Source organism: Coturnix japonica, chromosome Z (assembly GCF_054131305.1).
Source record: "Coturnix japonica strain WE chromosome Z, WE-NBRP24, whole genome shotgun sequence".
Lineage (NCBI taxonomy): Eukaryota > Metazoa > Chordata > Aves > Galliformes > Phasianidae > Coturnix > Coturnix japonica.
Window position 1 is genome coordinate 52,057,148 of NC_140702.1, and position 288,358 is coordinate 52,345,505.

Genomic DNA, 288,358 nt, shown 5'->3' on the forward strand with positions numbered 1-288,358 from the left:
GTTTAAAAATAGGAATGGAAAGGAAAGTATAAGGGAATGGAAAGTATAAAGGAAGGGAAAGTATAAAAGAAAGGAAGCAATGGTAAGTATAAAGGAAGGGAAAGGAAGGGAATAGAAAAGAAAGGAATGGTAGATATAATGGAAAGGAAAGCAATGTATAATGGAAAGTCAATGTATGTAGAATTGTAAGGATAGGGAACTATATAAGAATGGAAAGGCAAGGTTAATTTTAAAAAAAAAAAGGAATGGAAAGAAAGGTCTAAAGGAAAATGTTACAGAACAGAAAGGGAATGTAGGTATAATGCAAAGGGAAGGGAATTATAAATGAAGGGAATTTATAATAGAAAGGAAAGCAAAGGTAAGTATGAAAGGAAAGTATAAATGAAAGGAAAGGCTAAGTTTAAAAATAGGAATTGAAATGAAAGTGTAAAGGAAAAGAAAGTATACAGAAAGGGAAAGGGAAAGTATAAAAGAAAGGAAAGCAAGGGTAAGTATATTGGAAAGGATAAGAAAGAATAAATGAAAGGAATGGGTAAGTTTAAAAATAGGAATGGAAAGGAAAGTATAAGGGAATGGAAAGTATAAAGGAAGGGAAAGTATAAAAGAAAGGAAGCAAAGGTAAGTATAAAGGAAGGGAAAGGAAGGGAATAGAAAAGAAAGGAAAGGTAGATATAATGGAAAGGAAAGCAATGTATAAGGGAAAGTCAATGTATGTAGAATTGTAAGGATAGGGAAGTATATAAAAAAGGAAAGGGAAGGTTAATTTAAAAAAAAAAAAGGAATGGAAAGGAAGGTCTAAAGGAAAATGTTACAGAACAGAAAGGGAATGTAGGTATAATGCAAAGTTAAGGGAATTATAAATGAAGGGAATTTATAATAGAAAGGAAAGCAAAGGTAAGTATGAAAGGAAAGGAAAGTATAAATGAAGGGAGAGGCTAAGTTTAAAAATAGGAATTGAAATGAAAGTGTAAAGGAAAGGAAAGTATACAGAACAGGAAAGAATAAAGGAAAGAAAAGTATAAAGAAAAGGAAAGTATAAAGGAAGGGAAAGTATAAAAGAAAGGAAAGCAAAGGTAAGTATGTTGGAAAGGATAAGAAAGTACAAATGAAAGGAATGGGTAAATTTAAAAATAGGAATGGAAAGGGAAGTATAAGGGAATGGAAAGTATAAAGGAAGGGAAAGTATAAAAGAAAGGAAGCAAAGGTAAGTATAAAGGAAGGGAAAGGAAGGGAATAGAAAAGAAAGGAAAGGTAGATATAATGGAAAGGAAAGCAATGTATAAGGGAAAGTCATTGTATGTAGAATTGTAAGGATAGGGAACTATATAAGAATGGAAAGGGAAGGTTTATTTAAAAAAAAAAAAAAAGGAATGGAAAGGTAGGTCTAAAGGAAAATGTTACAGAACAGAAAGGGAAGGTAGGTATAATGCAAAGGGAAGCGAATTATTAAAGAGGGGATTTTATAAAAGAAAGGAAAGCAAAGGTAAGTATGAAAGGAAAGGAAAGCAAAGTATAAATGAAAGGAGAGGCTAAGTTTAAAAATAGGAATTGAATTGAAAGTGTAAAGGAAAGCGGAAAGTATACAGAAAAGGAAAGGAAAAAAGAAAGGAAAGTATAAAGAAAAGGAAAGTATATAGGAAGGGAAAGTATAAAAGAAAGAAAAGCAAAAGTAAGTATTTTGGAAAGGATAAGAAAGTATAAATGAAAGGAATGGGTAAGTTTAAAAATAGGAATGGAAAGGAAAGTATAAGGGAATGGAAAGTATAAAGGAAGGGAAAGTATAAAAGAAAGGAAGCAAAGTTAAGTATAAAGGAAGGGAAAGGAAGGGAATAGAAAAGTAAGGAAAGGTAGATATAATGGAAAGGAAAGCAATGTATAAGGGAAAGTCAATGTATGTAGAATTGTAAGGATAGGGAAGTATATAAGAAAGGAAAGGCAAGGTTAATTTAAAAAAAAAAAAAGGAATGGAAAGAAAGGTCTAAAGGAAAATGTTACAGAACAGAAAGGGAATGTAGGTATAATGCCAATTGAAGGGAATTATAAAAGAAGGGAATTTATAAAAGAAAGGAAAGCAAAGGTAAGTATGAAAGGAAAGGAAAGTATACATGAAAGGAGAGGCTAAGTTTAAAAATAGGAATTGAAATGAAAGTGTAAAGGAAAGGGGAAAGTACACAGAAAAGGAAAGAATAAAGGAAAGGAAAGTATGAAGAAAAGGAAAGTATATAGGAAGGGAAAGTATAAAAGAAAGGAAAGCAAAGGTAAGTATATTGGAAAGGATAAGAAAGTATAAATGAAAGGAATGGGTAAGTTTAAAAATAGGAATGGAAAGGAAAGTATAAGGGAATGGAAAGTATAAAGGAAGGGAAAGTATAAAAGAAAGGAAGCAAAAGTAAGTATAAAGGAAGGGAAAGGAAGGGAATAGAAAAGAAAGGAAAGGTAGATATAATGGAAAGGAAAGCAAAGTATAATGGAAAGTCAATGTATGTAGAATTGTAAGGATAGGGAAGTATATAAAAAAGGAAAGGAAAGGTTAATTTAAAAAAAAAAAAAAGTTATGGAAAGGAAGGTCTAAAGGAAAATGTTACAGAACAGAAAGGGTATGTAGGTATAATGCAAAGGGAAGGGAATTATTAAAGAAGGGAATTTATAAAAGAAAGGAAAGCAAAGGTAAGTATGAAAGGAAAGGAAAGTATAAATGAAAGGAAAGGCTAAGTTTAAAAATAGGAATTGAAATGAAAGTGTAAAGGAAAGGAAAGTATTCAGAAAGGGAAAGGGAAAGTATAAAAGAAAGGAAAGCAAGGGTAAGTATACTGGAAAGGATAAGAAAGTATAAATGAAAGGAATGGGTAAGTTTAAAAATAGGAATGGAAAGGATAGTATAAGGGAATGGAAATTATAAAGGAAGGGAAAGTATAAAAGAAAGGAAGCAAAGGTAAGTATAAAGGATGTGAAAGGAAGGGAATAGAAAAGAAAGGAAAGGTAGATATAATGGAAAGGAACGCAATGTGTAATGGAAAGTCAATGTATGTAGAATTGTAAGGATAGGGAAGTATATAAAAAAGTAAAGGCAAGGTTAATTAAAATAAAAAAAAAGGAATGGAAAGGAAGGTCTAAAGGAAAATGCTACAGAACAGAAAGGGAATGTAGGTATAATGAAAAGGGAAGGGAATTATAAAAGAAGAGAATTTATAAAAGAAAGGAAAGCAAAGGTAAGTATGAAAGGAAAGGAAGGGAAAGTATAAATGAAAGAAGAGGCTAAGTTTAAAAATAGGAATTGAAATGAAAGTGTAAAGGAAAAGAAAGTATAAAGAAATGGAAAGGGAAAGTATAAAAGAAAGGAAAGCAAGGGTAAGTATGAAACGACAGGAAAGTATAAACGAAGGGTGAGGCTAAGTTTAAAAATAGGAATTGAAATGAAAGTGAAAAGGAAAGGGGAAAGTATACAGAACAGGAAAGGATAAAGGAAAGGAAAGTATAAAGATAAGGAAAGTATAAAGGAAGGGAAAGTATAAAAGAAAGGAAAGCCAAGGTAAGTATATTGGAAAGGATAAGAAAGTATAAATGAAAGGAATGGGTAAGTTTAAAAATAGGAATGGAAAGGAAAGTATAAGGGAATGGAAGTATAAAGGAAGGGAAAGTATAAACAAAGGAAGCAAAGGTAAGTATAAAGGAAGGGAAAGGAAGGGAATAGAAAAGAAAGGAAAGGTAGATATAATGGAAGGGAAAGCAATGTATAAGGGAAAGTCAATGTATGTAGAATTGTAAGGAAATGGAAGTATATAAAAAAGGAAAGGCAAGGTTAATTTAAAAAAAAAAAAAAGGAATGGAAAGGAAGGTCTAAAGGAAAATGTTAAAGAACAAAAAAAGAATGTAGGTATAATGCAAAGGGAAGGGAATTATTAAAGAAGGGAATTTATAAAAGAAAGGAAAGCAAAGGTAAGTATGAAAGGAAAGGAAAGTATAAATGAAAGGAAAGGCTAAGTTTAAAAATAGGAATTGAAATGAAAGTGTAAAGGAAAAGAAAGTATACAGAAAGGAAGAGGGAAAGTATAAAAGAAAGGAAAGCAAGGGTAAGTATATTGGAAAGGATAAGAAAGTATAAATGAAAGGAATGGGTAAGTTTAAAAATAGGAATGGAAAGGAAAGTATAAGGGAATGGAAAGTATAAAGGAAGGGAAAGTATATAAGAAAGGAAGCAAAGGTAAGTATAAAGGAAGGGAAAGGAAGGGAATAGAAAAGAAAGGAAAGATAGATATAATTTAAAGGAAAGCAAAGTATAATGGAAAGTCAATGTATGTAGAATTGTAAGGAAAGGGAAGTACATAAAAAAGGAATGGAAATGATAATTTAAAAAAAAAAAAAGGAATGGAAAGGAAGGTCTAAAGGAATATGTTACAGAACAGAAAGGGAAGGTAGGTATAATGCAAAGGGAAGGGAATTATAAAAGAAGGGAATTTATAAAAGAAAGGAAAGCAAAGGTAAGTATGAAAGGAAAGGAAAGTATAAATGAAAGGTAAGGCTAAGTTTAAAAATAGGAATTGAACTGAAAGTGTAAAGGAAAGGAAAGTATACAGAAATGGAAAGTATAAAGGAAAGGAAAGTATAAAGAAAAGGAAAGTATATAGGAAGGGAAAGTATAAAAGAAAGGAAAGCAAGGGTAAGAATATTGGAAAGGATAAGAAAGTATAAATGAAAGGAATGGGTAAGTTTAAAAATAGGAATGGAAAGGAAAGTATAAGGGAATGGAAAGTATAAAGGAAGGGAAAGTATAAAAGAAAGGAAGCAAAGGTAAGTATAAAGGAAGGGAAAGGAAGGGAATAGAAAAGAAATGAAAGGTAGATATAATGGAAAGGAAAGCAAAGTATAATGGAAAGTCAATGTATGTAGAATTGTAAGGATAGGGAAGTATATAAAAAAGGAAAGGAAAGGTTAATTAAAAAAAAAAAAGGAATGGAAAGGAAGGTCTAAAGGAAAATGTTACAGAACAAAAAGGGAATGTAGGTATAATGCAAAGGGAAGGGAATTATAAAAGAAGGGAATTTATAATAGAAAGGGAAGCAAAGGTAAGTATGAAAGGAAAGGAAAGTATAAACGAAGGGAGAGGCTAAGTTTAAAAATAGGAATTGAAATGAAAGTGTAAAGAAAAGGAAAGTATACAGATCAGGAAAGTATAAAGGAAAGGAAAGTATAAAGATAAGGAAAGTATAAAGGAAGTAAAAATATAAAAGAAAGGAAAGCAAGGGTAAGAATATTGGAAAGGATAAGAAAGTATAAATGAAAGGAATGGGTAAGTTTAAAAATAGGAATGGAAAGGAAAGTATAAGGGAATGTAAGTATAAAAAAAGGGAAAGTATAAAAGAAAGGAAGCAAAGGTAAGTATAATGGAAGGGAAAGGAAGGGAATAGAAAAGAAAGGAAAGGTAGATATAATGGAAAGGAAAGCAATGTATAAAGGAAAGTCAATGTATGTAGAATTGTAAGGATAGGGAAGTATATAAGAAAGGAAAGGCAAGGTTAATTTAAAAAAAAAGAAAGGAATGGAAAGAAAGGTCTAAAGGAAAATGTTACAGAACAGAAAGGGAAGGTAGGAATAATGCTATGGGAAGGTAATTATGAAAGAAGGGAATTTATAATAGAAAGGAAAGCAAAGGTAAGTATGAAAGGAAAGGAAATTATAAATGAAGGGCGAGGCTAAGTTTAAAAATAGGAATTGAAATGAAAGTGTAAAGGAAAGGAAAGTATACAGAAAAGGAAAGTATAAAGGAAAGGAAAGTATAAAGAAAAGGAAAGTATATAGGAAGGGAAAGTATAAAAGAAAGGAAAGCAAAGGTAAGTATAAAGGATGGGAAAGGAAGGGAATAGAAAAGAAAGGAAAGGTAGATATAATGGAAAGGAACGCAATGTGTAATGGAAAGTCAATGTATGTAGAATTGTAAGGATAGGGAAGTATATAAAAAAGGAAAGGAATAATTAATTAAAAAAAAAAAAAAGAATGGAATGGAAGGTCTAAAGGAAAATGTTAAAGAACAAAAAGGGAATGTAGGTATAATGCAAAGGGAAGGGAATTATTAAAGAAGGGAATTAATTAAAAAAAGGAAAGCAAAGGTAAGTATGAAAGGAAAGGAAAGGAAAGTATAAATGAAAGGAGAGGCTAAGTTTAAAAATAGGAATTGAAATGAAAGTGTAAAGGAAAGGAAAGTATACAGAAAAGGAATGTATAAAGGAAAGGAAAGTATAAAGAAAAGGAAAGTATATAGGAAAGGAAAGTATAAAAGAAAGGAAAGCAAAGGTAAGTATAAAGGATGGGAAAGGAAGGGAATAGAAAAGAAAGGAAAGGTAGATATAATGGAAAGGAACGCAATGTATGAACGAAAGTCACTGTATGTAGAATTGTAAGATAGGGAAGTATATAAAAAAGGAAAGGAAAGGTTAATTTAAAAAAAAAAAGGAATGGAAAGGAAGGTCTAAAGGAAAATGTTACAGAACAGAAAGGGAAGGTAGGTATAATGCAAAGGGAAGGGAATTATAAAAGAAGGGAATTTATAAAAGAAAGGAAAGCAAAGGTAAGTATGAAAGGAAAGGAAAGTATAAATGAAAGGTAAGGCTAAGTTTAAAAATAGGAATTGAACTGAAAGTGTAAAGGAAAGGAAAGTATACAGAAAAGGAAAGTATAAAGGAAAGGAAAGTATAAAGAAAAGGAAAGTATATAGGAAGGGAAAGTATAAAAGAAAGGAAAGCAAAGGTAAGTATAAAGGATGGGAAAGGAAGGGAATAGAAAAGAAAGGAAACGTAGATATAATGGAAAGGAACGCAATGTGTAATGGAAAGTCAATGTATGTAGAATTGTAAGGATAGGGAAGTATATAAAAAAGGAAAGGAATAATTAATTAAAAAAAAAAAAAGAATGGAATGGAAGGTCTAAAGGAAAATGTTAAAGAACAAAAAGGGAATGTAGGTATAATGCAAAGGGAAGGGAATTATTAAAGAAGGGAATTTATAAAAAAAAGGAAAGCAAAGGTAAGTATGAAAGGAAAGGAAAGGAAAGTATAAATGAAAGGAGAGGCAAAGTTTAAAAATAGGAATTGAAATGAAAGTCTAAAGGAAAGGAAAGTATACAGAAAAGGAATGTATAAAGGAAAGGAAAGTATAAAGAAAAGGAAAGTATATAGGAAGGGAAAGTATAAAAGAAAGGAAAGCAAAGGTAAGTATAAAGGATGGGAAAGGAAGGGAATAGAAAAGAAAGGAAAGGTAGATATAATGGAAAGGAACGCAATGTATGAAGGAAAGTCACTGTATGTAGAATTGTAAGATAGGGAAGTATATAAAAAAGGAAAGGAAAGGTTAATTTAAAAAAAAAAAGGAATGGAAAGGAAGGTCTAAAGGAAAATGTTACAGAACAGAAAGGGAAGGTAGGTATAATGCAAAGGGGAGGGAATTATTAAAGGAGGGAATTTATAAAAGAAAGGAAAGCAAAGGTAAGTATGAAAGGAAAGGAAAGTATAAATGAAAGGAAAGGCTAAGTTTAATAATAGGAATTGAAATGAAAGTGTAAAGGAAAAGAAAGTATACAGAAAGGGAAATGGAAAGTATAAAAGAAAGGAAAAGAAAGGGTAAGTATATTGGAAAGGATAAGAAAGTATAAATGAAAGGAATGGGTAAGTTTAGAAATAGGAATGGAAAGGAAAGTATAAGGGAATGGAAAGTATAAAGGAAGGGAAAGTATAAAAGAAAGGAAGCAAAGGTAAGTATAAAGGAAGGGAAAGGAAGGGAATAGAAAAGAAAGGAAAGGTAGATATAATGGAAAGGAAAGCAATGTATAAACGAAAGTCAATGTATGTAGAATTGTAAGGATAGGGAAGTATATAAAAAAGGAAAGGCAAGGATAATTAAAATAAAAAAAAAGGAATGGAAAGGAAGGTCTAAAGGAAAATGCTACAGAACAGAAAGGGAATGTAGGTATAATGAAAAGGGAAGGGAATTATAAAAGAAGGGAATTTATAAAAGAAAGGAAAGCAAAGGTAAGTATGAAAGGAAAGGAAACGAAAGTATATATGAAAGGAGAGGCTAAGTTTAAAAATAGGAATTGAAATGAAAGTGTAAAGGAAAGGGGAAAGTATACAGAAAATGAAGGTATAAAGGAAAGGAAAGTATAAAGAAAAGGAAAGTATATAGGAAGGGAAAGTATAAAAGGAAGGAAAGCAAAGGTAAGTATATTGGAAAGGATAAGAAAGTATAAATGAAAGGAATGGGTAAGTTTAAAAATAGGAATGGAAAGGAAAGTATAAAGGAATGGAAAGTATAATGGAAGGGAAAGTATAAAAGAAAGGAAGCAAAGGTAAGTATAAAGGAAGGGAAAGGAAGGGAATAGAAAAGAAAGGAATGGTAGATATAATGGAAAGGAAAGCAATGTATAAGGGAAAGTCAATGTATGTAGAATTGTAAGGATAGGGAAGTATATAAGAAAGGAAAGGAAAGGTTAATTTAAAAAAAAAAAAAAGTTATGGAAAGGAAGGTCTAAAGGAAAATGTTACAGAACAGAAAGGGAATGTAGGTATAATGCAAGGGGAAGGGAATTAAAATAGAAGGGAATTTATAAAAGAAAGGAAACCAAGGTAAGTATGAAAGGAAAGGAAAGGAATGTATAAATGAAAGGAAAGGGTAAGCAATGTATATAGGAAAGTCAATGTATGTAGAATTGTAAGGATATGGAAGTATATAAAAAAGGAAAGGGGAGGTTAATTTTTAAAAAAAGGAATGTAAAGGAAGGTGTAAAGGAAACTGCTAAGGAACATAAAGGGAATGTAGGTATAATGCAAAGGAAGGGAATTATAAAAGAAGGGAATTTATAAAAGAAAGGAAAGCAAAGGAAAGTATGAATGGAAAGGGAAGGAAAGGGAAGGAAAGGGAAGGAAAGGGAAGGGAAGGGAAGGGAAGGGAAGGGAAGGGAAGGGAAGGGAAGGGAAGGGAAGGGAAGGGAAGGGAAGGGAAGGGAAGGGAAGGGAAGGGAAGGGAAGGGAAGGGAAGGGAAGGGAAGGGAAGGGAAGGGAAGGGAAGGGAAGGGAAGGGAAAAGGAAAAGGAAAGGGAAAGGGAAAGGGAAAGGGAAAGGGAAAGGGAAAGGAAAGGAAAGGAAAGGAAAGGAAATCATTAAAAAAGAATGAGATAATGGGAAGAAAAATGGGAAGAAAATGAAAATTAAAAAGAAAGCAAGAGAGAAGAAAAATAAAATGAAGATAGGGAATAAAGGGGTAAGGTAAAATAAATAGGGAAAAAAGCAATCATAAAGGGATAGAAAAAAATGAGAGCAATAAAGAGAGGGAAGGAAAGGGGGAAGAAAATAGAATAAGAACATTAAATATTGAAGAAAAGGAAAAAAGAAGAGTAATGGGAGAAGCAAAAGAAAAACTAATAGTGTAAATGAACCAAAAGCCAAAAAAAAAAAAATGGGGGGGGGGGGGGGGGGGGGGGGGGAGAGAATGTAAAAGGAAGAGGAAAAGAAGTAAAAATAAATGGGACCAAAAAAAAAGGGGGGGGGGGGGGGGGGAAGGGAAGAAACTATGAAATAAATTATCAAGTTTTCAAGACTAGGAAAAAAAGTTAAAAAGGGGGGGGGGGGGAAGAAAATAGAGAAGAAAAGCAAGAAATAAAAAAGAAGGAGAAATGGGGAGGAAAAATGGAAAGAAAATGAAAATTAAAAAAAGCATGAAAAGAGAAAAATAAAAGGAAGATAGGGAACAAAAAGTTAAAAAAAAAATAAATAGGACAAAAAACGGAAACAGAAAGTGGAGAGTAAAGATAAAAGTGGAAGAAGAAAGAGGGAAGAAAACAGGGAAGAAAATAGACAAGAATGATAATAGGGAAGAAAAAGAATAAAAAAAATGAAAAGAAAAAGAAAATAGAAAAGAAGATGAAAAGAAAAGAAAAGAAAAGAAAAGAAAAGAAAAGAAAAGAAAAGAAAAGAAAAGAAAAGAAAAGAAAAGAAAAGAAAAGAAAAGAAAAGAAAAAGAAAAGGAAATAGAAATAAGAAGGGGAAAAAAAGAAGGGCAAGAAAAAGGAGGGAAGCAAAGGGGGAAGAGAAAATGAAAATGAAATAGGGAAGAAAAACGAAAAAGAGAACAGAAGTGGGAGAAGCAAAACAGGGTAAGAAGAACCAATAGCAATAGAAAATAGGGGGGGAAATGGAAAAGGAAGAGGAAAAGAAGTAAAGAATATATGGGAACAAAAAAGGGGGGGGAAGAAAATAAGAAAAAAGATATCAAGCTTTTAAAAGTAGGAAGAAAAAACAAAAAAAAAGGAGGAAAAAAGAAAAGAGAGAAGAAAAGCAAGAAATAAAAAAGAATAAGGGGAGGAAAAATGGAAAGAAAATGAAAATTAAAAAGAAAGCAAGAAAGAAGAAAAATTAAATGAAGATAGGGAAGAAAAGGGTAAAGAAAAAGAAATAGGGCAAAAAACCAAAAAACAAAAGGGGAAAGTAAAGATAAAGGGAGAAAAAAGAGGGAAGAAAACAGGGAAGAAAATAGAAGAAAAATGATAATAGGGAAGAAAAAGAATAGAAAAAGGAGAAGAGAAAGAAAATGGGGGAGAAAAAAGAAACAAAGAGGGGAAAAAGGAAAAAAAAAAAAAGCCAAAAGGAAAGAAGGGGAGAAGAAGAAGAAGAAAAGAAAGAAAAATTTAAGAAAAGGAAAAATATAAAGAAAAGGAAGACAAGGAAAGGGGGAAAAGGAAGGGGAAAGGGAAACATAAAGGGGAAATTAAAAAAAAAAAAAAGTATAAAGAGGGAAGGAAGAGAAAATGAAAATTAAATAGGGAAGAAAAAGAGAAAGGAGAACAGAAACTGGGGAAGGAAAAGAAAAACAAATAGGGTAAGGAGAACCAAAAGCAAAAGAAAATAGGGGGGGAAATGGGAGAGGAAAAGGAAGAGGAATAGAAAAAAAAGAAAAGAAAGATGAAAAGCAAGAAATAATGAAGAATGTGAAAAGTTTTAAGAAAGTTGCAACGAAAATGAAAATAGAGAAAAAAGCAAGACAGAAGAAGAAAAAATGAAGATAGAGAAGAAGAATTGGAGAAGAATTAAAAAAATATGAAAAGGGGGAGAGAAGGGAAGAGAAGGGAAGGGAAGGGAAGGGAAGGGAAGGGAAGGGAAGGGAAGGGAAGGGAAGGGAAGGGAAGGGAAGGGAAGGGAAGGGAAGGGAAGGGAAGGGAAGGGAAGGGAAGGGAAGGGAAGGGAAGGGAAGGGAAGGGAAGGGAAGGGAAGGGAAGGGAAGGGAAGGGAAGAGAAGGGAAGAGAAGGGAAGAGAAGGGAAGGGAAGGGAAGAGAAAAGGAAAATAAAGAAAAGAAAAGGAAAATAAAGAAAAGGAAACGAAAGAGAAAAGAAAAGAAAAGAAAAGAAAAGAAAAGAAAAGAAAAGAAAAGAAAAGAAAAGAAAAGAAAAGAAAAGAAAAGAAAAGAGAAGAGAAGAGAAGAAAAGAAAAGAAAAGAGAAGAGAAAAGAAGAGAAAAGAAGAGAAAAGAGGAAAAGAAGTAGAGAAGAGAAAGAGAAGAAATAGAAAAAAAAAAAGAAATAGAAAAAGGCAGAGGAATATTAAATGAAGAGAGGGGAAAAATGGAAAAAGACAAATAAAAGGATCAGCCATGTTTTGGATTTCTCAGGTGTCCAGGTTTCTCTTTATTTTGGTGTATCTCACTTTTGGACTCATGATGACTAGCTGCTGTGACAGTGTCTGACTCTGAAGCGTATCAGGATTACCTTGACTTAAGCTGATCCTGTGCTATGGAAAAGCTGATGACACTCCCACTTTTCTTTGGCAAAGGAAAAAAATTAAAAAATAAATAATAAAAGAAAAAGTAAATCTTACACAGTGTGTCCTGATAAAAACGGTGTTGTTCTGTCAGTTTTGTAGAGCAGACACCAATCATCACCAAACTCCATCCAGACATTGAGCCACTGACCAGCTCTCTCTGGACCCAATCCTACATCCAATTCTTCATTCATAGAAAAGTTCACCAATCAAATGTATATCTTCCCAATGTGGAGAGAAGGATGTTGTGAATTACTGTGCCAAACGCCTTACAGAATCACAGAATCACAGAATGACCTGGGTTGGAAGGAACCTCAAGGATCATGTAGTTCCAACACCGCTGCCTAGCAGGGCCACCAAACATACACATTTACTAGATCAGGTTGCCCAGGGCCCCATTCAACCTGGTCTTGAACACCTCCAAGGACGGGGCATCCACAACTTCCCTGGGCAGCCTGTTCCAGGGCCTAACCACTCTCCTAGTGAAGAACTTCCCCCTAACATCCAACCTAAATCTTCCCTCATTTAACTTAAAACCATTTCTCCATGTACTGCTATTGTCAGCCCTTTCGAAGAGTTTACTCCCCTCCTGGGAGTAAGTTCCCTTCAGGTATTGAAAGGCTGCAATGAGGTCACCCCACAGCCTTCTCTTCTCCAGGATGAACAAGCCCAACTCCCTCAGCCTGTCCTCATAGGGGAGGTGCTCCAGCCCCCTGATCATCTTCGTGGCCCTCCTCTGGACCCTTTCCAAAATCTCCATGTCTTTACAGAAGTCAAGACAGATAGGCATTGGTGACTCTTCCCTTGTCTATTGATGCAGTGATGCAGATGGGGCCTCACAGGAGGGAGACAATCACTTCCCTTCCCCTGCTGGCCACCCCTTTTCTAATTCAGCCCAGGATATGCTTGGCCTTCCAGGCTGCCTAAGAGAACAGAAGCTACGGTCAGATAAGTTGGATTGACCAGAAGCTGCATCAGCAGTGCAAGAACCCTATTCTTTCCATATGCACGGTGTGGCCAGTGCAAGGGAGCTCTTTGGTGGCTGCCTGTGCTGGGAGGGCAACGGACGCTATTCTGCAGCCTTGGTCATCCCTGCTTCATGCTGCATTCCCCATCCCCATCCCCACAGACCAGGCTGGGATGACTCCTGGATCACAGGCCAAGGTGACCAAAGGACTTGCCTTGCAGCACCTCAATGTGCCAGCCTGCAGAAGGAGCTGACAGGCTGTTCCTGGTGCTGTGGGAGCCTGCAGTCCCCTTGCAGTGTCAGGACTTGGTGCTGTGCCTCCAGATGGGTCACAGAGCCCCAAGCTGCACCCAGGGCACGGCCACAGGGGAGGAGAAGCTCCAGCCACCTTGCCGGGGCTTGTCCTCATCTGCATGTCCTCCTGTGGAACACACAGCTTCCCTCCTGAGCCCATCTCCCCATTCAATCCCCAGGAAGGCCCTCAGAGAAAGCTCTTAGGCACTTACTTATTTAGGTATATAGAAAAATTTATTTATAGATAAAGAAATATTTATTTAGGTAGGCTTATTGGGGTAGGTGGTGGTTTTCTCTTCCACTCCCCAGAACGTTTCTCTGGTAGTTGGAAAGCCAGTGCCCTTCACTTCGGCGTTCCAGTTGCTTTTGCCTCTGCTCAGGGACTTCTTCGACAGGGTCCGCTGCTTTTGTTTTTTGAGGCCTACCTCAGCCCAAGATGCCATGGATGTTGCAGTCACATACGAGCTGGTAGATTCTTCCTCCTGGGACACTGCAGGCTTCGATGGACTGGCTGAGATAAGGAGGTTCTCACAGTGCTTCAACTTCAGGGAGCGGATGTGCAGCTCCAGGTTCTCGCGTGTCTTATTCAGGAACCGAGCCAGATGGCTGGGGAAGTATCTGTGAACCAGCTGGGATTTTGATGCCATGGTGCCAGCTGGGCGGGTGAGGGACATCCCACGCTGCCGCCACATGGACTTCTGCATTAACTCAGGTAAGTAGTGAAGCTTTATCTCCAGGCATTTTCTGGCCATGTGCATGGAGAGCTTCCCAAAGGTTTTTTGACCGAGCTGCAGCTTTAAGATGACAGCATGCGCTTTGCTGACGCACTGGCTCCTGGATTTGATGTCAGTCATGCAAAAGCTTGCACAGTCTGTCTGACAGCTGGCATCCTTTATCTTTGATGTGTTGTCTGAGCCAGGAAGTGCTATGGTAGCTGTGGGATGCTGGAGCTCCTGGTCAGCCTTACTGCAGTGCCTCCATGGCTTGCAGTGTTTCTTGGCACCTGTAAAACAGGGAAGGTCACTGAGCCACAGGGGAACAGGAGCTCCAGAGATGGTCTGAGCCAGGCACATCCTTTCTAAATAAAACTATTAAAGTTTAAAAGGAACATTGGTGCTGATATATGTGAACCATGAACAGGGCTCAGCTGCTCCCAGAGGCTCAGTCCAGCCTGGAGATGGATGCTCCTGGACAGGTCTGGGGCATGGGCTGGCCCTCACAGGACCTACCTGGCTTCAGTGCTGCTGCTCGCTGCCACCATTTCCTCCACCGCAAGCACTGTCTGCCGGCCTGCGGACACACGGACATGGCTCAGTCATGCTCTTGGGTGGTCTCGAAAAACTGCTCCTGACTCCCCCAGCCCCAAATCCCCCAGATGCAAGTCATCCCCACCCTCAAAATATCCCCTACCTGCAGGTTTCCCAGTAAACAGTGACCCCGATGTGGTATCAGGACCAGCACAGCAACGCAGAGAGAGACCTCAGCGGGAGCGGGTCAGCTGGACTGACCTGGGATAAAGAAATCACTGATCATTGGAGTGGTGAACACAGCCGAGGGCAGGATGGGGTAGAGCACATTTGCTGAAGAACAGGCAATTATCGGACCCCTCCTGCATATCCTCACTAAGAGAGAGGTTAAGCATTATGCTGCAAGGGTCTGCTGGCTGATGGCATCGTTCAAAGCCAATGGATTTCTGGCTACAGCTGGCACTACTGTAGCCAGAATATAACAACAATATAACAACGGGCTGCAGATGCAATTTGGAAAGCTATAGGACAAGGAGGATGGGATGCTTCTCCTTGGGACCCATAGACTTGTGGATGTTCAGATTCCTCAGGTGCTCATGAACCTGATCTTTGCTTACAGTGAGGATGTAGATTCCAAAACCCCCTCCTATCAAACCCAAAGTTTGAGGACTGTGTGGTTAGCAGTTTTCAGAGAAGACCAAGGCAAAAAAAGTTGCTGAGTTCCTCATCCTTCTCCTCGTCTGTTGTACAGGCCTGCGTGTGTCACTGACAAGGGGGTTACGCCCTCCTGGATTTTCTTTTTCTGGTTGAGGTACATGTAGAAGAGTTACGTGTTCTTTGTGGCATCCCTTGTGAAGTTCAATTCAAGCAGGGTTTTGGCTTTCCTGAGCCTAATAACAGGCTCTGACTGATCAGGTGGCCTATAGTAGACACCGCTCACAAGGCTCCCTTTCCTGCCTTGGTGTCTTAACTGTCACCCATATGACTTCTTTAGGGACAGCTCTTCACATTCTGTTCTTTCCTGTGTAGGTAGAAATGCCCACTCCTTCCTTCCTCACCTGTGCCTTCTGAACTGCTTGTAGCCACCAATAGGCACACTCCTAACTTGCAGAATAAAACTCTATAATCCAGAGATGGGTTATAAAGCAGGTATGTTTATTCCAGCGCCGGGTGCAAGGGGGATAGCTCCACCAAACTTGCACCCCGAATTGTAAAATCGTGACACAGATATAGGTACATCTAATACAGAGTCAATGATTTCTTGGAATTCTAATACATAGTCAATGATTTCTCAGAATTCTAATACATAGTCAATAGTTCTTGGAATTCTGATACATATTCAATAGTTCTTTAGCATGCAGACCCCCTCTTGTTCTTATCAGGGGGATGCAACTCCTCTTCTGGTATTTACAATATCTATTCTCCTCCTTGCCTGATGTCGTCTGTGAGGTCTCACTCCTTATCTGCATCCTCCCTGCTCTCCCAGGCCCCTTGTTTCTTTTACTTGTTACCTTTAAGTTTCCTTTACTTATTTCTATAAACTACCTTTAAGTTTCCCTTCCTTGTTTCTGTAAACTACCTTTAACTATCCCCCATTTACCCCCCCCTTTCTTCCAAATTCCAGCAGAGCATCTGTTTCCTGCTTCACTGTTCACTCCAGTCAATATAATCATCCCACCAGGTTTTGGTGACAGCAACTATATTGTGGTTTTACAGGAGCACAGTAGCTTCCAGCTCCTCCAGTTTGTTTCCCAAGCTGTGTGCACTGCTGTAGAAGCACTTCAGCTGGGTAGCTGGTCTTCTCACTTCCTTAAAGGATAACTCCTTAATTCCTTTTAGGTATTTCCCTTGATTTTCCCCGTTGGCTTCTACTGTTGCTCCAGCACAGAATCACGGAACCACAGAATCACCAGGACTGGAAAAGACCCATGGGATCGCCCAGTCCAACCATCCACCCATCACCAAGAGTTCTCACTAAACCACGTCCCTCAGTACAACTTCTCCCAGGTCTAATTCCTGAAAACTCAGCATGACAGGAGATAAAATCCAGAGGTACTGTGTTTATTCTGGGGTTTAAGGAGACCTGGAAAACGGCAGTAAGTAAAGAGCAGTGGAGGAAACGGTGCTTTGGAAAGGTGATTTCATGTAGGAGATGTTGGGGAGGGTGCAGAGGTCATCAAATCACTGTGATTAGCCTCTGGAACAGCATCTCTGCTTCCTGCCGGGGAAAACATGCAAATTTGTCACGACGACAGATGCCAAGCACATACCCAGCACACAGCGCTGCTCAAGCACTTTGGTTTTGCAGAGGCTGCTCTTTGTAGATGTCACAGAGTTCTCTGTAGAGCTCACTCCGTGACAGCGGGAACAAACCCGGGCAGAGAAGGAACAAAAGTACCTCCCCTCTCTAACTGCATGGTGCGGTGGCCAGGCCTGGCCCGGCTACGTGTGCTCGGAGAGAGGGGAAAGGAAGGGAGATTGTGATTGGATCTAGGAAGGAAAAATATAAAAAAAAGAACGATCTGAGACCGAACGGCAGTTTAATGAACCCAGTGACACTAAACAACAACGAGAGAGTTTCAACAAGGAGAAAAAAATTAAGTCCCAATCTCATCAGTGGGCTGTGGTAGGGTGGAAGGTACCTCCCCTCTGGTGCTGTCCCCTCCCCCCATGCCCATTTAATGTACCGAAAAGAAAAGCAAAGAGGGGAGGGTAGGGGATCTGGACTATGCTCTCAGCCCCAGGGTTTCCATTCTGGGGTGCTCGTGTGTAAAGCAGGGTGTCAGTCCCTTCCTGTGCAGGATATTCTGTGATTCTTTGATTCTTAACAGTAACACTATCATGAAGTCGTTCTTTTCACCTTGCATTAGTTCCTGGTTTGTGGAAGCTTCTTCAAGCTACCTAATACTTATGACACGATGAATCAGTTCGCCTCTGCTGGTGTCCTGGTTTCAGCTGGACAGAGCTGATTTTCTTCCCAGTGTCTGGTACGATGCTGTTTTGGCTTAAGGAGAAAAACAATGTTGGTAGCACAGCAGTATGTCACCTGTTGCTGAGCAGCACCTCGGACTGTCCTGCCAGCAAGGGGCTGCTGCTGACACAAAGAGCTAGAATGGGACAGAACCAGAACCACTGACCTAAAATGGCCAGAGCGGCATTCCATAACGTATGAAATCATGTGGAAAAAAACCAAACAGCAGAACTGAGAAGAGAGGCCTGGGGGGACAGCTGCTGTGTGGGGACTGGCTGCACATCTTGCTTTCATTTATAAAACAGATTTGTTACCGGGGATGGTTGCATGCATTTAAAAATCAAAGAACAAGCGGAAAGCTGTGCAAGGAAGTTTAATAGCCAATACTAAATACTTTTTATTGTGATTACATGACTGGCATAAACCAACCTCTGGCAGTGTTCAAGAGGCACAATATAATATAATTGAAATTAAGCTAACGAATCAAGCAAAATAGGAGAGAGAATGAGTCCCAAAACCGAGAAGCCTACTGTAAAACTCTAGGCAAAACGGCTGAAGGCTCCCACACACTCCCCTGAACGACAGAACTCAAAAAACGTCAGTCCAGCCTGGGAGTCAGATAATACAGTGTCCAGGTCCCGTGACTTATCTCTGACCGTGATGTTCTCTGGGAGATGTAGTCTTCTTCTGTAAGTTGTATATTCAGTAAAATTATTTGTGCTTTATATGATGTTATGATGTGGAATACCGATAGCAAAATTACAAAATGATTAAACCATGACACTCACATACTGTAATTTATGGCCTCTTTTCCCATACAAAAGAAACAAGTTTCTGCCTATTGGTACTTCTGCAAAGCCAAATGAATTCACCGGCATAAATTAAGCCTAATTCAGGATGCTAGAATCTTTTTGTGTTTAATCTAGACCATAAGAGCCAACCTTTCAACAGTAGGTGAGCTGGGATTCTTAGCAGGGCTCAGGAGTTTAACTGTCCAGTAGACTGGAAGCAGAAAAAGGAACTACTACAACATGGTGTGTCATTCAGTCCTTCTTATCATAAATACTTGCAGATTTAAGCACAAGACTTCATCCTGTTTATAGTCCAGTGTCAACTGTTTTCATGCTTCTCTGTCACAGTTCCTATGAATACTTCTTTGATGATCTCTTTATTCAGGTTCCTACCTGCAAAGAGAAAAAAGATTAGCTAACTGTATTGTAGAGCGTATTACAAAAATCCATTCCTGCAAGCAGAAACCTGTAAGGTTTCTCACCAGAGAAGATACTTACTCTACCAATGAGTTAAAATAGTACTTTATCAAAACTAAGCTGCAGGAAACCACACTAATTTTATTTACAAAAACAGATTTCAAGAAATACGCAACTCAGCATTATAAGATTTTCAGAAACGAACCTGACTTTGTATGCTTTAATGACTTCATCATCTTCACAGTTATTGATTATGTGATCAAATACTCAAAGCATTCCCACGAACGTATTAGCAATTATTTGTTTTTAAAATAATCCCCAGTATGCTTACATAATTTCTGAATACCTGGTATTTTATTTTATTCAACTACAAAGGACAGCACAGCTGCTCTCAGCTGCTTAAAGAAAGTGCAGGGGGGTTTCATGGACAGAGCATGGACTGGAGGTTACTCAGAACATCATAACTGCAGTTACTCTGACTAGTACGGGGTGGCTGCTTCTCACTGGACAGGTAAACTTGACTGCTGCTGAAAGAAAAAGCTCCTTAAAGTTACAGAAAAAGGCACAAAGTTACTCATACCAATTAAAACGAGTCTATTGGTACTTTTTTCATCTTCTTTCCATTCTACTGCAGTCTCTTCCAGATCATACAGCTCATGGACACCTTGGACTATCACTTGATGAGATTTGCCTTGAATAGATACGAGTCCCTTACCAGAAAAATAACTGTTAGAGTATATAAACAAACCTTTAAAAACAAAATACTTATGGAAAAAAAAAACAAACAACTTTACAAGCACACAGAGCAGGGAAAAACCTCTGACAAATATGCAGAGGTTGATCAAAATAACAATGCAACAGAGTCATCTCTTGTAACAACGATTCTTACAATTATACTTTGCTATACTCTGCCTTCAGCTTCTCATTTGGACGGTTACCTGGAATATTTGTGCAAATTTCAATGTCATCTCCTACCATGCCACTTTGATTGTATGTATGATATATGTCTCTATGAAAGCCTCATCACCTGTCCAAGGTGATGTAAAATAGGCAAAAATGCTGAGTCTGTTCCCACTGAGTTCTCATGCTTAACACTTACACTGTCTTGAAACAGAATCTCTGAATAGCAGAGAAAGAACAAATATCTGTGTGGTGAAATGACTAGCAATGGAATTAACAATGGAATACTTTCAAAACTAAGTCCATTAACTCACATGCCAAACGTTGCACTAAAAGAGTCTTCATCACTTGAAAACTGTCAAAAATAGAATGTAAATATTACTTGGATCCCAAAGCTCAGTACAACAGAAGCATACTTCTGATCAGCAGTACAGCTAATGAGTACAACAGACAGCTTGAAGTGCATCAGCACTGCCGGCTTTATGCTGCTGTTGTTCTACTTGTCAAGAAATAAACCTTTCTTCCAGTGAAGTAGAAATAATTACCTTGCTGCCTCTGACACACATATATTCTCAGGAAACAAATCACAGCACATTTGATTGTTTTCCTTAGACCTTGTCTAATCATACAATCGACTTTTTTATCATTTACTTAGCTTTGTGGTTTAAGGAAAATGAAAGTATATCCTCAAGCATCACCAACGTTCACCTCAGAACTATGCAATGAATCGTGCACGGGGATGAATACACTTATGTGTAAATCACATCTTTAAAACTGCAGTCTGATGTAATCAAAAAATTTTAGGTGGACCATCACTAGCATTGTGCTGCATTGTTACACTCAATTAAACTTCTGTTTATTATGCCAATAACTGTAATCATGGACAGAAACCTGTAACTACATCCCTAACTAAGGAACCATCTAGGTGAAATGGATGAGACCTTTCAGAGCAAAGGAGGGGAAAACAACATCACCTCCTTTCACTTATGTCCTGATCATTAATCCTGTCCCACTCATGTTTGGGACTGCAAGTCTCCCCTTTCACTACACAGCAAGTAGTACTGTGGTTTGCTTCTCTGTCAGTTACCTTGAGTGGTCTCATTGGCCAGCAGGTATTCAAGTGTCTCTACATGGATCAATGACAAACTGATGTTCTCTCTTTTGTCTGCTCTTTGACCTGTATGTGGCTGACAATACACTGCAGTTTCTTTCCATTTAAAAAGAGGGAAAGCACAAAACAAAGAGGTTGGAAGTTGCAGGCAAACCTTCAGTCTTATGACATCCATGGTACATCCAGTCCTATCTTTCACATTCTTTTCCCACAGAAGATTCTACAAAGAGGAAAACTGTTTTCACAAACAGAACAGCGTAAGATGATTTTCTACAAAAGGACACAATGATTTCGCACTTGACTGCGATGTATTAATATTTACCTGTATAAAGAGATTAACGTTTTCTTCCTTAATATTTCCTAGGACTTCAAGTGTTACTGTCACTATGTCCTGTAAATGGAAAGACACACAAGACAGACAAGATAGATGCTTAAAAGCAGCATTTAGCACACAACTGCTTATACTCTAAAGGAGTGACAGGCCAGACCCTTTCCCCTTCAATTATTTATTAAAAATCAAAACCACAAAACAGACAAAATACTGTATTTTCTCTCTCTAAATAAAACACAATCACGAAGATAAACATGCAATTTAAACTGTAATATGCAAGGATTGTTTTATTGCACAGAGCAAGAGAGAAGATTCTACCCTGACATAAATAAAAGCTGGATTATATATCTGGAAAAACAAAGCATTTCACATTCCTAACCTTCTAGCACACGTGCGATTATAGGATTTATATCAAATTTATAGGAAAACCTAATTCACTGTTACAGGTTGATCTGTTGATTTTCTGTGTAAAAACAAAGGGAAGCACTCACAGAATGTGTCTCTCTAACACCTTAATTAATGCAAAGTTGTGAACAGCAACTCCCCAATATCTACAAACACTGACATCATTTCGACCTACGGGATAAATACCAGGTGTAAGTATAGGGCTCAATTCTCAAATCTCAATTGCTCAATAAGGGCAAATATTGAAAAGAATAGTATTACTTGTCTGTTGTAGTAATGCTCTCCATGTACAAGAACACTGTTTCCAACAATAGAACTCTTAAACCATATTTGAAAGCAGAACTCAGTATATACATTTACTATCTATCTGTATCAAAGTACATGGCATTCAGTGTAATATTCCAGAGATCTCAAACATACTATTCTCTACCTGAAACCTTCTGAAAAAATAAGATGATTAGTATGCCATGGCTGCAGTTATCCTGAACTATCTTCTAACAGCAAGACTGAAGCAGTGCTTGTTGTAATTACCTTGTCGAGATGTGCATCTGTTGTCTTCATACTCTCGAATTTTTTCTGCAAGCTGTAAACAAGCAGATGTTGCATTTGCACTGGATGGATGCAGTGTCATTATCTCAAACAAGATCTACACAAACTCTTCAGTACTGCAGACCAAAACAAAAGTGCTGTTATCAAAGTAATTTTCAACTGTTAATTCAGCTTTAATCTCAGAATAGTTATGTTTAATTATGTTTGTTTGATCCTTCAAATGATCTGTGATAGGAAGTCTGCCACAGCTTAACTGCTGGAATTCCACTGTCAATTATCTAATTTGACTACAGTAATATACAGAACCATTATGGATTTCCTTTCTAGATTAGGAAAAAAATTCTGACGTATGAGTGATAAAGCAAGGAGTGACCTATTGGATGGTCATTTCTGGTTGGATTAAAGCTGTCCTTGGGCCAAGAGAGTCTGTTATGGTTAGAAACGCTTTGTTCTAACTCAGCTGTCAGTGTCTTACAAGAAAGACTTAGGAGACCTATTTTCACAGCAAGGCTAGTAGTACGACCTACTAACTTTTAACCATCATAGAGTAAGTCGCCATGGACTTCTATCTACATTTTACACTCTTACATCTTTATAAAACAAAAAAGCAACTTCTGACATCTGTGGGATGATTTGTTGGGCATCACTTTTTGAAACTATGTTAGGAAGTAAAAAATGAACATAGCCATTGCTTCTAAGAGTAAAATGTGCAGTATAAAATGAAGTGAAATACTATACAACGCTTTCTACTTAACGCATTCCCAAAGCTAATTCCCACTGCACACTGTGCAGTGTTTCCTAATTTAAAGCTCAGCCTCTTAGTCATAAAAGAACCAGAGGACATAACGGATCCAGGAACACGCTGAACAACATTTCCAAGGCTTAGGTTGTTGTGGAACTCAGAGTTTCCTGTGAAAACTAAGGTCTCCAGTTCATCACAATGTAAAGCAAGAAAAAAATTAAATCCTCTGAGTTTTAAGAGAACCAGAAAAAAGCACTGAGATCTTATTTAGTAGTAGTAGTACTAATGGACAACTTAAAGCCTCAACAAGGGAAACGGGGGGAAAACGCCAAACAATCATGGGTGCTTTGGCTCTCATTTCATTTTACAAACCCTACAATCTTTTGCTGCATGTATCTCAAGTGGAAAAACATCCTCTTTCTATTACTTCTTACTCTTACTGAGAATTGTAAACAAGTGTCTGAACTAGAACATGGAACAGAAATTCAGATGCAGACTCTGCCTAGATGTAAATGTACCTACTTCATGCGTCTATCTATGCAATGAGCATTACTTTTAATAAAAGTGAAATTATTGCCATACCTGATTCCAGATAGACTGTCAAAAGCATGCAGGTCCAGCACATTGGAAAGATCAACTCTGCACAGATAGGGAGAGAAAGAAAGCTTTGTATTTTCACTGCATGTAAGAATTATGTGTACTGAAGCTTCGATTACTCATTTTTAAACATATAAATAATTGTTCATGTTTGTTGTTATTTTTCCTGATCTCTTATTCCAATGCAAAGCACCAGAAGCTAGCCCTATTTTCAGATGTCAGCAGTCAGTGCTATCTACCGTGGAGTAAAGCAGCTTTCAGCTGTACAGTAATATGGGAGCATAAAAAGAGAATTTTAGTGAATACAGTTAAAAAATAAATTAATACTAAAAAACAAACAAAAAAACAAAAAAAAAAACCACACAAGAATCTGTTTTCTGAAAGATGTGATTTGTATTGGATGCCTAAGTGTTATCTAATTCTCTGATGGGAACAATCGTTCTGTACCTCTTTGAACACAAGCACACATTAAAACACAGTACAGGTAGGTATGCATGTGCACAGCCAACAGATCATAATGAAAGCTTTGTAAAAATAATGTCAGTGGGACAGGATTTGGTACTTGTTGGAATACAGGTTAATCTAATACCTCAACCTTTGTGTCTCCAAAATTTCGACAAGTCCATTTATTGACCTAAAACAAATAGAAAAAAGCAAAATGAGGTGCAAACGCAACTGTAATATATTGATTGAACAATTTAACAATGTAGAGCAATACAAGAAACATAACGCCATCTCTCACACTGTTACTCAATGTTTTACAGTCCAAGAGGCATCAAGAAAAAGTTTGCTTTTGTGACATTTTATAGCCGAACCAAGGTCAAAATTCACAACTTCTGACAATAAAATACTACTACTGAACATAGCATTTTTCTTCTCCCCGTACAAACTGCAAGGTTAAGAATTCTCAAGAGTCTGAACCACAAATAACGTTGCAAAGTATTTCTCAATATTCCATTTTGTCTGTCACGGTACTGAGAAAGATGGAACACACCTTTGAACACTGGTTTGATTCAGCCCATTGGTTCTTTTACATCCATGACAATTATTCAGATATCTTCCATACCCCTTTATATTTGCTAATAAACATGTATGGACTAGCAGACATTGCCCCCCGTAGTTAACTCAGACAAATGGCAACAGCTGCCCAATAGTATAAGAATGTGAGCACTTAAGACAAAGGTCTATTATAAGGCATTTTTTAGGCCTAATTTAGCCAAGGAAACGGTGTGGAGTTGCACCAGAAGAGGGTCAGGTTGGGTATTAGGAAAAGGTTCTTCACCAGAGGGCGGTAGACATGGAACAGCCCCAAGCAGCCAGAGTTCAAGGAACATTTGGAGAAAGCTCTCAGACATAGAATTGGAATTTTGGGTGGTCCTGAGTAGAGCCAGAGGTTGGAGTCAATGGTCCTTGAAGGTTCCCTCTAACTTAAGAGCATTCTTTGATTCTATTCTGTAATTCTACACTTCTGAGCAGGTAACATCAAATCTTACTTAGGCAAGCTGATAAGACTGTGGAAGCACAGAAATGCACTGGAAACATCTCCAGAAAGGGGCAGACTCTTTTTCACTGCTTTCTCACTGCTCTTTTTCACTACATGATCTGTTGGAACAATCATGAGATCTAATTTCTAATAACATTTGAGCACATACAATGTCACGGTTATACCAGAAATTTCATACCTGACAGTTGTTCTGACTTTATTCAATTCTTCCCTTGAAACCAAATCCGTTTTATTGACTATTACAAGATCAGCTAATGCAACCTGCCTATGCATTTGGAAAAAGAAAAAAGGAACACCTTGAAAAAAAAAGCAGTTTTTTGTAAGGCAGAAGCAGTATGTCTCTCATAGCACTGTAAAATTACTAGATTGTTAGTACAGGAAGGCAAACATTAACCAAACCATCAGCCAACTAAAACATCATGGAATGACTACAGTATTAGCTTCTTGAGGTTACTTGTGGCTTGTGCATTTCAGTAGACAAAAGTAGCAGCAGCCAGTGACATGAAAGACAAGCCATGGCCACTGAAATGTTTACAAGCACAGCATGCTGAGGCTTTTTCACTGCTAGCAAAAATGTATAGCTAATGGTGAGGAGACTATACTGAAAACTGTTTTTGTAGCTGAAAGTTGAGCTTCTTTCAACCTGTTATTTGTACTCTATCTGTTGTAGTTTCCATGGAAAAAAAGAGGAGGCATTATTTTCAGATCAACCTACTTATTAGAAAATTCACATCTAAGCAGAATGATCAAATGAAGTACAGAGCAATTTTTGTTTTCTACCTTTGTTTAAAAGCAAGGGAGGATTTCCGCACAGTGCAGTCACTGACTATGATTAAAAAAGTGGTTTTGATATCCATACCGAGATGCTTCGTTGACAAGGCCTTCTGGCTTCTCCTCTGTCAAGTGCTAGACAATAATTAAAACAACTGGATTAAGCATGTTTAAAAAATGCTCAAATTAATTTGCATTTAAACTATGCCAAAATCATTTTACACAATGTATGATTTTCATTCATACTGCTTAAGTTACTACGTTGTAAGGAACTGTTTTTATGGCCAACTATAAATGAAAAAGCTAGAAATGAAAAACTATTTCTGCACTTACCAATCCTCACTGTTCTGTAGGTCTGTTCTTTCAGCACACTTTACTTAGATGCCTCTGTTACCTGACATTTTATTCTACTTCCAGGCAACTAAATCATCTGTTAATCCGATCCAGTATGTAGTAGTCCAACCCTCTGACCTCTCCTCCCTGTAGCTGCCATTACAGTCATTCAATTACCTGACTTACAACCTTAAGTCACTTGTTACCACACTGGTGTCAGAGATATGTTCTTACTCCTCCTGCTGCTAGTAATACGGATCAATGACAGTCTCTAAGACAAAGTTCTCCCACAAATTCCATAGCAATGCAAAAATTTATTTGAAATACAACCAAGATTCTTGAGTGAAATGATAGAACCTAGAACAAAACTATTGTCGTGAACCTGCTTTAGCAGGATTGGACTTGATGATCCCCAGTTGTCCATTCCAACCCCCACAGTTCTGAGATTCCATGAATCTCAGAATATCAAGTCACATACGACTCTGAGACAGGCACCTCCTTTCTAAATAAAACTCTTAAAGGTTAAAAGGAACATTGGTGCTGATATATGTGAACCATGAACAGGGCTCAGCTGCTTTATCTCCAGGCATTTTCTGGCCATGTGCATGGAGAGCTTACCCCGTTGGCCGCGGCCATCTGGACGACGATCTCGATGGCCGTCTTGCTCAAGTAGCGGCCGTCGCTGCCCACCACCATGGTGCAGCCCTGGCGGTCGCGGAGATCGACGGAGGAGAGCAGGCTCTGCACGAAGTTGGGCAGGTAGTTGCGCTGGCTCTCCAAGAGCCCCGTGGGGCGCCGCAGCCCCCCGCCGCCCGTCGGCCGCTGGTCCTCGTAGGGCGTCGTCTGCACCGTCAGCACCGGGATGGGGTTCCTCTCCATAGCGATGCCCGGTGCCGCCCGCCCGGCCGCGGCTCCACTGCGGAGCGGCGGCCTCACACAGGCTCCCGGTCGGAGCCAACGGCGGGGCGAAGAGAGGCGGTTCCGTCCGCCTCAGCGGCGCGGGCGCGGGCTCCCTGACGGCCGGCCCCCGCGGGACGGAGGCGGGTCGGCTCGCCCCTCGGAGGCCCGGGGGGCGGTGGGAGAGCGGCGCAGCGGGGGTGCCTGGGAGGGCGCGGGGTCGCGCCGCCCCTTCCCCGTTCGGCGGAGCCCCGCCGGCGCCGCGCTGCGCGCAGGGACGCGCGGGACTTCCCAGAGCCGTGCCGTCTGCAGGATGCCCACTGCTCCCAAGGCTGATCCCAGGGAGCCCTCCTGCTGGAGGGGACACCTCCCTCTAGACCAGCTTGCTCAAAGCCTGCTCACGCTTCTTTTCATGCAGTCTAGGCTACTGGTGGCCTTCTGGGCTGCAAGCACGCATTGCCAGCTCATATTGAATCTTACCTCAACCCACAGCCCCACAGCCCTCTCCTCAGGGCTGCTCTCAAGCCATTTCTCTGCCCAACACGTATCTGTACTCAACGCAGGGGCAGGAGAAAAAGGTTCAGACAAGCTTAAGAGTGATGACTTCAGGGATGCCACATCTGTTTTTCCCAGTGGTTTCTCTTCATCAAAGGTATGTTATGACACAGCCTTCTTTATCTTCCATCACCCTTTCCCAGGAGTGCTGCAGGCCATGTTTCCTGCACACTGGTACTTGGGCACAATGCAGCCTTCCACGTTTAACATTCATAGCTTTCCTTTTTTCTTTTTTCTTTTTCTTTTTTTTTTTTTTTCTGCTGCCTTTTTGCACTGTCTTATCGCAGCTTGTGTACTCAACAGCCATCAACAAAACTATTTAATGTGGCAAAGATGAGTTATCAGGTTGGACAGTTCTTCAAAACACATAAATTGCTCCCAGTACCTACAGAGCTAAACAGAGGAGCAGCACAGCACGCGTGGTCTATAACAGAAGTGAGGATTTCATACACCAGCATCCATCTGCAGCATCCCTGGGAATCATATTTTTGAATAGTTTCATTTTTGTTGTATAAGGAAAATTGACGTATCCGCCAACTAACCTGACTTATCCCAGGACCTCAACTGTCTGGGGGAGAGATACAAACATGGACGCCATGATGTCTTCTCTCAATTTATTGTTGCGTCACACTCCTTATATAACATCCTAAATCCCACGCAGACGCGTACACCCACTAGGCAAAACCCGATGCACGCAAAAGAACCTATACACACACCTACCTAAACCCCCCGCCCACTAACTCTTAACCTACAGGCCCAACTCAGCTATTCTAGAACAGTCCATCTACTCAGAACAATTGTATGCACTCATAAATCCTTACAACAACAACTTAGTACCCCAACATAAAATCCATGCAATTTCTTGGATTTAAATGGGACTGTTTATTTATTCGTTTGTTGAAGCTCTTTATTTTTGTTGAAGCTCTTTATTTATTTATTTTTCTTGTCTTGGAAATGTGTCCAGCTGTACTGAGAAAATGCTGCTTTCACGTTCTTCAAATACTGAAGTGTTCTTTTCACTTAGCTAATTAAATTCACCCTTCCTTCACTGATGGTGGTGGCAGAAAGCACAAGTTTAGCTCCTAATGTACCTTGGATGTCGTCATCCAATGTCGCAGTGGTGTCAGTAAAATCCTTCAACAAAAAGCTGAAGACAAAATTCTCTTAAAGAAAAAAACATTTGGAAAGGAAGAGAAAAATATCACCATGAATGTAAAAAGCTCCATCACTAAAAGTACGCAGGCTTTTCCTTCCTTGCCTTTACTACTGCGAAGAAGCATAAAGTCAAGATCAGCTTAGGAATTTCTGAGGAGAAAAGAACGTTATTGCAGAACAAAGCATGTAGAGGCAATAAAATAAATGCTACCACTAGACGGTAGCAAATACTAATTTATTGTATTCTGATAACAGAATATTTGACCATTAAAAAACAAACAAAGAAACAAACAAAACCAAACAGTGAAATCCTGTGAGAAGGGAACAAATGGGATAACTGCCTGACTGGAATAAAACTCTGTTCTCTCTGGAGACAATAACAGAATTTCTCATTGAGGAGAATTCACTTAGTAGGCTCCAAATTCTAATTTCCTGGTCAAGTACCTGGCTTGTCTAATAGTTTGAATGTTTGTCTTCTAAGGTGCTAAGCTTTCACAGAATTATAGAATCACAGAAACCTCAGAGTTGGAAGGGACCTCTGATGGCCATCTGGTCTGACTCTCCCACAACGAACAGGAAAAATCAGGGCTTATTCCACGGAACTGGAGTATGAACCTTTCAATGATCCATACTGCACATGATGTTATGATGTGGAATATTGATAGCGGCATTACAAAACCATGACACAAGGGGCGCATTGCCAGGTGTTTTTTGGCAGGGCTGTGTGGAGAGTGTTTATGCAGATACGTGCTGCCGAAGCCTGGAGGGCTGCAACGGAACCGACGTGAGTAAATATGGACAGGCAAGCAGCATATGATTTATTTTCCGCTTTTCTTAGGCGGAGACAGTTTAAAGGTATAGACTTAGTAAAGGATCTCCCTGCTTTATTGAGCCGTGCGGTCTCATATGGCTTTTTTGCAAATCCCCACTCAGTGCACACCTTAGAGGAGTGGCGGCGGTATGGGGATAAACTGTGGGAGTTAGTTTTAGACGATGATAAGCCAGCAAAAAAGAGAAGTAAGTTGTGGAAAGCAGTGCATAACGAGTTGTTGATGAGTCAGGCGGAAAAAAGGGCAGCTCAGGAAGCTCAAGCTGCGCAAAAACAGAATCAAGATGATGGGCTGCCATGGGGCACTAGTGTCCCGAACCCCACTGTTTTTTCCTCCGTTACCTTGCCGGCTGCAGCCTCAGCGCCCTCTGCACCCCCTCGCGAAATGCAGGCTGACCTAGGAACGGAGCCCACGGAGGTCTCCTCTAGCCCTCCCCCTCCGCCGTCCGGAGCTCCGCCGTCCGGAGCTGCCTCGGCGCCGCTCCATGTCTCGGCACCGCCTGTGCCGCAGCCGCAGCCGTCCGGCTGCTCTGAGCTCCCGGTGGCTCCGGAGCCGTCAATTCTGCGCGGGTCGGGTCTGATCTTGCGGGGACTGTCGCAAGGGAAAGACGCGAGTTGTGGTCTATGCTGGCAAGGCACGGGATGGAGGATGGCGATAATGAGTTAGTACAGACAGCAACTGAGAATCTTGCATTCCCTGTTGTTTACACTCCCTTGCCGCAGGGAGGAGTCCAGGCTGAGATTCAATCTCTGGACTGGAAGATGTTCTCACAGTTGCGGGCTACAGTAGGGACATATGGGGTGACAAGGGAACCGGCCAGGCAAATGATAGATGATCTTTTTAGTGCGCATATCCTTCTCCCAGCAGATATTAGAAGCATAACGAAATTGATCTCTACCCCTCATCAGTTAATATTGTTTAATGCTCATTGGCATCAGCAGGCTGTGGCGTCCGCAGCAGTACAGAGAGGACCAGGAGACCCCTTAGCAGGTGTAACAATGGAACAATTGTTGGGTCTCGGGGCATGGACTCGAATAGAGGCTCAGGCGATTTCTGATCCTGAAGTTTTGCGAGAAACTATGAATCTAGCCAGGAAAGCTATGGATAGTAGAAAAGCTGCGGGGGGAACGCCCATTTACATGGGAATAAGACAGGGGCGTGAGGAGCCGCTAGGTAATTTCATAGATAAGGTTGTGGATGCCATCAAGAAGGCTAGTGTTCCAGAATATATGCAAGGGGCATTGATTAAACAATGTGTGCTCCAAAATGGCAATTCCTCAACCCGATCTCTGGTTAATACATTGCCCGGAGATTGGTCAATCCCCGAGTTGCTAGAAAAGGCTGCTTCGGTTCCAACTGGAACCCAGGCATTGTTAGGAGTGCTTTACAGAAAATTAGTGACGGGTTGCAAGAGCAGGCAAAGGCATTTCAGGAGCAATCTAGATCCTCGCATACTCAGGTTTTAGCAGCCCTTGCACCCCTCCAAGCTGCAGTCGCTACAAGCCCACGCTCGCAGAACAGCTCCCGCATGAAATGTTTCCGTTGTGAAAAAACTGGCCACATCCGTCACGAGTGCCAAGCCACTGGGATTTGGTGCAGCAAGTGTCAATCCAACACCCACAACGCTGCTGTATGCTAGAGGGAGTCGGGAAACGTGAGAAGCAGCGCGAGAAAGAACAGCGGCCGCGCTCCGACACAAGCAGCCGTTCCCAGCCAGCGGCCGCCTGCCGCCCCCCCCCCCGCCTCGTCGTGCGCGGCTGCGTCTGTGCAGCCCGCGTGTAACGTGGTTAAAGACACGGATGGACTGAAACCAGGGGATCGTTGTGACCCAGGTCCAGAAGATCCAGAAAGCGAATCGGATGCATTTCCTCCTGATGATACTTGGAAGGAAGCAGGAATGACAAATTTCCCTACAGCATACTGTGATGTCTTAGAGCCGTGCAGAAAAGAAACAATATGAAGGGGTGATGCTGACACGTTGCAAACCTTTCCTAATCAGGTCCCCCGTTGGGAATCCCTGCCTTACGAGGCAGTGAAGGAGCTAAGGGAGTCAGTGAGAACATTCGGAGTTCAGTCAGCCTTTCCATACAATCTTTTGGTTACAAACAGTGACAGTTACGCTATGACCCCTCACGATTGGAAAACTGTGTTAAGAATGATCCTCTCTCCTATGCAATACACCGTGCTGATGACTGAATATCAGCTACATAATTTGACTGATAGCTCTTTGCCTCAGACTCGGACAAATCCCTGTGACACAGCACCTCTTCAACTGTGTCAGACAAATGTCACTAACATTCCTGAATTTGGCCGTCTAAAATATGCACATGTAACAATAGATATTCATTCTTCTTACGTATTTGCCACAGCACATACAGGTGAACACAGTCATGACACCCGTAAACACTGGTTATCTGCTTATGCTGCTATGGGAATCCCACATACTACAAAAACAGATAATAGGCCTGCGTATACCTCTAAGGCCACTCAAACTTTCCTCCAAGAAGGGTGTGTTAGACATACTACAGCCATTGCTCATTCTCCCACTGAACAAGCTATCACTGATCACATTTATCAAACATTGAAATCCATTCTTATTATTAAACAAAAAAGGGGGAATATGGGAGACACACTACAAGAAATATTATGCAAGGTTTTGCTTGTTTTGTTTGTGCTGAATTTTTTGAATCGTGTTCATAGAGATACAGCTTATGTGGATCGTCATTTTGAGGCTTCCCCAGTGCTAAAGGAACAGCCTATGGTTAATGTTTGGAATATGGCCACAGGACTTTGGGACTGTCCCCTACCATTGACAACTTGGGGTTGTGAATATGCGCTTATTTCCACAGGGACTGGCCCTACGTGTGTTCCAGCATGATACGTTTGGTCTCATCTGAAGGCAGAAAATAGCATCCAGTCTTTATAGTAATTGTAATTGTGTGTTTCTTACTTAGTGGTATTGCTTTGTAACTTGCTGTGTTATAGATAATATTACTAATAGTTTGACATAGTGTGTGATTTTCTGTTTTACCAATGCAGTCTCAAGATTTAGAGTTGAAGGCATTAGCTAGGATGTTGTGTGCTTCTTCTATTTTAGTAATAGATCAGATGTGTATTAAACAGGATTTGATCTAATCAATGCTAGAATCTACAGGAATAGCTCTTTTAATGTTTTAGTACTGTTTGCTTATGATATTATTAGCCTATTAATTAGCTTTTCTTAATTTGCAAAGACAAAACCTGGAAAGGAATCCCAGACAAAGAGATGACCCTGTATCATAGAACAGATACCTCTTTTACATCCAATTAATTGGGATCTGAAAATATAACCATGTATCATTTGAAAAAAGTGCACGCTAATAGAACTAAATTTGATAGTTTATTTTGTTTTCCAAGCAGGTGTTCCACTTGGGCTCTATATCACGCACTGGCCATGCGGCTGTGGTGTACAACTGGAAGAAATCCTTCAGACCCTGAATGCAGGAGAGAATCTGTGATGGGTGAGAGAGGAAAGGTGCACCTTGAAGCAGGGGACGCCCTGCTGGCACTATCTGTCTCATCCACCACCAACACAGCTTGCTGTTTCTCAAGGGTCAATAAGTATTAATGCCCCTACTGATACTCTAGTACATTTGTCCTCCAAAATTGGTTCTATTTGACATGCTACTTCATAACATTGCACGATCATTAATCAATTATTAGCCCGGATAACTCAGTCGGTAGAGCATGGTTATGAGCATCTTAAAAGCATTTATTGCACAAATTTTAGTGGTCATTAAAATCAATATATCAGAGTATATGAAAATTGAAGACTTTTCCTGATCAGTTACAGATTAACACAATGGGACCCTCACAGATGTATTTTCAGGTTGCAGAAACTTAGGTTGCAGAGCAAACACATTTGTCCTTTACAGCAGGTTTAACAGTAATGTTGTTAAGTTGTATTTGACTTGTCTCTTTTTTCACTTTTAGAGTATTGTTAATCGAGGTCTTGATGTTATGTTATTAATTTAAGTAGTGTTGTTACTCTATAGGCAGTATCTTGAAATTGTTGTAATACAAGAAGAATTCTACGGAGCAGCAGCCATGGATCGAGATGAGAAGTTCACAGAGCAGCAGCTATGGAGCAGGATAAAACTACATGAGAACTGATTGAACAAATGAACGGAACTGATTGTTAAATATGATTAATCGGTCAGTAAATCAAACCCCTTTTCAGTTTAAAAGAAAACGGGGGAAGTGTGGAAAGTGTTTATGCAGAATGGCTTTGTGAGAAAGGACATGAAGAGATTCCATTAGTGAAACTGTAAAAGAATGAACGTGACTGAAGACAAAGACGGTCTATCCTAGGGCCGATCACGGGCTAGGCAGCTGAGAAGAAATCAGGATGTGAAAAGACAGGGTATGTAGCTAAAGACAGGATATGTAGCTAGAGGCAAGGACGGCCTGAGGGAAAAACAAGATGTGTAGCAAGGTGAAGACATAGCTGTAAAGAAAAAGTATCCACAAGACTAACCACAAAGGTCAGATGAAGTAATGTGTAACCCACCAATCCTGAGCTTTACTTTTGCAATATGCATGAACTTATTACTGATTGTATAAATGAGATGCTGTAACACCTAATAAACGAGGCTTGTTGACCATGATAGCATGAGACTTGTCTCCCGCGGTTACTTCCAACAGGGCTGCACTGAATCCTTTCATCCCACAGGTGGTATTGGTATTGGGTTTGCCTCTGCTCAGGTGCAACATCTTGTACTTGGATTTATAGAATCTCATAATGTTACTTGTGCCCATTGCTCAGCACTGTCTAGGTCCCTCAGGATGGCATCCTGTCCCTCTGGAGTGTCAACTGCACCCCACAGCTTGGTGCCATCCACAAGCTTGCTAAGGGTGCACTCAACCCCACTGTCAGTATCATTAATGAACATATTAAAGGTAATCAGCCCCAGCATTGGTGTCCAGTTCTTACAGAGCACTGGAGAATTTACAGGTAATAGCCATGTACTCCTTGTAGCAGCTTTTTTTACCTCATGGAGATGGAGAACGAGACATCTGACGCTCAAACTGAGCTACGAGATCTCCCTCAGATCAGTGGGCAGAGCAGGGATGTACCCTTGTGAGAGTTGCCCGTGTCTCATCTTCATTTTCCATAGAGTGAATACAGAAATAACAAGCCGCATTCCCAAAGGTTCTGTACATGTTTCTGTTCTGCTGAGACTCTAACAAAGCCTGGTCTCCAATGGCAGTTCTCCTAGAAGTATGTCTCCCTCTGCATTCCCAATCTTTCAACACATACGATGCTCTAAACTTACCATCTACAAGGTCTACTGCCCAGTACCTGCAGCAAAAGTTTGACCTTCCATGTGATGTCAGGACTCACACTGTGTGTCCATGTGTTTGTCACACAGCTGTGGTTACGGCCCTCTGGTACTGTGTTACTGTGGAGATCAATGTAATTAGTCTCTCTAAGGGAAATCTCAGCTGAGATTTCCAGTGTACACACAGCATCCTACCAGGAGCTGCTGAGTCATGCAGAAAGCTGCTGAGACACTGCATTATCAAAATGTGCTTGGGGAAGAAGGCTTGTTATCTGCCAGTGTGTGTTCCAGACGAGTGCAGGAACATTAAGATTCTGCATTAAGTTAGTTGGTTATGGGGAAGGGAGAAGAATGATGCTTGAGGGTTATATGCCCACTAGAATTGAAGTTTGGAAAGTGCGCATTCAGAAATAATTTTATTTCCCAGTAATGGCAATATGCAATATCAAGTAAGAAATGAAATTGAAGAATTAATCTTCTTCTTCAAATACAGGATGGCTTCAGTATTAAAATTAACATATAAATTTAGCCTCAATCCTACTCGCCCACTCACGTCCACATAAGGAGTGAATGACTGAAACAGTATACTGGGAGAATCCAAATCGTTCTTCAAACGTGTCAGCACGAACGCGAGGCCAGCCTGTTCAGCCAGCGTTCGCAGAGTGGCCCTGGGGCCGCAAGGAGGGCACGTCGGGGCCGCGGGGAGCACGCAGCCAACTGCGGAGCCGCGGGGAGGGACGTGGGGCAGCGCAGCACAGCGCTGTGTTCTGATCGCAGCCGCCCCGCGGAGCGGCTGAGTGCGGAGCAGCCGGAAGAAGGGCTTCCTGCGGAGTTACCGTCTGTGTTGTGCGCACAGGCGGGTGGTGAGCCGTGAAATCACCGTCCTGACAGGAGGAGCACCACAGAAAATGCACCTGGGCTCAGCCGCTCCGCGCACCCAGAGCGAGAACTGCGCCGTGAAATGAGGGGAAGTCCTCTTGCTCCAAGTGACTCGTGGCTGCGGTATCGCCCCCTAAAAAAATAACAAATAAAAATGAAATAGGACCACTTAATTGCAGGACTACAACAAAGGCTTCGCTGATCTTCTTGATGCTTAAGCTCGTTCTTTATGGTTTCCAGACACGCAGCCAGTTTCACTCCTTCCTCTTCACCCACGCGTCTTCTCCCTTATTTTACCACGAGACGGAGCCAGAAAACAGAGGGCTGGGACCTGGGACCTGCAGGAACCAGGGCTGGCAAGTGCATGGCCTGAGACAAAACAGGTGTTCTCAAGAATGTCTGCTGATGCAAAGGAAAAGGTGCAATTGGGTAGTGCATGTGGGCCAGGTGCCAGGAGTGGGATGAGATGGAATGGGATGGGATGGGATGGGATGGGATGCAATAGTACATTATGGTGCATAGGGAAGCAGAGGTTCTCTCATCTCCTATTTGCCCACACTGTAAAGGCAGGATGGAGTTAGGATTACCCACAGGTAAAGACATAAGGAGCAGACTCCAGCACCATGGGGCCCTGCCAATATGCCAAGGGCCCCAGATCCTTGCTGCATGTTGAGTGAAGTCTAGAAATGACATCCACATTTAGTGGCAGCCTGGAAACACAGCTGTATGAACAGTATCCTTTCCTAGACATATAACTGCTGGTCAGTCCAATTGGTTTGTTTGGGTCAGTTTGGTTGGTTGGTTAGTTTATTTTCCTGTTGGTTTGTTTGCTTTAATGGAACTTGTAAATAGCCAAAATACTGCAGAAGTTGTCTGCAGACAAACAAAATGTGTTTGGTTTTTGTTTTTAACATGTTTATGTTTACTTTATTTAAAAATAATAATAATTGTGAATTTAGTCAAAAGATATTCTATGATTCCTGAAAGAATGACTATTTTAATTTCAGCACTTTCACAAAGAAAAAAAACAAAAACAAAAAAACAACCCACAACAGTTTATCAAAAGAGATAGGATTTAATAATTGCTGATAACTGCATTGCTGACCCTGCATTTTTTCACCCATCATGTTTGTAGTATGAACAGTTTGCCCCAGCTTGGCCAAAGGTCATCTTTCTCTGAAAGATATGTTCCACTTCCAAGATGTCAAGGTTCTGCTCACTGAAAACCCACAGACCACAGTGCATAAGATCACTGTGAGCTGTCGGTTGCCACTGTTTGGTTTTCCTGCTGGAGGTTATTCACCCTCTGCTGGGAAACAAAAGAAAGAAAAAGAAACAGAATTCATTCAACATATGAGGGTGCCTATACAAAAGTCTCTGCTGGAGGGAAATCTGCTTGGTGCATGAGCTCAAAACCTGAGCTCACAGACCTGTTTGTTCGCATCGAGCCTTTCACACCTAACTCCTCTACGATGTCGGAGCACAGCATTTCACTACCTCATCTCTTTCTGTTTGCAAGACCAAGCTTATTTTATGAGTGTCTATTACTTTTCTGCTTGGAGTGTCTTGAAGATGAATTTGTTTACAAATTCCATGTGGGCACAGGAAAACGTGTCAGTACAAAACTGTAATTCTGCATTATGAAAATTCCAGATGTTCTTACATTTGCATAAGGAATGCTATTTATTTTCTTTTCTCCCACTCTCCACCTTTCCCTCTTTGCTCTCTAGCATACAACTACAAATTGCTTTACTGAACAGATTGCAAAAATACACAATAAAAAGTGTATTTCTGATCATTTATCCCCCGGAGAAAATAAAAACATTATTCATTTTATTCTCCTTCTGCTTGTGCCTGTTCAATATCAGTATAAACTGTGGGATCCATTGAGTACACAAACATTATGAAGTATGAAATGCCAAATGAGAACACAGGCATTCACATTAGCAGTGATACTAGGCAACATGCCTGACAAATTCTAAGGTCCTACAGCCCACCTGCTTTAGGCTTCCCCCCTCTAGGGGAACCCTCATTGGGTTTGAGGGGTAGGGCTGATCTGTACACATGGCAGGCCTGCCAGCCATTGCATCCACACAGAAAGAAGTGTTTTGGAAAATCCAACTGCCAAGCAGATGTGGTCACTGTCAAATGGTTCAAAAAATGGCACAAAAACCTTAACAGACAAATATCTAGGTGGAGAGTGAATGTAGTGGCATTCTTCACCAGAAGCAATTTGTAGTGTTATTCTGACACTGTAATGAAAGTAGGATAAAAGGGGAGTTCATGCATGCAAACATGCAATAAATTGTTCAAATAATTACTTTTCCAGATTCGGGAAAGCTGCCATTTAACTCCACACTGTTTTAAAGAAAGGTCTGCTATTACACCCTATCTCCTATTTCTATTTCTATAGCATAAGGGGAAAATAAATAAATAAATAAATAAATAAATTTTAAAAAAAAAGTTTTTCTGAAGGGGCAGGAGAGCCTCTTATTTACTTATATATATATATTTTCCTGCTTACTGTGACTGTTACAAGTTCTGCTTCACTCTCCTGAACTTGGAAGTGTCTGTAGCACACATCCAAGGACCTAAGCTTCCCTCATGATAGCATTTGCTGAGACTCAGTTTCAGGCTACGAGGCAGGGGGGCAGAACCTGGACTGGGAAAAATAGACTTCCCTTGTCTGCTGTTGCTGGAACTAGACATTGTTACCCCAGCTGGCAGTTAATCAGCTCTCTATCCTCAGAAATGCTATTTGCCCAATATAAATGACATAAACCAAGATGATCATCTTAGTTTATTTTTCTAGAGTCCTTAGCATGCTACATTAACCTGACAATGTTTAATCTTGTGTTCATTTCACAGTACACTTCATGCACTTCACAGCCGTAATTGGCTTTACACTGACATTACACATTTTGACCTAGCCATGGGAAAAGAATAACTCGTAAGATTATTTTTCTAAAAAATGTCCAAGCTCAAACAGTACAGAAGCAGTTCATGCTAGTTCCATGTGCATAATTCTTCTGCCTTTCCTTTCAATGCAAAGATGATGACTGGTCCTTGTTTTAGTCCATTTGCAATTGAACTACTTTTGTTTGATTTCTTATGTCCTGAGGAGTTCTCTCTTATAAAACAGCATTCAAGTATTCTAGTTTAATATCCCCAGTTGTCTGAGTTAAGGAACAAAGTAGACCTTGAGCTTCTGTTTCCGCTACGAATCTTCCAGAGTCCCATAACCGATGGCCATAAAGTCCTTCCTTGTCGTACACACTCAGAGCTAAAGCCAGAGTATTGCTATTTGGCATTATCCAATGAAATGCAAGAAATTAAATACGTTATGTTTTTATTGCTATAGTACAATACCAAGCAAAGTCAAGTTTTAATACAATTGCAAGTGTTTCATGGAGTATACGTCTCTCCTCTTCAGGCCCAGTAGTTCAGCTGCACTGAAAATATCACTTACTTACTTATCATATGGCAAATGTCATCCTAAGAAGATGTGTTGAGTATTCTTGAGTCTGAAGAATCAGACCTTTCATCATACTCATCTTCTGTGTAAAGAGGTTGCTTAGACACAATAGGACATCCGTCATCAGGGATTGAGATCCTAGGATCTTCTGATGAGCGAGAAGGAAGGACAGAAGAGCTTTGGAAGATGCTGGCTGAGTTGCTAGAGAAAGGACTGACATACTGGGACCGCAGCTGGTACTGCTGCTGCAGCGTCATGGTGTTCCAAAGGGTGACATCATTAGGCAGGAAAGGACTGGACTGGTTTCTTGCCAAAGTGTTCCTCAGCATCAGCGGGTAGCGAGGTGGCTGAGGAAATGGGTGCTGCAAAGGTACAGTCAGAGGATTGGGCACAACATTGCTGGAGTCAGCAGAGAACCTCGGTGTGTCAGGGACCCTGAAGGCTGAGCCCACTCACCACTTGGAAGAGGAAATAGCATAGGAACTCAGCGTGTGTTCAAAAATATGCCCGTTGGAAGGCAGAACTAGACCATCTGACTCTGCAGAAGTTCTCTCACCACTGGCCACTGAAGACCGGCTGGACAAGAGAACCTCAACAGCGCTCACCAGGTCACCACCACATCCTTTCAGGATCAACTCCAGCACCATCGGCTTCTGGTTAGGGAAAATCTTTTTCAGCACTTCCAGTGGAGGTCTGTTGGCTTTCAAGCTGAAAGGTAAAGAAACTGTCCCAGAAGGACCTTCTATCAGTAGGTGATTCTGCTCTGCATGGTACTTGGGGCTCTCTGGACGGCTCTCTGTGCTCCCACCAGTTTTCTGAACTGCGTAACATACCTCATCCACTTATACAATTTCTGGGCTTTCAGGGGTGAAGCAGGTTCTGGCTTTAGCCATGTCTGGGGAATTCCTTTGGTCTGTGTCTTTGTCACTGTAGGTCTCAGCATTGTCTGTTCCGCTGGCATCACCCAGCCTCTCCTCACTGATGTCTGCAAAGGAAGGCAGAGAAGTCAACAAATGCTGAGTCCAAATGCCTCTATGGACACCAGAGGACAGACTCTCCCTATAGGGAACAGAGCAGGCTCCTAGGGAAGGAAAGAAAGAATAAAGAAAAAAAAAGCATTTTTCTGATAAAATTAAATTCTCTTTACAATGTCACGTGAGAACAAAACTGCAAGAGTCATGAGACATGACCTAGGCATTTTGTGCTTCTTTTCAGTCATCTGTCTCATTCTTCCACGTATAAGAAAAGCATCCTTTTTTCTCCTGCATCAGATGTGCTATACTAATCCTTCCATCCTTCTTCACTAGTTACAAGACAGCAATGAGCCAACCCAGTGTGCAAGTTCTCTCAGAGGAACTTGAGCATTTTCATTCTGGGATTCCTATCGCACTGGTTGTAAGATGTAAATATTCAGAGAGAATACCCTGGAAGACCAACATTTCCTCTGTAAGTGCAGCAGCACTGGTAGAACCACTGCACCACATCTGCTGGCTCAGAGCTGTTCATATAAATCAATATATCCTAGTTCTTGTTCTGCAGAAACCAGTTCATTCCCCAGCAAGAAAAACAGGTTTCTCTTCCAAACCTGATCAAACCTGATGCCTTCATTGATTAGAACACAACATTTAGAAAAAAATAATCTTTTTTTGGAAAGGACCCCTTGAAGGCATCTGGTTCAACCTCCTGCTCAAAGCAGAACTAGCCTAAAATCTAGAGCAATTTGTTTTAGTCCCTGCTCAGCTGAGCTTTAAATATTTCTAAGGCTGGATGCTTAGCAACCTCCCTCAGCACTTGTTTCAGGTACCTTGCCTGTCGTGTGTGAAGCTAAGAAGGGCAGAGCAAAAGCCCACGGACCACGTTTTTACCAGAGGTACACACAAAAAGGGAGATACCCCAGGGCTCCAATCACAAAAGGGGGCAATGTATTTGCTTGAAATCCTTTGCAGTCATTTATCTAAGGATGTTGTTCTGCTGACCTCCCTCATGCAAGTGCAGTGCTGACCTGACAAACATCAGCAGCTGGGGAAGGGGACACTGCAAGCTGATGCAGACAGAGGCTGTGTTCACACAGCAGAGCTTCTGAATGCACAAATGTGAAAGATGGTCTGCAGAAACCAATGGAAGTACTTGTCTGGTTTCCCAAGCCCACAGTGATGAGCCCAAGTAGATATGGCATGAAGCAAGCAAAGGCTTCCAAATTGTGCTCACAGTCACCCCTACCAGACTGAGAGGGAACTAAGGGCATGTAAATGGAAAATCCTGGCCACTGGCCTCCTACAGGTCTGCCTCACTCTCTTACCCTGGGAATGGACAGGGCATTTCTGGTGCAATTTACCCACTTTGTCACTCTGAGAAAGGAGTCTGAGTAAGCTGAGCAGGAGGTCACCATGCTGTCCAGAACGGGAGATACATTCCTCTGCTGTAAGTAAACCATCAGCTCCTGGCAGAGCAGAGCAGACAGTCAGCATGGCAAAGGGCTGTTCTCTGCCCGAGGCAGGAGCGATGGCCGTCCTGTGGAGCCGCGGGTGTTGCTGGCTCAGGTTGCAGAAGATGAGAGTGGGAATAAAGCTGAGGTGCCCTTCTGAAGACCCCATCTTACCCGTTTTTCATCTGGTTATGCTCTCTGTCCAGAGCTAATAGAGAAGCACGTATACAATATGAGGCAACGTGCATATGAACTTCTTTATGCTCTCTGCGTTAGTCTTGCCTTAGCATCCAAGGGGAATGCAGAAAGCAAACAAACCGGTAGCATTATCTTTTTGAGAGAATGTTAAGACCTAGGGGTAGCTTTTACTTGAAAAAGAAAAGAGAACGGGAGGGTCATGCTACCTTTCCCTCTTAATCCCCCACCACCCCCACCCCCCTCACACACACACACACACACACACATCTTCATGCCTTCACAGCCACGTATTTATTACCAGAGAAGGGATATTAAGAATAATTCACGTGCGAATGAAAGAGCAATTTACACACTTGAGTCTTAGAGAGCAGCCCGAGGACAACTAATTGCCTCTGCCCCTGTCGTGATTTGTGATTCTTAGGTCACAGATCTAGAAAGGCTAGAAACCAGCAATTAACATGTAGATGAATAAAGACGATATTGCATAATGAAAAATAGGCTGCTTGTTCCCAAAGAGCTTGAGATAGTGTATAAGATGAGCCCCAAACACCCCATGATAGTCTGAGTCTCATGTCAAATGTGACACCAAAACCATTTCTTAGTGCAAAACCTACCAGGAGCTCCAGCCAGCAGATAATACTGATTCATACACCCAAGGCTGCACAGTTGGATCTGTCATTTGCTTGCCTTCATTTCATCAGTGGAAAAAGTACCCAAGGATCCAACCCACAGCCTTCTTCCTGCCTCCAGTATTTTTGCCAGTGAAACAGAGGACTCTGGTGGAGAAAAAGGATCATTGTCATCATCCATGTTGTTGATCCTGATGAGGATTAGGGTAGTGTTACAGCATGAACCATGAAAGCTGACCTTTACAAGCAACAAATTCCATGTAGCACTTGAAAAGTGGTAGCATCTTCTTGGCCTTCAACTGTGAAAATAGCTTCCTGAACAATCACTTTGACAATGCCAGTCTTACAGGTTACACTGGTTTATATAGGCATGTCAGTAAGGCTAAGTAAAAATAAAGGCATATGAAGTGCTACATGATATATGTCAGCAGAAGACTGAAAAACAAGGGTCTAGGTCCTTTTGTGTGTGGGAACTTCAAGCTGAGTGCAGGAAGATGCTCACATATCCTCTTCTGAGCATGGAAGTGGCACTGCCTCGTTACAGTTTCCTCCTTCTTCCTGTTCCCTGAGAATGTTACAGGATAATTCACTCCCAGCACAAATGGTGGGGAAAATTTATCCTCTGCTTATGCTCTAGACCCACACCCTTGTCTGCTAGTGAAGATGTGTTCATTCAAATATACCATTATGTTGTTAAGCATGAGGAGACATCAGAGCAGCCCTTGCTCATGAGCCAGCACTTAACAGTGAAAGATAAGATCTCCTCAGCTTTTATGATAACATCCACAGAAAAGATGGCTGTGAAGTGGTTAATGTGTTGAAAGATCTCAAAACAGTTTGGATTCCTGTCATGGAGGGCCCTGCCAAGGGCTCACATCCAGTCCTTGATGTGAGTTATCTCTGGTGTGTGTGGCTGTGGGAAGGAGAGAATATCCCTTGAGCAGCTGCACATTCAGAAGCTGTGCATCTGACCAATGTGCAGATGGGGCTGAGTGGGAGCAGGAACAGGAAATGGCCTGTGATGTCTTCACCATCTGATGACAGCCACTATTGGGTCTCCAGGCTGTTTGATCCAGCAAAGTAGCTGATTGCCAGACCAAAAGCATGAAGGAGACATCTCAACTGGCTCCCATACTGCAGTCTGGAGGTGAGGATGAAGATGTTATTCAGCTCACATTCTAAAATAAAATAAAATAAAATAAAATAAAATAAAATAAAATAAAATAAAATAAAATAAAATAAAATAAAATAAAATAAAATAAAATAAGGAAATATTATTTTCTACTTTGATAATTTGAGTATTTGCTTACAAATTACTAACAAAGTGCAAAATCCAATAATCTTTCTGGGTTGCTACTGGAGAACAGCCCAGTTTATTTTTCACACTGCCAAAAGACTTGTTTTTCCTTTGACAGAGGGCCTGGCAGTCATCTCCCGGTGCCTCAAACTACTGTAATGCATTTGATATCAGTCCACACAGCAAATCTAGCCAGCAGCAAAGCCGGAAGCAACATTCGGCCACTCCCTATCACAAAGAGCTCCTCCAGGTGCTCACAGCACCAAGCCCTTTCCGTGGTTCTCAGGGAGCGCTGCAGTGAGTTGCTGGTGAACCTGCGGGTGACGCTGAGAAGAGGGGTTACAATGCACCCCACCCCTGCTCTGCTCATATCGCTCCCAGAAAGATCCTGGGGCTGCCCGGGATCGGGGAAGGGTCGCCCCGTTCTGTAACGTCAGCTCATTCGTTGGTGACATCAACGAGCGTCCGGCATGAAACGGGGCACGGCCGCTAGATGGAGCCGCTTGCCCGACGGAGTGATCCTGATGTACTATGCGGGTTATGGCGCAGCCGTTTTCAGCCCGGCTCCCAAAAGCGGATCGTCTCTGCTCTCCACCCTCAGGTATGTGTCCAGATTGGGCTCGGCTCAGGGATGCATTCAAAGCCAGTTGAGGTTCCAGATGCTTGGAAGTTTAAAATACAAGCCCATTTCACAAGGAGCTCTCAAATGTCTTGTATATACAGTTCACTTTCAGCTGAACTCACACATTGCCGGCGGGGGGGTGGGGGGGGGTGAGATGGGACGGGACGGGACGGGACGGGACGGGACGGGGGGAGGGGGAGATGGGGGAGGGCGGGGCGGGTGACAGGACTTGAGCTGTAAGGCTGGAGCATATGCCAGATCTTCAGCATCAGTGATTTTTTTGGTGAAACAAAAAGGCGACCCAAGTTTGTCTGGGGACTAATTGTATTCAACTGCAGACAAATTAAACCCAGGTCACTATGGCTGGTTGCTGGCCACTGCTTTTAGGGTGTGCAAGGGTCTGTGAAGCAATGCTGCAGAGGAAGTGAGGACTCAGAGAAGGATGGGGTGGTTGTGCTGCTCTCACCACACCCACAGCCACAGCTGATTCCCATGTTGCCAGACCAATGTGACTGCAGAAATAGTGAAAGTCTGTCAAAAGAGCAGCCAGAAGTGATGGCCAAATCAGGAAATAAGTGAATGCCAGACAATAACTCAACAAGCAGAAAATTTGATTGAGATTTCAGATGTTAAGTATATACCAGTCATCTGCAGAGTTAGTTGCAGCTTTCCATACCCATACATTATGGAAGCCTATCAAAACCTCATGTGGTGAACTTTCAGGAGGAAGGAAGGAGTACAGGCAGACAGCCCACCCCACCTCAACTTCAGGCTTCTACTGTAGAGCTCCCTGTTCCTTTTTGAAGCCAGCAGAAGCAGGCACAACACCTCTAAAAAGGTAAGATAAATACCAAAGTAAATACAAGATAAATACAGCTTCTTGGAAGGAAAAGAAGGGAAGGGGAAACAAAAAGGGAAAGGAAAGAGAAAAGTGAAGGAAAAGGGAAAGGGGAAGGGAAAGGGAAAGAGAAAGGGGAAGTGGAAGGGAAAGGGAAAGAGGAAGGGAAACGGAAACATAAAGGGGATGAAAAAGAAAGAGCAAGAAAAAAGAGGGAAGGAAAGGGGGAAGTAAACAGAAAATGAAAATTAAATAGGGAAGAAAAAGAGAAAGGAGAACATGAAAGGGGGGAGGAAAAGTAAAACAAATAGGGTAAGAAGAAGCCTATCAAAGTCTCATGTGATAAACTTTCCAGGGGGAAGGAAGGAGCACAGGCAGACAGGGAGGTCAGCCCACCTCACCTTCAGGCTTTTACTGTAGAGCTCCCTGTTCCTTTTTGAAGAAGCAGAAGCAGGCACAACTCCTCTAAAAAGGTAAGATAAATGCCAAAGTAAATACAACATAAATACAGCTTCCCCAAAGAAAAGAATAGAAAAGAGAAAAGAAAAAGGGAAGGGATAGAGAAAGGGAAAGGAAATAAAGGGAAAGGGAAACATAAAGGGAAGTAAAACAAAGAGCAAGAAAAAAGAGGGAAGGAAAGGGGAAGTAAAGACAAAAAGAAACTTAAATAGGGAAGAAAAAGAGAAAGGAGAACAGAAAAGGGGGAAGGAAAAGGAAAACAAATAGTTTAAGAAGAACCAAAAGCAAAAGAAATAAAGGTGGGGAAATGGAAGGGAGAGGTGGCCAGGATATCTCCCCTCCATCCCTCATCACTATTATTTGTACCACAGTCCTGCAGATTTCTTTCTTTCTTTCTTTCTTTCTTTCTTTCTTTCTTCCTTCCTTCTTTCTTTCTTTCTTTCTTTCTTTCTTTCTTTCTTTTCTTTCTTTCTTTCTTTTTCTTTCTTTCTTTTTCTTTCTTTCTTTCTTTCTTTCTTTCTTTCTTTCTTTCTTTCTTTCTTTCTTTCTTTTCTTTCTTTCTTTTCTTTCTTTCTTTCTTTCTTTCTTTCTTTCCTTCTTTCCTTCTTTCCTTCCTTCCTTCTTTCTTCTTTCCTTCTTTCCTTCTTTCCTTCCTTCTTTCTTTCCCTCTTTCTTTCCCTCTTTCTTTCCCTCTTTCTTTCCTCTTTCTTTCCCTCTTTCTTTCCCTCTTTCTTTCCCACTTTCTTTCCCTCTTTTCTTTCCCTCTTTCTTTCCCTCTTTCTTTCCCTCTTTCTTTCCCTCTTTCTTTCCCTCTTTCTTTCCCTCTTTCTTTCCCTCTTTCTTTCCCTCTTTCTTTCCCTCTTTCTTTCCCTTCTTTCTTTCCTCTTTCTTTCCTTCTTTCTTTCTTCTTTCTTTCCTTCTCTTTTCTCTCTTTCTCTCTTTCTTTCTTTCTTCTTTCTTTCTTTCTTTCTTTCTTTCTTCTTTCTTTCTTTCTTTCTTTCTTTCTTTCTTTCTTTCTTTCTTTCTTTCTTTCTTTCTTTCTTTCTTTCTTTCTTTTCTTTCTTTCTTTTCTTTCTTTCTTTCTTTCTTTCTTCTTCTTTCTTTCTTTCTTTCTTTCTTTCTTTCTTTCCCAAAATCAAAGCTACTGATGGCTACTCTATGATTGTGAGAACAGCGCAAAGAGGTATCAGATGATATTTATATATGTTTGTACGTCGAGAAGTGTCATTTCATGAATTTATTGTGCTTTTTTTTAAAAAAAAGGCAAGTAAGGGAATGGAAAAGAAGGGAAGAAGGTGAAAGAGAAAGGTGAAGAAAATAGAGTAAAAAAAAGAAATAAGGAAGAAAAAGAGAAAGAAAAAAAAAAAAGGAGAGGAAAAATAGAGAGATTTAAAGAAGCAAGAGGAAAGGAAAAACAATAGAATAAGAAAATGCAAGAGAAAAAGAAAAAAGAAACAAAAAGAAAAAGCAACAGAAAAAGAAAATGAAAAAAAAAAAAGTTAATGAAAGAGAGGAAAAAATAAAATGAAATAGGGAAAAAAAGAAAGAAAGAAATAAATAAAGGGAAGGGAAAAAAGGAAGATAAAGAAAACAAAAAGGATAAGGAAAAACAAAACCAAAGAAAATAGAAAAAGAAAAAGGAAGAGAATAAGAAAATGGAAAAAAGAAGAAAAAATAGAGAAGAATAATAAGGAAGAAAAAAAAAAGAAAAATAAAAGAAAAAAGGAAAGGGAAAAGGAAAGGAAATAGAAAACATAAAGGGGAAGGGAAACAGAAGTGGGGAAAGCAAAGATAAAGGAGAAGAGAAAAGAGGAAGAAAACAGGGAAGAAAATAGAAGAAGAATGATAATGGGAAGAACAAGAGTAGTAAAAGGAGAAGGGAAAGAAAATGGGGAAGAAAAAAAAACAAATAGGGGAAGAAAAAGCAAAAGCAAAAGGAAAGAATGGAAGACAAAGAAGAAGAAAAAAAGTAAAGAGTACAAAAGAAAAGAGAAAGGAAAGGAAGGAGAAAGGGAAAGAGGAAAGGAAAGGGAAATAAATAGAAAGAGAAACATAAAAGGGAAGGAAAAAAAAGCAAGAAAAAAGAGGCAAGGAAATGGGGAAGAAAAGAGAAAATGAAAATTAAATAGGGAAGAAAAAGAGAAAGGAGAACAGAAAAGATGGAAGGAAAAGAAAAACAAATAGAATAAAAAGAATCCTATCAAAATCTCATGTGGTGATCTTTTCAGGGGGAAGGAAGGAGCACAGGCAGGCAGAGAGGCCAGCCCACCTCACCTTCAGGCTTCTACTGTAGAGCTCCTTGTTCCTTTTTGAAGCCAGCAGAAGCAGGCACAACACCTCTAAAAAGGTAAGATAAATACAAAAGTAAATACAAGATAAATACAGCTTCCCAAAAAAGAAGGGAAGTAAGGGAAGAAACAGAAGGGGAAAAGAAAAGGGAAGGGGAAGGGAAAGAAGAAATCAAGGGAAAGGGAAACATAAAGGGGAAGAAAAAGAAAGAGCAAGAAAAAAGAGGGAAGGAAAGGGGGAAGTAAAGAGAAAATGAAAATTAAATAGGGAAGAAAAAGAGAAAGGAGAACACAAAAGGGGGGAGGAATAGTAAAACAAATAGGGTAAGAAGAAGCCTATCAAAATCACATGTGATAAACTTTCCAGGGGGAAGGAAGGAGCACAGGCAGGCAGAGAGGCCAGCCCACCTCACCTTCAGGCTTCTACTGTAGAGCTCCCTGTTCCTTTTTGAAGAAGCAGAAGCAGGCACAACTCCTCTAAAAAGGTAAGATAAATACCAAAGTAAATACAACATAAATACAGCTTCCCCAAAGAAAAGAATAGAAAAGAGAAAAGAAAAAGGGAAGGGAAATAAAGGGAAAGGGAAATAAAAGGAAAGGGAAAGGGAAACATAAAGGGGAAGTAAAAAAAAAGAGCAAGAAAAAAGGGGGAAGGAAAGGGGGAAGAGAAAATAGGGAAGAAAAAGAGAAAGGAGAACAGAAAAGGGGGAAGGAAGAGAGAAACAAATAGGGTAAGAAGAACCAAAAGCAAAAGAAAATAAGTGGGGGAAATGGAAGGGAAAGGTCACTGATGGCCAGAATATCACCCCTCCATCTCCCATCACCAGTATTTGTACGACAGTCCTGCAGATTTTTTTTTCTTTTTTTTTTTTTTTTTTTACCAAAACCAAAGCTACTGATGGCTACTCTATGATTGTGAGAACAGCGCAAATAGGTATCCGATGATATTTTTATATCTGTTTGTACATCGAGAAGTATCATTTCATGAAGTAATTGTGCTTTAAAAGTAAAAAAAAAAAGGAAAGTAAAGGAAATGAAGAAGGGGAAGAAGATGAAAGAAAAAGGTGAAGAAAACTGGGATAAAAAAGAAACAAGGGAAGAAAAAGAGAAAGAAAAAAAAGGAGAGGAAAAATAGAGAGATTTAAAAAGCAAAAGAAAAGGAAAATCAATGAAACAAGAAGAAAAAGCAGCAGAAAAAAATAAAAGAAAAAGGAACAAGAAGAAAGAGCAACAGAAAAGAAAGAAAAAAAAAGAAAAAAAGATAAAGAAAAAGGAAAAAGTTAATGAAAAAGGAAAAAAATAATAGGGATAGAAAAGAGAAAGAAGAATAGAATAAAGGGAAAAAAAGGAAGATATAGAAAAACAAAAAGGATAAGGTAATAGCAAAGCCAAAAGAAAATAGAAAAAGAAAAAAGAAGAGAAAAAGAAAAAGAAAAAAGAAGAAAAAATAGAGAAGAAAAATAGGGTAGCAAAAGAAAAGAATAAAATAAAGACAAGAAAATAAGAAAAAAGAAAGGGAAAGGGATAGAAGGGGGTAAAGGGAAAGAAAGGGGAGGGAAGGGAAAGAGAAGTGGGAAAGCAAAGATAAAAGGGGAAGAATAAAGGGGGAAGAAAAGAGGGAGGAAAATAGAAGAAGAATGATAGTTGGGAAGAAAAAGAATAGTGAGAGGAGAAGGGAAAGAAAATGAGGAAGAAAAAAATAGGGGAAGAAAAAACAAAAGCAAAAGGAAAGAAGCGAAGTCAAAGAAGAAAAAAAATTAAAAGAAATGAAAAGAAGAGAAAGGGAAGGGAAAGGGAAATAAAGGGAAAGGGAAAGAGAAAGGAAAAGGGAAAGAAAGGGAAAGAGAGGGAAAAAAAAGAAATGAGGAGAGGGGAGGGGAGAAAATGGAAAGAGGATAGAAAAAAGAAAGGAAAAAAGAAAAGGAAGAAAAGAATATAAAAAAAAAAGAAAAGAAAAAGAGAAAAAAAAGTAATAGGAGAAAGATAAAAGGAAATAGAAGAGGGAAGACAAAAATAAAATTGGGGGGGGTAAAGGTAAGAAAACGGGGAAAAAAAGAAGAAAAATGATAATAGGGAAGAAAAAGAATATAAAAAATAGAAGGAAAAGAAAATGGGGAAGAAAAGAAAAACAAAAACAGGAGAAATGAACAAAAGGAAAATGAAAGAAGTGAAAAAAAAGAAGGCAAAGAAAAGGAAGAAAAAGAAGAAGAAGAAAAAGAAAGGAATGAAGAGTAAAGAAAAGAGGGAAGTGAAGAAGAAAGGGAATACGAAAGAGAGAGGGAAAGAGAAAGAAAGCAATAAGGAAACATAAAGGGGAAGGAAAAAAAAAGAGCAAGAAAAAACAGGGAAGGAAAGGGGGAAGAAAGAGGAAATGAAAATTAAACAGTGAAGAAAAAGAGAAAAGGGAATAGAAAAGGGGGAAGATAGGGAAAAAAGGTAATGGAAAAGAAATAGGAGAAATAAAAAACAGGAAACAGAAGGGGGAAAGTAAAGATAAAAGGAAGAAAAAAAGAGGGAAGAAAAAAGAGGGAAGAATACAGGGAAGGAAATAGAAGAAGAATGATAATAGGGAAGAAAAAGAATAGGAAAAGGAGAAGGGAAAAAATGGGGAAGAAAAAACAAAAAGGGGAAGAGAAAGTAAAAGCGAAAGGAAAGAAGGGAAGAAAAAGAAAAGAAGAAGAAAAGAATAAAAAAAGAAAGGAAAAGAAAAAAAAGGAAAACAATGGAAAAAAGAAAAAAGAAAAAAGAAAAAAAAGGAAAAAGAAAAGAAAATAAAAAAAAGAAAAAGGTAAAGATTAGAGAAGAAAAGAAGAAAAAGAAACATAAAGGGAAAGAAAAAAAGCAAGAAAAAAGAGGGAAGGAAATGGGGAAGCAAAAAAGAAAATTAAATAGGGAAGAAAAAGAGAAAAGAGAACAGAAAAGGAGGAAGCGAAAGTAAAACAGATAGGGTAAAAAGAAACAAAAGCTAAAGAAAATAGGGGGTGGGGGGTGGGGGAATGATTGGAAAAGGAAAAGGAAAAGAAGTAAAGAATATATGGGCTATAATAAAAGGGGGAAGGGAAGAGAAGAAGAAAAAAAAATTATCAAACTTTAAAAAGAAAAAAAAGACAAAGAATGGGTCGGGGTAAAAAGAAAAGAGGGAAGAAAATCAAGAAATAAAAAAGAATGAGAAAAGGGGAAGAAAAATGGAAAGAAAACGAATATTAAAAAGAGAAAAAAGCGAGAAAGAAGAAAAATAAAGATAGGGAAGAAAAAGTTAAAAAAAAAGAAATAGGGAAAAAAACATGAAACAGGAGAAAGTCAAGATAAAAGGGGAAGAAAAAAGAGGGGAGAAAACAGGGAAGAAAATAGAAGAAAAATGATAATAGGGAAGAAAAAGAATAGAAAAAGGAGAAGGGAAAGAAAATGGGGAAGAAAAATAAAACAAAAAGGGGAAGAAGAAGCAAAAGCAAAAGGAAAGAAGGGAAGAACAAGAAGAAGAAAAAAAGAAAAAGTAAAGAAAGAAAAAACAGGAAAATAAAAGAAAAAAGAGAAAAAAAGATAAAGGGAAAGAAAGAGAAAGGGAAACATAAAGGGGAAGAAAAAAAGGAGCAAGAAAAAAGAGGAAAGGAAAGGGGGAAGAGAAAATGAAAATTAAATAGAGAAAGGAGAACAAAAAGAGGGAAGTAAAGAAAAACAGGTTAAGAAGAACCAAAAGCAAAAGAAAAATGGGGGGGGAGGGGATGGAAAAGGAAGAGGAAAACATAAACAAGTAAAAAATATATGGGAACAAAAAAAGGGGGGAGAAGGGAAGAAAATAAGAAAAAAACAATCAAGATTTTAAAAGGAGGAAGCAAAAGACAAAATGTGGATGGGTGGGTGTTGGGGGGGGGGGAGAGGGAAGAAAAGCAAGAAATAAAAAATAATGAGAAAAGTGGAAGAAAAATGTAAAGAAAATGAAAATTAAAAAGAAAGCAAGAAAGAAGAAAAACAAAATGGAGGTAGAGAAGAAAAAGGTAAAGAAAAAGACACAGGGAAAAAAAACGTAAAACAGGAGAAAGTAAAGATAAAAGGGGAAGAAAGAGGAGGGAAAAAAACAGGGAAGAAAATAGAGAAAGATTTGGGAAGAAAAAGAATCGAAAAAGGAGACGGAAAAGAAAATGGGGAAGAAAAATAAAACAAAAAGGGGAAGAAAAAGCCAAAGGATAAGGAAAGAAGGCAAGAAAAATAAGTAGAACAAAAAGGAAAAAGTAAAGAGAAAAGAAGAAAAAAGGGGGGGGGGAAGGAAAAAAAAAAGAAAACGAAATAAAAAATATATAAGAACAGAAAAAAAAGGGGTAAGGGGGGGAAGGAAGAAAATAAGAAAAAAAATACCAAATACATAGGAAAGAAAAAAATAAATGAAAGGAAAGAAAAGCAAAGTATAAACGAAAGTATAAAGGTATGCTAAGGAAAGGAAAGTATAAAGGAAAGGAAGGTACAAAAGAAAGGAAAGTATAATGGAAAGGAAAGTATAAAGAAAAGGAAAGTATAAAGGAAGGGAAAGTATAAAAGAAAGGAAGCAAAGGTAAGTATAAAGGAAGGGAATAGAAAAGAAAGGAAAGGTAGATATAATGGAAAGGAAAGCAATGTATAAGGGAAAGTCAATGTATGTAGAATTGTAAGGATAGGGAAGTATATAAAAAAGGAAAGGGAAGGTTAATTTAAAAAAAAAAAGGAATGGAAAGGAAGGTCTAAAGGAAAATGTTACAGAACAGAAAGGGAATGTAGGTATAATGCAAAGGGAAGGGAATTATAAAAGAAGGGAATTTATAAAAGAAAGGAAAGCAAAGGTAAGTATGAAAGGAAAGGAAAGGAAAATATGAATGAAAGGAAATGCTAAGTTTAAAAATAGGAATTGAAATGAAAGTGTAAAGGAAAGGAATGTATACAGAAAAGGAAAGTATAAAGAAAAGGAATGTATATAGGAAGGGAAAGTATAAAAGAAAGGAAAGCAAAGGTTAAGTATATTGGAAAGGAGAAGAACGTATAAATGAAAGGAATGGGTAAGTTTGAAAATAGGAATGGAAAGGAAAGTATAAGGGAATGGAAAGTATAAAGGCAGGGAAAGTATAAAAGAAAGGAAGCAAAGATAAGTATAAAGGAAGGGAAAGGAAGGGAATAGAAAAGAAAGGAAAGGTAGATATAATGGAAAGGAAAGCAATGTATAAAGGAAAGTCAATGTATGTAGAATTGTAAGGATAAGGAAGTAAATAAAAAAGGAAAGGCAAGGTTAATTTAAAAAAAAAAAAAAGGAATGGAAAGGAAGGTCTAAAGGAAAATGCTACAGAACAGAAAGGGAATGTAGGTATAATGCAAAGGGAAGGGAATTATAAAAGAAGGGAATTTATAAAAGAAAGGAAAGCAAAGGTAAGTATGAAAGGAAAGGAAAGGAAAGTATAAATGAAAGGAGAAGCTAAGTTTAAAAATAGGAATTGAAATGAATGTGTAAAGGAAAGGAAAGTATAAAGAAAAGGAAAGTATAAAGGAAAGGAAAGTATAAAGGAAGGGAAAGTATAAAAGAAAGGAAAGCAAAGGTAAGTATATTGGAAAGGATAAGTATAAATGAAAGGAATGGGTAAGTTTAAAAATAGGAATGGAAAGGAAAGTATAAGGGAATGGAAAGTATAAAGGAAGGGAAAGTATAAAAGAAAGGAAGCAAAGGTAAGTATAAAGGATAGGAAAGGAAGGCAATAGAAAAGAAAGGAAAGGTAGATATAATGGAAAGGAAAGCAATGTATAAGGGAAAGTCAATGTATGTAGAATTGTAAGGATAGGGAAGTATATAAAAAAGGAAAGGGAAGGTTAATTTAAAAAAAAAAAAGGAATGGAAAGGAAGGTCTAAAGGAAAATGTTACAGAACAGAAAGGGAATGTAGGTATAATGCAAAGGGAAGGGAATTATAAAAGAAGGGAATTTATAAAAGAAAGGAAAGCAAAGGTAAGTATGAAAGGAAAGGAAAGGAAAATATAAATGAAAGGAAAGGCTAAGTTTAAAAATAGGAATTGAAATGAAAGTGTAAAGGAAAGGAATGTATACAGAAAAGGAAAGTATAAAGAAAAGGAATGAATATAGGCAGGGAAAGTATAAAAAAAAGGAAAGCAAAGGTTAAGTATATTGGAAAGGAGAAGAAAGTATAAATGAAAGGAATGGGTAAGTCTAAAAATAGGAATGGAAAGGAAAGTATAAGGGAATGGAAAGTATAAAGGAAGGGAAAGTATAAAAGAAAGGAAGCAAAGGTAAGTATAAAGGAAGGGAAAGGAAGGGAATAGAAAAGAAACGAAAGGTAGATATAATGGAAAGGAAAGCAATGTATAAAGGAAAGTCAATGTACGTAGAATTGTAAGAATAGGGAAGTATATAAAAAAGGAAAGGAAAGGTTAACTTAAAAAAAAAAAAAAAGGAATGGAAAGGAAGGTCTAAAGGAAAATGCTACAGAACAGAAAGAGAATGTAGGTATAATGCAAAGGGAAGGGAATTATAAAAGAAGGGAATTTATAAAAGAAAGGAAAGCAAAGGTAAGTATGAAAGGAAAGGAAAGGAAAATATAAATGAAAGGAAAGGCTAAGTTTAAAAATAGGAATTGAAATGAAATTGTAAAGGAAAGGAATGTATAAAGAAAAGGAAAGTAGAAAGAAAAGTAATGTATATAGGAAGGGAAAGTATAAAAGAAAGGAAAGTATAAAGAAAAGGAAAGTATAAATGAAGGGAAAGTATAAGAGAAAAGAAAGCAAAGGTAAGTATATTGGAAAGGATAAGAAAGTATAAATGAATAGAATGGGTAAGTTTAAAAATAGGAATGGAAAGGAAAGTATAAGGGAATGGAAAGTATAAAGGAAGGGAAAGTATAAAAGAAAGGAAGCAAAGGTAAGTATAAAGGAAGGGAAAGGAAGGGAATAGAAAAGAAAGGAAAAGTAGATATAATGGAAAGGAAAGCAATGTATAATGGAAAGTCAAGGTATGTAGAATTGTAAGGATAGGGAAGTATATAAAAAAGGAAAGGCAAGGTTAATTTAAAAAAAAAAAAAGGAATGGAAAGGAAGTTCTAAAGGAAAATGTTACAGAACAGAAAGGGAATGTAGGTATAATGCAAAGAGAAGGGAATTATAAAAGAAGGGAATTTATAAAAGAAAGGAAAGCAAAGGTAAGTATGAAAGGAAAGTAAAGTATAAATGAAAGGAGAGGCTAATTTTAAAAATAGGAATTGAAATGAAAGTGTAAAGGAAAGGAAAGTATACAGAAAAGGAAAGGAAAAAGGGAAAGGAAAGTATAAAGATAAGGAAAGTATAAAGGATGGGAAAGTATAAAAGAAAGGAAAGGAAAGGTAAGTATATTGGAAAGGATAAGAAAGTATAAATGAAAGGAATGGGTAAGTTTAAAAATAGGAATGGAAAGGAATGTATAAGAGAATGGAAAGTATAAAGGAAGGGAAAGTATAAAAGAAAGGAAGCAAAGGTAAGTATAAAGGAAGGGAAAGGAAGGGAATAGAAAAGAAAGGAAAGGTTGATATAGTGGAAAGGAAAGCAATGTACAAGGGAAAGTCAATGTATGTAGAATTGTAAGGATAGGGAAGTATATAAAAAAGGAAAGGGAAGGTTAATTTAAAAAAAAAAAAGGAATGGAAAGGAAGGTCTAAAGGAAAATGTTACAGAACAGAAAGGGAATGTAGGTATAATGCAAAGGGAAGGGAATTATAAAAGAAGGGAATTTATAAAAGAAAGGAAAGCAAAGGTAAGTATGAAAGGAAAGGAAAGGAAAATATAAATGAAAGGAAAGGCTAAGTTTAAAAATAGAATTGAAATGAAAGTGTAAAGGAAAGGAATGTATAAAGAAAAGGAAAGTATAAAGAAAAGGAATGTATATAGGAAGGGAAAGTATAAAAGAAAGGAAAGTATAAAGAAAAGGAAAGTATAAATGAAGGGAAAGTATAAAAGATAGGAAAGGAAAGGTAAGTATATTGGAAAGGATAAGAAAGTATAAATGAAAGGAATGGGTAAGTTTAAAAATAGGAATGGAAAGGAATGTATAAGAGAATGGAAAGTATAAAGGAAGGGAAAGTATAAAAGAAAGGAAGCAAAGGTAAGTATAAAGGAAGGGAAAGGAAGGGAATAGAACAGAAAGGAAAGGTTGATATAGTGGAAAGGAAAGCAATGTATAAGGAAAGTCAATGTATGTAGAATTGTAAGGACAGGGAAGTATATAAAAAAGGAAAGGAAAGGTTAATTTAAAAAAAAAAAAAGGAATGGAAAGGAAGTTCTAAAGGAAAATGTTACAGAACAGAAAGGGAATGTAGGTATAATGCAAAGAGAAGGGAATTATAAAAGAAGGGAATTTATAAAAGAAAGGAAAGCAAAGGTAAGTATGAAAGGAAAGGAAAGGAATGTATAAACGAAAGGAAAGTGTAAGTTAAAAAAAAGGAATTGAAATGAAAGTGTTAAGGAAAGGAAAGTATACAGAAAAGGAAAGTATAAAGAAAAGGAATGTATATAGGCAGGGAAAGTATAAGAGAAAGGAAAGCAAAGGTTAAGTATATTGGAAAGGAGAAGAAAGTATAAATGAAAGGAATGGGTAAGTCTAAAAATAGGAATGGAAAGGAAAGTATAAGGGAATGGAAAGTATAAAGGAAGGGAAAGTATAAAAGAAAGGAAGCAAAGGTAAGTATAAAGGAAGGGAAAGGAAGGGAATAGAAAAGAAAGGAAAGGTAGATATAATGGAAAGGAAAGCAATGTATAAAGGAAAGTCAATGTACGTAGAATTGTAAGAATAGGGAAGTATATAAAAAAGGAAAGGAAAGGTTAATTTAAAAAAAAAAAAAGGAATGGAAAGGAAGGTCTAAAGGAAAATGCTACAGAACAGAAAGGGAATGTAGGTATAATGCAAAGGGAAGGGAATTATAAAAGAAGGGAATTTATAAAAGAAAGGAAAGCAAAGGTAAGTATGAAAGGAAAGTAAAGTATAAATGAAAGGAGAGGCTAATTTTAAAAATAGGAATTGAAATGAAAGTGTAAAGGAAAGGAAAGTATACAGAAAAGGAAAGTATAAAGGAAAGGAAAGTATAAAGAAAAGTATAAAGGATGGGAAAGTATAAAAGAAAGGAAAGGAAAGGTAAGTATATTGGAAAGGATAAGAAAGTATAAATGAAAGGAATGGGTAAGTTTAAAAATAGGAATGGAAAGGAAAGTATAAGAGAATGGAAAGTATAAAGGAATGGAAAGTATAAAAGAAAGGAAGCAAAGGTAAGTATAAAGGAAGGGAAAGGAAGGGAATAGAACAGAAAGGAAAGGTTGATATAGTGGAAAGGAAAGCAATGTATAAGGGAAAGTCAATGTATGTAGAATTGTAAGGACAGGGAAGTATATAAAAAAGGAAAGGCAAGGTTAATTTAAAAAAAAAAAAAAGGAATGGAAAGGAAGGTCTAAAGGAAAATGCTACAGAACAGAAAGGGAATGTAGGTATAATGCAAAGGGAAGGGAATTATAAAAGAAGGGAATTTATAAAAGAAAGGAAAGCAAAGGTAAGTATGAAAGGAAAGGAAAGGAATGTATAAACGAAAGGAAAGTGTAAGTTTAAAGAAAGGAATTGAAATGAAAGTGTTAAGGAAAGGAAAGTATACAGAAAAGGAAAGTATAAAGAAAAGGAATGTATATAGGCAGGGAAAGTATAAGAGAAAGGAAAGCAAAGGTTAAGTATATTGGAAAGGAGAAGAAAGTATAAATGAAAGGAATGGGTAAGTCTAAAAATAGGAATGGAAAGGAAAGTATAAGGGAATGGAAAGTATAAAGGAAGGGGAAGTATAAAAGAAAGGAAGCAAAGGTAAGTATAAAGGAAGGGAAAGGAAGGGATTAGAAAAGAAAGGAAAGGTAGATATAATGGAAAGGAAAGCAATGTATAAAGGAAAGTCAATGTACGTAGAATTGTAAGAATAGGGAAGTATATAAAAAAGGAAAGGAAAGGTTAATTTAAAAAAAAAAAAAGGAATGGAAAGGAAGGTATAAAGGAAAATGCTACAGAACAGAAAGGGAAAGTAGGTATAATGCAAAGGGAATGGAATTTTAAAAGAAGGGAATTTATAAAAGAAAGGAAAGCAAAGGTAAGTATGAAAGGAAAGTAAAGTATAAATGAAAGGAGAGGCTAAGTTTAAAAATAGGAATTGAAATGAAAGTGTAAAGGAAAGGAAAGTATACAGAAAAGGAAAGTATAAAAGAAAGGAAAGTATAAAGAAAAGGAAAGTATAAAGGAAGGGAAAGTATAAAAGAAAGGAAAGCAAAGGTAAGTATATTGGAAAGGATAAGAAAGTATAAATGAAAGGAATGGGTAAGTTTAAAAATAGGAATGGAAAGGAAAGTATAAGGGAATGGAAAGTATAAAGGAAGGGAAAGTATAAAAGAAAGGAAGCAAAGGTAAGTATAAAGGAAGGGAAAGGAAGGGAATAGAACAGAAAGGAAAGGTAGATATAGTGGAAAGGAAAGCAATGTATAAGGGAAAGTCAATGTATGTAGAATTGTAAGGACAGGGAAGTATATAAAAAAGGAAAGGCAAGGTTAATTTAAAAAAAAAAAAAGGAATGGAAAGGAAGGTTTAAAGGAAAATGCTACAGAACAGAAAGGGAATGTAGGTATAATGCAATGGGAAGGGAATTATAAAAGAAGGGAATTTATAAAAGAAAGGAAAGCAAAGGTAAGTATGAAAGGAAAGGAATGTATAAACGAAAGGAAAGTGTAAGTTTAAAAATAGGAATTGAAATGAAAATGAAAAGGAAAGGAAAGTATACAGAAAAGGAAAGTATAAAGGAAAGGAAAGTATAAAGAAATGGAAAGTATATAGGAAGGGAAAGTATAAAAGAAAGGAAAGCAAAGGTTAAGTATATTGGTAAGGATAAGAAAGTATAAATGAAAGGAATGGGTAAGTCTAAAAATAGGAATGGAAAGGAAAGTATAAGGGAATGGAAAGTATAAAGGAAGGGAAAGTATAAAAGAAAGGAAGCAAAGGTAAGTATATAGGAAGGGAAAGGAAGGGAATAGAAAAGAAAGGAAAGGTAGATATAATGGAAAGGAAAGCAATGTATAAAGGAAAGTCAATGTATGTAGAATTGTAAGGGTAGGGAAGTATATAAAAAAGGAAAGGCAAGGTTAATTTAAAAAAAAAAAAGGAATGGAAAGGAAGGTCTAAAGGAAAATGTTACAGAACAGAAAGGGAATGTAGGTATAATGCAAAGGGAAGGGAACTATAAAAGAAGGGAATTTATAAAAGAAAGGAAAGCAAAGGTAAGTATGAAAGGAAAGGAAAGTAAAGTATAAATGAAAGGAGAGGCTAAGTTTAAAAATAGGAATTGAAATGAAAGTGTAAAGGAAAGGAAAGTATACAGAAAAGTTAAGTATAAAGGAAAGGAAAGTAGAAAGAAAAGGATAGTATAAAGGAAGGGAAAGTATAAAAGAAAGGAAAGCAAAGGTAAGTATATAGGAAGGGAAAGGAAGGGAATAGAAAAGAAAGGAAAGGTAGATATAATGGAAAGGAAAGCAATGTATAAAGGAAAGTCAATGTATGTAGAATTGTAAGGATAGGGAAGTATATAAAAAAGGAAAGGCAAGGTTAATTTAAAAAAAAAAGGAATGGAAAGGGAGGTCTAAAGGAAAATGTTACAGAACAGAAAGGGAATGTAGGTATAATGCAAAGGGAAGGGAATTATAAAAGAAGGGAATTTATAAAAGAAAGGAAAGCAAAGGTAAGTATGAAAGGAATGGAAAGGAATGTAGAAACGAAAGAAAAGGATAAGTTTAAAAATAGGAATTGAAATGAAAGTGTAAGGTAAAGGAAAGTATACAGAAAAGGAAAGTATAAATGAAAGGAAAGTATAAAGAAAAGGAAAGTATAAAGGAAGGGAAAGTATAAAAGAAAGGAAAGGAAAGGTAAGTATATTGGAAAGGATAAGAAAGTATAAATGAAATGAATGGGTAAGTTTAAAAATAGGAATGGACAGGAAAGTATAAGGGAATGGAAAGTATAAAGGAAGGGAAAGTATAAAAGAAAGGAAGCAAAGGTAAGTATAAAGGAAGGGAAAGGAAGGGAATAGAACAGAAAGGAAAGGTTGATATAGTGGAAAGGAAAGCAATGTATAAGGGAAAGTCAATGTATGTTGAATTGTAAGGATAGGAAAGTATCTAAAAAGGAAAGGCAAGGTTAATTTAAAAAAAAAGAAGGAATGGAAAGGAAGGTCTAAAGGAAAATGTTACAGAACAGAAAGGGAATGTAGGTGTAATGCAAAGAGAAGGGAATTATAAAAGAAGGGAATTTATAAAAGAAAGGAAAGCAAAGGTAAGTATGAAAGGAAAGGAAAGGAAAATATAAATGAAAGGAAAGGCTAAGTTTAAAAATAGGAATTGAAATGAAAGTGTAAAGGAAAGGAATGTATACAGAAAAGGAAAGTATAAAGAAAAGGAATGTATATAGGAAGGGAAAGTATAAAAGAGAGGAAAGTATAAAGAAAAGGAAAGTATAAATGAAGGGAAAGTATAAAAGAAAGGAAAGCAAAGGTAAGTATATTGGAAAGGATAAGAAAGTATAAATGAAAGGAATGGGTAAGTTTAAAAATAGGAATGGAAAGGAAAGTATAAGGGAATGGAAAGTATAAAGGAAGGGAAAGTATAAAAGAAAGGAAGCAAAGGTAAGTATAAAGGAAGGGAAAGGAAGGGAATAGAAAAGAAAGGAAAGGTAGATATAATGGAAAGGAAAGCAATGTATAAGGGAAAGACAATTTATGTAGAATTGTAAGGATAGGGAAGTATATAAAAAAGGAAAGGAAAGGTTAATTTAAAAAAAAAAAAAGGAATGGAAAGGAAGTTCTAAAGGAAAATGTTACAGAACAGAAAGGGAATGTAGGTATAATGCAAAGAGAAGGGAATTATAATAGAAGGGAATTTATAAAAGAAATGAAAGCAAAGGTAAGTATGAAAGGAAAGTAAAGTATAAATGAAAGGAGAGGCTAATTTTAAAAATAGGAATTGAAATGAATGTATAAAGGAAAGGAAAGTATACAGAAAAGGAAAGTATAAAGGAAAGGAAAGTATAAATAAAAGTATAAAGGATGGGAAAGTATAAAAGAAAGGAAAGGAAAGGTAAGTATATTGGAAAGGAAAAGAAAGTATAAATGAAAGGAATGGGTAAGTTTAAAAATAGGAATGGAAAGGAAAGTATAAGAGAATGGAAAGTATAAAGGAAGGGAAAGTATAAAAGAAAGGAAGCAAAGGTAAGTATAAAGGAAGGGAAAGGAAGGGAATAGAAGAGAAAGGAAAGGTTGATATAGTGGAAAGGAAAGCAATGTATAAGGGAAAGTAAATGTATGTAGAATTGTAAGGACAGGGAAGTATACAAAAAGGAAAGGCAAGGTTAATTTAAAAAAAAAAAAAAGGAATGGAAAGGAAGGTCTAAAGGAAAATGCTACAGAACAGAAAGGGAATGTAGGTATAATGCAAAGGGAAGGGAATTATAAAAGAAGGGAATTTATAAAAGAAAGGAAAGCAAAGGTAAGTATGAAAGGAAAGGAAAGGAAAGGAATGTATAAACGAAAGGAAAGTGTAAGTTTAAAAAAAGGAATTGAAATGAAAGTGTTAAGGAAAGGAAAGTATACAGAAAATGAAAGTATAAAGAAAAGGAATGTATATAGGCAGGGAAAGTATAAGAGAAAGGAAAGCAAAGGTTAAGTATATTGGAAAGGAGAAGAAAGTATAAATGAAAGGAATGGGTAAGTCTAAAAATAGGAATGGAAAGGAAAGTATAAGGGAATGGAAAGTATAAAGGAAGGGAAAGTATAAAAGAAAGGAAGCAAAGGTAAGTATAAAGGAAGGGAAAGGAAGGGAATAGAAAAGAAAGGAAAGGTAGATATAATGGAAAGGAAAGCAATGTATAAAGGAAAGTCAATGTACGTAGAATTGTAAGAATAGGGAAGTATATAAAAAAGGAAAGGAAAGGTTAATTTAAAAAAAAAAAAAGGAATGGAAAGGAAGGTCTAAAGGAAAATGCTACAGAACAGAAAGGGAATGTAGGTATAATGCAAAGGGAATGGAATTATAAAAGAAGGGAATTTATAAAAGAAAGGAAAGCAAAGGTAAGTATGAAAGGAAAGGAAAGGAAAGTATAAATGAAAGGAGAGGCTAAGTTTAAAAATAGGAATTGAAATGAAAGTGTAAAGGAAAGGAAAGTATACAGAAAAGGAAAGTATAAAAGAAAGGAAAGTATAAAGAAAAGGAAAGTATAAAGGAAGGGAAAGTATAAAAGAAAGGAAATCAAAGGTAAGTATATTGGAAAGGATAAGAAAGTATAAATGAAAGGAATGGGTAAGTTTAAAAATAGGAATGGAAAGGAAAGTATAAGGGAATGGAAAGTATAAAGGAAGGGAAAGTATAAAAGAAAGGAAGCAAAGGTAAGTATAAAGGAAGGGAAAGGAAGGGAATAGAACAGAAAGGAAAGGTAGATATAGTGGAAAGGAAAGCAATGTATAAGGGAAAGTCAATGTATGTAGAATTGTAAGGACAGGGAAGTATATAAAAAAGGAAAGGCAAGGTTAATTTAAAAAAAAAGAAAAGGAATGGAAAGGAAGGTTTAAAGGAAAATGCTACAGAACAGAAAGGGAATGTAGGTATAATGCAAAGGGAAGGGAATTATAAAAGAAGGGAATTTATAAAAGAAAGGAAAGCAAAGGTAAGTATGAAAGGAAAGGAAAGGAATGTATAAACGAAAGGAAAGTGTAAGTTTAAAAATAGGAATTGAAATGAAAATGTAAAGGAAAGGAAAGTATACAGAAAAGGAAAGTATAAAGGAAAGGAAAGTATAAAGAAATGGAAAGTATATAGGCAGGGAAAGTATAAAAGAAAGGAAAGCAAAGGTTAAGTATATTGGTAAGGATAAGAAAGTATAAATGAAAGGAATGGGTAAGTCTAAAAATAGGAATGGAAAGGAAAGTATAAGGGAATGGAAAGTATAAAGGAAGGGAAAGTATAAAAGAAAGGAAGCAAAGGTAAGTATATAGGAAGGGAAAGGAAGGGAATAGAAAAGAAAGGAAAGGTAGATATAATGGAAAGGAAAGCAATGTATAAAGGAAAGTCAATGTATGTAGAATTGTAAGGATAGGGAAGTATATAAAAAAGGAAAGGCAAGGTTAATTTAAAAAAAAAAAAGGAATGGAAAGGAAGGTCTAAAGGAAAATGTTACAGAACAGAAAGGGAATGTAGGTATAATGCAAAGGGAAGGGAATTATAAAAGAAGGGAATTTATAAAAGAAAGGAAATCAAAGGTAAGTATGAAAGGAAAGGAAAGTATAAATGAAAGGAAAGGCTAAGTTTAAAAATAGGAATTGAAATGAAAGTGTAAAGGAAAGGAAAGTATACAGAAAAGGAAAGTATAAAGGAAAGGAAAGTAGAAAGAAAAGGATAGTATAAAGGAAGGGAAAGTATAAAAGAAAGGAAAGCAAAGGTAAGTATATAGGAAGGGAAAGGAAGGGAATAGAAAAGAAAGGAAAGGTAGATATAATGGAAAGGAAAGCAATGTATAAGGGAAAGTCAATGTATGTAGAATTGTAAGGATAGGGAAAAATATAAAAAAGGAAAGGGAAGGTTAATTTAAAAAAAAAAAAGGAATGGAAAGGAAGGTCTAAAGGAAAATGTTACAGAACAGAAAGGGAATGTAGGTATAATGCAAAGGGAAGGGAATTATAAAAGAAGGGAATTTATAAAAGAAAGGAAAGCAAAGGTAAGTATGAAAAGAATGGATAGGAATGTAGAAACGAAAGAAAAGGATAAGTTTAAAAATAGGAATTGAAATGAAAGTGTAAGGGAAAGGAAAGTATACAGAAAAGGAAAGTATAAATGAAAGGAAAGTATAAAGAAAAGGAAAGTATAAAGGAAGGGAAAGTATAAAAGAAAGGAAAGGAAAGGTAAGTATATTGGAAATAATAAGAAAGTATAAATGAAAGGAATGGGTAAGTTTAAAAATAGGAATGGACAGGAAAGTATAAGGGAATGGAAAGTATAAAGGAAGGGAAAGTATAAAAGAAAGGAAGCAAAGGTAAGTATAAAGGAAGGGAAAGGAAGGGAATAGAACAGAAAGGAAAGGTTGATATAGTGGAAAGGAAAGCAATGTATAAGGGAAAGTCAATGTATGTAGAATTGTAAGGATAGGAAAGTATCTAAAAAGGAAAGGCAAGGTTAATTTAAAAAAAAAGAAGGAATGGAAAGGAAGGTCTAAAGGAAAATGTTACAGAACAGAAAGGGAATGTAGGTGTAATGCAAAGAGAAGGGAATTATAAAAGAAGGGAATTTATAAAAGAAAGGAAAGCAAAGGTAAGTATGAAAGGAAAGGAAAGAAAAATATAAATGAAAGGAAAAACTAAGTTTAAAAATAGGAATTGAAATGAAAGTGTAAAGGAAAGGAATGTATACAGAAAAGGAAAGTATAAAGAAAAGGAATGTATATAGGAAGGGAAAGTATAAAAGAAAGGAAAGTATAAAGAAAAGGAAAGTATAAATGAAGGGAAAGTATAAAAGAAAGGAAAGCAAAGGTAAGTATATTGGAAAGGATAAGAAAGTATAAATGAAAGGAATGGGTAAGTTTAAAAATAGGAATGGAAAGGAAAGTATAAGGGAATGGAAAGTATAAAGGAAGGGAAAGTATAAAAGAAAGGAAGCAAAGGTAAGTATAAAGGAAGGGAAAGGAAGGGAATAGAAAAGAAAGGAAAGGTAGATATAATGGAAAGGAAAGCAATGTATAAGGGAAAGTCAATGTATGTAGAATTGTAAGGATATGGAAGTATACAAAAAAGGAAAGGCAAGGTTAATTTAAAAAAAAAAAAAAAAGGAATGGAAAGGAAGTTCTAAAGGAAAATGTTACAGAACAGAAAGGGAATGTAGGTATAATGCAAAGAGAAGGGAATTATAATAGAAGGGAATTTATAAAAGAAAGGAAAGCAAAGGTAAGTATGAAAGGAAAGTAAAGTATAAATGAAAGGAGAGGCTAAGTTTAAAAATAGGAATTGAAATGAAAGTGTAAAGGAAAGGAAAGTATACAGAAAAGGAATGTATAAAAGAAAGGAAATTATAAAGAAAAGTAAAATATAAAGGAAGGGAAAGTATAAAAGAAAGGAAAGCAAAGGTAAGTATATTGGAAAGGATAAGAAAGTATAAATGAAAGGAATGTATAAGTTTAAAAATAGGAATGGAAAGGAAAGTATAAGGGAATGGAAAGTATAAAGGAAGGGAAAGTATAAAAGAAAGGAAGCAAAGGTAAGTATAAAGGAAGGGAAAGGAAGGGAATAGAAAAGAAAGGAAAGGTAGATATAATGGAAAGGAAAGCAATGTATAAGGGAAAGTCAATGTATGTAGAATTGTAAGGATAGGGAAGTATATAAAAAAGGAAAGGGAAGGTTAATTTAAAAAAAAAAAAGGAATGGAAAGGAAGGTCTAAAGGAAAATGTTACAGAACAGAAAGGGAATGTAGGTATAATGCAAAGGGAAGGGAATTATAAAAGAAGGGAATTTATAAAAGAAAGGAAAGCAAAGGTAAGTATGAAAGGAAAGGAAAGGAATGTATAAACGAAAGGAAAGTGTAAGTTTAAAAAAAGGAATTGAAATGACAGTGTTAAGGAAAGGAAAGTATACAGAAAAGGAAAGTATAAAGGAAAAGAAAGTATAAAGAAAAGGAAAGTATATAGGCAGGGAAAGTATAAAAGAAAGGAAAGGAAAGGTAAGTATATTGGAAAGGATAAGAAAGTATAAATGAAAGGAATGGGTAAGTTTAAAAATAGGAATGGAAAGGAAAGTATAAGGGAATGGAAAGTATAAAGGAAGGGAAAGTATAAAAGAAAGGAAGCAAAGGTAAGTATAAAGGAAGGGAAAGGAAGGGAATAGAACAGAAAGGAAAGGTTGATATAGTGGAAAGGAAAGCAATGTATAAGGGAAAGTAAATGTATGTAGAATTGTAAGGACAGGGAAGTATATAAAAAAGGAATGGCAAGGTTAATTTAAAAAAAAAGAAGGAATGGAAAGGAAGGTCTAAAGGAAAATGTTAAAGAACAGAAAGGGAATGTAGGTATAATGCAAAGGGAAGGGAATTATAAAAGAAGGGAATTTATAAAAGAAAGGAAAGCAAAGGTAAGTTTGAAAGGAAAGGAAAGTATAAATGAAAGGAGAGGCTAAGTTTAAAAATAGGAATTGAAATGAAAGTGTAAAGGAAAGGAAAGTATACAGAAATGGAAAGTATAAAGGAAAGGAAAGTACAAAGAAAAGGAAAGTATAAATGAAGGGAAAGTATAAAAGAAAGGAAAGTAAAGGTAAGTATATTGGAAAGGATAAGAAAGAATAAATGAATAGAATGGGTAAGTTTAAAAATAGGAATGGAAAGGAAAGTATAAGGGAATGGAAAGTATAAAGGAAGGGAAAGTATAAAAGAAAGGAAGCAAAGGTAAGTATAAAGGAAGGGAAAGGAAGGGAATAGAAAAGAAAGGAAAGGTAGATATAATGGAAAGGAAAGCAATGTATAAGGGAAAGACAATGTATGTAGAATTGTAAGGATAGGGAAGTATATAAAAAAGGAAAGGCAAGGTTAATTTTAAAAAAAAAAAAAAAGGAATGGAAAGGAAGGTCTAAAGGAAAATGTTACAGAACAGAAAGGGAATGTAGGTATAATGCAAAGGGAAGGGAATTATAAAAGAAGGGAATTTATAAAAGAAAGGAAAGTAAAGGTAAGTATGAAAGGAAAGGAAAGGAATGTATAAACGAAAGGAAAGTGTAAGTTTAAAAATAGGAATGGAAATGAAAGTGTAAAGGAAAGGAAAGTATACAGAAAAGGAAAGTATAAAGGAAAGGAAAGTATAAAGAAATGGAATGTATATAGGCAGGGAAAGTATAAAAGAAAGGAAAGCAAAGGTTAAGTATATTGGTAAGGATAAGAAAGTATAAATGAAAGGAATGGGTAAGTCTAAAAATAGGAATGGAAAGGAAAGTATAAGGGAATGGAAAGTATAAAGGAAGGGAAAGTATAAAAGAAAGGAAGCAAAGGTAAGTATATAGGAAGGGAAAGGAAGGGAATAGAAAAGAAAGGAAAGGTAGATATAATGGAAAGGAAAGCAATGTATAAAGGAAAGTCAATGTATGTAGAATTGTAAGGATAGGGAAGTATATAAAAAAGGAAAGGCAAGGTTAATTTAAAAAAAAAAAAAGGAATGGAAAGGAAGGTCTAAAGGAAAATGTTACAGAACAGAAAGGGAATGTAGGTATAATGCAAAGGGAAGGGAATTATAAAAGAAGGGAATTTATAAAAGAAAGGAAAGCAAAGGTAAGTATGAAAGGAAAGTAAAGTATACATGAAAGGAAACGCTAAGTTTAAAAATAGGAATTGAAATGAAAGTGTAAAGGAAAGGAAAGTATACAGAAAAGGAAAGTATAAAGGAAAGGAAAGTAGAAAGAAAAGGATAGTATAAAGGAAGGGAAAGTATAAAAGAAAGGAAAGCAAAGGTAAGTATATTGGAAAGGATAAGAAAGTATAAATGAAAGGAATGGGTAGGTTTAAAAATAGGAATGGACAGGAAAGTATAAGGGAATGGAAAGTATAAAGGAAGGGAAAGTATAAAAGAAAGGAAGCAAAGGTAAGTATAAAGGAAGGGAAAGGAAGGGAATAGAAAAGAAAGGAAAGGTAGATATAATGGAAAGGAAAGCAATGTATAAAGGAAAGTCAATGTATGTAGAATTGTAAGGATAGGAAAGTATATAATAAGGAAAGGCAAGGTTAATTTAAAAAAAAAAAAGGAATGGAAAGGAAGGTCTAAAGGAAAATGTTACAGAACAGAAAGGGAATGTAGGTATAATGCAACGGAAAGGGAATTATAAAAAAAGGGAATTTATAAAAGGAAAACAAAGGTAAGTATGAAAGGAAAGTAAAGTATAAATGAAAGGAGAGGCTAAGTTTAAAAATAGGAATTGAAATGAATGTATAAAGGAAAGGAAAGTATACAGAAAAGGAAAGTTTAAAAGAAAGGAAAATATAAAGAAAAGGAAAGTATAAAGGAAAAGAAAGTATAAAAGAAAGGAAAGGAAAGGTAAGTATATTGGAAAGGATAAGAAAGTATAAATGAAAGGAATGGGTAAGTTTAAAAATAGGAATGGACAGGAAAGTATAAGGGAATGGAAAGTATAAAGGAAGGGAAAGTATAAAAGAAAGAAAGGAAAGGTAAGTATAAAGGAAGGGAAAGGAAGGGAATAGAACAGAAAGGAAAGGTAGATATAGTGGAGAGGAAAGCAATGTATAAGGGAAAGTCAATGTATGTAGAATTGTAAGGATAGGGAAGTATATAAAAAAGAAAAGGCAAGGTTAATTTAAAAAAAAAAAAAAAGGAATGGAAAGGAAGGTCTAAAGGAAAATGCTACAGAACAGAAAGGGAATGTAGGTATAATGCAAAGGGAAGGGAATTATAAAAGAAGGGAATTTATAAAAGAAAGGAAAGCAAAGGTAAGTATGAAAGGAAAGGAAAGTATAAATGAAAGGAGAGGCTAATTTTAAAAATAGGAATTGAAATGAAAGTGTAAAGGAAAGGAAAGTATACAGAAAAGGAAAGTATAAAGGAAAGTATAAAGAAAAGGAAAGTATAAAGGATGGGAAAGTATAAAAGAAAGGAAAGGAAAGGTAAGTATATTGGAAAGGATAAGAAAGTATAAATGAAAGGAATGGGTAAGTTTAAAAATAGGAATGGAAAGGAAAGTATAAGGGAATGGAAAGTATAAAGGAAGGGAAAGTATAAAAGAAAGGAAGCAAAGGTAAGTATAAAGAAAGGGAAAGCAAGGGAATAGAACAGAAAGGAAAGGTTGATATAGTGGAAAGGAAAGCAATGTATAAGGGAAAGTCAATGTATGTAGAATTGTAAGGACAGGGAAGTATATAAAAAAGGAAAGGCAAGGTTAATTTAAAAAAAAAAAAAAAAGGAATGGAAAGGAAGGTCTAAAGGAAAACGCTACAGAACAGAAAGGGAATGTAGGTATAATGCAAAGGGAAGGGAATTATAAAAGAAGGGAATTTATAAAAGAAAGGAAAGTAAAGGTAAGTATGAAAGGAAAGGAAAGGAATGTATAAACGAAAGGAAAGTGTAAGTTTAAAAATAGGAATGGAAATGAAAGTGTAAAGGAAAGGAAAGTATACAGAAAAGGAAAGTATAAAGGAAAGGAAAGTATAAAGAAATGGAATGTATATAGGCAGGGAAAGTATAAAAGAAAGGAAAGCAAAGGTTAAGTATATTGGTAAGGATAAGAAAGTATAAATGAAAGGAATGGGTAAGTCTAAAAATAGGAATGGAAAGGAAAGTATAAGGGAATGGAAAGTATAAAGGAAGGGAAAGTATAAAAGAAAGGAAGCAAAGGTAAGTATATAGGAAGGGAAAGGAAGGGAATAGAAAAGAAAGGAAAGGTAGATATAATGGAAAGGAAAGCAATGTATAAAGGAAAGTCAATGTATGTAGAATTGTAAGGATAGGGAAGTATATAAAAAAGGAAAGGCAAGGTTAATTTAAAAAAAAAAAAGGAATGGAAAGGAAGGTCTAAAGGAAAATGTTACAGAACAGAAAGGGAATGTAGGTATAATGCAAAGGGAAGGGAATTATAAAAGAAGGGAATTTATAAAAGAAAGGAAAGCAAAGGTAAGTATGAAAGGAAAGTAAAGTATACATGAAAGGAAACGCTAAGTTTAAAAATAGGAATTGAAATGAAAGTGTAAAGGAAAGGAAAGTATACAGAAAAGGAAAGTATAAAGGAAAGGAAAGTAGAAAGAAAAGGATAGTATAAAGGAAGGGAAAGTATAAAAGAAAGGAAAGCAAAGGTAAGTATATTGGAAAGGATAAGAAAGTATAAATGAAAGGAATGGGTAAGTTTAAAAATAGGAATGGACAGGAAAGTATAAGGGAATGGAAAGTATAAAGGAAGGGAAAGTATAAAAGAAAGGAAGCAAAGGTAAGTATAAAGGAAGGGAAAGGAAGGGAATAGAAAAGAAAGGAAAGGTAGATATAATGGAAAGGAAAGCAATGTATAAAGGAAAGTCAATGTATGTAGAATTGTAAGGATAGGAAAGTATATAATAAGGAAAGGCAAGGTTAATTTAAAAAAAAAAAAGGAATGGAAAGGAAGGTCTAAAGGAAAATGTTACAGAACAGAAAGGGAATGTAGGTATAATGCAACGGAAAGGGAATTATAAAAAAAGGGAATTTATAAAAGGAAAACAAAGGTAAGTATGAAAGGAAAGTAAAGTATAAATGAAAGGAGAGGCTAAGTTTAAAAATAGGAATTGAAATGAATGTATAAAGGCAAGGAAAGTATACAGAAAAGGAAAGTTTAAAAGAAAGGAAAATATAAAGAAAAGGAAAGTATAAAGGAAAAGAAAGTATAAAAGAAAGGAAAGGAAAGGTAAGTATATTGGAAAGGATAAGAAAGTATAAATGAAAGGAATGGGTAAGTTTAAAAATAGGAATGGACAGGAAAGTATAAGGGAATGGAAAGTATAAAGGAAGGGAAAGTATAAAAGAAAGAAAGGAAAGGTAAGTATAAAGGAAGGGAAAGGAAGGGAATAGAACAGAAAGGAAAGGTAGATATAGTGGAGAGGAAAGCAATGTATAAGGGAAAGTCAATGTATGTAGAATTGTAAGGATAGGGAAGTATATAAAAAAGAAAAGGCAAGGTTAATTTAAAAAAAAAAAAAAAGGAATGGAAAGGAAGGTCTAAAGGAAAATGCTACAGAACAGAAAGGGAATGTAGGTATAATGCAAAGGGAAGGGAATTATTAAAGAATGGAATTTATAAAAGAAAGGAAAGCAAAGGTAAGTATGAAAGGAAAGGAAAGGAATGTATAAACGAAAGGAAAGTGTAAGTTTAAAAAAAGGAATTGAAATGAAAGTGTAAAGGAAAGGAAAGTATACAGAAAAGGAAAGTATAAAGGAAAGGAAAGTATAAAGAAAAGGAAAGTATAAAGGATGGGAAAGTATAAAAGAAAGGAAAGGAAAGGTAAGTATATTGGAAAGGATAAGAAAGTATAAATGAAAGGAATGGGTAAGTTTAAAAATAGGAATGGAAAGGAAAGTATAAGGGAATGGAAAGTATAAAGGAAGGGAAAGTATAAAAGAAAGGAAGCAAAGGTAAGTATAAAGGAAGGGAATAGAAAAGAAAGGAAAGGTAGATATAATGGAAAGGAAAGCAATGTATAAAGGAAAGTCAATGTATGTAGAATTGTAAGGATAGGAAAGTATATAATAAGGAAAGGCAAGGTTAATTTAAAAAAAAAAAAAGGAATGGAAAGGAAGGTCTAAAGGAAAATGTTACAGAACAGAAAGGGAATGTAGGTATAATGCAAAGGGAAGGGAATTATAAAAGAAGGGAATTTATAAAAGAAAGGAAAGCAAAGGTAAGTATGAAAGGAAAGTAAAGTATACATGAAAGGAAACGCTAAGTTTAAAAATAGGAATTGAAATGAAAGTGTAAAGGAAAGGAAAGTATACAGAAAAGGAAAGTATAAAGGAAAGGAAAGTAGAAAGAAAAGGATAGTATAAAGGAAGGGAAAGTATAAAAGAAAGGAAAGCAAAGGTAAGTATATTGGAAAGGATAAGAAAGTATAAATGAAAGGAATGGGTAAGTTTAAAAATAGGAATGGAAAGGAAAGTATAAGGGAATGGAAAGTATAAAGGAAGGGAAAGTATAAAAGAAAGGAAGCAAAGGTAAGTATAAAGGAAGGGAAAGGAAGGGAATAGAAAAGAAAGGAAAGGTAGATATAATGGAAAGGAAAGCAATGTATAAAGGAAAGTCAATGTATGTAGAATTGTAAGGATAGGAAAGTATATAATAAGGAAAGGCAAGGTTAATTTAAAAAAAAAAAAAGGAATGGAAAGGAAGGTCTAAAGGAAAATGTTACAGAACAGAAAGGGAATGTAGGTATAATGCAACGGAAAGGGAATTATAAAAGAAGGGAATTTATAAAAGGAAAACAAAGGTAAGTATGAAAGGAAAGTAAAGTATAAATGAAAGGAGAGGCTAAGTTTAAAAATAGGAATTGAAATGAATGTATAAAGGAAAGGAAAGTATACAGAAAAGGAAAGTTTAAAAGAAAGGAAAATATAAAGAAAAGGAAAGTATAAAGGTAAAGAAAGTATAAAAGAAAGGAAAGGAAAGGTAAGTATATTGGAAAGGATAAGAAAGTATAAATGAAAGGAATGGGTAAGTTTAAAAATAGGAATGGACAGGAAAGTATAAGGGAATGGAAAGTATAAAGGAAGGGAAAGTATAAAAGAAAGAAAGGAAAGGTAAGTATAAAGGAAGGGAAAGGAAGGGAATAGAACAGAAAGGAAAGGTAGATATAGTGGAGAGGAAAGCAATGTATAAGGGAAAGTCAATGTATGTAGAATTGTAAGGATAGGGAAGTATATAAAAAAGGAAAGGCAAGGTTAATTTAAAAAAAAAAAAAGGAATGGAAAGGAAGGTCTAAAGGAAAATGTTAAAGAACAGAAAGGGAATGTAGGTATAATTCAAAGGGAAGGGAATTATAAAAGAAGGGAATTTATAAAAGAAAGGAAAGCAAAGGTAAGTTTGAAAGGAAAGGAAAGTATAAATGAAAGGAGAGGCTAAGTTTAAAAATAGGAATTGAAATGAAAGTGTAAAGGAAAGGAAAGTATACAGAAAAGGAAAGTATAAAGGAAAGGAAAGTATAAAGAAAAGGAAAGTATCTAGGAAGGGAAAGTATAAAAGAAAGGAAAGCAAAGGTAAGTATATTAGAAAGGAGAAGAAAGTATAAATGAAAGGAATGGGTAAGTCTAAAAATAGGAATGGAAAGGAAAGTATAAGGGAATGGAAAGTATAAAGGAAGGGAAAGTATAAAAGAAAGGAAGTAAATGTAAGTATAAAGGAAGGGAAAGGAAGGGAATAGAAAAGAAAGGAAAGGTAGATATAATGGAAAGGAAAGCAATGTATAAGGGAAAGTCAATGTATGTAGAATTGTAAGGATAGGGAAGTATATGAAAAAGGAAAGGCAAGGTTAATTTAAAAAAAAAAAAAGGAATGGAAAGTAAGGTCGAAAGGAAAATGTTACAGAACAGAAAGGGAATGTAGGTATAATGCAAAGGGAAGGGAATTATAAAAGAAGGGAATTTATAAAAGAAAGGAAAGCAAAGGTAAGTATGAAAGGAAAGGAAAGTATAAATGAAATGGTAAGTTTAAAAATAGGAATTGAAATGAAAGTGTAAAGGAAACGAAAGTATACAGAAAAGGAAAGTATAAAGGAAAGGAAAGTATAAAGAAAAGGAAAGTATATAGGCAGGGAAAGTATAAAAGAAAGGAAAGCAAAGGTTAAGTATATTGGAAAGGATAAGAAGGTATAAATGAAAGGAATGGGTAAATCTAAAAATAGGAATGGAAAGGAAAGTATAAGGGAATGGAAAGTATAAAGGAAGGGAAAGTATAAAAGAAAGGAAGCAAAGGTAAGTATAAAGGAAGGGAAAGGAAGGGTAATAGAACAGAAAGGAAAGGTTGATATAGTGGAAAGGAAAGCAATGTATAAAGGAAAGTCAATGTATGTAGAATTGTAAGGATAGGAAAGTATCTAAAAAGGAAAGGCAAGGTTAATTTAAAAAAAAAGAAGGAATGGAAAGGAAGGTCTAAAGGAAAATGTTACAGAACAGAAAGGGAATGTAGGTATAATGCAACGGGAAGGGTATTATAATAGAAGGGAATTTATAAAAGAAATGAAAGCAAAGGTAAGTATGAAAGGAAAGGAAAGTATAAATGAAAGGAAAGGGTATTTTTAAAAATAGGAATTGAAATGAAAGTGTAAAGGAAAGGAAAGTATACAGAAAAGGAATGTATAAAAGAAAGGAAAGTATAAAGAAAAGGAAAGTATATAGGAAGGGAAAGTATAAAAGAAATAAAGGAAAGGTAAGTATATTGGAAAGGATAAGAAAGTATAAATGAAAGGAATGGGTAAGTTTAAAAATAGGAATGGAAAGGAAAGTATAAGGGAATGGAAAGTATAAAGGAAGGGAAAGTATAAAAGAAAGGAAGCAAAGGTAAGTATAAAGGAAGGGAAAGGAAGGGAATAGAAAAGAAAGGAAAGGTAGATATAATGGAAAGGAAAGCAATGTATAAGGGAAAGTCAATGTATGTAGAATTGTAAGGATAGGGAAAAATATAAAAAAGGAAAGGCAAGGTTAATTTAAAAAAAAAAAAGGAATGGAAAGGAAGGTCTAAAGGAAAATGTTACAGAACAGAAAGGGAATGTAGGTATAATGCAAAGGGAAGGGAATTATAAAAGAAGGGAATTTATAAAAGAAAGGAAAGCAAAGGTAAGTAAGAAAGGAATGGAAAGGAATGTAGAAACGAAAGAAAAGGATAAGTTTAAAAATAGGAATTGAAATGAAAGTGTAAAGGAAAGGAAAGTATACAGTTAAGGAAAGTATAAAGGAAAGGAAAGTATAAAGAAAATAAAAGTATCTAGGAAGGGAAAGTATAAAAGAAAGGAAAGCAAAGGTAAGTATGAAAGGAAAGGAAAGTATAAATGAAAGGAGAGGCTAATTTAAAAAGTAGGAATTGAAATGAAAGTGTAAAGGAAAGGAAAGTATACAGAAAAGGAAAGTATAAAGGAAAGGAAAGTATAAAGAAAAGGCAAGTATAAAGGAAGGGAAAGTATAAAAGAAAGGAAAATGTTACAGAACAGAAAAGGAATGTAGGTATAATGCAAAGGGAAGGGAATTATAAAAGAATGGAATTTATAAAAGAAAGGAAAGCAAAGGTAAGTATGAAAGGAAAGGAAAGGAATGTATAAACGAAAGGAAAGTGTAAGTTTAAAAAAAGGAATTGAAATGAAAGTGTAAAGGAAAGGAAAGTATACAGAAAAGGAAAGTATAAAGGAAAGGAAAGTATAAAGAAAAGGAAAGTATAAAGGATGGGAAAGTATAAAAGAAAGGAAAGGAAAGGTAAGTATATTGGAAAGGATAAGAAAGTATAAATGAAAGGAATGGGTAAGTTTAAAAATAGGAATGGAAAGGAAAGTATAAGGGAATGGAAAGTATAAAGGAAGGGAAAGTATAAAAGAAAGGAAGCAAAGGTAAGTATAAAGGAAGGGAAAGGAAGGGAATAGAAAAGAAAGGAAAGGTAGATATAATGGAAAGGAAAGCAATGTATAAAGGAAAGTCAATGTATGTAGAATTGTAAGGATAGGAAAGTATATAATAAGGAAAGGCAAGGTTAATTTAAAAAAAAAAAAGGAATGGAAAGGAAGGTCTAAAGGAAAATGTTACAGAACAGAAAGGGAATGTAGGTATAATGCAAAGGGAAGGGAATTATAAAAGAAGGGAATTTAAAAAAGAAAGGAAAGCAAAGTTAAGTATGAAAGGAAAGTAAAGTATACATGAAAGGAAACGCTAAGTTTAAAAATAGGAATTGAAATGAAAGTGTAAAGGAAAGGAAAGTATACAGAAAAGGAAAGTATAAAGGAAAGGAAAGTAGAAAGAAAAGGATAGTATAAAGGAAGGGAAAGTATAAAAGAAAGGAAAGCAAAGGTAAGTATATTGGAAAGGATAAGAAAGTATAAATGAAAGGAATGGGTAAGTTTAAAAATAGGAATGGAAAGGAAAGTATATGGGAATGGAAAGTATAAAGGAAGGGAAAGTATAAAAGAAAGGAAGCAAAGGTAAGTATAAAGGAAGGGAAAGGAAGGGAATAGAAAAGAAAGGAAAGGTAGATATAATGGAAAGGAAAGCAATGTATAAAGGAAAGTCAATGTATGTAGAATTGTAAGGATAGGAAAGTATATAATAAGGAAAGGCAAGGTTAATTTAAAAAAAAAAAAAGGAATGGAAAGGAAGGTCTAAAGGAAAATGTTACAGAACAGAAAGGGAATGTAGGTATAATGCAACGGAAAGGGAATTATAAAAGAAGGGAATTTATAAAAGGAAAACAAAGGTAAGTATGAAAGGAAAGTAAAGTATAAATGAAAGGAGAGGCTAAGTTTAAAAATAGGAATTGAAATGAATGTATAAAGGAAAGGAAAGTATACAGAAAAGGAAAGTTTAAAAGAAAGGAAAATATAAAGAAAAGGAAAGTATAAAGGAAAAGAAAGTATAAAAGAAAGGAAAGGAAAGGTAAGTATATTGGAAAGGATAAGAAAGTATAAATGAAAGGAATGGGTAAGTTTAAAAATAGGAATGGACAGGAAAGTATAAGGGAATGGAAAGTATAAAGGAAGGGAAAGTATAAAAGAAAGAAAGGAAAGGTAAGTATAAAGGAAGGGAAAGGAAGGGAATAGAACAGAAAGGAAAGGTAGATATAGTGGAGAGGAAAGCAATGTATAAGGGAAAGTCAATGTATGTAGAATTGTAAGGATAGGGAAGTATATAAAAAAGGAAAGGCAAGGTTAATTTAAAAAAAAAAAAAGGAATGGAAAGGAAGGTCTAAAGGAAAATGTTAAAGAACAGAAAGGGAATGTAGGTATAATGCAAAGGGAAGGGAATTATAAAAGAAGGGAATTTATAAAAGAAAGGAAAGCAAAGGTAAGTTTGAAAGGAAAGGAAAGTATAAATGAAAGGAGAGCCTAAGTTTAAAAATAGGAATTGAAATGAAAGTGTAAAGGAAAGGAAAGTATACAGAAAAGGAAAGTATAAAGGAAAGGAAAGTATAAAGAAAAGGAAAGTATCTAGGAAGGGAAAGTATAAAAGAAAGGAAAGCAAAGGTAAGTATATTAGAAAGGAGAAGAAAGTATAAATGAAAGGAATGGGTAAGTCTAAAAATAGGAATGGAAAGGAAAGTATAAGGGAATGGAAAGTATAAAGGAAGGGAAAGTATAAAAGAAAGGAAGTAAAGGTAAGTATAAAGGAAGGGAAAGGAAGGGAATAGAAAAGAAAGGAAAGGTAGATATAATGGAAAGGAAAGCAATGTATAAGGGAAAGTCAATGTATGTAGAATTGTAAGGATAGGGAAGTATATGAAAAAGGAAAGGCAAGGTTAATTTAAAAAAAAAAAAAGGAATGGAAAGTAAGGTCGAAAGGAAAATGTTACAGAACAGAAAGGGAATGTAGGTATAATGCAAAGGGAAGGGAATTATAAAAGAAGGGAATTTATAAAAGAAAGGAAAGCAAAGGTAAGTATGAAAGGAAAGGAAAGTATAAATGAAATGGTAAGTTTAAAAATAGGAATTGAAATGAAAGTGTAAAGGAAACGAAAGTATACAGAAAAGGAAAGTATAAAGGAAAGGAAAGTATAAAGAAAAGGAAAGTATATAGGCAGGGAAAGTATAAAAGAAAGGAAAGCAAAGGTTAAGTATATTGGAAAGGATAAGAAGGTATAAATGAAAGGAATGGGTAAATCTAAAAATAGGAATGGAAAGGAAAGTATAAGGGAATGGAAAGTATAAAGGAAGGGAAAGTATAAAAGAAAGGAAGCAAAGGTAAGTATAAAGGAAGGGAAAGGAAGGGAATAGAACAGAAAGGAAAGGTTGATATAGTGGAAAGGAAAGCAATGTATAAAGGAAAGTCAATGTATGTAGAATTGTAAGGATAGGAAAGTATCTAAAAAGGAAAGGCAAGGTTAATTTAAAAAAAAAGAAGGAATGGAAAGGAAGGTCTAAAGGAAAATGTTACAGAACAGAAAGGGAATGTAGGTATAATGCAAAGGGAAGGGTATTATAATAGAAGGGAATTTATAAAAGAAATGAAAGCAAAGGTAAGTATGAAAGGAAAGGAAAGTATAAATGAAAGGAAAGGGTATTTTTAAAAATAGGAATTGAAATGAAAGTGTAAAGGAAAGGAAAGTATACAGAAAAGGAATGTATAAAAGAAAAGAAAGTATAAAGAAAAGGAAAGTATATAGGAAGGGAAAGTATAAAAGAAATAAAGGAAAGGTAAGTATATTGGAAAGGATAAGAAAGTATAAATGAAAGGAATGGGTAAGTTTAAAAATAGGAATGGAAAGGAAAGTATAAGGGAATGGAAAGTATAAAGGAAGGGAAAGTATAAAAGAAAGGAAGCAAAGGTAAGTATAAAGGAAGGGAAAGGAAGGGAATAGAAAAGAAAGGAAAGGTAGATATAATGGAAAGGAAAGCAATGTATAAGGGAAAGTCAATGTATGTAGAATTGTAAGGATAGGGAAAAATATAAAAAAGGAAAGGCAAGGTTAATTTAAAAAAAAAAAGGAATGGAAAGGAAGGTCTAAAGGAAAATGTTACAGAACAGGAAGGGAATGTAGGTATAATGCAAAGGGAAGGGAATTATAAAAGAAGGGAATTTATAAAAGAAAGGAAAGCAAAGGTAAGTAAGAAAGGAATGGAAAGGAATGTAGAAACGAAAGAAAAGGATAAGTTTAAAAATAGGAATTGAAATGAAAGTGTAAAGGAAAGGAAAGTATACAGTTAAGGAAAGTATAAAGGAAAGGAAAGTATAAAGAAAATAAAAGTATCTAGGAAGGGAAAGTATAAAAGAAAGGAAAGCAAAGGTAAGTATGAAAGGAAAGGAAAGTATAAATGAAAGGAGAGGCTAATTTAAAAAGTAGGAATTGAAATGAAAGTGTAAAGGAAAGGAAAGTATACAGAAAAGGAAAGTATAAAGGAAAGGAAAGTATAAAGAAAAGGCAAGTATAAAGGAAGGGAAAGTATAAAAGAAAGGAAAATGTTACAGAACAGAAAAGGAATGTAGGTATAATGCAAAGGGAAGGGAATTATAAAAGAATGGAATTTATAAAAGAAAGGAAAGCAAAGGTAAGTATGAAAGGAAAGGAATGTATAAACGAAAGGAAAGTGTAAGTTTAAAAATAGGAATTGAAATGAAAGTGTAAAGGAAAGGAAAGTATACAGAAAAGGAAAGTATAAAGGAAAGGAAAGTATAAAGAAAAGGAAAGTATAAAGGAAGGGAAAGTATAAAAGAAAGGAAAGCAAAGGTAAGTATATTGGAAAGGATAAGAAATTATAAATGAAAGGAATGGGTAAGTTTAAAAATAGGAATGGAAAGGAAAGTATAAGGGAATGGAAAGTATAAAGGAAGGGAAAGTATAAAAGAAAGGAAGCAAAGGTAAGTATAAAGGAAGGGAAAGGAAGGGAATAGAAAAGAAAGGAAATGTAGATATAATGGAAAGGAAAGCAATGTATAAAGGAAAGTCAATGTATGTAGAATTGTAAGGATAGGAAAGTATATAAAAAGGAAAGGCAAGGTTAATTTAAAAAAAAAAAAAGGAATGGAAAGGAAGGTCTAAAGAAAAATATTACAGAGCAGAAAGGGAATGTAGGTATAATGCAAAGGGAAGGGAATTATAAAAGAAGGGAATTTATAAAAGAAAGGAAAGCAAAGGTAAGTATGAGAGGAAAGTAAAGTATAAATGAAATGAGAAGCTAAGTTTAAAAATAGGAATTGAAATGAAAGTGTAAAGGAAAGGAAAGTATACAGAAAAGGAAAGTATAAATGAAAGGAAAGTATAAAGAAAAGGAAAGTATAAAAGAAGGGAAAGTATAAAAGAAAGGAAAGCAAAGGTAAATATATTGGAAAGGATAAGAAAGTATAAATGAAAGGAATGGGTAAGTCTAAAAATAGGAATGGAAAGGAAAGTATAAGGGAATGGAAAGTATAAAGGAAGGGAAAGTATAAAAGAAAGGAAGCAAAGGTAAGTATAAAGGAAGGCAAAGGAAGGGAATAGAACAGAAAGGGAAGGTAGATATAGTGGAAAGGAAAGCAATGTATAAGGGAAAGTCAATGTCTGTAGAATTGTAAGGATAGGGAACTATATAAAAAAGGAAAGGCAAGGTTAATTTAAAAAAAAAAAAAAAGGAATGGAAAGGAAGGTCTAAAGGAAAATGTTACAGAACAGAAAGGGAATGTATGTATAATGCAAAGGGAAGGGAATTATAAAAGAAGGGAATTTATAAAAGAAAGGAAAGCAAAGGTAAGTATGAAAGGAAAGGAAAGTATAAATGAAAGGAAAGCGTAAGTTTAAAAATAGGAATTGAAATGAAAGTGTAAAGGAAAGGAAAGTAAACATTAAAGGAAAGGGAAAGTATAAAAGAAAGGAAAGCAAAGGTAAGTATATTGGAAAGGATAAGAAAGTATAAATGAAAGGAATGGGTAAGTTTAACAATAGGAATGGAAAGGAAAGTATAAGGGAATGGAAAGTATAAAGGAAGGGAAAGTATAAAAGAAAGGAAGCAAAGGTAAGTATAAAGGAAGGGAAAGGAAGTTAATAAAAAAAAAGGAAAAATAGATATAATGGAAAGGAAGGCAAAGTATAAACGAAAGTCAATGTATGTAGAATTGTAGGGATAGGGAAGTATATAAAAAAGGAAAGGAAAGGTTAATTTAAAAAAAAAAAAGGAATGGAAAGGAAGGTCTAAAGGAAAATGTTACAGAACAGAAAGGGAATGTAGGTATAATGCAAAGGGAAGGGAATTATAAAAGAAGGGAATTTATAATAGAAAGGAAAGCAAAGGTAAGTATGAAAGGAAAAGAAAGTATAAATGAAAGGAAAGGCTAAGTTTAAAAATAGAAATTGAAATGAAAGTGTAAAGGAAAGGAAAGTATACAGAAAAGGAAACGGAATGTATAAAAGAAAGGAAAGCAAAGGTAAGTATATTGGAAAGGATAAGAAAGTATAAATGAAAGTAATGGGTAAGTTTAAAAATAGGAATGGAAAGGAAAGTATAAGGGAATGGAAAGTATAAAGGAAGGGAAAGTATAAAAGAAAGGAAGCAAAGGTTATTACAAAGGAAGGGAAAGGAAGGGAATAGAAAAGAAAGGAAAGGTAGATATAATGGAAAGGAAAGCAAAGTATAAAGGAAAGTCAATGTATGTAGAATTGTAAGGATAGGGAAGTATATAAGAAAGGAAAGGAAAGGTGAATTTTTTTTAAAAAAAAAGGTATGGAAAGGAAGGTCTAAAGGAAAATGTTACAGAACAGAAAGGGAATGTAGGTATAATGCAAATGGAAGGGAATTATAAAAGAAGGGAATTTATAAAAGAAAGGAAAACAAAGGTAAGTATGAAAGGAAAGGAAAGGAAAGTATAAATGAAAGGAGAGGCTAAGTTTAAAAATAGGAATTGAAATGAAAGTGTAAAGGAAAGGGGAAAGTATACAGAAAAGGTAAGTATAAAGGAAAGGAAAGTATAAAGAAAAGGAAAGTATAAAGGAAGGGAAAGTATAAAAGAAAGGAAAGCAAAGGTAAGTATATTGGAAAGGATAAGAAAGTATAAATGAAAGGAATGGGTAAGTTTAAAAATAGGAATGGAAAGGAAAGTATAAGGGAATGGAAAGTATAAAGGAAGGGAAAGTATAAAAGAAAGGAAGCAAAGGTAAGTCTGAAGGAAGGGAAAGGAAAGGGAATAGAAAAGAAAGGAAAGGTAGATATAATGGAAAGGAAAGCAAAGTATAATGGAAAGTCAAGGTATGTAGATTTGTAATGATAGGGAAGTACATAAGAAAGGAAAGGAAAGGTTAATTAAAAAAAAAAAGTAATGGAAAGGAAGGTCTAAAGGAAAATGTTACAGAACAGAAAGGGAATGTAGGTATAATGCAAAGGGAAGGGAATTATAAAAGAAGGGAATTTATAAAAGAAAGGAATGCAAAGGTAATTATGAAACGAAAGGAAAGGAAAGGAAAGTATAAATGAAAGGAGAGGCTAATTTTAAAAATAGGAATTGAAATGAAAGTGTAAAGGAAAGGAAAGTTATACAGAAAAGGAAAGTATAAAGGAAAGGAAAGTATAAAGGATGTGAAAGTATAAAAGAAAGTAAAGGAAAGGTAAGTATATTGGAAAGGATAAGAAAGTATAAATGAAAGGAATGGGTAAGTTTAAAAATAGGAATGGAAAGAAAAGTATAAGGGAATGGAAAGTATAAAGGAAGGGAAAGTATAAAAGAAAGGAAGCAAAGGTAAGTATAAAAGAAGGAAAAGGAAGGGAATAGTACAGAAAGGAAAGGTTGATATAGTGGAAAGGAAAGCAATGTATAAGAAAAAGTCAATGTATGTAGAATTGTAAGGACAGGGAAGTATATAAAAACGGAAAGGCAAGGTTAATTTAAAGAAAAAAAAAAAAGGACTGGAAAGGAAGGTCTAAAGGAAAATGCTACAGAACAGAAAGGGAATGTAGGTATAATGCAAAGGGAAGGGAATTATAAAAGAATGGAATTTATAAAAGAAAGGAAAGCAAAGGTAAGTATGAAAGGAAAGGAAAGGAATGTATAAACGAAAGGAAAGTGTAAGTTTGAAAATAGGAATTGAAATGAAAGTGTAAAGGAAAGGAAAGTATACAGAAAAGGAAAGTATAAAGGAAAGGAAAGTATAAAGAAAAGGAAAGTATATAGGCAGGGAAAGTATATAAGAAAGGAAAGCAAAGGTTAAGTATATTGGAAAGGATAAGAAGGTATAAATGAAAGGAATGGGTAAGTCTAAAAATAGGAATGGAAAGGAAAGTATAAGGGAATGGAAAGTATAAAGGAAGGGAAAGTATAAAAGAAAGGAAGCAAGGGTAAGTATAAAGGAAGGGAAAGGAAGGGAATAGAAAAGAAAGGAAAGGTAGATATAATGGAAAGGAAAGCAATGTATAAAGGAAAGTCAATGTAAGTAGAATTGTAAGGATAGGAAAGTATATAAAAAGGAAAGGCAAGGTTAATTTAAAAAAAAAAAAGGAATGGAAAGGAAGGTCTAAAGGAAAATGTTACAGAACAGAAAGGGAATGTAGGTATAATGCAACGGAAAGGGAATTATAAAAGAAGGGAATTTATAAAAGAAAGGAAAGCAAAGGTAAGTATGAAAGGAAAGTAAAGTATAAATGAAAGGAGAGGCTAAGTTTAAAAATAGGAATTGAAATGAATGTGTAAAGGAAAGGAAAGTATACAGAAAAGAAAAGTATAAAGGAAAGGAAAGTATAAAGAAAAGGAAATTATAAAGGAAGGGAAAGTATAAAAGAAAGGAAAGAAAAGGTAAGTATATTGGAAAGCATAAGAATGAATAAATGAAAGGAATGGGTAAGTTTAAAAATAGGAATGGAAAGGAAAGTATAAGGGAATGGAAAGTATAAAGGAAGGGAAAGTATAAAAGAAAGGAAGCAAAGGTAAGTATGAAGGAAGGGAAAGGAAGGGAATAGAAAAGAAAGGAAAGGTAGATATAATGGAAAGGAAAGCAATGTATAAAGGAAAGTCAATGTATGTAAAATTGTAAGGATAGGGAAGTATATAGAAAAGGAAAGGCAAGGTTAATTTAAAAAAAAAAAAGGAATGGAAAGGAAGGTCTAAAGGAAAATGTTACAGAACAGAAAGGGAATGTAGGTATAATGCAAAGGGAAGGGAATTATAAAAGAAGGGAATTTATAAAAGAAAGGAAAGCAAAGGTAAGTATGAAAGTAAAGTAAAGTATAAATGAAAGGAGAGGCTAAGTTTAAAAATAGGAATTGAAATGAAAGTGTAAAGGAAAGGAAAGTATACAGAAAAGGAAAGGGAAAGTCTAAAAGAAAGGAAAGCAAAGGTAAGTATGAGAGGAAAGTAAAGTATAAATGAAATGAGAAGCTAAGTTTAAAAATAGGAATTGAAATGAAAGTGTAAAGGAAAGGAAAGTATACAGAAAAGGAAAGTATAAATGAAAGGAAAGTATAAAGAAAAGGAAAGTATAAAGGAAGGGAAATTATAAAAGAAAGGAAAGCAAAGGTAAGTATATTGGAAAGGATAAGAAAGTATAAATGAAAGGAATGGGTAAGTTTAAAAATAGGAATGGAAAGGAAAGTATAAGGGAATGGAAAGTATAAAGGAAGGGAAAGTATAAAAGAAAGGAAGCAAAGGTAAGTATAAAGGAAGGGAAAGGAAGGGAATAGAAAAGAAAGGAAAGGTAGATATAGTGGAAAGGAAAGCAATGTATAAGGGAAAGTCAATGTATGTAGAATTGTAAGGACAGGGAACTATATAAAAAAGGAAAGGCAAGGTTAATTTAAAAAAAAAAAAAAAAGGAATGGAAAGGAAGGTCTAAAGGAAAATGTTACAGAACAGAAAGGGAATGTATGTATAATGCAAAGGGAAGGGAATTATAAAAGAAGGGAATTTATAAAAGAAAGGAAAGCAAAGGTAAGTATGAAAGGAAAGGAAAGTATAAATGAAAGGAAAGCGTAAGTTTAAAAATAGGAATTGAAATGAAAGTGTAAAGGAAAGGAAAGTATACAGAAAAGGAAAGGGAAAGTATAAAAGAAAGGAAAGCAAAGGTAAGTATATTGGAAAGGATAAGAAAGTATAAATGAAAGGAATGGGTAAGTTTAAGAATAGGAATGGAAAGGAAAGTATAAGGGAATGGAAAGTATAAAGGAAGGGAAAGTATAGATATAATATATATATAGATATAATGGAAAGGAAGGCAAAGTATAAACGAAAGTCAATGTATGTAAAATTGTAAGGATAGGGAAGTATATAAAAAAGAAAGGAAAGGTTAATTTAAAAAAAAAAAAGGAATGGAAAGGAAGGTCTAAAGGAAAATGTTACAGAACAGAAAGGGAATGTAGGTATAACGCAAAGGGAAGGGAATTATAAAAGAAGGGAATTTATAAAAGAAAGGAAATCAAAGGTAAGTATGAAAGGAAAGGAAAGTATAAATGAAAGGAAAGGGTAAGTTTAAAAATAGGAATTGAAATGAAAGTGTAAAGGAAAGGAAAGTATACATAAAAGGAAAGGGAAAGTATAAAAAAAAGGAAAGCAAAGGTAAGTATATTGGAAAGGATAAGAAAGTATAAATGAAAGGAATGGGTAAGTTTAAAAATAGGAATGGAAAGGAAAGTGTAAGGGAATGGAAAGTATAAAGGAAGGGAAAGTATAAAAGAAAGGAAGCAAAGGTTATTATAAAGCAAGAGAAAGGAAGGGAATAGAAAAGAAAGGAAAAATAGATATAATGGAAAAGAAAGCAAAGTATGAACGAAAGTCAATGTATGTAGAATTGTAAGGATAGGGAAGTATATAAGAAAGGAAAGGCAAGGTTAATTTAAAAAAAAAAAAGGAATGGAAAGGAAGATCTAAAGGAAAATGTTACAGAACAGAAAGGGAATGTAGGTATAATGCAAAGGGAAGGGAATTATAAAAGAAGGGAATTTATAAAAGAAAGGAAATCAAAGGTAAGTATGAAAGGAAAGGAAAGTATAAATGAAAGGAAAGGGTAAGTTTAAAAATAGGAATTGAAATGAATTTGTAAAGGAAAGGTAAGTATACAAAAAAGGAAAGTATAAAGGAAGGGAAAGTATACAGAAAAGGAAAGTATAAAGGTAGGGAAAGTATAAAAGAAAGGAAAGCAAAGGTAAGTATATTGGAAAGGATAAGAAAGTATAAATGAAAGGAATGGGTAAGTTTAAAAATAGGAATGGAAAGGAAAGCATAAGGGAATGGAAAGTATAAAGGAAGGGAAAGTATAAAAGAAAGGAAGCAAAGGTAAGTATAAAGGAAGGGAAAGGAAGGGAATAGAAAAGAAAGGAAATGTAGATATAATGGAAAGGAAAGCAATGTATAAAGGAAAGTCAATGTATGTAGAATTGTAAGGATAGGAAAGTATATAAAAAGGAAAGGCAAGGTTAATTTAAAAAAAAAAAAGGAATGGAAAGGAAGATCTAAAGAAAAATATTACAGAACAGAAAGGGAATGTAGGTATAATGCAAAGGGAAGGGAATTATAAAAGAAGGGAATTTATAAAAGAAAGGAAAGCAAAGGTAAGTATGAGAGGAAAGTAAAGTATAAATGAAAGGAGAAGCTAAGTTTAAAAATAGGAATTGAAATGAAAGTGTAAAGGAAAAGAAAGTACACAGAAAGGGAAATGGAAAGTATAACAGAAAGGAAAGCAAGGGTAAGTATATTGGAAAAGATAAGAAAGCATAAATGAAAGGAATGGGTAAGTTTAAAAATAGGAATGGAAAGGAAAGTATAAGGGAATGGAAAGTATAAAGGAAGGGAAAGTATAAAACAAAGGAAGCAAAGGTAAGTATAAAGGAAGGCAAAGGAAGGGAATAGAATTGAAAGGAAAGGTAGATATAATGGAAAGGAAAGCAATGTATAAAGGAAAGTCAATGTATGTAGAATTGTAATGATAGGGAAGTACATAAAAAAGGAAAGGCAAGGTTAATTTAAAAAAAAAAAAGGAATGGAAAGGAAGGTCTAAAGGAAAATGCTACAGAACAGAAAGGGAATGTAAGTAGAATGCAAAGGGAAGGGAATTATAAAAGAAGGGAATTTATAAAAGAAAGGAAAGCAAGAGTAAGTATGAAAGGAAAGTATAACTGAAATAAGAGGCTAAGTTTAAAAATAGGAATTGAAATGAAAGTGTGAAGGAAAGGGGAAAGTATACAGAAAAGGAATGTATAAAGGAAAGGAAAGTATAAAGAAAAGGAAAGTATATAGGAAGGGAAAGTATAAAAGAAAGGAAAGCAAAGGTAAGTATATTGGAAAGGATAAGAAAGTATAAATGAAAGGAATGGGTAAGTTTAAAAATAGGAATGGAAAGGAAAGTATAAGGGAATGGAAATTATAAAGGAAGGGAAAGTATAAAAGAAAGGAAGCAAATGTAAGTATACAGGAAGGCAAAGGAAGGGAATAGAAAAGAAAGGAAAGGTAGATATAATGGAAAGGAAAGCAAAGTATAATGGAAAGTCAAGGTATGTAGAATTGTAAGGATAGGGATGTATATAAAAAAGGAAAGGCAAGGTTAATTTTAAAAAAAAAAAAGGTATGGAAAGGAAGGTGTAAAGGAAAATGTTACAGAACAGAAAGGGAATGTAGGTATAATGCAAAGGTAAGGGAATTATAAAAGAAGGGAATTTATAAAAGAAAGGAATGCAAAGGTAAGTATAAAAGGAAAGGAAAGTATAAATGAAAGGAAAGGGTATTTTTAAAAATAGGAATTGAAATGAAAGTGTAAAGGAAAGGAAAGTATACAGAACAGGAAAGTATAAAGGAAAGAAAGTATAAAGAAAAGGAAAGTATAAAGGAAGGGAAAGTATATAAGAAAGGAAAGCAAAGGTGAGTAGGAAAGGAAAGGAAAGGAAAGGAAAGGAAAGGAAAGGAAAGGAAAGGAAAGGAAAGGAAAGGAAAGGAAAGGAAAGGAAAGGAAAGGAAAGGAAAGGAAAAAGGAAAGGAAAGGAAAGGAAAGGAAAGGAAAGGAAAGGAAAGGAAAGGAAAGGAAAGGAAAGGAAAGGAAAGGAAAGGAAAGGAAAGGAAAGGAAAGGAAAGGAAAGGAAAGGAAAGGAAAGGAAAGGAAAGGAAAGGAAAGGAAAGGAAAGGAAAGGAAAGGAAAGGAAAGGAAAGATAAGGAAAGGAAAGTATAAATGGAAGGAGAGACTAAGTTTAAAAATAGGAATTGAAATGAAAGTGTAAAGGAAAGGAAAGTATTCTGAACAGGAAAGTATAAAGGAAAGGAAAGTATAAAGAAAAGGAAAGTATAAAAGAAGGGAAAGTATAAAAGAAAGGAAAGCAAAGGTGAGTATATTGGAAAGGATAAGAAAGTACAAAGGAAAGGAATGCGTAAGTTTAAAAATAGGAATGGAAAGGAAAGTATAAGGGAATGGAAAGTATAAAGGAAGGGAAAGTATAAAAAAAGGAAGCAAAGGTAAGTATAAAGGAAGGGAAAGGAAGGGAATAGAAAAGAAATGAAAGGTAGATATAATGGAAAGGAAAGCAAAGTATAATGGAAAGTCAATGTATGTAGAATTGTAAGGAAAGGGAAGTATATAAAAAAGGAAAGGAAAGGTTAATTTAAAAAAAAAAAAGGTATGGAAAGGAAGGTCTAAAGAAAAATGTTACAGAACAGAAAGGGAAGGTAGGTATAATGCAAAGGGAAGGGAATTATAAAAGAAGGGAATTTATAAAAGAAAGGAAAGCAAAGGTAAGTATGAAAGGAAAGGAAAGGAAAGTATAAATGAAAGGAGAGGCTAAGTTTAAAAATAGGAATTGAAATGAAAGTGTAAAGGAAAGGAAAGTATTCAGAAAATGAAAGTATAAAGGAAAGGAAAGTATAAAGAAAAGGAAAGTATAAAGGAAGGGAAATTATAAAAGAAAGGAAAGCAAAGGTGAGTATATTGGAAAGGATAAGAAAGTACAAAGGAAAGGAATGGGTAAGTTTAAAAATAGGAATGGAAAGTATAAGGGAATGGAAAGTATAAAGGAAGGGAAAGTATAAAAGAAAGGAAGCAAAGGTTATTATAAAGGAAGGGAAAGGAAGGGAATAGAAAAGAAAGGAAAAATAGATATAATGGAAAGGAAAGCAAAGTATAAACGAAAGTCAATGTATGTAGAATTGTAAGGATAGGGAAGTATATAAGAAAGGAAAGGCAAGGTTAATTTAAAAAAAAAAAAAGGAATGGAAAGAAAGGTCTAAAGGAAAATGTTACAGAACAGAAAGGGAAGGTAGGTATAATGCAAAGGGAAGGGAATTATAAATGAAGGGAATTTATGATAGAAAGGTAAGCAAAGGTAAGTATGAAATGAAAGGAAAGTATAAATGATGGGAGAGGCTAAGTTTAAAAATAGGAATTGAAAGGAAAGCATAAAGAAAAGTAAAGTATACTGAACAGGAATGTATAAAAAAAAGGAAAGTATAAAGATAAGGAAAGTATAAAGGAAGGGAAAGTATAAAAGAAAGGAAAGAAAAGGTAAGTATATTGGAAATGATAAGAAAGTATAAATGAAAGGAATGGGTAAGTTTAAAAATAGGAATGGAAAGGAAAGTATAAGGGAATGGAAAGTATAAAGGAAGGGAAAGTATAAAAGAAAGGAAGCAAAGGTAAGTATAAAGGAAGGGAAAGGAAGGGAATAGAAAAGAAAGGAAAGGTAGATATAATGGAAAGGAAAGGAATGTGTAAGGGAAAGTCAATGTATGTAGAATTGTAAGGAAAGGGAAGTATAGAAAAAAGCAAAGGCAAGGTTAATTTAAAAAAAAAAAAGGAATGGAAAGGAAGGTCTAAAGGAAAATGATACAGAACAGAAAGGGAAGGTAGGTAAAATGCAAAGGGAATGGAATTATAAAAGAAGGGAATTTATAAAAGAAAGGAAAGCAAAGGTAAGTATGAAAGGAAAGGAAAGGAAAGGAAAGTATAAATGAAAGGAGAGGATAAGTTTAAAATAGGAATTGAAATGAAAGTGTAAAGGAAAGGAAAGTATACAGAAAAGGAAAGTATAAAGGAAAGTATAAAGAAAAGGAAAGTATATAGGAAGGGAAAGTATAAAAGAAAGGAAAGCAAAGGTAAGAATAAAGGATGGGAAAGGAAGGGAATAGAAAAGAAAGGGAAGGTAGATATAATAGAAAGGAAGGCAATGTATAAAGGAAAGTCAATGTATGTACAATTGTAAGGATAGGGAAGTATATAAAAAAGGAAAGGCAAGGTTAATTTAAAAAAAAAAAAGGAATGGAAAGGAAGGTCTAAAGGAAAATGTTACAGAACAGAAAGGGAATGTAGGTATAATGCAAAGGGAAAGGAATTATAAAAGAAGTGAATTTATAAAAGAAAGGAAAGCAAAGGTAAGTATGAAAGGAAAGGAAAGGAAAGTATAAATGAAAGGAGAGGCTAAGTTTAAAAATAGGAATTGAAATGAAAGTGTAAAGGAAAGGAAAGTATACAGAAAAGGAAAGGGAAAGTATAAAAGAAAGGAAAGCAAAGGTGAGTATATTGGAAAGGATAAGAAAGTATAAATGATAGGAATAGGTAAGTTTAAAAATAGGAATGGAAAGGAAAGTATAAGGGAATGGAAAGTATAAAGGAAGGGAAAGTATAGAAGAAAGGAAGCAAAGGTAAGTATAAAGGAAGGCAAAGGAAGGGAATGGAAAAGAAAGGAAACGTAGATATAATGGAAAGGAAAGCATTTTATAAGGGAAAGTCAATGTATGTAGAATTGTAAGTATATAAGAAAGGAAAGGCAACGTTAATTTAAAAAAAAAAATGGAATGGAAAGAAAGGTCTAAAGGAAAATGTTACAGAACAGAAAGGGAAGGTAGGTAGAATGCAAAGGGAAGGGAATTATAAATGAAGGGAATTTATAATAGAAAGGAAAGCAAAGGTAAGTATGAAAGAAAAGGAAAGTATAAATGAAAGGAGAGGCTAAGTTTAAAAATAGGAATTGAAATGAAAGAGTAAAGGAAAGGAAAGTATACAGAACAGGAAAGTATAAAGGAAAGGAAAGTATATAGAAAAGGAAAGTATAAAGGAAGGGAAAGTATAAAAGAAAGGAAAGCAAAGGTAAGTATATTGGAAAGGATAAGAAAGTATAAATGAAAGGAATGGGTAAGTTTAAAAATAGGAATGGAAAGGAAAGTATAAGGTAATGGAAAGTATAAAGGAAGGGAAAGTATAAAAGAAAGGAAGCAAAGGTAAGTATAAAGGAAGGGAAAGGAAGGTAATAGAAAAGAAAGGAAAGGTAGATATAATGGAAAGGAACGCAATGTATAAAGGAAAGTCAATGTATGTAGAATTGAAAGGATAGGGAAGTATACAAAAAAGGTAAGGAAAGGTTAATTAAAAAAAAAAAAGGATTGGAAAGGAAGGTATAAAGGAAAATGTTAAACAACAAAAAGGGAATGTAGGTATAATGCAAAGGGAAGGGAATTATTAAAGAAGGGAATTTATAAAAGAAATGAAAGCAAAGGTAAGTATGAAAGGAAAGGAAAGTATAAATGAAAGGAAAGGCTAAGTTTAAAAATAGGAATTGAAATGAAAGTGTAAAGGAAAAGAATGAATAAAGAAAGGGAAAGGGAAAGTATAAAAAAAAGGAAAGCAAAGTTAGGTATATTGGAAAGGATAAGAAAGTATAAATGAAAGGAATGCGTAAGTTTAAAAATAGGAATGGAAAGGAAAGTATAAGGGAATGGAAAGTATAAAAGAAGGGAAAGTATAAAAGAAAGGAAGCAAAGGTAAGTATAAAGGAAGGGAAAGGAAGGGAATAGAAAAGAAAGGAAAGGTAGATATAATGGAAAGGAAAGGAATGTGTAAGGGAAAGTCAATGTATGTAGAATTGTAAGGAAAGGGAAGTATAGAAAAAAGCAAAGGCAAGGTTAATTTTAAAAAAAAAAAGGAATGGAAAGGAAGGTCTAAAGGAAAATGATACAGAACAGAAAGGGAAGGTAGGTAAAATGCAAAGGGAATGGAATTATAAAAGAAGGGAATTTATAAAAGAAAGGAAAGCAAAGGTAAGTATGAAAGGAAAGGAAAGGAAAGTATAAATGAAGGAGAGGCTAAGTTTAAAAATAGGAATTGAAATGAAAGTGTAAAGGCAAGGAAAGTATACAGAAAAGGAAAGGGAAAGTATAAAAGAAAGGAAAGCAAAGGTGAGTATATTGGAAATGATAAGAAAGTATAAATGATAGGAATGGGTAAGTTTAAAAATAGGAATGGAAAGGAAAGTATAAGGGAATGGAAAGTATAAAGGAAGGGAAAGTATAAAAGAAAGGAAGCAAAGGTAAGTATAAAGGAAGGGAAAGGAAGGGAATAGAAAAGAAAGGAAAGGTAGATATAATGGAAAGGAAAGCAAAGTATAATGGAAAGTCAATGTATGTAGAATTGTAAGGATAGGGAAGTATATAAAAAAGGAAAGGCAAGGTTAATTTTAAAAAAAAAAAAGGTATGGAAAGGAAGGTCTAAAGAAAAATGTTACAGAACAGAAAGGGAAGGTAGGTATAATGCAAAGGGAAGGGAATTATAAAAGAAGGGAATTTATAAAAGAAAGGAAAGCAAAGGTAAGTATGAAAGGAAAGGAAAGGAAAATATAAATGAAAGGAGAGGCTAAGTTTAAAAATAGGAATTGAAATGAAAGTGTAAAGGAAAGGAAAGTATTCAGAAAATGAAAGTATAAAGGAAAGGAAAGTATAAAGAAAAGGAAAGTATAAAGGAAGGGAAAGTATAAAAGAAAGGAAAGCAAATGTGAGTATATTGGAAAGGATAAGAAAGTACAAAGGAAAGGAATGGGTAAGTTTAAAAATAGGAATGGAAAGTATAAGGGAATGGAAAGTATAAAGGAAGGGAAAGTATAAAAGAAAGGAAGCAAAGGTTATTATAAAGGAAGGGAAAGGAAGGGAACAGAAAAGAAAGGAAAAATAGATATAATGGAAAGGAAAGCAAAGTATAAACGAAAGTCAATGTATGTAGAATTGTAAGGATAGGGAAGTATATAAGAAAGGAAAGGCAAGGTTAATTTAAAAAAAAAAAAAAAGGAATGGAAAGAAAGGTCTAAAGGAAAATGTTACAGAACAGAAAGGGAAGGTAGGTATAATGCAAAGGGAAGGGAATTATAAATGAAGGGAATTTATGATAGAAAGGTAAGCAAAGGTAAGTATGAAATGAAAGGAAAGTATAAATGAAGGGAGAGGCTAAGTTTAAAAATAGGAATTGAAAGGAAAGCATAAAGAAAAGTAAAGTATACTGAACAGGAATGTATAAAAAAAAGGAAAGTATAAAGATAAGGAAAGTATAAAGGAAGGAAAGTATAAAAGAAAGGAAAGAAAAGGTAAGTATATTGGAAAGGATAAGAAAGTATAAATGAAAGGAATGGGTAAGTTTAAAAATAGGAATGGAAAGGGAAAGTATAAGGGAATGGAAAGTATAAAGGAAAGGAAAGTATAAAAGAAAGGAAGCAAAGGTAAGTATAAAGGAAGGGAAAGGAAGGGAATAGAAAAGAAAGGAAAGGTAGATATAATGGAAAGGAAAGGAATGTGTAAGGGAAAGTCAATGTATGTAGAATTGTAAGGAAAGGGAAGTATAGAAAAAAGCAAAGGCAAGGTTAATTTAAAAAAAAAAAAGGAATGGAAAGGAAGGTCTAAAGGAAAATGATACAGAACAGAAAGGGAAGGTAGGTAAAATGCAAAGGGAATGGAATTATAAAAGAAGGGAATTTATAAAAGAAAGGAAAGCAAAGGTAAGTATGAAAGGAAAGGAAAGGAAAGGAAAGGAAAGTATAAATGAAAGGAGAGGATAAGTTTAAAAATAGGAATTGAAATGAAAGTGTAAAGGAAAGGAAAGTATACAGAAAAGGAAAGTATAAAGGAAAGTATAAAGAAAAGGAAAGTATATAGGAAGGGAAAGTATAAAAGAAAGGAAAGCAAAGGTAAGTATAAAGGATGGGAAAGGAAGGGAATAGAAAAGAAAGGGAAGGTAGATATAATAGAAAGGAAGGCAATGTATAAAGGAAAGTCAATGTATGTACAATTGTAAGGATAGGGAAGTATATAAAAAAGGAAAGGCAAGGTTAATTTAAAAAAAAAAAAAGGAATGGAAAGGAAGGTCTAAAGGAAAATGTTACAGAACAGAAAGGGAATGTAGGTATAATGCAAAGGGAAAGGAATTATAAAAGAAGTGAATTTATAAAAGAAAGGAAAGCAAAGGTAAGTATGAAAGGAAAGGAAAGGAAAGTATAAATGAAAGGAGAGGCTAAGTTTAAAAATAGGAATTGAAATGAAAGTGTAAAGGAAAGGAAAGTATACAGAAAAGGAAAGGGAAAGTATAAAAGAAAGGAAAGCAAAGGTGAGTATATTGGAAAGGATAAGAAAGTATAAATGATAGGAATAGGTAAGTTTAAAAATAGGAATGGAAAGGAAAGTATAAGGGAATGGAAAGTATAAAGGAAGGGAAAGTATAGAAGAAAGGAAGCAAAGGTAAGTATAAAGGAAGGCAAAGGAAGGGAATAGAAAAGAAAGGAAACGTAGATATAATGGAAAGGAAAGCAATGTATAAGGGAAAGTCAATGTATGTAGAATTGTAAGTATATAAGAAAGGAAAGGCAACGTTAATTTTAAAAAAAAAATGGAATGGAAAGAAAGGTCTAAAGGAAAATGTTACAGAACAGAAAGGGAAGGTAGGTAGAATGCAAAGGGAAGGGAATTATAAATGAAGGGAATTTATAATAGAAAGGAAAGCAAAGGTAAGTATGAAAGAAAAGGAAAGTATAAATGAAAGGAGAGGCTAAGTTTAAAAATAGGAATTGAAATGAAAGAGTAAAGGAAAGGAAAGTATACAGAACAGGAAAGTATAAAGGAAAGGAAAGTATATAGAAAAGGAAAGTATAAAGGAAGGGAAAGTATAAAAGAAAGGAAAGCAAAGTTAAGTATATTGGAAAGGATAAGAAAGTATAAATGAAAGGAATGGGTAAGTTTAAAAATAGGAATGGAAAGGAAAGTATAAGGTAATGGAAAGTATAAAGGAAGGGAAAGTATAAAAGAAAGGAAGCAAAGGTAAGTATAAAGGAAGGGAAAGGAAGGTAATAGAAAAGAAAGGAAAGGTAGATATAATGGAAAGGAACGCAATGTATAAAGGAAAGTCAATGTATGTAGAATTGCAAGGATAGGGAAGTATACAAAAAAGGTAAGGAAAGGTTAATTAAAAAAAAAAAAGGAATGGAAAGGAAGGTCTAAAGGAAAATGTTAAACAACAAAAAGGGAATGTAGGTATAATGCAAAGGGAAGGGAATTATTAAAGAAGGGAATTTATAAAAGAAATGAAAGCAAAGGTAAGTATGAAAGGAAAGGAAAGTATAAATGAAAGGAAAGGCTAAGTTTAAAAATAGGAATTGAAATGAAAGTGTAAAGGAAAAGAATGAATAAAGAAAGGGAAAGGGAAAGTATAAAAAAAAGGAAAGCAAAGGTAAGTATATTGGAAAGGATAAGAAAGTATAAATGAAAGGAATGCGTAAGTTTAAAAATAGGAATGGAAAGGAAAGTATTAGGGAATGGAAAGTATAAAAGAAGGGAAAGTATAAAAGAAAGGAAGCAAAGGTAAGTATAAAGGAAGGGAAAGGAAGGGAATAGAAAAGAAAGGAAAGGTAGATATAATGGAAAGGAAAGCGAAGTATAATGGAAAGTCAATGTATGTAGAATTGTAAGGAAAGGGAAGTATATAAAAAAGGAAAGGAAAGGTTAATTTAAAAAAAAAAAAAAGGAATGGAAAGGAAGGTCTAAAGGAAAATGTTACAGGACAGAAAGGGAAGGTAGGTATAATGCAAAGGGAAGGGAATTATAAAAGAAGGGAATTTATAAAAGAAAGGAAAGCAAAGGTAAGTATGAAAGGAAAGGAAAGTATAAATGAAAAGAGAGGCTAAGTTTAAAAATAGGAATTGAAATGAAAGTGTAAAGGAAAGGAAAGTATACAGAAAAGGAAAGTATAAAGGAAAGGAAAGTATAAAGAAAAGGAAAGTATATAGGAAGGGAAAGTATAAAAGAAAGGAAAGCAAAGGTAAGTATATTGGAAAGGATAAGAAAGTATAAATGAAAGGAATGGGTAAGTTTAAAATAGGAATGGAAAGGAAAGTATAAGGGAATGGAAAGTATAATGGAAGGGAAAGTATAAAAGAAAGGAAGCAAAGGTAAGTATAAAGGAAGGGAAAGGAAGGGAATAGAAAAGAAAGGGAAGGTAGATATAATTGACAGGAAAGCAATGTATAAAGGAAAGTCAATGTATGTAGAATTGTAAGGTTAGGGAAGTATATAAAAAAGGATAGGAAAGGTTAATTTAAAAAAAAAAAAGTAATGGAATGGAAAGGAAGGTCTAAAGGAAAATGTTACAGAACAGAAAGGGAAGGTAGGTAGAATGCAAAGGGAAGGGAATTATAAAAGAAAGGAATTTATATAAGAAAGGAAAGCAAAGGTAAGTATGAAAGGAAAGGAAAGTATAAATGAAGGGAGAGGCTAAGTTTAAAAATAGGAATTGAATTGAAAGTGTAAAGGAAAGGAAAGTATACAGAAAAGGAAAATATAAAAGAAAGGAAAGTATAAAGAAAAGGAAAGTATATAGGAAGGGAATGTATAAAAGGAAGGAAAGCAAAGGTAAGTATATTGGAAAGGATAAGAAAGTATAAATGAAAGGAATGGGTAAGTTTAAAAATAGGAATGGAAAGGAAAGTATAAAGGAATGGAAAGTATAATGGAAGGGAAAGTATAAAAGAAAGGAAGCAAAGGTAAGTATAAAGGAAGGGAAAGGAAGGGAATAAAAAAGAAAGGAAAGGTAGATATAATGGAAAGGAAAGCAATGTATAAAGGAAAGTCAATGTATGTAGAATTGTAAGGATAGGGAAGTATATAAGAAAGGAAAGGAAAGGTTAATTTTAAAAAAAAAAAGTAATGGAAAGGAAGGTCCAAAAGAAAATGTTACAGAACAGAAAGGGAATGTAGGTATAATGCAAGGGGAAGGGAATTAAAATAGAAGGGAATTTATAAAAGAAAGGAAAGCCAAGGTAAGTATGAAAGGAAAGGAAAGGAATGTATAAATGAAAGGAAAGGTAAGCAATGTATAAAGGAAAGTCAATGTATGTAGAATTGCAAGGATATGGAAGTATATAAAAAAGGAAAGGGGAGGTTAATTTTTAAAAAAAGGAATGGAAAGGAAGGTGTAAAGGAAACTGCTAAGGAACATAAAGGGAAGGTAGGTATAATGCAAAGGAAGGGAATTATAAAAGAAGGGAATTTATAAAAGAAAGGAAAGCAAAGGAAAGTATGAAAGGAAAGGGAAGGAAAGGGAAGGAAAGGGGAGGAAAGGGGAGGAAAGGGAAGGAAAGGGAAGGAAAGGGAAGGAAAGGGAAGGAAAGGAAAGGGAAGGAAAGGGAAGGAAAGGGAAGGAAAGGGAAGGAAAGGGAAGGAAAGGAAAGGAAAGGAATGGAAAGGAAAGGAAAGGAAAGGAAAGGAAAGGAAAGGAAAGGAAAGGAAAGGAAAGGAAAGGAAAGGAAAGGAAAGGAAAGGAAAGGAAAGGAAAGGAAAGGAAAGGAAAGGAAAGGAAAGGAAAGGAAAGGAAAGGAAAGGAAAGGAAAGGAAAGGAAAGGAAATCAATAAAAAAGAATGAGATAAGGGGAAGAAAAATGGGAAGAAAATGAAAATGAATAAGAAAGCAAGAGAGAAGAAAAATAAAATGAAGATAGGGAATAAAAGGGTAAATTAAAATAAATAGGGAAAAAAGGGAATCATAAAGGGATATAAAAAAATGAGAGCAATAAATAGAGGGAAGGAAAGGGGGAAGAAAATAGTATAAGAACATTAAATATTGAAGAAAAGGAAAAAAGAACAGTAATGGGAGAAGCAAAAGAAAAACTAATAGTGTAAAAGAACCAAAAGCCAAAAATAAAAAATGGAAGGGGGCGGGGGGGGGGAGAATGTAAAAGGAAGAGGAAAAAAATTAAAAATAAATGGGAACAAAAAAAAAGGGGGGGGGGGGGGAAGGGAAGAAACTATGAAATAAATTATGACGTTTTTAAGACTAGGAAAAAAAGTTAAAAAAGGGGGGGGGGAAGAAAATAGAGAAGAAAAGCAAGAAATAAAAAAGACGGAGAAATGGGGAGGAAAAATGGAAAGAAAATGAAAATTAAAAAAGCATGAAAGGAGAAAAATAAAAGATAGGGAACAAAAAGTTAAAAAAAAAAATAAATAGGAAAAAAAACGGAAACAGAAAGTGGAGAGTAAAGATAAAAGTGGAAGAAGAAAGAGGGAAGAAAACAGGGAAGAAAATAGACAAGAATGATAATAGGGATGAAAAAGAATAAAAAAGATGAAAAGAAAAGAAAAAGAAAATAGAAAAGAAGGTATAAAGAAAAGAAAAGGAAAGAAAAAGAAAAGAAAAGAAAAGAAAAGAAAAGAAAAGAAAAGAAAAGAAAAGAAAAGAAAAGAAAAGAAGAAAAGGAAATAGAAATAAGAAGGGAAACATAAAGGGGAAGAAAAAAAGAAGGGCAAGAAAAAGGAGGGAAGCAAAGGGGGAAGAGAAAATGAAAATGAAATAGGGAAGAAAAACGAAAAAGAGAACAGAAGTGGGAGAAGCAAAAGAAAAACAGGGTAAGAAGAACCAATAGCAATAGAAAATAGGGGGGGAAATGGAAAAGGAAGAGGAAAAGAAGTAAAGAATATATGGGAACAAAAAAGGGGGGGGAAGAAAATAAGAAAAAAGATATCAAGCTTTTAAAAGTAGGAAGAAAAAACAAAAAAAAAGGAGGAAAAAAGAAAAAAGAGAAGAAAAGCAAGAAATAAAAAAGAATAAGGGGAGGAAAAATGGAAAGAAAATGAAAATTAAAAAGAAAGCAAGAAAGAAGAAAAATTAAATGAAGATAGGGAAGAAAAGGGTAAAGAAAAAGAAATAGGGCAAAAAACCAAAAAACAAAAGGGGAAAGTAAAGATAAAGGGAGAAAAAAGAGGGAAGAAAACAGGGAAGAAAATAGAAGAAAATGAAAATTAAATAGGGAAGAAAAAGAGAAAGGAGAACAGAAACTGGGGAAGGAAAAGAAAAACAAATAGGGTAAGGAGAACCAAAAGCAAAAGAAAATAGGGGGGGAAATGGGAGAGGAAAAGGAAGAGGAATAGAAAAAAAAGAAAAGAAAGATGAAAAGCAAGAAATAATGAAGAATGTGAAAAGTTTTAAGAACGTTGCAACGAAAATGAAAATAGAGAAAAAAGCAAGACAGAAGAAGAAAAAATGAAGATAGAGAAGAAGAATTGGAGAAGAATTAGAAAAATATGAAAAGGGGGAAGAAAAAGAAAAAGGGGGGAGGGGAGGGGTAAGGATGGGAAGGGAGAGGACAGGAGGTGAGGGAAGGGGAGGGGAGGGGGTGGGAGAGGAGGAGAGGGGATAGAGGATTTTAAGTTTTAAGAAAGATGGAATGAAAATGAAAATAAATAGAAAAGCAGGACAAGAAAAAAAATGAAGGTAGGGAAGAAGAATTGGAGAAGAATTAGAAAAAGATGAAAAGGGGGAAGAAAAAGAAAAAGAAGGAAAAAAAGGGGAGGGGTGAGGAGGGCAGGGGATGGGAGGGGAAAGGAGGGGAAAGGAGGGGAAAGGAGGGGAAAGGAGGGGAAAGGAGGGGAGGATATAGAGGAAAAAGAAAAGAAAAGAAAAGAAAAGAAAAGAAAAGAAAAGAAAAGAAAAGAAAAGAAAAGAAAAGAAAAGAAAAGAAAAGAAAAGAAAAGAGAAGAGAAGAGAAGAGAAGAGAAGAGAAGAGAAGAAAAGAAAAGAAAAGAAAAGAAAAGAAAAGAAAAGAAAAGAAAAGAAAAAAGGAAAAGAGAAGAAAAGTAGAGAAAATGAGAAGAGAAGAGAAGAGAAGAGAAGAGAAGAGAAGAGAAGAGAAGAGAAGAGAAGAGAAGAGAAGAGAAAAGGAAAATAAAGAAAAGGAAAATAAAGAAAAGGAAAGGAAAGGAAAGAGAAAAGAAAAGAAAAGAAAAGAAAAGAAAAGAAAAGAAAAGAAAAGAAAAGAAAAGAAAAGAAAAGAAAAGAAAAGAAAAGAAAAGGAAAGGAAAGGAAAGGAAAGGAAAGGAAAGGAAAGGAAAGAAAAGAAAAGAAAAGAAAAGAAAAGAAAAGAAAAGAGGAAAGAAAAGAAAGAAAAGAAAAGAGGAAAGAAAAGAAAGAAAAGAAAAGAGAAGAGAAGAGAAGAGAAGAGAAGAGAAGAGAAGAGAAGAGAAGAGAAGAGGAAAGAAAAGAAGAGAAAAGAAGAGAAAAGAAGAGAAAAGAAAAGAGGAAAAGAAGTAGAGAAGAGAAAGAGAAGAAATAGAAAAAAAAAAGAAATAAAAAAAGGCAGAGGAATAGTAAATGAAGAGAGGGGAAAAATGGAAAAAGACAAATAAAAGGATCAGCCATGTTTTGGATTTCTCAGGTGTCCAGGTTTCTCTTTATTTTGGTGTATCTCACTTTGGGACTCATGATGACTTTAGCTGCTGTGACAGTGTCTGACTCTGAAGCGTATCAGGATTACCTTGACTTAAGCTGATCCTGTGCTATGGAAAAGCTGATGACACTCCCACTTTTCTTTGGCAAAGGAAAAAAATTAAAAAATAAATAATAAAAGAAAAAGTAAATCTTACACAGTGTGTCCTGATAAAAACGGTGTTGTTCTGTCAGTTTTGTAGAGCAGACACCAATCATCACCAAACTCCATCCAGACATTGAGCCACTGACCAGCTCTCTCTGGACCCAATCCTACATCCAATTCTTCATTCATAGAAAAGTTCACCAATCAAATTTATATCTTCCCAATGTGGAGAGAAGGATGTTGTGAATTACTGTGCCAAACGCCTTACAGAATCACAGAATCACAGAATGACCTGGGTTGGAAGGAACCTCAACGATCATGTAGTTCCAACACCGCTGCCTAGCAGGGCCACCAAACATACACATTTACTAGATCAGGTTGCCCAGGGCCCCATTCAACCTGGTCTTGAACACCTCCAAGGACGGGGCATCCACAACTTCCCTGGGCAGCCTGTTCCAGGGCCTAACCACTCTCCTAGTGAAGAACTTCCCCCTAACATCCAACCTAAATCTTCCCTCATTTAACTTAAAACCATTTCCCCATGTACTGCTATTGTCAGCCCTTTCGAAGAGTTTACTCCCCTCCTGGGAGTAAGTTCCCTTCAGGTATTGAAAGGCTGCAATGAGGTCACCCCACAGCCTTCTCTTCTCCAGGATGAACAAGCCCAACTCCCTCAGCCTGTCCTCATAGGGGAGGTGCTCCAGCCCCCTGATCATCTTCGTGGCCCTACTCTGGACCCTTTCCAAAATCTCCATGTCCTTACAGAAGTCAAGACAGATAGGCATTGGTGACTCTTCCCTTGTCTATTGATGCAGTGATGCAGATGGGGCCTCACAGGAGGGAGACAATCACTTCCCTTCCCCTGCTGGCCACGCCTTTTCTAATTCAGCCCAGGATATGCTTGGCCTTCCAGGCTGCCTAAGAGAACAGAAGCTACGGTCAGATAAGTTGGATTGACCAGAAGCTGCATCAGCAGTGCAAGAACCCTATTCTTTCCATATGCACGGTGTGGCCAGTGCAAGGGAGCTCTTTGGTGGCTGCCTGTGCTGGGAGGGCAATGGACGCTATTCTGCAGCCTTGGTCATCCCTGCTTCATGCTGCCTTCCCCATCCCCATCCCCACAGACCAGGCTGGGATGACTCCTGGATCACAGGCCAAGGTGACCAAAGGACTTGCCTTGCAGCACCTCAATGTGCCAGCCTGCAGAAGGAGCTGACAGGCTGTTCCTGGTGCTGTGGGAGCCTGCAGTCCCCTTGCAGTGTCAGGACTTGGTGCTGTGCCTCCAGATGGGTCACAGAGCCCCAAGCTGCACCCAGGGCACGGCCACAGGGGAGGAGAAGCTCCAGCCACCTTGCCGGGGCTTGTCCTCATCTGCATGTCCTCCTGTGGAACACACAGCTTCCCTCCTGAGCCCATCTCCCCATTCAATCCCCAGGAAGGCCCTCATAGAGAAAGCTCTTAGGCACTTACTTATTTAGGTATATAGAAAAATTTATTTATAGATAAAGAAATATTTATTTAGGTAGGCTTATTGGGGTAGGTGGTGGTTTTCTCTTCCACTCCCCAGAACGTTACTCTGGTAGTTGGAAAGCCAGTGCCCTTCACTTCGGCGTTCCAGTTGCTTTTGCCTCTGCTCAGGGACTTCTTCGACAGGGTCCGCTGCTTTTGTTTTTTGAGGCCTACCTCAGCCCAAGATGCCATGGATGTTGCAGTCACATACGAGCTGGTAGATTCTTCCTCCTGGGACACTGCAGGCTTCGATGGACTGGCTGAGATAAGGAGGTTCTCACAGCGCTTCAACTTCAGGGAGCGGATGTGCTGCTCCAGGTTCTCGCGTGTCTTATTCAGGAACCGAGCCAGATGGCTGGGGAAGTATCTGTGATCCAGCTGGGATTTTGATGCCATGGTGCCAGCTGGGCGGGTGAGGGACATCCCACGCTGCCGCCACATGGACTTCTGCATTAACTCAGGTAAGCAGCAAAGCTTTATCTCCAGGCATTTTCTGGCCATGTGCATGGAGAGCTTCCCAAAGGTTTTATGACCGAGCTGCAGCTTTGAGATGACAGCATGCGCTTTGCTGACGCACTGGCTCCTGGATTTGATGTCAGTCATGCAAAAGCTTGCACAGTCTGTCTGACAGCTGGCATCCTTTATCTTTGATGTTGTCTGAGCCAGGAAGCGCTATGGTAGCTGTGGGATGCTCTTGCTCCTTGTCTGCTGCGTGGCTCGGAGGCAAAGCAATCTCTGCCGACTCCTGGGGGCAGCACTGCTTCTGGGGATGCTCCTGTGCCTCAGCCTGGCCCTGGCTGTGAATCTGAGCCTTCTGCTGGATGGTCTTCCTGGCTTGACCCACATTCCAGGGCAGCAGAATATAGGGGGGGGGCATGGCACCAGTATGGGGAAATCTCCAGGGCTGGGTACACCACGGTCACTCTTCTGTTTCTTCTTGAGAACGTTGCCTGCAATGCATTTGCCCTTGGCCTGGGTCTGCCCTGGCTTGATGGGCTTGGGCAGGACATGGCTGCATTGTGTTTCCCGTGCCAGCTGATGGGAGATCAAGAGCAATTTGGGCAGGGCGGCCATGCGCACTTCCAGGCTTTTCCGGGCCATATGGACCGTGAGGGCTTTGTAGGTATCAGCGCACCACAGGCATCCAGTGGGGCAGACTGGCATCAGCTTTGCCTGTGCTCTGCTGGCTGCTTTCAAGGAATCCATGTTGCCTTTTCCAGTGCAGCTTTGGATCTCAGCTGAACTGCAGTGTGGAGAGTGTTTATGCAGAATGGCTTCGTGAGAAAGGACATGATGAAATTCCATTAGTTAAGTTGTAAGAGAAGGTACGTGACTGGAGGCAGCAGCTGAGGGGAAATCAGGATGTGAAAGACAGGATATGTAGCTAAAGACAGAATACGTATCTAGAGGCAACAACGGCCTAAGGGAAAAACAAGATGTGTAGCAATGTATAGACATAGCTGTGAAGAAAAAGTAACTATAAAGCTAACCACAAAGGTCAGATGAAGTAATATGTAACCCACCAATCCTGAGCTTTACTTTTGCAATATGCAAGAGCTTATTACTGACTGTATAAATAAGATGCTGTTACACCTAATAAATGAGACCTGTTGACCATGATAGTATGAGACTCGTCTCCCGCGGTTACTTCCAACACTGCAGCAGTGACATGGCAGGCTGTTCCGCTCCACCAGCTCCTCCAGATCCTTCCAGGCTGCCTGCAGGAAGTCAGGGCCCAGCACAGGCCTGAGCTCAGGTAGCTCCGACAGCAGCAGCTGCTGGAGCTCCTGGTCAGCCTTACTGCAGCGCCTCCATGGCTTGCAGTGTTTCTTGGCACCTGTAAAACAGGGAAGGTCACTGAGCCACAGGGGAACAGGAGCTCCAGAGATGCTCTGAGCCAGGCACATCCTTTCTAAATAAAACTATTAAAGTTTAAAAGGAACATTGGTGCTGATATATGTGAACCATGAACAGGGCTCAGCTGCTCCCAGAGGCTCAGCCCAGCCTGGAGATGGATGCTCCTGGACAGGTCTGGGGCATGGGCTGGCCCTCACAGGACCTACCTGGCTTCAGTGCTGCTGCTCGCTGCCACCATTTCCTCCACCGCAAGCACTGTCTGCCGGCCTGCGGACACACGGACATGGCTCAGTCATGCTCTTGGGTGGTCTCGAAAAACTGCTCCTGACTCCCCCCAGCCCCAAATCCCCCAGATGCAAGTCATCCCCGCCCTCAAAATATCCCCTACCTGCAGGTTTCCCAGTAAACAGTGACCCCGATGTGATATCAGGACCAGCACAGCGACGCAGAGAGAGACCTCAGCAGGAGCGGGTCAGCTGGACTGACCTGGGATAAAGAAATCACTGATCATTGGAGTGGTGAACTCAGCCGAGGGCAGGATGGGGTAGAGCACATTTGCTGAAGAACAGGCAATTATCGGACCCCTCCTGCATATCCTCACTAGGAGAGAGGTTAAGCATTATGCTGCAAGGGTCTGCTGGCTGATGGCATCGTTCAAAGCCAATGGATTTCTGGCTACAGCTGGCACTACTGTAGCCAGAATATAACAACAATATAACAACGGGCTGCAGATGCAATTTGGAAAGCTATAGGACAAGGAGGCTGGGATGCTTCTCCTTGGGACCCATAGACTTGTGGATGTTCAGATTCCTCAGGTGCTCATGAACCTGATCTTTGCTTACAGTGCGGATGTAGATTCCAAAACCCCCTCCTACCAAACCCAAAGTTTGAGGACTGTGTGGTTAGCAGTTTTCAGAGAAGACCAAGGCAAAAAAAGTTGCTGAGTTCCTCATCCTTCTCCTCGTCTGTTGTACAGGCCTGCGTGTGTCACTGACAAGGGGGTTACGCCCTCCTGGATTTTCTTTTTCTGGTTGAGGTACATGTAGAAGAGTTACGTGTTCTTTGTGGCATCCCTTGTGAAGTTCAATTCAAGCAGGGTTTTGGCTTTCCTGAGCCTAATAACAGGCTCTGACTGATCAGGTGGCCTATAGTAGACACCGCTCACAAGGCTCCCTTTCCTGCCTTGATCTCTAACTGTCACCCATATGACTTCTTTAGGGACAGCTCTTCACATTCTGTTCTTTCCTGTGTAGGTAGAAATGCCCACTCCTTCCTTCCTCACCTGTGCCTTCTGAACTGCTTGTAGCCACCAATAGGCACACTCCTAACTTGCAGAATAAAACTCTATAATCCAGAGATGGGTTATAAAGCAGGTATGTTTATTCCAGCGCCGGGTGCAAGGGGGATAGCTCCACCAAACTTGCACCCCGAATTGTAAAATCGTGACACAGATATAGGTACATCTAATACAGAGTCAATGATTTCTTGGAATTCTAATACATAGTCAATGATTTCTCAGAATTCTAATACATAGTCAATAGTTCTTGGAATTCTGATACATATTCAATAGTTCTTTAGCATGCAGACCCCCTCTTGTTCTTATCAGGGGGATGCAACTCCTCTTCTGGTATTTACAATATCTATTCTCCTCCTTGCCTGATGTCGTCTGTGAGGTCTCACTCCTTATCTGCATCCTCCCTGCTCTCCCAGGCCCCTTGTTTCTTTTACTTGTAACCTTTAAGTTTCCTTTACTTATTTCTATAAACTACCTTTAAGTTTCCCTTCCTTGTTTCTGTAAACTACCTTTAACTATCCCCCATTTACCCCCCCCTTTCTTCCAAATTCCAGCAGAGCATCTGTTTCCTGCTTCACTGTTCACTCCAGTCAATATAATCATCCCACCAGGTTTTGGTGACAGCAACTATATTGTGGTTTTACAGGAGCACAGTAGCTTCCAGCTCCTCCAGTTTGTTTCCCAAGCTGTGTGCATTGCTGTAGAAGCACTTCAGCTGGGTAGCTGGTCTTCTCACTTCCTTAAAGGATAACTCCTTAATTCCTTTTAGGTATTTCCCTTGATTTTCCCCGTTGGCTTCTCCTGTTGCTCCAGCACAGAATCACGGAATCACAGAATCACCAGGACTGGAAAAGACCCATGGGATCGCCCAGTCCAACCATCCACCCATCACCAAGAGTTCTCACTAAACCACGTCCCTCAGTACAACTTCTCCCAGGTCTAATTCCTGAAAACTCAGCATGACAGGAGATAAGATCCAGAGGTACTGTGTTTATTCTGGGGTTTAAGGAGACCTGGAAAACGGCAGTAAGTAAAGAGCAGTGGAGGAAATGGTGCTTTGGAAAGGTGATTTCATGTAGGAGATTTTGGGGAGGGTGCAGAGGTCATCAAATCACTGTGATTTGCCTCTGGAACAGCATCTCTGCTTCCTGCCATGGAAAACATGCAAATTTGTCACAACGACAGATGCCAAGCACATACCCAGCACACAGCGCTGCTCAAGCACTTTGGTTTTGCAGAGGCTGCTCTTTGTAGATGTCACAGAGTTCTCTGTAGAGCTCACTCCGTGACAGCGGGAACAAACCCGGGCAGAGAAGGAACAAAAGTACCTCCCCTCTCTAACTGCATGGTGCGGTGGCCAGGCCTGGCCCGGCTACGTGTGCTCGGAGAGAGGGGAAAGGAAGGGAGATTGTGATTGGATCTAGGAAGGAAAAATATAAAAAAAAGAACGATCTGAGACCGAACGGCAGTTTAATGAACCCAGTGACACTAAACAACAACGAGAGAGTTTCAACAAGGAGAAAAAAATTAAGTCCCAATCTCATCGGTGGGCTGTGGTAGGGTGGAAGGTACCTCCCCTCCGGTGCTGTCCCCTCCCCCCATGCCCATTTAATGTACCGAAAAGAAAAGCAAAGAGGGGAGGGGAGGGGATCTGGACTATGCTCTCAGCCCCAGGGTTTCCATTCTGGGGTGCTCGTGTGTAAAGCAGGGTGTCAGTCCCTTCCTGTGCAGGATATTCTGTGATTCTTTGATTCTTAACAGTAACACTATCATGAAGTCGTTCTTTTCACCTTACATTAGTTCCTGGTTTGTGGAAGCTTCTTCAAGCTACCTAATACTTATGACACGATGAATCAGTTCGCCTCTGATGGTGTCCTGGTTTCAGCTGGACAGAGCTGATTTTCTTCCCAGTGTCTGGTACGATGCTGTTTTGGCTTAAGGAGAAAAACTATGTTGGTAGCACAGCAGTATGTCACCTGTTGCTGAGCAGCACCTCGGACTGTCCTGCCAGCAAGGGGCTGCTGCTGACACAAAGAGCTAGAATGGGACAGAACCAGAACCACTGACCTAAAATGGCCAGAGCGACATTCCATAAAGTATGAAATCATGTGGAAAAAAACCAAACAGCAGAACTGAGAAGAGAGGCCTGGGGGGACAGCTGCTGTGTGGGGACTGGCTGCACATCTTGCTTTCATTTATAAAACAGATTTGTTACCGGGGATGGTTGCATGCATTTAAAAATCAAAGAACAAGCGGAAAGCTATGCAAGGAAGTTTAATAGCCAATACTAAATACTTTTTATTGTGATTACATGACTGGCATAAACCAACCTCTGGCAGTGTTCAAGAGGCACAATATAATATAATTGAAATTAAGCTAACGAATCAAGCAAAATAGGAGAGAGAATGAGTCCCAAAACCGAGAGGCCTACTGTAAAACTCTAGGCAAAACGGCTGAAGGCTCCCACACACTCCCCTGAACGACAGAACTCAAAAAACGTCAGTCCAGCCTGGGAGTCAGATAATACAGTGTCCAGGTCCCGTGACTTATCTCTGACCGTGATGTTCTCTGGGAGATGTAGTCTTCTTCTGTAAGTTGTATATTCAGTAAAATTATTTGTGCTTTATATGATGTTATGATGTGGAATACCGATAGCAAAATTACAAAATTATTAAACCATGACACTCACATACTGTAATTTATGGCCTCTTTTCCCATACAAAAGAAACAAGTTTCTGCCTATTGGTACTTCTGCAAAGCCAAATGAATTCACCGGCATAAATTAAGCCTAATTCAAGATGCTAGAATCTTTTTGTGTTTAATCTAGACCATAAGAGCCAACCTTTCAACAGTAGGTGAGCTGGGATTCTTAGCAGGGCTCAGGAGTTTAACTGTCCAGTAGACTGGAAGCAGAAAAAGGAACTACTACAACATGGTGTGTCATTCAGTCCTTCTTATCATAAATACTTGCAGATTTAAGCACAAGACTTCATCCTGTTTATAGTCCAGTGTCAACTGTTTTCATGCTTCTCTGTCACAGTTCCTATGAATACTTCTTTGATGATCTCTTTATTCAGGTTCCTACCTGCAAAGAGAAAAAAGATTAGCTAACTGTATTGTAGAGCGTATTACAAAAATCCATTCCTGCAAGCAGAAGCCTGTCAGGTTTCTCACCAGAGAAGATACTTACTCTACCAATGAGTTAAAATAGTACTTTATCAAAACTAAGCTGCAGGAAACCACACTAATTTTATTTAAAAAAACAGATTTCAAGAAATACGGAACTCAGCATTATAAGATTTTCAGAAACGAACCTGACTTTGTATGCTTTAATGACTTCATCATCTTCACAGTTATTGATTATGTGATCAAATACTCAAAGCATTCCCACGAACGTATTAGCAATTATTTGTTTTTAAAATAATCCCCAGTATGCTTACATAATTTCTGAATACCTGGTATTTTATTTTATTCAACTACAAAGGACAGCACATCTGCTCTCAGCTGCTTAAAGAAAGTGCAGGGGGTTTTCATGGACAGAGCATGGACTGGAGGTTACTCAGAACATCATAACTGCAGTTAATCTGACTAGTACGGGGTGGCTGCTTCCCACTGGACAGGTTAACTTGACTGCTGCTGAAAGAAAAAGCTCCTTAAAGTTACAGAAAAAGGCACAAAGTTACTCATACCAATTAAAACGAGTCTATTGGTTCTTTTTTCATCTTCTTTCCATTCTATTGCAGTCTCTTCCAGATCATACACCTCATGGACACCTTGGACTATCTCTTGATGAGATTTGCCTTGAATAGATACGAGTCCCTTACCAGAAAAATAACTCTTAGAGTATATAAACAAACCTTTAAAAACAAAATACTTATGGAGAAAAAAAAAAAAAAGAAGACAATATTACAAGTACACAAAGCAGGGAAAAACCTCTGACAACTATGCAGAGGTTGATCAAAATAACAATGCAACAGAGTCATCTCTTGTAACAACCATTCTTACAATTAATAATTATACTTTGCTATACTCTGCCTTCAGCTTCTCATTTGGACGGTTACTTGGAATATTTGTGCAAATTTAAATGTCATCTCCTACCATGCCACTTTGATTGTATGTATGATATATGTCTCTATGAAAGCCTCATCACCTGTCCAAGGTGATGTAAAATAGGCAAAAATGCTGAGTCTGTTCCCACTGAGTTCTCATGCTTAACACTTACACTGTCTTGAAACAGAATCTCTCAATAGCAGAGAAAGAACAAATATCTGTGTGGTGAAATGACTATCAATGGAATTAACAATGGAATACTTTCAAAACTAAGTCCATTAACTCACATGCCAAATGTTGCACTAAAAGAGTTTTCATCACTTGAAAACTGTCTAAAATAGAATGTAAATATTACTTGGATCCCAAAGCTCAGTACAACAGAAGCATACTTCTAATCAGCAGTACAGCTAATGAGTACAACAGACAGCTTGAAGTGCATCAGCACTGCCGGCTTTATGCTGCTGTTGTTCTACTTGTCAAGAAATAAACCTTTCTTCCAGTGAAGTAGAAATAATTACCTTGCTGCCTGTGACACACATATGTTCTCAGGAAACAAATCACAGCACATTTGATTGTTTTCCTTAGACCTTGTCTAATCATACAATCGACTTTTTTATCATTTACTTAGCTTTGTGGTTTAAGGAAAATGAAAGTATATCCTCAAGCATCACCAACGTTCACCTCAGAACTATGCAATGAATCCTACACGGGGATGAATACACTTATGTGTAAATCACATCTTTAAAACTGCAGTCTGATGTAATCAAAAAATTTTAGGTGGACCATAACTAGCATTGTGCTGCATTGTTACACTCAATTAAACTTCTGTTTATTATGCCAATAACTGTAATCATGGACAGAAACCTGTAACTACATCCCTAACTAAGGAGCCATCTAGGTGAAATGGATGAGACCTTTCAGAGCAAAGGAGAGGAAAACATCACCTCCTTTCACTTATGTCCTGATCATTAATCCTGTCCCACTCATGTTTGGGACTGCAAGTCTCCCCTTTCACTACACAGCAAGTAGTACTGTGGTTTGCTTCTCTGTCAGCTACCTTGAGTGGTCTCATTGGCCAGCAGCTATTTAAGTGTCTCTACATGGATCAATGACAAACTGATGTTCTCTCTTTTGTCTGCTCTTTGACCTGTATGTTGCTGACAATACACTGCAGTTTCTTTCCATTTAAAAAGAGGGAAAGCACAAAACAAAGAGGTTGGAAGTTTCAGGCAAACCTTCAGTCTTATGACATCCATGGTACATCCAGTCCTATCTTTCACATTCTTTTCCCACAGAAGATTCTACAAAGAGGAAAAATGTTTTCACAAATAGAACAGCGTAAGATGATTTTCTACAAAAGGACACAATGATTTCGCACTTGACTGCGATGTATTAATATTTACCTGTATAAAGAGATTAAGGTTTTCTTCCTTAATATTTCCTAGGACTTCAAGTGTTACTGTCACTATGTCCTGTAAATGGAAAGACACACAAGACAGACAAGATAGATGCTTAAAAGCAGCATTTAGCACACAACTGCTTATACTCTAAAGGAGTGACAGGCCAGACCCTTTCCCCTTCAATTATTTATTAAAAATCAAAACCACAAAACAGACAAAATACTGTATTTTCTCTCTAAATAAAACACAATCACCAAGATAAAAATGCAATTTAAACTGTAATATGCAAGGATTGTTTTATTGCACAGAGCAAGAGAGAAGATTCTACCCTGACATAAATAAAAGCTGGGTTACATATCTGGATAAACAAAGCATTTCACATTCCTAACCTTCTAGCACACGTGCGATTATAGGATTTATATCAAATTTATAGGAAAACCTAATTCACTGTTACAGGTTGATCTGTTGATTTTCTGTGTAAAAACGAAGGGAAGCACTCACAGAATGTGTCTCTCTAACACCTTAAGTAATGCAAAGTTGTGAACAGCAATTCCCCAATATCTACAAACACTGACATCATTTCGACCTACGGGATAAATACCAGGTGTAAGTATAGGGCTCAATTCTCAAATCTCAATTGCTCAATAAAGGCAAATATTGAAAAGAATAGTATTACTTGTCTGTTGTAGTAATGCTCTCCATGTACAAGAACACTGTTTCCAACAATAGAACTCTTAAGCCATATTTGAAAGCAGAACTCAGTATATACATTTACTATCTATCTGTATCAAAGTACATGGCATTCAGTGTAATATTCCAGAGATCTTAAACATACTATTCTCTACCTGAAACCTTCTGAAAAAATAAGATGATTAGTATGCCATGGTTGCAGTTATCCTGAACTATCTTCTAACAGCGAGACTGAAGCAGTGCTTGTTGTAATTACCTTGTCGAGATGTGCATCTGTTGTCTTCATACTCTCGAATTTTTTCTGCAAGCTGTAAACAAGCAGATGTTGCATTTGCACTGGATGGATGCAGTGTCATTATCTCAAACACAGTCTCTCACAGTATTCTCCTGAGGAAACTGACGTCCTGTGGTCTAGACAGGTGTACCCTTCTTTGGGTTAGGTACTGGCTCGAGGGTCATGCCCAGAGGGTAGTGGTTAATGGATTTAAGTCCAGCTGGTGACCCGTTACAAGTGGTGTCCCCCAGGGGTCAGTGCTAGGGCCCATTTTGTTTAACATCTTCACTGATGACCTGGATAAGGGAATTCAGTGTACCCTCAGTAAGTCTGCATATGACACCAAGTTGGGAGGTGGTGTTGATCTGCCTGAGGGTAGGGAGGCCCTCCAGGGGGATCTGGATAAGCTGAATCGCTGGGCTGAGGTGAATGGGATGAGGTTCAACAAGGCCAAGTGCCGGGTCCTGCACTTTGGCCACAATAGCCCCATGCAGCGCTACAGGCATGGGGCTGAGTGGCTGGATGACTGTGAAGAGGAAAGGGACCTGAGGATGTTGGTTTATGCTTGGCTGAACATGAGCCAACAGTGTGCGCAGGTGGCCAAGAAGGCCAACAGCATCCTGGCCTGTATTAGAAATAGTGTGGCCAGCAGGACCAAAGATGTAGTCATCCCTCTGTACTCAGCTCTGGTGAGGCTGCATCTCAAGTACTCTGTCCAGTTTTGGGTTCCTCACTACAAGAAAGACATGGAAGCCCTGGAACATGTCCAGAGAAGGGCAATTAAACTTGTGAGGCGTCTGAAGCACAAGTCTTGTGAGGAATGGCTCAGGGAGGTGGGATTGTTTAGCCTGGAGAAAAGGAAGCTCAGGGGAGACCTCATTGCACTCTACAACTTCCTGAAGGGAGGTTGTGATGAGGACTTTGGCCTCTTCTGCCAGGCAACTAACAGGGCCCAAGGAAATGGCCACAAGTTGTATCAGATGAGGTTTAGACTGGACATAATAAGGAACTTTTTGTCTCAGAGAGTGGTCAGGCACTGGAATGGCTGCCCAGGGAGGTGGAGGAGTCGACATCACTGGCAGTGTTCAAGAGGCATCTGGATAGGGAGCTAGGAGATCTGGTTTAGTGGTTTTCTGTAGGTATGGTAAGGGGTGGACAGTTGGACTAGATGATACTGTAGGTCCTTTCCAACCTTGTGATTCTGTGATTCCACTTGCAGACATACCTGTCGCTCCCTCGTTATCAAACTCCCTGTGGTTCCCAACTGCTCACCTTCTGTCCCACAGAGCGGGGCGGGTGCGCTAAACAATCTCCCCATAGTGCGGTTGGGCGGCACTGCTGGCCGAGGGCTCACTCCACCTCGGCTCCATTTGCCCCACGCAGCTGTTTGCAGCGTCTGATGCACAAACTCAGATGGGAATGACCCAAGCCGTTCATTACAAGTTCTCACATCACTTCTATACCTTCACTACTTTTCTTTTTCTAGCTTTCCCATACACCTTCACACGTCAGCAGAGCATTCCACAAACACTCTTCAGCCGTTCATGAGGGCACTTATCCAATCAGAGCCACGAGCCATTCTTTCTTCTAGAGGTGGCCTTGGTTCTCATGCTGTTTATCTTGCTCCACAGCTGCTGCTCTGTACAGTCCTTGTATTCTCACACCAACTAGCTCAAACATTATGAATACATCCTACAGGCACAGCAGCCTTGCTGTGCATCTTTCATCTGGTGTCTTCTTTCCTCCTTTTCTCTAGATCTCAGAAAATAAGGATGCTGAGAAGAGGCTGGACAGATGCTATGGCAACAGCCTCTTAGAGAAGTGTGCTAGTTTGATGGCCTGCAAGTATATGCTACCAAATAACTATTCTTGTCCACTGTGAGATAAAAATGATCAAGTTCATTTAAACGTTTTCAAACCTGTTAGGAGAGAAGGACTTCTGCTATCACCATGTAGTCAGTGTTTAGGAACAATGGAAACTTACATGGTGGGGAGTGAGCAAGGCTCTGACTGACCCAATACCACCCAGCAGCTCTCAAGCTCCGTGCAAGTTGCAGGTGAGGATTGTCTATATTGCTGCTAGCAAGCTGTAGCCTGCTTAAACCCACGGGCTCATGTAGTAATAGCTGCCTAGTGGTACCAGGCTAAATTCAGTTCTGGCCAATTCATTCTTATCCAGTGGGACAGCAGGCATTCCAAGTGACATGGAAGGTCTGGATTTCAGAGCTGTCTTTGATGCAGGAAATAGCAGTCTGTCACTGCAGCATGTGTCCCACTGCTGCTTCTATGCAGCACATGGCATCCAGTCAGCAGCCAGGATCTGCCTTTGCAATGCCAGCAGATAATGTGATCATATCATCCATCTAGCTGGGGGTTTGTTGAATAGTTCAGAGGCAGGAGCCTTTCTCTGTATCCCTGTTACAACACCATATTTTGCTGCCTACCTGATCAGGTTAGGGATGAAAAACCAAAGCCAAATGTAACAGTGGAGATGCCCACTCATTTTTCCCTTTATCCCTCAGTGCATCAGGTCCTCTGCCTCAGCCTGATCTGGTGGCCTTCTACAATGCAGTGACAACATCAGTGGACAAAGGAAGGGCAACTCATGTTGTGTACCTGGACTACTGCAAGGCCTTCTACATAGTCCCACACCACGTCCTTATGCCTAAATTTGAGAGATATGAGTTTGAAGGATAAGGGTAAGGTCTGATGGATAAGGAATTCGTTGGAAGGTCACAGCTAGAGGGTTGCTCTACATCCAGATGGATGTGGTGACAAGTGGTGTCCCCCAGGGGCCTGGTACTCTTAAACATTCTCATCAGTGACATAGGGTATTCCCTCAGCAAGTTTTGCGCTCTGTATAGTGCAGTTGCTACAACCAAAGGAGGGGATGCCACCTACAGGGACTGACAAACTTGAAAGTTTGGCCCATATGAGCCTAACGTGGTTCAACATGTCCAAGTGCAAAGTGCTACACATGGGTTGGGTCAGTCCCAGATATGTGTACAGACTGGGAGAAAAACTCCTTGAGAGCAGCGCTGCAGAGAAGGACTTTAGGATCCAGGTAGATGAAAAAATTAACATAAGCCAGAAGTGTGTGCTTGTGTCCCAGAAGGTCAACAGTATGCTGGGCTACATCAAAAGAGGGGTGGCCACCAGGAGAAGAAGTTGATCATCTCCCTCTGCTCTGCTCTCATGAGGCCCCACCTGGATTATTGTGTCCAGGTCTAGGGTCCCCAGCACAAGAAAGATGTCGAGCTGTTTGAATGGGTTCAGAGGAGGGCCGTGAGGATGATATAAGGGCTGAAATACCTCTCCTATGAAGATGGGCTGAAGTAGCTGGGCTTGTTCAGTCTGGAAGAGAGAAGGGTCCAGGGAGACTTCACTGCAACCTTCCAGTACTTAAAGGCAGGTTATAACAGAAAGGACCCTGAAGACTGACTTTTGACATGGGTAGATGGTTGATAGAGCAAGAGGGACTGGTTTAAAACTATAAGAAGTAATATTTATGTTAGGTGTTAGGAGGAAATTCTTTGTTGAAAGGGTGATGAAGCACTGGAATAATTGTGGATGCCTCATTTCTGAGTATGTTCAAGGCCAGACTGGATGGGGCCCTGGGCAACCTGATCTATTCTGTGATGTAGTAGTTGGCAACTCTGCCTGTGGTAGGGGTTTTGAAGTTTAAGATCATTGAGGTCCCATCCAGCCCAAGCCTTTCTATGATTCTATGGTTTCTATCTGTAGACCTTCCTGACTTCTTTTGCCCTATCACTTTTCTGGGGAAGTGGTGGAGCAGCACCCATTTCAGTGACATTCACTTTGTGCATGTTTGATATTAAGCTACTTTCTAGCACAGGCATGTCCACCCCATGACTGGCAGGCCACATGAGGCCCAGCACAGCTCGCACTGCAGCCATTCCCCGCCCCACACCTTCATGGCTGCAGCTCCTCCCACAGGGCAGCCTGGCCCACCCCTCAGCACCAACCAAAGAGCACTGCTCGATGAACCCAGTCTGGGCTGAAACCTGGGCACGGGGTGTAGTGTGGTGCCAGATCAAGTTATGGCAAGTAAGTTTGTGGAATGTGATACATTGACTAAACACAGTCCTATAAACAGCAAGAAATACACAGCCATGCTCTCCATTTTAGTGAAGGAATTTGAGAATGGGTTTCAAGATTGCTTAAAAAAAAATTAATCAACTTTTTGGTTTACTTGCAACTCCATTTCTATTTGACATAAATACATTACTTGTGCATTTTCAAATGGAGTGTATAACGTTGCAGTTAAAATTTTGATCACGCCTCTTTGCCAGACTTTTGTAAACTCTATCTTACCAGAGAGAAATAGCCTTCAATTCACAGTCACACCTATTCGTGTCATTGCTTTTGGCTGTACATACATTTGGGAACAACTGTTTTCAAGGACAAAGCACAGCAGGAGTTAAATTTCAACAAAAATCTCTACTGAACAACTTGAGACCTCACTAAGAATTGCAACCAATATCATCAAACCAGGATGATGTGTTAGTTTCACAAAAACAAGGTGAAATATCCCACTAGTTTTATGTTTTGTTGATCTGTTTTTTTTTTTATGCAGGTTAATAAAAACATTACGCTTAAAATAATTGCTGTTACATACATTAACTTTTTAATATATTTAATGAGCGCTGCTCTGAAAGTAATGCCTCCTATTTTATTATACTGGCCCACAACATCAGAGGCAGATGTTGGTGTTTTGGTGGTAAAGGTTGAATCTTCCCACCAGTATCCCATTATATTTTGTTGCTGTGTGACAGATGACAGCAGACAGTCAGTCTGACAAAATGGCATCTGGCATGGAAGTACGTGTGAAGCAAAGGTGTGTGATCAAATTCCTCCATGAGGAAAAAATATCACCCACTGACATTCATCTACTTTTAATGAAAGTTTGTTGAGACTGAACAGTGTAATGTAAGCCAGTGGATGTAAGTGATGTGCTTCAGCACAGACAACAATAACAACTGAAGATGATGTGGTCCAGCCTTTTTTACAAGCACAGCATGCAGGCTCCTGTTCATCACTGGCAAAGATACAAAGCTAATGGTGGTGACCATGTGGGCAAAAATAGCATTTTACAACTGAGAATCTGCTCAACCAAACAGAGTTCTTGTACACTTTGTATCTTTTGTAGTTTCCATGGAAATAAATAGGAGGCATTACTTTTGGAACAACCTCATAGATGAAGCCCAAGACAATTCCTCTTCACTCGTGGCCCAGGCAAGCCAAAGCAATGGACACTCATGGCCTAGTGGCACTGTATGAGTACTCTACTGCTATGCAGTTCCTGATAAAAATATTCAGGTGTTTGCTCCAAAGCAGAGCAGTTTCACTGGTTTTGCTGTTCTGCAAAATCTGAAATCTGCTGAAAGAACTTCTGTGTGGAAAATGCAAGACTGAAGCCCAAACAAATTCCGCCAAATGTCATCATGTGGCATCACTTAGCTATGTATGTGTAGCCTGCCCTGTGCACAAATGGCGGGACTACAGGGGATTGGAAAAGCAAAGGTTGATGTATGACGTATAATAGAATCGTAGCTGGAAGGGACTTTTAAAGGTCATGCAGTCCAACTCCTCTGCAGTGAACAGCTGTAGCATGTGCTTGATATCATTTTCAGAAATGTAGGCAATTCCCCGGGATCAGAGAAATGCTTTTATATTCTGTTGGGTAGTGAAGACTTTAACCATGCTACCAATGTCTCAGGGAGGCCAAGGGAGAACTGAATAATTCGAGGACAGCATTTTAATGAGTCAGTTTATATGCCTTTCTTTCTGTATATCATCTTGGATTCCATGCTGGAATTAGTGTGGAAGAAGATGCCCTAAATATCTGCTATGAAGCTGTCTCAGGAAGGGTGACTGGTTTGAAAATATACCTTCATTTATATGATATCCAGATACTTGAGTTTGGAAATACCACTTTGTTTGAACTTGAGCAAGAAACTTTGTCCACCACAAGATGGTAGCATAATTCAACTAAAACTTCCAAACACTGAACAGTGAATTAGGTTAATAAATTAAAAGCAATGTTATTTAGACAGTTCTTTAATCTCTGTGATAGTAGCAGAAAATATGAGCAAATAAATAGCAATGCTTATGAAAAAGGCAGTTGCATCCTGCTAAGAAACTAATGATTAATGCAAATGGCTTTCTTTCTATTTAAAATTAAAATGGGTAGAAGAAAATTAAACAGCTGCCACTGACTTATGAAATTACTTGTTAAAATATAGTGAATATAAATTATCAAAATTATCAGGAGGCTTTGCAAAGCTTATACAAAATGTATTAAATACATTTTATATTGTTGCTTTCCTGGACAAGTCTGTTTATCACAACTATGTACTATTTCCATGTATCCAGACTCTTTTTCACCACACACACAAAACAACAGCAGAGAATGACATCTAGTGTAGCATGCTGAAATAAATACTAGAATTTATTACTGAAAATAAATTATTAGAACTCACACTCTAGTGTATCTCCAAGTGTTTTTCTCAATACTGAATTAAAAACGTACATAGCCACTCCATCAGCCATGATGGTATGAAGTGCTTTGTGCTGGTGACATGTGACATCCCTTCCTTAGTGCTCCTGTGCAGAGCTTATATAAGCAAGTTGCATTGGAAAAGCAATATCACCTATGTTTTTTTTAATTACTAATCTTTACCATTGGACAAAGAGACCGGGGTATGGGCCGAGTGTCAGAAGACATGCACAGAAAGCTACAAACTTCTTTACAAGTTAATAGCTGTTAAATACTACTATTATTATCAAAATAATGCTACACAAGACAATCAATCTTTTTTCTGGATAATGACTTAAAGCCTTGCTGGTTTTGTTGTTGTTTGTTTGTTTGTTTTTCCTGGACATACATACACACACAAGCATAATACAAAATTTGACTGGAGATCTGCTAAAAGCTGTTGCTGGGCCCCATAGTCCAGAGTTGTAACTTGCACTACATTCTAGGTTGAAAGGTTGAGCTTTTGACTGTTTTCCCCAAACCCTGCAGCAGGAGCCATTTTAGTGACTGGAAATACTTTTGTAGCACCACAGGTTGCAAAGCACTGGATTTAATTTTTCCTTACATGGCTCTGTAGTTTCTGAGAAAAGGCTGGGCAAGTGTTTGTAGTGGGGTGGCAGATATGCTAGATGAACTTCTGGCATTCCTTCCAGCTATATTTCTTCAATGCTGTCATTTTGTAAGAGATGGATAAGAGTAAAGGCATGACTGTACCTCCAGCTTCTCCGAATGTCATGTTTTCAGACAAATGCTTTTTATCAGTCTTAAGCTTTGAAGAAGAAACTTCAGTGCTCAGATGTTGATTGCTTTTTCCCAGCATTCTGGTTTACCAAATAAAACCCAGAGCCTATGCCTTACAAACTTGCTTTGCACTGGCAGATGTGCATATTAAACATCCGTCCTTTGCCAGAATAATGCAGGTCTCTGGCTTTCATTTGCAGTTATTCTAAAGCACATTAACCTGAAAAGACGCATTATTGAACAAAAGAAAAGCAAATATCACTCAGTCACATGTATATATCTCTATGTAGACATGTGCATGTGGATGCTATACACTAAGCAGTACTAGCAATGTTTTCTTTCTTTTTTAACTATAAAAATTATATCAAAAGCTTGTCTGTTTTATAGCTGAATTCAGGTTAGATGTAAGGTGAAGTTTGCTAACTCAAAAACACACAGTTGAGCATTAAGATGTAATTTACAACAATTATTTCATAATTCCCAAGTTCTAGCATATAGGTTTCATAGGAATATTGACTCTCTGGAAACAAAATATAATTTGAAATGGCTGGAAATAGAACACCTTTCCTGCAATAAAGGGTAAAGACTTTGTCTGGAGCTTGTGACAAGAAGTCCTGCATCTGAGGTTAGATTCAAACAGTTGACTACCTTACCCTCTCATTTTTCTCACATTCTGTGTATAATTACACATTTCTGCCACCACATTTACTCCATGTGGTGCTCTGCTCAGCATCAAGTGAACGATTTCATTTTTATTAAAAATCGCATGTTAAGTATCTCATTTTCTTTCAGAAATACCTGTTTGCTTCTAACAAATATTTGCTATTCACACATATCAGATTTTACTTTAGATGGAGTATTCAGTGTATGCATGCTTACAGTGAAGTGAATATCAGAAGAAACGTTGGAGAAGAAGGGCTGAGAAGACTCGTGTTTACTCTGAGGACCAGTAAAAACAAGCCAAATATACAATTCATTTAATTTATATCACATCTCACCTCAGGAATCCCAAATAATTTACATTTATCTGTCTCTGGATTACTACAGGGGACTGCTCAACTCTGTCACTTTGACCTGCTTAGAACTGTGTAGTTTGCCTTCATTACTGGGACTCAAGACAAAAAATGTATATAAAAAAGTCTTTGCACTGAAATGAAATATACAGTTGTGTGTTTTAACTTTAGTGAAAATAAAGTCTTTTTCCCTAGGTGAAGTAAGTTAGCCTTTCTCCTTTAAAATCACTGTTGCATTTAATAATGATCACTGGCTGAGAGCCTTGCCTAAGTACAAATACTCTTCCAGGAAACATCAGCTCAGGCCTGCAATTAGAAACGTTATCTTCTGTTTATTCTGGAATAGCTTTTTCCTGTATCAGGCATTTTCCTCTTTCTGTTTACTGGAACTGAGGCATACTGGTTCCATCGGGAAATTCCCTTAATATCCATGTACAATTTCCATCTAGTGCCATTCCTCTTGAATAAAAAATAGAGGACAAAACACCGCGTAGGCTTATTAGTGTATGCAAAGAGGACATAAAAAAGAACTGGGGATTTCTGAACTTTTCCCTATCTGATCACAACATGGATCTTACAGTCATGAGGCTGTAAGAAGCAGTGTAGACTAGCACATGCAACACAGCCTGTCACTTCAAAGCAGACTTTTGAGGGGATGGGATGCAGTTGTGGCCCCAAGTCTCTGTTCTCCACCAGTGGGTACAGGGAAATGCCATTCTGGGTACCCAGATCAGATGGAACTTTCCAAACTGTAGAGCTAAGTATCTACTATTATTTTGATTGGATCTGCACCTTAGCACCTGAAGGAAGAAGTGCCTGTGGCAATATTGCCCTGTAAAAAACAAAAACAAAAAGTAAAAACAAACAAACAAACAAAACACAAAACTGTGACTAGTCCTAGCTTACTTATTCTGTCCTACTACATTCTAACATCAGAATAAGAATTAGTAAATCCTGAAGCAATAGGTAGTGGCAATTGAATTTTTCAGCTGTCTTTTAACCCTATCACAAGTTACTGACTTAAGTAAAAAATGATAAACTTTTCCCGAGGTTCTTTTCTCAAGGCTGATGCATTCTGCATGATGAAGTATACCCCTAAGCCAAACATCCCTAAGCAGTGTTTATTCCTGCCTCTGAAGGTACAGTACAGCACTACCAATAAAGGGCAGAGGTGTGTTCCTTTCTTGCCATAGGTACACACAAAGGAAGAACCACAAGGCTTCATTGACCGCTGAGGTTTTTGTAAACAAATGTTATCACAAGCCCCACACTTTACACTTTCCCCTCAGAAAGATCAATAGTAATATATTTTCTAGGGGCATTCATAAAAATCTCATAGTTTTTGCTAGCTCTAAAACATCTGGATATTGCTGTTTGCTGAGTACTTTTTCCTAGCAATTAATTGCTCTACAGATTGTCTGCACTCATACAAATCAGTCTCATGATGATTCTTGAACCAAGTAGGCACCCAGCAGGGACTGTTTACAGGCTAATTAGGAGCACCTACCATCTCCAGGAATGCAGGTTCTTCCAAAAACATTTGTTTACATGGTCTCCCATACCAGATTAGAAAAATGCCAGATTATATTTCATATAAAGACAAATCCATACCAACTTGTTATAAAAGTGGTACATAACAGTGACCATATGACATAATAGGCAGAACCTGTCAGAGCTTTCTATCTAGATATTAGCAAAGTACATCGTTAAGACTGGTGATGCAAGAAAATATATATCCACCTGATGCACAAATTAAAAACTCACAGTAGTTTATTTTCTTCAGTGCTGCTCATTTGAGCACAGCTGTGAATACAGACAGAAAACAGAATAACTTGCAAAAGGACACTGTTCCCATTTAAAGTGTTTATATGCTTGCTGTAGGGGAAGTAACAACTGCTACTGAGCACAGGTGAATCTCTGTGACTGCATTAGCCCTTTGTTATTGTTGCTATGCGTTTTCTTTTACTGCAGTCCGATGGTTGTTCTCTGTGTTCCCAGCCTAGAGTTAGAGAGGGAAGAAGGCAACCAGACATCATCTTGGTGCAAGAGAACAATGCTCTGTATTCTCATTGTCTCACTGAAAGTTTGCAAAAGCTTGCTTTATTTGTCTGACTTTGGTTCCAGACACAAGGTGTCTACAAAAACTCATTCAAGGAAGTTCCTCATAGTATTAGGACTTCTTGAATAAGCTGACAAAATCTTAACAAATTTCCAATGGTCCTAATAATGCTGTGATTGAAAAAGACATCCTAATAAGATCTACTTCTTTGAAGTTCTGCCTTTTTTTTTTTTCTTTCCTAACCTTCCTTTGTAAGAATGGAGTCCTTCTTCTTGACAAAATATATATCTTTTTAGGTTTTAATTTCAAGATTCTTATACATTTTTAGGAAGAAACCAATGGATTTTGATGAAAGATTTCCATTCCAAGTGTGCTTCTTGAAACATTTTGGCTTTCCAACAACTCACAATAATAATTATTTTAAAAAAACTAATGCACAAGATCTACTGACTTAGAAAGAAGGAGGAATGTGAAAGCTTGGACAAGGCTGGTAATGGCTAATGTTTAACATTCTGCTTGCTGTACAGAAAATTATCAGAAAAAGACAGCACTTTGAAAAGCATCAAGATATCAGACTGAAACAGACCTTCCAGATCACCAGTGCTGGATGCTGCAGTCTCAAGTACTCATATCAAGCTACTTACAAATTTAATAAACTATGAAATAAATTCACAGTTAGACAATGTGGAAAATAGAAGAAAAAAATAATCAGAAACGTAAATCATTCAATATTTGTGAAAAATTGACCTTGTCTTCCATTGAGGGTCAATCGCTTGGAACTGACTCTACAGTGCCTGGTATGATTTAATCCTTGAGATACTCTTTTATACCTCATTTGTGCCTTTATGTCACCATTATGCAATGCAATAATTATTCCAGTTTTGAATGTTTCATGTGACTCTTTCTGTGCTAGCTTATTTAAAGTGTTAAAATCATGAGACCAGCCATCTAATTCATGAAATGCGCTTCTTTTACTTTAGTGTGAGCCTCTGCTCCTGTATGAGAGCACATGGATCTGCTGCAGGCAGATTTTCAGGGTGAGAAGGGTTCGTGGAAGACCTTACCCAGCTCTCATCCCTCAGCGATAAAGGCCATTGAAAATCTCACTCATGTTTATACCTCAGTCACTTCCAGACGCTGGAGTATCAGTAGTTTAAGAAATGAAGAAATAAATATTCAGTATCAAAGAACACCTACATCTGGCACATTTGGGCAACTTGTCATTAGACAGAATGGTGTATTTGGATTCCACCATCTTTTCCAGCAGAGTCCTGTGAGGTAATGAGCATCAGGAAGGCTATAATCAGCAGTCTTGAGTAAGCAGCAACCAGAAAGTTTGTGTAAGGTGTTGGTTTGCAGACACTTGAGCCCATGCAGTGTCTGGCTGGATCTCCAAGCAGAAGGGTCTCTTTTTGTCTTCCCTTCTATCCTACAAGTTTCCCTTCTTTTTCCCTCTGTCTGTCCTCCCTGGCAGTGCATTGCCACCCTCTTCCCAGCTCTGTTTTATATCAATACTCCCTGGCAGATGAACTATCTCATTAACAGAGCAGAAAAGCACCCAGATTTTTAGCTGAATTTGTTTGTAGTGGACTAACCTGCCTCACAGGGAGAACCAAAGTGTGCCAAATCCAGTGCCAGATGTGCAGGAGATACACATAATTGGGATGTGAAGCAACAGCAGAAAAAGAGGTAGAAAAGCAGAATAGAAAGTCAGTATTTTGGGCAGCATCAAGCTGCTAAATTTGTTCACCATGCCTTGTGCTGTAAGATTAGAACCTAATTCTCAAGAACAGTAGTGACTTTTTTGGCCATGTATGACCTTTCTGTCCCCACAGGCTGAAATGTCTCTGCTGTAGGCAAGTCTAATTTATCGCTTATCTGCTACTAAAACCTTCTAAATTTTGAATTATGGTAACATGTATTCTTCTCTTCTGACCCAGTTTGTATAAACCAGAATTATTTTTGCCCTTCTTTCTGTGACACAGTCTCTGCAGTACATTTATTCCAGTATCTAAAGGCAATATCCTTCTGCAAAGTCCCTTGAGAGAGGATCATTTGTATTACTGTTAGCACAACATCAGTGCTATTCGGCACATTTTATAGAGACACATCCCAAGGCATTGTCATTAATTCTTGAAACATGACAAATACTTTAAAAGCAAAACAGGCAATTAATACACTTTTTAAAAGTTAGATGGCATTAGCAATCAGAAATGAATCCAAAACCTCCCCGATTCAGTTTCACCATTTAAAATCATAATGACAGGATGTTCTTTCTCCACTCAGTTGTCACTGAATCCTTGGCATTTGCAAAAATCACGGAGCACAGACTGTCTTCAGGGCTGTAATGCATAATAAACTTGGACAATGAAGACACAAGACTATTTAAGGCTTGGTAAACCATTGAGTAACCTTAGCTTCAATCCTACAAAGGGCTGGAAGTCTACAGGGAAACATTTCTGATATAATTATATTCTGGCTGACCTTAGTGTGAAGTAGAATACAGACAGTAGTGTTTCATGCTGTCTCCAAACCAGGCAGGACATGATTAGCCCAGCAAGTGAAGCATTACATTAATCATTACTGTGCTAGAATTACCATGTGGAGAGAGAGAAGAAATACCTTGCCTTATGGCTAATCCTTTTTTTCTCTCAAACTATTTCTCCTTTACTCCCTCTAAACTTCCATTTTAAGCCTAAAGACAGTTCATTTTGGTGTATGTATTAGAAATGTTCAGCAAGAACTGAAAGTTGCTACCATAAATGTACTTTTAGTGCCAAATGGTTAGTAGAACGGGAATTACTGATGTTTTCACTAATAGTAATGGAAAATCAGCCTCATCTTCTCTGAAAGTTACGCTGTGTTCCTCACTGCTGTGCACTCCAGGTAAATAACTGAGCAGCTCCCTCCCTCAGTCAGACCTCTCAGTAATAATTTCTGTTATTTGTAGCAGTACTTACCAGTCACAGTCTGGCTCTGTGCTGGCGCTGCACAGTTCCCCATCAGAAAGAGCAAAGAGGCTATCCTACAACTGCACATAGACTTATACTGCCTTAACAGAAACATGTAGAAAACTATCTAACAGGTACAGAGCCTAAGTGCTAAGCAGGGAAAAGTTATCATAAACACTCTATAAAATGGAAACAACCATTCATGGTCCCACTGAGTGGAGACTGAGCAGCAATCCATTGCACAGCAGCTAAGGAGTTGCTAGGCTTGCAGTCCTAGGAAGGGGCACAAGTCCAGCTCTAACCTCACTCTGTTTTGCACCTTGTCAGCTTGTTCTCTTTGCTTTCATCACTGCTGAAGCTGTGGTCAGTAAAGAAGTAGGATCCTATTCCCAAATGTAGGAAGATAACGTCTTTGGCCTGTAAAAACATATGCTGAAAAGACTAGTGAACCACCATCTGCTAAATTAACTATTTTGTTTTGCCAAAATGGTACTTGCAGTTAGATGCTCCATTAATATTAACAATTTTGAATGAGTGACGGAGCACTGGAACAGGCTGCCCAGAGGGGTTGTGGAGTCTCCTTCTCTGGAGATACTCAAGACCCTCCTGGATGCTGACCTGGTGTAGGGAACCTGCTTTGCAGGGGAGTTGGACTTGATGATCTCTGGAGGTCCCTTCGAACACCTAAAGTTCAGTGATTCTGTGAATAAAATGTCAACAACTTTACTACTCTTTAAGAGCAGACCCACACCACATATATATCCTTTGCTGGTTGTATTTGGCTTCTCATGTGTTTATCTGTGTGTGTTGTTTGTGAGCTAATTACATATCTCTATCTTGAAGGTTGTTATAACTGGGATGTACTTACAGAAACTGACATTTCTATCTAAGCCATTAAAAGAACTAACTGCAAGGCATATGTCTGAAGAGATAAAATATTCTTTAGAGTTCCCATATATCAGGCCAGCAATTTGGCTGAACTCAGTTTTAATCATTTCTTACTAAGGCAAATGACCCTTAATAATGTTGGACAAATCAGCCATACAACTTAACAGGAACATAAGGATTTCAACTGGAAGCAGAAAAATATATAAAAGTGAAGAAAGTGAATAGATCACATTACAAAAGAGGTTCATAGTTAATAAAAATGAAAAGTATCAGAGATAGCTCATGCCGTATATAAATGGGCTCTGTGGTTTCCAACTTCTGAAAAATGGGCCCAATGTCCCTGACATGGATTGAATAACATGACCGAAGACCTGGGCATCTTGTCAAGGAAAGCAGACTATACCAAAGGGGTGCAGAATTTAAAAGTCTCCCTAGAGGAATGATGTGACATGAAACATTTTCTCTGCAGACTGTGCTAAACCGTTCAAAACAGACGTAGTGCCTGAGCTGTAGTATCTGAAGAGATTTCAGATAGAGGAGCTGCTTTTCCATGAGGGCCTCATGCAGGCTACGCTTAGATGAATTCACAGAAAGTTTTGTGTTGCTTTCTTAACAGAATGGATCAGCTCCCAAAAGTGGAAAAACAAACAAACAAACAAAAAAAACCACAGAAGAGAAAAATAAGGCATGGTGGGGTGGGGAAAGAAAAAGTGTACCCCCCAAACCAGCTATTGATGTAGCATAAATACCAATGGCTTTCAAAACAGCGCAATAATAAATACAGGTTAAAACTGTGTTCATATCCACCAGCTGATTTGCAATATGAAAACCAATGCACAGAAATCAACACGACTGCAGAATGTTCATGATCAGAATCAAACTTTGGCAACATCAGCTTAAATCTAGAGCTTTTCTGCCTGTTGCAGGCAGAGACCAGCTATGGTCCAGCTATATGTGACAGGACTGGCCTGAAAAGTCTCCTTTAGAGGAAAGAAATAGTGACAAAGAAGATAAAGACGTTCTTCCAGTAAGCACTCCTCACAACTTTCTGCCAGCCCCATTCTGCCCAGCCAAGCCTTGATTTATGTGTCTTAAAAACACTGGGCAGCTCCAAGAGCAGGCTGTGTCCCCAGGGAGCACTATCTGGGTTAAGATAAAATTCCTCAGCAGTGTTCAGCCTTTGGGGGGAAAGAAGAGCTGAACAGCAAGGCAGAATGAGCAGAGAAATACAGTAGCAGACAGACTGACTGACTCCTTCAGCTGCTGAACTGAGTGGAAGCGCATTTCTCCTGGTAATTGCTGGATGTCTGAGTACTTCATCTAACATGAAGGTAAGACAATTGCTTACTTAATTTGTTCTGATGAAGTGAATACGGCAAATGCAATGAAATATTAATTTATGTGGAGAAATACTTGGCAGCATTGGAGAAAAGAAGAAAACTGAAAAACAGTACTTTGCACAACAGAGCTGGGGAAAATCAGTGCATTATTCTTCTTATTACTCCAAGCAGAGTAATGTAAGGATTGCAGGCAGTTGGAATAGCTGCATGAGGTAATGGAAAAATAAGGAAAAGAAACAAGTAAGTTTGCTTTGCTTCTCTCTTTTTTTTTTTTTTTTTTTTTTTTTTTTTTTCCAGATGCTGGGGATTTTTCTGTTGCTGGAGGTTTCAGGCTTCTTTCCTGTTTTTTCCAGGTGAATATTCATCTAGAAAATAGCATGGTACAGACTAAGCATGGACGATTTAACATTGTTGCATGTCATGGGGCTAGGCTTAAAGGTGTTTTCAGATGAATTTCCTGGCAGAGAAGGCACTGTTTGGTGTCAGCACTGCCATTGTTATTCATGGTGACAGGAAGAAATTATGGTGTCCCTTAGCAATCTGTTTGGTGGAGGAGGAGTAAGCAGTGGTGTGAGCCCACAAACTACGGCCTGCCCTAAGCCAGCCCCATGTCGTGGGGAGGTTTCACCCCTATACCTCTTTGCCTCCAGAGGCATTGCGACCCTGACTGCTGTCCAGACATCTCTGGGCACGGTCTGGATGCTTTCTACTTTGCCATGTGGAGCTGGTCTTTGAACTTAGCAGTGCATTGACAGAGCCTTACTGACCTTCAAGACAAAGGAACATGCCAAGTTTCTTACTGATCAGTGACCAGAAAGGTTGAGAAGGAACTGATATTATTCTTATAAATGAAAAGCAAATCTCGGTGGTTTTGGAGGAGGGAGCCTGATGGATCCTCTCATTTTCTTTGGAGGTCTGCTTTGCTGTTTAAGGAAGTTTCTCACTAATTCTTTTGAATGGAAATAACTGACAGTATTCCACTTTTGCTTTTATAATGCAAAAACCCTGCTGGGATAGCCCCTTCCGTCCAGTCAATTGCCGTTGGAATTCTTTTGGCCCTTGGTCCGAGTGTGATGGCTGTACCCTAAAACAGGTATAGATAGACACATTTTTAGGTATGCATGATTTCACAAACATATTCTTCTTTTTTCCCCCCATTAACAAAGAATCTGTTCTACCTTTAAGCTCAAACCAACTTTCAAATAAAAGCACGTGAAGCTCCTTTCTACAGAAGAGCAAGAAAGGTTGCTGGACCCTAGAGAGGGGAATTCTCCAGCCTGTCTTCTCTGTGCACACTTTCAAAGCTGTAGTATTCGTGTTGTAAGATAATTTGTGCTGTTTTTGTTTTGCTGATAGTTCCAAAAAGGCTGACTGAGCTGTTCAGTACACCAAGGCGTTCCTCAGCTGATGCTGACTTGAACCATTTCCTCTCATTTTTTATCAGAGAGGTTACATGTCAAGGGAAGAAAACTTTGTTGCAAAATATTACACAATGAAAACAAGTCGATGATTTTTAAAGTATAATTCTATTGATATTACCTTTCATTTTCTTTCTCATTTACTTTTATGTTGCATCAACTATGCAATTAATAACTATGATCAGTTAAGGAGAGATTGGTCAAAATCAAGGATGTGCTATGAAACCCTACTTTTGCTTTTTCAAAGCCAAAGGAAACCTACTTGATGCTTGATTTCATTATATCAGTAGCATTTTTATTTGTAAGAACTCTAGCAAATTCATATCAGGCATGTCTAGCCTATTAATAATCTTAAAGAAAAATGAAATTTGTCAGCACTATCCTTTTGGTTTCATATCAGATTATTGAACAAACCAACCAAGTTTATGGCTCAATCTAAAGACCACATAGCTGTCTTATTATTAACTTGTGAATCTGTTACCATACTGTGGCAATAAGTGTGGTTAAATCTTAGAAAAATGCAGTGAATGCATTCTTTACAGCAGTATAGCAGCATCCATTTGTGTGCCCTGGTGGCGCAGGTGGTAGGAATGCCGCGTTGCAACACCGGAGCCCCTGGGTTCGAATCCCCCCTGTGGCGCAAGTGGTAGAAGTGCTGCTCTGCTACTCAGAGGCTCGAATCCCGGGGGGTTGGACTCGGTGATCTCTAAGGTCCCTTCCAACCCACACGAGACTATGAGACTATGAGACTATGAGACCCATGTCTTGACACCAGTAAACTGTTTCTGCCCTGCCTTTCGATTTCTTATGATCTCTCTTGATTTACATTCAGATTCGGAGACGGACAGTAGCGGTTTATGGGCAGTATGGGGGAAACCCCTGCTCTGCTGATGCCTTTGAAACAAGACCTTGCACCCCGACAAGGGGATGCCCAACAGAAGATGGCTGTGGTGATCGGTTCAGATGCTCCTCAGGTACCATCCAAGACATTTTTTTTATCATTTTCTGGACTTTGAAGTTAAGAAATATAACATTGTTTTCTTTGAAGCTTATAAATGAGCAATGCCATTGGAGAATCCTTGACCTATAAATAGATTAGATTTAGCAAGAAATTTTCTCTTTTTCAGCCTCAGATGTGCTTGTTTTTAATTTCAGTTTACTGAATTGCTTTGGAGTATGTTTTTGTGTTTAATTAAGAGAAGATAATTAAAGAATGCAACCTTAGATGCCATTGCTCAAAATTTATCTAGGCTATATTCAAACATCTTAGAAACCACCTGGGTCCTGAACACTGAGGGACTCCGGGCTAATGCCAGCATCCAAGCAACTTCTGTTACCTTCACAAAAAAGACACACCACCTCAGTGGATAGATATTTATCACAGAGAAATATGCTAAACTTGTTTTGGTGGTATCAGAGAGATAATCAGATTTTATCACATGTGATAAGGCCACAAGATGAAAGCATAGGAAGTAAGTTTAGAAATAAACTGTTTTATTAATGTATCAGAAGACTTGATTGGCTGTGGTTTTCCTGAGGGAAATGCATTATTTCTTTATGTCTATATTTACTGTTGTTTCATAATCCCTCCCAAACACACATAGTCCACTGTGGGAATAGCAAGCTAATTAACATCACAGGTAAGTGGGACTGTCACTTCGATTTTAGGTGATATGTAATTTTAACCAAACATTTCTCCTTTCTCCATGCATTTTTGTTTCCTCTTAGGTCAGTGTATTAGCAGATCTCTTGTATGCAATGGAGATCAGGACTGTGAGGAAGATGGTACTGATGAAGATCAATGTGAAGAGAAGAGGACTGTATGTGATATTGATAAAACACCTCCAAATTCAGAACTTACAGGAAAAGGGTAATGTATTGTGCAGACTTCAGTAGTACTGGTGCCAAATGCTTTCATTTTTTTTTTGTATTTACAATTTCATGCTATACAGACAGAATTCATGGGCCAATGGTAGAGTATCTGATATGGAAAAGCGGTCCTTACTAGTTCTCTGATTTGAGGCAAAAAATAAAGCCTTCTATTCTACTATTTAAATACACCTCCTAATATGTGAAATCAAAATGTAAGCCACCAAAACATAAATGTCAGAAAGGAAAAATTGAGCCAGCAACATTCATTCTTTTTGTTTACTGCTGTTTCATTTAGTACCGTGGATCCATATCTATTTTTACTTTTGCATTCTACCTGCAGCCTAACAAACTAATTATCTCATCTTTCTTTAGCATAGTTATATCACTTGGAATGTGGTATTATTTAGTTATAGTACAGAAGTTTTTTTGAATGGGTATTGAATGTTGTTGCTATTCCACATGAATTGCTGGAAAAATAAAAATAAAGCACTTGTGATAAATATAAATACCTTAATGTCAATCAATGTGTCCATTTCTGTTGAAAAATTTAGAACTCTTTTTTCCATGTGCTTACATGTTCTTGTGTTACAGATAAAGAAGTCTGTCAGCTGAGTTCTGCTTTTCTTAAATAAATTAGATTATGATCTTAACTGCAGATACAGCATTCAGTTATATCAGGATGGTAATTATTAACTCCAATAGAGGAATTTCTGCCTCTGTGTTTTAATGATTTTTCATGCTTTTATTCTTGCAGCTTTGATGCAGTCAGTGGAGAGTTCAGGGGAAAAGTCATTAATACAAAAAACTTTGGAGGACAATGCAGAAAAGTCTTCAGTGGTGATGGGAGAGAATACTACAGGCTGAGTGAAAGTGTTCTTGCTTATACGTTCCAGGTATGTTTCCATTAAGCACACTAGCATGTGCTTAATCTCTCATTAATCATAAGAAACCTTGCAGGGTCCCTTGGCTTCCCTAAAAGCAGATGAATTATGCCTGTTCCCTCTCTGCAGAAACCCCAGTAACTGTGGCTGTGCTTTATCTCTCACAGAATTAAATGCACAGAGAAGTATCCTGTGCCACTGTTCATTTGCTGGCTGGAGTTATACCAAACTAACACTACTGCCAATAGCAAAATGTTTCAGTGCCACCACAGTGCTGTGGGCTGTATAAGCCACTAGATGCTCTGTGAACATTGTGTCAGCTCATGCTAAAATAATCTGGTATATTAAAAACTAGAATAAATAAATAATGTGATTATTTTGAAGGTGTATACATATGCTTAATATTTTGAAATAAGCTAGCTTATGTCTTGCTAAAATGGAAAGGAAAAAATGTAATTGCTCAGATATGATTTCTAACTCTCTCACAGCTAGAACATAAAGCCGCCTCTTTAGAATAAGCTGCAACTTGAATAACCTTAAGAAACACGATGGGCACCTGGCTTTGGAATACTTTTTGGAGGTCTTCCATTGTGATGCTTCATTTCAAATCATTGTCTTGGGGATTTGGTTTGTCTCCTTCTCATCAAAAGTATGCCAAGCAATCATTGATGTAATTTACTACATAATGTAAATGCTTCATATACAAACTTACATGTATATATACATATGCATACATATGTCACAAAAAGTGTAGTATGACTACTGGAAAGTGCCTTACATGTAGGATGAGAGGTCATACTACACTTTTTGAAATCCAAAATGGATTCAGCCTAAAAAACACCTCAGATTTTTTGCAGCAGGAAGGACTTGTTCTACCATTTTTAACATCCTTTTTACACAGAATTCTATCTTCCATTTTCTAGGTTAAAATTCAGAATGATTTCAGTTATGAATTTTTCAACAGTAGCTGGTCATATATGAAGCACACAGAAAAGAAGAAAAAATCAAACAGTGGATACAGTTATTCAGAGAAGAAAATAGAGCAACATAGTCATAAGGTATGTATGAATTGCTGCTGTAGCTTAGAATTTTGCATAAATATTTCTGTCATTTTTTCTTGCACTTTTATGGAAAGATGCATAAATTCATTCAGCTCAGATATTTTTGGCAGAAAGGGCATGACAGAAAAGAAATCCCTTAAAGTCACAGAATCACAGAATTGTAGTGGTTGGAAGGGACCTCCAGAGATCGAGTCCAAGCCCCATGCCAAAGCAGGTTTCCTACACCACGTCACGCAGGTAGGCGTCCAGGCGGGTCTTGAATGTCTCCAGAGAAGGAGACTCCTCAAGCCCCCTGGGAAGCCTGTTCCAGTGCTCTGTCTCCCTCACCGTAAAGAAGATCTTGCTCACATTTGTGCGCAACTTCCTATGCTCCAGTTTCTGGCTGTTTCCCCTTGTCCTGTCTCCACACACTGCTGAAAAGAGTCTGGCCTCACCACTTTGCCCCCAACACCTCAGATATTTATAGACCTGGATCAGGTTCCCCTCTCAGCCTTCTTTTCTTAAGGCTAAACAGACCCAGTTCACTTAGCCTTTCTTCATAGGGAAGATGCCCCGAGCCCATCACCATCTTTGTGGCCCTCTGCTGGACTTTTCTAAGAGAGGTGCCTGTCTTTTTTATACTGGAGAGCCCAGAACTGGACACAGTACTCCAGATGAGGCCTCACTAGGGCAGAGTAGAGGGGAAGGAAGAAGAAATCAGTGGTTTGGTTGCCAATAAGGATGGCTTGGCTGCTGGTTTTTTTTCTTCTTTCTCCGTTTTACTTCTTTAACAGTGATTTATTTATTTACTAGTTATTTTCCTCCATATTTGAGGAAGAAAAGCATCAGCTTCTTGTTATAACTGATCAATCTTTTCCATTGTCTTCCACACTTTTTGTTTTTGTTTTCCCCTACCATCTTTGTGAGTGTATTGGACTGAAAATATACAAATAATACTGTAGTTAAATTCTTTTATGATACCTTTTCCTCTAATAGCACTCCATTAAGAGAGGATTTTACCTTTGACATATATAAAGTGAAGCATTAGTTAAGTAATTTGCAAGTGACTCTCAATTCTGAAGTAAAACCTTTATCTTACAGCAAACAAAATCAAGTCACAGATATATAAATTTTATGGTCTCCAAGCTGGCAGAGGATAAGCTTATCTTGCTGCTCTAACAACAGTGTATTTTAAGACTTAGGCTAACAGAATTCAAAAGGAACTTTAGGAGACTGAGGTGATGATCATTGTGCAGACATGCAGAGTTTTATCTGCAGTAGCATCTTTTAAATGGCTACAGCACCTTACAAATGAAGGATCGTCTAGGTAAAATCAGGGTGAAAAGGAAAATTTTTCTGATGCCTCCAATTTGCCTTCAACATTTCTATAAAGCTTTGTTCAGTATCTGATATCACATCTTCATGATCTGGCTGATAGGAACTAACTTTTTAGTAAAATGAAGCATGACTGATTAATTTTCCTTTCCCCAGAGTAGACAGCTGATGGTTGTTGAGAACACTGTGGAAGTTGCTCAATTTATTAACAACAACCCAGAGCTTCTCACTCTTGCGGAACCATTCTGGAAGGAGCTCGCCAACCTTCCAGTTTTCTATGAGTACAACGCCTACCGAAGATTTATTGAGACTTTTGGGACTCATTTCTTGCACTCTGGATCTCTAGGAGGACAATACAAAGTTATATTTTACTTGGATACTGACAAAATGAAAGCAGAAGGTAGAGTACCAAATATTACCAGAAAGAAAGCAAGCAAACAAGAATAAAAACTACTTTGGATGTTCTTCCAGCTAACATCTAAAATCTAGAAAGAGACTTCTACTTGCCATCACATTCTCTTCATGGGCAAAAGAAAGAAGATTGTGAAAAGTTTGAAACTACAATGTTTAGTCAAAGATCTGACTCTGCGACCTGCAGTGCTCCTGGTAGCCAAGTTATCCCACTTGCTTCAGGACCTCACCAGGCTAAAGCAGAGTTGTAGGGCCAATCTGAGTCTCAAATAATGTTAAAATTTAAATGTTGCTTAAAAGTGGAGGCTGGGTAAAACCTAAAAAGCAGAATAAATTGCAAACAAAGCAAACACAAGAGCAACATATACGATCATGTTCAATGGGAAGCAATGCTGTAGGATTAGAGATTGCTGAGAAAAAGAAAGAAAGAAGCAATGAGCCTTTTCCAGGTACACCCCGCAGTCTGTCAGTCTCCATCTGTAGGCTCTAGAAACAAGTGGACTGTCTGACATAACCTGCTTTTTAGCTGCCTTCTTATTTTTTTCTTTCTAAAGCACATTTGAAATCAATAGGCAACTTAGAAATGAACATAACGTGCTTTCTTTGTGCAGTACTATTAATGGATGGATTTCTCTGCAGGTATGAGCATAACAGATATGTATCAGTGCACCACATCAGGCTGGAACTTTTTCATTGTGAAGAAGAAGAAAACGAAGTGCTCGAAGCTGGATGAACTGCTACAGACTTCTTCAGGTGAATGTTCAGTATTAACTTGTACAGTTACATCTACAGCTTCCATGTCCCTCTTAAATATCTGTCAAAATGAGGAGCAGGTGTTGATAGCTGTGTTGAACTGCATCTTGACTTGTTGAACTCGGATCCAAATGTCTAGTTTAAAAGTCTCCCTAGCACCAATAAAATGTAGCTGATGCTTTCCCAATAACTATTAATTTTTCTGGACACCTGCAAAAACACACTATCCACATAGAACTGCTTGATATAGGCATAGATGGTTGATCTGCACCAATGAGTCCTTTGACTACTTACTAGGACAGATATTGCATGTATCATTTCTATTTTCATTTGCAAATATCACACCAATGGCATTTTCTTTATTTTTCATCCCAAATCTTCAGGAAGCAGTAACAATAAAATTAGAGGAGATCCCTACATAGAAGGTGGAAGACCAAGTGCTGTTGCTGGCCTTAGTTATCTAGACCTGGATGATCCTGCTGGTAACAGTCAGAGATACTCCTCTTGGGCCAGATCTGTGACAGACTACCCCAGAGTAATTAAACAAAAGGTAAGGATAGTTCCCTGAAGCTGAGATGAGCAGATGGGATTACTTCAAGTGGAGAAATGATTAACCTATAGCTGGTGATAAATCAGGCAGTAGTCTGAAATTGTTTTGTATTCAGATTAATTCATAAAGTAAATAAAAAAATACACAGGAAATAAATTCCATGAAGTTAACATGAAGTGATAGCTGTATCATCAGCTGAGCCTTTGGCAAGTCAATACTCACACTTTTACAAGCCTTCAGTAACTTTAGTAGAGCTCTGTCTAAGGATAAAGGATCACCCTAACATTGGAAAATGCCCAGTTTCCACACAGCCCCATTTCTGAATGGTATATTGGCAGGCTTGTACAGCTTCCACTCTTCTTATCCCTCTCCCTTTTCTCTGCACACAGAAACGTGGTATAACTGGGTATTCTGGTAGCCAGGCACACAAACTCGATCATGACCATATTCACCACTGCCTTGTTTAAACTCCTTTTGGAAGCAGTCCATATGCTGAAGAAAGATGTGATAGCAAAGGACCTGTCAGGGGGTTTTCAGTTAATGCAAAATGTTTTTGCTTATTGTTGCTTTCAGTCACTTCTCAATGAAATGACATGATATCCAGAAATTCGGATTGGAAATATTTTGGTAATGATTAGGGTTTTTGTACCTTGCTGACCTGTTTTATGATACACATTTACCTCGACTGTAATATCATATCTCAAATACTTTTAAACATACCTAAGGTAACCAGTAGCATTAAGGGATACTGTTTAAGCAAAGCTGAATTTCCAGAAAAAGGTTAAAATTAAAAATTAACATAAGAATTTAGACACATAGGAAATTAGAGCATCTTTCAAATCCTGTATGCAGGAACATATATTCCAAACCATTTCACATAACAAAATATGCTTACACATTCTTCTATCTCTAGTATAGGTATTTAATATCAATGTTTATTCTGTGCAGCTAACACCTTTATATGAACTGGTAAAGGAAGTGCCCTGCTCCTCAGTCAAAAAGCATTACCTAAAACAATCCATTGAAGAATATATGGCTGAAAATGATCCCTGCAAATGTCAGCCATGCCAGAATGGGGGTGAGGCAGCTGTGGAAGGAACTCAGTGCACGTGCTACTGCAAGCCTTACACCTTTGGAGCAGCTTGTGAGCTGGGAACTCTCATGCAAGATCAGCCAGGTCAGCTCTTTTTAAGCTTATGAGAGTTTAGAATTGGCATATGTGTTCTCCTGCTTCTGGAGTCTGTATGTCCTGCTTCATGAACTGCTGCTGCCCAGCATTCAGCACAGGAGGATCTTTAACATGAGCCTAAGCCTTGCTTTGCATGTCCATGCAGTACTTCACGAAGAACTGTTTGTATTACTATTGCTGAATTGAGTCAACAATATTAACAACTCAAACTGCAAATTTCTATAAATAAATATAAAAACAAGCAAATAGGAAGGAATATGTACTGATTGACCAGCCATCAATAAATTTTAACGATCTTGTTCTTTAATTTTTTCCTTAGCTGTAACTACTGTTATGTTGTCTTATATTAGTAAGTAATTCCAAATTTGTGGGATTAGGGTTACAGAAATGGTGAGTTTGGGGGAAATTAGGTCATTGTCATCTGGATCTTTCTGTAAGGTCATATTTTGGCTCATCATTAGCTTGTTTTTGTTTGTTTGTTTGTTTGTTTTAAAGGAGAACAACCCTACAGAGCTGTTTAATGTGAAACATTCTCAAATGTTACATAGGTGTTGTGGATGGACGCTGGAGCTGCTGGTCTTCCTGGAGCTCTTGTTCAGGGGAAAGGAAAACCAGGACCAGAACTTGCAACAACCCCTCCCCAAGTGGGGGAGGGAAGGACTGCATAGGAGAGCAGCTTGAGAGCAGGCCCTGTGAGGACGAAGAGCTGCAGCACTTTCGGTAAGCAGAAAAGGAACACCTGGGGTATGAATACAGGAGGTGTTAAAAAGTTAATCCAAAATACCACGTAAACTATTGAATTTAGGGGAAGGTCATTTATTGGGCTGTCACGTTTAAGCTGAAACAAAATGGAATTCAGAAGTTGTGATTCTCATAGAATGTATGACTGGAAAATTGGGTTAAAAAGCAGTAAATGTGACAGTATTCTGTTCAGCACTTTCTCAGACAGCCTGGCAGTGCCCTCCTTAAGTATAATCCTGATGTAAATGGGTCGTATGATAGTCTTGAAATTAGGCTTCCTTGGAAGAGTAGCATTTTGAAAGGAAAGCTGAATTCAAACTTAACCATACTTCTGTTTACTTTATAGCCTTATTGAGCCACACTGCTTTGATACATCCATAACTCCTACAGAATTCTGTTCACCTCCTCCTTCCTTGGCAAATGGATTTGTTAGAGTAAGTTATTTCTACTGCTCCATTATCTGTCCTATCTCTATCAGCAGTGTTTCACCTTCAGTTAACACAGAGATCCACTTGCAGCCATGTATTTATCCTGGTAAGCTCAGTATCAGAGCTACTGCACAGCAGCTTTCTCAGCAGTTTTCCTTGGCTGGAGTTTACAGGACATTTGTTAAGACTTTTCATTAACAATAAAAGCAAACCATAAAGTCATCCAGAAAGCAGAACAAAGTCTTTACTTTTCAGTAGTATGCTGCCCATAGAATAAAGAAATCTACTTGTACTATATCCTAAAGACATTACAAAAACATCTGTGCCTTGTGAATTACATTTTAATATAGAGGAAATAAGAAAGAAAGCAGGATAGAGACTATGGAAGGTCATCCAGAAAGTCCACAGCAAAATTATAAACAGATTTTAGGGACCTTCAGTTTATACCATATGATTCACCATTACACTTTCTTATTATCTGTTGAAATTACTATATGTAAAGTTATTTGTGCTGATTAAATTGGACCTATATAACAAGGGGAGAAAATTCTTCAGATTATTGATTGCATTTTCTTTATTTCTGCTCAATAGATAGAAGCCTTAGTTACAAATCCATTAGTTGTCTCTGCACAACTGCAACCGGAGGCAAGGTCCTAAATTTTGTGCTCTCTCTTTTGCTAGTGATTTTTTTCTGTAATCACTAGTTCTTTCCTATATCAGAGCTTTTGGTTCAAAAACTGAAGGTAAATCCCTGCACTTTGACATGTAGTCTCAATTTTTTTATAATAGGGAGATTTTTCATATAACAGAGGGTTATATAAAATGACAAGTGGTGTGTGTCCTGAAGTCTGGCTCTTCTGAGTAACTGTTATCACATTTACCTTGGGGGAACTGATAATATGCCTTCCTAAGAATTAACAAAGCCATATATTGTTCACTGACCCACTCATAAGGCTAGTTAAGAGCTTGTATTCCTCCTCTAATGCTTGATAACGGATACATGCAGTCCACTTACACCTTGTAGGACTGAACTGTTCCATCACTGATGTATCACTGCCAGATCCCCAGCAAAGGGTGCCCTCAAACCAAGCCCTACCTTAATTTAGTAAGTTCAGGTAGCCAGAAAATTCTCTATTTTGCTTTTTTTTTTTTCTTTCCACATCTCCATTTTGATCACATCTTCTGACTACTGACAACCAGCAATGCCCACAGAATTCCAGAGACTCTCTTAATCACTTTTATACTATATATTTTAAATGACACCTATTTATTGTCTTTCAGAATGCTGAAAACTCATATCCTGTTGGAAAAGTCATTGTTTATGCTTGCAGACACGGATATTCTCTCATTGGTAATCCTATTGCTAAGTGTGGCAGTAATTTGGAGTGGCAAGGTGGAGACAGATATTGCCAGGGTATGTCTCTTTCTCATTTTGAAATACAACTTAATTTCTGAATTCCAGTGAAACTTCTCTGAATGTCTGCTTTCCAGTAGTAACAGTGGAAATGAACACTTGTATTTCCTAGATTCCTACACAGAATTTGGTCTACATTGACCTTTATTTTGCAGCCACATTTTTTATACTGAAAAGTGTCCATGGGGACTGGTTTTAAGAAAGACAGGAAGTGGAACAAGGAGAAAAGTCCAGCCCAAGAACTGATTTTTACGTGAAAAACTTTTGTTCCTTAATTATGACCTGTAGTGGAATTCAAAAACTATTGATATGAGCCATGCAAAATAAGTAAAAGGCCCAGAAATCAGCACTGGACAGCCACAAAGCTCTCAACTAACCATCCTGTCATAAAAGCACAGCTTTGGGGATCACTTTACATCTTAGACAGTCTCCTCCCTCCACTCTTTTCTTCTTAACCAGTCAGTTATCCTTAGGGATTCTTTTTGCCACAAGCATTTCTCATGAATCAGTATTGAGTGGGATTTCTTTTCTTCTTCCTTTCCCCTTCTAGCCATAACTGACTGTTACAAAGGCTAGTCCACACTGCTTGAACACCATCTAATTGTTCATTAGAACTAAGCCCCCAGGATGTCCCAGGGCCCTGTTTGTATGAGCTGACCATACTAGCTTGTTACTCACTGGTATGAATCCTCAGCAGAAGCATGGGTCAGACCTGCAGGTAGCAGGAGGATATATTAGAGCATCCTTGATACTGCACATTCACCTTCCCGGTGTGATGAGTTAATAGCTCATGCTAACATGACCAGTATATACCTACAAGAGCATAATCTAATCTTACTATTTGATTTCTTAAGAAACTTAGGAGGAGATAAAACCCTTTTCTGCAACCCATTGGTTCACTGTGGCTATCTCAAATGCTTAATTCCTTAGAAACTACTTGCCTTCTGCCTCTCCTGGAGGGGGGGCTGCAAGGAGAGCCATGGAAACCTTCATATGAGATTGGTGAGAGAATAACTCTGTCCTGTCCACATGGCATGCATCTAGAAGGGGCACACTCCATTTTGTGTGAGCCCAGTCTCAAGTGGACTCCTGACATGAAAACCATCCAGTGCAAAAAGGCAGGTAAGCCATTGCAATGCTTCAAGTGCAACCCAGGAGTTTATTTTCTGGGTAGACCATTGGTGGTAGAGATAAAACACAGAACTGTAGCTGACATGGCTGCTACCCAGGCATGCCTCCTACTTTTCAAGTATGTTTTCTTTTGCTCAGCCAGCTGCTGCCTGAGGTAGCCTGATTGGAGATGATGGGCAAGTGACGATCAGGCTTAGACCAAAAGAGCAGAAACATCTGAGTTTCCCATTCTTGGTCATTCATCACTGTATCAAATGTATGTGCATATCAACCACAAGAATTTCTGAGAGATTAACATGTACATAATTCAGCTCATCACTGCAGAAGTACAAAAAAAGTACCAGATCTAAAGTGTCACAGATGCCATCTTCCCAAATCTTTCAGCATAGCCTTACAGACCCTTTTTTTGTTTTGTTGGGGTTTTTCTTGCATCATGTTTTAAAATTCCAGTAACGAGTAGAAAGAGTTTCCAATGCTTCCATCTTTAGAAATAGCTTGTGTCTTGCTTTTGGAGCATTATATTGGTACAATGGTCAGAAAAAAATAGAACTGTAAGATGGAACTTGCAGCTTTCTTTACTGTCAGTACATAACAATATTAAGACTCAGTATTTCGACATAGGGCTTTGGAGCCTTAGCTTTTCTGGTGCCAGTAGTGAAGCCAGTAACTCTGAAATCTAATGATAAAGCTGTTGCTAGAAATGATTCAGCATTGCTAAGATTAGTAGAGACAGACAGCTGCTGCAGAAATGAGATGGGTGTTTGAGTTTGAACACAGTACCTGACTCTTTACGTTTGACTCATGACCTATGGATAAATTACTGTTCAGTAACTCTGTAAAGAGTATCATATATTTTTAATAGTGTTGGTTCCTTCTGTGCAGTAGATTCTTTTAATGAACATGCAGGATATCACTTTGTGTCATGGCTATATAATCCAGTGCCTTTATTCTCAGCTGGTAGGATACTTTCAGTGTAGAGCTTTAGCAGCCCTTGTTTTTCTGACCCTTGGCATTGTCTGTGCTCTTTTACTTCAGTTCCCAGTGTGAAACCAGAAGTGACAGAGCCTAAATGTCAGCCATGGGAGAAAGTGCAGCAGTCGCAATGTGTGTGCAAATTGCCCTATGAGTGTGGGTAAGTTCAGGCTGGATTTAGCAATGACCTTCTCACTTTATTCAAGTCCAATTAAATTTCTTAAGTTTTCATTCCATGACAGTTTAGAAAGCTTTACTCACGAGAAGCAGGAATTGTACTTTGTTTGCTTTACAGCTCAATCAATGTCCTGCTCATCACTTACCTGCCTTGTCAGAGCTGTCAGTGGGTTTAGCAGTGATGGAATTCAGTTAGATGACAGAAGGTGAAGGGATAATTTCAGTTCCACTTGATCTGTGAGATAGGTGGAAAAAGATAAAATGATATTTTGAAGATTTAGAAGACAGGAAAAGTTAGAACACAGACCCTTGGGACATAAAGCATCAAAGCTGTAAGGTAGGGAAATAAAGCAGCCTTCTTTTTCCTTGCTAGGGACTGCAGCATTACTAACAGAACAATAATCTAATTTCCCTTTGCACAGCCATTTGCACAGATCAGTCATGTCACCTTTCCTGACCTCATAACTTGCAGACCAGGGTTTATTTCCTATCTGTTCTAAGCCTACATTCAGCAATAAGCAATGCAGAACAAAGGTATGGAAATAAGTCAAACTGTCAATTCCTTGCAAAATGTTAAGGAACAGAATCAAAACAAGAATTAACATGAAGAGGTCCCTCTGACCATCCTGTGCTGACAGCCAAATGTGCCGAAGAATTCAGCGCTCCAACATCTGTCTGGTTTTCAAAGATCAGATAAAGTTTCATATGAAGTCACTGCTGAGGTTTAAGCACGAAATCCAGGCAGCTTTTGTCACAGCAGGAGCTAAGCAGTTCGGGAACTTTATGATAACAGACTGGATTTGTCCTTTCCTGGTATAACAGGGAGAAGGTGTTTTGAAGTCCTCTCCAGTGATTTCAAAGTAGCAGAATTTCTCAGTGTAGTAGGTGTACTTTTCCTGTCAGTAACGCCTTGCACGATTGACTCCAGTTATAAGCCAAAATTAACACAATTTGAACATCTCAGAATTATAGTTGGTGATTTTTGTTCAGGTTTTGAAGATCCACTGGACTCTTAGCCAGTATTTGAAGACATTGCCTTGTACAATTGTGAGGTTTGTAATAAGCCTGTTAAGAGTCTATTTTTAAATTAGACTCTATATTTAAAATAGTTGTTTTAGTAACCAACTCCTACACATTTTGTCTAGGTACTCACTAAAGTGAGGCAACAATGTCTTCTCTGGTTCAGGGATGTAGTGAAGTTATTTGGGAAGAGTCCACAACGCTGGGGAAAGGCTTGGATAAAGTCCCAATTTAATTAAGTACACTCAGTTATGCATTTAAGCTTCAGTTAAAATTAATCTACTGCCTCCTGTTTCTATTTCTTCTTTTTTAATTACATTTAAGATGGCAGGAAGATGGATAGCAGTCATTTTTGTTACTGATGCTGCCTTTTTGCTGTCTTGAAATAACACATCTAATAATAGAAGGATAAGTCATCACCTGTCACAACAGACCAATCTGCCAGCTTATTAGTGATATAGGACAAAGGCATGTAAGTAGATCTTGGTCCTTCCTCAGAGTGCAGAAGTAACCCAGTTTGCTCTGCTGTGGTGATGACACTCATCAGCAGCCCCTGCTCAAAAGGTGGGAACAGTTCACATGGGAAGAACCACTGTGGTCTCAGATGCATCACAAATCCATTGACAGCACAAGAACCCTACAACTTGCTAAGGAGTCATTGGTCCCTCATGACACAGCCTTGGGTTACGTCTGCCTCATCAATTACAGCCAGAGAATGATCCTGGGCAATGGAGCTGCTGAATCCCTAAAGCAGTTCCTGGCAGAGTTTTGGTAAGGGTCAGCTCCCAGATAGCTCCAAATACAGCTCAGGAATTGTGAATGTGAGGGACCAACTCTAACAGGCCATTGGTTTTGGTCTCCTTTTGTGGACAGAGAGAACATAACAGCATGAACATAAGCTTTTCTGTGTGAAAAGGTGTGAGGTTAGGAAAGGGTCATAGCACAGTTAGTGAATTAAGATGGATGAAACCTCAGATACTGGAGGCTAAAGACTATCACCACACTGAAGCACTATATTCAAGAGTTCCTCAACATTTATTTGTTTAGCGTCCCTGTCTTGGTCTATGTTATATTAAGACTTATGGGCTTGGATACAGTTTTAAGATGTTAATCATTTCTAGTTAGATTTCTCACTTAGTTTCAACTAAAAGCTGCCCACCTCTCATAGCAGGTGAAAGGGAGAGAAATTATATGGTGACTTACAGCTGCAGTTTCATTTCTTATCTTACATTCTTCAGTAAAGGCATGTTCGTTCCCCCCACCTGGGTAGAAGCTGAATTTTTCCTGGTTCCCTTTATACAAGGACTCTTCCTTGCCTCTAATAATTTTTGTTGCACTGCTCTGAGTCCCCTGCAACAGTCTTTCTAAATTAGTGAAAATTAATAAATTCCCTTATAAGTACAGATTCACTGTCCTTTTTCTGATGCATCTGGACATGCTGATTTCCACAGTCTTCTCTGCAGCTGATCCAGCCATAGCAAATAAGTACAGCAGTCTCAAGATAGCTTCAAGTATTACTGCATTGTAGCGACAGATTGGCAAAATGGAGCATTCATTCCTTGTTTCTTTCCCAGCAATCAGATTTCCCTCTGTTCAACCAAGTGATGAAATCAGCCTCCCTCCCCTCTGCTGCTGATAAAGTGGTGCAAAGCAAAGCCATTAACACATTCCTATCTGACTTTTATCTTTCCAGCTAAATTAACTTGCCTCTTCTACTAGTTTTTGTCCTTAAGGCTCAGATACTGAGACTCTCAAGCAAATATAATATTGCCTCTGAGCAATTTTAAACATAATAAACAACTAAACAACTTAACTTAAAGATTAGATGCTTCCACTGGATCACACAATGTTATTTCAAATTTAAGCTGATTCAGAAATTAAGAATTTCCTGTACCCTTACCTGCTAAGATAACTTTGACATCAAAAATCAGTGCTCCAGCATCTCATAGGCTGTGCAGCCAGATGAGAGAATGATGTAATGGAGAGAGATGCACAGTTTCTGTTATTAGCTGCTTGGCAATACTTACCTGTTGTGCTTTTGCCCTCCCTCAGAATAAAAGAGTTAAACTCATTCTTTATGTCAGCAGAAGATCAGTAAGGAAAATAGAGGTGACAAATGTAGCAACTGGTATTGAGTCTAAGCACCTTAGTTAAGGGGCCCTTGGCAAGTGAGGACACTAACACCTCAGGAGCAGCACTGTGTGGAAAACAAAGAAGTCTGAATTATTCATGCACCTAAGCCTCAGGTTCACCACTGCTTTCTTTGGATGTACCTCACTGAAAGGCAAAAACAAGAATCCGGCACTGAATGTTTTCCATTCTCTCAGCTCCTTTTAAGACATACCAAGACAAAATGCTTTTAAATGAAGTGATCCCTGCTTTTTATTTTCAGTCCTTCCCTGGACATTTGTGCCATAGATCCAAGAACAAAGAGGAACATTCCTTTAACTGTTTGCAAGATGTATGCCTTAGAGTGCATGGGTAGAAAATATTCTCTTACTGAAGCAACAAACTGCAAACCACCTCAAGCAGCTGAGAGATCATGTGGGTCGTGCTATTCATGGGAAAAATGTGAAGGTGAGAGATTCTTTATGATTTTAAGTGAAATTTGTTTATGTGAACGAAATGAAGTTCGTAACCCCATTTACACCCATTTACAGTGGCAGTGGCCCTGTGCTGGTGCAGCACCTCCAACCCTCCCAGCACCACGGGGCGCACACTACTGCTGAGTGGGTTCACACCATTCACCCAAGGCTTGGTGTCTGACTATGGCAGGAAGGAAAAGAAACTCCTGTGGGAGATAGTAATAGAATGAGCAATCTACAGGAAAAGCTTACACCTACTCCCTCCCCAGTGGGTTACCTGATTTGATGTTCCTTGGGAAGCTGTGGGTGAAGCTTTTGCCTTATTCTTTTTTCACCATTTAAAGTTTCCCAGCTCAATACCTGCAGGTGTCTTTGCTGCCCTCAAGAACAGCTCGGCTTTTCCTGGAATTGGATGAGCTGTCTCCCCAGCTGTATCCTGCAGCAAGGAATTGAATGTTTCATTTTGTACCACCTAGAAAAGCCACTTGTTTTTGTTTGTACTTTGCTGCATATCCCCAGTTTCTCATATTGTGAACAAAGGTGGAGGGATATTCCCCTAGAGGAAAGAGGCCCAATCTTTTGCAGTTCTCAGATTCCCTGATCTAATTTCCCTGAGTATCATCCACTACTGTGCATTTAATGGAGGGCTGGCAGAAATGTGAAGGTAAAGGAGTAAATTATGTTTTCAGATAGAAGGCACAGTTATTGTCTGGCAGTTAAAAAAAGATTGCTTGATAGGAATTTGTGTATTTTGTCTACCCGCACTGAACAGACAGAAATAATACAAAATAAATAAATAAATGGATGGATGGAGCTTCAGCAGAGATAAACATACCACACTGAAACAAAGACATGGTTGTGAAAAGTATATCTCAGTCCTCCTTATATGATTATTTAGATGTTGGCACTGATACAACTGTGCACATTTATTTGTAGGAACAAATCATTTTGTTGTAGTGACACTGCCCATAGATAAGTAAAAATACAAGTTGCGTGTGCTCGACTGGTTTGCTACTTTCCAAGGACGGACCTCTCATTGTGCATGGTATCTGGAATACAGAGCAGTATGTTCACAAACTGGTGTTAGCAGACTTCCAGCAGTAATATCAGGGATGTCTCTGAGAGCAATAAACTGCTCAGCTGGTGAAGCTTTCCCACAAGCACAGCCAAGTTAGCTGAGGTGCAAAGCCCTTTGCCTGCACTGGGCTGCTGTTGCAGCCAGCACCACCTGTTGGTGCTTCTAGTTTTTTCATCAGCTCCTGTTAACGATTGGCTGGGAAGGACACGCTCCGCATGTCGCAGTTACTCCCAGTTGCATTTTGCTAGGAATGGTTTGCGTTGCTTTGCATCACATCAGATGCCATCCTGAGTGAGTGCCTTTTCCTCTGTGTCCTTGCTCAGCGCAATCCAACAGCTGTGTGTGTGATGAAGACGCGCCATGCGAGGAGGGCGGCATCCAGGTCTGTGCTGCTGTGAGCGACTTCACTACCCACCAGACCATGACAGAGTGTGAGGCTGGGCGGCTCCAGTGCCGTGGGCAGACTGTCACCCTCGTCAGCATCAGGCCCTGTGATGTGCAGACCAAATGAGATCTGTTATGGTTCATTTTGTTTATTGCCATGGGATACATCAAAATGTGTCAACTCTTGGGCAGGACATAATTCAAACCATGCTCTGTCAAATACAAGCTGTGCCGTGAAGCCCACTGCAGCCCATGGGGTTGTGTGCATTGGCTCTGGTTGCATGCCCAGGGCCCTTTGTTAGGCAGAGCCATACTCTTTGCTGATCCAAAGGTTCTTGGCTTAGGCCCCTGGCTTAGCACTGGCAAGTTTTGTTTGCATTTCTGTCACAATTAAAAAGTGTTCCTGAACTGCAGTCGCCAGAGCAATGATGGATTACAGTGCATAGAATGGCAAATGCATGTTTCTGAGAGCAGCACAACCATATGCATTGCTGACTAGATAGAGGTTCCCAGAAAAAGAATAGGCTTTACAAAATAAGACATACAATTCTTCACTTTTAATAGAGTAACTTGTTCCTGCTGTGCCTCATTCAGCTGTGCAAACTGCATCTACAGCACTGAACCTGTTGCTGAGCCTAAAGCTTTTAAAGGTCAAAACAGTGTGCATTAAAAGCAAAGTCAGCTTTAAGTAATGAGAGGAATGTCTTTGCTCAGTTTCCTCTACATAGAAGCACTTCAAGGAAAATCAGCATTTTACACTGTTGTAGCTATCATCATGAGCTACACTTATAAGTGCAGATAACTTCATTGCATTTGTCACATTTATTTATGCTTGTGCCAATACCTGTTTGCTCACAGACCATTGCATGTAGAAGTCTTCTACAACAGCACATCTTTCTCAGGGGGAGCTATTAGGGAAAGTACATTCTCACAAGCATCGTGATAGCATAAAATCCCTTGGAGACAACCTTGGAAGAAAGACGGTTATTAAAAGCAAGGAGTCTCTCATCGTCCTCCCTTAAACTTGTCATCAGGCAGTGACACATTTGCTCACTCAGGTTTAATCTTGCAAGTTGGCTGAGGTGCCACCCTCAACTGTCCTTTCAAACAATGCCCTTAGTGACAAAGGGGTGGGTAGTGAGCAGGAGGATGAGTGATCCAGCAAGTGCAGCCTATCAGCAGGAAGCTTGCATGCTTTGTAAGTAATAGATGTTGTTTCTTGCTATCAATAAATGCCTACCAGAATATACATCTGCCTTGGTTTTTCGTATGTATCTGCAACTTGCGTCACTCTGTAAGCCCTACCCTCAGCTGAAAACGCTTTGCTTTCTGTGGTGCTGGAAATGAGGATTAAGCCTGGATCTTAAATGTTATTTTAATTACTCTTTTCATGGGCATGATTTATTTTATTTTAATTTATTTTAGAAAATTCTAAATTTTTGCAGACAGCTTACAGATGAAAATAAGCAGAATAAAGGCCAGATTAATCAGTTATTTGCTCTGAATGATCTGCTGGATATGAAAAAGCAGCATCTTTCAGGAACTTCTGAGTGTTTGGCCCATGTTTGTTCCCAGCTTCCTAACACAGCATTTCTAATCTTTTTCTTAAGACACAACACAAGCTTTGACAATGAGCCCACTGGGTATCATTAGTCTTCATACCTGCTGGAGGCAAGAGAAAATCATCTGGAAATTTTCTTGAAGAAAATACAAAAAGAAGAGTGACTTGGTAATTTGTGTCTTCAGAAAGGAAAATGTAGAAAACCAGTGCAGGTCATCAGGAAACCCTGAGGTTTTCTGATTAAGAAACAGTTGGAAAAAGAAAAAACCCTAAATTGCCTGTTACTCATCTCCAGATATCAGTAGGAACAGAGCCCCATGTCCATAAAATAAATTAGTCTGAGTAAAGAGAGACAAAATATTAATGAAGATTGCATTTCAAATGCTTCATCCAGTCCCTTATACCTCACTGTTCATCTGACACATCAAAATCTCTGCAGGGCTCCTGTGTTCCTCTTTCATCCTAATGATCAACTCCATCTTTCCCACTCCTCAACACAGCCAGGTCCTGCCCTGTAGATGCCTTGTGGACTCTTTCCCTCCCAGCTGCCTGCCTGCTGGTTTCCAGCACAGCTCTTTGTCACTTAGTGCTGTTACATCACAGTCCTTTCCCCGCTGGAATTGTCACTTACTGTTCTCAGTCTATTTGCCTGGGTCAGAATGTACTTCATCTGTCCATAAAATCTGAGGACATCTTATGGCATTTTAGAAAAGACATTAAGCCTTCTCAAAAGCAGAACAGAACAACCACAGAAAAAATCCAGCTGAATGCCGAACACTGGAGAGGGAGAAGTAGTATTATGAGTAGACAGAAGTCTTTTTCAGAGTAGTAGGACTATTTAATAAATCATTTGGATTCTAGCAGAGCATGACGAAGAGGCATTTCTCAGTGGGAAAATTTGGGGGCAATATCTACAGAATAGTTGGAGTTTTGTTCTTTCTTTTTCTCATTTTTCTTTTTTTTTTTTTTTTCCTTTCTCTTCAGATTTTATGGCAGCTCATCAATAACAACCTTTTCCGAGAAGCCCAAATCCCCCAAAGTCACAAAGTTGGCTTCAGGCTGTGTGTACCTACTCTCCCTGCTCTTTAAGCTGTCTAGACAGAAGACGGCCTGATCTGGGGACGATACAGCTGTGCCAGGGTAATATAGTGGCTAAGCTAGTAAGTTCTGGGGAGATCAGAGTGGATTAACTTAAGAACAGGGCAGTGCTTTGAGATTTAAGCCAGCATTCAGGAGGGAAAGAAGTGGCACAAATACAGAACTAAAGCTGGCAGCAACAGCCACATCTGTACTGATTGCTCATAGCACAATGCTGCTGCACTCAAGACGTATCTCAATATTCACAAGTTTTAATGATTTTAGAAATAGAGAGCAAATATCACAAGGCTAAAAGACAAGTGGAAGTCATACCACCGACTTCTTACTCACAGGGGCAAGAGCAGTGAAGACTTAAGTAAAGTTGTGCTTTCTTGCATGCCCACACAGACAGACTAGCTGCAGCCTGAACAGGGACTGTAGTATCTGTGGTTAGACAAGTAATGGGAGAAGGTGATGGTGCCGAAGCACTTCTAGTCCCTCGAGTGAGCATGTTTATACATATGTATAAAGACACATACCTGCACGCACCAAGCTAATAAGGAATGCTTTTTTTTTTTCCTTGCCACAGCTCTGCACATAGTGTCAGCCAAGAAAAATATAACTTTAACGGGAAAACCCACTGCTGTTCTCAACCTGTTACACAGTAAATAACGGCATTGCACAATGAATGTTGATGCAGCAACTCACAGAGGAGTTTCGCAGACAAAACAAACATGTAGCCAGGGATGATAACAAAAAAACCTAGGATTTCACATCTTTTTATGCAGAAATTATAAGAAAAATAAATATTATCATAAATCATCTTATGCCACCACATGCTGTACTTTGCATGCTTCAGAGTTGAAGGAATACATAAAGCAGAAGTTTCCCAATCTCACTGAGAGATCCCACGTGGATACTGTTAGATTTTGTTTATACTTCAAAACTTGGAACATTTCTCTGTCCTTGCACACTGACCCTTTGGACTGTTGTCTGTCCCTGCTGCATGACAAAAACTTTCAAAACAGATATGAGCATGCTCCAAGTCTAGGAATTCCTGGGAAAGATGAGATAGCTCGTGTTTATACCAGTAAATAAAACAGATCAGATGTTTTGCAGCCCCAGAGGCACAAGGGCTCGTGTTAGTTCACATCCAGCCAGCAAACCATGGGAATAGTTGGCCTGCTGGAAACAGCCCTCGGATTGCATGGATTATTGCATTGGGCCCAAACGCTGTTCGCAGGAGGACTGGCTAGCACAGACCAAAACCACATTAAGTAATTCAGCAGGAAGGATAACCATGCACACTTTCCTCAGTCCTGTGCTCTAATGGTCTTTAGTCAGACACAACCAGAATGCTTGACAAAGGACAGAAATGTGCTCAGTCATCTGCTGCATTACAGTGATCCAACTCTGCTGCTTCTGAGGACATGGGTATAAAAGTGCTCCACTCACACAATAACCTGGACTTAGATGAGCAATGAAATCTGAAGTGCAACTGCTTTTCAAAGTAATAGTTCTGAAATAATTCCAGAAAAATAACCTTTGCTAAGGTTCAATTCAGAAGTGCCACTTTCTGGGTCATTTTTTAATTCTCGGTGGGTCACTACTAATGAATCCAAAGACAGGTCATCAGATTTAGCTTTGAAAATATCAGGATAAACCAACGCATTTAAGAGTCAAACCTATCACATCTGCAGTATTTTTTCCTTCAATCATCACTGTAGATCTTGTGTTCTGAATAGGCCAGTGCATTTCATTTCACAATTACAGGGACCAGGACACAGAAAGCAGAATTACTGATCATTTAGGCTTTTTCAGCTAAATCCTGGCAAAGTGGCTTCATTCCCTTCTATTCCAAGGCTTAGACAATAACAAAAATATCTCCGGAGCTGTCACTGTCGAAAGAGCCTCACTGCTGTGTGTCATGGTTCTTTGTCTCTGTTCCTTGTGCAGCCCTTGGATGGGATTATTTGCAGAAATGTTTTTCCTGGTGCACTGCCCTGATGAACCAATTCCATCATTGTGGTTAATTTTCTGTAATGCAGTCCAGCATTAACCAGCACACATTTGGTTCAGAAGTAATGTCACTCTGCCTGCAATTATGGCTCACTTGAAATGAATCTTTTATTTTTGACCAGCAGTTAGTATCAGGGCTATTTTTCTTCTTCTCTTTTTTCCTTTAACCTAATGCAGTAGTAATTTTAGGGAATGGGAACACCTCAGTTTCTCCCTGTGCTCTTGTCCCAAGTCTTCAGCTGTAGTTGTGCAGATACACTGGGATACAACCTGTTGTGTTCTTTTCTTCAAAATTACAGTTATCCCTTAAGTGCAAGTGAAAAGTAGCAGGAGGAGGGATGCAGCAAACCTCACAGATCGATGCTCTTGTAGGTGGGGAGCATTGATGGCCTATGATAAGTTCAGTCTTGCTCCCCAGAGGGAGGTGGCACATTCAGTCATTCATTTCTGGAGAGAATGTGCAGATGGCACCAATGCACTTACATGGTATACCCTCCATTACCCTGACTGTATTGTATCACAAGTGTTAATTGTGAAAATTAGGAGGAAAAAAAAAAAAAAGTTGTTCTCAGTCAGTTAATATTTAAATAAATAATTGCTTATTTTGCTATGCCTTTTGTTTTGTTTTGTTTTGTTTTTTTCTCCAGCTGAACTGATTTCCAGGAACAGATCCTGTAATTTCTGCTGTTATTTGCAATCACCTCCCTGTGCTCCGATGACCTGAAACTGCAGCTTGGCAAATGCACAGTGTCATATCAGAAGGACTTTCTGAGACACAGCTAAACAGTGAGCGGGATGAGCAAACTGCAATTAATTTTGTTTTTTCCCTGAGTAGTTTTTAACACATAGGTCATATTGATCAGGTCTCAAAGATAGCATTTGATGGCACCAATCTGTTCATTAGGGGCCTGAAATTCCTACTTGAGCTGATACACAGCAATCACCTGTGTATGATAGGTTTTGTACTTGATTTGTCTGAAAAGTAATATATTATTATGGATGAAAGGCTCTGCTGCCCTGAAAGTTATGGGAGCAACAAATTCCGAGAACAAAATGGGAATGTCAGCTTACCTCTCTACAATAATTTCTTGGTTTCCTTAAAGCTCATTTGTGTCCCATTAAAGACTCCTTGACTATCAACTTAGGTCATAACTGGCCTCTAGGGAGGAAAAAGTAAAGGCTTCATCTAAAGCAATGTACTTTTTGGATCAAAACCAAAGCGCTTCCTCCCGAAAAGTGCAAGTAAAAATGTCTGTGATCTCCAAGATCAAACAACATACTGCTGAAAATTAAACATTAGGATATAGATATAAAACACATACACAGAGCGAGTTTTAAAAATAGAAGCATTCATGTGATTTTAGATATCTATAGCATAAATATTTGCATGTGGCCTGGCCACTTCCATCTCACTTCACATTAAACCTTCAGGGCCTAATTCATCTGACATAAGACATCTTTCAGAAGTCATGCCCTCCAGAAGATGGTTTCTCCTGTCACTTGACTAAAAGGGCAGCCAAAGATTATTAGCTTGGATACATATATACACCTTTAGGGGCATCTCATTCTCATAACCCAAGGAAGACTGGCTTACTTAAACCTCTCAACATCAGTTCAGATCTACCCCTAGAGCTTGTCGTTAGATTAACAGTTAAGTTTTTAAGTGACAGTGTTATCTGTAGCATTGTCCCATATGACCCCACCATCAGAGCTGAGTCAGTTCTGTCATAGTTGCATATGAAACCTCTCTTACCTGACAATAACTACCCAAAGCATAATGCTCGGGACTCTCTGAGCAGAAAATGTGATGGAACACCTACTCTAAACTGCATGTTGAACTGGACCTATCATGAATACTACACGTTATGCTGCTGTTGGAGATTCATCACTCAGTCAGCTGGGAAGCACTCTGGATAACAGTGAACTCAGCAGGAGCCCAGAGGGAACAACTGCTCGATGCCACCTCTTTGTTTTTCTCTGCAAACACTTAACTTTGCATACACATATATGTTACATATGTGCTAAGCACTGTCTGTCTTATTATGCACCAAATTCTTAAGAGATACCTAACTCTATGTAGCAGTTGAAGTAAAGACAGCATATTAAGTACAAGATATTTTCTCTCACTGCTGTAAGGAGAAATAATAATTGCAATAATAACGTAATGGCCCACAGTGAAAAGTTTGCCAGTTGCTACTGAAGCTGGTAGCTACCCCATTTTTAACTCCATTGAAGCAAACTCTGTACTGCTCCTTTTTCAAGATACATATGGACCAATCTTGAATATATGTATTCTGTTCTTTTCTATATTTGGTCAAATTTTGCATTGTACATTACAACTGAAGTGACTTCATACAAAAACCCAGAATGGCAGCTGCTAATTGTCCAGCCATCAAATAAAACCTCAGCTGCTGAGCTGTGGTAAGTGTATTCTACATACACTCAACATACTGTTATGGCAGAGAAAAGTTAAATATGGAATGTTGTGTGAAGTTCTTGTGTTGGTGGAAACACTCATTACATCCATTTTGAGTAATGCCCCTTCTCTGACGTTAAGAATGAATAGATGATATTTTTTTCTGTGCGGCAGAGAAGCTGCATTACTGAGGCAGCTGTCCTTTGAGAACTGGTAAGCTCCCTGTGACTCTGGTTACCCTGACAGATTCAGTTCAGGTGTTACTTCATCTTTCCCAATTATAACTTATGACCCAAGGCAGTGATCCATCAAACCAGATAATGTTACTTGGAGCTTTCAGAGGCGAAGAAGGGCAGACATTTCCTGCCACTAGTGAACAGGAAATCACTATCATTACCTAATATGCATTATCACAGCAGAAGAAGAGAACTTACTCTAAGAAAAATCTGAATGTTACAGGAAACATCCAAAAGCTGCAGTCTTTGCTGTGAAGATTACAAACCTCTATCACAAAGCATAGCAATGAGTTTTAAGTCATTTCAAGAGCCATCTTCGTCCTAATGAAACCAAATGCGGAACACTGACCAATTTCAGCCAACTGAAAATTTCCTCTGGATTCAGGTTATTGCTAAATCACCACCTCATTAGTGAGCAGCACATGACGTCTCCACTCTGTGTCATGATGCTAAGCTGTAAAACTCAAACTATGGGAGTTGTCCCCATCAGCAAGAGAGAACAACACTGAGACTCAATGTGAATGCTTGCTGCCACTCAGACTACAGGTGTCAGAGAAATGGGGGCAGTCAGGTAGCTATGGTTTCCTTCTGTTTATCAGAAAGTAACTTAATCTTGCAATTTGTTATGGTGAAAAAAGCATTAAGGAAAAAAATAATTCCTTCCATCACAACAAACACTGCCAGACAGTCACGCATCTGATAATGAAAAGCCAGTATTGAGGTTAGAGGGCCAGAAGCGAGAAGTCTTTAGCGCTTGTTGAGGGTGAGGCAGGCACACACAGCCACTCTGAGTGATTATTCCCCTACAAAACGTGAACAGCAGTAAGAAATGGGGGTGAAAAACAGAAACTGGGGACAATGAAATTTGCAGCATGCTCATGGACCATTGCCAGCATGAAAGTGTAAATGCTCAGTCGGACCAAAGAAAAACAGAAATACAAGGGCAAAACTATCTTTTTATTAAAATCATTTTCACTACATTTTAAGCAAGAAAATGTAATGCTTTGTCGTATTAAGCTGAAGGATTCATTGTTTCTTTACCTTGAGCTCCATCCAGTTGAATCTAACTGCTATTGATTTAGGGAAACTGGCAGCATCCCCAATAAGTGGGTATGATACCTTTTGGAGGGGAAATAATCATGTACTGCTCTCGTCCTCCTCCCACGTGACTCTACCCATCCCCTGGCCAGTTGTGACATTTATACATTGCACACCTCATTCACAGACAGACACTTTTTTGGATGCCTCTCCCCCGCAGCCCCCTGATTTTCATTGTTCAACTCATTGCTGGTGGAGGAAAGTAACTGTCAACTTTCCCCTGCTTGGAAGGCAAGTTTCTAATCCTCTGGCTTGTAAAATCCTGAGCCCGAGGATAAAAACCAACAAACAAACCCAGAATGCAGATTCTTCTTTCTTTCAGTAACACTGATTAAAACAACTCATGGTTTTGAAAGCTTCACTGAATCACTGTATACTTGTGGTTTGCAGTATTTTGTATTGCTCCCTGAATCTGCATAGTGAGTGCCTGTAGGAGTCTATTCCTTTGTAACTCTGTTACGTATCAGATTAAACATGAAAAGATCTTCCCCTCAACATAAGGACATGGAGCTCCTGGAGCAGGTTCGGGGGGGACCAAGAGCACCCCTTCTATGAGGGCAGGCAGGAAGATTTGGGGCTCTTCAGCCTGGAGAAATGAAGGCTCCAAGGAGACCTTACAGCAGCCTTCCAGTATCTGAAGGGAGCCTACAGGAAAGCTGGGGAGGGACTTTTTATAAGGGCAGGTAGTGACAGGATGAGGGGAAATGGCTTTAAACTGGAAGAGGGTAGACTTAGACTAGGTATCAGGAAGAAATTTGTTACTGTGAGGATGGTGAGACACTGGAACAGGTTGACCAATGAGGCTGTGGATGTCCCCTCCCTGGATGCATTCAAGGCCAGGCCAGATGGGGCTGTGAGCAGCCTGGTCTAGAGGGAGGTGTCCCTGCCTATAGCAGGGGGTTGGAACGATATGGTCTTAAAGGTCCCTTCCAGCCCAAACCATTCCGATTAATTCTATGAATCTGTGTTGAAGGGCCCAGTCTGCCCAGCAGGCTCTCAGCCAGTAAGACAACCAGGATGCAGAGCAGTTACTAGAGTAGAGACAGAGCAATAAATGGCTGAGGAAAGGAAGAATCTTGTCCAAAACCAGAGAGACCAGAGGCAGAGCTCCCCTTTCTCTTTTCCCATCTTCTCTCTTTCCTCCCTCTGTCCATGCAGAATTACTGATGAGCAGTTCCCATACCCCACACTTCCATTCATTTTCAAACTGAAATAAAAATCCCACTGCCACTCTTTTCCCATCGAATTAGTTCATTTCTAAAATTATTATTATTGCATCCTTTTTAAGTTCATTTATCCTTTTATAACCAGTTGAGTTTTCCCCATGGTGGCTCACCCCATTTGTGGTGGGATGGCAGTGGTGGCCATTGAAAGAGCCACTGATTTACCCCACGCAGCTCCCCTCCTCCAGCACCTCCAGTCTGATGCCAGCACACTTCATGGCTGCCAGCATACAGTGACTGACTGTCTTCCTTCTCCCTGTTGACTCCATCTGGATGCAGTGAAGCTGGCTCTCTTCTTTGGGGCACTGGTAAGGCATCAGGCAGGAACATTGCATCTGTGACTCTGGCAATGAATGTGTTGGAGTTTTAGCTGAAAATTTTATGACTAAAAATATTTTATAGTTTGACAACATTTCAAAAGCCAACAGGGAAAAACTCTATTGTTGGTTCATGATACCTTAGTCAGAAAGCTTATAGTGCGTGCACTAGGTAACAGGATATTGGGAACGGAGACAGTAGGAGCTTTAAGTATCAGTTTTTGCAGCAATGACTACAGCAGCAGAAATGAAGTATCTAACTATTTTTATCCACTAGTTTACCTTGACCTTTCTTCTAAGCAAAAAGATATTAAGTTGACTTTCTGTTCCCAATTATCTTGGCACACAATGTTGCTGTGAAATGGAGTCTTAAGGTCCATATTGTGCCAGCTCCTATTTCATTAGAGCTCCCTTTATGAATGCTAAGCTACCTGCTGCTGGCCTGTGGTAAAACTCAGTCCTGCCGGTTATTTCATTACCCATTTCTGATCTAATCAGATTCTGACTCTTTATATTCTTTCCCAGAAATTCCCTGGGCAGGAAACTAAGTTCCTGCCTCCCCTTTCTTAAAACAAATGAAAAACATGCATTTTACTCAGTTTAGCTTCTTTCGCATGGTACTGCTGTATCATCTGCCTCTGTGTTGATACAATCACAGACACAACCAACTACTGATTAACTTCCATTTCCTAATTGTCCACACTCATGGTCAAGAAGGTTTTTGAGGAGCTCGTGAGGGAGAAGTTCCAGTGAAAACTTCTTGAGTACCACAATGAAAACTTAATGTCTTTTTCTCCCAGAACTCTTGCACCCTGAACAGGGCTCCTCTGTGGGTCTCTGAGATAAAAACACTGAGGTGGTAGCACTGAATCCAGCCTTAATCCAATTTGATAGTGGGAACAGAACTAAGCTTCTCAGGGGCTCTGGAATAAATAAGCTAAATGTTAGCTTATTGAAATTACAATCACCTACAGAGGAGCCCAGCCTGCCATGCTCCCTGAAGGGCACACCTGGTCCTGGTCAGTCCTTCAGCAGCACTTGAAGTGATACCTTGTGTAGTAGCTTTAAACCACAAACTTCAAATCCTGTGCTGCATAAATCATCTTGCAAAGCAGGGCTTTAAGACTGCTTCACACTGCTGTTGCTTTTTTTTTCTTTTTTCTTTTTTTTTTTTTTTTTCTTTTTCTTTTTTCACAAGCAGATGAAGTGTGATGGGATCATATTTGTCTCTGGAAGCAAGCGGGGGAATGAGCATGGCTGCCACTCAGCCTTCTCCTGGCAGGCGCATGATGTGCAGGGAGCCAGCCAACACCTCAGACATTTACAGGAAATCCTACTGCTGCTATCACCCAGTTACAAAGTAAATAGCCAAGTTGCACAACAGTGTTTATAAAATAATCCTCTTAGGGATTTCACCAAACAGCTTAGCTAGTTCATTAAAACTCTTAATAAACACAGCTTTCAGATATAGGTATTTGCAAATTTTATCATTAAAATCCCATTAAGGCTGATGGCCCCTGTCTTGCTAAGTAGTTTCATGATTAGTTTCATTATTTAATTATATGCCATAGAAGGTGTGGCCCAGATTTACTCCTGAAGTACAAGCAGGTGGTAACAGACTCACAGGGAATAGGTGATAACATTTCTGGCTGCATCTCTGTAATTAAAGACACAAATATTAATTCTCCCCAAATAGTTCCCTTCAAATTTCTTTTATCCCTTACTGATGGCAAGTGGCTATACCACTTGTGCCTAAGGGGAAGACATACATCTGAGTGTAACACGTGTTAGCAGGGATGCAGCACTGATTGTACTTCCATACTCCTCTGACCACAACTTGCTAAAGTGGACACAATGTTTGTAAATCCCATTCTTACATAGTAAAAGAGCTGGCACATTTTATTTTCAGTGTCTGTGGGCAGGGATAAATGTCACCATTCAGAAGCCATACCTGGACATTCCTCCCAGTCATAGCAGGTGTCATAGCCACAGGGCACTTTCTTCAAGCTGTTTGCAGAGAGCTTTGTCCTTTCAATAGCCCAGTGTAAGTTGGAACTACTGTGGCAAGGGCCAGCATGCAAGAAATGAAATGACTGCTCTCCAAGGCACTTTTCAGCTGAAAACTGACAGCTGGGCTTCGTCACATGCTGTTCAGAAGGAGCATGTAGCACACAGATGTCTTCTGAGTAATGGCTGCCCCAAGGAAAAAGAATAATTACTTTAACAGGCCGCAATGCAAGTTTATACTTTAAAAACTCCAACATAAGATGAAAAAGAGCAAATCCATGACAGGAAAGGTCTAAAGACCTCAGGCTGTCCGAGCTATTGCAGTGTCTTGTCCTTGAGAAGGCCCTGGTACAGCATAGTGCTGTGAGCTGAGGAAGCTTCGGTCCCAGCCAAGAGATACAAAACCAGGGACGTGCTTGGATAAGGAAACAGGAGGCATTATCTCCACAAGGCAGAGGGCACTTCCACTGACCCTGCGTTGACCTGGCTCATACTCAAGCTGTATTCATCTTTCTCATCTTCAACCCAACACCATACCTCCACCCTCGCCATCCATTTACTAATAATTCTCTGGGATAAACTTTTATTCACTTGAAGGCTCAAAGGTCTGTGCATGTTGTGTTCTGCTAAGAGACAGTAAGTTCAAATCTTATGTATTATCTTAGGCTCTCAATATTGAAGTATATGGTGTACTTTGCAGCATGTTCAACTGAAGAAGGGGGATGTCGAGCACATGCAGTATGGCACATCAGGGTAAGGTAACGACCATGAAAGTGTAGAAGCTGAAGGGAAAAGGAAGGAAGAAGAGTCGGGATGTCTGGTAGCAGATGACAATGGCATAAGACTAGAAGGATGGACTGTGGTGTGCCATATGGTAAGTTTTCATTTATTTCGTGGACTGTAAAGAGGGCTGTAATTTGGATGCAGAGGCATAACTGGTCAATTAGAGACCAGGAATCCTCAGATCGCTGTCTTTTGCTTCTCTTTGTTTTGTCTTCATAATGGACTTTCTGTCTGCAACTGGAGAAACTGCGAATTTTTCAAATGAAATTGTTTAACTTACCCACAGTCTTCTTCTGGATTCATACAAACACACTCAGACCCAACCTGTTTTTGTCCTGGAGTGCAAAATCCTCTAATCTTAGTTTGCTCATCTGAAACAAGAGAGAGTTCTTGTAACTGGAAACAAAATTAGCAGAAATTATTTAGACTTCTACTGCCAGGGCTAAGTTATATTTATTTCAGTTTATCCTGCATTTCTCTCTTCATCAACTGCAATGGCAGGCTTTCCACAAGTATGTGTAGGTCTTTGCAGGAATCACTGGAAAAGCTTGTATTATGAAATTTCAAAAGAATGAATTCTCCTGCTATATTTTCATAAAGCATTGCAGATACAGATTTCTCCCCCCCAAGATTACAGTTTCAGTGCTTTCAGTTTCATGATCAAAATTGCGCCCAAAAGTTCTGATAACATAAAACCAAATTTAATGAACAGTAACTCGAAAACTAGTAATCATCTCCTTTCTAGCTCTAGAAATATATATATATATATATATAATATGTATATATAAATAGATCTATTTATAATAAACCATGCTTAGGATACCAGCACTACAGGAATAGTAATGGACCTGCAGTGATACTAACCTTTTTCACATGTAATAGATCTCAGAATAGAAGGAAACCAGGACAGGTCTTTTCCACAAGTATATTGTGTTTGACCAGTGACTACAAACCCGGCTTGACAGTGTAGTTTCACAGTTTCACCAATGTTGTAGTGCTGCTTCAATGGGGAAATTTCAACACTGTCAGATGTTGGTGGCCTTGGGCATAATGAGGCTGTATTAAAAAAGAAAATAAAATAATTCTAGTTGTTTTCATGGTATAGGGGTATTTATAACATGACATAATGCTTCAGGCGAAGAGACATTAAGGCACTCACAATAACACCAAACACTTGATTGACATTCAGAAATAATATTTGTCATAATTAAGTCTTTTAGATATTTTCAATACACGTCAATGTATTTTATAAAAATATCTTTTGATCAATAGCTAAATAACTACAATCCATTACTAATGTTTGCTAGTAAGAGTAATTTAATTTCACTGTTTGTTAAAATACGACTAGTGTTTACAGCATATTTTAATCTTGCTTTTGTAAATGAAGCTATTGACAAAACAATTAAAATCGATGTTAAAGAACTTGTGAGAATAACCAGAGATTTTTTAATTTTTTTTATTTTGGCAAAATGAATAGTAAGCCAATAAAATTACACTGAGTTTTAACAAGCTATTGGAAACCCGTCTGTTAGCAAGACCAGGCCAGTTCTCACCTATAACTGTTGAACAGATTTGTCTATAAATAGTTTGAGGCATTCATTTCTTGTGGGGATTTTCAAGGCAGTGTAAAGGTGATTTTAGAGACATAATTTGATATAAAAAATGGTAGTCAGACTCCTCCAAGAACACTTTGTCCAGCGCAACTGTCAAAGATTATTATTATTATAAATCTGAATATAAGAGATGAGCACTTCTTTCAAAGATATTTAAAACTAAAAGAGAGAAAGACGTCACAAAACTGGGTGTTTTCTAAAGTTTACAAAGTACACGGCAGAAACACTTTGAAGCTCAAAGAGGAACAGTGTAACAATGACTTGTTCTGTTCTGAGCAAAACTAGTTTTTCCTTACGTTGGCATTCAACAGGTTGTTGTGACCAAGTTTGATCAGGCAAACACCGAAGGAATTGATAACCACTGAGGACATGACCACTCACACAGGCAATTTCAGCTTCTTCCCCCACAGCATACTGGTTCTTTTCATTCTGCCAAAAGAAAGACCCCAAAAGAAAAAGACTATAAAAAATCTTGAATGACAATAGATATTGTCAAATAAATCAGTGCTTGAAGTCCTTCAGTAAGTGCTTTTCCTTGTGAAAGTGCTTTGTGAAACAAGAGTCATCCAGTCATCTGCAGAATATTTGTCCAGCCACACTAAACAACGCTGTGGTTATAAAATATTCAATGACCAGTTTGGGACAGGTTTCACTTTGCCTTTGGTTCACTTGCTCATGTTTGTTGGTGAACTGGAGTCCCACAGCATGCTATACATAGCAGCATTTTCACTAGCACACTTATGGGCTTGGGTATCAATCTAGCAAACAGACTGTAACTCGTATGTTTTCCTTCCATCTCAATCATTTTTCATGCTTACCCTGATAAACCCATTTTCTGGTGGGTCTGGCCTGGAGCATCCAGTCTCAGGCTCACCAATCACAATATCCACTTCTTTTTTTGCTTCATCATCATTAATACATGGAGCTCCTCTGAAAAGTAGAAGTTGCTGGTAAGGATTCATCTTAAGCAGTTGTCAAAAAACAATGGTAGAATGTCAAAAGTTTTGGTCAGGTATGCTTGGAGTATTTTTCTCCTCAAAAACAAAAGTTAAAAAAAAAACAAACAAAAAACATTAATACGCTAGTTTGGTTAGGTCTATGAGTAATGTTGTAATACAGTACTTTGCCATATCTAATGTGAACACTCAAAAAATACACCCTTAAAATGCTTATGTGGTCATAACCCAGCCATTGCTATCAGTCAGTGGTTACAGGAGGCTGGTTTCTATCAGTATGGAGCTGTAAAGCCTAGTCTCTGAGGTAAGTAACAAAGAACCACGGGGTCCATTGCTTTTCATTCTCTCCTATCTGCTCTATAACTGGCTCATCTGTTTCTGACTGTGACTCTCAGCAGAAAAGTTTAACCCGTTCAAAATCTTATTCTTAAAGATGCAAGAAACTGAGCCACTTTTGGGGCTAGAATTATGATTTCAAGTTGAAACCATGGAAAACTTGTGCATAAGATGTAATCAAAGCAGGAATGTGGAAACCTTGTTGATTTCAGAGGCCTTGAGCTCAGACTTAAACCTTTAAGAGTATGCAGTACTAAAAAATAAACTGCTAACTCCTGTGAGTGTAAGTAGACAAATCCTCCATAGCTTTGGAAAGGAAGACATAAAAAAGCACTACAGACAAACTTTAGGATGAAAATTAATCATCCGTTTTCTAAGACTAAACAATGAGTAAATCTCAACCTGAAGCAAGTTGCAAAAATTTACAAATATTTCCTTTTCTCACCCCATACCACATAAGTTCAAAAAGGAGAGCTGTCTGTCATTTCCCCTAGGTCACAAAGCCACTCTGGAGGGCTCCATAACTCTGTCTTATGACTGAAGATTCTTTTGATTAACCATGTTCTTACTTGTCCATGAACACAGAGATATAACAGTCCTCCTCTTCTTCCCGTTCACCCTTGCAGGGTTTTCCACCATTCAGTGGGGATGGGTTATTACATTCCCGGGTCCTCCTTCTCTTGAAAGAAGCATCACATGAGCTCCATTCAGACCAGCAACTCCAGCGACCATCTACAGCAACTGCAAGAAATAAAAGAATGTCTGATGCTTTTGACAAATTGGTATCATATATCAAACTTTTTAATCAACATATTAGAGGTATACTGGTACATTCATAATAGCCATTTGGAGAGGATTTAGAATTGTTACTGTTAACAGAGTAGATTGTCTCGAGAATGTGAGGTTTTCCAAAGAGACAGGAAAATTTCAGACAGGTTCAGGAAAGCCTGAAATAGGCCTTTCTTTCCAGTTTTGATTGCAAGTCACATTTAAATCCAGAAGCTGTATATATTCTACTTCACTCACAGATGTTTGCATTTTCATAGTGCTGACAACCTTCTCAGATAACTCATGAAATGATAAGCTATCAAATTAAATATGAGCTCTAAAATGAAGTCTAAACACCAAGTCTGCTTCCCACACAAACTGAATTAAAATATCACTGTCTTTTCTTACCCACCAGGGTATTTTGCCTGTGCCACCACAAAGCATTATATAAGATTATTATTTACACATCATTTCTGTTCTTCGTGAGATATGTTATCTACAACCATATCTTTATTTGCATATCTTATATTGTTTCTCTTTGAAACATATAGTTACTGAGATACATTTTCTTTTGACAAAACCATCAATATAATATACTGTGCCTCTTCTGTTTTCCACATGAATGCCAAATTCTTTTGAAAAAACTTCTTTTGTGTGAAATTATTCTTATGTTTCTTTCAGAATCATGATTTGGTTTCCTATCCTTAAGACAGTTCAAACAGATTTTTCCCTCTACGCTATAATTAACAACTCTTACAACCATTGGATATTTTATCTTAAGCATAATAGGCTATAAGAAAATTAAGGAATGGATGTCTTAGTTTTTGCATCAATTATCTTATAATTTCATCCTTTTTGCTGAACAACTTATTTCATACTATCTCATTAATGTAGCCTAGGGATTTTTTTATCATGTCTTGTACAATGTATAACATTGTGGACCTGGCCCAAGGGTGCAGCTGTGAGCAGCCCTTCTTCACATGGCTGATGCTTCCCTGGCCAAAGACTTCCCGAGGTCTTAGTAGGAAAGCATACAAACTACTGCTTATCCTGATATCTTGGTAAATCCCAGCTATCTTCTGTGTATGTCGTTCAACAGATAACATCCTTGCAGATGTTTATGGTTTATTGCCTAGGGTGTTTGAGCACTTTGAAAGATGCCTGAAAAGACCAGCCCAGCAAGGGGCAGGACAGGCTGTATCTGGACTAAATCTTCAATATTTCTGTAATGGCCACAGCCCTGTTATCAAGAGCTTTTCAGTTATTCTAAATATAGGACTAAATACCACTCTGCACAGAAAAATGCTTTTTCACAAACACTGGAAAGAAGAGTGGAAGGCCAGGCTGGATATGGCTCTGGGCAGCCTGTTCTGGTGATTGGTGACTGTGCACACTGCAGGGGAGTTGAAACTGATCATTGTGGTCCTTTTCAATCCAGGCCATGCTATGATTCTATGAACTGCATGAAACATGCATATGTTACATTTATTAATGTATGCATAAAGTGATACATTTCTTGTGCAATAAATGCATTTTTATATAAAGTAAAAATATTTATATTTCTTTATACATTCATAAATGAATCAATAAAATCATTCAGGTTTTTGTTTTTCAGTGAAATTTCAGATTTTTGTTCTCTAGAAAATACAGCAAATTTAATTTTCAAACAGTCTAAGAAAGCAATGATTAACCTTCTCAGTTATCCTGTACCACAGGACTTCCTGACCACAGCTTGCTATGGACTTCATATCAGGAGGACCCCATTTATACCACATGACAGTATGATCACTGGTACAAACCTGACTCATAACCTGGAGCTCGGATCTCACAGTTTGCACCATAGGTGCCAGCCTGGCACAAGCAGAGGCATTCTGTCCCAGAAAGCACAGGCCTGCCATTGTTGGGGCACGGGGCACACTGACATGGGTCAAACCTGCCTGCATATTCCCTCAGGGCCCTTCTCAGGTTGCGTCGCCTGGTCACGGCACAAGGTATGTTCTTCACCAGGTCCACAATGGACGACACCTGGAAAACAGCCATTCAGTTAGCTCTTACCTTCGGTTTAACAGTGTGCCACACTGTGCTGTGTAGATCCAACCAGGAAAGGTAGATAATTTTCTTTATATCTTGCCCAGATGTGTGTGGACATATAATTTACCTCACATTCAACATCATCTGGATTTAAACAGCAGGGATGAGTTACATAACTGCTGGCTGTTGTGTGTTTATTGATAACCTTTCTTAACCTTCTCTTACCTCAAAGTCAATCACCACAGGATTGTCCTTGGTTGATTCCAGCCAGTTTGTAAAGATTGTGTTCCCTGGAAAAGCCCCCTTTTTCTCCCATGCCAGAGCTGCAGCATACTCTGATCTGCCACCTTTGACCAATGAGACTGACCGTTCTGCTGACTCCAAAATGGAACCTGAAGGGATTTCAGCACAGAAATGTCAGACAAAGGCATTCAAAGACAACAACAGCTTCATAAGGAAAAGTGTAAGAGGATAGAAAAGAATATACTAAAATATTATGAAGTTACGCTTGGAAGAAATGAGTCTAAGCTTAGGAAAAAAAAAAACAATTCCTATTCTGCTTAGTGATGTATCAGTTTCCCAAAGAAGGCTGTGCAAGACTGCTGCCATGGAGATATTCAGAACTACACAAGAGACTTGCAGAAATTGTATGGGATACAGCAGGCTTCTCTAGAAGAAGAATGCACTACAAGGTGCATCTTTGGTCCCAGTTATAAATGTCTGATGAACTGGACTTGATCACAGAACGAGTGCAAAAGCAGTGGAGGTGAGAATATACCTGTTTTTAGTGATGCAGAACACAACCCTCACCATTCTTTCAGAAATCGTGCCAACCTTCTGCAGTATGAGATGCACTGATGAGGGCTTCCTGATGTCTGTTTGAGATGAGGACATGGGAGGGGAATATCAGGTAACATTACATTGCCCAAATCTCTCAGCAGCTCTGAGCATCCTCTGGAGAAAATCAGGGGATTGACCATGATCACAGATCTCCCACTTCTCCCAAGACTGACCCCTGAGGGACACCGCTTGTGACCAGCCTCAACCCTGACACAGAACCATTAATCACTACCCTTCAACTGCATCTAGTCAACTGATTCTTAATCCACCAAACAGTCCATCCTTCAAATCCATACCTCTCCAATTGAGAAAGAAGGATATGGAGAAAGACCATGTCAAAGGCTTTGCAGAAGTCCAGGAATGTGACATCTGTTGCCCTTCCCCCATCTAACTGATGCTGTCACCCCATCATAGAAGACCACCAAATTCATCAGGCACTATCTGACCCTGGTGAAGCTGTGGTGGTCGTCTCATTCCACCTTGGATCACTTCACTGAGTGCGTCCTCATAAGATTGCAGATGACAAGTTGACAGGAAGTATTAATCTCCTTGGGTGTAGGGAGGCCATAAAGAGGGATCAGGACAGGTTGGGTAGCTGGGATGAAGTTCAACAAGACCAAGTGCTGGATCCTGAACTTCAGCCACAACAGTCCCAGGCAATGCTACAGGCTTAAGGCAGAGTGACTGGAAGACTGTGGAAGAAATGGACCTGGGAGTGCTGGTCAAAACTTGGCTGATCATAACCAGCAGCCAAGAAAGCCAGTATCTTGGCTTGTATCAGAAACAGTGCTTCCAGCCGGAGCAGAGAACTGACTGCCCTCTATACTCAACCCTGGTGAAGTCATATCTCAAGGACTGTGGTCAGTTTTGGGCCCCACACCAGAAGAAATACATTGAGGCTCTGAAATCTGTTCAAAGACAGGCAGCAGAGCTGGTGAGGGGTCTAGAGTACAAGTTTTATAAGGAGAAGTTGAGGGAACTGGGATTTTTTACTCTGGAGGAGGCTCAGGGAAAATCTTACCGCGCTTGGCAACCACTTGAAAGGAGGTTGTGGCAAGGTGGGTGTTGGCCTTTTCTCCCACTTAACTAGTGATAGGACTAGAGGGAATAGCCTCAAGTTGTGCTGGGGAAATTCCTGTTGGATGTTAGGAAAAATTTCCTCTACAAATGAGCAGTTAGCAGTTCAGCACTAGAATGGGCTGCCTAGACAGGTGGTAGAGTCACTCTTCCTGGAGGTGTTCAAGAAATGTTTAGATGTTGTACTAATGGACATAGTTTAGTGGGAAATGTTGGTAGTGGGTAGATGGTTGGACTGGATAATCTTGGAGATCTTTTCCAACGTTGCTGATTTTATGATTCCATGAACACTGGCTTCTCAGTGTTGGAAGAACACCTCTAGTTCAAAACCAGGAGGACCTGGTGTGCCTTGTGGAGGGGTGTGGTATCTCTTAGGGTAACTAACAAGATAAAAACCCTGTTTTTAACATAGTTACCTTCATGTTTCACAGTCATCTTGTTTGTGACACATTCAGTACTGACTTTCTTTTTCTTTCGGAAGAACACACGCCTTGTTGTTTCTGTTCGAATACACTCCATTGATTCATCCACTGACAGACCTGGAAGTACAAAAGCAGCAGCAACTTCACCATAGACCTGTTACATCACAGGCCTCCCTGCTCATTGGTTTCTTTCTGACCTCTTTACTACATTCAAGCTCCTGACCCACCATTGTCTCTGCTGCCAGGGTCTGTTCTGCTCTGCATCAAACCAGTTCCATCAAGTGCTGACCATGGACTCTCCTAACCTCAGCCTATTTCTGTCTAGGTATTTCTCCTACATCACCTCTTCTGTTGTGTATGACAACTCTTCCTTCTTCTGGATCACTGTGGAACAGTCCTTTGCTGTCCAAAGTCAAAACCCATTGACCCAGGATGCCAGGTCAGTGGTGGTAGGAACAGCAAACGTTCATCTGAGCCCAGGCCGTAGGACAGGACTGCTCTAGCTGGGGCAGTAATTACCACCTATTCCTGCAGCACTTCAGACAAAGACCGCCAATAGTATAGAAGAAGGCACTGCTCCTGAAGGTACCCGATTCCATGGCTATGCACAGCAGTAGAATGCACCATACTTACCAGACCCTGTAGGTATCCTCACATATCCACACAAGTTACAGTGGTGGCATTAAATATGACAACCATTAACCAAGAATTTCTGCTTCCATAATACTCTGTTTTTGTTTTGACAATCTGGAAGTCATGGATTAAGTTTCAGGTTAATTTCTAATCAATATCAACAGCTCTAAACTGTGGTCCAGAAAGGTGACACATCTCTCAGACTGCAGTCCCACAGTGGGGTATGTTGGAATGCCTTCTTGGTGTCAAAGGATTTGAACCTGAAGGTCTTAAATACTGACCCTGAACAGTGACATTTACCAATTAAAGAAGATCTTCATTTTTTCAAAATAAAGGGTGGAGTAGAAGTTTCTTCTTGCTTTATATTCGGGCATTGTGAGTACTTCCTCTGTCTATGCAAGTCTAAAGGGTTTTTTTGCTGTTAGTTGTTGAGTTTTCTATGTAAGACCAAAAAAAAAAAAAAAAAAAAAAGACAATGGTAAGAAAAATGACGAACAAATAATGACATTTTCTTGCTAAAGATTACATACCTGAGTTCTTCAATTCCTCTGAGCTATACTGGTAGAGAATGTCGTAGGAACCACCCATCTTTCCAGAGGTGTAGTAATGAGTGCCAAAGTCATCAAATATTCTGCTGTATAAAGCATAGTTGTACTCCAAGGGCAGCTGGTTTAGTGCTTTTAGAAAGACATCTGAGAGCTGCAGATCTGACTCTTTCATTGTGAAGTTCGCAACAGAGATGACTTTGTGGACTCTAATAAAGTTGGAATTCTAGATGTAAAATAAATAAAATAAAATAAAATGAAATAAGATAAAATAAATGAAGTAAAATGAAATCAAGGAATCTTGCCACTTTCATAGGTAGTTGACTGCAGAAAATAGAGTGGCCAAGAGTATGACTTGAGCTACACTGCAAAACCTATTTCATCCAGTCCATCATGATGCTTTAACCATTATTAAAGTCACACAGACTAGCCCTGGAATTTCCAAGCGTCCTGTGAGATTCTCAGGGACAACACTCATTACTGCTTTGCATTGCAGGAGAATATAGGATTTCAGTGTGAGTTAAGAATTCCTAAGCAGTGGGCAAACAGAAAGAAAAATCACTTTTTCTATAGCAAATACACTAGAAATTGATAAGACAGACAAAAGACTAGGAGGAAAGGCTGAAGCTAGTAAGTACCTGTGAGCTATTTGCAGCTAATCTTGAGTGGGTAATTTGGACACTACCTCACTATTAGAAGGTCTCAGATGCTGTTTATCAGTCTCCTAAAACTAAACTTACAGGAATAAAGATTTAATTCAGTGTCAGGCTGTTAACACACAAGGTCTGGGGTGTGATATGAGGGGAAAAAAAGTGAAGAAGAAAAGTCAGAAATTAGAAGCATCGCCTCTTACATTCAGAAAACTCATGTTTTTGAGAAAGCTAATTTTTGTTTTGTTTTCATTGCTGAAGTTTCTTAATGGGGGAGTTCAACTAAAAAGAGAGGAGAGAAAAAGAATACTGAATGGAGAAAATGGTAACGTGGCAAAAAAAAAAAAAAAAAAGTAACAAAAAAAAACCAAAACACCCTGAAGCAAAGAGATCAAGAGTGAAAGGAGTGACTGGAAAGAGGACCAAATGAGTATTCTGCTTAAAGAACAAAACCATTCTAAACAAAATTGATATTGATCTATATATGGGTTCTGCTACTGAATTTTCATGTTGTTAGGTTGATTCCGCTCCACTTTTGTCTTCAAGCTCTTGTGGCACAGAGGACATAAGACTGCAACTAGATATGGAGTTTCTTCAGCCCAGAGTCAGCAACATAGCATGTGAGCTGGATCACAGAACTCAGACGTGCACAGCACTGTCCATTTCAGTGCTCTCATTTGCACAATGGAAAATAAACTAAGGACACTGAGCTTTCTGCAGCAGTGAGGATCAGAATGCAAGAAATAGGGTATGTAATATTCCCTGGACTGTACTTTGCTCCTAAAATACCCTGAGGTAATATCATTTCTCAGAAAATGACTTCCAGGTGATTTGGGCTCAATTTTCAGCCATACCATATAACATTTCAGATATGATGCACAAAATTACAGGCCACTTTGACAAGTATTAATTCTAAATGCTCAGGTGGATACGATGCTCCCACATACAGGAAAAAAAAAAAGATTTTTTTCTTGACATGCATCACACATTTATGTTCTCTAATATTAAAAGTATCTTAAGTGCTTTCCTTACTAGTAATTTCCCTTACAGTTGTCAAACCCAGTGATTTCTGCATTAAATCCCTGAGGCTTGAACAACCTTGGAAACTTTTACTTGAAGAAGAAATTCAGGAAACTGGATTCCAAAGTCTCCAGTTATCTCTGGTCATGTCTAAACACACTGGCAACCCCCCGTACTTGTGGCAATCTTTATCTGTGAATACCAGGTATCAATACAAAATAAAGTACTGTAGATCAAAGGTGATTACTCCCAAAGATATTCAGTCAAAATCTTGTTCTAAATCAAGTGCAAGTACTCAAATAAGTTCAGATACAATATAAAAACTACTCAACTGACAAAAGAAAAAAAAACAGCCAGACAGAAGCTGAGCTGTAGTGATGTAACTAATAGTTTTAATTAATTAGAACATTTCTAGCAAAGCAGACTAGATCTTACTGGTTAATTAAATAATGCTTACTTCCAAGAAATACAGCCATGGAATCTTGCCTCTCTGTGTCTCACATCCCCATGGATGGGGATGGCTTCCTAATTTCAGACCTCAATTTTTGAACTGTGGTTCAAGCCATCCAGCTCAATTAGCTGCAGCCAAGAATATTAGGAGCATGAGCCAAAGGGTTCAACACAAAGACTTCAGGAATCTCTTGGTGTCTTTGAATGCCTGGAACACACATGCTATCAAGCAGTTACCAGTGTGCCAATTCTGAGATAACTTCTCTATCCCAGAGGAACATGGAATTTGGGAAAAAAAATATGAAATTCAGTTAAAAAAAAAAAAAGGAAAATGGTACATAAAAATAACAACATGCAGCACGATGGACAAGATTAATAATCAAGTTTATAATGAAGTGGGTAACATAGTAATAATTCATAATATTAAAGCTTCACTTTATGAGTCTTTCCTTATACTTAGTAGTGAAAAGTGACAACTGGTCACCAAGGCTCCCTCTAAGCACTGTTAGAACATTATTCAGAGAACTCACATTTATGCAAAAATTCACTGAGTGTCTCTTAAGTAATACAAAGTGAGAGTAACTAGCTGAGATGCAGGGTTCTGTAAAACTGTCGTTTGTAGATGTGCAAGATGCATCCCACCCAAAACGCTTGTTTTTATTCAAACAGAAGACCTCAAAGGGGTCACTACTGTCAAAAAAATTATTTTAAAATTAGAATACAAGATTATGTACTAAAGGGACTAAACATTAGCTTAACTAACAAACAAACAAATAAAATAGGCAAACAAAAATAAGCATCAGAAACATCACATTCATATTTCCTCTTAACAACATGGAAAAATTCAAGACCTTTCAGTGATGCTCATGTGAAGCTATTCTGCTTGCAGTTTGAAATTCTGACCTGAATTTGGCCTCCCAAATTGTGAGTTCCTACTCATTGTCAGTGTTCTACTTAAACTATTTTCACTTTATAAGTGAATATTGTAAATTTATAGGCTGATTTCATATATACATGTAAGTAGATACCTACTGGTGTATACACCTACAAATAAACTACATACAGGAAGGCAAAGGAAAAACAGAGGCTTCCTGTAACATATGATAATAAACTACATACAGGAAGGCAAAGGAAAAACAGAGGCTTCCTGTAACATATGATAATAAACTACATACAGGAAGGCAAAGGAAAAACAGAGGCTTCCTGTAACATATGATAAAGAACCCGAGGAAGATCAAAATCGAAAGTCTTGCTATCAACACAGCCAGGACAGAATTTAAACTTAGCCATCTACAGCAAACAACAGACTAAGTTATAGCCTTTTCATATATGTTTCTGATAGATTCTGATAGATATAGATTTCATGACAATAATGTTCAAAACAAACTTAAGTCCAATAAACTCTCCTCAAGAAAGTTTCATTGATGTTGACATTTCTTTAAGTAGTTCGGGACTGGGCTTAAGCCATTAAGAAGACACCATTCTATCAAAGTAAGCTTACCAGTTCTACAAAAGAAAAACTAACTGCATCAGAATGAAAGTAAATAGAACTCCAGTAGATGGAACTTAAGCATGGGTTATTTCAGACTAGAAATAATGGACTATTTAATCAGTCAAATTACTGAACAATTAAGACAAGCCTGCAAGCTTGTAATAAATCTTCTACAATAAAAATACTAAAATTAAAACAGATTTGGTTTTTTTTAAAGATTAACTACAATTTTATTACAACTCTTGGGTTTCAACAAGCTTTAATTTTGATCAATTTTATGTTTTTTTTCCAGGCATAATTACTGACCAAAGAATATTTGATCCTTTACTATCATTAAATTCTAGAAGCATCTGAATATTATACTTCACAATATTTATCTTAATTAAAGAGGTAGAATTTTATGGGAAATAGTTGTCTGTCCTCAGAAACTTTTCTTATGATATGTTATTTCTGAGATTATTTTTGAGACTGTGCAGCTTATCAGAAGGTATGTAACAACTGGGAACAACCTGTAGTATCAGAAGAGGGATTTCTTGATTTTTAATTCTAGTAGTTTTGCAAAATGGAATCCCAATATGCCTTGTTAGTAGATAATGCCCTTTGGTAGCTCAGTTCTCCTAAATGCAAAAGATGGAAACTCAAAGAAAGGAAAAAAATTGATGTCAGCATTCAATTACCTTTTCATGTGAGGCTTCAATGGCTTTCTTGAAGGAGGAAGACGATGTGATTTGAACCTTTCTCTTTTTTGAGAATAGACCCGGTATGCCAGATCTTCTCTGAGAAGAATGAGAGGATGTACTACTTCCCACATCACTGTCACTCAGAGGTGTTAAATCCCTGTAGAAATCTGATTTTACATCATCCTCTTCATCTATTACCTAGAGATTCAGTAAATCAAAATCAATTTACCCCCGTAACAACTCAAAAGAGAGCAACTTATTAAACAATGAGTTTAATTCTTGGCTTCTTCTGGAATAGGCATGTCTGATGCTTGGGAACATAGCAGTAAGCTAAAAAGCTGTCCTAGGGTAAGGAGATGGTTATACAGTAGGCGGTTATAAATGGCAAAAAATGTGTCACATTATTCTAAAAATCCCCAGTCTCCCTGCCCTGAAGCTTAAGCATAATTTTCTACGAAGGTTTCAACACACTTTGCAAAGACTATGCAAAGACCTGCATATTATGACCACACTAAAAGTAAGTCTCAGAATGTACTAATGTATGCCCTCTATATTGTACAATGGTGTGTTCTTTACTTTCTGCTTGATTCCCTTCTAGAAGAATGAGCAGGTTTTATCCAGATAGGAGTCAGACCACATCTGCAGTGTAAGTTACCATATTGCACAGTGGACTAGAAACAGATGAATAGTAACAGAGTGAATCTACCTATTAGCATTGGCAAGACTGAGTTATGCTGTTGTGCTAAGCACTGTCACTAAGGCATCTTGAGCATCTGTTCAAAAGTCACTTGTTTCCCACAACTAAGGCAAATCCCTTGCAAGATCTGTGACCCATAGATTCATTTATTTGCAATTTCAGGCTCATATAGTAAGACTTTGTAGGATCTGTGAAGGACTTTGGGCAGTGATGTATACTCCCCTGATCCAGTTCTGTTCTCCAAGAAAACACATACTTTTGCATTAAAATGCACCAGAGTCCCAATCAGAAAACCTATTCTTTGATATTTCTATATTAAAAAACTACTCTAAATGTTGAAAAATAGAGATGCACTCTCAGGTGAGAGTCACAAACTCATAATATTTTTGCAGATGGATATTAGTTACCTCATAAACCACAATGCTCGGAAGAATTGCGCAAGCCAAGACTTGTTTTTCCCACAGAATAATTCTGCACACAGTACTTCAGTGCTACTGACCAAACTAGACAATGTTGAATTGTGCTTTGTTCATCTGAGCCTTCTAAAGTAAAACCTCACAATATTCATGACAATATTCAACAGCTCAATTTCTTCCTCTCCTTAAACCTTTTTCATGCCCGGCATCCCTTCCTTCCCAATGCTGTAGCCATTTGCTTCTAAGAAGGCCTTCCAGTATGTACGCAGCCAGATACTAGGCCTTAACCATAATATCACAATTATTTTATAAATAACAGCGTTTAAAAACTAAAATATCCTTTCTAAAAATCACATTCCAAGATTTGGGGGAAAATAAAAGCCAATGTCTTCTTGTTCTTGGCCTGTCCTGCAACTCTTCTCCACAGAATTTTGTCTTCCTGCCTTGCAGAATCTGTAGCTGCCCTTCTTTCTGCTGGCTGGAAGGGTTGGTCAGGGGACAGGAAAGACTGAGAGGCTGAAACAGCTAAGGGAGGAGCTGTGCCCAAGGTTGCAGATGCCTCAACAGGAAGCCTGTGCTGAGAGAGCTGTTGGTACTGGAAGGATATATCAGTAATGCTAAAATGAGCTTTGGACTTTTACAAGCCACTCTCTGGGTTATATCACATTTAGTAACAAGACCCTGGGCACCAAGTCACAGCAGAGGCATGGCCACAATCATGAGGAAGCAAGAGAGAAGCCAAAATCAATTGTGTTGATTCACTGCAAAAGTGAGGGAAAGGTACAAATAGAGCCATCTACTACCACTCAGTTTTTTTCCCATTTCCACACAACACCTGAAGCACTCAGCAGGCTGAGAAATCTTGTCTTCTTAAGACTTCCTAAGACTTCAGCATATAACTTGAACTATGCTTATGAAAATGGTTTTTTTTGCTAAATGTTGCTGTTAGAGAGTACCTGAAAGCTGACAGCCTCCAGGTTTGCAGGCACACGATATGATTTCCTTGTCTCATTGCGTCTCACTGTTCTACATTCTCCTCCATTGAATGAGTTGCCAAGGACTTCCCCTCTGCTCTCTCCCGACAGAATGTGAAATCTAACAACAACAAAAAAGGAATTTCCAGAAATTAAATGGTCTCAGAAAGATAAATACACATCACTTGTTGTGTACAGCTGCTTCAAGAATGCTTTATGTTTGAATGAGAGGACATAAGTGTTAAGGCTATGTTAGTGCTTTGAAATAAATTTCTCTGCAAGAATTTTTGATTTACCCCAAATTCACCTGAAAAATTATACATTCAGCCTATAACACCAGCATAAGGCTTCCTTGGACAACCACTGTCTCAAACAGAGAAACACACTAAAATGGCGCATGGAAATGGGCATGTGTTTCTCCAGTTCAGCCGTAAGTGCTCGCTACCAGAGTGCACTGTGTTCATCCAGAAACACAATGCTTGGGGCAGGCATCACATGCACATAGGTGTTGTTGCACTGATTTAATAAGTAGACGGGAAGAGGTGATGGCTGTTAGTGCAGGAGATGTATCATGCACAACCAAACATCTATAGAGGAACATCTTCTTAATTTCTGAAATGCTTTGTAATAACTGAGCTGGAATTTGTCAGTAAGTGCAGTTCTGGTTGCACTGAGGGTTGGCAGCGTCCCTCACACAGCAGTGCTCCGTGATGGCTCCTCCTGCAGAAGGAGGGCAGAGTAGGACTGGCAGATGCAGCGGGCAAGTCCAAGCCTGGCTGTTTAGCTACATTCTTATAATCTCTTACTAATTTTCATTTAAGAGAGCATGTGTTTTTATGCACATATGCTCATATGCACATTTCAAAACTGTCTTTTTTATGCAAGTTACTGATAAACAATATAACGCCAGTGGAGAAACAAAACAAAACAAAACAAAACAAAACAAAACTTGCTTACCCACTGCTGATTAAATTCACACCTGGGATGCTCTCAAACTTTCTGCTACACACCACCTTTTTCCTCCCACAGTGTCTTTCATCAGAACTGTCCCCACAGTCATTTTCTCCATTGCATTCCATTTTTTTTGCAATACAGCGACCTGTATCAGAGAAAAGGCAGCAGAAAGAGGACTTATGCAACGATTCATCATATCTGAATGCAAAAAAAGAGCAGTTTCTTTCCCTAGCAATGCTGTAAACTTGCAACAGGAATTAACAACACCACGCACTTCAATATCTGCAGTACCGAAATAAAAATATTTGTTTCTTCCAGTTTGTGTTACTTTGAAGGCACAATGGCCAAAGTTAAGGTTTAGCAGAAGAAAATTTGGATAAAATCATCAAATCTCATCAAGAATATTTAGAATTTAGCAAGAACTACCAACACAGTGATTTTAAAAATTAATAAAAACAGTGCAAGTTTGATTTCAGACAAACTATAAGGACATGTTTGTACATGAAAAATCTGTGCAAAAATAAATAAATAAATAAATAAATAAATAATAAAATCTCATTGGAACAGTGTTACTTTTTTAATGTCTTAAACAGTAGTTATTGACTACTGCACGATGCAAAGTCAAGCTATGATGACTATCTTTACCATTTTCACACTGGAATTTATTCTTGCAGTCCACATCCACGATGTTGCAGAGCTTAGCTGGAAAGCACGGTCGGGACTGCACCAGTGGCTCGGTACAGGCCTGGCCCCCAAACTGGGATGGCTGCAGGAGTTTCCGGACACGAAACTGGGGGCAGAAAAATAAAAACTTGTGATGTGTGAATGGGAGATTTTTCCTCTTCCTTACCAGCTCTGTTGAAATAGAAACACTGTGATAAGGCATGCATCCCTATCCCCAAATCTGCTGGCTTGGCTCCCTCTCACAAGGCCTCTTGTCTGAGAACTGAGCAGGAGAGAACATGTATTACTGAAATAAGCATCCAGGAGTAATGTACACCCAGGAGTAATATCTCAAGCTCATCTGATCTCTTTCCACAAATCAGAACCCACCTTGCTGAATGCTGAATGCTGCTAGAAAATCATTTCAGTTATGTTTTCCATCCCTGTTCCAGGGGTTGCAGAAGAAACTTATCTGCCTCTGTCTGAACTGTTCTTTCCTTAAGAAAGAGTAGGAAAAATGTCCCCCCATGAAGTTCCTTGCAGACTTCATCACATACCTGCCTCTAGACAGACCTTGAAGTTAAAAAATTCAATGGGACCTAAAAAATAAATAAATCTGTAACTGAGTGGCTATGGTCAGAGGGAACAAAGAGCAACACTTTCTAAAGGTTTTTGTCTCAAGACAACCCTTTCTTGTACTCTGTTTGGAATCTACAACACATGTTATATTGTTAGTGTGAGCTTTAACCTCTTCATCACTTCCATTCACTGGGAGCTTGACTACAACGGTCTTCACTTTTATCTCGAGGGCACATACCCCTCTCTGAAGACTGTTTATATTTATAAAGGTCAGAAGCAGTGATCTTTATAGTTTGGAGAAAAAATATGTTCAGCTTACAAAAACTTTTTTTTTCTTCTTTTTTTTTTTTCTTTTTTCTTTTTTTCTTGAAGCAGCAATTACTTTGAGTAAATATTTAAAGCTAATAAAAACGAGCTTTTACTCGGGGTTATTTAGGTAAGGAACCCAGAAATTTAACTAGAGAATATGGATTTTGAAAATGAGTTTAAATGAGAACAATAAGAATCTTTCCAGTTCTTGCAGTTTATTTGCTGTCTCCCATTGTTTCTCCTCATTCTGCTCTCACTCACCACTCACTGTAGGTAGTCTCCTGGAACTGCTTCCTCATGGCCCCCAAACACCAAACCTTTTTTTGTCCTGCACAGGCTTCAAGATAGGTACATATATACATGTAAACATAAGCAGAGGCACTGATATACAGATGTAAAGCCTAACAGACTTTTTGACACTGCAGTTCAGATGAGTATTTCTGAAGCTGCCTGGGACCTTCAGAAGATCTGTAGGCTATGGCAAGCCTTGGACCCACCAACTCTCCCAAAAAGCTCCCTACAACCTTATACTTGCCAGGGCTTTTTATGTCAGTTTCACCCAAACCTGTTTGTTCACCTCTTCTCTCTCTGCTAGGGCAAGTGCATTTAACTCCTAAATCTGCCATCAGGGAATCAACACAAGACCTGGCCACAGGAGGATTCTGTCCTACAGATATTAAACAAATCCACCTGGGTTTCATGTAGACTATCAGGGTTGCAGGAAAGGTGCTAAGAATGTCTCATCAGCAACCTCAAACTGATCCTGACTATCATAGATAGGATCATAGAATCACAGAATTATTCAGGTTGGAAAAGACCTCAAATATCAAGTCCAACCACAGCCTAACTATAGTACCCTAACTCTAACAACCCTTTGCTAAATCATATCTATCTCTGAGCACCACATCCAAACGGCTCTTAAACACACCCAAGGAACTATGATACTGCATTTCTTAACAACGATAGTAATGATTTGCCAACTATCTCTTTTCAATAGATGATTTGATCCTATTATCTTTCATTTTCAGAACATGTAAAAATGTTATGCTAGATGGAAGATTCCATGACATGCTCCTGTTGAAACAGGAATGCAAACTCTATAGCTTAATTTATCTCTTGTGGAGAAAGCTCATCTTTAATAATGACAATGGCACTTTCTAAGCAAGTTCTCATAAATGGATTTACACTACTAAATTGCCCCTTTCTATTTTGATATACTTATTTTAACTTGTTCCCTCCAGCTCCTACTGTTATAATTTACAACATTTATAACCTTGTTAACTTAAACTGTCATTTTACAGAACCAGTTCCTTGAAGTCAAACATCTGAAATCAAGAAACTTCTTAGGCACAATTTCTTGCATTTAACATGCAGAATACATAATCTACCTACTTGCTTTTTAATGCATGGGTCACATTCTGACCAAGGGCCAAAGTCTCCAAGTTGGCAGTTGATAGGACAGGTTTGTTGGTTACATGCACGAGATTCCTGCTTGGTGCACAGCTGGTCACAGAAGTTTTGGTTATAATATTCATCCACTTTTATTTGCCTAAAAAAAGGTCACTGAAAGAGTTACACCAGGAAGGAAACAAACTGTAGATGTTCTATAACTGTAGGTTAAGGCTGATAATGTTTTGAATCAATAAAAGCTTGAATGGTAGTGAGTGGATGGCTCTGGAGTGACAATTGAAAGTAAAATCTAAATATACCTTAAGACAGGAATGAAATAAGGGATTTCTTGCAAGTTTAGAGTATGCTCCTGAATTGCATCTAGTTTTGTGCTATTGAATCTTTAGTTAACTATGATTGCAAAATTATTTGTACAAGAAGCAGCTTTATCTCAGCTTGCCATACTGGAACTTGTATCTTCCAGAGTGCTGCGTGGTGCTGGGCAGAGCTCCCAGCATGGACACTGGGCACCAACCCTGTTCACAAGAGCTGGCTGCTCTACGCCCACTGCTGGCAAGGCCACCCCAGGACCTGGCTGTTCTGACTGTGTGTGTGCAGAAATAACAGGTTTGTCTGGAAACACTGCAATATTCTATACACAACTTTACACGTAGCAATTAAAACCCAGTCATCTGCTGGACACTTGGATACTAACATTTTTCTTTCTAGATATACCTAAGATGCTGAAGCATCCGACATGATACTTCCCTCCAAAAAGCAATTTTTATTTATATTTTTTCCCCAGATAAAAACTAAACCCATAAATGCAGTGAGACAATTTGTCCATACCTGTGCCTTGTCTGCGTGCCATAATTGCAGGTTTTTGAACAGCTGGACCATGACCCCCATGGGTAATGTTCACAGTAGCACCCTTGGCAGCTCCCAACCACCAAGCTTAGCAGGATCATCTGTATTAGCAGAGTCTTCTCCATAGCAGAGGTGTTTATCTACAGACAGCAAAAGCTCTGGAGGAAATGTAACACTCACAGTTACTATATCTTAGTGACTAGTCTCTTCTGATCTGCTGGATCTATAAATCTATTTCGCAATACAAATATTTCATTAAGCAGTGTACCTGGAACGTGGTGATAATACACGAGAGAGCATTAAGTAAACTAGCGTAATGTGAAGGGACACAAGTCAAAGGCGTCTGATCTCTTATTCAGTATTCATAGCAATTGCATGTTAGTTCTATTTAAGAAACTGTTTAGGGATTGTCCTGAATGTGACAAATAAAGACATGCTATTACTCTTCCTTGTTTCTAAGTGTTCTGAAAAATATTTTCTAGGAATACAAATGAAAGTATGAATGAAAGCATTTTTCTTACTGGGCATGTAAAATAATAGAGACAAAACATTAACTGGCTACAGATTCATTTTCATCCCTTTTGCCTAACTGCTTTGATGCCGTGAATCCTTCCTTCAAATCTTGTGTTGCTCTTAGTTCTGACGATTGAATGCTTTTTTTTTCAGGAAAAACAATCCCTTAAAAAACTGCAGATTATTTTCCTTCATGCTGTCATTGAACCAACAACAAATTGTAAAGGCTGTAGCAGCAGAATGTAACCATTCTGTTTTGCCACAAAACAGTAACAAAAAATGGGAAATGTAAAAACAGATTATTTATTTTAAAACAATATTCTGAAGTATCTCATTTTGAAAATGTTTAAATGAAACATGAAATCATTATTTTTTTAATTTCATAGCCCATGCTATTCTGACTTCTATAGCTTGCTGACAAAAATAGTTTTTTATGAAGTGAAAATATTGCTTGCTCCTTTAGCAAAGAAAGCCAATTGGTCTTCACAGTGCTGTAGCAGTGAGAGCTCAGTGTGCTTTTCATGCAGACATTCAGTCAACAAGCTTCTTAGAGAGTTAAGTGTAATCAGCAGAGTATAATCAAATTGAAGTCAGAGAAGTCAGCAATGTTCCCAATGAACCAAAAGGAGAGCAAATACTTGATCTTTTTCCTTACCTGGGCTCCTTGTACCAACAGTGCCAACTTAGAAGAGCAACGAAGAAGCCCTACGAGACTTTCTCAATTACTTTGTTCATTCCTCCAGAGCTCTCTACACAGAAAATACTCTTATCTGGCAGAGAAATTCCAACCAATCAGTACATCAGAACTGTATCAGCAACTACATAAATGTATGTACATGACAGAGATAAATTTAACCTTTCAAAGAGAAGATACAAACAAACAAAACCCCAAACCAAAAGCTTCCCCATATGTCAACACTGAAGCTAATAAAAATCTTCCTTATCAACTTACTGTAAGAGTCTCTTACAACTGCAGAGTCAACTCTGCAGACTGTCACAACCTCAGCATGGCTTGCTGTAGGCTCTGAAATGAAAGGCTGGAGGTTTTATTTGATCTGGTTACTAGTTAATGAGGACAGATCCTGTATAGTGACAAGAACGGTCAGCATAGCGTAACCTCTCTACAAGCAGACCCACATCAGCAGATGTTTTCCAGAGAGCTGTGCAAGAACATCTCTCCTCACAAACATAAATGCCCAAAACAAGAAGACACACAAACATTTGCATTCAGTCACAGTAGCTGGATGCACTGCAGGGCTCCTCACAGTGCACCACCTCTCTGTTCTGAGGGCAGCTGATGTTCTCATTTCTAAGCCCTGCTCAAGGGAGGAAACCCAGAACTCCAAAGAGCAGAAGAGAGGGAGCAAACATCACAACGTTCTTGGGGAAATAAAGAAGACCTAACTCAAAATCTTCAATTTAAATGTCATCTACTGGGGCTTTCCAGTTACCTGAGATGCAAATACAGGAAAAACATCATTACCCCCATTAACAGCTACAGATGGTTATCTCATACCTCCAGGTCTTCGGGTGGCAAACTGCAGAACATCCACCTTTCCCTCTTTCCCTCACAGATACTGCAGCTGTGGCTTCAGCTTCTACTCTCACCTTCACTGTTGGCAAAGTCTGCAGTTTTAAGAGAACAAGCTGATACTATTCACTGGGCATTTGTTTCCTCAAAATCTTCCTAAAAATGAAATATGAAAAAATACTTTCATTCCTACACAGCAGATTAAAGTTTAATATCTGCCTGGACTCAGACAAAAATACACTTAGCACTTCATTCAATAATTCACATAGGTATTTTTCCTCTTCTTTAAACTTTTATCAGCCTACATATCCCTCATGAGAAGGCATGCTGAAGTGCAAGAAAAATATAGGCACCTTTAAGCACGAAAGGCCATCTGAATGGCCTCAAAACTGAGCTGTTTTGACACACCCTGTGTCAATAAGAATAGTGAACCATAAAATATCTTATTTATTCTGTCCATCATTAGGGGATCTGATGAGAAGGGTGGCATTCCCCATGGCACTGTAAGGCACAGTGTATGCAGTCAGGTATCCATCACTTGCCTCTTGGTCAGTGGGAATCCATGGCATCACATCCTTGTTTCCCTCTTTCCCCACTGGTCTGGAGAGGCTGGGGTTGCAGGCAGAGGGTGCTGTGAAGCACCAGAGACAAATAAATCATGTTGGCAGATTTAGGTTTGGTGGAACAGGGTTTGAGAGTGTGAAGTTACAGCTGCCATCTCCTGATGCTTTACCGAATAAAAAGTCGGGCATTCCCTCTCCTGCTTTTGAGTTAGATCCTTGTTTTTATTTGCTAATTAAGCATTTTAATGCACAGGTAGTAGCAAAAAGAATAACAGAATCACCAGGTGCTGATACAGAAATGAGATCACAGCTTTTCTTCCTGCATGAAGCCACTGAATGGGAGATGTGCCTGCATAGAGGTTACTGCAGCCAGGCTGTGACACAGCAGCATTTCCTGAGAAGGAGGCAACAAGTAGCCTTGGGATCAAGGCTGGAAGAGCACAGCAGCACCTGACCCAGTAAGCAGCCTTCAACCCAGCAGCAAAACAAGCTCTTGCAGTGCTGGGTGCTGGGTGCTTCACTGTGTTGGCAGAGGAGGTCTAGCAACACGCACACATAAAACAAAGAGGAGAAATAGAAATTTTCCTTTGCAGTCTGATTCGAGTTTGCCTCCAGCCCATCTGCTGGTAGGTCTCAGCTTCCTGAAAGAGATAAGACAGCGTCGAAGATGCTGAAAACAGAATGAGAATATCCTTCCTGGCAGAAGAAAAGTACAGAAGCTGCTTCAAAAGGAACAACATGAAGTAAGAAGTACCCCTGAGGAACAACTGGACTTACAAACAGAAAGGTCCTATGACCACCAGTCAAAGCATCCAGTAGTTGCCTTCTTTGGACTCCAGGTGTTTTCCAGGTTTGCAGCCCTGCCAGCTGCACAGCTGTGGGACCGAAGGCACTGCTCGCTGGCTCTGCTCCACACAGGGGGAGGGCAGGAGCTGAATGTTTTCCTCTGGTTCACTATCTGATCTCAGAAAAGGAATGCTGCCTTATGCGTAAGTGGAGAAACTTAACTGAGTGATGAACCCTTATGAAGTATTTTCAATTGAAAGAAAATGAAGAAACACAAAAGCTTTCTTAGGAGTAATGCGTCAACATCAGAAAAATGAACAGGCTGAAAGTAACTTTGTGTGCTTACATCTAACCGAATACCATCCACTAGCTTAGATCTTCTTAAAAACCATAAAATGTGTTCTCGCTTCCAGACTCATGACCTGGGTGAATATTTCAGCAGACTCTTATCCACAGAAGCCACATATTTGCAGTCTGGTTTATACTTTGGTTCCCATTGTTCTCCTTTCTACTCCTATCCCTGTCCTCCTCTAACTTTCAAGTGCTGCTTTCACATGGCACAAACTCTCTTACAATAAAAATGTCTGTAAATGCTCAGTTGGTCTCAGCAAAACAACACAGCCTCTCGTGCTGTCCTCCCACTTTACCCCCAATCAGGAAACCTGAGAGAATTAATACCCCTGGGTCTGCCTGATTAAAGGCTTTTAGGTGCAACTGAAAAGCTCTGTGAAAACTGTCATTTAGCAAAGCCAGTGAAATATCTGTCAAATGTTTTCTGACACAGAGAAAGTGCCACGTTTCTTCAGAAACTTGACAGACCTGCTATCATGTGCCACAAAGGTGGGACTGAACTAACCTTTTCTTATTCTTCCAGATTATTCTTGTAAAACAGACTTTAATCTTACTGATGTAACCCTGACTAACGCTGGCCAATCGGCAGTTGGCTCAGCTGGATGAGAAACCTGTAAATCCATCCCAGAGATTAATGAAGTTTCTTTATTTGGTGTTTCACAGACATTCTGTTTTGCACTAGCTAAAGGAGGAGTTCCAACCTGGAGAAGATCTCCTTGGTCATGATAAAGTAAGAGATAATCAAAATATACTTGATTTATCAGCTTCAATATGACAACTTAGTGTCATTGCTCTTGCTGCTCATAGTGGAGTAAGACTTCCAAATCTCACTGTACAGACAGATACTTTCATTTCTGGCCAGCTTAGTTCTATGCCAAAATTAAATTTCTACATAAAACTATTATCATTCTTCCTTTCCCAAGTACTTCAAATTGAAAAGAAATGCCACAATTCCCTGTTTTGCACAAGGTAAACTGGTTCACTCTGCTGCTCATCATTCGCTCTTCCTTTTGCTCTTCTCTCTGAATAGAGATGAGAAAGTTTCTGCATCTGTCACCAGTACATCCTCATGTCTTCACTGAACTGCTGTCCAGACAAACATGTGTCTCTTCTCCACAGACCCCAGCTCAAGGCAGGCATTTGTCCCCATCCCAAAGCACACAGTGCTGGAGGAGATACCCAGTAGGGTCTTCCCAAATGGATAGAAGCTCTGGACAGATCTTACTGCTAGGAATTAAAGCTGCAAAACTTGAATTTCCCCATCTAGATGTCTTGCTGTTGGGTTTCCTTCCTTATTAAAAGTTTGCTATGCGGTCATCCATCATCTCTGAAAGATAAAATAGGGAGGAAGACTTATGGGAGCTATCACTGATGTTGTCAAGGAATTTGGAACGAAAAGATTAAAATAAGATCAGAAAAGTCCACGGGGCTGTTGACAGAGTATGGGCCATGCAAGAAGGTGCACGTGAAGTAGAAGCAAAGTTTGAACTATCCTACTTTACAAGAGGTGAGGCAGCCAGACAGCCAGCACCAGCAGTGTCCTGGGGTCTGCAGAACATTCCTGGCCCATTCAGTATCCTTCCTTCAGCAGTGTTGCCACAGAAGCTGCTCAGGAACATCCTCCACCATGTGTCTCCTTTCAGCCTTGGAAAGAAAAGCTCCAGTGACCATCGAGGTGTTCTTGCAGCCCAACCCTTCCTTGCATCCTCTGATACCACAACTTCACACTAATTTTTAATTCTTTAGAGGAAAAACACAACTCAACAGAACGTGTGAAACAGGGCACATTACTCTGCAGACGTGGTGCACTGCAGTGTGAGTGCCAGAGTCTTCAAGAGCTGGTAAATATCTCACAGTTTGCAATGCTGTTGGCATGAGGTGTACCTGCAGTCCCCTTGAAAGCACCCTAAACACATGTGATGCATTTGAGATGCAGGCAGGTCATTTGTATGCCAAGTTTTGATTTAATTTAAGTCAAAATCCTATATAGCTCAGATACAGTAATAACATTTTTCTAGCTTAAGCACTGCAAGGTAGGTCAGCATGGAGCTGCAATATAAAGAAGTCTAAATGCAATGTGATTATATGGGCAGAAATGTTCGTGGGCTTTTTCAACAATTGATAGCATAGAAATATGTTTCCGTGCTTACTATACTGTAAATTGAGTTTCATTTTAAATGAGGCAAAAGAAGGAACTTAACTGTGGGCCTGTTATTCCATCAGTTGGTCAGGAAATAGAGAGCGCTTCAGAAAAGCAAGCTACCCTGGTTGGAAAGGTAGGAGAGCAGAGAGGGAATATGGCTGAGATTGTGCTAGATTGTGTTATGTATGAATCAATCATAGAAGAGGTAAGTAAAAGTGATTCCTATTAATCTTCCTTTAAAAAATCTGCATCACCTTCATCAAGCATTCCCAAGCAGAACTTCTACCTATTGCCATGTTTTTACTGCAACCTGTGCCTTTGAAAAGAGCTGCAGAGCTGGTGCAGCAAGGGGACACAGGAGCAGTGCTACCCCAGTTTTAAGACAAGGCGATGCCTACAGAAAAGCAGTGTGACAGAATCCACAGATGAGCATCTGAAGCACTGAGATGCTAAGAGGTAGTCCGCTATTCTAGCCCTGTCTGAACGACAGTAAAATTACTGTCTGAACAGTCACATCAGCTCCACAACACAAGTACCTCTGCTCTGGCTTGTGCCCTGGAAGCTGAGAACCAATTTGCTTAATCGTTGTATGCTCCAGAATAGAACTAAGGCATTACTGCAAAACCTTCTCGCTGTGAAATTTTCACCTACAGATAAAAGAAGAAATCACAGCAGAAAACAGGATCCTTCCAGCGAGGCTCAGAAACGCTGCACAGGCTGGCTTAACTAATAACACCCTGCTCCCAGAAGGAGGGGCGTCCCAGTGCTCAGACTCTGGGCAGCGCCTCCCACCAACCAGAACTCTGGGGCAGAGGTTTTTGCAATACATCAGGCTTTAGGCTGAAAGCAGTCATGTCACCCTTGTACGCTAAGGGAGACTAACGGACCTCAGCCCATGCCACTGCACTGGGATTGAGTATTTGTAATTTAAAATCGATGTATGTTTTATAAATATATATATATCACATGTTTATTTAGAAGGTGTCAGATCTGGACTTACAAATTGCATGAGGAATTTATTTTATTCCTTCATTTGCCTGTGTAGATGGCGGAACTCAAAGGCTACAGAGGGCTCCTGCTGGAGGAGGTTACACAGTGGGGTTTACTGATGTGAATCCAATAGCAAGGCTTTGCCTATGCAGCCAGCAGCAGACCAATTCCTGAAACATGACTGGCAGCAGAGGAAGGCAGGAAAAAACTGTTCTGGCTTAGTTTGTGATGCTCAGGAGCAGCTTGCTTATGCCAGGCTGCTGTTCCACGTGTCCATCTTAATCTGGGAGCTGTGACATATGTAGGTATTTTGCCGGTATCAGGATCATGGCTGTGAGTTCTACTCTCAACTGTTTCTCAGTTTAGTGAAGTTCAGCCCAAAAGAAAAGCACCAGAGCCCCTTCGGGCAATGTTTTGTCACCAAGCCCACCACTAGAGGGACATCCCCACCCCTGGCTGCAGGAGCCCGACCAGGCTGTTGCCTACGGTCAGAAACGTTCCCCTTGCCTCTCAGCAGCACATCTACCTGGCTGTGTTGGTGCTTTCTTTGATTTAGAATGAGGAAAGAAACAAGAGTCTCTTATCTCATCTGATTTGGAAAGCTTTACAGCTCACACTAACACTAAGATCTGAAATGAACAAAGCCTTGGAAGGAAGAAGGATTTTCCTCGCTGGCACACACATTTTTCAAGTCATAACAGCACTGTGCTACATAAATACTCAGTCCTGCGAGGAAAGATATGCATGAATGACTTCACAACACAGGATTTTTATTTAAAACAATTAAGATACAGCGTAGCACGTTCACTAGCAAAATTCCTGTAGCTCTTGTGCAGGCAAACCTCACCACCAGGGAGCACCAACAGACAAAGTACTTCAAGGCTTTTCTGTGCTGACCTCAAACTACAGACGCAAAATACAGCTGCATGGAACACCGACATAATAAACATCTTAAATGACAGTTTTTTAAAACTGCCCACTAAGAATCTAGGTGGATCAGAAATAATGGGGCAAGAGCTTTTAATCTGTTTGATCACTGGTTTATTTGACCTGTAAGCTGACACTCATCAAGAGCTCTGCTGTTTCACCTCTGCAACTGGTGTCTGTTTTTCTCCAGCTCTGTGTGATCAGTATCTTTATCACGATAATAAAAGACAAATGCCAGGTGCTGAAAGACCCTATCTTCATCAGGTGTGAAACTGTGAGGTCACATCTAAAGGGCGTTACAGTGCCAAGAGAACAGACTGCTTGATTTTCTGGGGCAAATCATGTCCAAAGGCTTCTGGAGGTGTTTGGTAGTGATTTGGGTAAAATTGAGAGCTGTGGCTGGACCCCAGTCTATACAGACCAGAGGTGGCTGCCAGCAGTTTCCCTACACACCTTCAGTTCTTGTTCCTCTTTCTGTCTGAGTTGGAGGCAAAACACCAGCATGATCATCACAGCCATGCACAGTGGGGCAGACTAAAGGACTGTGTCAGGCTTTGCTGGGGCAGACTAAAGGACAGTGTCAGACTTTGCTGTGGAATCCTCTGGTACTTCTGTGTTTGGCTGTGTCCCATAACAAGGCAAAGCTTCAAGGCTTTGAGATGAATGCAAGGATCAGGTCAGTACAGCTTTGAATCCTAAATGACTTCTTGGCTACTGAACATTTATAGTAAACCAAGCACTAACATAAGATTTCATATCACATCTTCTGCCTCTAACTAAATTGTATTAGCTTTGATCACCTATTGGACTGGGAGCCTCTCAAGCTGCTACTCTGTACGTTCTTTATTTTCCCCAATGAAACTGAATCAGTGGGTGTTGACCAGCCTTGTGAAAACCTGTTCGGTGACTGTATAGGAAATGAACTGCATTTATCTACCTGCTGTTCCAGTCGGATTAAGCCCTCTCCCCCACCAATGGGGAGGCATGTCATTCAACATCTTGTTTTTTGCAATAGTCTTGCGGGCAGTATTTGTGCTCTTAGTAATAAGAGGTGCAACCGAACGTTGTGCAATGGCAGTAAAGGTGGCATTGCTAACAATGCACTTAGGGACAGCTCCTGTACATGGTGCTGCAGGGAACCCCAGTCCCCAGCTGGGGACCCAATCTTGTGTTCCCATCTCACTCTGGCCCTGCACAGTGGGGTGGGAGCAGATATGGGGTGGGAACAGAAGTGGGGCAGTTGGAATGGACTGAAGATACATGAGGTAGACTTGATGTGTGCTGTGTGGGAAGACACTGCCAGACCAGCACACATCCTAAGTTCTTCACCTCTTCAGTGCAAAGGAAGCATTAAATTAGTCCTGTGGCTACCCTTTCCTGCAGCCATTCCCAGCTGAAGGACCTGGCCTTGGTGGCATATGGCACTCAGAGGGGTCCCAGCAGGACAGTGAGTTTTGCCTGGACTGTGTTTCACCACCTGCATTTCTACAACAGGATAGGGAACATGAGGCAACCTGGACATGGTGCTAAGGAGCACCATCATGACTACATTACTGTGAAACATTTTAAACACCATTCAGCTCAGCTGAGTTATTTTTGATTAATGCTGATGCAAGTGGGAAATGCAGAACTTTGCTCTGTGTGCAGTGATTGACAGGCTTATGAGGTGATCAGAAGATATCCTGCTATCTACCAAAAAAATCTCTTAGAACCAAGCTTGCTGTAGTCAATCCTTCTTTAGAAACTCAATGACTTTAATGATCATCCCAGTAGGCCAATGCTCATTTCACAGAAATAAGCCCAGAGGACAGAAGTTGAATGCAGGTAGGTTTTAGTCCCTTTGGCCAGCTCTGCTGAAGACAGAAGTTGATTTATGGTATACCTGAGCTGCAGATAAACAGGAGGCGAGGTATTTCTGTAATTACTCATGTTCCCTCCTCTGCAAGCAGTGGCTATTTTCATACCACAGCCCAATAAAGGAAATGTGAGAGGCATCTGCACTTTGTTTATAGCTCCATTAGCCTTTCTTGAACTGTAAATTACTTGGCAGCAGCTGAGAAAGAAGGGAAAGACGAGGCTGGATGCCAGAGGAAAAGTTTGAAGTTCACAGCAGTCTTTCAGATTTCACTACCACAAGTTATAGTTACATAATAATAAAACTCATTAGTGAAAGTTAACACATTCAGTACATACTTAATTGTAGAGTAGACTGCTGTAAAGTATTTTTTACATACAAGTGGTGTATCAGATTTTAGCTATGACCATTTTCCATGGCTCTCATCACCCAACACACCAGCCTGTCTCCTTGTTTCTTTCAATCAGACAAGAAATAGACATCTGAAAAATGGAGTTAGGGTCTGACTGGCACACTTGAAATTTCCATACTGAGGGGAGCTGAGAACAATGAAACATACTTTTCTCCCATTACTAGCCCTCTGGTTTGACCACAGCAATGACATTAGGAGGACATAAAGGTGCAGCCTGTGGGAGCCAGTGGCAGAGCATTGTGCTGTAATGGCATCTGGAGCATTATAAGTGTCGCAGTTGTGAGTAATTGCATGAATTGCCTTTAATTACACTCTTTGACCCAAAACAGGCTGCTTCCAAGAAACATGACATGCTACCCATCACGATGGATTTAGCAAGTAGCTTGAATAAGGATACGGTTGGATCTTTGTAATCAAAGCCGCAGCTGGAATGAGGGGTGTGTGCCTGTGTCTGTGTGCCTGCTGCACAGGTCACCCACAGTAGAAGCAGAAGGTCCCTGTTCATACTGAAAACTCTAAACTGTTCCCTCTTCACATACACAAACTGTCCCCAGAAAAAGGACTGATCTGGAAATGGTGCTTTGCTTCCCCTCCTTACATGAATACATACCATTTTGACCTTCAGCTGTAAAGTGCCTCCTCACCCTGAGAGATGCACCACAGCATCCTTGCCACAGCCTGGGTGAGTGTTTGTACACTGAACAGCTTTCCACACACTCTGAAAGGACTTTTCTTTCTCAAATACAGCTTTGTAGAGACCGTGATGCAAACATGAGTGAACACTTAGCTGTGTGCCTCTCTGAGATGATGCAGTCTTGACACTAGTCCGAAATTATTCTGGTGAAAGTCAATGGGGAAGCTGCATCATAAGGACATGCCCTCAGTTGCCCCCAGGCCTTGAGGTGCACCTGCTGACCCTCCACCACCATCAGCAGGGCTGAGGATTTTCCTAAGGATGCTTTGTAGGTCACACGCCTCTGTAGCAGGCGGCTTTGTGGGACGACATCTTCTCTGTCACTCCCTGCAACCCACGGTAGGACACAGTTGGTAGTGTTGCCATGCCATCTTCACAGCACTCACCTGCAATTATGGGAACTGCGCTCTTCTCCATGACTCAGAATGTTTTATTCATCATCCATTTATGGCAAGGCAAAGCACAAGGGATGCAATCTTCCTCTGTGTGATAAGGGGTAGGTTTGTCACCAGGGGTCTCTGATGCTCACACCTTATGCTGACATTTGTGCCATCTGCAGAAGAGCCACACGCTAAACATGCTGCACATGCACTCACCTGAGTGTGGTCTGCATGCAGAGCACAGCTTGTAGCGCAGATTTAATGTGTGCAGCTCAGCATCCAAGAATAACCCTATATGCATATCTGCTGGAACATCTGTATGACCTTCTCACACTGGTGGGTGCTTCACTACAAGGGTGGCTGGAACCATGCAGTGAGACTAAGGGAGGGGAGCACACTCATGGCTCCCCTGCCCAAGGTACTGATGGGTCCAGAGCAAGTCAGTGCTGCCATGAAGGGTAGGTAATATTCCATCCCTTTATGCAGCCAGCAGTGCTAAGAAGAGCAGAGTTGCTGACACTGAGACAGAGACACATCGACAGTGAAAGACATTAAATTCAGTCATTTGGGCAGAAAATAGCATCCATTTTGGAGGATTTTATGGCCTTTGGCCTTACCACTAAAGCACCTGGATTAACACACCATGGAGGCATTCAGAGTTGGATGCAGAAGGACATGCTGTAATTTTGTTGTTGCAAGTCACGCAACTCTTAGTTTTACATTTCTTCAAAAATGTCTTAAACATTTACTATTGAAAGCCTGCCTGTATACTAACCTGCCAGAGAAGAAAATGGCTGCAAGCAAAAAATATAGCAGTAAATGGCTTTACCAGGGTACACACCACTGTGCTGACCTGCTTTGCAGAACAGAGAGCAAAACTTCATATTCCCTAAGCCATGCTTTAGTAGTAACTGAGATCCTGGGTTTTCAGTAGGATTCAAAGACAAATAAATCTTATAGAAACCAGCAGCGAGTGTCCAACTGCTTCAACTGCCCTTGAAAATCCCAGCCTGAGGTCTTGCTCCTGTTTCTATCGAAGTAATTAAATTAATGTAATTCAAGACAGGGTAGCAGAGGAAAAGTGTAGAAGTGTAGCCCAGGCAACCAAACAGAAGGTTGGAGACTAGAAATTACAGCACCCAGTCCCATAACTTTTTCTCTATAGATTTTGTGAAGTTTCTTACAATTTTGGCTTTTTTCCATCATATATTTTTAGACTCAGACCTTCTTCGAAAAAACAAAAACAAAAACATTTGTTCACCTCTAAACCCACCATGCAATCATTAAGTTGTTAATTTTCTTGGATAAAGAACACTGATAACAGCCATCTCTGCTTCTTATCACACTGCATCCTGGACTCTCCTGCCTACTCCCTGACAGCACAACCCGAGATTGGGTTTGTTCTGTACTTGGAGCCTACAGAGACCATCAAGGAGCATTTAGACAATGCTCTCAAACACTGAATATTTTGTGGTGCTGTGTGGAGCCAGGAGTTGGGCTCAGTGATCCTGGTGGGTGCTTTCCAACTCCGGATACTCCATGACACACAGAGATTGCTGAAGGACAAAGCTGGTGAAGACGCAAGCCTATGCTGCCCACCAGGATTTAATCCGCAAGAAGTCTCATGGCTGACCCATCACACACAGGCCTCTGGTACATCAACACTGCTCACTGCCAGCATTTTGAGGCTTGCTGCCCTACTCACACTTTCTCCACTGAGCCCTCCTATTCCCAGTGCTTGTTCACCCACTGCCCTGGCTTGGAACTTCTGTACACATTCCCTGTACATACCAAGCTCTGATTCTCTTCTTCAGTATGCAGTGCAGCTATGATCTGCTGCTGCTCTTCTCCACTTTTCTCATTCTCTCCACCCATCTCACTTGCCAGAAGCCTGGCAGCATGGTGAGCTGCCCTAGACATGGCTTCTGCTCCACAGGCTGCTCCAGGCCACCATGGTGTCCTCTACCCTGGGGCATCAAGAGCTGCATCACAGCCAGCTGGAGGCAGGCTGCTGGTGCCTGAGAAAGAGGTGTTCCCAGTTCACGGGCCTGTCTATATGATTTCCTATCCCCATGTTTTAAGTAGTAGAATCTTGAGCAAATATAACAGTGCACATTGCAATTGCCAAAACCCACCGAACATTACCTGCAACAACTGCTTAACACCACCTCTGTCCTCTAAAGGTAGTCCTAGTGAGAGGTTTTTCAGCTCTGCTAAAAATGGTGGGCCCTGAGAAGAAAGCTAGCTGTTCTGCTGCATGGCTTAGACAAAATGATCAAATTAAACACTTACAGAGATTTGACTTCTTTTTCTGCCATTTACTCCAGGCAAGAAGGTCATGTAAAACACCTTTCAATTCATTAGAGGCAATTTAAGTTATTAGTGTACTGCTGACACTGGTGTTATTTCTATACTGCAGAGGCCAGTGACCCAAATTATCTAATCTACATAGAACCAACGCAACCCAATTATGATGCTACAGCCATGGGCGTAGGAGTTGATATCACCAGGTCATTCCTTCAGCCAAAGGTCAAAGCTTAGAAGGAAGCTTATAAGCAGAGCACAGGGAAGAACAGCAAAGGACTCTTCACTTTGAAATTCTTTTGATATTTGTGATCCTCAAGGTTGGAGATTTTTAAATAAGAAAATTACTAAAAGAAAGTCTAGTAAGAGGTTCATCTAAAGTGGAGTGTCAGAGAACCCCAAAAGAACATCAGAAGGTGGGCATGCATGGGAGGAATGATCACTGATCAGAGCTGGAAGGCTGGAAATGATGATAGCACAAATTTTCTATAAGGCCAAACCAATGAAGGAATTTTAATTGCTTTTGAACAAGATACCTGAATAAAGAATAAAAGAGTTTTGATGTCACCACATTAACTCCACTTTCTTTTTCTCATGAATGAGTAAGGTCAGATTCAACTTCAATTTGAGGAACCTGGTTTTATTGTTATGATGACTGTTGGGGGTCTCCTGGAAGAATCAGAGCAGCTGAAGAAAAGAAGGATCAATTACCTATTAAAAAAAACAAAACAAAACAAAAAAAAGCCAACTAATTTTCTAGGGTGTGTGCTATCTAATTAGGCTTGACCCAACTGACATCTCACAGCAGCTGTGCATGAAGACTCCTCAGCTCCAGAGTTCTCACAGTCTGACTAAAATGAAAGATGATGTGGTCCAGAGCCTGTGATGCTGAATAAAGAATGGAGTACCAAAAGTACCATTGCTGTGGGCAATCAGGGCACATTCAGGTACAGATAAAGCAGGGGAAGAGCAGCACAGTATCACAGGAAGAATGTTTTCCCAAGAGAAATCATGACTGATGGAGCACAGACATTGCCTAGTGCTTATGTTCATGCAGGTGTGTTTATTATATTTGGGTTTACTGTCTTCTGTCTGGCACAAGGCAAGAATGTTGAAGAAGTGCTTCTGAAATATTGATTTAATGTTTCAAATAATACTGGAAGCCTAATCGCACTTTTCCATTGAGAATTTACAAACATGAGTGTTAGAAGAACTTTTCAAACACCTCAGGGAAACCAAGAAAACCAGATCTTTATTAATTAAGTCACAGCAGAACTTCATTTTCTGTTGCAGGATCTGCACCTGCTCCATCATCCTTTGTGCTAGTAAGGGGTACAGGAGAGGAAGAAAAATATTGTCATGAAAGTGGACATTTTACCCATGAAATGAGGTTTGTGTTTGTCTTTTGGGTTTGGAAACAGAAAGATCTGAAGGGCCTGGGACAGCTGACAACTGGCCATGGCAGGATTGCTGTAGAATCCCAGCACCAGTGTGACGCTCTTTGCATCTCATCTGGGCACCGCAATGTCCCTGATGTGCTGGGGGTGGGGGAGGTTCTGTGAGATGCCAGCACAAGGCAATCCCATGTGCAAAGGTGCACTCTAAACCCCAGAAAAGCAACTGCACTGATGCAAAGAATCAGGATCTCCTTTTCCTCAGAAATAAAATGACTTTCCCATTTGTTAGGTCTAAATGCTCTGAGCTACCCACCCCACAGCAATTTGACAGAAGATGCATGAGGAACAGCAGGAGGCAAATATGTTTTGTCATTTTCTTTACTTTTAAAAACTACCTGTCCTCTCTGCAACCATAAAAACAGAGACAGAAAGATCCAAAAACTGTTTTGTTCCTTTCCATCTTGGCCATTTTTAGGAGTGCAAGTACTTGAATCTTTACTCTGTTTTGCATGTCTGATGGTACTGAAATTCTCATGTGATGGGAAAGATCTCCGAGGAACCACAGACCAGCACTGTGCAATGTTGGAAGTACCATTGCTGGCTTACAGAACCTGCCCAAAATTTTTGGCTAACATAGCAGGGACTGGCAGTTTGGTGTTGAAAAACAGCGCTTTCTAGGAAACAAACTATTAAATCACAAGAAAAACATAAACCAAAAACCAACCACAAACAAATAGAAAAACATGCCTGCAAGACATGAAAGTCGAAGACAATTCTTTTCTGAAGGTCACCACCTGTCCCACAGAAGTTCTTACTAACATGCAATTGCTCACATGTGTACACATGATGTTTGCAGGGCACAATTGCTGGTTCAGGTTTTTGGGGTTTTTTTTGGAAGAGAACAAGATTTAAATTTACTGGAAGACCTTTGTAAACATAGTTTGGCCCAGCTCTTTCATACGGCCTTTCAGTAAAACCGACCAGGTATTATAAATGCTAAATGCATCAGAATAGCATGAGAAGCTTCAGCACTGCAGCTTTTACCCAATGCAGCGTTGGCATCCACTTGCTTTGAAGAGAGAGTGCTGACACAGACCTGAAAACAGATCCCATTCATGTTTATCAGCAGTGAGTGTGCACTGGGTCCCACAGGACACCAAAAGTTACCATGGATGTTCTCCTTCCATGAGGGTTCTTCACCTGATCCAATGGAGGCAGCAATCCCCTGGTGTCCCCATGGCTGCAACCTGCAGATGCTGGCTAACATGGCACAGACACCACACAGTCAGGCTGGCTCTGCCTTCATGCTGGCCACTCCAGCCTTTGGAGACACCTGGCTGGTGGTGCAGTCATCACTGTGAAGCCAAGGAGATGACAGCCTCAAACCCACCCAAGCACGTTCTGCCAGTTTCCTTGCCACAAGTCCTAAACCAGCTTTGGTTTGATAGGAGATGAGACCTTCCAGGCCAAGCCCCTCCTCTCTGTACAGCACCAGGGGTTAACAAGCATGACTGTCAGTGTGACTCTCCAAGTTATTTAATTTTTCCAGAATTTTAACCTTAATTTTTCTGTATGTCTGAGAAATGCGCAAATTAATAAAAAAAGCAAAAGGTTCACTGAGCAATAATTTAGTAACATATACCTGAATTCTCTCATTGGTATCTTGGTCATTTAAACTGAGGTTTTTTGCATTAAAAAATTGTACTTACTTAATTGAAAATCTAATCATAGCTGCAAAAAGAAAGCAGCTGAGAGAGAACGTCAGGGGAAAAGCTCCTTGGAGCTCTATTGTGTTAAACATTATGATTACAGGCAAATTAACACACTTTACACATATTTGTTAACTGAAGCCTTTGCACAACTGACACTTTCAGTGCTCAGAAAGAGCAGCTCTGAATGTTGAAAAGCAGCTTTATCATAAATTGTTAATTTGCATTTTCTTTGTCAAGTCCTTTTAGCAATCTCTAATTTAGGACTTCGGCTTTATTAAAAAGAAAGCTGAGGGAAGATGACAAACATCTGAGAGCAGAAGAGCCATGTTTACTCCCTTCTCCAGCAATCAGACCCTTCTTACCTGGCTCCAGGAAGGGGGCCATGCGTTTGCATTCAGTTGCTCCTATTTCTGGTTTTAAATGGCCAATATCACATCATCAGGATAAATTGCAGCCCAACTTTTATACTGCCAGGAGCATGTATTTGAGCCCTGAGGGGCTGAGGTCCTCCTGGCATGCTTGCTCCTGGACAGAATGGTGGGATGCATCAGTTGCAGATCCATGGAAGACCGCACTGACCCTTGCCTGCCATGAGACCAGATCTGCTTTGCTGTATTTCAGCAGCTCAGCCTCCCAGTCTTTCCCTGTCTCTCACTTAACCTCTTGATATACCAAAGCAAATACGGGGCTTGGGTTGTGCAGCCTCCATTGGTGCTGCCAGTCTATGTGAGTGCCTGCTGCTATGCCCCTCCTGGCTCTCACCTGCAGGCTCATTACTGCACACAGACAGCAAGGTTCAGCCAGGTTTAGCTTGTACATCTAGCTGCCCTGGTAAGGAGAAGAATACAGACTGCCTGATTTTCTTGTACAGAGTAATCCTTGTATTACAAAAAAGCACCTGATCTGACTATATTAGAGCTTTAGTAATGCAGTGATTCATGCAAGCAACAAACTCCCCTCTAAAATGTTTGATTAGCTGGGACACTGCTATTTTGTGTGAGTCCATGATTTGTGGGTATGATTACCTATTTGTGCAACTAGGTAGTCAATCATCCCAAAGCACTCAGTGTGCCTGCATGCTTTTCATCTGTAAAAGGCCATTGTGGTCTTTATTTCACTGAACACACACCATGAAGACACAACAGATAGCTTGTTAGATTGGGCCATGGAGAAGAGACATGAGCCAGCTGGACACCAAGCCCTGTGACAAGCTGTGACTACAGCTAATGAAGTGCTCTTGGTGCTCCACATTGCTGTAAATCATATGCAGAAATCTTCAGCCCACAGAATACTATTACCCAAACACACATTGGACAAGCAGCCAGAGACAGCTTTATGAAAATCTCTACATCAAATAGACAAATGAAGGCACAACAGGATCTTTTCCCCCAAGATAATGTTTTAAACATCTGATCATCCTATCTAGCCAAGGGTATTAAAAAGGATTAAATATGGAAACAGAGGAGCCTGAATTTTTCTGTCATCCTATGATAATAAATCAGAGGAGTGCTCAGTGGTGAGCGATCCAAGCAGAGTTTACCTTCACATCAGTATAACATAAATTAACTTTTTTCCAATTTATCAAACTGTAGCTCTATTGCATTTTGATTTGTGTGAAAGATTACTCTGATTTTATGAGTTGACAGCAATAACTTTCCTTTCTGTTATGAAACAGCAGCTCCTAAGTACCTTCCCAGCCACTCACCATTTACAGATGTGGGACTGACTCCCTGAGATTAATCCAGCCTCTGTATATTTAGCAACCACCAATAAATTTATTTTTCAGAAGTCTGTCTGTTAAGCTTTTGAGCTTATGAAAGCACTGAGCACCCCAGCATCCTGGGGCAAGTAGCTTCGCAGTGTAACTAGCATGGGTGAGAATCCACCTGCTTTCATTCTGAACACTCCTTTGGCAAGATTCCCGTGAGGCTTCCTGCTCACCAATTCCAACCATCAACATGACCTACCAGGTACCATCACTAACCACATCCTTAGGCCTCTGTCACCCTCATATCAGTGTTTCCAGCCTAAAGAGTTGTAAGTTAGACTTACCTGAAGTGGTAGCCAACCACAGCGTCACTCATCCTTGTTGCTCTTCTCTGAGTCTTTTGCAGAGCTGTCACATCCTCCTAAAGAAGGGGTAATGAAACTACACTCTGTACCCGAGATGATTAGGTGAACACAGTGCCTAAGAATGTGCTTTGTTTTTCTGTTTCTTTCCTTATGACCCCTGCTGTGATTCACTTTTTCAACCACCTAAGAATATGAACTTTTTTGCTCAATTACTTGTAGTTTATTTCAGTGCTGATGTAGTGGTGATTGAAGGACTGAAAGGCAGGGAAATGACAAATATATTTCTAGGGGATATAACCGTTTGCTGTCCTCACTGCTAATTTTATTGAAGCAAATATTTATTTTCAGTTAGAAAACAAAATCAGACACTTATTTCTAAGTGGGAGAGAGAGGGAGGTGATTGTCCCCCTCTGCTCAGCTCTTGTGAGGCCCCATCTGCAGTACTGCATCCAGGCCTGGAGCCCCCAGCATGGGAAGGACAGAGCTCTTGGAGCAGGTCCAGAGGAGGGCCACTAAGATGATCAGAGGGCTGGAGCACCTCTCCTGTGAGGAAAGGTTGAGGGAACTGGGCTTGTTTAGCTTAGAGAGGAGAAGGCTCCGGGGAGACCACATTGTGGCCTTCCAGTATTTGAAAGGAGCATATAAACAGGAGGGGGAATGGCTGTTTATGAGTCTGGACAGTGATAGGACAAGGGGGAATGATTTTAAACTGAGACAGGGAAAGTTTATCTTATCTTAGATATTAGGAGGAAGTCTTTCACCCAGAGGGTGGTGACGCACTGGAACAGGTTGCCCAAGGAGGTTGTGGATGCCCCATCCCTGGATGCATTCAAGGCCAGGCTGGATGTGGCTCTGGGCAGCCTGGTCTGGTGGTTGGCAACCCTGCACACAGCAGGGGGGATGAAACGAGATGATCTTTGTGGTCTTTTTCAGCCCAGACCATTCTGTGACTCTATGATTTTTGAAAAAGGCCAATAGCAATCAAATTGTTAAAATGCATCATCCACTATGGGAGTTTCTATGACCCTGTAAGATTACAAGATTTGAGTACACAGAAGTACATCCACTACACTATATTCTGGTTTCCCATGCTTCTTTTTTTAGAATGCTGTAATTGGAGGAAAAGAGAGGTGAACTGTATGAGCTAGTAGATACACAAGGTATCAGCACAGAGAGGAAAAGGAGTTTGCTCAGATTTGGGGTCATATGAGAAGTGTTTCAGTGAGTGGAGGTAACTTCATGTTACTGTAAGGGAATAGTGATTTATTCCATTACTTGTATACACCAGCACCATGTACTGAGCTGCTGTGGGCCCAGGACCCCAACTCAGCTCCTCTACAGCCATGATCCCCTGCCCGTCTCATCCCCGTCTGCACACCCCAGCAGTCTTAGGCTGTGCCTGGCCCCATTCCAACATAAGTGACGAACACTGACCACCTAGACAGGAAAAAGCTGCAGAAAATGTCTTCTCTTGTCTTCTCTTTGGGTTTTGTGTTGCAGCAGCATACAAGATGAGAAATATCAGCTCCCTGCTCTCAGCTAAATGCAGGCCAGATTTGCACACAGGTGGGCAGGAGCTGGGTGCCCAGGATAAGTATCACATTTGTTTATTGTCAGGAATGCAATGCACTGTCTGCCTGGATCTGAACATAAGCCAAGAGATTGGCTTCTTGTTTTCTCTTACATTGCCAGGAGAGCTCAGAGGACTCAGACAACTGGTTCACCATCAAGGGCCGTATTGCCTTTCTTTCTTTCATAGAGATAGCTTATACAAATTTACCAAGGTTTTGGGAATACTTTTAATTAGTTAATTGTTCAGAAATTTGCTTTATACATTGACTATGTAAGTAACAGTGAATGAGACTAGAAAATACCTGTGTCAAATGAAGTGTTTAAGGACTGTATAACCCTAAGAGACAGGATAGGTGAAGGCATATGTTTTTCTTCTCCCTCAATTGCCTAATGTATTACAGCATTCAAAGCATTTCAGTATGCTGTTATTGTGTTCACACACTTAAAATGCATTTGAAACATTTCTTCTAAAGAGATTGTGGTAAAAAGAAAGAAAAGTGCAGCTTGCTGGATTTCATTGTGGAGTAATATAATCTCCACATGTGCAAAGACCAACGCAGTGCTTTATTTTTTGCTTACCCCAAGGAATATGGTATTCAATTTGCCAGCTGATTGAGAACCCAAATATTTTTTGAGATCCATCATCAGCATACATGGGGAGGGAGAAGACAGCACTGGGTGAAGAGGAAGTCATTCATACTCCTTTTCTGTCAAAAAACAGCTGTGCTCTGGTCTTCAGGTGGACTGGGCATCCAATTTTCTCACTGATTGAAAATATTTAAATTGGGTATAATTTTGTTGGTGTCTGATTTTTATTGATAATTGAGTTGCTCACTATGTATATAGTGCAAGGGCCTCAGTTTGGAAGTGTTGCAAGAGTTGACTGATACTGATTCAAGTTAAAGCTTACATTCACTACTGAACACCGTAAAATAATTTCCACTTTGCTGACCTTGAAACATGTGCAATTGTTAAAAAAGAATTGGAATGAGTGAGGTCCCCAGTTAAGAACCTGGGCATGGAGACTCCTGGGAAGATAGACCTGCAGCAGCTGGGACTGGGGCAGCATGGACCAGCAAGATATGCTCTCTTTTAGTACATGTACAGTACAAGCTTTTGTGGACCTCTGGTCTTAAAAAAGCTAAGAGAAGTCCTAAAAATATCCCACTAAATCATGAGCTATTTTATTTTAAAAAAATAAAGAAATAAAAAAAAAAAATCACTTTCCATAGACTTCAGTCAAAAGTTAACTCTGGGATCTCAAATTTATTTCCTACTGTTATCAATGTAGATTTTGTATATGTTAACTCAATCATCTTCAGGAGAAACCATAAAAAAAGAACTCAAAAATAGAAATGTGTAAGTAAGAAATGCTGTGTGCAGTTCCATAACACAATTAGAGGAACACACAGGAATGTATGTTAAGATAAAATCCTGTTTATGCATATGTACAGCTTAGCCTGCTGTTTGGCAAACAAGTAAGTGTAATGTGCTGTTGTATTTACTTGCTAAACTAGGTTTGGCTTCTGAAAAGCAGGAACTATGACCAAAAAAAAAAAAAAAAAAAAAAAAAAGGAGGCAAATCAAGTCTAAAATTCATTATTTCTATAAGTGTTTTGCACTTGAAGATTTAAACACATTTAAGACCAGTTATTTAAGTTACTTTGATTTCAATCAATACACTTAGTTGCAATTAATTTTTCCTCAGTCATCTCCAAGCTGCTGGGAGAAAAATAAATGAAAATGCCAGAGGCTGCAGCTGGGGCACCAAGGAACAAAAATAGGCCAAAAACGTGGAATTCATATTTATCACTTACAATGTGCCTAGGCCCACAAATTGCTTATTTCCATAAAGTCTATTTAAAATTGATCTTCCAAGAGAATAGCTGCATTTTAATTGCACTTGCTTATCATGTTAAAAACATCCACATGTAAAGCATTCTTTTACTTTTCTCCCAGATTCAGAGGCTTAAGTACACCACCGCTTCCTGGAATCAAAACACTTTGGTAAACACCTGTTTTTCCTCGGTGTTACGAGTACCCTCTTAAAGGTAACAGCATCCCAACTGACTGTATTCTCACATATTCTCTGGCTGCAAGATCAAGTCCAGGGGGTGGTGATCAATAGCCCAATGTCTAGATGGAGATCAGTGACAAGTGGGTCAGTGCTGGAACTAATACTCTCTAATATCTTCATCAATTACATCACAGTGGGGTTGAACACACTCTCAGCAAGTTTGCAGATGACACCAAGCTGTGGGGTATGGTTGACACCAGAGGGATGGGGTGCCATCCAGAGGGGCCTAGACAGGCTTGAGCAGTGGGCCCAGGTGAGTCACATGAAGTTCAATAAATTCAAGTGCAAGGTCTTGCGTCTGGATCAAGGCAACATCCACTACCAATGCATGCTGGGGAACAGAAGGACTGAGAGCAGCCCTGCCAAATGTGAGAGTACTGGTGGATGGCAAACTGGACGTGAGCCAGCAGTGTTCACTCACAGTCCAGAAAGGCAACCATATCCTGGGCTGCAACAAAAGAAGCATGGCCAGCAGGGTGAAGGAGATGATCCTGCCCCTCTACTCTGTGCTGGTGAGACCTCACTTGGAGCACTGCATCCAGATGGGGAGTCCTCAGTACAGGAGAGACACGGACCAGTTGGAGTGCATCCAGAGAAGGGCCTCAAAAATGATCCAAGGGATGGAACACCTCTCCTACAATGACAGGCTGAGAGAGCTGGGGCTTATCAGCCTGGAGAAGGTTGCAAGGTGACCTGATAGCAGCCTTTCAGTATTTGAAAGGGAGCTACAGCAAAGAAGGGGACAGCAGGGTCTGTGGTGACAGAACAAGGGGAAATTGTTTCAAGCTTGAAGAGGGTAGAATTAGATTGCATACAACCAAAATGTCTTCTGTAGTGAGAGTGGTGAAGCACTGGAACAGCACTGGCCGTCCAGAGATGTGGTGGATGCCCCACCCCATCCCTGGAGACTTTCAAGGCCAGGCTTGTTCAAACTCTGGGCAACCTGATCTAGCTGTGAATGCCCCTGCTCACGGCAGGGGAGTTGAAGACATTTGAAGTCCCTTCCAACACTAAGGATTCTACGATTCTCTATCATCAGAGTGCTGCACAAACCAAGATGGAAACAACCCACTTTTGGAAGCTGAGTCCTTGCTTCCCATCTCCCTCCTTGGTACAAGACACAGCTGCACGGGCTCATCCAGGCTGTAGAGAGGGGCCCTAGGGCTTAGTGGCAGAGGCACACTGGAGGTGGAAAGCCCTGCCAGGTGGAAGTAGAACCACAGAGCCTGCTGTATTCCCATGACACAAATGCATGCTGGTGTCCTGTGGTGCTCAGTGGCCGCACAGTAACCGCAGTGCCCTCACAGAGCAGTCTCTGCATGCCTCTGACATGGTAGCACAGCTTGAGTTTAACAGCTGACTTGAGACCACCTTAAAGATAGTGTTTAAGAAGCCTCTCATATAGAACACCTAGAATGCAGCAATGAAGCCGTAAACCAAGAACACAGGTACCAGAACTTTATTAGATGTTTCACTGGATACAAAGAAACAGTATTTATTTATTTATTTATACATTAATACACATTCTTCTCATAAAAATTCACATTTGCTATACAGAACTGTAGGCATTTTTTACACAACATTTATTAAAGTACCATTAAGTAGATCCTAAAAAGAGAAGGTGCAGCTCTGTGAACCTTTTGTGGGCACAACACACATGGAGCTCCATGTCCTTAATGTTACACATTCATTCTTCCTACAGAAGTGAAGAAAGTCATTCAAATGCATTGACGCCCATTTGGAATAATAAGGCTTCTGTACAGAGACCCTGTACATCATCAGGAGGCAGTGTGGCAATAACATCCTAATTATCACTTTGTGTGATCCTAAAGCTATTCATGTCTGAGGCAGGCTAAAAACTTAACATCTGTCCTGACAAGCCTTTCTATTCCTTTTAAAGTTATAATTTTAAGCTTCTATCATCCTTTTCAATAATAATACTTACACACAGAGCCCAGGATTCTGCTTTAAGGATCCCAGCTTCACAGCAAAACTGATTTTCCAGTTCAAGCATTCAACCCACTCTAGGCATTTGCTGATCAAAGTGACTTTGGCAGAACCTAAAACCAAGGGAAGAGACTAGTCTTTGTTATTCCACTGCAGGAAAAAAGCTTAACTTCACCTAAAAATCAGGAGATCCTCATTGGCTTATAATCCAGTTTGCTTTTAATTTGGAGAGAGAAAGTGCATGATTGACTTCTCACCAGACAAGGTGAGGTCCTTCAAAGAGGACATGTGTGTGTCATCTGAGTGTGGAGATAACCATCAGACATCAGACAGTGCCATCTTTTAGCAGCATACTTTATAAGAACTTGTGAACTGTGATGGTCTAGTGAGGATGACAAACCCCTAATACTCCCTTTGAGCACAGTGTTGTTCACCACAAGTAGTTAAGGGATGAGAATGTAGAACCTGAGATGAGGAGCACTGAACAGAAACAAAGGAGAAAACTGGAAAGATGCTGCACTGTAGCTGAACAAAGATAACAGAAGAGGGACTCGAGGTGGACTTCTGCCTCCCTTCTGTCACTGCTCAAGTCTTGCTGAGTCTGACTTCTTGCCAAGCAAGAATGCTCTGCCTACTGTTATCCAACCAGCTAGGCATGAGGCACGCCCTTTGCTCTTCAAGTCTTTCAGCATCACCCTTAGAATCAAGCAGAGGCATCTCTCACAAGAAACCATGAAAGGAGAGCTAGATTTAGCTGTTGGAGTGGTGAGGGGGGAGGTCATACCTGTGGGCAGTGGAGAGATTTACATTCCCCTTCCTAGAGCACTAGGCCCTGTCAGCCTCCAGGAATTTACTACAACCATCTTAATTTAAGCTGTCAAGGCTCCTGAAAGCAGAATGCTGTAGGTGGATATGCCAGGCCAGGCTGCTTAGCCTCAGATATTCATCCTTTTTACATACGAATTTTTACAGTCCTATCTGGATTGGAACAGAGTTCAAAGCTCTTACTGCAAACTTACAGCTAAATTCCAATATGAGACATGAGCAATACTGCACAGCATCCAGACACTTCCAAAAAGCTGGGGTACCACAACCTTAATGTCATATCTGCATCCTGGAAGAGGAATTTCATATCTTTCAATTGCATGGACACAATTCCTCCTGGCATCAACAGGAGCTGCGTGTGCATGGAAGTGATTTGCTCTGTAGCACACAGGAAACCACATCTTTGCCACCACGCACAATCAAGGTTGTGCAAACATGCTCTTCTCTGTCTGCCGATACGTAAGTGAGCTCCAGGTAACTTCAAGTTTAACTCCTTAATGCAGAAAAGTGAGGGAGTCAGCCCTAAATTCAATCCCCAGTAATGTCTGAAATCAGAACTTGTAATTATGGGCTTTAAACAAGATTATGCAAATGCATTAAGGCAGGTTACATAACTGCCCTTTTCCTTTAGGATTAATTATTATTTCCTCATACAATGTAGACAACCCATACTTCCATACACACACGTATCTACAGAACAGCAACACAGTTAAAATTAATACATCACCGAACTCCAACATACCTATAATCAATACATTGCATATACGATAGAGCATATTTTAACCTCATCATTGGTAAACATATACGATTCAGAATAACGTTGACTGTATGTAACACAGAAGCTACCACTGAGATATGGCAAATACATCATATATGCGATTAGCTTTTACTTCACTGAAAAAGAGTTTAGAAGTTTGAAATGGTGTTAACTGAACTCCTGAAGTCACCAAATAGACTGCTCAGTTGCTAACACCTAATGCTCCATATACTATAGTCAGCATAAACAGCACTAGAACTATATTTTCAGGGCACTCCACTTCTTCAATCTAGAGGAGTTAACCCCCAGATTTTTTATGTCCTTTGCAACACAGCATATACTTACTAGTCAATGACTGTGCTTCCTCTCATCCCAGGGTAAAACATTAGCAAATGCTTTGAAGTTACTAGAAATAGCCTAGATTTGTATCGGTATGACAGAAGGACTTAGCCCAGCATACAGAATCATACATTCCCTCACACTCGTGTGCAAATGCATACACACACATATATGTATTTTTAAAAGAATGGCTTGAAATGGCAGAACCTATACAACTAGTAACAAAACCAACAGCAAGCGAAAGTAAATAGCCTCCTGGTTTTAAAACTAAGCTCCTTTGGTCTGATTCTGAGTCTTTGCCAAAGGCTGGACTCGTACTTCTGGAACCAGCTGCTGTAATGTTTCCCATCAACTCAAGTTGTGCCAACATCAAACAAAGAGACCCTTAGCCAGCACAAACTGAAAGATGGAGACACTTAGCTTTACACTAGATAAGAAACTGCTCCACTGCCTTTCATCTTGAGTTGTATGAAGCAGCTGTAACTCTCCATCACTGAAAGAAAGTGTTAGTAATCACACAAAAGGGTCAGAAAGCAATGCTGCTTCACGTGCACCCAGTGAACATAGCAAGAGGGAAAACAAACATAGGAAAATGCTTTGACAGCAAGTGACATCATATTTTAAATAAAAAGGATGCTCATGGAGATCAATAGTGTAGACAGGTATTTTTCCTCTGATAGTCTGATTACAGTCATCTAACTTTCCACGCAGGATCCCTCATAACACACGGGTACAAACTTCCCAAATGAATGAGGTCAGACAACTAGTCCAACCCAGTCCTGCAGTTCTTCTGCAAGCACGTTTCTGGATGAAATTAAAAAGTTTTAGCTGCATATGGATGGCAACACGGGCCTCTAGAGTGGTCCAGTAGTGTTGCATAGTCTTTTCTGGCTTGTTCTTTTCTGGCGAGATCTCCCAGGTGATATCCAGCTGGGAGTGTATCCCCATCAAGACAGTTTGATTACAGTTTTGGTGCCTTACAGATGAAATCGCCAGGAAAGAGTGGAGAGCATGCTCCCCCCCACCTCCACTTCTTTTATTTTAGTAATTAAGGCAAGTTTGTTTACCTGTCCCCATCATAAGGTACTGTGCTTCTCCAACAGAAAGGAGATCGACAGCAAAATGAAAACAAATTTTCTGACCAAAATTTAACATTTTCCCCAATTAATGGAGAAACTATGTGGTTTGTCAATTATCCTTCTTGTCCGAGGATTGGTCTTATTTTTCCTTTTTTTTTTTTTTTTTTTTTTTTTTTTGCTTTTGCTTTTATTTTCCAGCACCCAAATGACAATTCAAATACAATGATGCTAAGCAAACATTTCATAACAACATCAACATCAATAAGCAGAAGATATGATATAGATTTATATTTATTCATATATATAGGCACACGCACACACATGTTTTCTTCAACAAGCAGAACTTTTGCTTTGAGTACACCCTTGTGTAAGCGAGATGCCTGGTGTGCCTGGTGTGTATCTGAGCCAGGGATCCCAGGAGGATCTCAGTGTTGGTGCTCTTAGATCCAACAGACTGTCAGCCAGAATCCAAAAGAACAAACCCAGTTTGTGCTCCATCCAAAGATCCTGACTGTTTTACGTTAGAAGGATAGTTCAGGATGTACTTAAGGTAGCTAAAGAATGACAGGAAGAATCTGGAAGCAGGTAAATCCAGCTACACAAAAGGATAAAAGGAGCACTTCACACCACGTGTTGAATAAATCAGCAAACACTTTCATGTTTCTCTATGACACACTCCACATGGAAGAAAAGGAAACGCTTTACGAACTAAGTAAAACAAACAAGTTTTCAGTTTGCACAAGCTTCCTGAACACAAATGCTCAGGTTTTACTTTATGTGTCCATTACATTAATTTTACTTGACAAAGCTGTGGAGACTGACAACGTGCACCAACCCACCTGACATCTTCTGTAGCCCTGGATGAAAGCACCAAGCTCTACCCCTCATTCAATGCTAAGATGGGCTGTGGCTCTTGGTAAATATTTTAGATCAATTTGAGTCAAATGTTAATGCTGTACAAATCCTAACTGGCTTAGATCACAGATTTCACTAAGGATGATTTTTACACTCTTAACACAGACAAAACTGCTAGTCCAGGAGGCATCATAACTTCCTAGCACTTGCAGTTTTCTTCAAGCAAATTTATATGATTCCTCCAGAATAGCACTATGGAAGTGTGCATGGATGTCTCTGTATTGTATACATATGTTTATAATTTATCTTCAAAGCACAGATACACTTAAATGTTTCTCTGCTGTACACATACACACACACACACACACACACATTTTCCAAGGCACCCTCTCTCAATACAAAATAGCAGCAAGTGTTCATTTTAACCCACTTCTTCATAAAATGATTTAAAATAAACCCACAAAACTACAACAGCAACAAAATACCACAACAAAACCAACCAACAAATCCCCCATAACTCACCTGTTCAACGAGACCATTTTTGTTTGGACAGAATCTGATGATAGATGGTAGTCATTACCATCTGACAGAAAATAGCTTAGTACCATATGATGTTTTCTCCCTTCTCACTCAGTGGAAAGTTCCAGCAATTCCAATGGAAACTTGACCCTACTCTTACCCTATAAAGCACTGCAACGTTTCAAAGAGTATTTTCCTTGTATGGCAATATAGCATCTACTGGTTCGCACAAATGAAATGTTTTGCTTTCCAGAGCTGAGTGTATATCCAGTTAGGTGTTATACAGTGTCAATGCTCTTATTTTATAACTTCCTAACTTTTCAATATATTTGAATTGTAAATGCTTTGTTAAAAGCGCAGCAATCAGATTCCACTGCTAGAACAGTGCCATTCAACAGACTTCTAAACTTGTGTTATGCTGCATTATTTCCCACATACAATGTAAGGACTATAGCATATTGTTTTTTGCTAGATATTGAACTACTACACTCTTTAGTACAGCAGTTTTTCACTGTGAAACTGACACTGATTTTTATTTTTTAATCAGTAGAGGTGTGATATTTACAGGTACTCCAAAAAGAAGCTCAGACTGCACCTATTTTTTTCTAAACTATATTTTTAGTCCTGCAGAAAGCATATTTCTACTACAGGACAAAATCCTGCTCATTGATTCCATACCCAGTCCATGCTAAACACGGTAAATTTCTCTATTAAATTCAATGGATGTTGGATCAGACTCTTACATGAGACTGGTCCTGGGAAGGAGCAGTGCTCCAAGCTGTCCTAAATAAAGCCATAGAAAATGGCTATACCTGCTAAAGCCATGGAAAATACACATTGGCAGCACCTAGTACAGACTTAGCCCATCACTACGTAACTGCTGACTTACTTAACTTGGGGCAGAGACACTGAAAAAACTCCATTTTGAGAATGAAAAGCAAGCAGGATTTGAAAAGCAAGCAGGATTTAGTCAATGCTCTGCACAAGTGGAGTAATGCATTGTGTTTACTGTCCAGTGATTATACATGAGCTGGAGCCATGACTTTGTATTTACTTCACAAAGGCATTTAAACCTGTAGCTATCAATAAATACAATCCATTAAATCACCTAACAGATGAAGTGTAGTGGCTAAAAATTTTAGGGCCATATATACTGTCCTTAGACACCTGGTGTAATGTTCACACCTTTGGGAATCTTGCTGTGGGCAGTCAGAGGGTAACACACATCCCACTGTGCTGAAAGCAGCAAATTTCTTGGCACTGCTCATAACCACAGAACACAAGAATTGCATTTGGTATCTCATGGAAAACATGTAAATGGTCTTCCTATATCAAACACTGTAAACATGGTTAGTTTTGCTCTTCACACAAAACACAAATGTAAAAAATGATCATAACTGATTAAAATATTTCCCCTAAGCTCAGCCACTAAAGCCCTAAACACTTCAATGTGTTTTAGGAAGATCAGTGTTTTACACAATATTTCTTTTAAAATGCAATCTTCTCTTTTTTTTTTTTAAACTTTTTTTTTCTTTTTTTCTTTTTCTTTTTTTTTTTTGTTTGTTTTTTGAATTCTAAGTAGCGCAACAACAAACATATTGCAGTACTATCAAGTAGTGTCATCTTCACCTTCATCCAGGGCATAGTTGAGCTTTATAACAGTGCTGATAAAGTCACCAAGTTCTACAAAATCTGCAGTGATAATATTCACACCACTTTCTCCTGGTTTCTGAGTTCGGACCCACTGCATCATGGCAGGAAGAGCCCTAAAGAGAAAACAGGAACAACAATTATTCATTAAGCAGTGAAACAAATGCATTGAGGCAGGATTTTCCAGTAGTGACTTCCATTGATCTCACTCAGTTTCTAAGGGATACACGTGAGTTACTGCTCAGGCTTTCAGAAAATTCTACTCTTTATAATTTTTATACTGTGGGTATAGCATGTTTGATTGTATTCAGCTTCTCAGAAGAAAAGAATAAAAGGAGGGTCATACAGGCTCATACTGATTACTTACCTTGCACAGGGTTATGGGAATCAACCAGACACTTTTTGATATCATCTGAAGCTATGACTGCACGAGAACTGCTTATGAGTTCTTACACAGTAAGAGAAAGCACCATTTGTAAAGTGTGTTTGATGTGTTCAAGGAAATACCAATGAAATACCACCATGATTTCTACACTATAAATACACCATAAATACAAACTATACTCAATACCCTTTTTCTTTTTCTAGTATTAATATCCCCGCCATGAACTGTATTTCATCATAAACAAATGTTTAGCAATTGAACTAAAAAGCACCACAGTCCCTTTTCTTAAACAGCATATTTTTATTAAGTCAGACCCCTTGTGCTAAGATATGTGTAAAAGGTAAGTTCAAATAATTTTTCTGATTCCACAAAAATATAAACCAATGATCATTGGAAATACTATGGGAAATGAAAGGGCTCCACGGTTCTACAGCAGTAGACAGGAAAAAATATCCAGTGTTCAGAAGTTAGTAAGTTCAAACAAAGGAAAGTACAGATTTTTGAAAGAAAAGGTGAATGATAATTCCCAAATATTGTGATAAGTTCTGCAGCACTTGGAGTCTTCAGGTCAAGCCTGGATACTATCCTAAAAATACACTCCTTGTCAAGCTCCAGCTATGGAGTTAAACGTCAGAGACTGTGGACTGGATAAGGGTGCAGTCATCTGGAATGACCATTTTCTCCCTTTGCTCCAAAATCTAGAGATCAATACTTTCCCCTCAGCCAACATGCTGCACAGGGACGGTACATATAAAACACTGATCTGACTGCAGTTTAAATCTCAAAAGCTTTAGGAAAACAGATCTGCAGAAAATAGAATTATTAGAACTATTAGTGGGCACAGAATGTAGTGTTAGGGGCTGGAATCTGTCTTTAAAACAAAACAAAAGAAAACAAAATTAATAAAACACACATACGCAAGGTTAAAGTTAGACCCCTCCATGATTTTAGAGGAGAACACACAAAACAAATGTTTTGCTTCAGCAAAGCACATTTGTCTGTATGCTTAAATGCATTTTAAGGTAACACATTTAGGACCGGAAGAGGGTTTTATGTCACACACTGATTCACCAGGACTGAAGCACAGACATGCATATGTACCAGCTTGTAAAGCTGAGCTTAAGCCCTATTCTCTGAAAAAAACTAACCAGTATATTTAGATCGATGCTGCTGTGGAAAGCTGGAATTGCTGAACACTGGAGGAAGACATGTAGTACCATTAATAAGATGGCAGATGCCTTTGTCTTCAACATCCTGTTGAAGCTCCATGAATTCTAGGTTTAGAGATGAACTGATTGATTGTTGGCAGGCACAGATTTTTCCCTTCTGCATAAATTGATACCCTTGTTATTTTACTCCCCTATGACACATAATTACCTCTTCAAGCGTCCTTTATTTGTTCTGAATCTGATCTGACGTAATTTATCTTTTGACCATAGAGCTTCCTGCCTACACACTCAGCTGTATACCCTAAAATACCTCTTAATTTTTCCTACTGTTTTGTTATTATTCCAGTCCTTAGCGGGTAGTCACATTCCCTTTGATATGGGCTCTACTTTAATTTTTTTCCTGCCACTTCATTTCCAAGTAGGCTTAGTAGTAGAAATGAGTTGTTTACACTTCACTGATATTTCAAACAGAGCTCAGTTGCACGACCCTTGTCTGTACGCAAATTTGCAGATAAAGCCACAGATATCTTTTGTTTAAGAAACTAACAAGCATTTAAGCATAAGTCAAAACTGAATCAGATTATCCGACAAAAGGCTTGCTTGCTTAGAAAAAACAACACATCTCCATGAAAATACATACCTGAAAAAAAGATTTCACTGACCTTATCACATGCAGCTCTGATTGTGATAGAAATTAACAGAAAATCCCATACCTTTTGTCATATTCCTCCCACAGTGCCATCTTTAAAGAGGATCTACATCAATGACTGCATGAAACCACGCGTTGCTCAGCTGTACACAAATATCTCACACGCACACAGTAATTACTAGAATAAGCCCGCTTTTACATTCCTCAGGGTGTCTTTGTGATAGCAGCACAAACCTTGTTCACCCTCCCTTGTAATTTCCAGTCTCTGCATGCCTCAAACTAATAATTATTCTCATTAAGGGTTTTACTAAGAGGAACACAAACCATGCTGCGTGGCAACCACCTACATGACTGTGTTCACAGAAACCCAGTGCATACCAGTCTTAGTGGATTTTGTTGCAGTCTTGACAAAATGACAAAGCGTGAGGATGTGCCAGATTCTCAGCTTGCAACTCAATCCTGGCAGCACCACTCTGGTGACCAGGGCATGGCTCTCTCATAGAGGCTGCTATCGATGTTTAATGGTCTTGCTGGGGATCTGGTGCCAATGGTTCTGATCCTAGCCTTGCAAGCACTGGCAGAAGCCCAGGCACATAAGCATGTGCCACACCTGTAGATACTAATGGTTAGCCATCTCTGCTGCTAAGCAAAAACAGTTCTACTAATTGAAGCCATGCAGTCATACTGTAACCACACCCACTTCTACTCTGTGTTAGTGCAACTCAGTCTCAATAATCAAACAGAATCACAATGGCAGCAGTGCCATTGATGTTGACACTGCTGCAGTTCACTCTCCCTGCAGCACCAAGCAACCTTCAGTCTCCTCACCCTCCCATGTCCCAGCTGCTTTTGCTGCAAAGGATGCAGTGAGAGCTTAAGGAGTGAATCAAAAGTCTAGCTGGTCTGCAAAGCGTGTTGCGAGACTTCTACGCTATGAATAAACTGAGATGAAAAGAGCCTTGACCTCTAATCCCATGATCACCCCAGCCCACTGCCTCCGCCTCTACAACTCTGGGGCAGCCTGCTTAAAGACATGCATAGCTCTATCAAAGCTACTGATGACTTTTCTGTTTTTACCCATCTGTGAAAGATCTCAGGTGGACTCCAACAGAACTAAACTTTGTTTAAAAAACTGCAACACATTCAAGAAGCTGCAGTTCAAAAGTGAGAGATTCATTATAGCTTTCAAAAAGAAAACATGACGTAACTAATTGCATTAGAATTTGCTTAAAAAGAAATTTGTTCCTAGGCTATTTTAGTTGAGCAAGAAGTTTGGATTTTTTTTTTTAACATGTCTGAGTCATCACAGTCTGACAACGTGACAGAACATTAATGGCAGCAGCACTCCACAACAGGACCTCATGTGGTGAAAAAGCTGTTCCTCTGCACAGAGCTTTCAAGAGAGGAGGAGGAGAAGGAAGTCTGTGAGTACAAAGCAAAAGGGCTCTTCACTGTTTAGTCAGAGACTGAGCACTAAACAGCAGATAACAGATTTGCTTTTGGAATTTAAGAAACTGGTAACCCATGCAGGTACACTGATCTCATTTCCAGATTGCAAAGTCTAGAATTAAATGGCTATTACTGGCAACACCAGAGAGAACTGAAGTGGTACTACATGCTCAGGACAAAAGTACCATTTATCATTTCTTCCCTCTCCAGCAAATTATACAGATGTTTGCAAGTAGGTGTTACTGTTTAAAAAAAAAACAAAAAAAAAAAAACACAACAACAAAACAAAACTACAACAACAACAACAACAACAACAACAAAACAACAAAAAAACAGCACTCCTTTGTAGGTGAATGTACATATATGAGCCAGAATTGAATCCTTAAGACTCTTTTCCCTCTTCTCCATTCAATTTTAATCATATTTGCAAGAACGATGATTGATCCTGGAGCCGTAAGTCTGCACATGCTGACTTTGGTTTTTCAAGGATGCTGAGAATTCATTGCTCAATTGTGAGCTGTTGGTGTCTCGTGTGTCACTGAATCATAAAAATCATGTCTACAAAAACCTTGAAAAGTTGCTCAAGTACATCCAGCGCAGTCAGAGGCAGGATCAGGTACCCAATGATCAAATGTACAAACCAATCCTGGCAAACATTCAGCTTATTCTGTTCTTACAGTCCTCCAGTGATGAAGACTGCAGAACCTTCCTATGTATCGACAGTATTCCTACACAAATATCCTTATACATTCTTGTAAATGCCAGAGGGAGCAGTCAAAAGTAGATGCCACCAAAAGCACTGCTATTAAGGTATATTATTCAAGTGTTCATCGTGTCTAATAAAGATCAACTGTTTATCAGCAAAAATGCTTCCATGCAAAACATGAAACATTCCACAGTACTTCACTCTACTGTGATTTTCTTTTGTGACAAAACTATTTTAGAAGGTTTATTTTTCTATTACATACCAGCCATTTGTTTCTGCCTCCAGATTACAATTTACCATTCTCTCGGTGCTAATGTATCTGTTGTGACAAAATGAAAAGCAGCAAGTGGAAGCATTCTGGACTGAAAAAAATAAATCAAACATTTTTTGTCTTGCCTTGTCCCAGATGGCCCTGATAGACCGAGGAGAGCTGATTTATAACAGGACCTTAGAAACTTTTGAATTAGAACAACAAAGGAACAAATGAACTGAAGCACAAGCATGGGCTGGCTGGGGAAGAACTCCTTCAACTTGATCACTCCTGCAATTTGATTCTCAGTTCTCAGATGCTCTCAAGCCAACAGTCATGTGCTCTTAAAATTGGCATTACTGATTACAATCAGAAAATCTGGGCAGTGTTGGGTGAAAAAAAAGCGATTTTTACTATTCATAGTCTCAAAGGAGCACAGGTGGGAATTCATTTGCCAAGATCCTGAATGGACATATTACACAGCCCACGAGCTGTCATGTTGCAGGTACAACGTATGTTAACACCCAACAGTTCTATATTTGTTCTTCTGAAATGCTTTTCTATTATTCAGTCATCTCCAATTGCTTTATACAGTTTGGAAATGCATCTAATCAGATGACATCATGGCCTGATGAATATTTTAGTTACTGATCATAGCACAAGTACTCTGCAGAGTCATATGGGACCAGATGTCTTCACTCCTCTATTGAGCTGTTGCTGGACTTCTGGGTTTCATTTTAAAGAGGAAGCAGAAACAAGCTCAAAAGTGGCCTTTCCTAACCTCCGTTCAAAGGACATTTCAGCTGTACTTATCGAATCTACACTTCTATTCTCATACAAAAAATTAATGGGATATTTAATAGCAGCAAGTGCAATGGTTCAGAAGGTGATTAATATTCAACACCCTATTTTTATCCTTGTTATGTTTTTAGCCATTGCTCTCAGAACATAAACATAGTACATGGAACACATCAGCTGGTAAAGGCTTCAGTGGCTGCTGTATTATCAGAGGTCTCACTAACAAAGCAACACTAGGATTTTGGCTATTGTCTTGGTCAGTGTGGTGGGGAATGGAAGTGGGAAACAGAACAGAGAGTCTGAACTGCTATCATCCAAAGTCGTCATGTCATAGATCATAGAATCTTTTGAGTTAGAATGAACTCTTTAAGGTCATCTAGTCCCACTCCCCTACAACGAACGGGGACATTCACACCCAGACATGGCTGCTCAGAGCCTGGTCCAGCCTGACCCTGAATGGCTCCAATGACAGGGCTTTCATTTCCACTTCATCACTACCATTGTTATTAAAACCTTCTTCCTTACATCAAATCTAAATCTCCCCACTTTTAGATTGAAACCCACTTGTCCTATCACAATAGACACAGTGAAAGAGACTGTGAAATGAAGCAAGTACTGTGGGTTTTTTTTTTTCTCCTTACAAGTCCAATAATTCCCACTGCACGGAGTTACACATTTTTCTATTGTCATACAGAATTATCTGTTTTAAATTCAGCAAACATTTCTATTTTACTGTTCTGCAGCACCCACCTACGGAACTGATGGAACCAAACAGAAGCTGTCAGCTGATTCTGATCCCTACAAACACTGCATCATGAATACCTCTCTCACACTTTCCAAGTTGCAAGAAATATGGCTCTGATAGACCTCATTTGTACAAATGTAAACAAGTAACCACACCATTACAGAACCTTACATGTATAAATATCATACAGTAAAATAAACCAGCATTGTCATCAGTGGCAAATCATCATTCATCAAATGTTCACTCATCATTAATCTGCTTTTGTTTGACGCATCTTTTCAGTGTAGTTCTTTTGCCCAAACCTATACCCCAGAAAGCTATCTGTACTGGCAGGAGTCATGTTATGTGATGTAAAGGCAAATGATTTGGGCCTGGAAGCTTTGAGGCATCTTCCAAAAAAAAATCCTTCATAAGTAACATACATCTTCATCAGTGGTGGTAGCTGGGATGTAATTTCTTGCTACCTGGGGCCTGTGGGTAATCACACAAATTTAGATAAAGCCACCTGTACTATTAATACATGACTATGTCATTAAAAAATTCTGTCACTTACAAAGGCTACAACTTACTTGTCATTATCATACTTTACAGTTACACTCCTATCTCCTGAAGACAGACAGCCCAAGCTTTTTTATGCTACACCAATGTCATGTTCTGAGAACCACCAAGGAAAAAGCCTCTGGCAGACAGTAAGTTTGGGGCTCACCATTCCTGCCTTCTGGCAGCTCCAGTTACTCACAGCCTCCTGTGCGTGTGCCCTGAACATGTTACCTGTGCTGCCCACAGCAGAGCTCTGCTCCCAGGCATCTGCAGCAGCTTACAGGTATAGTGTGGACCAAACTTGCTGAGCTGATCTGACAAGTGCCTGAGGGGGCACAGCTGCAGGCAGCTATCATCTCCCTGCATGTAAGGAGCTTTGTGCACTGCACATCCTTTTCTTTCTCTCCGAAGCATAGTGCGTATGTGTTCAGCCTTTTGCAAGCAGGCAGGAAAGCATTAAGATGCTCTGAACGTCCTGTGGCAGAACATTCAGCAGAAAGCTGAGAACAAGATAAAAACAACCACAGTGAATCAAACAGGTGACATGAGAGCTACTGGACTCTGGAATCTGAATCGATACATGCCTGTGAAGAATCATACAATCCTTGGACTTCCAGTAGCGGTCTCTGAGACAGATGAGTAGAGCAGAACAATGTGAGAATGGATTCTACCTCATGGTCATGGGCCATCGCGGACCTCGAGAGGACAAATAAAAAAATATCCCACTAAAAGACAGTGCATGTTTCAAAACTGCTGTCTTGAAATACTACTCCAACAGAATAGAAATACTCCAACAGAATAGAAATACTCCAACAGAGTAAAAATACACCAACAGAGTAGAAATACACCAACAGAGTAGAAATACTCCAACGGAGCAGAAATACTCCCACCTCCTCCCCTTGCTAACAAGGGAAACAGGAAGGAACTGCAGCAATGCATCTTGTACTAACCTCTAAAAGTTTTGCAATGATTTTCCAACCCGCCATCAGGGGCTAACTACCATGTTTCTTATGGGTCTTATGACAGATGGCATTTGTCTCATAACCCCACTGCCTGGAGTCACAGTACGTGAGAATCCTTTTTGCTCTGAAGTTATGGAAACAATCCAGGGAAAAGGAAGCATAAAAGAAAACAAATAATAAGATAACTGAAAAGACTTCAACAATTAATTTTTACTACCATGTTCATTTCAGCTCAGAATTTCAATTTATTTAATTTCGCTATCTTTATTAATCATTTGATATCCTAAATATTATAATAAAAATAGAAAACAGTTATTCAAAATAGAAGAAAAAATTGGATGCCATTTTGGCTTCAGAGAGTTTTTTAAAACTTTAATATAATGGACAACCCCACAGAACAGTATAAAAGCTTGTTATAGTTAGCGCAGCTGTACTCAATATTCACATTCAAAGAAACAAGCAATTATGGATGCAAATGGTTTAATTCTTGAAATGAAGGAAGAAAGCATGTGTACATGCAAGCACAAAAATATAAAAAGCACTGGCTTCACCATAAGATAAAAGGACAACTTTTTTTCTAACTTTGGCCATCTGCCAAGCCAGCTGAGCTGAAACTTCTATCACTTTGATGCCAAGGAACCAAATGAAGGCACCTTAGCAGGGCTCCACAACCTTGGGTCCTGCACTGTGTTGGGGAAAGGACCCCAAGAACTTGTGTCATCTGTATCTCATCTCTTTGATTTCTGCCCTTCAACCTGAAACCATCAGACTGTTTTCATTTCATTCATGTTAGCTTATCTCTCCCACACCTTGCTCACATACTCATCCCAATCCAATACCAAATTTTGGCTGTCTTGGATAATGCTCTTAGCTGGAATTCAACTACTAACACCTATCACACACAGTATGGATAAACATGGAATAACATATACACCTCATGGCTCCAGGAGGCTCTCAGCTCCCACCACAAGCCCAGGAAGATAAGTTAAAAGATTGACTTCCCCCAATGGGCACACAGAATCTGCTTCCAGAAGTTCTACTGACACATGCAAGAGCAGAAGACACATAGGAAAAAGAGACTTACTGATCAGTGATTTACACCTAGGATAGGAAGCAATTGCTGAGTTTCACCTGCAAATAAGTTGTTTCCAGTGCTAGACTGTTCACAGCCAACATTTCCCAAACTCAGACATGATTTGCCATCATGTGATGCCTGGGACCTTCCAAAGAGCTCCCCTCCAGGTGCAGAGCTGGAGGTTACTCTCCAGTTGATGTTTTTGCTTGCTACTGATGGCTCAGCCCCATGCTACAAAACTCAAGTTCTAGAGCATGTAATAGTTGAACTATGCAAGAAAGATGAGACTAAATGGCAATGAACACCAATAAATAAAAAAAATAAACAAGAACAGCTGTGCGTGGAAGAAATGTCCTGAAATTAGACATAGAGAACAACAAAACTGGATCTACTCAAGGGGATTTTCACTAATATTTAACCCTGTTCACAACCCTACAACATGAGTGAAATAACAAAGCAGTTCTGAACAAAAACTCTTTTTGAGTAACTAGAAAAAATGAGCAAAAAGGTACACATCACTCCCAGAGAAAGCAGAGTAGCTAGAAGGAAGGCGCAGTAATTAAGGCACTCCTAGATGCCAGCAACATCACTTTACTGCATGACCTGTAACAGAAATCTGCATAACATTACTGTTTCCACTGAAACAGATACTACAATAAATCCAAATTATGTAATGAAAAAGATAAAATGTAGATTTTTTTTTTAATTTATGTAGCCTGAAAAATTAATGCCTTTTTTTCCCCTGTACCTGCAGGTGCTTCAAAATTAAATTAAATCTCACCTCTATTTGAATCTTTTGCTACTGAATACAGAACAAAGCAATTCCCACTTCCTTTCAAATCAAACTGCTCTAAGTGGTTCTAATTTTTTTGTTCTATCAAGTGATATTACAAGGAGTCTGCAGAGGCACAGAACAGACAAGTAAAGTATACGAAACTGCACACAGCTGTTTGCAACAGCACCTTGCCCAGTATGTCACACAATGCATAATCCACAGACAGACATACCAATCACAATGAAGCAATCCACCCAACAAAGATGAAATGGAAGATGGTTACAAAAATTATTACCTTTGAAAAAAAGCACGGGGAAATAGCCATTTTTTTTCCAGAAGAAACACATCTAAGTGATAGAAACTGGGAATAACTACAGTTCTGATTTGAACGAATAAAAAACAAACAGGAAGTACTGTAGTAGGGGACAAAATCATGTGTAGGAACATACAGAGTTCTTCAGTTAATTGAAAACAATTAAGCATCTACCTAATGTTCAGCGCAGCCACTTAAACAGTGTTCTCTAACTTTTTTGTGCTTTTTAAATTCAAATCATCTTGGATGAGACATTTTAAAAGAGCTATTTTGAATTTGTCAAAACATTTCAATATTTCTAAAATATTAAATTAGAAAATATCGAGAAAAAAAAATGTTTTCCTACTTATTTTCTTCAATTTCAGTTACGTATCACTCGGGACCTAAGTTCAAAAAAAGCATCAGTGCTTCTCCAAAATTGCTTTTTTCCAGCAAATTTCCATTTAGCATCAATGTTGTACGTCTCTTCATCAGAGATACCACCTTGTCTGCTTCCTACTGCTTTTTCTTTATACAAGCAATTGACCTCTCACATGCACTGAAAGTCCCCCATTTCCTTCTCCACCAATCTTTATGTCCAAAACTAGTTTTATTATTTTGTGTCAAACAGACACATAGTACTAAACTCCTATTACACTGCTGTCTTTGCTTTGGACTTAGTTACAGGCTTGAGCTTCCATGTTCCTCTGGTTGATGCAGTTCCACTGATGTCTAGAATGCATCTGATCTGAGTTAGCAATTATAACTCATCTTTCTGTGAGACTGGTGAATAGTATACAGCAGCTTTGAGTGAAGAGTGGCTGCTAAATAGCTAGAACAGAAAAAAGTCATAGCATAGGCCAGGCCAGCAGCCAGACCAGGCTGTGCAAGTCCAGGACCTTCAAACACCTATTCTCTCCACTGCAACAACTGCTTAATCTCACAGGAGGAAACTTATTATCTATTATACATTTTGCTGGCTTCTACCTCTGGCTTCACATAGCAAAATCAGCTTTATTAATCAACTGGATCCCAGGGGCAATATACACTAAACAGTATCCTTAGCATAGCTGTTAAGCATTTAGCAGCAGCAGCTTTCATAGAAACTCATGGAAGGTGGAAAAGACTCCAAGATCATCTAGCCTGTGGGTGTCCAACCTGCTGTCTTGCCTGGACTGCATTTACCAAGTAGAAATTGTTTTGCACTGCATATACTTAGGCCACTCCAAAAGTAACGCCTCCCAATTATTCCCATGCCAAGAACAACTGATACAAGGAGCACAGTAACGCTACTCAATAGAGCAAATTCTCAGCTGTTTTTCAACACAGCCATCACAAGTTAAACATTTTCTCCAGCAAGGAGCAAGAGCATGCACGCTTTGCTCACAACAATCTGACCCACTGTCATCACTGCTGAAATACAGCATATACAGCTTCACTGTGCTCACATTCGAAGTTTGGTCCTAATACCAATTAAGTAAGTGTCAGTAAATGTCAATGGGTACAATTTTTCTGCATGGAGGAATTCAGTGACACACCTTTGCTTCATATGCGCTTCCACGCCAGACACCATTGCATCAGGCTACCCCTCTGCCACCATCTGTCACATAGCAACAACACAGAAAGGGATATTGGTGAGAAGGTTTAGCCTCTACTGCTGCACCACCAGTTTCCGCCTCTGTCATCATGAGCCAGCATAAAGAAACAGGAGGCACGACTTCCAGAGCAACCCTTGCAAAATGTACATTATTAATGTAAGTAAGAAAACATTTTAATTTGAATTGTTTGTCTTAAAACGTTTAAAGTAAGAGAGTAGAACAAAAACATAAAACAAATAGGATATTTCACCTTGTTTCTGTGAAATTAACACACCAGTCTGGTTTGATGGCGGTAGCTACAATTCTTAGTAAGGTTTAAAGGTGTTCATCTTTACAAAGAAAAAGTCTTTCATAGTGAAAATGGTGAGGCACTGGAATTGGTTGCCCAGACACATGGTGGAAGCCTGGAAACTTTCAAATCCAAGCTGGATCAGGCTCTCAGCGCCTGAATGAGCTATGGATGTCCCTGTTCATTGCATGGGAGTTGGATTTGATGACCTTTAGAGATTCCTTCTAACTCTAAGGATTCTATGATTCTGTGATTCTATTTTCAGATTCCTTTATCAAAATAGAGAGCACATATACATATTCTTTGATGTTCAGAGTCTTATGTTTAGCCAATATATCAACATGCATACATTTATTTGTCATCACTTGAGTCAGGACTGAACATCACTGTCCTCCTTGTGGCTTTCTCTGCACTAACACAGAGTTAAAATGCACTAACTGGCTGTTGCTGAGCAATAGATGCATGCCTGGAGCTGCTCAGCAGAGAAGAGCAGTTGCCCTTAAATCACAGAGAAGGGATGGGCTTCATTGAGAGCTGTGGTGGGCTGCATGTGACCTGCAAGTTGAACATGCCTCATCTTGTCCAACCCCAATCCAGTATTTCCCCACTAAACCATGTCCCTTAGTACCATCTTAATGCTTCTGGAGCACCTCCAGGGACAGTGACTCAACCACCTCCCTGGGCAGCCCTTCCAGCACCTGACTACTCTTTTGGAGCAAAAACCTTTCCTAATATACAACCTGAACCTCCCCAGGTACAACTTGAGGCCATTCCCTCTACTCCCATCTCTAGTTATGAACAGCCTCATTCATTTTGTTTGTTCTCCTTATAATCCATTACTAACAAGCCAAAAGCATTCACAGAATAAACCCTCAAGTGGTATATCATAGAATCATAGAATGGTTAAGGCTGGAAGGGACCTTTAAGATCATTTCTTTCCAACCCACTGCTAGAGGTAGGGTCATCTCCCACAAGACCACCTAGCCTTGTTGCACTTCTTGAAGTTGGCACAGGGCCACATCTCATTCTTGTCCAGGTTCCTCTGGATAGCATCCCTTCCCATAGCATCTCAGCTGTCAACTGCAATAATGCCAGACAGTATCCAGGAGATAAAACATAAAAGCAACTGCTCTTCCACAACAAGAAATGATTGCTCTGGTCTCAAGTGGGTACACATACTCTTGAGGCTCTTCCTGACAATGTGTTTCCAAGCTGGCAAGTTCCACCTCCTGATGCAGGCAGGTCTGGTTCCAACTTCTCAGTAACCGGTGGGGCTGTGAATTAATACTGCAAGTGTGCCTGTTTCCTTCTGGCAGGTCTCGAGAGACAAGACACAAGCAGCCCAGCCAGAAAGAGGATGCACCATGCTGTCCTGCCTTTCCACCTTTGGTGAAGAATAAGTTTACATGCACAAGAAAATACACAGCTGCCTCTGCAAGTTCAGGTTAGAAGCCATGCTGTTCATCTAAACAAAAAAGCTGGGAGGAATGTGCCAATTCCTCTTTCAAAGGCTGATAAAGCTAATCTTATAAGCAGACAGCTTTCTTACTCCCGCTTCTCTGAGATTGTTGTAAAACTTCACTGATCTGATGGCAGGAAGCCCTTCTCTTACTTCCAGCCTAAATTTGTTTAGTCATTTTATAGCTGTTTCTCTTGTGAGAACACTGGCCTTTAGCCTAAACTGTTCTTTTTCCTCCCTGGTATTTATTCTCCTGTGATATTTATAGACAGTAATCACATAGCCTCTCAGGCTTCATTGTGCAAGGATAAACAAGACAAGCACTCCCGTGTCTTCAGCAATTCATTCCCAGCTATCTGAATAGTCCCTCTTGCACCTGTTCCAGGTTTAATCTACTCCTAGCACAGGGAACTGCACAGGATATCCAAAGATATCCTACCAGCACCTCAGGCAACATCACTGCAGCCTTTCTATGAGCACTGCAAATGCCTTAGTGCAAATCAAGATGATGCAGCTCATTTTCCCAGACACTTTCCACTGAAGACTTAGCTTTAGCCAGCCATAGGTGACACTAGACTTTGCCTTGCTTTCCCAGCTGGTTATAGTCCACCTTACCGAGCATGTACCAATTCCAGATCATTTCTAAATTCTGCAGGTTCTAAGGTCATGCAGTTCTTTCTGCATGTTACTCTTCTACCACGATGACAACCAAAATGTGTTAACAGCAAATTCCATTAGCACTCTCCTATAGTTGAATCTTGGGTCTGTTCTGGAAGTACTACAGATCACCAGTCTCCTTAAGGAATTGTCCCATTACCTTCTCTTCCATCTGGTATCTCCAACCAATTGCAATTCCATTTCTGATTTTTAAATTCCATTTTGCTTGATAATAACCTATTTTTGACTTTACTATCAGCATTACTGAAATGCAGCAATCCAGTTTTCCTGTAAAGTTTTCATAAAATTAGTGACAAAAATGAATCAAGAAAGTTTGCTGCAATCCACCTCAAAAATCTCATTAACATTTATCAAACTTTCCATTAATCTTTCTATCTTTAATTATCACATCTTTCTAGTTAAGCTCCACAGTCTAACCTTCCCTCAAAAGCTTACAGAGGCTTCATTTCCCTACCAATTTTACATAGGTATGCTACATTTGCTGTTCTCCACTATAGAACATCACTTTGTGTGCCCCGGTGGCGCAAGTGGTAGGAATGCCACGTTGCAACACCAGGAACTGGGGTTCGAATCCCCCCTGTGGCGCAAGTGGTACAAGTGCCGCTCTGCAGCACAGAGGCTCGAATCCCAGGGGTTGGACTCGATGATCTCTAAGGTCCCTTCCAACCCGCACGAGACTATTACTATTACTATTTATTACTATTACTATTACTATTACTATTACTATTACTTTCATAGATCTCTTTCACTACGTGCAATGCTTATGCATTTAGCAATTATACCATACAGTTCACTCTCCTCTTTAGTTGTGTTCAGCTTTTCTAAGATGTTTACCCCAACTCTAAGAAGGCTGCAAGAGAAATCCTGACAGTTAAGGCAGTGGTAACTCAGGCTGCAATGTGGCTCATGTCATGTCCCAGGCTTTTGGCCTTAGAGAGTGGGAAACAGAGAGTAGAAAAAGAATCTTGGGGGTTGGAAGGGACCTCTGGGGATCATCTAGTCCAACTACTCTACTAAAGAATGTTCCGTATAGTAGGTTACATAAGAAATACCAAGTGAGTTTTGAATACTTCCTGAGATGAAGACTTCACATCCCCTATGGGCAGGCTGTTCTAGTGCTCTGTCACCCTCATAGTTAAGACATTTTCCCTCATGTTTGGATGGACATTCCTATGTTCCAGTTTGTGTCCTTTTGCTGGGAACCACTGAAAAAACACTGGTCACATTCATTTGATTCCTGCACTTTTAGTATTTATAAACAGTGATAAGATCCCCCTCAGACTTTTCTTCTCCAGGCTAAACAGCCCCAGCCCTTCATCTTAAGGAAGATGTTCCAGGCCCCTAATCACCTCTGCTGGACTCAAAGACCCCTGTCTTTCTTGAACTGAGAAGTAAAGAACTGAATTCTACTCCTGATGTGGCCTCTACGAAAGAATAGGAGAGGATCACCTGTCTTGATTTGCTTGCTACACACTGTTCCATTTGTGTGCCACACTCTTCTGGCCCATGGTCAACCTGCTGTCCACAAGGACACTCAGCTCCTTCTTTACAGAGCCATTTCCAGTATATCAGCCCCTAAGTTGTACAAATGCAGACAGATCATTCAGCACAGAAATATTGTTAATACTATCAGGTCTTATTTTTGGTATTAAAGCTTATTTTCGTACTACACGTCATATTACATTTGGAAATATGCAAGGCTGAAAAACAGGAGAAAACATTTTCATATTACTTTTGGTTTTTACTATCTACTGGATAAAAAGCTATCTTCCAAGCTCCACAGCGAATAAACAAAGCAGAGCTTAACATGAAGATAACCGTGGTTAGTTCTGTTCATTTTAGCCTACTCAAAAAGGCCTATTGCTGAAGTAATGGTGGTACAGTTTATGTACTGCACTGGGCTATGGAATCCACTGGATGGAATTAAATCTATTTATGCCAGTCTGATAAGTATTTTTGCTGAGCTTTGAGCCATTCTTTCTAATATGTGTTACTGACAGATTTTATAACAAAATGCTAACAGTCGTTTTTTCTTATAATTTGGCCTTGCAGCTAACAGTCTTGAAATGGCTTAGTGATGATGCAATCATTGGCAACATAATGTGATCAACAGCAAAATTCAGCTTTCTCACAAAGCTAAGTCATCTTCATTATACTCTTTTACACTGCATATTACTGACTCTGTATTAGACCTACCATTAGGCTGTCTGACTTGGTTTCAAGTCATCGTAAATATTAAAATGGGCAGCTGGTCCATTTTACTCTGAGACAAAGTAATGAGGCTAAACTTTTAACTATAAGCAGGTTTTGATTTTTTTTTTTTTTTCCTGTGAGAAAGTAAGGTCCTGGAAATGTGACTCATTCCCATGGTAGACTCTCCCTGAAGAACTCTATCCTTCTATATCATTTATTAATAAGTATACCAGGTAAATTACCATTGTTAACAATAATGCTGTTTTTGCTTGGCCAGTCACTAATGGGTAAGACTACAATTCACAACAGTCACGAGCAAGAGGAAAATGAAGAGTAGAAATGAGAAAAAATATGCTAGAGTCTATAGACTGTAACTTGACAAACAACAATATTCAGGGGAAGTCAAAGGCTGGGAATTTCAATGCTAGACATCCTTTGTGATATAGTTCTGGCGTGAGATCAACAACTTCTGTTCTGTGAGAAACTCCAGTGTTTCAAAACGTGCTTCTATTTCAAATTAGAAAGCAAATATAGTGTTGGCCTCTCCCATTATATAAAGTTCAAAATCTATTCCTGAATACAAAAATGAAAGCTGTGGATATAGTAACAGCATTAAATAATACAATTAACATCATAACGTAAATCTGATGACAAGATGGAATTAATAGAAGCACAAAGTTGAAATGTTTTGACATAAACTGTTTTGCTAAAGTAGACTTCTCTCTGGAGAAAAACACTGGAACATGCAGTCCAGAGTAGGCTAAGATATCTACAGTTTTCAATACAAAGCTGCACCAATGGCAAAACGAACAAATTGTTTTGTAATCACTAGGTTGAAACGACTCAAGAAAAACACGCACCTACTGCCACATTCAACAGAACTAACAACTGTAGACCAAAATATTAAAAGGAGAAATAAAATATTTACTAATGCAGGATGGATGTGATCTCAAATTAGCTTTTAAAACAGAAGTGACCAAGGTTTTTCAAGTGCAAATGATGATCTGGAGAGCTCCTCTGGTTCTGATTCACAATAAAAAGAACCCGACATTGTGAAAAGTCTCAAGCTCCCAATAATACTGGTAATTTCTCAACTGAGCTCATATTTTATTAAATGAAAAGTCCACACAGATGAACTAGGGTTTCTGTAACAGAAATGAAACAAGCCACACCACAGACCATCACGGTAAAGGCAGAACAAAATAATCATTATACAAAGGATTTCAGAAGACACATGAACAATAAACTGAAATCAGAGTAAAGCCAGGGTAGAGAGACACCACAAGAGAGAGGGCATCCTCTTCTCCTTCAGAGTGTGAGTTGTGCTCCACCAGCAGCAGACAAGCAGATTTGTCATGTCAGCCACACAAGTGCAGGGTTACTGCAGTGGCTCATGCTCTTGCGAAATACAGACCCAGCTGCACACAGCAGTAACAAAAATGCAAATGAACAACAAATAAACAAACAGCTAAATCAATAGGCAGAAATTTCCCTGCCAGCTGCTGTGAGTCTGCACCACAGAAGAGACATACTCTGAGAAGCACAGGAGCAGGCAGACAGTGTGGTCAGTGCTGGCTGTAAAGCTTATTGCAGCAGGAAGGAGAGCATCCCAGAAGATTACTGAGAGGGAATTATATTAAGTGGGCCAGTGGTTGGTCCACACAGTGCATTTCCTGCTACTATAGAATAAAGGAAAGTCCTTCCTGAGCTGGAAAATATTTTTTCAAAGAAGCCGCCTCTGAATAACTCTCATGAGTAACAGCTTACAAGAAAAAAACAACAGACAATCATCATGGAGCATACTACTACTTCCACAAATGCTCCTCAGGCTGCAGTGTACAAAGAAAAGAGTCTTCTACCAAGAGGTGACCATTCAGCTGCATTTATGTCTTTTCTGTTTTAGCACAGCCAGACACAAATATCACAAAACACTGCGTGACGGAAAGAGGGAGCCAGCAGAAAACGCCATGAGCGACAGAGATCATTACCATCCAAATGCTTTCTGATCTGAGATCAGCAGCAGGATGGCACTAAGCAAGAACAAGGGAGTGTGAAACAGAACACTTCATTTGCAAGGCTTTGGCAATGATCTTGCTCATCCCTGTCAGATAAGTCCTGCCCTTGAACTACTGCAGAAGGTCAGTGAACTGAATTCAGCTGATTGAATCTTGCTGTGCCATGTGGTGATGCTCTTCAGAGAAACAGCATTAGTCTCCACACACATTCACCACAGTTACCTGCAGAACTGCCTGCCTGGATTCTGACAATAGCCTGAAAGATCTCTAGTTATGTAAGCCCCATTTAAAAGCTGATGTTAACTCTCTGGTTTCGGATTTAGTTTAATTATTTTGTCTTAATTGACCAAATCCTTATCATTGTCATACAAGCAACAGAAGCAGAAATGAATCTTTCTGGACTGACTGCTTGCAACTGTCAAGAGGAAGAAATTAAACAAAGCAAAAATTGTGCATGTGGAAGCAGGAAAATGGTAAAACATGGCCAGAGAAAGGATGGTCCTGAGCAGGGGCAGATGTCAGTAGGCCACTCTCACCCTGTTTCCCGTGAAGGCAGTGAGAGCAGATCCCTCAAGATAGATCCACTCAGGGGTCACTGCTTCGGTTTGCAGATAAGGAGCCCACATCCTGCCTCCATCTGTTGGTTTGACCACCCACTTTTCAAGGCATCCTCCTTAACCAGAAGGGTTGCCATGCTTATTTTCCTTCTAGGAAGCCCTGGTAAACAGCAAAACCAAGGCAAACAGGACACTGAATGCCCTGACTAAAATGATGCACAAATCTTTTGAATTAAAGCATCGCCTAGGAACTCTGATTTCAATGGCTCCCACTGTAAGAGGAGAGAAGCAAGCTTTTGACACTAGAATGTGTAAATCCAAATGGGGAGGGCAGAGGGCTACTGTGGTCCAGTATCACTTGCTAGCAGCAAAATCAAGAAGCTGCATCACCCAAGGTCCAGATCAGTTCTTGATTCTTGATTTCTTACATAATAGAACTTGCTGGCACAACTGAGAGCACCACAGCACGACCTGAAAGATAAAGCTATGCAGGGTTTAATACCCTACTAAGAAACAAATGATGGCAGAATTCCTCCTTTGTGCTACAGCTCAGAAAACAACAGCAACAACAAAAAAATCACTGTGAATGTAATTGAATGTCACCATGGCTCTGACTTGAACCTCTCAATCTCCTCCATATCTTAATACTGTTTTATGATATAATACATTCTGGATGACAGTTGCTTAGTTACAAAGCCTCTTGGATCAACAGCTTCAAAATTAAAATTTTTCCAAAGGTCAGGTCCCATCGATGATCATTCAGTGTTTTAGAGACATATCTTTTATTATTTTCTTTAGCATCTAAGATAAATACTGAAAGACATTTTACCATAATAGCTAGTGTTCTGCTGAAGCAACCGTACAGCATGGAACAATATGTACAGTGCTATCATTAAAATAATACATACTCTTGAAAAGAAGTTGTAGGGAAGTAGGAGTTGGCCTCTTCTCCCAGGTAATTAGTGAGAGGACAAGGGGTAATGGCCCTGTGCTGCTCCAGGGGAGGTTCCGGTTGGATATTAGGAAAAACTTATCAGAAAGAGTAGTGGACATTAGAACAGGCTGTACAGGGAGGTTTTCAAATACATGTGGATGTGACATGGAGGGACGTGGGTTAGAAGGCATGGTGGTGATGGGCTAACAGCTGGACTAGATGATCTTAGTGGTCTTTTCCAATCTTAAAGATTCTGTGATTCTATGATTCTATAATCTCCTATTACGTATAGCTTGTACCTTAACCACAATAACATCAAAACAAACAGCAGTCTGAAGGAAGAAAATGGAATAATGAAGCTTTTGCCTAGCAGCAAAGTCTAGACAAGAAGTTTGACAAAACAAACATTTCCAAGCTCATGGAAGAAAAATCAAATAAGCTCTATATTTTATCAAGGCAGTATCTTTCAAAAGGATTGTGGCTCCTTAAAAAAGAATTGCATTTCACTCCACGGACATTAATGAATACCCTAGGGGCAAAGACTATTACTTCAGTTTTCACAGAAGAAAAGTATTTTCCAAGCCTACGCATGTTCTGCATCATACACAATGTAGCATGTCACCAAGACCTTCTGCCTGGCTGACTTCTCTAATTATCAAGTCTTTTTCCACTCACTCTGTTTCAACCATTTATTTTGTGTAAGTGTGTCATCAGGTTGCCATGATCTCTTACTGCTTTCCCTGTATGTTTTGTACCAGTTTGGCCTACATCCTGCACAACTAATTACTCATGCAGTCCACAAAGGCTATTTGTTTGTAAGCGTAGGGCAGCATTTAATAAATTTAATTTCAGGCTTGGAACATGTTCAATAAAACTTTGACCAGACTGGCAGTTTACTTCACAGTTTCTAAGCATTCTAGTCATTTACAGTTGTTTTCTGGTGAGGAAAACACTGAACTCTTCCCTTTCTAACTTCAAAAGAAAGTTCAGACATTTTAGAAAGTGCCAGTATCTTCTGACAGTGTTATTGCTAGAGGTCAATTTTAAACTGAGACATGGGAGGTTTAGGTTAGATATGAGGAGAAAGTTTTTCATGCAGAGATTGGTGACTGGAACAGGTTGCCCAAGGAGGCTGTGGATGCCCCATCCCTGGAGGCATTCAAGGCCAGGCTGGATGTGGTTCTGGGCAGCCTGGTCTGGTGGCTGGCAATCCTGCACATAGCAGGGTGGTTGAATCTAGATGATCATTTTGGTCCTTTTCAACCCAGGCCATTCTATGATTCTATGATCAGTGCCCCTGCTGATTTGATAGTACATTCTTCCAGACCATCCCTTCAGTTCCCATCTCTCCTGTCTCCCCTATCACAACAGAACACATACCAAGGACCGATAATGGATCATGCAGGGTTTCCACAGCTGAAGGCCCCTTAGCCTATCAAGCAAGTTCAGAAATAGCCATTATAGAAGGCAGATACACAAATGACTCTCTAGGGAGAGGGTGGATGCGTTCTCTCTAGATTACACTTGAAAATTCTCCTCTATTGCCTTGGAGGATGCTGAGAATTTACCATTACCAAATCCATGTGGAATTATACAGCATGTGTAACAGGACTTTAAGAGCTGATGGAGTTTCTGACAAGCTTCCATCCACATCCTACTACTCCAGGAACACGAAGCAGGTACAAGGACACCTCAGACTTCAAATACATAGTAACTACATGTTGTCTAGTCTAGAATTGTCCCTTTCTCTGTTTAAAAAGTGACAATGATGCTTCTATTGTTCTATACTGTTATGTTGTTCTAAAAGCAATGATTGCTGTGTGCTATTGCTAATACTACATAGAAACATGAATGTTGCGATACCTGCTGAGTTTTTATTCACCACAATTTGCATTAAGTACCTTTTTGTTATCAAACTTCACTGTCAGCTTGGAAGCCACCCTAGAAGTGCTTGTTTGCATAAATCTCAGAGCTCACTTTGTACCTTACAAAGAAGAAAAGGACCAACCCATCAAGAAACTTTTCCCTTCACAAAGAGGTACAAAGAACAGGTAGACTGACCCTGACCCTCTACTAAGAAACACATTTTCATTCAGGGTCAGCACTTATTAGCACCTCTTGGCTTTAGCTTTTGCACAGTAATCTGAGTAATCTCAGAAAGAAAACCCAACTGAATCAACGAGCCCTTTGCAATTTTGCTACAGCGGTGAGACAGATTGAAGCACAATATCTTTCAGGAAAGTACATGTTAGTAAAGGCACACAGCAGATGGGGTTGGAGAATAAACATTTACTTTTCATACTGAAAAACACTTGCTGCTTTCTGTATACGCAGGGTCAGACTGTGCTCAGAGTGTGTGATGACAGCATCACATAAAGTATCTTTAAGAGCAGTCACAAAGCATACACTGTAACTGCAAATAGGCGTTTTGGTGCCTAACGTAAGTCACAAGCAAGCCAAATGGAGGAAATTCTATGAAGAAAAGAGGAGCAGCCACTCTCAGAAAACCCAAAAGTCAAGCCATCAATAATATGGTTTGTCACAGAGTTGGTAACCAGTATGTCGTCTTCTTTTCTGGGCTAAATCTTACATGCTAGTAATATACACTTAGATTTCTACTAATCCATAATAAAGTTATTAAAAACCTCATGTTCCTCTATTTTGTGGCATTTTACTACTATCCCAGTTTCACCATCAGTCAGCCACCAGATAAAATCACCCAGCACTTCCCAAGGGAACATTATACCAACATTCTCGTGCTCACAAAAGTTCCCAAATGAAATGCCTCTAAAACATCTGCCAGTAGAAACAAGCTGAGCATGCACAGCTCACTCATTTTATACCAGAGGATCACTGATTTGGCTTCTAGATGCTTCAGGTGACATGAAGGTCTGTGTGCCAACCCAGAGACTTCCTCTTCTGTGGAACAGCTGGAAGTGTAATTTGAGAACAGAAATACAAAGGATTTGTCTGGATTGCAGAGTTCAGTTGTAAGGTCTCTGGTAATGAGAGACTGGAGAAAGAAAGAAAACATAAAAGTGAGAGAGAACTGTCTTCAAAGTTAAATGTATTGATGGCCAAGCATGCTGCTACTATAGACCTACATGAGAGACTGGGTCTGCTCTTGTCTCTTGCCTCCTTAAGATGGGCTCCTATGGGTTTGCTGAGTGGTAAACCCATGCCAGCTCAGCTGAAATTGCAGCTCTTCTGCAGCCCATAATGGCATCAGACATCAAGATTATAAGGAGTCAGAGCACTCCCATAATTAACAAAATACAATTGCCATTTCTACTGATATTTGTTTTCCACATATTCCATTTAAAAATGGCATCAGCCGGTATGGATACAAAGCAACAAAATCTCATTCTTCCAGAAACACAGAAACTCTCAAAAGTTAATCTGTATGAGGTATGGCTTGATGGAGGAGGGCAGCCCCTGTAGCTGATCACAAAATCCCACTTTTTGCAATTTCAGGGATTATTTTTCTTTTAATATCCGCCTTTATGCTAGCTAAATATGACCCTGCTTAGTTTATGACTGCACCCAGAGATGGCTTTTCTCCAAACAGCTTCTTGTCCTACTTACAACCTCTGTTATTAATACTGTCTATGCTTTGCCTTCACTTCAAAGGTTTCCATGTGCAGGATTGCAGGATTTCAGGATTTATTTATTTATTTATTTTAATTTTTCTGCTTTGGTTGCTAAGGGGAGAGCTTTACCATGGTGGTCAAAGATTTAGTCATGTGTGAGCTGTACGGAGCATTATCCTTAGCAATTAATTTGGAAATCAAGGGACAATAGGCTGGGTATGTGTCTATTTTCCATTCCTCAAAAGCTTTAGAAGTACATCAAGATTTTTCTTTTCTCTAAATGAGATCTGCTGTTCTTTTGTACTATTCAGCCTCAGAGACAACGAAGAGAATATAATGCTTGTCTCTAGTGTCATTTACCCATCAGAAATAAAATTAGTAATTTCACTACAAATCAGAAAACAAACTACATTAATATGAGGAACAGCTCTACATGCATCAAAAGGTTGTTTCACAGCCATCTTTCAGATGTACTAAAGGCAGCTGCCTCACTGTGAAGTTAACTCAATAAGCAGAGGGAATGTAATTCATTTGGTACATACTGTTTGCTAATCAAAGAGTATTTTCTTGGCACATAAACTGTGCCTGACAGAACATTACACCAGAAAACATATTGTTAGTCCTCGAAGTTTTTCATCAAATCCAAGAACGTAATGTACGCACACATGTGAGAGTCTCCTTATTCAAGTAGCAGATAAAAGCTGTGGTATAAAGCTCTGTAAAGGTGATCCATTGATGTAAGAAGAGTTCACAAGTAAAAGCTTTTCCTTCTGCATTTGCCTTCTGTATTTTCTCAGAATAGAAAGATGGAAGACTTTTAAATTTCCATTTCTTTCAAATTGCTAATCCACTGAGTATCATCTCTGATGATACCAGCAATATCTATACAGAGTTTATCAGTAAATATCATTCCTGGTGACTTCAGGCTTGGGAGCACAAAACTGTATCTTTCACCTCAGTCATGGCATAGTGAGAAACAGTATCCAGAACAAAATCTTTGCTTGTTCTGAAAAAGCACCTACGGTAGTAGGAGCAAGTGGACTTGCACCACAACGAGCAGCCACACTAAAGAGCTGCCAACTCCACCAGCTCATTGGATATGGAGGAATATTTCGTACCACATGAAGGAGCGCAGATTGCTGCATACAGTCTGCTTGTGATTTTCCTAGTCTAATGGATTCTGCAACCAAGAGAAAACATATTTTCTCTCTCAAGCCATTGTTCTTGCAATCTTAAATAATCTCATGAGTAATTAACAATCTGATATGTCTTATGGGTTCCACAAGGATCCAAACTCTGCACTGTTCTCAAAACTAAGTAGATAAGTGACAGTGACCACTGTATAAAAGAGGCATATACAGGTTTTATTTGAAAATGCTGAAAAGAAACATTTCCTAAACAGAGTATTTCATTTATGGGAAAAAAAAAAAAAATGCAGCTGCCAGCAAAATAGCATGCGCAATATACATGCATGTGACAATAGAATCCGATGTGAGCATTCATTCAGAAAAGGGTTGAATGTTTCTGCAAATTATCATTAGATGGTAGCAAGCTCCATTCAGCTGGAACATATACCCCAGGTTCTTTAGTATGGATTACATACTTTTAAGTTACTGAAATATTAATGCAGTGGGATTTGAAGAGAATTCTGACAATTCCACTAATTGTATTCTACCCTTTAACTGCTCATCTATTTATTTTTAACAGGATCATCATCACATGAGGAGCAGTTTTGAGCATACTTGGGTTTTCACTTTCAGCACTTAGTTCAATATATGAGCTCAATTTCTGTATAAATTAACACATATTTCAAGACTGTGTCTTCCTGCAGCATACTTTTTTAATAACTAGTAGGATTTCAATTTCCATACTTGAAAGTCAAAATACTAGCTCTGGAGATGTTATAAAATTTCTTCTGTTTTGTAACTGTTAAAAGAGCTATGCAAAGTAAGGGGGGGAAGTATACATGGAGTAGACACTTAGCGTTCACGTGGTTATGTACTTCTTAGGGAAGATAGGCAGAAAGGTAAGGCAGTGGAGTTGTTCTTTATGTGAGAGGGCAACTGGAATGGATCAAGCTACGCCTAAGGATGAATGATGAATGAACAGAAAGCTTAAGGGGCAGGCTAATATGGGCGACACCATTATAGGTGTCTACTACAGGCAATCTGATCAGGATGAGGAAGATGATGAGATGTTCTCCAGACAGCTAAAGTAGTAGGTACTGGTTCTCATGTGGGACTTCAGCCACCCTGATATTTACTGGAAAAGCAACACCACAAAGCACACACAGTCCAAGAGGTTCCTGCATTGTGACACAGGTGGTAGAAAAGCCAATAAGGCAGCTGACCTTGTTCATATTAATGAGGATGGACTAGTTGGGGATGTGAAGGTTGGGGACAACTTTGGACAGACTGACCATGAGATTGTGAAGCTTGGGATCTTACATGGAAGAAAAATAAGCAACAAGTAGGACTGTTAGCCCCGGTCTTCAAGAGAGTCAATGTTGACCTCTTGAAGGACATACATGGAGGCATCCCATGGGTTACAGCTTTGCAAGGTAAGGAGACCTAAGAAATTTGGTTAATATTCAAGAACCACATCTGAGCTCAAGATCTGCACATCCCTGAGAAATCAAAGGTGACAAGAATTCTGCATAGATCACAGAATCACAAAATTACACAACTGTAGGGGCTGCAAGGAACCTCCAGAGACCATCGAGTCCAATCCCCCTGCAAAACTGAAACTGCACAGGTAGGCAGTGTGGTAGCCTTTTATGATGTTATGACAGGGTGGGTATATAAGAGCACTTAATGTTGTCTACCTTGACATTAGCAAGGCTTTTGACACTGGCTCCCATAACACCCTTGCTGGTAAGCTTAGAAGTCGGGTGACAGTGGGGTGGACAGTGAGGTAGACAGAGAACTGAGGCTGACAGGCAGAACACAGAGGGTTGTAATCAGCAGCACAGAGCCTAGTTAGAAGACTGTAGCTAACTGTGTTCCCCAGAGGTTGGTAATAGATCTAATCTTCTTTCCTATCTTCATCAGCGGTCTGGATGAAGAGATAGAGTGTACCTGAGCAAATCTGCTGATAACAGAAAGCTGGCAGGAGTGGCTGACACATCATAAGTCCATGCTGACATTCAGCAAGACCTGGACAGGCTGAAGAGTCATGCAAAGAGGAACCTTGTGAGGTTCAACAAGGCTAAGGATAATGTCCTACACCTGGGAGGAATAATCTCATGCATTAGTACAGGTTAGTGCCTGACCCATTGGAAAGGAGCTCTGCAGAGAAAAACCTGGGTGTCCTGGTAGACAATGGGTTGACCATGTGTGCACTTGTGGTCAAGAAGGCCAGAGGTATAATGGGGAGCATTAGGAAAAGTGCATAGCCAGAAGGTTGAGGTGAGGTGATCCTCACCCTCTGTCTGCTCTGCTGAGGCCACATCAGGAGTGCAATGCACTGTGTCAATTTCAAAGATAGAGAACTTCAAAGAGAGCATCTGGCAAAGGGCCACAAAAGTGATTAAGGGCAGGAAGCATTTCTCATCTGAGGAAAGGCTGAGAGACCTGTGACTGTTCAGCCTGCAAAAGAGAAAATTGAGGGGGAATCTTATCAATGCTTATATGAAGTGTGCTCCTAGAGAAACGGGTCCCATTTTATTATGCTGGCCCAGGATATCAGAAGCAGACACTGGTGGTTTGGCAGTAGAAGATGAACCTTCCCATCATTATTTCATTACATTTTGTTGCTGCATGACAGATGGCAGCAGAGGGGCAGCCTGACAAAATGGTGTCTAACATGGAAGTGTGTATGCAGTAAAGGCAGTGAAATCCATCCGTGCAGAAAAAGTTGTACCCATTGATGCTTGTTGAATGTTTATGGAGAACAAACAGTGGATGTGAGCACCGTGAGATGCTGAGTGATGCATTTCAGCAGTGGTAAAGTGCGTCACTTCAGCTGGTGCACATTTTTAAGAGTGTGGCCTTCAGGCTCTTGTTCACAGTGGTGACAATACATATCAGATGGTGGTGACTATGCTGAAAAAACATGTTTTGTAGCCTGATAATGTGCTTTATTAAATAGTGTTACTGTGCTCTTTGTACCTTTTGTAGTTTCCATGGAAATAAATAGGAGGCATTACTTTGAGAACAACCTATGCCAGGATGTTTTTAATGGTACCAAGAGACAGAACAGGAAGTAATGGACACAAACAAAAAAGTTCCATATGAACATGAAGAACTTTACTGTGAGTGACAGAACACTGGAACAAGCTTTCCAGAGGGGTTGTGGAATCACAGGAAATATTCAAAACCTGCCTGTGTGCTTTCCTGTGTATTCCTACTCTATGGAATGTGCTTCAGCAGGTTCCTTCCTACCCCTACAATTCAGTGAACATCTCAGTCCAAATTTGGAAAAACAACAGCCTGATATATCCTGCCCAACCAATTACCAACATTTCAAGTAATTTGTTTGTGATCTCAGAATCTCCTGTAGACAAAGCATTTTTTAAAACTTGCTGTTTTATTAATGCAGCAAGTTTTAAGAGTAACCTGGTAGTTTCTCAGCTGCGCTACTTCATGTTCTAAACAACACACAGAAGGATGTTTACCAGAGAAAACGAATGCCTGAACACCAGGGTGAGGGCTTAAAAGTAAAAGCCATCAACAAAGTAGGATTTCAGTACTGAGAAGTGCACTTCAGACTCGCCAGTAAGAGTGGTACCCTGCCCAAAGGAAACTATAAAAATACACACTGTGGATAAACAAATGACTGCAAGTACAATTGTACAAACATTAGTGAATATTAGAATATTAAACATTAGTGAATATTAGAATATTAAACATTTTATAAAAGCTTCTGTGTCACTCTTTTTTGTGTCAGGTAACATTTGTCCCAATTTTTCCTACTGAACAGTCACTTGGGATAGCTGTCACGAAAAACGTTTCAATTCTTCTCAAAAGTGAGACATGTTTTCTTCAGAGGGAATAGTATCACAAACATTGTGCTATTCATCACAGAGGAGAGGCAATGTTCCCAACGGACCTTCCTAGCACAGGAGCAACCATAGAGAGACCAGAACATTAACAGGTCGTTCTTCATTGTTCCCCATTATAAATTATTCTACTCTGCAACTTCGGTGTTTTTGTTTTTGTTTAAAAAAATAACACAGAAATCTTATGCCTTGGTATTTAATTTCAGGTTTACTAGGGAGTTGTCAAGAACACATTCACACATACTTGCCTTTAAGCTGAAAACTGGCTGTGATTTATCAAAGTCAGAAAGGTATAAATAATGCATGTCTTGCACAGACAACATTTTTTTGTAATGTAAGAACTAATGGCCTGTCAACACAGAGTTCCAAATACACAACCTCTACAATGGTTTACAGAATTTCTTCCCTCAAATTTTTTAATATGATAAATGAAGGGCTGTTAGGAGGCAAAATCACTCCAACTGAGTCCTAGCAACTATGATATTGTGTGTGACAGTATGCAGGGAGACATCATATATCTTTAAGATCAGTAAAAGTAGTCAAGGATGCAAAATTCTGCATTATCAGAACTTTGCTGATGAGCCCAAATGAAAATATATATATATATATTATTACTTAGTACTTGAAGCCCAGTATATAAATCAAAACTTAAATGATCTCAGTGCAGTCTCAGTTTGAACACGGTGGGCTCCGCAATATAAAAATGATGTTAAGATACTTGAATGAGCCTAAAGGAGGCAAAAGAGCTGATAATGCAGCCAGAAGGCATGTCCTATGAGGAGAAGGCACAGATAACTGGGTTGTCCAGTCTGCAGAAGAGGAGGCCGAGAGGTGACCTCACTGCTCTCTGCAGCTCACTGAGGAGGAGAAGCAAAAGGAGGAGGTACCACTGTCCATCCCTGGGAATCAATGGTAGGACAGGAATGGCACAGAGGTGCCATTGTGATGGTGGTCAAACATTGGTACAGGCTTCCTGGAGAGGTGGCTGATGCCCCATGGCCTGTCAAGTGTTTAAGAAGCATTTGGACAATGTATTCAATAACATGCTTAACTTTGGCTTAGCCCCGAATTGGTCAGGCAGTCACACTCAATGGTCTTTGTAGGTCCCTCACAACTGAACTATTCTATGCAAACAAATGCGTGAGGAAATATAAGATAAGAAAGCACACTTGAAAAGATACGAAAAAGCCTGCATTCAGGGGGAAAAAAAAAGCCAATCCAATCACATATGATTTCATGAGGCTTTTATGCGAGAGTTTCTTTCAAGGTACGATAGTTCCTCCTTAAATCTGTTGCACTCTAAATATTTTAGGATTATGCTAAAGTTCTGAATCTTAGCCACAGTAGCATAGCAGAAACACATCTGCTGGAGTTTCTGTAAAAAGGGATTAGAAAAGCAGCATTTGACACACAGTCAGTACAGTCTGCTCCAATTACCTAAAAAAACTTACCTCTCTGTTATTGTTTCTCTGAGACCACTTGCAACACCTTTCACCACTGTACTAGCCTTTGGTGTCAGCACTACTTGAGATATAAAAAAGGAGCCCTTCTTTCTTCTTTCAGTGATTGATGCCTGGAGGAACTGAATCAGTTTTTCTGGATCTGTTGTGTTTGCCCATGGAGCTGGCATCATCTGGCCGGGCCAAAGAAATGGTACCTCAAGAGCCACTGGGCTGTGATAAAAAACCAGCACTTGGTGTTCCTTTTCCCACAGGTACTGGAGGCTTACTTCATGAGCAAATATTGCAGGACACATTTTGTTTCCATACGTGTCCTTGAGCATCTGGACAAGCTTTTCATGATGGTATTTCTGCATTCCATAGAAATGATTGAAGTCCAAGAAAACCACTTCTTTTGGGTGGTCAGCAAGGAATGCATTGATCTCTTCCAGGCCTTCCTTGACTTTGGCACTGAATAAGCCATGAGCAAAGTAGAGTTCGTTGTCTGGGTCTCTGGGCTTGGTAGAAATCCTAAGGTCAAAATACCGTATGCCTGCACCCAACTGGCTGGTGAAATTCATGGTCTGTGTAGCCAACCACTTCCTCATCAGCTTTTTAGCCACTGTCCCAAAAACAGACACAAAGTTCTGGACCGTTTCTGGCTGTTCAGGCCCAACTGGAGAGGCTTCATCAATGTAGAAGCTAAAGGAGTCATGGGAGCCTGAAAACACAACAAAGAAGAACAATCATTATTGGCTGTATGCAATAGAAGGTATTAATGGTTCTTTCTTTCTGATGTCTGTCAACATTTTTCCACCAGCTCTCCACAGGAACTTGAATGAAAAGAAGTAAACTGTTTTACAGCTTGTCGGGGAGCTCTTTCACTCTTTCAGCTCTTATTGACCCTTTTTAGTACTACTTAAGTCAGAGGCTCTGAATGTCAAAATAAACCTGGTAAAACTTCAGCAAAGTCAGACACAAAACATATCCCCAGAGCCAGTGCAAAGATGAGAATTCAGCCCTGTACTCTGAACAGTGCATTGTCTGCTTTGCACAACAAGCTGCACATCTTTGCATGAGTATACAAATGTCAAAGACATGTAAACTTTCTGACCTTTTCTTCAAGTTTCACATCATCAGAAAGGTTACTAAGTGCTGTTTTCCCCTTTAAACATGCCTCTAAATTATTTTTGCCATGCTACATAAATAAAATAGAGCTATGGTAGCATTATGTTAAAACACAGAAACCCCAGTGGGTGCTCTTGACAAGAACAGGGCTACTACTAAACATACCTACATAAAGAAGCTACCATTTTCTACAAAACAACATGGTTGAACACAATTGTCTAAGAAAAACTGCTTTGCAAAATTCTGGTTGTGTCAAGGTACATCCATAAAAATACCCACTAAGCCTTTAGATCTTTATATGAAAGCATCTGATGATACTAAGGACATCTGCAAACACATGATAATTCTCCTAGCAAGAATTTTGTCTTGCTTTAAGGAAAGAAATGCTCACCCTAGGAGATGATTATCATACTTGTCTACCATTAACTTTTTGCAGTTTGCACAGTCTGACTGCAGGCAGAGCCTCTGTTCCGCTGGTCAGGGATGCTTGTCACATTCACCACAGCAAGGAGTTCTGATCCTCAGGCTGTGCCACACCACCAACAGAACTCCTTCAGGTCAGCAAGACTTGCAGCTCCAAAATAGATCATAGCATTAAGCCTCCAGAGATCCAACTTAAAGCATCAAAATGAGTTCAAAGCACAAGTCATGCCTTCTGCTATTTATGCTTTTGTAGGTGCTTTTCAAAATTATCTTCCAGGGCACACCAGCTGTAGCAAATAAGTTTCACATTAATTAAATCCTGCTACTCAGTCATTTCTGATGGTGATGCTATTTTAACTAAGCTGCAACAAACCCTATATACTGAAGTGACAGCTGTAAAATTTTCTTTAACAATAAGTGGAGTCATGCAAATCATCTTAAACTCTGGCTCGAATTTGGCTTTGTTTAATCTTAGAAAAGTCTTAAAATATTACACACTCCTGCTTTTCACAGTTGTCTCCTCAAACAGCATTTCACTTTCGGTATTAGACAAATTCTCCATTTTGATGAAGCTTGCTACTGCTGAGTGCTGAAGCAATATTGTAGTCTTTGCAGAGCCTGATTAGATCATAGAGTATCTTGTTACACACTGATATCCCAGGGGACCAGATCTGCATACAGAATTTTAATGGTAAAACAAATGATTAGAGCAGTAACTTGTGTTTCAACAGCATCACAGGGAAAAATCAATGTGATACATTAAATGTTCTGCTCAATGTAACCTGCACTAATCTAAAAATCAAAGTAAATCCAGTCTTGTTAAAAACAAGGAATAGTTACTGATATTATTAAAGATGGATCTTGCAAACCCTCATTTTGTCCGCTGAAGTTCCTTTGATTTCAGTAGGATTTTATTTCTGAAGTGTATATGGACAAACAAGATTAACTGATTGCAGCAGTGGGCCAACAATCATAGTAAGATTAATTTAACTATTTGCCTTTTATTGTCAGATCTATAGCTCCTGGGAGTTGCAAAAGAGGTAGCTAAGCTTGATCGCCACAGCCAATACACAACACGGTGCCAAGCCCTACTTTAAAACAATGAAGTCACAAGAGGCCATGAAATTCTTGCTGTTGAAAACTACAGCAAAGAACTTGTTAGCAAGTAGCCTTTAGCCTTCATGCAGAACAGAGAAGGAAAGGAAGGAACATCATGGTTAGAAGCTACTGACCAGTACAAGCAGGATAGTACAGAATTTTGTTTATCTTAATTAAGCTCTTAAGGAACATATTTGAATCTAAAAATTGGATTCCTGTGTAAAAGGTATAAAGAGGAGGGCACTAAAAAATCCACACTTTGTAACCAGAACAGGAAGGACCCATTCCATTCTACAAAGAGAAAAGTTTGACTTATTTTGGTTGACAGTGAAAGGATCTGATGTGAGCTACTCCAAAGTATATAAAGGCTCTTCCTGACTAAAATCATAAAAATAAAAATAAAAATAAAAGTTTTTGGCTTTCCACATGTGTAAGTAGTTTGAGCAGGTCATCTAATGTTTATCCTCATCACACACAGTCTATATTCCACATCATAAGCTTGCACATTTAACTCTGTGAAATTCAAAATCCTCGTACTTGGCACAGAAAATTAAGAGTACATTTTTTTTCTACTGTCATATCCCAAATCACCATGTTCCTGGTAAAGAGAAGATGTTGTACGATCAAGTAAGACAAGATCTTGTATATTTTCAGTAAAGACGTTTCCCTCTAATCTCGCTTTGGTGCACAGAGACATTCTCATACTTCTTTGCCACTGAGAAGTGGACTTGTGGGTCCATGGTATCACTAGATTTCATGTCCAATAAAGAAAGAATGCAAGACTGCCCTCGTTTTGGTTGCAACAGAGTTATTATTTTCTTCATATAAGTGGTATGATGCTGTCCTTTAGACTTAGAATAAGAATACAGATTACCCAATGCTGTGTTACCAGTTGCTGAGCAGTGTTTACACAGAGCCACAGACATTGCAGCCTCTCACACTGCCCAGCCAGCAAGAGGCTGGGGATGCACAAGATGCTGGGAGGGAACAGAATCAGAACAGCTGGCACAAACTGCCCAATACTGCGTCCCATACTATATGGAATCATCCTGAACAGCAAAGCTGTAAGGAGGAAGGAAGGACTTTCAGAGTGATTACGTTTATCTCAACAAGAAATGGTGATGCATGCTGAGCCCTGCTGTCCTGGCAGTGGCTGAACAACTCACTACCCTTTGCTTGTGCACTTGGCTTCTGTTCAGTCTGGTGAACTGTCCTTTTCTCAGCCCAGGGGTTCTTTCACTTTTACCTTTCTGATTCTATCCTTCAGCCCATCTAGGGACAATGAGTGAGTGGCCATGTGGTGCTGAGCTGCCCACCAGAGTTACAACACAACAAGGGTACATTCAGAAATAGCAATGCAATGACACTTTAAGTCTTCAGAAGGCAGCAGTGTTCACACATCAGATTTTTTTTTACAACAGCAAGGAAACAGACCTGCAAACCCCAGAATATGCTCACACTTGATGAATGGGAGCTGCATCTACATTGCACAAGTGGCAGTCCCTACTACACAGGCTCCATAACTTGAAATGTGAAGAAAACAAGGTCACAGGAAATCATTTAATCCAAATCACATGAGGAAGAAGAGTAAACTGATACTCTCTTCTTCACTCTCTTCTCACCAGTTTACTGATTGCCTAGCACTTTCCAGAAGTATTAGGTAGCATTTTCTCCATTTTCTCACTGTTTCAGCAACACAACAGACAATGATTCATGCAGTCAAGGATGAAGGCTCACAGATTAAGATCACAGGGGTAACAAACAAGGCATTAGTATGGTTTGAATAAGTCACGGATTGTCGAGTTATGAAGAGTAAGTGGATAAAGCCTTCTTTCACCATATGGAATAAGAATCATGGACTATTTTCATGAGAAGCTTTGACTACCCTGTTTTCATGGAAAACTCCAACTATTTTGATACTTGCTGGAATAGTAAAACATCAGGGCACAGAGAATCTGGAGAGGTTCAATGAATTTTTTTCTTTTCTGCAGGCACTCCTAGTAGACTGCTGGGCTTGGAATGAATAAAGGAGAAACAGTTAGGGACATGAAGGATGACAGCTGTAAACTGACTATAAGTTGATGAGAAAAATAAAATTAAAATTAAAGGAAAGCAAGAAAGGTGAACTGCAGAACAAAGACTCTGTCTCAAAGTAGTAGCTTTTGCTCATTCAACCATTTTAAGTGCCAAGGGACTGAGGAGAAATGGTTGTACTTGAAAGACAACCTCCTACAGCATATGAACAATTCACACTAGTGTGCAAAAAATCAAGGATATAATGCAGGGGGTGAGTTTGGCTGAACTCCTGAGTGAGATCAAACACAAAATGCCATATAGAAAGCGTAAGCAGGGACAGCTCTCTGTGAGGAATAGAGGAGGGAGACAAGGAGAGTTAGGAAGTGCAAAGCTTGGCTGAAGTTAAAATTTGGAAAGGATCCAAAAGGCAACATAGATCCCCTGCAGAAAGACCAGAAGCAAGAGAAAGGAAAAAGAAAAAATGCTGCTCAACTACTGAATGGGGCAGAAGATCTCATTATGCTGGACAAGGAAACTGCTGAAGTAACTGAACAGCGGTTAGACCAGATGACTGCTTGAGCTCCTTTCCAACCTAAATTATTCTGCATCTCTTCATCCCCCTGCTCCCCCAAGAGACAACAGCTACACTTCTTGTCTCTCAACCTCTGAAGTAAGTATCATGAGACACTGAAAATGCTTGGATAATCTGTGATGCAAAAAATAAAACTGCCCAGTTTCCAACACTGTGACACTAAAATTCTATGAACTTAGATGTAAGCTAAACACTATTCAGACATTTATGGGTAAAATGTGCAGCATCATCTAGAGTACAAGAATGGTCTGTTTTCTTTAGTGAATTCCCTTAATAGGACAATTGGGAATATACAACCCACTATTGCTCAGCTATGGACATATTTATGGCTTTCCCAGAGGGCTAACTCCCTCCTCATTTAAAAAATAATTGGGCTCAGTGCTGAAGAGTCCCCCAGGGAGAATGTGATTCAGTTCAGAACTGCTTCTTCAGCCACACTAGAGATTTACAGACAGGTTTAGTAAAGCCACCATTTTTGGTGGCTGAGCTTTAATATACCATTCATAAAGAGGCAAGGTGCTGCTATATTTCACTCTGCCTTCCTCTTGCCTCACTGGGGGCTCTGGAAAACTCTCTTAACAAGAGCCTGGTAAACAGCACCTAAAAGAGAGGTACTGATTCAAACAGCACTGCCCAACTTGTTCCTGACAGCAGCAGACCAGCGAGTCACAGCAAAACCACAATTTGCACAGTTTGGGGCACAATTCATAAATTTCCCATGGATTTCAAGCTCCTTCTGTTTCTGGGGTGGGAGTTACCCAATGACTGCTGGAAGTGGAACCCTTTACAATTGTTTTGAGTGTCATTAAAAGCTTTGCCTGGTGTTATTTTTCTACATTTAGAAGATGAGATCCAGAGACTCCAGATCACAACACGTTCATCAGAAACTGCAGGGGGCAGCAATCCCTGACAGCTGGTACCAAGGCAGATGACGTTCCTGTTTCACTCGGACATCCTGTTCTCACCATCCCACCTGTCCTTAAAAACATTCATGCAAGAAAAAAAAGCCCTGTGAATCTGAGCCGTACTAATATATGAACTCTAGACTTGCTGCACTACAATACTGTGTTCCACCTTCTTTCTAAGGTGGCTGAGCATTCACTATTCTCTCAGTTGAAACCACAACACATCTCAGGATGTTGTAATGCAATTCAGACTTCATAATCCAGCCACCTTTAGCATGAAATTGCTTGGGTGAAACCAGCTTGGTTTGGTAAGAAAGATTACCCAAGCAAAACCAGAACAACTGAGAAAAATAAATAAATAAATAAAATTTTTAAAAATTATAGATTACACAGTGATTTCCGCAAGTAATTGTGTGGTTTTCTCCCAGTGTTCAACAGTCATGATCCCCTGACAACAACTGCAGGTCACACGGCTTAAAGTACTTTATTGTAATGCAAAAAATCCAGACAACAGAATACATGGCCTACTCTCATGTATGTAAGCCTAGTGGCTACACTCTGATCACATTAGGTTATCATGCATCAGACAACATTCAGCTACCTGTGGCCTTCCAGACAAGTCTCATAAACCCAGTCAAAACACTTGGAGAAACAGATGAGTTTTCCAAGACTATTCTGCTGATCCCAGAAAACCAGGTAAAGATGCACAGACAGCCCTGTGCAAATCAGTTTGGATTTGAAGAAGAGCTGAGAAGTCTAAAATTGGTCTTCTGCAGTGGGGCCATGGGGCTTTCCCATGCAAACCCCAACACTTTTGTTTTGTTTTGTTTTGTACCGGTATCAAGAAGCCTGAAGAGATGGAACTGGTAACCTCTAGCTATCATTCACCCAAAGCCCACAGCCATAGCCAGTCAAATGGCCATGGTTAGCTGAAGGCAAATGTACCTAGCAAGGCTCACCCAAGATCTTGTTCCGGCACCTCAGTGTCCAACAGTCCTCTGGAATATCTGCAGCTCCCTGTCTGTAAGCAACTCCAGTACTATACGTAAGTATACCAAGGCTTTCAGAAAAGGTTTCCTGCAGCACCAGCAGGCTTACACCCAGCTTTGGCTGCCTAAAGGTTCAGGAAAACCTCTCAAGAGAAAGCCTTTTCACCCTGCCCAAGAGCACTGGCAAGCCAAAAATTAACGTATTCTAGGACCTCAGTCTCAGCATAGAAACTGGTATTGAGTCAGACTTTTCTTTTAAAGAGAATGGTGTTTAAATAACTAACAATACCTGGATTTTATTCAAATGAATTACCTGCTCAGATAATAAGAAAAAGTTATTTTAAAAGTCTGCATTTTTCAAGTGGTGAGCTAGCACATGCAAAAATCAACCTGAGTCACCTAATTCAAATGCTGAAAACAGAAGAGCTATTTTTACTTTCTGTGTATAATGCCCTCTAGTTACTATTGGAAAAAGACAAATTGAAGTGAAAACATTTTAAAAATAAACCAATTAAACTTGAAATAGCGATGAGGTAACACGAACATAAATAAATTCACTGTTGACAATTAAATTTCTTTCCAAGTCATATGGCACTAACAACCTTATATGCAAACATTTAATTCTTTGCAAGTCATCGGTTTTAACCTGTGAAATAAGAATTTTAATTATTTCAATGTGTAACTATAGGGATGAATTAACCTTGATTTTTAGTGGGAGATTACAAATAAAGTACAAGCCCAGGGACCAGTTCTAAGCACACTCCACTGTGGGAATGCCTTTAATTATGTGCCCAAGTGTCTGCAGGAAAGCGCTCAATTCTCTTTTAACTTCATTCAGAATAACAGAATTCCAAATTGCATTGGAGTTTCATGCAACACCAGCTAAACTGAAGTCTTTGAATATTGGAGAGCAAGAACAGGCATGCAATGACAAAGGAGAAAATGTATTCTGGTAAGCAAAAAAGGTGACAGGAGGGACAGAGAATGAAGCTGTTAAAGTAAAACTTGTTACACTACTATTAAGTCTGCAAGAATTTGGATACTGTTGCAAATACAGCACAATAACAATTTCCCCATCAGAAATCCATTCCACAGTCTGTCCACATCCTCTGCACCAGCTCTATCAGCATCAACAAACTCCTCTCTTCCCCCTCTTGTAACCAAGATCTTCTTATTTGAAGACTTCCCCTTCTTCTTTGAAGACTTACTATGTGAGAAAAGTAAAGGAAGTGTTTGCTTCCACCCAGCCTCAGTTCCTTCTGGAACTGGAAGCCTTTCATTTACCCACCGTCCCCATGCAGGAGATAAAGGTTGCACTTTTCATCCTCCATCAGGGAAGGATCAACCACAATAACTCCACATAACGGTAACTCTGGCCTCACTCAAGCATCTGCGGACATAACATCATAAGTCTGTGCCACACTGCTTCATCTGGACTGTTACTGCAGGCAAGTTACATGTCAACAATCTGAGAAACCAGACAGGTGCTCAGTAATTAGTGCAACTGATATTTTGACATGGTTTGTTGGCAAGTCTGAACAAATTTATTTTGTGTCTGAAAACACTTCAGAAGTCATGGTTTGTTGATCCAGACATTGTTTCTAACACTGCTTCAGCCATGGGCAGATTTCTCTCTACATTACTCAGCTGGAGCGCTGCACTCCAGACGGTCTTGGTTTCAGCTGGGACAGAGTTGTTTTTATCATAGAGACTGCAATGATGCTATGTTTTGGTTTTAGGAGAAAAACAATGTTGATAACACACTGATGTTTTTAGCTGTTGCTGAGTGGTGCAGTAAAAAGCCAACATCATTTCAGTTTGCTCAGCTTCTCCTGTTTTGCCAGCAAGGGAGCTGGGAGGAGAACAAGATGCTGTGAGGGTAAAGAATCAGGACAGCTGAACTGGCCAAAGGGATACACTGTACCTATACCACTGTATAGGATATATAGTATATAAATATGTATGTATGTGTGTTTATATGTGTCCATGTGTATATATATATGCATACACACATACATATATCTGTATTTGGGATGGGGTAATCCCAGATATATATACAAACTCGGAGAACACCTTGAGAGCAGCCCCGCTGAGAAGAACTTTGTGGCCTCAGTTGACAAAAAAACTTAAGATGAGGCAGTAGTGTGCACTTTCAACGTGGAATGCCAATGGTATTAATGGGTTCCATCAGAAGAGGGGTGGCCAGCAGGGTGAGGGAAGTGATTGTCTCCCTCTATTCTGCCCTTGTGAGGCTTCGTCTGAAGTACTGCACCTAGGCCTGGGTCCTCCAACACAGAAACATGTTCATAAAGGGCAGGTCATTCTTGACCAACCTCATTTCCTTCTATGACTGGGTTACCAGACTGGTAGATGAGGGAAAGGCTGTTGATGTAGTCTACCTAGACATCAACAAAACCTTTGACATGGTCTCTAACAGTATTCTCCTGAGGGAACTGGCTGCCTGTGGCCTGGACAGGTATTCCCTCCTTTGGGTAAGGAACTAGCTAGAGGGCTGTGCCCAGCAGGTAGTGGTTAATGGAGTTAAGTCATCTGGTGACCTGTTACAAGTGGTGTCCCCCAGGGGTCGGTTCTAGGGCCCATCTTGTTTAATATCTTCACTGATGACCTGGATGAGGGAACTGAGTGTACCCTCACTAAGTTTGCAGACGACACCAAGTTGGGAGGTGATGTTGATCAGCCTGAGGGTAGGGAGGCCCTCCAGAGGGATCTGGATAGAATGAATTGCTGGGCTGAGGTTCAACAAGGCCAAGTGCCTGGGTCCTGCACTTTGGCCACAATAACCCCATGCAGTGCTATAGGTGTGGGGCTGAGTGGCTGGATGACTGTGAAGAAGAAAGGGACCTGGGGTGTTGGTTTATGCTCAGCTGAACATGAGCCAACAGTGTGCCCTGGTGGCCAAGAGGGCCAATGGTATCCTGGCCTGTATAAGAAATAGTGTGACCAGTAGGAGCAGAGAGGTAATCATCCTCCTGTACTCAGCTCTGGTGAGGATGCACCTCAAGTATTGTGTTCAGTTTTGGGCTCCTCACTACAAGAAAGAACGTATCTAGAGAAGTGCAATGAAACTGGTGAGGGATCTGGAGAAGGGGTCTTATGAGGGAGCTGGAATTGTTTAGGCTGGAGGAGGCTCAGGCGTGACCTCATTACACTCACAACTTCCTGAAGGGAGGTTGTGATGAGGAGGGATTAGACCTCTTCTCCCAGGCAACAAACAAGACCCAAGGAAATGGCTACAAGCTGTACCAGTAGAGGTTTAAACTAGACATAAGAAAGAACTTTTTCTCTCAGAGAGTGGTCAGGCACTGGAATGGCTGCCCAGGGAGGTGGTGGAGTCACCATCCCTGGCAGTGTTTAAGTGGAGTCTGGATGAGGAGCTACGAGATCTGGTTTAGTGGCTTGTTGTAGCTATGGTGATGGGAGGATGGATGGTTGATGATCTTGTAGGTCCTTTCCAACCTTGTGATTCTATGATTCTATGATTCTAAGTGACACAGGAGCTGTTGGAGAGGGCCTGGGAGGCCTGAGAGAGGGCCAGAAATGATGATCCAAGGGATGGATCATCTCTCCTATGAAGACAGGCTGAAGGAACAGGGAAAAGAGAGCCTGGAAAAGAGAAGGCTGCAGGGAGACTTCATTGAGGCTTTCCAATATTTAAAGGGAGTTTATAAATGTGAGGAAAATTAACCTTTTAAATGGGTGGATAGTGATAGGAAAAGGGGGAGCAGTTTTAAACTAAAGGAAGGGCAATTTAGATTAGATGTCAGGGGGAATTTCTTAACTAAGAGTGGTGAGGTGCTCAAACAGGTTGCCCAGAGAGGTTGTGGATGCCCCATCCCTGGATGTAATGAAGACGAGGTTGGATGGAGGTCTGAGCAATTTTCTCTAGTGCTTGATCTAGCAGCTAGAAACGCCTACCTATGACAGAGGGGTTGGAACTTGACCCTCGAGGTGCCTTCCAACCCATGCCATTCTATAATTCTATGATATACACACACATATACACGTATGTATATATACACGCATATGTATACATACAAACACATTCATACAAAGTTATATATACACATATACGTATTCAGATATATAATTTTCATAACTCTTCCCTTGCTCTATTTTAGTAAATAGTTTTTATCTCAGCCCACAAGTTCTACTTCTTTTTCCCAATTCCCTTTCCATCCCACTGGGAAAGAGGGGGTAGTGAGTGAACTACTGTGTGATGCTTAACCACCTGACAGGTTAAACCACAACAGCACCACAGCACAACAGATACCAACTACTCTATCAATGGTCATAGCCTAGAGCTACATGTGGTAAAGCACAAAACATTTAATACTCAGCACAGAGAAGTATCTTTGATCCACATAACACATAATAGAGAGCTGTATCCTTCAGAGAATAACGGAATAGTTGAGGTTGGAAAGAGGCTTCTGGAAGTCATCTGTGCTAACTGCCCTTCTCCTGTATCTAAAGAGAATGAAGTGGAAGGCAGAAAAATGTTTTGACAGATCACTACAAATCACTGAATATCACTCAAAAAGACTCGCAAGAACCTAGTACTTAGATAGGGAGAAAGACAAGCCAGTAATCCCTCAGTCTGAAGTTGACATTCCATTCCAAGTGACCAACTTTCAGATCCAGAATTGTGTCTGATCTCACTACACAAAAACCAAATCTTCACACACAAGAAGTAATTTCAGCAACTATTACTCTTGTTCCACTAGCATCTCATCAACTGAAATACTCCTGAGACCATGTTTTGGTTTGTGCTTTTGAACACGGCTAAAAATGCCTTCAAAGGCACTCTTTGTTGACATTGCCTTTAATCTCCATAATCACAAAGAACTTGCTCTACATCCTCACTAAGAAGCACACTAGCATGTGTACCATACATACAGAGTACCCACATTTAGTCTCCTACAGCTCATGCCCACAAAATCAAGGATCAATTCCCTTGTTCTTTAGAGCACGTGTCAGTTAATATCATATTTTAATTTCCCAATGCTGTGTTGAAAAGCAAAGATATAAAAAAAAAAAAGCAAGCTGTAATTTTATTTCTAGCTCTCCAAACACTACGAGCATATGTCACAACTATGGATATCACAAGGCAACTTCTGCTACGGAAACTGTTCTTAAACAGAAAATTAGCATGTTGCCCTCCTGAGGGCAAGTTTCCATTCTCACTTGCTAACATCTTTACTGTCCTTTAATAATTTGCGTAGGGGGAGGTGTTTTAATGTTTTCTGAGACACTTAAGTGTAAACAGCCTCCCACCCCTTCCCAGTGAAACCACCTCCAGATACATTTTAACAAGGACTTCATGCATACAGCCCACAGAGAAGACTGCATGATGGAGCCGTGCTTGAACAGCATGGGCTCTCTGAGAGCTCCAGATTTCTGCACTCCAAGTCCAACATTAAGTGAATTAATAGTTTCATCACAAGTACGTTCTAAACAGGACCTAAGTTCTAAATTCAGACAAATGCAATACTAACATCAGAGGAACCCTGAAAAAGGCTACAGGATCAGGCCATAGCACAGAACAAAAAGAGCCTTGTTCCAAGGTTTATTCAGCTCATTGAAGACCACGTACAGTGTGTCAAGCTCTGGGCAGCAGCACTGCTCACAGCCTCTCTCCACCTTCATTGCCATAGGGGGTGTCTCCAGATTCACCGCAGAACATCAATCAGGCTACCAGGTGAGTCCCTGCAGACACCTGAATTCAAACAGCACAGGGAATATATTTTGTGTTAAGTACATAGACACAGAAATGATCACATCGGGGACTGAAAGAATCAGTTGGTGTTGCTTCCTCACTTTTTTTTTTTTTTTTTTTTTTTTCCCCAAATGTGATCTTAAATGTCTCAGCTGCAAGCAGAAGAAAAGGTGGAGGAGGAAAACGGTAATATTGCCTATGTGCATGCCAAATGTATAAACACAGTTTGACATCTGTGCACTGCACTGAAAATGTTAAAAGATGTAGGAATTACTTTAAACTTTTAAAGTCTGGCCTAAAATTAGCTGCTAAAGAAGCTATTTTTATTTATTCAAATGAAATGCAAGGATGACTTCATGATGTTTTGAAGGAAGACTCAGAACATATTACTCAATTGAGAGCTTCAACTCAAACCTAAAAAAGCAAATATTCTAACTTTGTTTCTGGCACAGCAAGAGTAAACACTGTTTTATTTATTTATTTTAAGGAATCTAAACTGACCACACACATCTGAACACATATAGCCTAGGATGACAAGAGGCTATGCCTTTGACAGTAGAGCAGATACAGCTCTTTGGTTTCCATGGTCAAGTGCCATAATAGGTGGACAATTATGGCCTCACTTATGAACTTAACCACATGTATGAGGATTGAATAATAATTGTTTTATACCAAATCAATGAACACCACATAGATTATTTCATGCACAGCTATAATCTGAAGTCTGATTTCTTGGAAATGAGATCCTTGAGGGCAGAATCCTAGGTACTGTCTGTCATCACAGTTCTACAACTGAGATTTCAGGTTCTTCTTTGAGAACAGAGCAAACACATCTACTATGATATCTCTCTTTTTTTTTTTTTTTTTTTGCTCTGGAAGCTCACTGGTGCTTGTTCAGATGCATCTGAGATTTTTATCACAACTGACAGTTTAACATGAGTCTTAGAATTATCATGTTAGCTATTCTCTTCTTAACTCATGGAATAGCATAAGAAGATGGACATTTCAGAATGCTAAAGGTATATCTGGTTCTAAAATTAATGTGCTAGGAATAGTCTGGGGTATATTTTATTCCAGCACGGTCTGGCTGAGTGTTTCATCAGTATCCAAGTCATATCTCTTGGGGGCGATCAGCAACACATGCATTGTGAGCCAGCAGCTCTGGAACTGGCAAGAAGCTACAGTGACCCCAGGCAGCTCTGCTCAGCATGTAAAATGGCATGTCCTCACAGTGGTTGCCTTCCGATCATAATTCTTGTTCATAACCCTAGTGTTACCATTGACAAGATAGCCTTCAAGGGCAGTATGCAGCTGAGGAGGCTTATAAAAAGAGAACAGGCTGTTGTTGATCTGTTCATATCTCTTCCTCTCCACGCACACAGGAACATAAAGCACTACTTATTATGTATAGCCACAATTAATGCAATGTTCACACTCAAAAACAGCATCAAATCCGGACACCTCTGCTTCTCATGCTTTTCTGTACATGATTTCTTTTAATGAAAAATAGCATTTAATACTCTTGGTAACACAAGAAATTCTCCTTGAAATAATTGCTTCTGCTGACACAAACCTTTCTCTTGCCAGGTATTGCAACTTTTCAATGCAGCATAGCATTCTGAATTTTGCATTGCCGTCTTCTCTTGTCTCTCCCCTCTTCTTTCATCTAATTGATTTTATATCAGACATATATCTGACATATATGTCTGTGTGCCCTAGGAGCCATATGGACCCCAATTGCGCCCTGGGGTGAATCAGAACCAGTACTGCCCCAGGCAAGGGGATTGTCCCCTCTGTTCTGTGCTGTGCAGCCTCTCCTGGAGCATTTAGGTTGCGCACCACAAACTGAGAAGGCTATAAAACTTTTAAGGACAGTCTAAAGGAGGGATACAATAGATGGTGAAGGGTCTGGAGGACAAGGTGTGTGAGGAGCAGCAAAGAGCCCTCAGTTTATTGGGCCCAGAGCAAAGCAGGTCGAGGGGAGGCCCTCATGGCAGCTGCAGCTCCTCACAGGGAGCGGAGGGCAGCACTGAGCTCTGCTCTGTGTGACAGTGACAGGGCCTGAGGGACTACATTTACTCTATTGTTTTTTGTTTTGTTTTGTTTTGTTTTTTTCCCTCTTTAAACCAAATACTTGATAGAAAATCTGAATATAAATAATGAACAATTCTAGTGTTTCTTTAGCTGGAAAAATTCTTTCACAGCATGTATGGTTTCTTCATCTCCAACCGATATTTTAAGGCCAAGATAAGGAAAACTGAGATGCAGTTGTTCAAACTGAGGTTTTGCTTGCATCAGTTGTGGATGAGCAATGCCATAAAACAAGTTTTCTGGGAGTTCAGAGATTCTACAAGAAATCTGATGTAGTTAGAAATGCACCTCCACAGGAACTCTGAAGACAGAAATTTTCAGTTGTATGTACAAGCACAAAACTCTGCTTCAATGACACCCATGAAGCAGCGAACAAGGATTCCACTTGCACTTTAATGGCTGCATAGCCAGATGGCTTATCAGCACTCCAGGATGGGCTTTTCCAAAGATGCTATTGGTAGTTTTCTATTACCATGCAAGAAATCTAGGCTTGATTCATTTTTATTTTCTCAGTCACTGAGCTTGAAAAGCTGGGACAAATCTGAGCAGTTATCTTATTCTTCTCAAGGAAAGCTGGGAAGGTGAGTGGGAGAAACGCTGTTCCCTCTTCTGAATCAGCTGGCAAAGGCTTCCACACATCAACCTTTTTAAAAAGATCACTTTTAAAAGCTTTTCACATAAAAGTGGCTGACCAACCCCACCGCAACTACAAGATAAAAACGAAAAGCAAAATACCACAAAGGAATGTAAGGAAGAGAAAAGCATGTAAGTTGTAATATTTTGACCATTCCCCTTGCTTTGCACCTTCTCTTACCATTTATTTATTTGATTCAGCCTAGCACTGAATCCCTGCCATGCAGTGGCTTACAGGAAGTACAGAAGCCCCCATCCTCGTCACCACTTTCAGGGGGTCCAAGTCCTTCTGATCAAAGCCCAGCCTGCAGGCAGTGTGAGAAGGCCAATGGCATTCTGGCTTGGATAACAAATAATGTCACAAGTAGAAGCAGGGAAGTGATCATCTTTCTGTACTCAGCTCTGGTGAGGCCTCACTTTGTGTTCAGTTTTGGGCCCTTCACAACAAGAAAGACATCAAAGTTTGGAGTGTGCCCAGAAACGGGCAATGAAACTGGTGATGGGTCTGAAGCCTAAGTCTTATGAGGAGTGGCTGAAGGAATAAAGATTATTTACTCTGTAGAAGAGAACGCCCAGCGGACACCTTATCACTCTCTACAACTATCTGAGGGCACACTGCAGTGAGGTGGAGCTTAGCCTGTTCTAACTAACTAGTAGCAGGACTGGATGGAATGACCCCAAGCTGCACTAGGGGAAATTCAGGTTGGACATTAGGAAAAATTTAGTGTCTGAAAGAGAAGTCTGGTGATGGAATGGGCTGCCCACGCAGGTGGTTGAGTCCCCATCCCCGGAGGTGCTCAAGAAACATTTAGATATTGTAGTAAAGACATGGTTTTGTGGGAAATGTGTATAAACAGCTGCACTGCATGATCTCTGAGGTCTTTACCAGTCTTGGTGATTCTATGATAATATGGTCTTCACACTGGACATTCTTGTATTCTGTGACACACTTGACAAACACAGCTGCAAACAAAACTGCCTTAGCCATGGTGCTTTACACGCGACATTAACTCCTGAGAATGAATGCTGCAAGATAAGTCTCTCTTACACAAGGTCTCCTCAACTACAGCGAAGACACTGTAATGTTTAATTTCATGTTTAGTAGAGTAAAATAATGAAATATTTCCCTTAAGCCTAAAATGCTTATGCGAAACACGACATCATCTTTTCTAAAGCAATTTTTCTCTGCAGAAAAAACAGTTTTAAGCATTTAGAGCCTAAGCTTTATGAAGGCACTAGTTAAATGTGCACAAGAAACATGGGTATCCTGTCACTACTTTGCTTTCCCGTAACTAAAATGGCGCAAGAGAACAGACAACTGGATGCATGCAGGCTTGTTTTGCCATCTGCAAACACCAACTCTCTACCAAGTTACCATTCCATGGTATTGCTCGCCTCTCAGGTCCCATGTCAGAGGTCTGCAAATACAGGACAGCTTTGTTTTAGTATCTAAAACCCACGCTTAACAAAATTTCTCTCTGTGAAAACACTACAGAGGAAAAAAGTCATTCCGGGAGGCTCCCTTGTCTCCACATGATCATTATTGGACTTATACATCCAGCTGCAGGGTAAGGAAAGTAATCTGAAAGACTTTGCATGTGAGAGTTCAAGATGGCTGTGGCTTTCATCAGAAATCTACCTAAGATACCATCAACTGTCAGATGCTGATTATTCTGATCTTGCATAACCTCCTAACAGCCAATATTACCCTCCAATTTCACCATCTTCTTGCACCACACAGAAGGAAAAAAGGTCTGGCTATATACATACTGTGTGAAGAAAAGCAATCTGACACCTGTAGAACATCAGATGAATTCAAAAGAACAGCCAGTTGCAATGAGATGACACCTAGACATGAAGACAATGGACAGGGACCTTACAGGAGAGAACAGTGGAAAGATGCATGCAACTGGAAAAGCAGAATCCAAAGAAAAAAGTTTAAATAAATGTATTTGGTCCACAGTGAATGGAAGAAGAAGCAAATGTGATCAACATTTTTATCTTTTGAACATGAGGTACAGACAGAGAGGTGACATTTCTGTAGCCAAATAGGGACATATAAAAACAAATCCTATCCAAGCTGAATACAAGTATGGCTGCAAACCTTGTACTTGAGACCTGGGAGCATTGCCAGACCAGCCACGAAGTGATGAGATGGTATTCGCTTTTAGGAGCTACACTGCAGTAGAGGTTTGGAATAAGACAGAGGTATAGAATAATTTGTCACCTCTTGTTTCCTCACAGGTCCACAGACTGTCATTTGAAAAAAGTTTAAAAAAAAAATAATAATAAAATATGAGGTTTCAAAAAATCTTCTTGCTTTTAACCATAACTCTGAATAAATGTCTCTGTCCACACCACTGACTACTTTCGTTTTTTATTACTGGGGACTAAGAACATAAAAGAACAAAAGAGAAAACACAGCCAAACACCAGAGATTGAAAGACAAGTCTCAATCTCAACAAATATCCCAGAAACAGGACTCATTTTGTTGCTATTTCAGATGGTAAGTCAAATAATAATAAGTTTAAAAAATCACATTGTATTACAGGTAAGTATTGCCAGAGCTACTGCTGGAACAGTCTTGGCTAGGACTCTGAAATGAGTTCACCAGCTACACTACCTGTGCATATCCTCCTGGTCTGGAAACATAAAGAGACTAACACTTTCATTTTGCAGACAGAATGGCAGCAAGTAAAGACTCATGGAATACAGAGGAACCAAACTGTTAACGCCTGGCTTTTACTCATCTCCTTTACCATCACTGAACAGGCAATTTAAAAGCCCTGCGCAATCAATCAACCTGGAGTCCTGCCAAACATGCTATGCCCAGCAATTCAATTTCAGCTCCTCTTGCCTTATTTGTTGCAAACGGTTTCCCTGCTTGATTCAATACAGCAATCAAATAAGCCACTATACAATACAGAGGACTGTAAGAAATGAATGAAGCAAGTTATTTTATAACTGTTCCATTTCCTAAATTTCCAGTCCATACCAGATTCCCAGTTGGTATTTATTGGTGTAGCCCTAATGACCCATTATGCCAATTTAGCCTGCTGCAGATCTGGCCACTAGCGTTTACCATTTAGCATCAAGAAATCAATGAAAAAGCACAGGCTGAATTATTGATTAACTAAATGAACAGTCAGATGATCTGCACTTTGTCCAGGCTCTGAATACATCTAATTTACACTGGATACATTCAAGTATTTAAAAACAATAATTAGTTTAGCTGTTTCATACTAACACAAGTAAAACATTTCATATTAATTTCCTAGCATGAAACTGGAGACTAACCTCAGCCTCCTGGGTCATCTCAGCTCTTTTCATCCCTCTGGTTCAGAAGTTAACTTTGATGCAATCAAATTTACAAATTACTAAGCACACTGAAGGACCTTTGAAAGCATCAGAGCATCAAGTGCTTTTAGTCTTGAAAGCACCCCAAAAATAATGTTTTCTTGGAACACGGCACTGAAAGCAGCACATCCTGGTGACTGCATTTCAGTTTTAACATGACACTTCTCAGCTTACAAGTCAAAATATTGTTATCCACAATAATCCTACATTAAATCTGACGATGTTTGTAAAACTGACACTTAGAATATAGTGATGGTTCCAGTACAACGTCTTTCATGCTTCCTTTGAATTCCCAAATAACTTCTGTGTCACTCTTTTACTCTGTAGAAACTGGTCTGTGCTGGGGCAGAGACTGCCCTAGTTATTCAAGCACAAGAATCAAAGTACAAACCATCCCTTTTACTGTCCAGCTTCATGCCATCCCAAATATTTATTTCTGGACATTTTCAAGGACTTGCTCCAGATGGTTCATTTCTGATCCATCTGTTGAGAGGACATGAGTGGTTTGTATGAAAAGAGACCCTTTGCTTTTGCTGTAAACTATTAAGTTATTACTTAATAAATTGGCGCTGGCAGACAGCATTTCAGTTCTTCAGTCCCACTCTGCAACCAAACATAATAGCAGCTGTTCCATACTTCTATTATTGTCATTTTTCAATGAGATTGTCAAAGCAGAGACTATATCAGACAGTGGTTTTTTTTTTAAATCTCTGTTTTTTGTCGTTGTTGTTGTTTGTTTGTTTGTTTTTTTCCTCCAGTTACAGAAATAAATATTAACACAGGACTTTGACAAATTTTGAGTAACAGGTCTTCTGAAAAACAAAATCCTTGTTACTGCTTTCAGAAGTAGCTTTATTGGAAAAACAAAACAAAACAAACAAACAAATAATCCAGCAAGCCACCTGCAGCAACCTAAAAGTGGATCGAAATTGACAGAGACCTAGACTTGTGCTCCTAACTGCTTAAAAAGCTTTTTAAGATCCTATTGGATGCAAACCAGCCTTCCAGTCAGAACACTGCTGAATCTGGGGAGCACCTGGGGACAGAGTTCCTGGTACCCCCTGTCCTTGCAACACACAGCTGTGACACAAAGGTCTGTGTTCAGACCTATCTGGGAAACACATTTAGCACTTTGGGGAAATTTCTTCACCACTTGTTTTTTTTTTTCTGTAAAAAAAGGAATATTAATACTCCGTCTTTCATTAAGTCTCCTAATAACAAGTGCGGCACAGGAACGAGGTGTTGGTGTATTTTCAGTTGTGGCAGTACCTAGATCAAACAGACATTCCGCCAACAGCTGAATGATAGCACAAATATCATTTCTTGCCATAGCTCATAAGGATATTTCTCATACTCATGAGATGGGTCACCTTGCTCCTTTGCCTCCCAGCATACCGCAAACCTGCCAGGAGCCACAGAGGAGCATAGCAACACCACGAGCACAGCAAGCTGGACAGAGCCATTGCAGCAGCTGCAGAGGCTGCATGTCATCACCAGAGGCAAATGGTGCTGTGCAGAGGCTACAGTTTTCCTCTCCAGCTGGGCAGATTGACACCCACTTTGTCAGCAATAACAAAAGAAGTTTCTTTGAAGAAGGTGGATCTAGTAGATTGTGTTGTGCTCACAACAGCAAAACATCCAACCTTACATACAGTGAACATGTTTAAGATTTGATGAAGGAAGTATCAAAATAATCACCTGGCAAGATATTTCTCACCTATGACAAAAACCCACTCCGCAATCTTCTGTTGCTAACAACAGCTCTGACACATAAACAAAGAATAAACATATCAGAGTGTGTTTTGAAATCTAAACATATTCATTAAAAATCAAAATTTGCAGGAAGTCCCCAATTCTTCTCCTCTTCTGGCAATTAGCCATTTTGTGCAACATGTTAGTGACATACTTTAATTAGCTCTAATTCACACACTGCAATCACTGTCTAGAAAATTTGTGATCCACTTGTTGAGAAGCAGATTTGCATCTTTATTAACACATAGTTGTTTTAATGTTATAGAATCACTAATGCAACAGAAAAGAGCACTTTTTGTATCACATTTATTATATTTCTGTCTTCTCATTAAGTACCATCTTCCTCTCCAGCTTTTGAAAAGTACTTCCAAGCTCATAGCCAAACATACTAAAATCTCTTTTCACTGAGTACAACAAGAAAAAGGGAAGAAATTATTCCTTTGTTACAGTGACAAATATTTTTTAAGCATATCTCAACTAATCTGCTTCAGTTCTTTTGTAAAACTCTCAGAGCATATACTTGTACCTTTCTGTTCCCAAAAACCTTTGAAAATGACTTGACAGAATCTGACTGTTGCTGGGAGTCAGTGGCATCCATTTTTTATTTATTTATTTATTTTTAGTGAGATACATGCTGTTTTAGCCTGGCAGTGCTTAACTGTAACATACAATGTCACTGCAATTGAAGAGACAGGGCTTAAAGCTGAAATTCTAAATTGCCACCCTTTATAATAGTGAGATAGTTGTTGGTGTTGCTAATGTTCAGACCTCATTACTAGGCAGTTCTTCAACATCAACAACTGATCTCAGCACCACATTTCCTAGCATTGTTCCAGGCAGATTAAATGCAGCCCACTCATCAAGTGCAAGGTTTTAATAATTTGACGGATCTACTAAGTGAATCATAACTTCTTCTAAGAGGTAAGAATAAAAACCAGAACTGTAGGTGCAGGTGAATGAAAGCCAAATGAAAAACCAGCACAAAACCTTAGGAAGAATATTTTTGAATTTGCAATCTATTGTGTGTGAGAACATATAGAGAATACAACAGTGCTGCAATGCATTTCAAGCACAGGTGTTTCTCACACCAAGTCCCAAGCCATCAATAAATAAATAAATAAATAAGAGGTCAGATTTGTACCTCATCCCCAAGGAAAAACATATTCTGCTTTTTGCTTTATTTCACTAATACGCCTCTGTCTGCACAGGAATACAAATCCATACTAAGTATTGCTTCCTTCCTCCAAGAGTTTGCACCTTTGCATCTTTGAAGAATTCTAGAAACATGGCAGTTCCATTATTTGAAGCCAGAAAGCCAGACTTCCTAGCACTGATTGACTTTCACCGGTCAAGCAGACACAAAGAGGCACACAAGGGCAGTGAGGTCTGAACAGTAAATGAAGCCATCAAGGATGACAAGGCAAGCACAAATGCAGGTGTCAGGCACATCTTCACGTACAATTCCAAAAAATAAGAGTTTGCAAAGAGGAAGATTCCAGCCTGAGCAATTCCATGATTCTATCAGATAAACAGCCATCAACCTCTGCTGAAATCCACCCCTGCTTGCTATACATTCCATGATTGCGCAAGGGCAAGTCCTGCTCTGTGCCACCTAAAAACACTCTTTTACGCTGCAAGTAGCTGCAGTAGGAGCAGAATCCATCCCTCAGTGTAGGAGGAAAATGAATAGTGAGCAGAGCAGTCCCCACCCTCATACCACCAGTAAAACAGTTTTGCCAGTATGTGACCTTTTGTTTGCTATCAAATCATCTCCCTAGCAGAGGAGATCATATGTTTGTCTATTCATCAGCTCCTCTGAACATTCAAACCACCTGTTCACAGGCACAAAGGCTGTTTGAATCCTTCCTGCCCTCTATTGTGGCAGCTCAATAACAGAGACACGAAGCTCCCAGCTGGATACCAGCAGTGAAGAAACACTGCAGAGCCAGAAAGGAAAGAGATGTCAGCAGAGCATACTTACTTAGGGAGAAAATTAGGGTCTAGAAACTCAGTAAAAAGTCATCCTTTTTCTTGTGAGTGTCATAAAAGAAAGATGCTCAGAATAATTACTACAATAGTGATGTTAAAATGTTAATGTGTACAGTAGCCTGGGGAGCAGGCAGTTCTGACTGATGTTTTGTCTGGAAAAGGAATCTTACTTATCAATCTGTTCGCTGAATTAAAGCACCAGTAGGAGCAGTCTGATAAAAATTATGCCACTTTATTTGAAACCAAGCCGGAGGAGAAAAACATTTTCACCACTTCACTTCTGCATCCATTAGGTGATATTGAGGGAAGGTTTCCAGAATTTTGGCAATGTGGATTTGAATCCTCAGCACCAAACATTAAAAATTGTGCAAGACCTCTAAGCAGTTCTAGCAGTAGAACTGCCCCCAGAAGAAAAGTAGCTATTTGCTATTGCTAATAGCAATTCTTTGCATAGTAAATCTCATCACACTAATGGACATCCACACAGGTGGTCCACGTTTTTCAACCCAAACACCTCACCCAACTGTAGCCTCTCATATAAACTGATCAGCTAAAGTCCTATAGAGACAGAGGAAGACAGAGGGACTTCTGATTGGTTCTCATGCTTGTCCCAATGTTTAATGCAAGTGAGGATGATCCACCATTGCAGACAGTCATTTCCTCCACTCTTTAGATGAGACAAACAGCTCACTTCAGACAGCTAAAGTTACATGGGATGAACCCGAGTATATGTATCTCAGGTACTAATTAGCTAAAAACCTTCTATGTGGAATTTTGAGGTATCAAGTCTAAAAGTGGGGCCCTAAAAACTGCCTAGTACTCCTTGACTACACGTGACAAGATCTTCTTTTCTCAAGCCTATGAGTTGCATAGAAATGAGTCAGTCTCATAGCTGAACAGCTCAGTACCCAAAAGCATAAATCCTGCCTGGAACCAGAAACTGAAGGTCTCTTTGCCCTAAGTTCTTTGTTTAGAAACCAAGCTCTGAACACACCCTAGAACATAAAACAGCCCTGAAGGTGCTCTGTAACTCCAGATATCAGTCCACACAGTCCCAAAAAAGAAGCAGGTTGAAGGCTAAGGTGCATGTGCTTGAGGCAGGGAGAATGACAACTGTCGGTAGTGCAAGAGCCTGGAAATCCAGGCGCACAGTGTTTCAAATTGAGCACCAGGATTTGTGTGGGTTTTTTTTTTGTTGTTGTTGTTTTTCCTGCCTAACATACTCTCTCATATTCAGTCATACTTTCATTTCTTTTCTGTCTCACTGAAGTACAACTATAGTAGCAACAGCTATATTGGGATAGCTTAAAAAAATCCTCTTCACTGAGCAATTCTGCATTGCTCTAGATAACAGAGACATCACAGACAGCCTGTTCTTCTGCAAAGACCTAACCATTTAAAGATAAAAAGATATCCATGAAGTAGGAAATAACCGCCCAAAGAGAAGAGCTAAAATAAACAGACAATTATGAACAAAAAAAAGTCACAGCTCATTAATTGCTTTCTAAGTGCTTCATATTTTGTATCATGGTAGATCTCAATTTCAGAAAACGATGGGAACGAGACTCCCAGTCTGGAACAGTATTCCTCTCCTTCCAGACATGCAAAAGAAAGTGTAAAAGAGAAGACGATGGTGCCTGTGGAAAATGCTGTCAGTCAAGAGAAGGGGCCATTGTTACTGAAACAACAAAGAACCAATCCTCCACAGCAGCCAGTACATAGGTTGTGCTGAGGTATGATCAGAATCTGAAACCAAGGATGAGTATATCATGTTCAGTGTGACTGGCAAGGGTACCTGGAAAAGGAAAGAGAAAGATGAACGAGCAAAATCAGTCTTGGTCATATGAGTTCAGCAGAAAGATCTGTGGGAAAATGAACCATTCCGTATGCATATTCCTGCAGTAAGGTATGGCGCTATACTCAACCCAAAGAGAACCCAAGTACCAACATGAGCAGCCCCTGGAAGCAGTGAGACAGACATTCGACACTGAGAAACAATATATCATCCTCTAACACTTTGCACTCACACAAACTCACACACAAAATGGAAAGAAACTAAAACTACACAAGCAGTCTTAATTCAAGTATTTGCTAATTTTGAAGACTTGCTTCTCTTGACCACATTTGGTAGTACTTCTCCCTGCATTACCTACTAAACTTTGAACAGAAATATAATGTTTAAACAACGGTCTTCCTACCCACAATATCAAAGCAACCAAATTTTTAAAAACATTTTTCCTTCACATTCCCCCATGCCTTAGTTACCTCTCCGCATTACAAAGGCATAATTACAATGACACCAAAACTCCTGCTATTTTTCCCCTTTCCTGTGTAAGGACTGCTTAGACAACCAGTTGCTGGAGGATCGAGGAAAAGAGCCCTTGGGGTACTCCCAGCACAACCCAAGCCAGACTCTGCTCGATACCCAGACAGCGACAGTTTCATGTTTCACAGACTGAGCTACTCAAGCTGTGTTTATTCTCAGATGGCACTAGCATTAGATTAGTGTCAGGCTGTATTTTTGTACTTAGCTTGAAGTACACTGCTTCCATTTCAAGCCTAGAGAAAGGCTTCTATACCTGAAAATTTATCCAATTTTTTTCCCAATTACAGCCACTGGTCCTCAAAAGATATTACAATTTCTGCATTCCTGGTTCTTGATATTCTTGAACTATCACAGCCATGAAGAAATTATTGCAATATAGAAAGACACTGAATTTGGTATCTGAAAGCAGACATCACCTAAAAGGAAGAAAAATGAAGCCACATTACCATTTAATTCTCAAATTTACACACTGTCCTCAGAAGACCTACTACTACCCTTAATCCTTTAAGCATTACTCATTTTTTAACTACTACGCCATACTACTAGGTAGAAAATGGCAACAGCACTGAAAAGTCATCTCCTGTACTCAGCTATTCAACGCACCAGGAAATAACTGAAACAAGAAATGTGCTCAATCAGACTAAAACACTCCTGAAACAAAAACAACCATTATACATCAAATTCTAAAAGGCTGCCAAAATAATTTGGTAACAGACAAAACAAGGAAAATATGAAGTCTCATTAACATGATGAAAACACTCATCACCAACAACAAATTGACCTGGAAACCCTGTGAGAGCTTCAAGATGAATAATAGTAACATCAGGTTTGGCACTTGTGGACACAAATTTGGGGCAAAATCCCAAAAAAAGACTTTATTTCTTTCACTGCAGGAGGCTATTAAAAACCCAAATCTCTTAAGCTTTTAAATAATTTTCTGAACCTCAAGTTTCTTCATTAAGATTATCTCATTAACTCCTGATCAACAGGTAACAAACTCAGCTGCTAGCTCCTAATGACATAGGAAACTGCACTGGGCTACTCACAGATGTGATTTACCTCTTCCTCTGCCAAGTATGTGACTATTAATCTCAGACTGCTCCATTATCTAGAGCTCCATTATTACGGATAGAAAGACATCCCAGAAACTGTATGAACCATCTTGCCATAAGAGAGGCACTTCTTTGAAGGCGAAACCAACCACCCAACAACCCACTCTGCAAAGCTTCTCCTCGTGTATGTGCATGATTTTCCCTTTTGATGCGCAGTACACATCTAAGGAAAAGCTACACATCAGCAAGTAGCTTATTGCCCACAAGTGAGGAAAGATGCCTGTACCTAAATAGAATACAGAATACAGTTTCGTATTCTTGAATATAGTACCTGCATATCTTTTTAATGGAGTCTTCTGTCAAGGGGCCAGACACAAATTTGGTCATCCCTGTTCTGAACCCCAGTTACATTCAGTAGCACGTTCCCTCCTCTGCACACCCCCCTCTTTCCTTTCCATTTCTCCCAACCTTCTGTTAACAGTGAAGAAACAAGAGGACACTATAATAAACATCATGTATGTGTCAGTTGAAACCTATTGTAAAATTTCTCCCACAGATCTATCAGTTATTTCCTAATAACAGTCTATATGTGTATTCTCACCTAAGTGGACGATATCTTGTGTTGCAAATGGTGTGCAAAACTGACAGAGAACTACCTGGTTTCTCAGTGTGTGTGCATTCCTACTGTGCTAAGGTGGGAAGTCTAACAGCCTCAGTTCTTGCAGAAAAAATAACAGTAAAGTATAATGGCTGAAGTGAAAGGTCAGCATGACCTTCACTTTGACAGGTTTTAGACATTAAAGGTTAGCACATACAAAAGATGTTACCTCCAACTCTAACACTCCTTTGTGTACAAAAACAATGCTTCTGCATGAGTATGAGAAAGACTTAAAATGTGATTTTAACTGGCTTTAGATAAATCAATGTAAGCTTCTCTGAGGACACTCACATTTATTTCAGCAGTAGGGACTGCAAGACTGCTAGAAGCTGGTTTGAAAGAGGCACAGTATGTGTGCAGTGCGCTGCCGGACCTGTTTCAAAACCTACTGAGACAGAGTAGGACAAGGTGTCATGCATACAGCAACATATCCAGCAGGGGGTCCAGTGGAGAAAAGGGTTCTTCCTGAGGAAGGGTCATCGTTTCATTATGGATGCTCTAATTAGTTAACCAAAAGTAGCTTCTGCTGTTAAAAGATTGACTTATATCCGAAGACTAGATGGGCGTCATCTGGATTTCAGAATCTGACTGGAGCTATATAATCAGCTATTTAAGGGTAGACTTTGCAGCTCTGTCGCGCTGATGTTTCTGTATTTGTATTTGACATTGCTGTGTTCCTGCATTTCTCCCACTGCCTCTCCTCCCCAGAAATGCATACATCTAAAGGAAATGAGAGGATCGGCTGTCAGACACAGGTGGAAATTTAATTCCAAAAGTGCAGCTAAATTGTGAATGGAGTATTTTTATTTAGGTAATACTTGTGAGCCTGCAAACTTACAAAGACATACTGTAAACTGCAGGCTCCAAAAGTAAAATAAAATAATTCCTGTGCAAAAGTAGAAGAAAAACCATTTAATTACTTCACAGATTTCTTTCCTGCAAGAAGTACATGCTAAGTAAATAAAATATTTTATCACAGAATGGCAATTTCTTATGGCTGTAGCATTGGCCAGGTTGACAAATAAAACTACCATACGCCTTAGAACCTGGGAAGCAAACGGTTATCTCATTAAAGTGCAACACATTAACTTGCAGCCATCAGCTCTGCTGCATGCTGTGCTGTGAATAAATTAAATGTGAATTCTGAAGAATTCTGGCTGGCTGTGTCTGACAAGTTTTATTACTGTGCATATACCAGCAGTCATTTTGCCAGTTTCGCAAGAAAAAAAAGCAGGCAAAAGCAAAAAGCCCAAGTTTATCTTCTCTACTCTAGTGGAGTAGCTAAAGTCCTAGCACCAGAGATAGCATCATATCAGTGTTTAAATGGGAAATACACAAACAGTGCTGATCTTTATGGAAAACTGCCAAACAAAAAAGTATTTCAATGACTCACCATCAGTCATTTCCACTTGGAGCTGTACCTATTGTGTGGCTGTTGCTTACACAAGCACAGTTCATTTCACTGAAAAGGAAACAATATGACCACCAACAATGTTGAATTGGGCTCAGCCAGGTACGTATCACAGTGGCAGTTACTGAATAATGCATTTTCCTGGGGCACAAGGATAATTTTTCATATTCTTCAGTTCTTTGCTGCTCTTGCTCACAGTAGTATTAGCCCCTTTACTTTATAGCAGCATAAAGAGACTATCAGATGTATTAAACCCATTTCAAACAAAGCAACATTTGACTATGACATACAGGGACTAAAATTCTTTTCCACTATACCTTAGCAAATTCTATCTCATTAATGAGAATCAGGATTTGTGGCACTGTTTTATATTTTTAAGTATGAATGTATAATAGGAATATCTAAATTTTATTTAGCTGAAGCAGGCAATCAAAAGATGAATGAGTACAGAATAAATAAAGCTGAAGCTGGCTTAGGGCTTCCAAGCCATAAACACAAAAGCAGGCATTCATGACTGAAGCTATAGCAGCAAACAGTACAACTAAGAAACTCATAAGTATGTATCAAAAAGATTTATGATACTAATATTCAAATGGGCTCAATATGAACTTACTGGGGGCTTGGAATTAGATGATCTTTGAGGTCCCTTCCATTGTAAGCCATTCTTTGATTTTATGATTTGTTTTTAATCTACGGCATGAATTCTTGAAGACATCATGGCTGGATTATCTCAATGAAAGTTGAATGGCATGATGACAAAGAATATGTAAGAGCCGAATTTCACAAACAGGTATAACCATAAATAGAAGCATGCAAACACACTTTGTTCTGTTAAACTGCTCATCTTGACCTCTGTTGCGGTACAGTTCTGTAGCTCTATTTATATTAAAGTGAGCAGTCTTCAGGTCATACTTTCTAAGACTGTATTTGAGACAAAAGCACATAAAGTTTTAGTTAGCTCAGACTGGCAGAGAATTAAAAATTAACCTCATATTCATCAATATTTCAAAGCTCTATCAGTTTCCATTGAGTAGAGAACGTCCTTAGCATGCATCCAAGAGTGTCTTATAGAACAATTACAGCAAAGCAGGGGAGGATTACAGACATTTAACTGAAGAACATACAAGGACATCAAGATTACCTCAAGTCCTCTTCATACACCAGTTCCAAAACCACTGTACGATTCACTGCCAAGAAGCATAGTACTACCTTTTTATTCTAGACTTTGCAAAGATTTCTTTCCTTAAACAAATTCTGTCAGAATCCGTCTGTATTTTCTTCTGCCTTCAGCTACAGATGACACTGATTTCAGCTTGATCTCAGAGGGAAAAATGTGAGTGAGCAATTTATCATTTGTGGACCTACTCCATATTCTTCATAATATTGTCCCTGGATTGGTAACTGCTCTCCCCACAACTGTCACAACTTCTGAAGCCTTTCAAAACCACAAGGCCAGAAATGGAAACAAACTGTAGCACTGAGTAATGTGGCTCATCTGACAGCATCAGCTTCAAATTACACATCTCACTGTAGCAATTCTCTGATTTGCTTTTAACTTTCGATTTAGATTCTCATCATGCTTCTTCTTCCCAAGAAGGGAAATGAAATGCCCTTCTGTTCAGAGACAGTCATTACTGACCATTACTGACCCTGAGCAATGATGACTCCTCACAAAAGATGACTGCCTTTCTAATGGGTATTAAACACTGTATCAAACACAAATATTCAGGAGCCACAAAGGAAGGGAGGTAAAGGAGAGTAAATAATGAAAATCACAACTTAAACAGAAAATGGGGAGGGGGGGGGAGGGAGGAACAAAACAAGAAAGGAAAGGAAGAGACAATGCAGCAAAACAGATCATCTATAGCAGAAGAGACAAGAACTTAAGAAAAGGCTGTAGAAGACAACAGAAATAAAAACGGAGTCATAATAACCTTGCCTGCAGTGCAGGAGATTTTCAGCAGAACCAAAGAAATAAAGAGAAGCTTTAGGGTTGTTTTTGTTATTTTGCTTCAGATCACTCACAGTTTAGGCAAAACATGTATATTCCATGGAAGCTTTGCAAAGTTGGTGCTAATGACCCATTTCAAAGGAGCAGATCCCATGCCAGAGTCCACACACACACAGATAGCACTTTGGAGAAGGCAAGCTTTAGTTACTATAAAGGCTCTGAAGTAGAGATGGTATTTGACCCCACTGCCCTAAATCCTTGCATTTCATAACCTAAGAGGAAGCATGAATGAGGGAAAAGGAAGGGAAAGGGAAAATGAATTGAGGTAAAAGAAACAATTGAAGTCATAAATACCACAGACCTGTCCTGATATTACAGTACAATGTCAATGCAAAGTTCTGGTAATTGAACCTAACCACCTCCTGGATACTTTCATTTACAAGAAGTACAGTTTAACTTCCTAGTAAATACAAACCCTCTGCTTTGATAAATACACTTTTTTCTTTGCCTAACAGCACAGCAATCACTTCTATGATGTACCTGTGCAGGTATGTTCTTCTCAGAATTTCCATGTGTGTTCATGTCAGAGAAAGACAGGTATTGGTGCTCATTGGCTTGTGCAGCACCTGCTTGCTGTATGAACAGCATACTCATGTGCTCAGCAGTGCAACACATGAAAAACAGGTGAACAGAATGTTACAATATTTTACCTGAAAACCAGATCATTCAGCATTTTAGAGTTCACTACAAACAAAAATGTAAGAGCAGACTTACCTCCTAAAAGCTCTTCTAGCTTGCTTATCTCTTCTATCACTGTTTATCCCATCCATACCTAGTATAGGTTGCAATGTAAGTTCTAACGTCATCTCTTACAAAGTTTCAACAGGGTGCTGCCGCCAGAATGACCAAATGGAAATACATACATATGTGAAAACATAGGCACATATGGAGTCAATGCAATTATTAATATACTAATATGTATTCAAACTAGTTGAGTTTTCTAGCACAGTGCAAAACCTAGCACATAAGCCTTTAAAGGAAGAATTTATCTATCTGCCAAGGGAGAAAAAGTTTTGCCATTACTTCAGATCAGTCAAATTTGGCTCAGGACAGCTTTCTGGTTTTTGACATCGCAGCTCTCAACCACTCACCCAAAAAAGGAAGAAACACCAAGCGTGATTTTCTTATCCTGCTCTTTTCTAAAGAATTTAGGAGTTGACTAAGTTCTAAGGAGTTGACATCCCTGTGCAGAACTGAGGATGCTAAGCCATGGCTACTCTGTGCCCTGGCCATCATACAACCTATGACAACAGATGGGCAATAGAGAAGAGCAAAGGATGAAGAACACAGTGCTGCACAGCACTAATAGCGGATACCTTTAGAGGAGAGAAAAAATGTTTTTTAAAAACCTTGTTCATGTTTGCATTGGTTCTGCGTAACTATTCCCAGTGCAAGAAGTGGAGCTACTGCCAGGGAGGCCCACAGCACCCCTACTTAGAGGGCTGCTCTAATGAGCTTCAGACTCACAGAAGCAACATTGTGCTGCTTTCTAGAAAGCCTTTCATCATCTAACTGCAGAAATTCAACAAGACTTCAAAATAGCACATCTCCAGACTACTCGCTTCAGCATGTGAGGTCTGTGCCCAAGTACAGTGCAGAGCAAAGCCAGGCTCTCTTTAATCTTCCTGTCCTTTGTTCACAGCAGGAAGAGGCACAGGTTGGACCTACATGCCCCTGAGAGGACACTTCTAACTCTGGGTTTCAAAGAGCTAACTAACAGAATTTAGGAAAGAAACCCTGGCTGCTAAAGCATGCCCCTGGAAGAAAAGCGAGCCAACACCCCTTAAGTTCTGACACGAGCAATGCTACTGCTTTCACAGCATTTCTCCAGGTAGGTTAGTTACAAAGCCCTGTGCTCAGCTGCTTACAGTATCTGATGGATTGAGTCTTTCAGGAATTTTGAATAACTACCTTTCAAATCGCTAAGGAATTTAAAATGTTTTATATCCTACATCTTCTTTTTGCTGATCACCTGGAAGAAGGTTCATGCATACAGTTGCATGGCACATATACAAGAGCTGCCCTGATAGTAATGCCTCCTATTTGATTATGTTGGGGTACAGCAGTAGAGGCTGAACCTTCCCACCAATATTCTGTTAGATGTTGCTGCCATGTGACAGGAGCAGAAGGGCAGCCTGAAAAAATGGCATCTGATGTGAGCACAGATGGAGCAAAGGTGTGTCGCTGAATTCCTCCATGCACAAAAACCTGCCCCGCTGACGCTCACTGATGCTTGATGACCATTTACAGAGACCAAGCAGTAAGCACAGTGAGGCAGCATGAGGTGCTTTTCAGCAATGTACTTCAGCTGTGTAGACTGCTTAAGAACACAGCCTATAAGCAAAAATGCACAGCTAAAAGTGATGACTGTTGAAAAATGGTGCTTTGTAGTCTGTGAATGTGCTGTATCAAACAATGTTTTTGTGCTCTTTTTCTCTGTTGTACTATCCATGGAACTAAACAGGAGGCATTACTTTCAAAGCAACCTACGTATAATATCTTTCGCAGCTCAGCTGTTTATGCTTCTAGTCCTTACACTTAACAGACTCTGAAATTTAAATTACTCTGCCCCCTAAATAGCTTAGTTTGCAGCCTGCTTTGAAAGAGTGGACTTGGCTGTGGCTAATAACAGTCTGCCTTTTGCAGCCTCTTTATCAGTTAGATTCATCAACCCACTCTTCTATGAGCAGTCCTTAGAGCACACAGTAGCAAGTAAAATACTCCAGATTAGTTTCACACCCATAATTGCTTTTCATAAGAAAAGCCAGATGAGTGCTCATGAAAGTTCACTAGTCACACTGTTCAAAACACACCTTCTCATATTTTACTTCAGTACATACCAGTCTTTCAACATGCTGAACCAGGATCGCAGTCACGTACGTATTCTCACCTTTTGTCTTCTGAGGGCAGAAACAGGCTTTTAGAATTAGATATAGCAGGTAGAGCAGAGCTCTACCTGGGGAACTGCAGTACCAGAAGGACTATACTTCATCCAGAAAAACTGAACTACAATTGAAAACGTGTTTTTCACTGCTACACTCTGCAATGTCCAGCCCTAATCTACCCAAAGACAGTCAATGTTTTAAAATTCATCCTGAACTATCATATTTGACATGTTTGTCTGCTGCAAGGAAAAACATCCAAATATTATTTTTTCCTGCCCCCACCCCCCACCTCCCCAAGACAGAACAAACTTACCTGATCCTCATAATGCAAAATAATAGTCTGATTTTTAAAAGATGGCAGATGAAACTTTCAAAAATAAGGTCAGAACAAAAGAAATCAATATGAGTAAGTATCTGTTGTGTAAATCAAACTAATAAATCTAGGGAGTATGAAGGAAGCCAAAAAAGTGAAAAATGATCTGCTTATAAGCAACTCTTGGATCCACAATCAAATAACTTTTATTGACAACTTTTACTCCTTGGTCAATCTGGAGAGCAAAAAAAAAATTGTTTCAGCCCACAGATATTATTTAAGTATTTTCAGAAATCGCTGTCCATTTCTGGCTCCTGAAAAACCAAACGTTTGCTCCTTGAAGATTCAAGAAGACTCACTGCAGGGCACAAGCAAGCAAATCAGTCATTCCATTAAGTCATTTAATCATTCAGGTACAAATCCTGCTCAGGGAAAGTGCAAAACTGACAATAATGTCAGGAGCACCCTTTGCCTTTTGCAGGCTTTTGTTTGTTTGTTTTTGTTTTTTAAATGAGTAAAAATAAGTGCTAGTGGTTTGGTTTCTGACAGATACCTCACAGAAGTTCTCTGCAAAGTGATGATATTAGCAGTATTTCCAGGTCTTGAAGATAATGGGAAAACAATTACTTCTGCTAGTCTATTGATTCTAACCTAACAAGATATGTTGTCCATTTCATTAATTATTTTTCACAGACTATCCAGGATTGGAAGGGACCCTGAAAGACCAAGTGTGATCCCCCTGCCATAGCAGGAACAAACCGGCTATTTTTTTTTATTTTATGTGTGATCCCCATCCATCCAAGATTAGACATTTTCTTGTTCGAGAATGCCTGCAGGCCATTATTTTGGAGGAAAGCAATTTTCCATGGATGGTCCATGGAACAGAAATATCTGAGGGAATTAACAAACCATTTCTGCAGATTCACAGCAAAACTATATAATAAATTGGTAAAAGCTGCTTGACAAAAATAGCCTGAACCAGCTTTAACAGAAAAGTGGACTGAAAGCACTGCATGCAGGAATACATAGTTCTTGTGTATGCAAAGCTCGTCTTGGCTCTCTCAAGACCCTCCATCCTGCAAGTCCTAACTCTTATCTAGGTCCACAAGGCCAGGCTGGCTGGAGCCCTGAACAGCCTGATGTAGTGGGCTGGAGTTCAAAGATCTTCAAGGCTCCTTCCAACCCAAGCTTATTCTATGAGTCTATCAAGTTGGGTTTTTCTGTTTGTTTGTTTTCCCCTGAATCTTCATTACAGATATCCCCGAAGAGGAATTTTTCAACTAGAAATCTGTTCAGTTATAAGCAGCTTTAAATTAGGAGCTTAACCTGGAAAGTTTCAGTGCAGTGCAACATTCCATGCAGGGGCATTCAGCTCCCTGTTAATTAATCCTCCACAGGAAATGTCCTATTTGTGAGATAACCCAGAAGTCAGAAACCCCTCAAGAACTAAAACAAGTCACAGAATAAAGAGCTACTTCAACATTAGAAACTTTCTGAACAGATCTAGCTGGACCTTCTAAAATCTTGAAAAAATACACAATCTTCATCCAGTATCACCACGAGATTTCAAAGATGAACAATCAATTCAGTGAAATAAAGCTTGGGCCATTTTCAGTAGCTGAAAGCTGCATGTACAGGGGAAGTAGCAGATCCGCTTGCCTCTGTTTTTGTTCCTCCATAGTACTCTGCATATAGACACTGTTGAAAGGCAAGGTAACAGAAAGATGGAAATACATGTATCTACTATATTGTGCTTTTAACAGAGCCTTGGTTTGAAGCAAGTTCTTTATATTTGATATACATGGCTATTACTGAGTTCATACATTCAAGCTGGCTTAGGCCTGAGGAAGAACTTTTTATTTTAAATCAGAAAATGTGTATTTTTCCATTGCAAATAAAGTATTCTTTTCTCTCTGGTATTTTCTTCTGTTAATGGAAAAAAAAAAAAAAAGGCATCTGTTACTTCCAGAGCTGTCTTTACGACAATACAGAATTCACTGGGAAAAAAGATTACGATCTTAAGGGATTTCAGATTATTTCAGATTACGGTCTCTTTGCAGATCTCTAAAGCCACAGTAGATAGTGTGTATTACTTATACTGGACTACTTCAAAGAACAGAACAAAACAGTTCAGGCCACAGAATTATTCCATTTAATAGACTTTACAGCAGCTGTGAAACCTTGAGTGTTTTTTTCTGGAAAGAAGTCTAATCTTGCTTTAACAAGTTTTATTTCTCAATCCACTGGTTGTGATAGCAGCCTCATTGGTCAAAATGCACAATTTAACTCCAAGCTGAATATATGCGGAATACAAATAGAATTTATATTTCCCTTCTTGACTACCTTCAAGGCATGCTGTGATAGTTATGCTCCTATCAGACTGATGTTCTAAAAAACAAAACAAACATTTCTAATGTTCTTCAATCAGACTCAGAAACATTTTCATACTCTGTAGTTCCATCAAAAACATGAATCTCACAGGGTCTCTACCACCAATCTTCTTCATGGTCTTGATGCAGCGAACGTCCTCCTCCAGACTTCATCATTCCTAGTATCATAATAAAATGTATCATTAAGAGCAGTAAAAGGGCCGCTCATGTAATAATTTACAAAACATCCCCTTCATCTAAACACTCAGGGTACCAGAGTTGAAGTGCAAAGGAGCAGCAAGGTTTCCAACTTCTCATTACACCATAAGTCCCCCCTTCTCCCTGTGGCCAGGGTAAGCAATTCCTCAACACTTGCTCTTATGTAGGTTCCCTGCATATAACAAGCATTATAATGCACACATTTCAGGAATTGTAGAAATGTATTTTATAGATATGTACATGCATACATGGATCATATATATCCATTGACATACTTAAAAATATATCATAGAATGATTTGAGTTAGAAGGGACTCCTAGAGGTCATCAACTCCCCTGCAATGAACAGGGACATCTACAGCTAGGTCTCATAGCCTTGTGGAGACTGACCTTCAATGTTTTTAAACATACAGACAAATTCAGAAAGGAAAACACTATTACTCTCCTAGCAACAGGCAACTTCTGGTTTGTCTTTGGCCCATGGAAGCAGTTCTGCAACATAGGACATAACTTGCACCCCTGAGCCATACATGGAAAGGCTGCTTTTTCTCCCTGACTGGACTACTCAGAAGCCAGAAATAATCATTCAGACTGCCTAGCTCAAGAATGACATAAATCTACATGCAGCATGGTACAGTGTTCATTCACACATTCCACAAAGCTTAGGGACTGCTAACCTACAAGCACTACCATAATACTTAGAAAGAAGCACAGCATTTAACTGTTAGTGTATTTCCACACATTTGACCTGCTTTATATTCTGTAGAACAGAATGCACTTTGACTCAGTGGAACATGAAGCAACAGCTAGTTAGGCTCAACAGTGGATGTTGCTCTCTGGTTTGTCAGGGTTGCTTCTTAAGAGTTTAAGTAGGCCTACCAGAGGGCCTGTTCAAAAAAACAAAATTCACTGGAATAAGAGTTCAAAATTCACTTATTGATGTGGAGTGATTTCTCTATAATTTTTAGGCTGTAATTCAATTGGCTAGGCTCTTCCACACGCAGAAACATCTAGAGAGAGGTTCCAAGGTCACACATCTTGGCTTTTTACCAGACAAAGCTACTCAGCATAAAACTTCCTCAAAAAGGAGCACACTTTTTGACAGTCTAAGATGCGCCCTGCAGAGAAAGGCTCAGAGAGCAGGTCAAGCCATGTAAAAGAATTCAATCTTCCAGTACACAGCCAGGCTTTTTTACAGAATGGCAAAACAACCTCCCAGTGGTTCTAGAAGCATCAGTGTTTATACAGCATCAGTTAGAGTATTTACTACATAGTTTGCAATAGCAAACCTCTAAATGTAGTATAATGTCTCCAGAAGCTAGGAACAACCTTAACTGAAATTTTCTAAATTTATTCTCCAGAGGTTTTGTTTTTTGTTTGTTTTGTTTTTGCCAGAAAGTGATCTTAATTTGAAGGAAATCAATGAGGCTCAAGGAAAGCATTAAGACTTCTAATGTTTTTCTAAAAATATTCCATAAAAGGTGTCCTCAGAAGTAAACCATCTCTGTCATGCTGTAATCTGCAGAAGAAACCGCCTGAGCTCCTGATCCCAGCATTCAGTGGAGTCCACCTGATTGTTACCACATGCAGAGCAGTTCTCTTAAGGAGTCTGAAAGCTGAAACTACAGGTAAAGAACTGAGGTTTGAAGACACCTGCAGGTGGTGGTGAAGTCATGGCAAGCTGCATCTTCAAGAGGACTGCATAAGCTTGATCCACCAGGAGCCCTCAGATTTTTTTAAATGGACTATCATGACTGATAGCTCATTTCTTCATCTGAAGTTGCTTGGAAAAAAAAAAAAAAAAAAAAAAAAAAGACACATTTTAACCCATGTTTGCTGAAGATTAGTAAAGCATGGGAAAAAGTGTTCCTTAGGGAGGGCATATTCCTGGAAATGTGAAGCTTTCTTTACAGCAAGGCAGACTGTCCAATCCAAGCCTCGAGGAGTTCAGAGAAATCATATCTCTTTTTTTTTTTTCCGAGTCATATATTATGTTAATCCATCATCAATCTATTTATCTGTCGTTATCATCTCTTGCTGATTTCAACTCCATTTCCAGAGCTATATCTGGGTGCTACCCTAGCAATTTTGCCACTTCACACCCACTCCTCAAATCAACACATTGCTAATGGTTTTGTAACGTTACTTCCACCTTCCATTTCTGTCTTTTAGTAATGACAAATACAATACCACATTTGCAGTGACATAGTACTAGCATCTCCATCATAAACAATACTTGTGAGCACTCAGTTGAGATCTGCAATGGCAATTTCTTCCCAGCTGCTTGATGTGTTAAAATTGCAGCCATCATTCTCCTCCAGATCTCTTTCAGAATTACCACATTTTAAGTCACTTTCTGCCAAATAACTTTCAAATAAATCTGCAGTCCAACTACAGCTTATTTGTTTATTTATAACCCAGGTGCAGTTCATTTTACTGTGGTCCAGTATGGGCTAATTTTTTTTTTTTAATTTCAATTGTTTATTACATTATTATGTATTTCAGTAATGAGCTTGTTCTCATCAGCTTATCAGTGAAACTCATTAAATGGAAGAGCACCCAACCATGTTAGTAATGAAAAAACACTCCTTCCCAAAACTTCACATCACCCTGTTAGTGCTGTCTTCACTCTAAAGAATTTCAAATTGACTGGATGCAAGCATTGCTACCAAGTTTTTTTTGTTGGGTTTTTTAATAAAATTAATAATAACAATAAATAAGTTAATGATTTGTGGGGGGTTTTTTTTGGGTTTTTTTTTTTGTTGTTGTTTGTTTGTTTGTTTGTTTCTCCTGAAAGTCAGCTCACCTTTCGAAAATACTTCAAAGTTATTTCTTTAAAGCTAACAAAAATTCACTGGCAAGGGTAGCAAGTAAGGCACTCATGAGCAGACACAGTCCTAGTGAAAATGTCACTTCAGACAGTCACCTGTTCCATATCCCGATTAAACTTTGTCAGCTATAAAAACACGTTCTCACAATAGCTTTCAGTTTATATATCCTAGTTTGACACCCATGGAATATTTCAATACTGCAAAGTAGCTCTAAATGATAGAGCTCAAAAGACCTCTAAATGATAGAGATATCACAACAATATGTATTTTCAGAACACCCATAAGAAGGACAGAAATAAACCAGTCTTTTCAGAGCCCACATACGAACTCAGCAGCTGCTCAAGTGACTGGGTACAACTTCTTATTTAGCAGTAACACATTATTTTCGTTGTTATGAATTGTACCGAACTTCCTAATAGCAGTGTAATGCCTGTGTTTTCTCTTTCCAAGCTTAGGTTTTCCTTTGCATTTTCTTAAGTCTTATAAGTAGAATCAGTCAGCAAAACACTCCTGGGTTATGCTCTAGATGCTTTATGAAGCAGTGCTTTGAAAAGATGGAAATATATCTCGCAGAGTTCACTTTCTAATCTACACAGAGGCCCTTGGGTTCAGGAGCAGACTGGGACTCAGCACTCTCAGAAATTCAGTTTCTTAATCATGCTTCAGTAAAAGTGCATGATGATACCCTAGGCTGTGACAACAAATTTAACAAGTGAGCACAGTGACAGTCTTCCTACTCTGTTTTTATAACCTCTTTCTCTTTACAAATCTGCAAGAAATGTTTCTAAGTATTTATAGTTGCTTAACATTACCCATGTACCATCAGTGCTACAGATAAGGAGATCAGAATATTAAATTTTTTTCTACCTTATGCAGTGCCAGAGAAGTTGCCCAGGTATATTTCTGCTGACTAAGGGGTAAGAAAAATACTATTTTGCAGTAGCCTAAGTTGTTTTGTACTCATCCCTCCAGCTCACAGTACATTCATTCTCCATTTAATTTAATTTATTCTCTTCTCATGTATTGTTTTGAATGAACAACTGAAATGCCTTCAAACCTTCAGACCACACAAATAGGAGGCTTTTAAGCACTCACATCTTATCTTATTCCACAATGTATAATAAGCAGCATATATTCAAGACTGAAATGATGAATAACTTCTTCAAGTCTGTCTCCACAAAACCATGCTCAGAAACTCTGCATGAGGGATTGAAGGATATGGAGTGAGAGAAAGAAGCGCTACTGGATTGCCCCAGGAAACAACAAAACAGGCAGCATGTGTACATCACTCATATAGGATGAATGCAGAGCTGTTAATGAATTTCAGTACTTACTGCTGACTTGACAGCTACTTCCCTCCTTGCAAACTTGACCTGCTAAGAGAACTGAGGGTGAAGAAAGGGGCGTACAAGCTCTGGAAACAAGGCTGTGTCACCTGGGAAGAATACAGGGATGCCGTCCAGACTTGCAGACGTGGGATCAGGAAAGCCAAGGCGCAGGCAGAACTGATCTTGGCGAGGGACGTGAAAAACAATAAGAAAACCTTCTGCAGGTACATTGGCCAGAAGAGACAGGCCAAAACGGGCGTACCTACTTTGGTAAATTTAAAAGGAGAAATGGCTTCAACAGATGAAGAGAAAGCTGAGGTGCTGAATGAGTTCTTCACCTCGGTCTTCACCGGTGGCCAGGATTCTAGTCTTTTTCACGTCCCTAAGTCTTGCACCCCCATACCTCTATGTGGGGACCAAGGAGGTAAATCCCTCCCCACTGTAAGGGTAGAGCAAGTCCGAGAGTGCCTCCTTAGACTGAATGAGTATAAGTCTATGGGGCCAGATGGCGTGCATCCCAGGGTCCTGAAGGAGCTGGCTGAGGTGGTTGCTGAGCTGCTCTCCATCATATTTGAGAAGTCGTGGCTGTCAGGTGAGGTCCCGGATGATTGGAGGAAGGGTCACGTCACTCCCATTTACAAGAAGGGGAGCAGGGAGGACCCGGGTAACTACAGGCCGGTGAGTCTCACCTCCGTGCCTGGGAAGATTATGGAACAGATCCTCCTGGACAACATGCTCGATCACATAAAGAACGAGCACGTGATCCTAGACAGCCAGCATGGCTTCACCAGGGGAAGGTCATGCTTAACTAATCTTGTGGCCTTCTATGATGGAGTGACGGCATTGGTGGACGAAGGGAAGGCGACCGATGTCATTTACCTGGACCTGAGCAAGGCCTTTGACATGGTCCCCCATCACATCCTCATCTCCAAATTGGAGGGGAGTGGATTTGATGGGTGGACAACTAGATGGGTGCCCCGGTGGCGCAGTGGTTAAAGATGCCGCCTTGCAACACTGGGGCCCGGAGTTTGAATCCCCCCTGTGGCGCAAGTGGTAGAAGTGCCGCTCTGCTACACAGAGGCTCGAATCCCGGGGGCTGGACTCGATGATCTCTAAGGTCCCTTCCAACCCGCACGAAACTATGAAACTATGAAGATGGATAAGCAATTGGTTGAAAGGCCGCAGACAGAGGGTGGTGGTCAATGGCTCTATGTCCAGGTGGAGGCCGGTAACGAGCGGTGTCCCTCAAGGGTCTGTCTTGGGACTGGTGCTCTTTAACATCTTTATTAATGACATCGATGAGGGAATGGAGTGCACCCTCAGCAAGTTTCCTGATGACACCAAGCTGAGTGCCATTCAGAGGGACCTTGACAGGATGGAAAGCTGGGCTCAGGTGAACCTAATGAGGTTCAACACGGCAAAGTGCAAGGTTTTGCACTTGGGCCGGAAGAACCCCAGGCACCTGTACAGGCTGGGAGGAGTTGTCCTTGAGAGCAGCTCGGCAGAGAAAGACCTAGGGGTCCTGATAGATGAGAAACTTAACATGAGCCAGCAGTGCGCTCTGGCAGCCCAGAAAGCAAATGGGATCCTGGGCTCCATCAGGAGAGGGGTGGTCAGCCGGGATAGGGAGGTGATTGTCCCTCTCTACTCTGCTCTTGTGAGGCCCCATCTGGAGTACTGTGTCCAGGTGTGGAGCCCTCAGTACAAAAAAGGCATGGAGATTTTTGAAAGGGTCCAGAGGAGGGCCACAAAGATGATCAGGGGGCTGGAGCACCTCCCCTATGAGGAAAGGCTGAGGGAGTTGGGCTTGTTCAGCCTAGAGAAGAGAAGGTTGCGGGGTGACCTCATTGCAGCCTTTCAATACCTGAAGGGAACTTACTCCCAGGAGGGGAGTAAACTCTTCAAAAAGGCTGATAATAGCAGGACTAGGGGAAATGGTTTTAAGTTAAAAGAAGGAACATTTAGGTTGGATGTTAGGGGTAAGTTCTTTACTAGGAGAGTGGTTAGGCCCTGGAACAGGCTGCCCAGGGAGGTTGTGGATGCCCCGTCCTTGGAGGTGTTCAAGACCAGGTTGGACAGGGTCCTGGGCAACCTGATCTAGTAAAGGTGTATGTTTGGTGGCCCTGCTAGGCAGGGGGGTTGGAACTACATGATCCTTGAGGTCCCTTCCAACCCGGGTCATTCTGTGATTCTGTGAAACTTCCCATTTCACTGAGGCTACTTTGCTTCGTTTGCTTTTCAAATAAGTCTGGAAACCTCAGCTACACAGCTCACACTCTAACCTGCTTCCAACTACTTGCCTGGGGCTGGTCTTCTCCTCCAGAGACCCTTAAGAGACAGGTGGTGCACCTACCACCACTCTGTTGGTCATCCAGCCCTCTGATGAACTGTTTGCTTCCTGCCAGAAATATTTCCTGTCCTCGCTCATGTGACAGAGCACAAACAAGTCTCACATACAAGGCACCAGCAGCATGTCAGATGTAATAAGAAGCTTCAGATACCTAATTTGCCCTCTAATACAGCTGTAGTTCAATATCAGAGCAGACCATAACTACTTTAGAATGTAACACTCCTCAAGAAAAAAAAGCATAGTTCAAAGACTAAGTAACTACATCATTATCTATGAGTGGGTTTATTTCCTGCTTCTGCTTCAGTTCTCCATTTCAAGCAACCCATTTAGTTTTCTGGCTCCAGGAAGTGTGGAAAAAACCCTGTCATAATAGAGGATATGAATTCCTTACAGTCTGCTTAGTACTGAAGCTATGGAGATGGACACACTGTCCAGGTTGCATTTCTTTCAGACTACATTTAAGTATGTCTTTGACTATAAGACCTCTTTAACAAACCTCATTTCACACCTCCCTCTGGAATCACAGAATAGCCAAGGTTGGAAAAGACCTCCAAGACCATCTATCCCAATCATCCACCAGTGTTTTCTCACTAAACCATGACCCTCAGTACAATATCCAAACCTTTCTTGAACACCTCCAGGGACAGCGATTCCTCCACCTGCCTTGGCAGCCCGTTCAAGCACCCAATGACTCTTTCAGAAAACAATTTTTCTGAATGTCCAACCTGAATTTGACTACAGTTATAGTTTTTAAAGGAAAAGGCATTACTTCTCACTTAACTCAGAAGCTGTTTTCAATGCATTAAGTTTGCTGATCAGCACTTCTGTATAACTCTCAAAATATGAAAGCACTTATTATTAAACACTTAAAATGACAACAAAACATATAATGTCCTCTCTTTCTCTCTGATAAAATTCAAGCTATTTCACAATGACAAAGATGGCTTGAAGACTAAGAAATTCTTTCTTGATACATATGGGGAAACAATTAGCAAAATAAGATAAAATCCAATTCTGAACATTACACCAGAGGCTTATTTTTGCCTGAAGACTTATTTGAGAATCAGACTGGACTGGAAAGAGGCCACCATACACATCAGTTCCTCAAGGGTAGTTGGCAAAATGCATGAGACTGAGAAAGATACATTCCTCCTCGAAAGCAAGGAAACACTGATTTATGTGAACTGCAGACAGCCAGAAGACACTGAGCACTGGAAAAACAAACATAACACCTTCTGTTGCTTTATACAGCACCTACTTGGTGTAAGAAACCTAGGCAGTTCCAGAAGCAAGGAAAAAAAAGCTGTCTTGTCTCAGACAATTCTCCTGTCACTGCCTTCTACTCATGGCCCTGAAAACCCCGCATTCTTCAATGGCAAAGGGGAATAGGGAAAGAGTCAGATCCAGCTTTAGCCTAAAGGGACATTGAGAAGTCCATAAAGGGTTATACAACATAATAATGTGAATGCAGTCTTCTGGTTCATGAAATCCACAGGTTAGAAGAGTAATTAAGTACAGGTATGCATGGTGGGAATATCCCTTTATCCTCATCAATTTCCTGAGCCCTTGTCCTGGCAAAGCACATGGAAGATGGCAAAATCAGTTCGCTAAGCTAACTGCATATTTGGTATCATTTGACAGAGCAGTTCTCATCCCAGTCTTAGATTTCCACCTCTGCATCCCACACCACATAACAGCAGTATCCTTGCTTTTTCTCCACATACCAGTAAGGCTCCCCTAATGCTGATGTCACTTTTCAGTAACAGGGACTGCTCCTGATTTTGTAAAGGATGGAGTCTGTAGGGAAACCATAATAATTTTGTGGTGTATACAATATACAACAAGAAAGCTAGGAATTTAAATTTTAAGATGGACCAGATTGAGCATCTTAGTTGTTCCAATCTCTGCAGACCAGAAAGATGTAACAAGATTAGCATGCATAACTGAATAAAAAAAAAAAAATCAGACCATTCCTCTTCAGTACCACCACCATATCATCCTAAGCTCTCTAACAATTCATTGTTCACACTCAGGTTGTTTCCAATCAGAAAATGGCTTTAGAAATACCTATTTTTCCCCCATATTCCACACTGCGGTTTTCAAAGGGATTCCTTCTTCTTACCAAGAAGAAACAGCACTATTCATTTATACGTGCGCTCTTCATGTCCTTCACAGTGTCCTTTGGCTTGTTTCCCCTTTAAGGCAGCTACATCCAAGAGCTACTGAGGTTGGCTTGGTTCCTCCTTATTTATTGTCAACTTATAAAATATGTTTCTCAAAACACTCACTAGGCAAATGTCCTAAATAACACTTAGCTAGAGGCACGAGTCCAACTCCCTCTTGCTATAAAAGCCTGCACTACTAGATAAGCCCTGAAGTATGACTGGAACGTTAAAATACATGCACTAACTGCTTCTAGCACAAACAAGATCCATTTGGGACAACCTGTCCTACTGGAAAGACTAAAGGTTATCAACTCTGCACCATAAGAGCATTAAGTCAAAACTCCAACCAAGCAATGTTTTACAGATCAAAGTGAGCAAAAGAGACCGTCTAGCAAAATCAATGCAAACAAATCCACGGGACCCAATCAGAAGCATCCATGTGTACTGAGGGAGATGGTAGAGGTGACTCTGGCTCACTCTCTATCATCAGTGAAAGGTCTTGCTGAATGGGAGAGGTGTCTGAAGACTGAAGGATAGTCAGTGTCACTTCAGTCTTCAAAAAGGACAACAAGGAGAATCCAGGAAACTACAGGCCAGCCAGCCTCACCTCTGTCCTTGGAAAGGTGATGGAACAACCTCTTCCAGATACTCTCTCCAAGCAATTGGAAGGTGGTTATCAGGAGCAGTCAAAGTGGATTCACCAAGAGTAAATCATGCTTGACCAACCTAGTAGCATTTAATGATGTCAGCACTGGCTGGGTAGATGGGAAGACAGCAGTGGATGATGTCTACCTTGAATTCAGCAAGGTGTTTGACACCACTGCCCTCAACACCCTTGTTATGAAACTTACGAAATATGGGACAGGTGAGTAGACAGTGAGGTGGACTGAGAACTGGCTGACTGGCAGAGCACAGAGTTGTCATCAGTGGCACAGAGGATGGTTAGAGGTCTGTAACTAGCAGTGTTTCTAGGGGCTGGTGCTGGGTCCAGTCTTGTTCAACATCTTCATCAATGACCTGGATGATGAGACAGAATCTACCATCAGCAAGTTTCTTCATGATACAAAGCTGGGGGGAGTGGCCAACACACCAGATGGCTGTGCTACCGTTCAACAACACCTGGACAGACCAGAGAGTTGGACAGGGAGGAACCTGATGAGGTTTAAATACCTGAGGATGAATAACTGCATGCATCAGTGCAGGTTAGGGGCTAAACTGCTGGAGAGGAACACTGCAAAGAAGGACCTGGATGTCCTAGTGGACATCAGGTCAGCGATGAGCTAGCAGTATGTCCTTGTAGTCAAGACAACCAATGCTATAGTTGGGTGCATTATAAAAAGCATGATCAGCAGGTCAAGGGAAGCAATCCTCGCCCTCTATTCTGCTCTGGTGAGGCCACATTTACACTACTGTGTCCAGCTCTTGGCTCCCCAGCTCAGCAAAGTCAGGGATCTCCTAGAAGTCCAGAAGAGGGCCACAAAGATGATAAACCATCTGGAGCATGTCCTTTATGAGGAATGATTGACTGAGTAACCTGGCTTTTCTCAGCCTCAGAAAAAGACTGAGGTGGTATATGATAAATGTTTATAAATAACTAAAGGGAGGTGGGATGCAAATGGATGAGACCAGGCTCTTCTCAGTGCTGCATAGCAAGAGGACAAGGAGTAATAGCCTAATACTTGAACATAGAAAGTTCCATAAAAACTATGTGGAAAAAGGTTCTTTACAGTAAGTGCAATGGGGCACTGGAAAAGTCTGTCCAGAGAGGTTGTGGAGTCTCTTTCTATGGAGATATTCAGGACCCATTTGGACTCCTACCTGTGTGACCTGTATTTAGCAGAAGGGTTGGACTCAATGATGGTAAGATGACTTGGGGAAAATGTTGTAGTATTAATAAGAAAAAAAGAAACAAAACAAAACCATTTCCTGAAACAGAGAATTCCAGATTTAAATCCACATACTCAAATGAACTTGAATGTGTTGACCAAACAAATATATAGCTGACTCTGGCACTATGGGCATATGCCCATTACATACAGGCAGCGAGCATGGCAACTTCTAGAACATATCAGCAGATCAGAGGTTCTGGGGATCCAACATTGGAAATCCCAAACAGCACTTAGTGCAAATGGAGACTAGGAAAATGAATGCCACCTAACCACAGCATTTGCTACTTAATGCCCAAGTCAGATCATAGCTTCTACGATGCTCTCTCCTCCCCCTTCTTGAGGAATTTCAAGAACAGCTTAGAACAGCCCCAGATTACTCCAGAGCACTGATTTGCAGTTTGCGAGTAAACAAATAAACAGCCTTTCTCCCACAGCATTGTCTAGGGGGTCAGTGAATTACTCCATATCACATGGAGGACAATTCATAATTAATCTCTTTCCCTAAAAACAAGGCCAACCTCAATACCATGTTTGTCTTGAGATCAGTAGCCATAGCTTATGCTAGAAAAAGAGCAGCTTTGGAGTGGCTTCAGAGCTAGTAAAAAAAAAATGAACCTTTTTTCTGTATCATTTCTATCCTTTAACAGTAGACATATGAATGAAACCTCAGAAGACATTTCCTGTTGTTCTCTGGTTGGTACATCTTGGGATCCTGGGCTCCATCAGGAGAGGGGTGGTCAGCAGGGATAGGGAGGTGATCGTCCCTCTCTACTCTGCTCTTGTGAGGCCCCATCTGGAGTACTGTGTCCAGGTGTGGAGCCCTCAGTACAAAAAAGATATGGAGATTTTGGAAAGGGTCCAGAGGAGGGCCACAAAGATGATCAGGGGGCTGGAGCACCTCCCCTATGAGGACAGGCTGAGGGAGTTGGGTTTGTTCAGCTTGGAGAAGAGAAGTTTGCGGGGTGACCTCATTGCAGCCTTTCAGTACCTGAAGGGAACTTACTCCCAGGAAGGGAGTAAACTCTTTGAAAGGGCTGATAATAGCAGGACACGGGGAAATGGTTTTAAGTTGAAGGAGGGAAGATTTAGGTTGGATGTTAGGGGAAAGTTCTTTACTAGAAGAGTGGTTAGGTCCTGGAACAGGCTGCCCAGTGAGGTTGTGGATGCCCCATCCTTGGAGGTGTTCAAGACCAGGTTGGACGGGGCCCTGGGCAACCTGATCTAGTAAAGGTGTATGTTTGGTGGCCCTGCTAGGCAGGGGGGTTGGAACTACATGATCCTTGAGGTCCCTTCCAACCCGGGTAATTCTGTGATTCTGTGATTCTGTGATTCTGTGATCTTCTGAACACATCATCCAGCTCTGGAAAGTCTGAAACTCACTAAAACATTTTTATTTAAGATGTTATTTAAGATGTAGACCAACAGACTGATCACACAGCGCTATACATAACTCACATATTAAATATTCTCACTTAAGTCCCAATTTAGTAACCTTCCATAGTTATAAACACAAGTTGCATGCCTGCCAAAATATAAGCGCTTGCCAAATGTTTAATAAGATTAAAAAAAAAATAAAAATCCAACAACAAACATTAATACATTCTGGATGACAACACCACAACAAGGTAAAGCAGGATTTATACTACTTGTCTCAATATGTTTAGCTTTGATTTAAAAACTGGGAGGAAAAAAGCCTACAGAAGTTACTTAAAGGTCAGGTTAGCTCACTGCCCTTTATCCTGGGTTTTCAAATAAGTAGCAAAATTTATAATCCAATAAACTTCCTCGATAGGTTTTCACTTTTATACCTCATGTCATACACCTCCAATCAGCTGAGACATCTTAAGTGTCACAGACAGAGGGGAGCCAAAATTGGAACCACTGCTAAGGGTATTTGTTGTTCCCTTCCTTTCTCCTTTTCCAGATATTCTGAAATGCTTTATTTGACAGGTGATGCACTAAAATGACGCACTTAAGCATGAGGTATGCAAGCTAACAGATGAAAGATTAAGCATTATTTAATAGAAACAGAAGCATTTTAAAAGTTGGCAGTGGATCAGAAAACTATTCTAGTGATTCTGCTAAATCAGATCACAGTGAAAACCATGACTGAGATTTGATCTAGTCAGAAAAAAATAAATAAATAAAAATGTTCTTTTTCTGCTTTTTAAGAGGAAAAAAACCCCAATGTATTACATTTCTTCCCAAGAGAAACAACTTTAACAGTTGATATGACATTTTGCTATATTAGAAACACCACAATCCCTTCAGAACAATTGGGCCTGAGCTGATGGAAGACCCATTCCATCCTATGGGAGCTGAGGCACTCAGCACCTTCCAGCACTAAAGTCCTCCTGTTTGCCAGATGCTTATCTCCTAGGGAAAAAAATCCCCAGCCACACACATTTTGGACAAGTGACAATTCAGAGAGCAGTTACTATTATTGTTATTATCAATTGCAATTTTATATTTTTACTGAAAATAGTTTAAAAAATTATTTCAGAGCTCCACGTTATTCTACCAGTCCTCAGCAAAAACTATTACTTCTCAATAATGAAACCAAACCCTGCTACAAATATGTGAAATATTACCTCAGTTGGTCTTGCTGAGCAAACATAAACAATTTATATGCATGAAAATAAATGCAAATTATTTATCATTGAAATCCTCCTGAGGAAACCACTAGTAATTCCAATTTCTGATGGCTACTTGAGAAGGCAAAAAAAGTGTTTCAGTGCATCTGTTTATATTGATTTACTCCAACATTTCAGTACTTCCTTACAGTTATTACTTCTCACTCTACAGATGTTCAAAATAATACAAAAAGATGTAACCAACACATGCTACAGCAGGTAAATGAAAAAACATTCAACTTTGCAAAAGCTTAAATTGAAAGCCAAATTTTCAGATTTTGAATCAGCCTTCTACCAAATTATATTATTTGCAGTGCCTCACAAACTGTACTGTAAGGACCATACAAGCTGTCACAAACATAGCACTTCAATTTGTTCCCACCTTGAAGGTAGGATGACCACAGAACCATAACCTGAGTTGGAAGGGATCCACAAGGATCAAGTCTAACCCTGGCTCAAACCAGGGTTGCCCAAACTGCATCTTAGAGCACTGTACAGACACTTCTTAAACTCTAGCAGCTGAAGGCTGTGCTCACAGCCCCGGGGCAGCCTGTTCCAAGTCTACCAGGAGGTCTCCCCTCAGCCTGCTCTGGGCCCAACAAATCAAGGAACCTCAGCAGTGCCTCACTCTCTTCACCCTCTAGGAACCTTCACCACCTTCATATATCTCATTTGAATTTTCTCAATTAGTTTTATGCCCTTCTAACATTGTGGTGCCCAACCTGCACCCAGTGCTGGAGGTAAGGCTGCACGGCGCAAAGCAGAGGGGACAAGGTCCCCCTTCACCCACTGGCAGTGCTGGGCATGGTGCACCCCAAGGTATGGTTGGCCTTCTAGGCTGCCAGGGCACACTGCTGACTCAGATTCAACATGCTGCCAACCAGAATGCCCAGATCCCTCCCCACGGGGCTGCACTCTAAGGTCTCAATCCTCAGTCTGTACATATATCTAGAACTGCCCTGACTCAAGCGCAGAATC

At 39.1% G+C, this 288,358-nt stretch overlaps 6 protein-coding genes, 6 long non-coding RNA genes and 1 pseudogene across 19 annotated transcripts in view; 6 read left to right on the forward strand and 7 right to left on the reverse strand.

Moving 5' to 3' along the window:
• Window positions 1-17,642: 17,642 nt before the first annotated feature.
• LOC146754060 (putative COBW domain-containing protein 7) lies at window positions 17,643-24,559 on the reverse strand. Of its 4 annotated transcripts, none has more exons than XR_014939608.1 (4): window positions 20,816-21,149; window positions 20,648-20,713; window positions 19,063-19,173; window positions 17,643-18,458 (listed from the first exon to the last, which is right to left on the reverse strand). XR_014939608.1 is itself a non-coding variant. In XM_085529554.1 (4 exons), exons 1-4 carry the CDS (start codon window positions 23,850-23,852, stop codon window positions 18,447-18,449), a joined length of 267 nt encoding a protein of 88 aa, XP_085385680.1. In that variant the 5' UTR covers window positions 23,853-24,559; the 3' UTR covers window positions 17,643-18,446. The 4 variants fall into 4 exon arrangements, 1 of the variants encoding a protein (XP_085385680.1); XM_085529554.1 differs by lacking the exons at window positions 19,063-19,173; window positions 20,648-20,713; window positions 20,816-21,149 and adding exons at window positions 21,761-21,812; window positions 23,103-23,159; window positions 23,707-24,559; XR_014939609.1 differs by lacking the exon at window positions 19,063-19,173.
• A 33-nt stretch (window positions 24,560-24,592) lies between these two features.
• On the reverse strand, window positions 24,593-28,283 carry LOC146754061 (uncharacterized). The gene is made up of 4 exons (XM_085530085.1): window positions 28,269-28,283; window positions 26,344-26,995; window positions 25,402-25,527; window positions 24,593-24,886 (listed from the first exon to the last, which is right to left on the reverse strand). Exons 1-3 carry the CDS (start codon window positions 28,281-28,283, stop codon window positions 25,454-25,456), a joined length of 741 nt encoding a protein of 246 aa, XP_085386211.1. The 3' UTR covers window positions 24,593-24,886; window positions 25,402-25,453.
• A 641-nt stretch (window positions 28,284-28,924) lies between these two features.
• LOC146754062 (uncharacterized) lies at window positions 28,925-33,813 on the forward strand. Its single transcript, XR_014939625.1, has 2 exons — window positions 28,925-29,116; window positions 32,562-33,813. It is a non-coding gene; the product is annotated as an uncharacterized LOC146754062 (long non-coding RNA).
• A 4,894-nt stretch (window positions 33,814-38,707) lies between these two features.
• On the reverse strand, window positions 38,708-43,341 carry LOC146754063 (doublesex and mab-3 related transcription factor 3-like; annotated as a pseudogene).
• Window positions 43,342-43,395: 54 nt separating this feature from the next.
• Window positions 43,396-45,319, forward strand: LOC146754064 (uncharacterized). The gene is made up of 3 exons (XR_014939615.1): window positions 43,396-43,987; window positions 44,732-44,846; window positions 45,202-45,319. It is a non-coding gene; the product is annotated as an uncharacterized LOC146754064 (long non-coding RNA).
• A 2,249-nt stretch (window positions 45,320-47,568) lies between these two features.
• LOC146754065 (uncharacterized) lies at window positions 47,569-99,437 on the reverse strand. Its single transcript, XR_014939617.1, has 3 exons — window positions 99,388-99,437; window positions 48,007-48,070; window positions 47,569-47,644 (listed from the first exon to the last, which is right to left on the reverse strand). It is a non-coding gene; the product is annotated as an uncharacterized LOC146754065 (long non-coding RNA).
• LOC146754066 (uncharacterized) lies at window positions 64,255-70,348 on the forward strand. Its single transcript, XR_014939624.1, has 2 exons — window positions 64,255-66,794; window positions 67,381-70,348. It is a non-coding gene; the product is annotated as an uncharacterized LOC146754066 (long non-coding RNA).
• On the forward strand, window positions 77,596-89,061 carry LOC146754067 (uncharacterized). Its single transcript, XR_014939623.1, has 2 exons — window positions 77,596-80,721; window positions 88,755-89,061. It is a non-coding gene; the product is annotated as an uncharacterized LOC146754067 (long non-coding RNA).
• Window positions 99,438-99,661: 224 nt separating the features above from the next.
• LOC146754068 (uncharacterized) lies at window positions 99,662-102,469 on the forward strand. Its single transcript, XR_014939632.1, has 2 exons — window positions 99,662-101,305; window positions 102,065-102,469. It is a non-coding gene; the product is annotated as an uncharacterized LOC146754068 (long non-coding RNA).
• Window positions 102,470-106,253: 3,784 nt separating this feature from the next.
• Window positions 106,254-110,487, reverse strand: LOC146754069 (putative COBW domain-containing protein 7). Its single transcript, XM_085529553.1, has 5 exons — window positions 110,392-110,487; window positions 109,449-109,517; window positions 109,281-109,346; window positions 107,685-107,814; window positions 106,254-107,080 (listed from the first exon to the last, which is right to left on the reverse strand). Exons 1-5 carry the CDS (start codon window positions 110,464-110,466, stop codon window positions 107,007-107,009), a joined length of 414 nt encoding a protein of 137 aa, XP_085385679.1. The 5' UTR covers window positions 110,467-110,487; the 3' UTR covers window positions 106,254-107,006.
• A 15,314-nt stretch (window positions 110,488-125,801) lies between these two features.
• Window positions 125,802-146,588, forward strand: C7 (complement C7). Its single transcript, XM_015848684.3, has 18 exons — window positions 125,802-125,951; window positions 126,258-126,313; window positions 126,978-127,053; window positions 128,211-128,352; window positions 129,107-129,248; window positions 130,005-130,143; window positions 131,055-131,189; window positions 132,663-132,906; window positions 133,557-133,670; window positions 134,054-134,220; window positions 135,169-135,397; window positions 135,958-136,129; window positions 136,497-136,584; window positions 137,860-137,992; window positions 138,923-139,114; window positions 140,159-140,255; window positions 143,685-143,869; window positions 145,279-146,588. The coding sequence occupies exons 1-18, from the start codon at window positions 125,946-125,948 to the stop codon at window positions 145,464-145,466; spliced, it is 2,505 nt and encodes an 834-aa protein (XP_015704170.2). The 5' UTR covers window positions 125,802-125,945; the 3' UTR covers window positions 145,467-146,588.
• A 6,996-nt stretch (window positions 146,589-153,584) lies between these two features.
• Window positions 153,585-180,038, reverse strand: C6 (complement C6). Of its 5 annotated transcripts, XM_015848692.3 has the most exons (19): window positions 179,903-180,038; window positions 179,606-179,720; window positions 178,420-178,595; window positions 177,574-177,730; window positions 175,276-175,420; window positions 174,634-174,775; window positions 173,659-173,797; window positions 171,587-171,787; window positions 167,283-167,523; window positions 166,114-166,236; window positions 164,006-164,172; window positions 163,549-163,774; window positions 161,551-161,722; window positions 160,508-160,619; window positions 159,986-160,118; window positions 158,941-159,132; window positions 158,357-158,447; window positions 157,238-157,479; window positions 153,585-155,312 (listed from the first exon to the last, which is right to left on the reverse strand). In XM_015848692.3, the coding sequence occupies exons 3-19, from the start codon at window positions 178,560-178,562 to the stop codon at window positions 155,131-155,133; spliced, it is 2,808 nt and encodes a 935-aa protein (XP_015704178.2). In that variant the 5' UTR covers window positions 178,563-178,595; window positions 179,606-179,720; window positions 179,903-180,038; the 3' UTR covers window positions 153,585-155,130. The 5 variants fall into 5 exon arrangements, with proteins under 5 accessions (XP_015704178.2, XP_015704179.2, XP_085385683.1 ...); XM_015848693.3 differs by lacking the exon at window positions 179,606-179,720 and having other exon boundaries at window positions 179,903-180,010; XM_085529557.1 differs by lacking the exon at window positions 179,903-180,038 and having other exon boundaries at window positions 179,606-179,738.
• Window positions 180,039-202,161: 22,123 nt separating this feature from the next.
• The window catches only part of PLCXD3 (phosphatidylinositol specific phospholipase C X domain containing 3), a 92,370-nt gene continuing 6,173 nt past the window's right edge, over window positions 202,162-288,358 (reverse strand). Inside the window, exons 2-3 of the mRNA XM_015848691.3 lie at window positions 238,247-238,955; window positions 202,162-208,804 (exon numbers count right to left, since the gene is read on the reverse strand). Of these exons, the coding sequence (XP_015704177.1) occupies window positions 208,648-208,804; window positions 238,247-238,955 (866 nt within the window). The 3' untranslated portion in view covers window positions 202,162-208,647. The remainder of the gene's footprint in view (window positions 208,805-238,246; window positions 238,956-288,358) is intronic.

What these genes read in the sequence shown, in the direction of transcription:
- LOC146754060 (XM_085529554.1), bottom strand. Translation starts at nt 23,852, where the DNA reads ATGGCGTTATGTTTCTTGTATTGCTCTACATTGTTAAATTGTTCAATC. An exon ending in TTGGAGACACAAAGGTTGAG is followed by an intron (nt 23,160 to 23,706) that starts GTATTAGATTAA and finishes CTATCTGTGCAG; the next exon opens with AGTTGATCTTTCCAATGTGC. An exon ending in GACAGTCTATCTGGAATCAG is followed by an intron (nt 21,813 to 23,102) that starts GTATGGCAATAA and finishes GCTTGTTTACAG; the next exon opens with CTTGCAGAAAAAATTCGAGA.
- LOC146754061 (XM_085530085.1), bottom strand. An exon ending in AGATGGCCGCGGCCAACGGG is followed by an intron (nt 25,528 to 26,343) that starts GTAAGCTCTCCA and finishes ATTATTGTCTAG; the next exon opens with CACTTGACAGAGGAGAAGCC.
- LOC146754069 (XM_085529553.1), bottom strand. Translation starts at nt 110,466, where the DNA reads ATGCAACATCTGCTTGTTTACAGCTTGCAGAAAAAATTCGAGAGTATG. An exon ending in CAGATGCACATCTCGACAAG is followed by an intron (nt 109,518 to 110,391) that starts GTAATTACAACA and finishes TTCCATTTACAG; the next exon opens with GACATAGTGACAGTAACACT. An exon ending in TGGATGTCATAAGACTGAAG is followed by an intron (nt 107,815 to 109,280) that starts GTTTGCCTGAAA and finishes TTTTCTGGTAAG; the next exon opens with GGACTCGTATCTATTCAAGG.
- C7 (XM_015848684.3), top strand. An exon ending in TCAGAACTTACAGGAAAAGG is followed by an intron (nt 129,249 to 130,004) that starts GTAATGTATTGT and finishes TTATTCTTGCAG; the next exon opens with CTTTGATGCAGTCAGTGGAG. An exon ending in TGGCAAATGGATTTGTTAGA is followed by an intron (nt 136,585 to 137,859) that starts GTAAGTTATTTC and finishes ATTGTCTTTCAG; the next exon opens with AATGCTGAAAACTCATATCC.
- C6 (XM_015848692.3), bottom strand. Translation starts at nt 178,562, where the DNA reads ATGGAGAAGACTCTGCTAATACAGATGATCCTGCTAAGCTTGGTGGTT. An exon ending in AGAGGAATTGAAGAACTCAG is followed by an intron (nt 166,237 to 167,282) that starts GTATGTAATCTT and finishes TTGTACTTCCAG; the next exon opens with GTCTGTCAGTGGATGAATCA. An exon ending in CTGTGGTGATTGACTTTGAG is followed by an intron (nt 163,775 to 164,005) that starts GTAAGAGAAGGT and finishes GCTGTTTTCCAG; the next exon opens with GTGTCGTCCATTGTGGACCT.